Source organism: Phaethon aethereus (assembly GCF_964289735.1).
Source record: "Phaethon aethereus genome assembly, chromosome: 2".
In the NCBI taxonomy this organism is placed as follows: domain Eukaryota; kingdom Metazoa; phylum Chordata; class Aves; order Phaethontiformes; family Phaethontidae; genus Phaethon; species Phaethon aethereus.
Genome location: NC_138582.1, coordinates 170,332,306 through 170,587,089, shown reverse-complemented (window position 1 = coordinate 170,587,089; position 254,784 = coordinate 170,332,306). Strand labels below are relative to the sequence as shown.

Here is a 254,784-nt window from a genome sequence, read left to right as displayed (position 1 = left end):
CTGATCTTTAGCAACAGAGTACTACGAATGAACAGCCTTCATAAAATTCATAGGCTGGAAAGGGACTGAAGGAAAAACACTCTGCAAAGGTTACTGGGCCAAAGCCCTGGGGCAACCGAAAGCTAAATTAAAAGGGGAAAAAAAATGAATAACCCCTGCTAAACCAAAACCCCAAACCCTAATGAAAACACTAAAAGCAATGATTAATATGACAACTGGGCAGCTTTCCCTGAAGACATGAATTCCCATCAGGGTAATCAAATTTGTCTTAAAAATGATAAATAGCGCTACCACTAACCTAAAAATGTACCTTGATCCCACCAAGCTCAATCTCTTCAAACACTAGCTGCTTCATCTGGAAAAAAAAAGCATTTAAATAAACAAATAATATAAAACAAAACCCACAGTCCCAACATGGATTTTTTCAAAGTTACCTCAGTCTTTTTTGGCTGTTCAGTCCACTCCCTGGTGTCCAGGTGTAAACAATTCTCAAAAAGAGACGTCTGTATCCCTGAATTCCAGAAAAGGTAGTGCTTTGTCTTTCTTCCCCAAAAAGGCTGTCTTTATGCTGAGTTTCTCAACCAAACTGGGGATGTTTAGGCCTTTTGATTATTTTTCCCCTCCATTTTTTTAAACATTCCTCTCTACTTCCATTGGTGGCCCTTTATTTCTTAATGATATTCTTCTTCCTCTGGCGCAAGGCTATCTCATCTTCTTTTCCACTGCCCGCTCCCCACAAATCCCACATTCCTTGGCAAATCTTTGTGCTTCATACCGACACTCGCTGCCTGCACTGGCTCCTTGGAGATGGACTGGGTCTACCACGGCTTTCCAGGCCAGGATGAAAAGGTGTATTTGTGAGCGTGGTCATACAAGACGGGTCTAACACCACGTATGTCCTTGATGAGAAAGCCGTGCTCTGAGCTTTCGGTCATCAGTCCTTTCTCTTGTCTTCTCTTTGAATCGTCTTCCCTGCAGCTCCCTCCTTGTAGCAGCTTGTGGCTTTCAGAGGAGCAAGTGGGGCTGGTGAAGACTATGGAGAAAAGAGGCATTAACCCGGACCTCCTGACTACCTGGGGAGCCAAGGGGATGGCTTCATCTTTGCTATGACTTTTCGTTGGTTAACCAGTTGAGAGCAAAGCCAGGCAATGCTAGTTTTGCTGTCCAAATCAGTTGTATTTAGACTGATTTTCAAGCCTTTTCTTTTCATCTTTCTCCCTTTTCCTCTTTGTTCCTTTGTCAGCCGGGAGCCCTAATCCTGACACTGTTGAGCTTTTTGTTTATGTTGTGAAGGAGACAGCTGGGCACATCGACTTTCAAGCACAGTTTCTCACCAGTCCTCTCTTTTATTTAGCTAGACAGCTACTTAAACCTTCCCTATGATTGAGAAACACCTTTACAGCAGAGATGACAATAATTTACCCTTCCCAGGCAGGATAAGGTGGCTTTGCCACTAAAGAGGATCAGTCCCAGATGAATCAGGCTGCAATCTGTCAATTCAAAATAGAAGTGGCTTTTGCGTTTTTTGACTTCTGCATTTCATCACTGATTCTCAGCGGCAAAACTAAATGCATCGTCCCTCATTATCCCACTAAGCTCCCAATCATTTCAAAATTTGTATGTGGCAAGTTTTCCCTTTTCTTGCTAAAAACGAAGAACAGTGTGTCATTTCAAATCTGTCATGGTAGCAGCAGGGAACAAGTGAGTAGGTGCCATCCTTCAGCCTCAGCCTCTGGGATCTTAATGAGGGTCTGATGTCAGTTAAAGAAATCTTCATGCATTTTAATCAGAGTGCAGCTGGGATTAGTCAACAGAGAAGGGCAAGACTAGCTGGTGAAGAATTATCCTTGGGCCACTGGATTCAGAGGAGCCTGGCCAAGAGTTTGAACCTCTTTGTCCCATCCTTCCATTTTCTTTGCTTTTGAGGCAAACAGAAATGCTCACATTATTATTATTTATTGTTGCATTAGTCTTTCTGGTATTCATCCTCCCAAATATCACAATACTTGCAGATCTGCTTTATTGTTCACCTTTGAAGCTCTTAAATATCTCCTCCACCTGCAAGGTCTACAAAGGGCTCAGAATTTGCTGTCTCAGGCAGCTTAGCCAGCCATCATTTGATGGTCATCTCTCCAATTGGGACCAAGGTAATACTTAAAGAGATGGAGCTGTGGTCCATGACGGGTGCTTCAGGTTGCTATGATACTAGTATTACTGTACATGGTAAAATCTTCATTATTGAGCTTTACAAATCTTCCTACTGTGCCTTTGACATTAACAGGAAAAAAAAAATTTGGTTGATACCACTAGTGTCCTCCTGGAAAAGGAAAATGTTTAGTTGTTTCTGTATTTGGTCTTTTCCTGCAGTAGCCACCTTCTAAAAGAAAGTGCAATAGATATGGGCTTCTTGAAAGTAAGTAGGCACCTATAAACATTGGCACATGAGAGGCACATGAGATGAACTGGGGGAGTGCATCCACTGTTTGGTAGGATGAATTGGATTTCTACAGAGCCCCTGCCGCAGTGGAGCCAAAGGGCCATGAATAATGATAAAAAAGCAACTGGCAGCAATGCTACGTCACCTTCCTGAGAAGCTATAGACACCAAAAGCTCTTTTCTGCCAGTGGTGTTGGATTCCAAACAAGAATTTCGTTGGTGGACGTATTTGAGGTTTACTAGCCCTTCCCCATCTTGCCAAACAAGGTAATGCTGGCAGGTCTCTGGGGCACAAGCCTGGCTATAGCAACTCCCAGATGTCCTGCTGGTCTGCAAAGTGTGCGATGAGCATCGGTATGATTTTGAGAAGTTTCATGCAGAAAAAAGACTGCTTGAAACCTCGTGTTTACTGGAGTATATCCTTAAGATTTCGGATTGGGGAGTAATGAATTCCTGCCTCAAGGGCTTTTTTGATCTTTGGTTGATCTCAGGCTGGATTCAGCTGACTAAATAGAGATGTCTACATGATACACACCAGCCTCTGAACCAGTTATCCTGGACTGTATTTGTCAATGAGTCCGGTTGATGTCACTGGTGGAGCTTAGGCTGCAACTCATCCCACCCTGAAGCAGATGTCCAAGACCAGCCAGCTGAATCACGCCCCAGACTGTTTCTCACCTGTAAGGGGGTCTGGGATGACTATCTCAGCTTGAAGATTTTTCTAGATGAGATGTCAGGAGTGAAGAGAAATGAGTCGCACCTCATCTCTGCAGCCAGAGACAGCAATAAATGGTATTTTCTCACTTGCAAAACTTTTATCTCTCTGAAGCCTGTTGTCCATGTCTGACAACTAGAATTCCATCATCTTTTCCAGTGTCCCACTTCTCCCTTGGTGAGTGTTGTATAAATCATGCCCTCCGACTGCACTTTGGCAGTGCGTTTCATTGATGTGATAGCGATAGTGATAGTACATCCCAGTGCAATCAGTGGAGAATTTTCATAGGAGCAATAACATTTAGAAGTATTTTCTCTGAACTGTGTCCCACGTTCAGGGAGAAGAGACCTATGTAGGTAGTAATAATGCTGTCCAGAGCCATAAATGGTTTCAGAAGAAGCTCTGACTGAAATGATTGAATCTCCTTGGCTTCTTATTGCAGAAGTGAGAGCAAATGAGGTTTTGGAGTAAGGCTGAGAAGGTTATGTTTTGTAATAAGCCCTGAATGTGATGGAGTAGCGAGCCCTCAAGGTGAATGAACTGCCAGTTGCCTGCCTGTTAACATGCATTTCCACACTGCTTTTCCTCTTGTTTTCCCAATGCTTAAAATAATTAGGTCAAACAAGGAGCTATTGTTCATCACCTGTATTTCATTTAGATACTTTGCCTTCTTTGTCAGACCTGATAAAGGGATTATGTGCTTGAAGGCTTTTTAGATCATCAAATCTAATAAAGAAATTACCTCTCCCAATAAGCTGTAGATCTCTAAATATACGTGACCTTGTTAACTATGGTGGTATCTGTTGTGATCTTTGAGTATTCACTGAAGGCATAAGTGGATTTAGTTTTAAGATCAGGGAGGCACCGTAAAGACAATAGATAAATAACCTGCAGACGAATACAGTAGGGTTCATGAAGAACCACAACCTGCCCTCCTGCATTGTAAGCTGCTACTGCTGGGTGTCTACCAAACTTAGAAGACTTGTTTCAGCAAGGCTGGGATTCAGAGTGATGGAAGGAAAAAAGACCTTTGAATTTCACCCTACAGTTTTCTATACGTCAGTCAAGAAGTGGAACAGGTTGTCAAGAGAAATTGTGCAGTCTCCATCCCTGGAGGTTTTCAAGACCCAACTGTACAAAGCCATGAGTAACCCAGTCTGATCTCAGAGCTGACCCTGCTTTGAGCAGGAGATTGAGCTAGAAACCTCCTGAAGTTCCTCCCAACCTGAGTTATTCTGTGATGCTATGGTATCCAACTCCATAACTTGGAGCTAGGGCACAGCATATCTCCAGGAAAAAAAGCATCTCATCCTGATTTAGAGAATGTAAGCAAGGCCATGTTTTGGGTAACAGCTGAACCTGCCCATAACTAATCTCCCATCATATGAAAAGGACCATATGTCATGCCATGTGGTGGTAACTGAATGGGAGTGAGGGAGATTATTACATCCTCTTTCTTCTCCAGGATAAATCTCCTCGGATGGAGAATCTATCTTTTCTTCGTGGAGTTATTCCATTGATTGAATTACGCTTGCCATTAAAAGAATAATTCTGTGCATAATTACAACTTTGGACCTTTCTGTATTTCACTACCTTTAGGAGTTTGTTCTGTCATTGCCTCTTACATGAAAGAGTCTCTGAAATACCAGATATTTTCTGTCATTGTATATCTTTCTCAACTCGGACTTGATAATCTTTTAATGTTCTCTACAACATTTGAACTCCTCAAGGCACTCAGCTTGGATCTTGGCAGGTATCCGAAACCCATTAGGACGAGGAAGGCTTGTTGCAAAATCCCAGTAGGTTGAAGTGGTCTGTTATGATTCACAAATGATTCAAGCAAGCCAGTGCCCAGTGTTGTGTTCCTTGCTTGATTTATAGGTTTACCTTCAAAAAAAAAAAAAAAAAGGGGAAGAGAATGCACCATGATTGCAGCTTCTAGTTATGATTTCACAGCAGAAGCATCTGATACAAGACGAAGGTGAGCATCTCTCTTAGTCAGAGGGCACATAACTCAGAGAAAACCTCAGGAAATTGTGGGAGCCATAGGGGTGAGTTACCGTGTCGTAGAGCTGAGGAATCAAAGGATGGAAGAAGTTTAATGCAGAATGTATATGTTCCTGTGCAAGAATCTCTCCTCTCTGAGATAGTACAGGCTGAGATGATAACACTTGCTGAACCATTTCCATCACTGTCAGTCCCTCCGGTCAATGGAGAGACCAAGAGAGATGGGCACCTTGAATTACTACCTGACACCTTCAGTTACCACCTGGAGATGCCTTTCTCTCTCTGCTCAGTGCACAGGGAGAGGAAAAAGGCTCCAAACTGAGATCTTCATGTAGTTGGATGAAGTCATGCCCCAGGTCTATAGGTCCCTTCGTATCCCATGGCCTTGCGAGCAGTATTCAGCAAAATCCACAGATCCATTTAGGCACTGATAGCTTTTTGACAGCTGAAGGTGAGCCAGAGCTCATTACTCCCTCTCACACTCTGGGCAGAAATGGATACTTCCAGAAAGCAGTTCATTCCTTAGTAGGATATGTATGTAACATAGGTCAGACCAGTTTCTCTTCAGAGACATCAGTGGCTATAAAGTGTTCCCGTCTTGCTCAGGTGTCAGTGCCAAACTTCTAGACACATAGTGCTTGGAGAAGATGAATGGCTACATCAGACTTGCTTGAAATTAGTGGGAGGTGATGTACTCAAGAATTCGTTGACTAATGGCAGGTGACTGAGTACTTATGTGAATCCAACTCCCATCCTGTCTCCCCATTTACATTGTGTAATAACTGGTTGACTCTGCGTCATGATGCCAAGACATCTTCCTGGGAATGGACCCTGATGCTTGCTCTTTCCCCAGAAAATACCTTTTGAGAAGTTCACATGTTGCACCCTGCGCTGGCTGTGCACATGACAGACCATTGCTTGGCTTACAGAGATACCTGAGGTGGTGAAGGGTCTTGGGAAGACTGTTTCTAAATGTCTACCTGTTTAAACTGCTCACTGGCTGTTTTTTTTAGCCTTGTGCTGTGCCCTGCCCTGCTGTCCCTGCTCTGGGTATGCTTGGACAATGTAGTAAGGTGCCAGGAGTATCCCTGGTCTGGGAGACCATGAGACCAGAACTACTCAGTGTATGATGGGGTATCAATGTGGTCACTGACTTTAGGGCCACCATGAGCTCAGAGGGTGGCAACGTCCAGCTCCTTTTTTCAGAAATGCAAACAACTGCATGGCGAGAGCATTGCAAGCTGCAGCCTTTTTCACACCAGGACTCCTCCTTCCGACTTTGGAGACCCCTTTCTATGGGCTTGCTCTGATCATCCGTCCTCCACAGTTCTCCTCTCTGGTAACAATCTGAACAATTTTCCTTGCCTTCCTCATTGCCAAAATCACAAAATGGTTTTCCCACTCACTGTCAGTCTCCTAGCTGGTGGGGGGGTCCCCCCTGCTCAACCAAGCTCCACCGAAACTCAGGGAAAGTTTCCTGTCCACCTCACTAGGTTTAGGATTGGGTCCTTCTGACCAAGTCATGTGTGCTTTTTCTTCCCCCAGCACTCCCAAGACACTTTAAGGGTTAAGCCAGCAGGACTGGGTTGCCACTGGACTGGGAAGGGGAGATCAACTTTCCTGCCTCTAAAGCGCTGTGGCCTGGCATTGATGTGTTTGCAACATGGGCCAGAAAAACTGCCTGTGGATGCTATTGAAGATATCCCCAACAGCAAGACCAAGGCTGTGCTCAGCGCTGAATTTGATCCTCTGCTGAGCGACAAATGCACACGTGTTCTTGTTATTCCTTCTCAAGCAACACCCCTGCCACCTCTCTGACCCCCTCCAGGAGCCAAGGTCTTGTGATGCTCTGTGTATAAAGAAACCACTGTGCGAGGATGCTGCGCGCCTCCAGAAATCTTAAAAATGCAGAGATGGCTTTGACAGACCTCCTGCCCGAATACCTGACTGCTGTTTAGAGTGTGTGGCTTGTAAATGACTGCACCGGGAGAGCGGTTGTTTACTGCAGCCTTGTCTCTGTGATCGATGTCCCTGTGATTCCATGTCAGAAAAAAAGATGACAGGTTTTCGGCTTCCCCCCGCTTCGTAGTGGTTTGGGTATATTTTGGGACGGACTGCTTTGATGACAGATGATGGTTGAGATGCAACAGACACTCTAAGACAGCTTTGCCCTAGTACGAAATTTCAGTTTTTGTTTTCATCGTCGGTGTTTTTATACCGCGCTCACTTTACCCAGGGGAGCTGGACCGAGGCAGAGCATCACATGAGGGTTTGCTTGGTTTCTTGAAGTACCTGCTGCGACAAACCCCAGCTCTGCCCATGGTGACTGACTGCAAAAGGTCACCCCCGTCTTCCCCCCAGCATTTTTCCTCTCCCGTGAACCCCTGCAAGAAGCGATCAGATTTAAGGAGAGCAGGGCCGACCCTGGGGACAGCCCTGAGCTGGCTTTGCTGGGACCGACCTGCCCCATGCTGACGTTTTCGTTGAAGTGCTTTTTGCTTTCTGACACACTTTTCTCTGGTGAGCCTGTTACTCCGCTCACAGCCCCTCATGTGGGTTGTCCTAAATACTCTAATCCCTGGGGCACCTTTCTGCCTTCCACAGACCCGACTTCCCTCTTCACGCTGTTTCTGTGCAGCAGTCACACTCTGCACAGCGACGAGGGCTGCGCCGGCTGGGCGTTCCAGGCACGGGGTCCTGCGTGTCCCAGGAAAGGGGTGGCAATGCCGACACCTTCCCTAGTGCGGGCATCCCTGCGGTGAAGCTGTCAGTCTCTAGATCTCCTCTTGTGGCCATTTGCTCTGTATGTTGGTACCCACTGGAGGCAGATATTGTGGGTGGGCTGGGTATTCTGCTGGATGCAGGCATTCCCCTGTCTCCCCATCCCTCCCACGGCTGTGGATTTGGCCCTGCCACCCCCGTTAGGTGCCGTGGCTCCAGCAAAAGAGCCGCACTGGGTGGCTTATGTGGTGCTCTGAAAGGAGCGTGGGACCAGAAAGACAGGTATCTGCTGGAGCACGGCGTGAAGGCATGCCCATGCAATCCTGCACGGGCTGTCCCAGCCTTCTCTCTTCACTTACCCGACTCCGTGTTGGCATCCCTGGTCTAGTGGAAGGCGTCCCTGCCCATGGCAGTGTGGTTGGAACTAGACGATCTTCAAGGTCCCTTCCAACTCAAACCATTCTATGATCCCAGCCAAAAATCACTGCCTGCTGGAGCTGGAAATCGCCCTTTATCTAGCTGCAGATGTTTCTGTATGACATCTCCTGCATGGCCACTTGCTGCTGACATTTTATTTTTCCCTTTAAAGAAAGTAGCTCCACCAACAACAAAATGCAAACTGCCTGGTTTGTTGTGGACTTGAAGTACATGTTTAAAATCCCTCATCCTTCATGTTTAATGGGGGTTGAGCCCTGTGGCAGAGTTCCCTCCTGGGGGACTGCAATTTTCTTTCACCTTGACCCGACCCCTTGTTTTCACAAGTGTTGCAGGAACCCAATACCTTTAAGAGCTTCAGCCCTGTTCTTGAATGCAGCTGGAACTGGCCTGTGGGTAGCACAGGCAGAAATACACATGCTGATGAAATAAGGTTCTTTTCCTTAAAAGCCAGCCAAAAACATAACCCTCTGGGGTGCACTGTTACAGGCTGTATAGTTCCATCAGGCCCCATAACTTCAACATTTGGAGACTGGAGGCTAAATTTAGGTGTGCTACTATTTCTAATTTAATATCCTGGAATTGGCTCAGTCCGACACTGGATTTTGCGTTCTTCTTTGCCAAGTTCCTCCCACTCAGGAGTCCTGTCTCTGTGGAGGCTCGGGTTATTGTACACATGCCAGTCCCTCCCCAGTCTGATACAGCTGGGAGGTTTGATTGGGTTTCATTGTGGTGAAGAAAATCAAAAGTGAAACTGGTCCATGATGTTCAGCAGGGGATGATTTTCTTGTGTCAAGGCCCAGATTTGTGGCTTCGCATCCTCCAATTTAAGTTGTCAAAGTGAGGTTGTACTCACTGCAGGTCCCCCCCAGGGGCAATGGAGAAGGTGGTTCACCTCCTGCTTTTTCTTGTGTCTCTGTCCTGACTCTTGCAGGCAGCAAGCATGACTAGTGGCTTTGGTGTTTTGGGAAGGTGCTTGAAGGGACTTGGGGTAATTTTGGCCCCACGTGGCAAAAAGCAGAACTGACCTGGCCCCTCTGATGGGGTTTGCGCTGGCATGGCAGGGGTGCAAGTGGAGCTAGGCTTCTGGACCATGCCGTGGAAATGTGCTTGCTTGCAGGCTGGGCTGAGCACCGCAGTGCCCAGAGCTGAAGCCATCATCTCTCTCCCAGACTGGTGCTCCTTCCTTGCATGGACCAAAGTGGCTGGTGGACAGCAGATACGGCTCATCAGCCCCTTGGAGGGGGATAGGGACTGGGAGCTGGACCACAGGGCTGTGCAACATGTGTATGCTGCAGCTGCTGTGGCACGGGCATGGAATGAATTTCCCTTTGCCAGGACATTATGGACTTATTGCTTTAAGCTAATGCCATCTTCACCCCCGAGCCCTGCAAGACCTTCTCAAACTGGACAGATAAAGCACATGCTGACTGAGACTTGTGGCCCTGCGTCTTTAGAAATGGCAATAATTAACCATGGACGCAAGATTTCCTGACTTTTCAGTGCTTAGCCAAGCAAACTTACTTTTCACACAGGGTATCTTTTTTAAAACCTCTGGCTATAATATCCTAAGGAGACTGGGGGTATATAGCGGCTCCTAATAAAACAAGAGTTGGAGGTTGGACTTGATGATCTTAAAAGTCTTTTCCCACCTTAATGATTCTGTGATTCTCTGAGTTAGCACACTGTGGCATGGACCACAGAAAACAACACCCTGCACTTAGAACAAGAAATGACAGCTGTTTCTCATTTTAAGAGTGTCAGGAAAAGCAAAAACATTTATTTTTATTTCTGTCTCTCCTTTTTTTATCTTCTGGTTGGAATAATGCCCTTCTTGTATTTCTGTGCACATCACTATCAGCACAGAGCTGCCTGTTTCCAAGCCACCCCTGACTTCTAAGCTAACTCCATCCTCCCCATGGTGGAAGGTCCCTGTTTGGCTTTGATGAGTAGCTATGTCCTCCTGGTCATTCCTACCCAGGTTCTTCTCTCATTGATCTCCACCACTGCAGTCCTCCTGACCTTCGCTTGATGGTCCTGTTTGTTTCTGCTCTGGTCCCCAGATGCCAGGGCTGCAGTGGAGTGTTGTTGTTGGGATTTTTCCACTGGAGAAAGGGAGCTTGGTGCTGATGTTATCAGGACAGCTCAGAGCCTTGACTCAGACAGTTGCAATTAAAAAATATTTAAAATGAACAGTTTTCTTGGTTTGTGGACTATGAGACAAGTATTGATTCCCTTTAGTTCTTGGTCTCTTTCTTCCCAGATCAAGGTTGAAATTAGTTTCTGGAAAGAAGGCTTGGCTTTACTGAAGGTCCTCCTGTTGTAAGATGAAAGTATTTGTGTGTTGATTAAGTCATAACAAGTTTATTTTATGCTTTCTTACAAGCTTTCCTGTTGAAGATCTCAAAACACTTCACATGCAATGAAAGGACCTTATCCTCTTCTTCAAAGCCTTCCAACTTTGGCCTAAACTAGGAAAATGTAGTCCTGTCTGAAAATGACTTCTCCTCTTCTTGCTGGAGAGACAGAAGAGTCCACCTCAGGTACAGGACCTCAGCTTGCAGAGGTGGGGGCTGTGTCTTGGGGTGTCTCAGGGACCATGAAATGAAGCTGGTGGGTCTATCTGACACCACTGTGCATGTGTCTCTGTGGTAGTCTGAGGAGCAGAGATGGTTGTAGGATGGCAAAGCTCTGGAAGAAAAAATAACTCAAGCACCCTGGCAGGAGGAGGGACGAAGCCATCCCATGTCTCCTTGAGGTGGATCCCAGCCCATCGGGTGGATCCATCCTGATCAGTCTGATGTTGCCCCTGACTGGCCGCCCCGTTTGGAGAAGAACCTGAGCTCCAGATAGCATCACATGCCTGCCTGTGCAACAGCACAGCTGTCAAATTACTCAGAGGAGTAATTATTGATGGTTTCAGGTTGTGCCTCATGTATTGTTGACAACCTTCACTAGCTTCTGTGCAACTTCATTTTGTAGAAGGTCTAGAAGTTATTTCCATTACCCATCTCAGCTTATTTTCATAGGTGATTTTATAAAGATAATTTAAAAATAGACGGGGTTTTAAAATAGGTTTTTTGTAAGAAATTGTGTTTCTTGGTTTTCCCTTTCTTCAGTTTGATCAGACATAGAAAATATCCAATGTCTAGAGGCAAGTAAAACAAAAAGAGAAACAGAGGAAAGCAAGAAAGAGGGATGCAATTAAAAAAATCAATGTTCTGTCATTCCTTCACCTCATAAAGTCTTGAATTGCTACAGGAAGTATAAAAAGAACAAAAATAAAGGAAGGTAGTAGTGAAAGCACAGTGAGCAAAGACAGTTTTTGGTGGACTGGCACGTGTTCTAAATGGACCCTGTATTCTTGCCAAAGTTTTTCATACGCAGAGGGACAGCTCACGTGCTGGGGGGAGTTTAATGGAGAAAACCAAAATCCACCCCCTTCAAACCTTGATAGAGTCATATTTTTCTATTCCTTAATTGAGCTACAACACGTGCTGTGACTGCTAGGAATCTAGTTAGCAAAGGAATTTTTTTAGGCTGAATTCCATTTTTCTTTAGGCAAAAAGAAAAATGATGGGTTTCGGAAGAGAGGCTGTTATGCAAATACTTTGTAGACTCAGAGAAAACAGGACTGGGAGGGTCCTTCAGCAATTGTGTGAGCCAGCTTCCGACCGCAAGGCAGGGTGAGAGCTCTGTGAACCACTCCTGAAAGATGTCTCTTTAACATGTTCTTGACACCTCCAGCAGTTATGTCATTAACTGTATAGGCCATCAACAATTTCAGCTCTATTGTTATTAAATATAGAAACTTGGTAAGGCTGTTCGGGTCTTTATGGGAAGAACTTGACGTTATGATTATTTACATCCTTTGAAATGTTAACTGTATGTTTATTTCCCACTTTTTGGCATTTGTCTCATCTAATATGTGGGTCACAGGGCAGGAATAGTAATTTTAACAGCTGGTATGTAATATGCGCATTGCGGATAGCTGAGGTTGGTATACAGACCAACAGAGACTCCGTATATCAAATCAAAGCAAAACTTTCTGTTCAGATACACTTCACATCTGCAGTCGGTGCCTGCGACGCAGACCACTGCCGTACAAATGAAGGAGGAAGGAATTAGGGTATGGGTTAGCAATACACACAATGGTTTTGTGCATGGTTTAAAGCCCTCAAAATGGGTGAGTCCTGCCCCACTGATGTTAATAATCTTTGGGCCAGACCATGAGCCTATTCTCTAGGCAAGGCAAGGAGATGGCTCCTATATAGGTTTTAGAGGGCCTTTTGCCTGTCCTGGGCACTTTTCATTTATTTAGTCATTGATGGGAACAACCCGTGGGCACAGAAATAGCTGAGATTGGGGTACTGGCTGAAACAACGTGCGTGCTTGGACTCTTCCCCTCCAGACTCCTGCTGGCACCCAAAGATGTTCTTGTGCAGGAACCCTACCTGTGTAGAATTCAATTTTATAGCCAACCCTCAAGGTCCCACACGGAGCTGGGAACTGAGCACTCACAGTTGTACAATACAGTGAGTGTCTCTCTGCAGAAGATCTTTCCAGCCTTCAAAAGCCGTTTGGCACCTGGAGATGGTGAGAGTGTAGCAGCTGAATTGCTGAGCAAGGCAGAGCACAACATCCTTCCTCCAGACTCTGCCTGTCAGTCCTGATTATCTTCTGGAGGGTGATGTGAGCCAGCGGTGGGCCAGGGGAGGTCTCTTCTTTGAGGAAGTTGCTCAAAGGAAGCTCCCAAGCATTTATGAAATCTCACAGAAGTCCACAGGGATCCTAATCTAAGTATGCTTGTGTATTTCCTCAGTTCAATGCCTTTCTTTTCCATGTAAGATTCCTCTTTGTCCTGTTTAAATGACATTTTCATCAACTTCAGAGGCTAAACCAGCTGCAATACTTTACTTCTTGGAGATGGTGAAAGGGAAAGATTCAGGAAATGTAAACAAAGGATTAGCACTAAAACTGAAGAAACACTTGGTCATTGTTGATGCCTGATCACCTTTGGCTTGCACCAGGTCAAACAGAGTAGGGACTTATACCCGAATCCTGCAGTTAGCAAAACTTGGTGGAAAGACCTTCTTCCCTCCTCCCCAGACTTTACTACCTTGGCACAAATTTTGCTGAAGTTTTATTCCTGTATCTTTCCTCCCAGCCCTTCTTTTATGTGTTGGTCAACATTCAGCTCTGATGACCTTCTTCAGTATGGACTGTTCATCCCCTTTGCTTAATTGGGGTCTGAGGTCTGACTCAATCCTTTTTCTTTCCCTGCTCAGCATATTATAGCTGTGCATGCTCATCTTTGCATTTTTTGGGGAAAAGCCCCCAGTGGGAAGCTTGAGTCTAGTGGCACATGGCAGGCATTTCACTCTGAAATTATCTATCAACAATGTAATCTGCTTTGAGAGGAGCTGGACGTGCTAAAAGCGTGCTTGTGGCTTTCCTCATCTTTGGCTCTTTGCTGTGGTTTTGGCCCTTTCTGAGTTCACTTGCCAATGTGATGCCCGTCAACAAGAAGGGCCGGAAGGGGGATCTCGGGAACTACAGGCCTGTCAGCCTGACCTCTGTACTGGGCAGGATTATGGAGTGGTTCATCTTGAGGGCGCTTACAGGGCATGTGCAAGACAACCAAGGGATCAGGCCCAGCCAGCACGGGTTCATGAAAGGCAGGTCCTGCTTTGACCAGGTGACCCGCCTAGTGGATGAGGGAAAGGCTGTGGACATTGTCTACCTGGACTTCAGTAAAACCTTTGACAGCGTCTCCCACAGCATTCTCCTGGAGAAACTGGCGGCTCGTGGCTTAGACAGGTTTACTCTTCACTGGGTGAGGAACTGGCTGGACGGCCGAGCCCAGAGAGTTGTGGTGAATGGAGTTAAATCCAGCTGGCGGCCGGTCACAAGCGGTGTTCCCCAGGGATCAGTTCTGGGGCCGGTCTTGTTCAATATCTTTATTGACGATCTGGATGAGGGGATCGAGTGCTCTCTCGGTAAGTTTGCAGATGACACCAAGTTGGGTGGGAGTGTTGATCTGCTGGAGGGCAGGAGGGCTCTGCAGAGGGATCTGGACAGGCCGGATCGATGGGCAGAGGTCAACTATATGAGGATTAACAAGGCCAAGTGCCAGGTCTTGCCCTTGGGTCACAACAACCCCATGCAACGCTCCAGGCTTGGGGAGGAGTGGCTGGAGAGCTGCCCGGCGGAAAATGACCTGGGGGTGCTGGTTGACAGCCGGCTGAACATGAGCCAGCAATGTGCCCAGGTGGCAAAGAAGGCCAACAGCGTCCTGGCCTGTATCAGCAATGGTGTGGCCAGCAGGAGTAAGGAAGTGATAGTAGTGGGAAGTAGAGTAGTACGGAAGTAGAGTAGTGACGTGGCACTTGGGGACATGGTTTAGGGGGCATGGTGGTGCCGGGTTGATGGTTGGACTTGATGATCTTAAAGGTCTTTTCCAACCATAATGTGAATCTGTGAATCCTCCAGCGTTCAGGAAGAGCCAGAGCAGTGCTCACACTCTGTTTCCTCTTCTCCTTTACTTTTACCCTGGCATTCTCCAGGTTTTCACTTGCAACCCATGTTGTTTTTTAAAGGCGTATTAAAAACGTTATGTTCCCCAGGTTTACTTCGTGTTGGATGTGAAAGGAGGATTAGTCTCTGTATTAGATCTGTTATCCCTTTTTTCTCTCCTTCCTGTCTCCTTTACCTCCTCCTGCAGGTCTGTTGTTTCCCGACTTCTCTACTCCTATCAATGTCCCAACAGGTTTCAGCTATGCATGAGGATCAGATATGCATCAGGGTCTTCGGGTCTCATCACCACAAGGAACTTTCCAGTGGAGGCATAAACCCCTTTAGGAAGCCTGCCGACAGTATATAAAGCACTGCCTGAGGGAGATCCGTTACAGTGCAGAGAAGCAGCACCGCATTTGATTCTTTGCTCTTTGAAATAAGATTTTTGCAAAGAGAACATAAAACGTACCATGCTTGGAGTAGAAACATTTATCATCCTCTTTGCACAAAACCAGCAGATAATCAAGACTTTGTATCTGTTAGCTTTGGGTAGGAAGGTCATAAATAACCCATAGGGTGATCCATAGTACTGCAGAATATAAGCTGGAGACGTCATCTGGTGAGTCTGGCACCAGACTGGATAATGTGTGGACCAAGGACCTAATTCTCATTTCTTTCCCAGTAGCAATTATTTGAAAAAGGACTCAAAGGCAATGAAAAATGACACAAAATCCCACATTTTTAGGCATATCCTGCCCCATTTTCAGGGGATTATTTGCCATCACTATGAAAAAGGTGCACTGAGTAGCTACTTTGGGTGTATCTAGATCTATCTTCCACTTTCAAACACCACTGGAGCTTGCTTCTGCCTTTTTATTGTAAATATTATTCCTGTTGCAGATTTGTGTAAACTATGATTGAACTGCTTCTCCAGAAGTCTTGCCCATGTCAGCAGAAGTATGTGACCCATGAGGGCTCTTTTATTTTCAGCATGGTGTGATCCTCCACAGCGTTTTGCATCATCTTTTGTCTCAACTTCCATCATGCCATACATGATTGATTCACCTGCTTTCTACAAGGCTTTGCTCAGTTATTTGTTATCTTTATTTGGGCACCATTGTGTTCAAATCAATGAAGTCATCTGCTCAATATTCAGTGGCCATAAACAATAAAGTGGGAGCTGGCAGAGGGTTATTTCGAGATCAGACACATTTGTGCTTGCTTGGCTGGTGGCCAGGAGACCATAAATGTATAATGGGACAGTATAGTCTTCCCCTGACTATTGCACTCTGGTTTTATGTTCAAAACAACACAGCAGAAATAGAAAAGGTCTAGACTTGAAGCTAAATAAATGCTACAGCATTTCTGTAGCAAGAGACTGCAGAAATGATCCTAGTCAGTCTCCAACAGCTTCCCATAGTTGGGTCTCTGTTGAACTTCCCTGGAATTATACTTGAATTACAGCAACAAGAGAGGATAATGAGGCACAGGACCTGGAAGTGAGTCTGATGTGTTAACCAACAGCACTGGCCCAGTGTAACTACAGGCTGAGTCTGCTCTGGGTTGGGACATTTTGCACAACTGCACCCTTGGCTGGTTGATAACAAAAGCAAAGACAAGTGGCTCGTATCTGTAGTGCTTGCATCAAGTGGGATGTTCCTGCATCCCCATCTTCCATCCATGGGTCCAGCTCCTCATTAGAATCACAGAATGGTTTGGGTTGGAAGGGACCTGTAAGGGCCATCTAGCCCAACCCTCCTGCCATGAGCAGGGACATCTTCAACTAAATCAGGTTGCTCAGAACTCTGGCCAAGCTGACCTTGAGTGTTCCTAGGGATGGGGCATCTACCACCTCTCTGGGCAACCTGGGACAGGGTTTCACTGCCCTCATCATAAAAAAGTCCTTCCTTATATCTAATCTCATATCTCCTCTTATGTCTGGATTCATTAAGGGTTTCTACTACTTTGATATTGGACTAATGAAGGAGATGGTAATCCTCATGTATTCAACCTCGGACACACAGACAGCGTTGGATATTTTCAATGCAAAATTGGGGTCTTTGTGAATAATGCTTTCCAATACACATCTGCTTTTCACTGTAAAAAGTCCAATTTGCAAGAAAAAAACAGACCTCCCTTTTGATATGTTTCTCAGGTGATTCCCTGAATTGTTAGTGTGGTGGTATGTTGTTGCTACCCTTCCCTGCAGACTGTTTTCTCTGGTAAGGCTGCATCTCCCATGGCTTTTCCTTCAGCTCAGGGAGCAGGAAACAGGTATTTCTCCAAACAGTTTTCTGTGGACATATTCTCCATGTTCTCTGGGAATATTCTCCATATTGCCTCTCAAGGGCTGTCTTGTGCCAATGAAATGAGAAGTGTAGCCTGCCAAAATTTATGTGCAGGCATATGTGCGTGTGTGTGAGTGTATGCATACATGTGTACACGCACGTGCGTGAGTTGACGCCTGGGGTGCTGCCTATGCCATGGCACAGCTCTTGCCCATACTGGTAGACTCTCGCATAGATTCCACCCCCAAAACACACATCCAGATAAGGTGGTCTTGTTCAGACTGTCTACTGGGAACAGTTTCTGCTCCTGAACAGCGCGTTCCCCAGGAAGGCATGGCCAGGGAGCTGGTTAGCAATCAAATGGTCTGCGTGGCTATGCAATGTAAGTCCTTTGCAGCCCTGGTGTGGTGGAGAGTGCTGTGTTTAAACCTGATGAGGAGAGGAGTGGACTTGCTCCTACCAAGGGAGCGGTTTCTGAGAAAGGGGATAACAACGACGGGCAGCAAAGGTTACTGGAAGTGGCTTTTGATCATGATTTCAGGACCTGCCCGTGATTTCAGTGCAGCAGGTTCTGCTGAACTGGACCAAAGCAAATACAGTACAGCCCTGGTGTGGAGTTATATCCCACTCTAAAGAAAAGGTGAACAAAATTAGCTCCAGCCTGACATCTTTAAAGAGAATTTTTTTTTTTTTTTGCCTTTGGAGGGAGATTCTTGTTGCATTAATCTTTTTCCTTTTTTACCCACCATACATGACAAGGAAACAGGATTTCTGATAATGGCACTGGACAAAGTTTCAGATGGGGATTCAATTTGTGATCATTACCCACCTGGGAAATAGCTTAATCCCCCTCTGGACTTTAATTCCCAAATCTGTATAGAAAGGGCACAAATTCTTCCTTTGCTTTCCTTCCATCAGACCTCAAATGCCTGTGGGCTAATGCAATGTGCTCCCCTTTTCCTTCCAACTTACTGTCTTGCTGTGGGACTCTAGGTGCTCCCACAGTATAAACTGTAATTTCAGTAAGGCCACCTAGATGTTCCTGAAGCTGAGGACACTCCGGAAGCCTCCCAGAGCTCCCAGCCTTCATCAGGTCCTACAGCTCCTGGGAATTTCTTTCTGGGCCTCTCCTGTCCCCCGTCCTCCGCTAATTGCACACTCAGGTTCGCTGGCTTTCCAGAGGTCTGGCATGGTAAAGAGTTGCAGGAATTTTTGCCAGAAAAATGAAGCCTTTTCCTACAGGAGGACTTTGTCTGCCCCAAACTGACTGGCTCATTCTGTGGCTCGAGGAACCATGCTTCCTCTTGAATTTGACTTTACCTTGGAAATGTTCGTCTCTGAAGGGAGGGGAACAGAATGTGTTCCTGCCGCCAGCGTAGTCAGACCTCTGCTGCCGAGGGGAAGGGGTTGCAGGAGTGGCTGGCAAAGCGCCTGTGTAATTGTCTGCAGTCCGGGGCGAGATGAGGCAGGCACTGTTTCAAATGGGGCTTGTTGCTTCACTACAGGCTAACCTTCCCACCTTCTTCAGCCCAGACTGGCACAAAGGCTCCTTGGTGCGAGGAAAAGCAGATGTACATATAGACCAAATATCACAAGCCTACTCCTCAGAGACACATTGTCCCAGACATTAGAGAGACGCCTTGTCAGGAGCTCGAGAACTGCTTCGGCCAAGAACAGCACATGTTTAGTCCTAGGTGCAGACAGGATCATGCTTTCATTTCACTCCTTCTCCCGCTCTTCTTGTTTTTCAGGACTTCTGAGCAGCAGCCCTCATCCAAAGGGTACAATTCTGCTCTGGGAATCCCTTCCAGCTCCTCCCATGGGGCTTGGGCTGAGATGTGTGGGGTAATGGACCGGCTGCTGGGTTATTCCACTTTTCCCCTCCTGCCTTCAGGCCCTGCAGGCTCAGCAAAGGGAGCAATGGGAAATACTAGATTTAGATTTCGGATGGTTTGGATCATCCATGACATGACCCGCTTTGAGCTCGGAGTGATCTCTTGGCACTGCAGGCTTTGGCATCCACATGCCAACCCCCTGTGGTCTGCTATTCCGTGGTTCTCCAGCAAGGAGCAGCCTCCAGCTGAGACACTGGGTTATGTCCATGACTGAGATGCAACAGAGAGAGGCTCAACAGAAATGGTGAGAGACCCTGGAGAATGAACAAGCTGGTTGGTCTCTATGGGTGGGACTTATCTCCATTAACTGCAGCTGCCTAAATATGGGACATCCAGCCAGCTCTTTAGCTCCCTCCAAAGTCAATAGGGAGAGATCAGGGACTGCAGAGGGTGACTTGTTCTGCCCCAAGATCTGTGTGCAGCAAAGATGGACTGGATTGCCTTCTGGAGGCAATTTCTTATTCATGGAGAAGTGCTAGATAATAAGCTTAAACAAGCTGCTAGCTTTTGATGGCTAAAACTGCGCAGGATGAATCCTGTCCTTTCTAAATCCATCTATATGTAGATGCCAATGTTAATTTTCTTCCGACTACCAGTTTTACCCTTTCTAGTAGAGCTGATCTGACATTGGAGATGTCTCTCATTGGAGATGAGAGATATCTCCCAAAATTGACCTCTTCAGTGGCAACATATGGTAAACTTTCACTCCCTTCTGCTTTTGAAAAACGTGATAATATTTGAAAATTTTAATTTTTTTCCCTCTAACTGCAGGTTTCTCACCTCAAACAGCCTAGAGAGAGAACTGAAAACACAGAGCAATGCACCATGACCAAAGTCGTTCTTCGGCATTCATTGACTTGTTTGGCTTTAGACGCTGTAAGAAGCCCCGTGGAATTCGCTAGGGCTATTCACATATGAACTGTAAAATCTGGTAGCAACAGCTTCTAGAAAATATTTGTAAACTGAACAAAACCAAGGCTCAAGAACTGGAACTTGCCCATCCATGCTGTAGAGTAGTTAACATGGTCTGCAGCACAGCTTTGACCCATGCCAACTCATGATCTTCTAGACATGTCCCATTAATTGCCTGCATATGGAGAAGGACATAGCATCTACCAAGAACATTGTCTCCTACACTATGTAGAGCAAGCCACCCTTTCTGGGGGTGGGGAAAGAGAGTTTGGCTGTACAGATGTCAGCCATATGACATCACTTGCCATCAGGGCCACAACTGTCTAAATTGCCATGGCAGCATCTGGTTTGGTTTTGGCTCAGGTCACGTACAGTTTTCCCAGGCAACTCCCAGACATGGCTTGGAGGTTGATGTGGGTGAAGAGCAACCTCCAGTGGGCAGTTAGCATGCAGCCACCATGTTCTGAGCATGAAAATAATGGGGATGTGGGATAGAACCATAGAATGGTTTAGGTTAGAGGGGACCTTTAAAGGTCATCTAGTCCAACGCCCCAACTAGATCAGGCTCAGAGCCCCATCCAACCTGACCTTGAATGTTTCCAGGGGTGGGGCATCTACCACCTCTCTGGGCAACCTGGGACAGGGTTTCACCACCCTCATAACACCAGAGTGTGTTGTACCAGCTGACTACTGTGATGGAGGGCACACAGGACCAAAGATTGCCCCTGAACATCTCATTTACTAGTGCAGACATGGCCATGGGGAGCCTGTCTTTCTGGTTCAGGCTGAGTAGAGCCAGAGGTTTCCAAAGCACTGGTGGTATGCGAAGCAATTCCAAGTTCACAGAAGAAAATCCAATGATGAATGTAATTTTCGCTCTCCAAGCACATGGGTTCATCGCCAGTGCAGTGCATCTGGCGGGCCTTCAGTTCAGAGCCCATACATGACTTCTTTGACAAATTGGGTGCATCGATACAGTTCAGGAGCATTCAAACGAGCAGGAACGCAGTGACAGTAAGCGTGGAAATAACTTTCCACTGCTGCTTTCCCAACCTCTTTGGATGGATGTCCTTCACACTTGAGCAACTTTATAAGCTAAATATTCATACCTCATTGATTGCCACCTGGATGTTTATAGGACCTGGGCAAAGCTGCCATAATGGAGGGAAGGATAAGGGAGCAAAGGAATAACAGCAGATGCCTCAGTGAGGTTTCATGTGCAGACTTGGACTCGGGGAATTGTCTGGCTCCATCTCAGCCAGGAAAGTGGTTGTTCGAAATGACATCATGGGATACCCTGTTAATTTTGTCTCTGTGCATGCTTCTAGATCAGATTTCACTTTGCAAATCTCTCAGCTGTTTTTTCAAACCTGCCAAGAAGCATGTACTCAGAGTGACACCAGCTTTTTTATCTCCTCCTGCCCCATGACACTGCACCCGCATCTCATGGGAAATTCCCTGGAGAGAGTCTAGTGTTGCTTCTTCTCCCTCTTCATGCCATTAGTCACAGTAGGATTATGATGTCCCCAGTACCATATCCACGCACTGAGAGCAAGAGACTGCAGTGAAGAAAGGCCACCCATAATCCAACTGTGTCTCATTACCTCTAAACATACACGTCTCCACTGGCACAGCTTGCCTGACCATGGGAAAATCCTCAGTGAGCTTCATCTCACTGAAATTGAGACATTTATGAAGCAGATGTCTGCACTGGGGCTTGTCAGCTTGCATCCCCCCCACTGTCTGGACTGGAGCTTGTTTCATCCTAGAGCAGAAGTGTAAAGTGGGTTGGACAGGCTGCATCTCAGCAGTGCCAGTGTCTCTACAAAGAAATGCTGGCATTTGTTGCTGCAATGCGGATGACTGCAGCGAGGAGAGCTGAATCCTATTTGCTCCTACTTTCCCCCTCCCACCTTCTCTCTGCCCTGTTTATTCAAGGCATTCCAGAAAGGACAGGCTTTATAGGGTATAATCTTCCTTCTAAGTATCTTCTTCCCATGGCTTGTCTTGGAGTAAACCTTTGGGTAGGTAGAGTGTTGCTCCTAGAGGAGTGCATTGTGCCTCTTTACCTCCCCAATGGCTCCGGAGGGATCCCCTCAACTAACAAAGTTGGGATTTGTCATAGAGAGGGTAAGGAACCCCATGCTTATGATGATTTGCCTTCCTAGCTTGAGAAAGGGTAGAATGAGCACACAATGCTTCTTTAGGGAAAGATCCTACAGTGACAAAAATAATAAAAATACATACCCCCCCAATAATAAATAAAAATAATAAAAATGAACAAACAAACCCTATAAAAATCCCCCAGACTAGCTTTGAGAGAGGTGTAGAGTAATCAATAAAAAACCAAATCATCAAAGTTTGCAGAAGATGCTGTTGGCATCTCTGTGCCACCCAAGGCATAAATTATCTTTGAGCTCTATTAAATGGCTCATATCTGCAAACAAGGTTTGCTAGATAAAGTCCCTGTGTAAGGACATCATTGCTTACCTTCCAAGAGCAGCTGAAGATGGCACACCCCTCCTCCCCCCAAAACAGGCTTTGTGATATTTTGATTATTTTATTCCTATCCATTAGACTTCCTCTCTGATATTCGGTTAGAGAAGTAGGGCTTGGGAATGCAGAAGGAACTGGAATACAACAGTGTTATGTCTGTACACATATTTGGGGAAAGAGCTTCAGCTGTGGGACATTGTTGTGACCTCTTTTAGTCCCCTTCTGCCCACACAGAGATGTCACTGCAGTAATGTAGGACGCTGCTCTACTGATCTTTTCGTTTTGGTGAAAAATGTTGCACGATGTACAAAAGCCACTGCTCTGATTCGGCTGTTGGAGGACTTCTGCGCAGCCACAGGAATATTGCTAGGGTGTGTCGGTGGTGTTTCTGTTTCCTCTCGCCTGGCAGTGTCTGCAGTTCCGCCCAGCCGACAAGGGCATGCTCCCTTCGACAGCATTTGTCTGCTTCAGCAATTACTTTTATCTGTCGCTCTATGGTCTTCACCCCATTTCAAAACCCTTCTGGAAATACATCTTCTCCCCTTTCTGTGACTCCCAAATTTCAATGTCCTATTTTACTTAGTCATACACTTCCGTGTCTGACGGAGTATCTGAGCAGCTCATCTTACCTAACAAATTGTGTGGTTTCAGCTGACAGCTACGCCTAAGTTAGTTGACGGATGAAGGGATGATTGCCTCCTGTTTCCAGTTATGTACTTCCCAGCCCATGTGCTGGAGCTAACATTAACATGTCCATGGGCTGAATCAGTTCATCTGATTGGCTTCGTGGACAACTCTTCTTTCTCTTTTTTCTTTAATTTTCTTCCAAATCAGCTAGCTGAGGTGACTCATTTTTGGTGGCATGATTGCTGGATCCAGCATAAGGAATCGATGGGAGAAGGGGAAGGTAGAGGGAGGGACCATGCCTTTGGCTTTGGTGCATTGTTAGATTTGTCTGGGCTGTGTTGTGAAATCTCATCCTTTGCCACTTAGGCTGGAAAGACTTATTCTTGAGAAGTTCCTATTGTCTCTGGAGCTGCCTCTGGTTGTCTTCCACATGTGGGCTGATGAACATCTTTGCTGCTTATCAAGCAACTTTTGACGGCTGGAGTGTAATGACCAGTGTTCCAGCCTGGTCAGTCACCTTTTTGAGCCTTAATAGTTGTTGCGTACTCAACTGTGCGTAGTAAATCTGACTGATGAGTTGCCTGGACATCCACAGGGGAGCAGAGAACCAGCACCAGTGACCAATAATCTCCAACTGGTCCCACACCATCAACTTCTTATTTCTGAATGGGGTAGATCCAATTTAGGAGTGCAAGTGGCACTCCCATGGGCATCTTCCTTCACGGGAAACTGCAGCTGCTCCTTGGAAGCCAGTGGACTTGTACTGGGTTTTGGCAGATGATGAACTAGCTCCAGCTCCAGGTTTATGGGGATGCTCTTCAAAACATTTCCACAATTGCAAGAGGTCTCTTTTTGTGACGGGTAAATTTGGGTGCCACTCCACAGCCCCAGAAAAGCTTTACAAAGATTATATATAGTTTGCTGAGTTCCCTGGGAAATTTTCTAGAGCCAGTTTCAATTACCTGCTTTTTAGAGTTTGGACACACATAAAAAAGTTAGTGCTGGTTGACAAATTAACACACGTCTAGTGATCCGTGATCACTGCTTGTATTAATTCTGCTGATTCATGACTTTACTGATATGAAAACTTGGTGCCAAACAGCAGAGCTCTTGGAATGATGCAAAAGCAGAATTACAGATATATAATCCTCATGAACTGACTCAGACATATTATATGGTGATCTGCTCTTTGTGGCTTGCAAATATTTGCAGGATTGCTGATACTTGTGAAAATGTTTGTAAAGACAGTATTCAGTCATGGAAATCTGTGTGTCTGCTTAATTTTGCATTTACATGGAGCTGTCTCTAGACACTTCACCAATACTCCTCAGTGGATTATTAGTTGTACACCCGGTTTTAAACGGGGATTAATTTACAGTTAAACTTCTTATTTACATGCATTAGAGAGGTGGTTCACAGTCAGAGTAAATATATATCCTTAATTCACATCCATTCCAGGTCTTTATCATATTCCTATCATTTGTTCTTATCTTTTGGAAAGTTAAAAGGAAACAAAAAATCTTAGCTGCATTTCTGATCATGGTAAAGTGGTTTGGGATGTGCTCTGCCCACCACAAATTTGCACAAGATCTGCCTGTTATTGTAACTGATGATCCTGTAATCGTTAGCCTTCAAATAAGCCATCACAGTGAATTGAGATACGAAAGATTGCAACTTGCATTTCAGATTCGCTTAACAGCGCTGTGCCATTTTAGGCTTTAGTGGTAATAACATTCTTGTTCCCATTACCTTTCAAAACGATATTAGTGGAACCCGCTCTTGTTCTCCGTTACCTCCAGTCCCATTAAATAGGGGAGATGCATTAAACACACCAGTTGATGTTTCTCTGCCATTAGTGCAACTCCCGCTGGTGCAATCGCCCCTGTCCCTTCCTCTCCTTCTCCCACTAGCATCGCAACAATTCTGTTCGCCTTACTATAATCAGAAACAGACTTATACTGAGGAGTACATGAAAATTATTCTGGGTATTCGATGTAATTTAGGAGATGCTCTGTAGCCTTGTTGTCAAGTCAGGTCAAAGTTACTTCTCTTCTGGCAGCCTCCAGGACTTCTGACGGAACGTGCAGGGCAGTCGCTGTGAATCTGCCTCACTCTTCACCATGTGTTTGCATGTTCGTTTTCTTTCCCTGTGTAAAACGCTGCTTTTCTGCCCTTGTCTCTGATCCCTTTTCTGTGCACACCCTGCACAGGTCAGAAATAGTCTGGAGTCGAAACGCGTAGTTCATGCACCGTTTGAGCTGTCAGTGTCGTATCCTGTAAATGCTGTTTAACAGTCCAGCCTCTAAGTGGAGACACGGAAAGGCAAAGTCATCGTACACTCCTCCCGTGATTGCTACACTTTAATAACACTAATTCATGATCAATGGCAATAAGAAAGGCAATTGCAAACGTAGAAACATAATCTCCTAATAGGCGGCATTAATTTCTCTTAGAAGACCATCACAAACATTGGTCCTCAACTGGTTGAGTCACCTTCTGGAGGTACCAACATTGCTTCACTGAGTCTGGAGGTCTGAATGAGATGCTTGTTCTCTCACCGTCTGAGTCCTGCAAGAGTTGTCTAAGAAACACAGGTTTTTATATAGTGCTTTTATCTGTTGGTCTCCATCCAGGACTACTGAGAGACCCTAAAGAACTGGTGAAACTATACTCCCCACTGTTAATTAATTAATTAAATTAATTAAAAATTAATCCAAAATTAGGGAAGAAGGATACAGACTGAAACGTCCCATTTGCTTTCATGCTGATGTCTGTTCATTTGCTTTACATGGTGTTTCCTCGGGGAAGTAATCACTGAAACGGAGCTGGGAGGACCCTTGAGAAATTGGGTCATCCATCCATGGTCCTGAGGCAGGACCAGCTCCACCTAAATAGTTTCTGACAGAAGATAAACCAAGTAATTGTTAAAACCCTTCAATAAATGAAACCATGAAGGACAAAAGCACCAATACTGTGTTTGCCTGTGTCCTAATGTCTGGTAGTATTGTTGTCATCTTTGTCGTATTTTTCTGATGCTTCCAAAACTTCATGAGATCTAACCAATGCAGCAGCATGGGACACTCTCTTGGCTTGTGTTGGTAGCCACTGCATGTAAGTTTTGTACATATGTGCACACTCGTAGTTTCATCTCTTTTTTTTCTTTTTCCCCCTTTTTGGACTATTTTGAGATCTATCCATTGTTTATCACACTGTGATGCTGCCCAGTTTCCAGGAATGGGAAAGCCTGTGTCAAGACATTTCTTGCAAGTTGAAATTACTTCAGCATCTACTTCTTAGTTTTCCAGGAATCTCTCTCCAGGGCTTCTTCTCACATCTTTGTCTCCATCTTTTCTAGTGCACTCTTATTTGTCTATAACTTCTCATTTAAGTTCATGTCAAAGTTTTGTTTTAAATAAAAAAGCAAGTTGTCATATGCAGTGCTTGTATGCTTTATTCCTTGAATTTCTGTCTAAGTTTCATAGTTAATCTCCTCTCCTTGGGTTCAGTAAAAGTGTCAAATGCTTCAATGTCATCTATTTCTGGAAATAAAAATGGGTTTTTTATCACTCTCCTTGGCTACAAAATGGAGGCTTCTGCTCCAGAAGGAAGGCTGCAATCATGAACAATGTTCACAAAGTAAAATTAAATTCATAATTTGACACAGACATTTTCCCTAAAACCGCTGCAGTGATGACAGAAATATTAGCCACTCAACTGCTAACTAGCAAAATCTGCTCTAAGAAAGATAAGCTTATTTCCTGAAGCAGTTTGAAAGGAATGTCTTTTTTTCATATAATTTAGCATTTTTTTCATGAAATAATTTTGACTTTGTTAAAGCGTGCTCATGAATTTTAGAAGAGAATTTAACCCCAAGTCCTCCCTTCCTCCAAATGTGCTTGGAAAAAAATGTTTTCATTTTCTTACACTGGCAGAAGACAGGGAAAGTGTTTGTCCAGGAGAACAACAATTGATGCTTTTCTTTACATTCTTCTTGTTGGAAAACCTGGAATTTTCTTTAAAAGGAAAAACATTGGTTAAAAAGTTAATTTTAATAATAATAATAATGATTTAAAAAATCAGCAGAAACAACTATGCAGCTCTTGAGAAAAAATCCCTGGCACCAGAGAGAGTCTATATTTGAAGACAGTGATATGAAATGTTGGCTTGAGGGATTCTCCATGCACCTGTATTCTTCCAGGCTTTCATTCCTCCTGCTCTCTGCTCTGCCTTGAAAACATCAGCCCTTTGGCTGTGCTGATGTGGTGGTGGGACCACGTCATGCATCATTGCAGGGGTAAGTGATGGACCACTCCCTGATCTGGTTTACAGCTTGGTTGGGAGAGCAAAACTGAGGGACATGGATGCTGTGTCTCTGGCTCTGCCAAACCTCTGTCTTGGTTTGACTGCCCTTTATTGCCATGGCATCTTGGAGGTATGGCCAGGATCTCCATAGGCTGCTTTCCACCACCGGTATTGGCCACACATTTCCATTATAGTCCTTTGTACTGTGGCATGAAGAAGAACCTTGTGTGACGTGGACTCCCATGCTCTGTGCCAGCTCCAACCTGGCTTGTGAAAGGGAGGAGTGGGCTGAAACCTCTTGAACAGCTTCCCTTTCCCAGGCCATGGCTGAGTCAGAAGAGTGCAGGAACCTTTCTAACATTTTTTTTTTTTCTGCTGGAGGATGCAAAATGTGGAATCCTAATAATTGAGCCCAGAGCTTCAAGGAACAGTCACATGAAGAGCCTCAACTCCTTTGTAACCCCTCCCTGTGCCATAAGTCTGGTCTCAGATATCACCAGTGTAGGCACCACCAAAGCTGCTCAGAGTAATGATCGGTGACTTCATCAGTGCTTCTTTATAGCACCAGGCAGCGTATCTGCATCACATTGACTTTAAGGTCTCAGAAAAAAACAGACAAATGAAATGTTGTATTGGTTTGGATATCAACAGTCCTGATTACTCAAAGCGGGCACTGGAGCTGGGGGATGTCCACCCTTCAAACAAGCAGAGAGGAAAAAAAATCTAGTGATGAAGTCTTCAAGAGTTGTTTGCCAGGATTGTGAAAAGTGTTTGCTTTACAGAAGCTGAAGGCATGTAGTGATATCACCACACTGCTTTGATGCCACACTATTGTTATTGATGTCACTCTTTTTCCAGCTAGCTTAGGAGAAAGTAGCCACATAGCACTAGAAATGACAGCTTGATCCGGTGCAGAAACGCTGTTGAAATGGAAAAGATCAGGGTTTCTCCACTGTTCACAAAAGAGACCAAGTTGAGTGGCAGAAGGAAAATTACCTTCTTACAATCATTCAAGTTCCCGAACTCTTTACAAGCAGATGGGCTAATTATGGGATTTGGATATCAAGGTTTGCTGGATCATTTTAGGGCAATCACTTTGTCACCCAAAAAATGCACACTGGTGGTGATTCATGGTTTTGAGTTAAATAGAAACCTGTTTCTGTGGAGAAAAAAAACCCAACAAAATAAACCACCACCACCACCAAAAAATAAATTGGGAAAGTCTTTCCTGGCAGGCAGGATAAAGGTCTGTCTGTGGTTCCTCATGACTTAATTCCTTGTCCTTAAGAGAGGGCTCAATCCTGTTATGCACTGAGCCAAGTAACGTCCTATTACTTTTATGGTAATGTTAGAAAAATCCTTACTTCTCTGGTCTTTGAGCTGGCAGGGGAGAAGGGGGTCAATGTGTGGTACGACCGTGTTCTTAAAAATGCCTTCCAGTGAGAAAATTAGTGAGTTTATCAGATTATAAGCGGTTCATATAATCAAATTATCTTGAATCGATGATGTGCCAAGTGCATCAGGAGACTGGCTGGTGGGTTGGTAGAGCAGGGTCCATCTCCCCTCACATCAGCATGTTTTTTGAAGACGCTATAGCTTCAAGAGTAGCAGTCCTCAGAGCCTCTGCTCAGATGCTGGATTATTATTATAGCTATGGGAAATTATATAGTATTATAGTCTGGCAAAACCTGAAAGGACTTGGTCTGTGTCTCAACAGGAAGTGGGCTTGGACTGGTCTCCAGGTTATTTTGGACGCGTGGTGGTTTGATACAGGCGGTTGCAAAGATTATTATCAATGCTGGGTTTCAAGAGCAAGCAGATTGAGGCAGATTTTGCCATATTTAACTTGGAATAAACAATCCATCGGGCTGATTCATGCAGGCCAGCAAATTTTTTTTTTCTTTGTTCTTTGACTGTGTTTTCTTCTCCAATCAATCACTGAGTCAATTAATCTGTCACGGGGAGATTTCCCTGGCTGTGTCAGAGGAGCGATAGTCTTTGTCAAAGCTCTTCCATGGTTCGGCATGAACATCTGTGGAAAAAGTGTAGTGCTACCGCTAACAATGAGAAGGGCAAAACATGCATCTTCCTGAAAGCCAAACTCTAGTAGGGAGCTATGGGGTTTTAAAAGGCCCTCATGCTTCCCAAGTAGGTCTTGTTTCCTTCTGCTCTCTCCCTGCTGCTGTACTTTGAATGGTAGACTAAATGCAGGCTTGTTTTTGCCTAAAGAGCTGGTAGATTTTTTTTTTAATTTTTTCCTTGTTGTTTTTTCCCTTTTTCTTTCTTATCTTTTCCTTCCCCCCTTTTTTCTTCTTTCTTCTTTCTCTTTTCTTCATTCTTTCTCTTCTTTCTTTTTTTTTTCATATTCTGTGCAGAAATCTCAAATACCTCCCACAAATGGCAATGTTGAAGAAATACATAACTGTGACGCCCGTCAGCTGTCTGTAATAGCTGAGCTCTTTACCATTTCCCCAGCTAAAAGCTGGGTGCGCAGTCTGAGCAGCTTCATCCTCCAGCCAGTGCCAGAAGAGGCTTCTCTCTATTTCATGGAGCTGAAAGGACAAGATTTTCTATAGCCTGGTAAGCAGCAGATGCCATGGGAAGATCAGGGATCAGGGCAGATGCGTTGGGACCTTCTCAGAGCCTCGTGTCCTCACAGCATCCCAGAGCTGACATGGATCTTCAGGTTTGTTCCTGCTTGCACAAGGTGCCAAATGCCATTGGGATGACTCATCTTCTGGGAAGACCTCTCCTGACCATGGAGTAGCTTAGCTGAGATGTCCAAGATGAGACCCTTCCCACCTAACGTTACACTGCACAAGCATTTGCTTTAGATTTTAGCACGAGATGAACTCTGTCTGAAAAGTGCTTCTGCTATCTACTGGACAAAAAGGGAGTTTAAACACGCCAGCTGGAAGCATCAACATTTTGAAAATCTCCCCTTGGCTACAGCTACTAAACACTTAATATTGAGGTAACTGAAGTTACCTAAACTCAGCCAAAGAAGAAAGAAGAAAGGAAGGAGAATGAAACCAGCTAAGTGTGTGGTGACCTCAGTAGACATATGTCTGCCTCTTTAGGTACCTGTAATTGAAAAATGAGTGCTCAAAGACTTGACTGAAGCCACGTGGGCAAGCTCTGGCAGAAAAGGGAAACAGACCAATAGTTCAGGGGCAGATCTTCTGACTGAGCCAACTAAAGCCCAGGGAACATAAAGAAGCACATGGAAGAAGAGGAACCGTGATTAGTCTTTATGAGAGATGGCCTGCCTGAAATGTTCTGTAAGTGCTTATTCAAGAGTTGCCAGTCAGTGCCTGTAACCGTACTGAATTTAATGTAGCTTGTTTGGTTAATGCTTCCTGGCTGGATTTGGATAATTGTAAATGAGCAGGTGCAAGACCATATGTGACATAACTGGAAGGTCCATGCCAATGCCTGTGTCACTGTGACATGGCTGTGGTACCCACTCATCCCTGTCCCTCTCTTTAAGGCACAGCATTTTGAATGGGACAACTCTGATACCATCTGTGTGAGTGACCTTGCCAATTGCCTTTGCCAAACACAAAGAGATTGGTGGAACAGGGAAAAACACAGTTTTGGACCCTTTGCATTTGATCTTGGATCCTGCTTGCATCCAAACCTGACAATAAATTATCTGAATCTGATAAATAGACACAGGCTGCAAGAGAGGAGCAGAATCTTCCAACCGCAGCAGATTTTAATTTCTGCAAAGACATCTGCGTTGGATGTGATGTACCCCGGGTCTAACACAAAAAATTTGGAGGCAAGATGTGTTCCCTACTTGGTGCTCTACAACTTGCAAAGATGAGAAGTGATGAGCGTGTGTGAGTGATAACTGAGGCTGGCGATTGCCTCCTGCGTGACAGACTCCACGTTCTGTTGGAATGGGACATCATGGGTGGTGCCCGGGACTGCTCTGCTTTCCCTGTCTCGACACCCCCTCCTCCTCTCAAATGCCAGATGGGAGGAATGTCTACACCACAAAGTAAATAGCAGGCTGGAGCATGGGTATAAGCTTGCCGAGTCCTGCAGTCTATATGCTTTCTGCCTGCACTGCTGGCCCTGTAGATGCCAGACAATGAGTGGGATCCATTCCTCACTAAAGCTGGATGTTGACCAGACAGATGCCTCTGTCTAAGTTAGCCACCCTGGAATCCCTCTACTGAAGCTTAATCAATGTATTTAATGAAGCCAAGGGTGTGATTTCTCTCAACCCAGCACAGGTGCTTCAAGTAGGACGTACGAATTAGCGCCTAACAAGTCCTGCTTCTCTTCATGGGAGCTGTGCAGCTGGCATCTACCCTGGAGACATTTGGAGCTGAATCCATCCTGGGGTGTCCATGGCATGCTCAGGTGGTGGACTAGGATGTGGCAGGGTGAGTTCCTCCTGTAACTGACTCATCCTGGCTGTGCTGAGCTTTTGTCAGAGAACTTTTGGCAAGGTGATGGGTGAGTCCTTGCTCCCTCCCTGCCTGAAAGTTCAAGCTAGCCCTGTGCCTGACAATGACCACCTGTATAAACAACATGGATAATGGGTGAGCTCAAATCTGGACTCAATTTGGTATTTAGAGAGCTCCCGGAAGGACGTACAATTTACTGAATGGGCTTCCAAGTAGGCTGGTCTTAGAGGATTAATTTGGTAGCGAAGGAAGGCTGAAATGCCTATGCCAATTGTAGTATCTTTCAAGAATATGGTGTTAACAGAGAAGACAGATGCTGGGAAGGTGGAGCATCATCCCCAGGCAAATTAATCACCAGGAGAGCTCCAGTGAGTCAACGATGCTTCACCTGTGCTTGCTCCCCTGCTCCACTTGGACGTTCACAAGTTGCAACCAACTGTCACAACCCTTCAGAGAAAGGCGATAGATATGACCAGAGCTTCCTCCTCTCTGTCCTGTGTCTCTGCCACCGGCCCCTGCCTCCCAGCTGGCGTAAGTCACAGCCAGGAAAACACACGCTGCAGGATGGGTTTCCCAAAAGACGAGCTTCACAGCTTCTTGACGCAGCTGGGCCATTGCAAGCAGATGTTGCAAGAAGAGGAGCGCTGGCATGACAATTAATTGTGTGGGGCACAATACAAGCTGTATATATTAAGAGCAGACCTGCCTGGAAAGCTTTTAAACAGAAATGAAACATTCATCCTTGGCAAGATGCTCAGCGGAAAATTTCAACTTCTCAGTTAGACCCTCTCCTTTCCCCCCTCCCCGGTCTCTTTTTTCCTCCACTTTTGGCTAAAAATTTTTTTGGTTTCCAGCTGCATCGATGAGAAGATTTCACTTGTGAAGTTTTTGGTGAAAAAGAACAAAAGCCAATTTTGATTGAAATGGATATGTTCCGTGGGATTTTTCACTGAGGTGGAGAGAAACACTCACAGGCAGGAAAGCTCACCTGGCTTTTGTCTAATAAAAGAAATTACCTTGCTGCCTAAAGCTTGCCATGTGCTGTATTTCTGGATCTTCATGTCTGGAACAACACAGCTAGTAAAAATATCAACAGCAAATTTGTGCCTGCTTTTAATTAAAAATGGGGTTTTCATAAGCAATCACTACTGGTTGAATTCTCCTTCAGCGAAGTCAACCACTTGCCCTGGAGGGCAAAGGAGTGACTATTTCCAGACTGTGTGGTCTTGGGCAAACTGCTTTCCCACTCTGTGCCTCAGTTGCATGGTCTCTCACATGCTACACGTCTTCCTCCGGGCCACTCTGTGGACCGAACAAAGCTCCACAGAGTTCATGGTTATTATTAACATATGGCTGCTCTCCTCGTCTGCGTCGTGAAACCCTCAGTGCTGTTCAACATGACAGCCACTCTCCCAAAATAAATGCAGTTGTTTTTAAACATAGCTGTATTTTTACCCGCATATTTCTGAGTCATTTGGGGTCAGAGTATTGATTCCATTTGTCACCCAGCTTTATCTTGGCCAGAAAGTGTGTTTGCAAATAAATAATCAGCAAGAAGGAATTCGTGGGATGTGATGTCATTACTGTGCTTTCCTGCGGGGCCAAAGCATCTTGTGAGTTGTAATAACACAGTTCCTTCTCCCTTTCTTTCATCTGGCTCCCTCAGTGGTATTGCTTCTGAGTTAATATCTCCGTGTTTCACAACGGGGATGCTAATCTCTCCCCCTCTTTTCACCCCCTTCCAGAAGGAAACAAAGCAGAGCGTAGTCTAAACGCTTAAACCTGGGATGAGCAGAAGGGTTGCGGTGAGTGCAGGGAGCCCATACCCTTGGGCTGCTGGGAGACTCCCAGCCCAGAGGGAAAATATCCAGCAGAGAAGCCTGCGAGCTTTGCTGGAGATGCGGGGATGGTGCCCACAACCAGCGTTTGTGATCCAGATGTAGGTTCTTCCGTTAACTCCTGTGTCTTTGTTTCTCTAGCTGGGGTTGACATTTATCTGTCCTGATGGATGGCTTTACTACGTGAATGAGTTCATTATGCTCTCCTGGAGCCACGTGGTTAGTGTTTGCTTTACAAACACCGTTGACTTTACAAACAGTGGCTGGCATTGCATTGCTGTATCCAGCTAGGGACTCATATCCAGAGCACCTCTGCACATGTACTTTTCTTTTTTTTTTTGGGTGCTAGTGCAATGTGCCTGGAAGGAGGCTGTCAAGGTCTTGCTTGGATCCAGAAAAAGGTATTCCCCCAAGACTGAATATCTAGGGAGGTTTATGCCCTGCAATGAAGGATGCTTTAGGATATCTTGAGCTGACACAACTTAGCAGTCAGTTGGCCTCTGAATGTACTCTCAACCACTGTGTGAACCGACAACTCTGGTCTCCTAAGGGCTGCTCTGACCTCGGCTCGTCTGGTGGGTGTGTAACGGGTGGGATGAATCCAGAGCCAGGAGAGGTGAGGATGTCATGGCAGGACAGAAACCCAGCACCAGACCCCTTTGTGTAACCTCTTCCAGATTTAGCAGATTGCTCTGCGTACACACAGAGGCAAACGGAGATCAGATAACATTAGAGGCTTTATTTCTCCTACACTCCTCTCCCTCACCACACACCTCCGGGGACAGGACCTTTCTGCTGCCCTCCGATAAAAGAAGGATGCCAGACTGTGGTGCTTGACACGATTTTTATCATGAGCTCAGCTCCTGGGCTTCATTACATCATGTGGATGTACTGGATGAAGGGCAGCTTGGTGCACTTGAATCCCAGCGGTGGGAAGAAAGGAGACAGCTGTAGCTCCTGAAATCTTCTTGCTAGTGGAGTGGGGGGACATCAAGGGTGTCGCTGCCATCACTGACAGCAGCTGCTCTTTTGGGGACACTGGACATGCCACTAGCTGTGTGCGTCCAAAGTAACACCCGGTCATAACCGGGGTAAAAAAAGCTGATGCTTTCCCTGCTGAAGGCATTGCAAAAGGGAACAGGTACACGACTGAGGCATTTCACCGTCTGCTGAAGTGTGAAGCATGTGGGAGGTGAGCGATCCAAGCCAGGGCCATCAGCAGGCTGATAAATACAACATTCCTATCCCCACCCTTCCTTGTAAAGCAAAAAATAAAAGTTTAATAGCAAACAGGCAATCAAGCTATCCTCAGCTTTCTGGTTACGAGGTGCCTCTTGTTCCAGATGGCTCACATGATTGCCAGGAAATGTTATTATTAAACTTGCTAAAAATGGGGGAATCGTTGCAAGGTGTAGCATTTTGCTTGGTTTTTGGTTTTATTTCTAAGATTCTTGGGGAAGGGAGAAATCTTCTGTGAGCAGGTGGGGACCTAGAACTCCCAAGACTAGACAAGGGGGTGAGGAAGGAGAGTCAAGACTGCCTAGACCAAAGGCTAGATCCCGGTTGCTGCTGGAGCACCCCTTCCAGGTGTGCAACGTGGGTAGCTGTGTGCGCATCGCAGGGTGCTCTCACCAGCAGAGAAACAAGCAAAAAAATCAGACCCCCAGAGAATTCATGTGTTGAACCCGTGGAGACTGAGAAAAATCCAGTTCCCATGAACTGAAACAGATGCCTTCACACGGGACTGAGCTATTGTTTCCATGTGATAGAGAACATCACTTTTCGTGTCGGAAAGACGTCTTAATGTGTGCTGCCCTGACTCTTTCATGATGAAGGGTCTGTTTTTCCAGGCTAAGATCTCACAGCTCTGCCTTCCTTTGACCTTTTGTTCTCTAATAAGATGACTATTCGTGTGTTTGGGTCTGCTTAGAAGATCACATGGTCTCTTCCGGTTGGAGTCATTCGACATATTGTAGCTGTAAAAATATTTATTGCCCTTGCAGTCCATGCCTGGAAGGAAATCCCCCTGCCAAGAGGCTGAATTGCTTTCAAGCAGTGATCTAAGCTTTCTGATGGCCTTCGTCAAGTCCTCGTGTAGGGAAGTCACCTCGTAAAGTTCACCAGCTCCCACTGATGTCAAAAAGGAGAGGAGCTTCCTCAGTCTTCCTACCTTGGCCATATGGAGAAACGACACTGTGAAGTGCATGGGGCCAAACCCCACAGCCTAATGACCACATACGTGGCACAAAGCTGTGGTCTGAAGGGAGGCAGAATGCCTTTGGAACATGTGTGGTGACAGTCAGGAAAATGAGCCAGCTCCACCAAGAGGGGACAGAAACAACCCACGACCTTTGAGGGAAAGTTTCTCATGCGAGAATGCATGGACTCTGGCCTCTGTCCTGAGCCTTGATGTAAAACATCTCCTCATGAAGAATCTGGACACAAAACTTTGCAATTTGACATATAATCTCCTTCCTCCTCCGTCAAACGCTCTTTGCTCCATGCACAATGAATTCCTTGTGTCTTCCTTCCCCAAGGAAGATAACCAGCTGGCACTTCTCCCCATCATGCTCCCTGCCCTTTTTCTTAGCAGGTGCTATCTTTTCTGTCAGATGGTCTAAGGGATCCATAGCTCATTAGGCCGAGCTGTCAACTTGAGTTTAGCTGTGACATTTGCCGCTTTTCCAGTTCTGAAAAAGGCTTCTTGTATCTCTAAATTCACACTTTTTCCCCCAGCTATATTATTAGGTCTAATAAAATATATAATTTTTACTTACTGTGGTGTCCTTCCCTGTGTAATGACAGGCAGGCAGGCTGGCTGTGTTCCAGCCTTCTGTCTCCTGCATGGTAAAGGGAGAATTTTATAAGTAAGAATTTTACAACTGGCGTTGCCCCTGCAGATGGGCAGTGGACCTGCAGGCGGGTCACAATGTTCACCTGTGTTTCCGCTCTGTGTATAGTGGAGGCTACTCCCTTTCCCTCTTGTCTTCACTACGTAGTCTCTTTGTAGCCAGAACTGCTGCCCGAGCTATCTTTGATAGCGTGTCCAGCTCTGGGCAAGGGGTTGGATTAGAAAGCCTCCACGGCTCCTTTCAAATTTAAATTATTCTGTGATTCTAGGCTACATATTGACATCTCTCAATGCAACGAGGCTCTGCTCTTACTATGGACGGAGGCAAGACGAAACAAGGATATGATGAAACCGTGCCGCAAACTGATATTCATGTGCATGTATACATATACGCATGGATATACACTTGTTAATAAGCTTATGAATTTAAGCTCTGAGGCTCATTTTAAGTAAGTCTTTGTAGGTTTCTCTTGGGGATCAGGACAGAGAGGTGGGAGATGGAAGGACTTACACAAGGGCCAGAAAAGCGATGGATTCAAGTGCTGATCACCCTGTAGACACCTGGAAGATATTGACCACGCTAGACATTCAGGCAGGGAAGGGGCTGTTAGTCGGTCACCGCTGCCTCGTTTGTTGCAGGAGATGGGAGGAGATGGATGGACAAGGCGTATGCCAGGAGAGATGACCCTGGGTTACGCGGAATACTTCCACATCGGTGCCCCTAACCATCGGCAGGTAAGCGGGCACTAAGTTCTGCCTGATCCTTTTACCTGAATTTAGGCACCGAACCGTGGCAGCTAAGAAGTCCAGACGCCTGGTCTGAAGTAGCAGGGGCCGGTTTGCAAAAGCGCCGAGGGCTCACAGCTGCTGCTGCTGCGTGCCTTGAACAACAAAAAGCGTTACGCAGAGCTCAGTGCTCTAAAAGACAAGACCCTGAGGAACCGTGCTCGTCTTCCCTAAGCTGGACTTCTGAGTCTGAACTGGGCCCACTCTGACCATGTCCCTGGAGAACATCAGCATCTTCTGAGGTCATCGCATCATAGGATGTATTTCTCATGGAAATGGTATGGTCGTCTGCGGGAATAGCTGACATTGCAGAGGGAGGCCGTAGGGACTGATTTGGCAGCTAATTTTAAGGTATCTACATTTCAGAGAGAGAAATCCCTCCTGAAGCACCTGTAGGTTTCCCTTTCTCATCTGCTGGAAAACTAGCAGGTACTCTCAGGCTTACTGTGCGGACATCGGTTTTGGAGGATGCCGCGGTGGCATCCTTTCTGCTCCTGACTGTTGCGATGACGGATTCCTGTTTCGCAAGTGCCCAAGCATCAGTGTAACGAGTGCTGCAGAGAAGCCAAGAAAAACAAACTATTCAGTCTTCAGAGTAGGGATGGGTCAGTGACAAAAATATAGGTCACAACAACAAACAAGGAGAAGAAAGCAGACTTTTGACAGCTTCTTCGCAAGCAAACCCCATCCATCCTATGCAAAAAATAGGTGATGAGCCGCAAATGTTGGGCCAGGGGAGCATCGAATCATCTTATTTGGTTAAGCTTCTCTCAGAGAAGATAGATGTTGGCAATTAAAACCACATGTCTTTGGGATGTAAATAGCACATTTGTTGGAAACTGCAGTCTGTGTGGGTGTATATGAGCAAATGGAAGATGGGGCATGGGACTCACGCTGGATAAATACAAATTCTGAAGATTTTTCAGCCATTTCAGAGAAAATGTCAGGAGGAAGCAATGCTTCTGTTTCAAAGCTTAATCTAGGCACCGTTTTGGGAAGGCTCAATAACTCTGCAATATGTTAATTTTTGTTCCAAGCTGATCCCAAATGAAGTCTTTAAGACTTTTATTTTTAACTTCATTAACCCATTTCATTTCAAGGGGTTGATTCCAATCCCTTCCCCCAGTCAAACAAATGATCTGTTTTCATTTGAATCTTTTTTTTTTCCTTAGTTTTGGCAAGCAAACAAACAAAGAAACAAAAAAATCCCAATTTTCCCAGCATTATTGCACGGTGACCTTAGTTCTGGTATTTCCTAAATTTTAAGTGTTTGATCCTGCAGCTCTGACCTTTTTTTGAAGGCAGGTGTTTCGATGCAATCGGAACGGCTTATGGGTTTCCACAACAAGCCTTTGTCCCACAAGATGAACCTGTGACTCTGCCCAGCCCCGTTTCATAAAATGAAACCAGGAAGCCTCCCGAACGTGGCGTTTCTCCTGAGATTTATGTAAGAAATTAATTTCCCTTTGAGCTCAGGCGAAAGATCTGGGGGCCTGAGAAAGTGCTTATGAAATCCAGCTGGTTTAACTTCCCCTGCTCGGAGCTGCGCTCGCTCTTGTGACAGAATTACTGACGGAGCGGCGGCAATTCAGAGAGCAGCCGGGCAGAGCCCGGAGCAGTGCCGATGGGAAGCATGTGGGGCTTTGTGAAAATAATTAGCTTCTTGTAACGGAGTTTGTCATCGTTTTGCCATGCGGGGATCGAAACTGACTCCCTTCCCTTTATCCTGCATTAAAAAAAGAGAAAAGAAAAAGATAAGCCTCTCTGTTACCCGCTCGGATGAAAATAAAGCTGGATTTGGGGTTTATGATTTTGGCTAGCAACAGGTGAACCTGACGCCTCCCCTCTGAGCTCCCCCCTCCCCAATAGCCTCCCCCAGGTCCTTGGAGGTTGGAGTCGCTTTCAAGTGGAACCTGGGCCAAAACCCGAGCGGTCCAGGGCCAATTCGTGCAGTTCCACCGCAATCTGCTCAAGTTCTGGGCAGGACTGGATTGCACTTCAAACAAACCTGGGCTGGGTCTGGACTGGATCCAGGATGCATTTCTGAGCAGGCACGACATGAAATCAGGCCAAGTTTCAAAATAGCGTGGGCTGATTTTTATCACTCCAGTCAGTCACAGGCACTTTTTCTCTCTCCTTTTCTTCCCCCACTCTTTTAATTTTGCTTTTATTCTGGATTTCGATACTCAGAGCAACACCCTGTCTGCCAATAGCAACGAGGGCCAGAGCTCTCTCACCTCTGCTTCCCCTTCAGTGAAGGAGGTAAAATGGTAATTTCTAGCTTTGGCTACAGGCTCGTTTCTCATGCTGGGACATAAATGGTTTCACCGAGGGCATGCAGAGAGTGAACACAGAGCGATGCCATGGAGGAAGGGAAAACCTTCTGTCTGAGTCCTGCAGAGACTGGTGTTCACACCGGAACAGCGACAGAGCCACGCTGTATTTGAATCATCTACCGTAGCATCCTTATTGATGGGTTTTAGCTATTTTCTGAAATGGTGTGGAGAGTCAGGACCCAGCAGATACGGGCAGGAGGTGACCAGAATTGTCCCTGGCTCTCTTCACCTTAGACATAGTCCATATTGTCAGACAACATTGGGTGGCTATAGGTGGTCTCCTTATGGTCCCCAGAGCTACTGCTGGCTGCGAGATACTCTGTACAGCGCTGCTAATGGACCATAAAAGGTGTCTCTGATGGAGTTTTCTGGCTCATCTTTATTTCCTTTGCCCTCCTCGTTCTCAGGGTTTTCAGTACCAGGAGTCTTCACGATGAAGGAAAGGAGGTGCATTTCATAACACCTGGGGTGTGCAAGCCCAAAGTGATGGTACATGCGCGTCACCTGCGTGTCTCACTGACAGCCCAAACTCCAGCAGCAAGGCTTGCTGTCAGCAGAAGCACTAGGTTATGTCTTTAAAGCTCTGTATGTACTTATCACAACCCCACAACCTCAGTCTCGTTTCTAGTAAAACACCTGACCTTTTCTCTTCCACGTGTCCAAACCACTGAACCGTATCACCTGGTGAGACTGCTTTGTGTTGATGTTGTTGGTATGTGCCATGCTCCTTCCCTACGCTGAGACCTGCAGTTGTCCCCTTGGAGTCATAGAGGAATTACAAATAAAGTGATTATTGCCGGAGTTTCAAATAACCCTTTTCAAGATGGTTGTTCTTCTCTGGACTAATCAGTTCCACAAGTGCAATAAATCGGACAAGGGCTGCATAGAGGGAGCTGAAGGAAAGCCAAGGCTTGCAAGCTAAAAGGCAGCTTCCAGCTCCAATTTCTACTCCAGGGAAAGAGTGGTTGGGCCTCTCAGGGGAGATTTTAATTGATCATGTTTCACCTTCCTTCTCTGACTCCCCCTTTCCTTCCTGTTCCAACTTTCTCTTCTTTCTTTTCCCATTATCAATATTTTTCCAGAAGTGTTTTCCTTGCTTCCTGAGAAACTAAGTTCATGACCATCTTTCTGCACCTAACGTCACACTTCATGTGAATTAAGGTCCAGCACACAAAGATCAGCATGATTTCCTCTGCAGTCTGGATGTGATTTTTACTGTTGCAGTAGCTGAGAAAGCTGATAGCACAAGGGTGGGGGAACACTACCCCCGCCCCCGAAACACATGTTGAAATTGTCTTCCCCTGATTCTAAGATGGTAAATCCCTAAGTTCAGGCTTGAGTGCTGGCTCAGTCTGACTCCAAAACCTTTCAGCTCCGTTAGAGCCAACCTAGAGAGGTAAAGAATTTTTATTTTGGGTCTACCTGTAATGCAGACGGGTCTTTGCCTGGAGGCTGGAGGTGTCAGACAGGAGTTTCCCAGCAGATGTATGGTTTTACCATTGCTACCAGCCCAGACACCTACTTGAGTAGGAACCCACAGCAGTGGGTCCATACGCTCCCCACGTTAAAATCAAGACTAGTCTTAACAGGCAAAGACAAGACAGATTTCATCTCCCTTTTTCTGTATTATTAATGTATAAAATGGAGGGATATTACTGCCTTTCCACCAGCTGGATGGAGATTCTCTTTTGCTCTTAGACACGCGGGGGGAAATCCCAAGTAGAATTTTACATCAGAAACTACAAGTTGATTAAAATATGCCTAAGGAAAGGGTCAAGATGTGGAGGAATTTGCCCAAAGGGCATTGTTTCTTCATTGAAACATCTCTTTAATTTCCCAGCATCTCTTCTCTTTCCAGGGGTGAAAAAATTTGATTGGCCTAACTCAGGCTATATTTTGGTTTTTGTTAAAGCTTTCAGTGCACTGACCATTTCATCTGACATGGGGAGCCCAGGACCCCACTGCTGGTGTTCCTGTGTCTGCTGGATTTTAGGTATATTGACAGTCTCATTTTACTGGCAGTTTAAGCCATACTATGACATATATAAATAAACAAGGTATTAATGTAAAAGGACCATTTAACACACTACGTGGGGATGTACTGAATTCTATGCATATTTGCTGTGAGCTGAGATTTTTTAAACACTTTCTTTGATTAGGTTGTGCTGATGAATCAGTCTTGGAAGTATGTTGGCCATCTGTGCATCCTCTCCAGCCTTTTATCTTCCCCTTCACACCCTTCGTGGCAATGCATCATATTTATATATGACTTCATGGTTTCAAAAGCACCATCACTAACTCACAATGGGAGAGAATAGATACTTGAGTCCCTTTTCCAAAGCCACCACTTGCTTAGAGAGGAGGACGCGAATATTGGGCTGTTAGTCTTGACGTTTAAAGACTCTTGAATCGGGTCTTCTCTCTCTCCCCTTGATATTTCCATAACATCTGCGAACGATGTTCTTAATCTGAGGGATAGTACTCTTATAGGATACCTGTTTTTAAGCATTTTAGCATGTGAATGAGGATGAAAAACACTCTTAAAAGTGACATGGGACTTTGATGTAAGAAAATGAATTGTTCATGTAGTCATGTAGCCAACGATGCCAGAAATGAGGTCTTTGGGAGAGCTACCAGTAGGCTTGTGCTGGGCATGATAGTTTGTGACGTGGGAACATCAGTCTTTCTAACTGCATAACTCACGCAGTCACTGCCCACATGCTTGTCAGCCCCTTGAGCACCTGAGATGAGATGGACAAGGATAGAAATGAACCGTGACAGGAACCTGAATACTCCTAATTTTAGTCTTGATCGTCAGACATAAGATCGGCTGGAATAAAACACCATCATGCAGGATTTAGGGAAAACGCCTTCCTGCAGCAGGAGATGGAAAAAAGGCAGGATGCCAGAGGTCATCTAAAATGGTACTAGACCCCTCCTATAGGCAATGGAGACCCTTGCCTACATTCACCCAGGTTATCACGCTTTCTGCTTTGCTCCTGTGCTGGTTTTGGCTGGGATAGAGTTAATTTTTTTCACAGTAGCTAGTATGGGGCTGTGTTTTGGATTTGTGCTGGAAATAGTGTTGATAATACAGGGATGTTTTCTTTATTGCTGAGCAGCGCTGACACAGAGTCAAGGCCTTTTCTGCTCCTCACCCCACCCCGCCAGCGAGGAGGCTGGGGGTGTGCAAGAAGTTGGGAGGGGACGCAGCCAGGACAGCTGACCCCAACTGACCACAGGGATGTTCCATACATATGACGTCATGCTCAGCATATAAAGCTGGGGAAAGAAGGAGTGGGGGACGTTCGGAGTGATGGCGTCTGTCTTCCCAAGTCACCGTCACGTGTGACGGAGCCCTGCTCTCCTGGAGATGGCTGAACCCTTGCCTTCCCATGGTGGGTGGGGAATGGATTCCTTGTTTTGCTTTGCTTGCGTGTGCGGCTTTTGCTTTACCCGTTAAACTGTCTTTATCTCAACCCACAGGTTTTCTTACTTTTACTCTTCTGATTCTCTCCCCCGTCCCGCCATGGGGGGAGTGAGTGAGCAGCTGCCTGGGGCTCAGTTTGGTTAAACCACGGCAGCTCCATATACTAATAATCACTCCCTCTCCTCAGGGAGACGAGGAACCCTTTGGAAGTTGCACCGGAAGACTCAAGGAATATGGGGAAGAAATTGCCCAGAGAAGCTGAGTAGGGAAAAGAGGTGTTGGGAGTGCAGAGATGTGCATTGACTGTGGAGGAAAATTGGGAAGTGCCAGTAGGAACTAGAAGAGAGCACTCTGAAGTGTCTTAATGAACTGGGGAAAAAATGAATAAAGAAAAGGAAAAGAGAGGAGAGAAAGCAGAGAAACCTGGAAAAGCAATTAGAATAAGGAGAAATGTTGCAGAAACGGCTGAAGGGCCTGAGAGAGCAGAAAGGAGGGAAGGAAGAGCCAAAATACGTGGCAGCAATGTGTTTATCCAGTTGATACCGTCTCCCTGTGATTGCATTACCCTATCTGTAACAGGACAAGTCCCTATAGCTTCAGGGAGGAAGGACAGATGGCTGCCTTGACATGCTAGATTAAAAATGTTGCTGCTCTGGATGCCATAGATAGCTGTTTAATTAATTGGAGGGGAAGAAAACAATTTGAGAGCTCATCAGAATGCCCCAAGGGTGTCTCCAGCAGCAGGAGTGCCGGGATCTCCGCTATCAGCTACCAGCAGGCAGGGACAGGCTGATGGCAGCCCTCCAGACGTCTTCCTCGGCCACAGCACTCCAGGTTTGTCTCCACGCTCGTCCCCACCCCTTCAGCAGTGGCACCAGATGGGAATTGGGACAGAGCCAAACGCTTCTTTTTTTTTTTTTTTTTGTCATTTTGGTGCATTAAATGAGAGCACAAGTCTGCTGACGACCCCCGAGTTGTCTAAAAACAGGACTTGGAGACAGCGGGCAGAGTTGTACTACCAGTCAGCCCTTTGCTATGGATTTAACGCACTGGAAAGGATGCTCTGGGAAATTTTTCCTTATGCTCTTTTCCCATGGTAGAAACCTCTCACTTTGACCTCTGGATGAGGGTGCTGTCACCTCCTCTCTAGGAACCGACTTTATAATTGAACTAAATCTTTCTAAGAGGTGCTGACTCAGCAGCCCCATGCTCTAACAGAGCAGTGCTTTGCAAAATTACTCTGACGTGAGGAGTCGGGGTGGCCAAATTCAGTCCTGTGTCGGTGGGGGAAAGATCACACTGCTTTTTCAGTGTCAGCATCTCCATCTGTGAATGAAGACATAAGAAAGGCAGGTAAAGAGCCAATTGCCTTCGGAGCTAATGGTGCAAAATTCATTACTGTTAATTCTAATCTTTTGCTAGCCCAGTGCATCATGAAAAAAAAACCAAGCCCCACAGATAAAGTTTGACTACTACCTGCAGAAGGTGTTTGTGTCAGCTTACAATATTCTTTAATGCATCATTGTAGTCATGAGTAAATATTTTTTACCTATTTGCTTTCTCTCTAGACAGTGATTCTGCCACGGGATATAAATTCACAGTCCAAACAGCTAATCATGGGGGATATCTTAAGTGACAAATCCAATACAGAGTCAAGCTAACTGTAACAGGGAAAGCAATAAAAGCCAAAAAACACCAGAAATGAATGGGCATCATTTATCTTGGTCCGTTTAGAGAGTGGGCAGCAGCCATTTCTATGGGCAATTTCTCTCCAAAGACCAGTTGAACGGGGGTGATGGAGAGGCACCATGGGTTAGTCAGGAGATTCCCATCAGGTGCCTCCCTGGTCTGCTTGACCGAGTGGGGAAGCTGCAAAAACCTGTCCTCGCTGCTGCGGTTGCTGACCGTGGGCAGAGCGAGAGCGGGGATGTTTGGGGTGGAAATCAGATTGGAATGGCTCTTCAGCTCTTTACTGCAAACACGGGTCCTTGTTTCCCATCTCCTGGGGCTTCTTCCCTGTTATTTTTGAAGGGCTTGTCAAAGGGGGAAGCCCTGGTGCAGACTAAGTTGCTCTTTGCCTCTCCGAATCTGTGCCTGTGGTGGTAAAAACCCGTGGGCTCCACTCCTGACCTGTGATGATCCATACCACTAAATTGTTAATATTCTCCTTGCCAAAAAAGTCATGCCTCTGGTATGGTTTTATTGGTGCGGTTTTATTGTTTTATTTAGCTGTCATTTTAGCAGACTATTCCAGGCATAATTGGGGATCTCATGGTGGCCAGTTAAGCAGTAGAGAGGTGTGTGAGAGAGCATTCAAGCCCGTGTCACGTGAGGGGTGTGGGGTGACCAAGGTCAACTTGGAGAAACAGTCAGACACTGAGGTCTCACAGAAGTTGTGTTCTTCCAGTTTTACATCCATTTTGGTTTGGAAAAGCTAGTACTGGGAGGGAGAATGGACCCGTCACGTACAATCCTTGAGCTTGTTCCTTCACAGTCAGCCTGGGAGCAACTTACGCACTGCTTTCTCCTCTGTCCAGGATAACATCTCTGTTGTGGCCTCAACCTGTTGAGAGGCTGAACATTGAATCCAATTTCTGCCTCGACAGCTTCATCATTTTACAGCCCCACGACGTTGTGACTGCCTGGATGGCTTAAAGTCCTCCTTCCTACTGACCGTAGAAAAGAGCAAACCAAAGCACAAACCCACATGGAGAGAGGGTGAGGGGATTCCCTGGTCCTCTGCATACGTCAAAAATGAGGGGTTGATGGGTCTTCTTGTGCCAGTTCTGTATGTCATGATCCCCCCCAAGGAGTTTCTTTGCCCATGGATGCAGGGAACCTGTGAGTTGGAGAAGTCATTTTGGCAGCAGGGTTATCTCCTGAGAGTGCTGCCGGTGCACAGGGGAGAGATGAGGACTGTGCTCTGGATCCCATGCAAGATCTCACCCATGCCTTGTGCAACAGCATTAACCCTTCATGGTCACTTCTGGAGGGCCCAGCTCTCCCAGTAGGGCTTTTGTCTGCTCAACTCCCAGTTCACTACAGTGGGAAATCAGGCCCTTCTCTTACTGACATTAATGGGTGCAAGGATGCTGGATGGAGAAAAAGTGCACAGAACGGTAAATGTGTAGCCAGAAGGGGTGTTATGTAGCAAGATAGAAAAACTGTGTTGCTTCATGTGGATATTTTTTAAAATAAGCTTTTTTTTACGTGCTCTTTGTTAAGTTTCATTTTGTCTGAATGGATATGGAGAATGTGCCCTAGAGATACGTATCTACCTGTTATCAACCTTTATTGTCCCCTGTGATTGCAATGACATTGGGGCCAAAGAATTAGGGGGGAAAGTGCTGATTTCTGGGTCTGTTCAGAACAGCCTGGATATGTACCATAGGGGGACTGACATACTTTTATTCAAACTTGATTGACCTGTATTTTTTTTAACTGCCGTATTACTATAATTGCCTGTAGAGAGTGAAGTCAGTGCTTGGAACGGGAAAAGCCATTTCTCAGAGGGTCCTAGGCCCAAAAGAAATTTGTTCATTTTATGAATGAGTGAAAATGTTCAGTGGTTTCCCCATCAAGACCGATTTTGAAAGATTTTTGGCTTCTGTATAGGCGAATGCAGCAACTTCAAGTCAGGCTCTGCTCAATGCATTCACTCTTTGCTCCGTCACTTTCTTTCAAGGAAAACATTTTTTTAGAACAGCTGTTCTATATTACAGATGTTGCCTGGCCAGGTCTTCATCTATATGCAGAGCCTAGGCTGTTCTCTGAGAACTCGTTCATCTCTGAGGTACCATTGCCGACTTTCATCTCGGTTGAATATGGCTCAGTGCGAATATAGCTGATTGTATAGCTATATTGAACCAGGTTCTGACACCATCCCTACAGAACCAGCTGCACTAACTCCAGTGGGCCACTGCGGGGGAAAGGATACTATTCACTGTGAGGAAATGTGTTAAAGGGTGACATTTTTCTTCTAAGTTTCTGACTAAATGGAGGTCACGATGTGATAGAAGACACTCTCAAAATGCAGCAGTCTGAACTTGGGACAAAAAAAAGAGTTAAAATACAAACATTTTTCTGTAGTTTCTTTACCATACTGGCAGGACAGAGCCTTAACTGGTTGCTAAGGTTTAATGGACAGCCATTACAATCTCATCAGAGGCTAAATATTAACGCTTGTTTATTGCAAGAGCAGGGTTGATAGGATGGGGTCAATAACGCCAGTCAAAACAGGTCAAATGCTGAACGCTGCTCATGAAGTGGCAATATAAAAGCACTCTGTGGATGAGAGTCCTGTTCTCATAAATTATTTTATGAATAACAGATGAACTGGTTGAGATTTTGATGTACTGTCTGACAGCTTGTCTATGGGAAAGAGATTCAATCTGCCAAATAAATAGCCTGTCTTTGCTTGGTTGGGTATATATATCTATTTCAGATAAAGGATCATTTGCAATGGCTGATATTTATTTCAGACCCTGTGTGCCCGGACCTTCATTTACATGCAGAGCCTAGCACTTGCGTCGTCTTTGAAGAGCTCTGGGAAGGTGACGGGAGCAGATGACAGCAGCCATCAAGTAATTCAAGGATCCTACAAACTGTGATTAAACCAGTGATTATTGTAACAAATCTGTGGTCACCTTGGACCTTGCAGCTGTCATCGTGCTGCTCATCTTCATGCATCAAAGTAACCATGACAGGGAACGGAGAGCTGAACTCAGTCCTTAGAGAATTATAATTGACTGTGGCTTGATACGGGGGATTTTCTCTGCTATCCCCAATGCCCAAAGGCTTTGATGTAAAACTGAGTCCTTCTCCAGCCCTCCAGCAGAGGATGTGTCACAGGAGACCACCTGAAAGCTATTGCAAAATCTAAGCACACCACCAACCCCCCTCACTTTCCTTAATACGTTTTTAGTTGCTTAAGTGTCCCTATTCTATTGGCTTGTTCACTATTAATTAATGTATCTGTAATCATGGGAAAAGAGGAATTGCTACAAAAATGCAAAATAATAGGATGAGAAGCTGGGTCAGAATAAAAAAAGGAATTTATGTCACCAACCCTTCCTATTTTCTTCTCTTAGGACAGTATTTCTCATTTCTTCTTTCCTGGTCATGTAAGAGGCTAAGCAAATCTTCTAGGCTCTCTTTAGAGGCAGTGAGAGAATGTATCTCCACAGTTTCTGTGTTGGGCTCCAGGCTCGTTGCATGTCCCAAGTGCTCTGCTTGCACAGGGGTAGTTTTCTTTAACATTTACGAAGGATGCCCTTTAGTTTGGCTCTCTGTAGAAGGGAACAAAGGACCAGGTGATGGGAGCCAGATGAGCCCATGCAGGCTTCAGGTCCGGAGCCCTAGGAGGTGGTTTCTCTGTGTTCCTTTGGTTCAAATGCACTTTTTTATTCTGCACTAGACAAACTAGCTGAGGGAGGGAGTTTGCCTCTGAGTCTGGTGCTTGTTTATTAGTAGCAAACCCACTCCTGGCTTACAAAGCAACAGCTTCCCTAACACAGTTCCTTCAGTCTGCCTGTTGCTCCCCTGAGAAGACACGATACGGGGCTTTGCACTCTCCTGGAGGAGAAGCTGCATGGCGGCCAGGAGCGCGCACGTGTGCGGGTGTACATGTCTGGAAATGGTTTACCTAAAGTTGAAGACCTCTCTGAAGTCAGTTTCTGGTGAAGTGACTCCAGTCACAGCTGCCTAAGACTTCTTCTGGATGCACCCAGGGACATCCTTCTGGATGCCTTTCCAAGAACTTCACCTTCTATTGCAGATAGCAGGGGAATGGCAGAAGGGAAAACCAAGGACAACCAAGGGATCAGGTCAGGACAACCAAGGGATCAGGCCCAGCCAGCACGGGTTCATGAAAGGCAGATCCTTCTTGACCAACTTGATCTCCTTCTATGACCAGGTGACCCACCTAGTGGATGAGGGAAAGGCTGTGGGTGTTGTCTACCTGGACTTTAGTAAAACCTTTGACAGCGTCTCCCACAGCATTCTCCTGGAGAAACTGGCGGCTCGTGGCTTGGATGGGTTTACTCTTTGCTGGGTGAGGAACTGGCTGGATGGCCGAGCCCAGAGAGTTGTGGTGAATGGCGTTAAATCCGGCTGGTGGCCAGTCACAAGCGGTGTCCCCCAGGGCTCTGTTCTGGGGCCGGTCTTATTTAATATCTTTATTGATGAACTGGATGAGGGAATTGAGTGCTCCCTCAGTAAGCTTGCAGATGACACCAAGTTGGGTGGAAGTGTTGATCTGCTGGAGGGTAGGAGGGCTCTGCAGAGGGATCTGGACAGGCTGGATCGATGGGCCGAGGTCAACTGTATGAGGTTTAACAAGCCCAAGTGGCGGGTCCTGCACTTGGTCCACAACAACCCCATGCAACACTACAGGCTTGGAGAGGAGAGCTGCCCGGTGGAGAAGGACCTGGGGGTGCTGGCTGACAGCCGGCTGAACACGAGCCAGCAGTGTGCCCAGGTGGCCAAGAAGGCCAACAGCGTCCTGGCCTGTATCAGAAATAGTGTGGCCAGCAGGAGCAGGGCAGGGATCATGCCCCTGTACTCGGCCCCGGTGAGGTTGCACCTCAAATCCTGTGTTCAGTTTTGGGCCCCTCACTACAAGAAGGACGTTGAGGTGCTGGAGCATGTCCAGAGAAGGGCAACGGAGCTGGGGAGGGGTCTGGAGCACAAGTCTGATGGGGAGCGGCTGAGCGAACTGGGATTGTTCAGTCTGGAGAAGAGGAGGCTGAGGGGAGCCCTCATCGCTCTCTACAACTACCTGAAAGGGGGTTGTGGCGATGAGGGCACTGGTCTCTTCTCCCAAGTAACCAGCGATAGGACAAGAGGAAATGGCCTCAAGTTGCGCCAGGGGAGGTTTAGATTGGATATTAGGAAAAATTTCTTCACCAAGAGGGTGGTCAAGCATTGGCACAGGCTGCCCAGGGAGGTGGTGGAGTCGCCATCTCTGGAAGTGTTCAAAAAACCTGTGGATGTGGCGCTTCAAGACATGGTTTAGGGAACATGGCGGCGCTGGATTAATGGTTGGACTTGATGATCTTGAAGGTCCTTTCCAACCTTTGTGATTCTGTGATTCTGTGAAACCCCCGTCTCCAAAAGCAAGGACCTCTTCCAGCTCTTTCTCTTGCATCCCCTTAAAGGCTGTGCAAGATCATGTCCTCAACTCTCCCTTTGCCTGGCAGCGTCCTCCAGACAGCGGTCCTGCAGGCTCGGTCTGCGGCTTTGTTGGTGCATGCACATAACTTCCCTGACCGAGCAGAACTTCTCCAGATTTACACCAGTCAGGCAGGAGGGGAAACGGCCCCCCCTGAACCCAGTGAGGAACTGGCTGAGGAGAACAGATTTGCCGCCAAAGCTGGTGCCTGTGATACTTCCAACCTGCGGGGAGAATCAGGACTTTGATCTCCCACAGGCAGACATCTGCTCTTGGAAGGTCTTCCTAGGTTGACTTCACCCTGCAATCGTTATAATGGCCCGTGCTGACATGGGGGGATCGCACTCATCAGCTGTGCGCGCTTCAGAAGTGCTTTTGAGGCTGCCTTCGCGTGGACCAGAAAGTCTTCTGCCTTAACGCTCTTCTCCAGAGGTGACACTGATCTGGGCTCCTAGACTTAAAACGGCTTGAAACAAAATAAATTTTTACTGTTGTGGATTCCTCGGGAGAGGAGGCAGACTCAACAGGGAGATGATGGGAAAACACTCCCAAAGTCTGATGATGAAAGGGGAGAAGTGGGTTATTTGCTTTCTGAAGACAGCAGATGCTGAAATAACAATAAATCATGAGCTTCTGCCTTTTTCCTAGTCCTGCGGTTTAACCGGCAAAGCTATTCGCTCTCAGCTGGGCTGATGCATTTGGCTGTCTCTGTTCTTCAGGTGATGGTGTGAGGTGACATAGTGTTTTCTGCACACTGGGTTGCTGAGGGCACTGGGACCATAGTTTTCCAGTGGAGGTATGGGCCCTGCAGCAATGAAACTCCCTGCCCTGAGCATGGCACCCGAGGCTGAACCGGCTGGTTAATGGAGTTACTTTTCCTCCTGCCTGTTGGCCCTATGTCTCTGGTTTCTCCACTGCTCTATATCAATCACCACTATTCTATAAAATGTGGGGTAAGGCTATTTATTTTTATTACTGTAATTTTAGTCTACTTTGGTCTTGGAGCAAGTGAACACTTAAAATGCAAAACTGCACAGAATATATGGAATATATGGCAATACATGGAATCCACAGTGCTGCAAGGTTGTGAAGCATCCTGCTCCAAGAAAGATCCCAAAGATGACAAAACTTGAAGCAGACGTAAAAGCTGGAGGGCTGGTTTGTATAGAAAGGATGACATGGGAACGAGACATGGAAATGGTCTTCAAACACCGAGGAGGCCGCTGCAGAAGGAATGAAGTTACTCACGTCTCCCGGTAAGTGATGGTCCAAAGTTACAGTGGAGAGGAGATCAAGCAGACTCTAGGAAACACTTCACAGCAATAAACAGGGGAATCCTTGAACTGCCTAGCTGGGGAAACAGAGAAACCTCCGTCACAAGAGGCTTTCATGACCATGTTAGATAAGAGAGGAATATGAGGTAGAAGGTGGATTATATGTCCTCAATTACTGCTATGAGATGTCCCTGTGCGTGGTTCTGGTTCCTTCAAGCGGACTGTAGCATACCTACATGTAGTGGAGCAAGAAGAACAAAGAAGAGAGCTACGGTGATCAAGAAGATGGATGCATTTCTCCATGAAAAGAGACTAAAATAGTCTGGGACTCCCCAGTCCGGAAAAGAGAAGAGAGAGGGGGATGCACTCCAGGTGTCCAGCATCATGAAGGCAGGGGCTAAGGTGAAAGCAGAACTGTTCAGAAATGCTTAAATCTTCTCTGTATATTGTCCCACTTCTCTTTCTTTTTCTTCCCCCCTCCCCGTGCGATGGTTTACCAAAATAAGTCTGTTTTAGGCTGAGATTATTTTCCTTTGGTGGGAGAGAGTAAAATGTACTTCTCCTGCTTTTAATTGTTTTCCATCTCCTGAGATGCCTGCTCTGTTTTATGGTGGTACAGCAGCCTCTGCTGTGGAGCTGACATTCGAGAAGTTTTGGATGTTTGGGGTTTTTTTTAGTTTTTATTACAAGGAACAAAAATCTCTTCATGCACATTATTGGCAACAGACTTTTCTGTCTTAGCACCAGATACGCCAGCCATTGACTTCAGCCATGATAAAATGCCAGATGGACCAGGCTACATGAGCTGCTTGAGAACTCCTCAGGTTGCAAATAGGTTTTCAGCTGGAAAAGGGCTCCTGTTCACCTAAATTCAGAATTTCTGGTGACAGGAACAAAAAAGCGAACAAATAGCACTTTGACCCTCCCCTTCTCCTATCCTTTCCCAATCACAGTGCTGAAAAAAATCCATGTTTTTTTTAATCCTAAAATGAATCATGACATTTTGGGACCATTGTAAACCAGAAGTAGATTTCTGTGGAGGTTTGCAAAGAACGTGCTGATTGGGGTGGAGGAAGCCTGAATGCCACTCTGGTCACCATTTACCTATCAATCGCCTCCGGCAACTAAACCTGTCCTGAGCTGTGTTCTGCGTAGGATGACACAGAAATTAATGGCAAAAGGGGTTCTCCTTAAGGACTTGGCTTGAGAAGTCAGGGTTGGTATTTGTTGGAGTAAAGGCAGACACGTGCAACAGAGACCTTTCCATCAGTGATGAGATGAGCCCACTACCTTTCTAGTTACCAGAGTTTGAGTCAGGAGGATCACAGAGTGGAGAATATGATTTGTCTCATCCTAATGTCAATGTCTGGAAATAGGAATAATTAATCACGCTCTAAAAGTGGCTGTTTCCCTCCCCTGACTTTAGAGTGTGGCCACCTTGACTGGTAGAGAGAAAGATGTTACCCCATAGGCATGCAGGGCTTGATTCAGTTGCCAAAGCAAGGCATCTAGAGCTGTTTGAGGTATCCAAGTCCTTCCTGACCTAAAGCTGTAGCTCCAAGAGGGCAGTGGTCTCCTTTGGTCTTAAGCCATATCTACAGTCCCATGTAGATGTTGCAAATACCCCAACATGTCACAACTGGCACTATGTGCCTATTTAGACAATTACGTCCTTCCCTTAAAGGAACACGAGGCAAACCCCACTTTCTAAGTCTTACAGTGTAAGGAATGATGTTCTGGGTGAGTACTAGCCCCTGCCTTCTGAACAGGTAGCATCCTCTGGGTGAGGGGAGTCTTGTGTGGCCACCCAGGACACATAAGCATGATGCTCCACCAAAAACAGGTGTGGTTTTTACCAGGTATTTGCTCTCCCCTTTGGTTGTAGCAGAAATTCCTGCTTGGACAATGGACGCTGGGATTGCCACAAGCAGGAACAGGTAGAAACAGGTTGTGTCTATTGTGGGAGCTCCACAAAAGTCCACCCAGGGTTGAAGAAGTACTTCCAAGCCAGGCACAGACTGTTGGTGATTCAATGGAGGAAGCAGCAAACGGAGAGATGAAACAGAGCTGACTGCCTTGGGGGAAGAGCATACAGGGATGAGATATCCCAGCATCCTTGCTGTATCTGTGGGCTTGGAGGAAGATGAGGCAATAGAGGCTGCTGAGCAGCCCTTCTATTTCCCCGATGCGTAGCACGCTATGTGATTTTACTGGCAGATAGCATATGCTGACGATTTAGCAGAATATGTTAATGACCATCTGAGGTTGTGGTTGTGCAGTCTTTGATAGGGACTCTTTGAGCCTTCTACACTAGGCAACACAGAGCTTCCCACTTTTCTTGCTTTCCCTGGCTTAAAATCTGGTCGCTTCCCCAGCATCCCATGTCTTCCTCCTTCTCATGCCTCGGCATGTGGCCTGGGATCTCAGAACAAAGCTCACCAATCCGAGAATCACAGCATCCCTCCTAGGGTGCTGCAAAACCCAGGCCACTGTCCTGTTGGGTGGTAGGCTTCCAGTCCCTGCTCTCGTGTCTGGGACCAAGTCCAAGCCCTGGAGGGGGATGCCTGTTTTCAAGTGAATCCCTTTGAGACTGTAGTTCTCCCTTCAGTCTTTCTTTCTTTTCTTTTTTTTTTTTTTTTCTCCTTGGTTTCAATTATTTCCCTCTTTGAGAGAGGGAACAATATTCATATGGGCATAGGCGATTGATAGCTTGCAGAGCTGAAGGGAAATTAGCAGAGTCTTAAAATCCACATGGGTGGCTTTCAGTCGGAGAGAAATGAAAGAGGAGGACATTGAGTGATCTCCGATCTCCCTTCGATGACAGGCTATACATTGCTCATTGTCACATGGTGTGATGCTAAAGGCAAACAAGTAAAACAAATGTCAATGCAGAAGGAAGCTGCGAGGGCAAAGCTGGGTTCTTCTTGCTTCACAGCCTTGTTTCGGAGGCAGCCAGAGAGTGATAGCTCACCGGGAAGACATGAAGCACAGAGTGCAGGATGGACAAATAACTCCAGATAGTAACGTGATGAACATCACAGGGGACTGGATGAATGCAGCTGGATGGGCTGAAAGACGCTTTAGTGACTGTTGAATTCTGTTGCTCTTGCAAGTGTCTCCTGAGCTCTGTGGCATGGCCTTAGCTGGCCTTTAAGCACTGGGTACAGGGCAGGTACATCAAGAGAGAGGTCCATCTTGGACCAGCATGTAACTAGCAATGTGAACAGGTGCATGACAGGTAAGATACAAGATAGGATGTGATGTTCCTAGTGGGGAGGGTTCCCAGGGCCACCCTACTGAAGAAGAAGAGCTGAGTCCTGGGTAATTCTGAACGTCAGGCAAGTCCAAATTTATCACCATTTGAGACAAGGAACGCCAGAATGGAGAGGAACACACATCAAAAACACGGTGTGGTAGTATCCTGTGAGGTCTGGTTTGTGGTTAGCTCTGATGTGGCTGCAGCTTCTCTGACATGGCTGCAACTTGCCCGTTGCCTGTGCAGGAGCCAGGTAGCACGGCACAGTACAGGAAGGGGAGGATATTCCAGCACCCTGCCTCTGCATGGTCCCTTGACTTTGCCACCAGCAAGGCCCTGCAATAACATCTTTACCTCCACAGAGAGATGATTTATCGCTCAGTGAGATGAGAAGGTGATGGAGCTGGCTATGGAAACACAGCCTCATGTGCAGACCTTATGGGACATTGCTGAGGTCTGAGACAGCTCTGGAGACAGACTGTGAAGGGGAGGGTGAAGATCCACAATCCAAGGTGTGCTTCACAGTTTTTCATTCACTTCAAGTCCCTTACCCCACTGCCCACAAGAAATGAGCCTGCTTTCCCTGGGATATTGGCCATTGAGTGCGGTGTTTGGTCCTTCCCCTTCTCCATGAAGGAGGCGTGCGAGTTGCACCACTGTCTTTTTCTGACCCTAATCAGTACCACTGCTGTAATAGATCCCATCCACCCAGGACATAAATTCATCTGGCATGCGTATTCACCACAGAGGCTTCAACAGCTTCCTGCAGGGTCTGTGCTTTCCCAAAGCTTGGCAGCTTTTCCTCCTATCGCTTACTGAGTCCTATAGGAGGGACCACCCAGAAACTCTCCTGCTATTGTTCCGCTTGGGCGCGGAGCGAAGGCGTGCGAGACGCTGGTTCTGCAGGTAGATGCCACCCTGGCTGATTGATCCGGCTGTGAAAGATTTCACGGCTGATGAGCTGACCCAGTGGCTGCCGAGCAATTTCAGTTATTGGTCTGTTACTGATGTTGCAGTAAAAGCGAGGCATTAGGAAAATGCCCTTGCTTTGAAGCTCCCTATATGCTTAAAACTAAGCCTGTGCTTAAGTGCAAGATAATCATTGAGACAGCAGGGACGTCAGGAGAGTGTCTACTTTCTCCTCCTGCAGGAGACCCCAGTCTGGTTGCACTTGCCTGTTGCCTGCTTCCACAAAGTCTTGAACCCTGGCTGTTAGGGACAAAAATGTCACCTCTAATGTTTGAACAAAAGGGGGAATTCTCCAGGGCAGGCACTAAGGCTTTTTCTCCTCGTATATAGGCCCTTGGAATGGAATGTGGCACTGGCCCTTCAGGTGTGCTTCTCTTGCATGGAGGAGAGAAAGGGGAAAGAGAGGTCAGGAGATGCTGGGAGAGGTGACTGGGTGCAGGTGGCTTTGGGACAGCATTCACAAAACAAAGGCATAGGGATCATGGAATAATCCAGTCTGGAAAGGACTTCAGAAAGGAGGTCTCTAGTTCAACCTCCTGCTCAATGCAGGGTCAGCCCTGAGGCCAGACCAGGTTGCTCAGGGCTTGGCCAGTTGAGTTTTGAAAACCTCCAGGGATGGAGACTGCACAACCCCTCTGGGCACCCTTTTGCTGAAAAGAAGGACGTCGCTGATGGAGAAGGGTAGGTGAGCTGAAATTCACAATTCTTAATATTTTAACTGAAGGAGAGAAAAGTACTCACAGTACCCTAAGGAAGAGTAGATCTCCACTGGGTAAAGTAGACTTGCTCTTCTGAAGATGTGAACCTGGTTGTACCATCTGACGCTCTGTTACTATAAATATGTTTTCATTACCCTTGACAGAAGGAAATTCCCAAACTGAAAGCAACTGCAGCTAAAACTAGATAATGCGTTGTCTGCAGTGGGCGATAAAGCAGACAGCTCAAGCCTGGAAAGGAATAATCCTGCGATATTAAAGAACGACAAATGCAATTTGACATAATCAAAGTGCAGTCAGAAGACTGACTATCCCAAATTTGCAACTCCAGCTGCAATGTTAAGATATCTGATTTACCATCTGCAGCAAGTAGAGAGATTTCCACCAGGCTTCCACGCTGCCGTCTCACAGAAGCATCAAAGAGGAGCCAGTGGGAGGCAAAAACGATTCCCAGTTCACTCTCTTGCTGATGACAGTGCTTGAAGATTTTTTCTCTGACTTGGAGCAGAACATGTGACTCTTTTTTCCCACGACTATGACAGCTTAATTGGAACTGCATGAAATCATTTTCCTTTCACAGTAAATAACATCGCATTTGACTATGCCCTCCATGGTTCTGTGTCAAAACTCTCAGTGACTGGTTTTATTAGGGGTATGCATCTTCTGAGCAGCAGTGGAAGCAGTAGACCAATCTCTGTGCTTAGTCACAGTGGCATGAAAGTGGATAAATTTCTAACGGGGTGAACATAGCCTATTTTAAAGCAATTAAAGTCAATGCGGCAGCGGGGGACGACTCTGGATGCAAGCCATTGCAAGTCCGAAGTCACCAGGATTTCTCTGTCTGACCTGTAGCACACTTACCAGTGGTGAACAGGGGTAAACAGACTACGAAGATCAGCAGTCACCAAGGGTGGGTTTCAGCTCCTGCTTCAGACACCAAGTGGAAGCCAACCTCCTGTTGCTAGTAGACAGCAAGAGGCCTCTTGCTAGCAGAGACTCAGGGCTCACTTCGTTGTCTGCACAAAGGCAACAGGAGGCATTTAAGATGCCCTGAGGTATCTCAGACATCTACATGGGCCCAGCAAATATGACACAGGACTTATGAGAGATCTGTGCCCTTCTGTGCTGCTGGCTGGAAGTCAAAGAAGACATACTAAGGTATGTTAGATGGCACTAGATGTACATCTAGTAACTGCAGTCAGTCTGACATGATACAGAGCCACCACAGGGCTCTTGTACATTTGATTTTGGAAAGCAATCATATTTTGCCTCCTGTACAGCAGGACCAGCACACAGAGAGCTGAGCACCCAAGAACATCTTTTGCAAGGGCATCTGAGAGGTAGGTTTCAAGGAGAAGAGGAGGACAAGCACAAGTACATTGAGAGGAGAAAAAGAGGTTGTCTCAGGTTTCTGTTTACAATAACCAGCTGGGAAGGTGAGGAGAGAGAGAAAATCTCAGTGCTCGATCAAGGGTGACACAGGACTTTTCCTGGGAGACACACAAAAGTGATTAGGCTTGTTTTGAGGTTTGGATCTCTGCATTCATCTTCTGGATCTGTAAGAGCCAACCCACTGTGGTGTTGAGTCACCACACACGTGTGTGTAGGTTGATGCATAGAAAGGAGAGGCTGGCCCACATTCACACCAAAGCATTAGCAGCTCATCCAGTAAGATTTGGGAATACCAACCCCTGAGCCAGATTTGCTGAAGGATGTTTTTTCTTTCTGATAGAAATACTGACTTTTTCTGAAATGATGAATTCTTGTTTGTGAGAGGAGAAAAACAGCTTATTAAGCACCAAAACCATTAGCATAATTTTCTCATCTTACTCAAGCAGCTGAGTTTTAGTGATCCTTTTAAGTTTAAAGTGAGTCTTTTTTTCAGCAAACAAGCTCTGGCAGAAGAGAAGTCCTCAGTCACAGACCTAGCTTGCTTGTTGGGTTCTGGAAACCTCCCAACAGCTCCTTGGGGGCTACTGAACATCTTTGAGCGTGGAGATGTCCTAACCTTTGCATGTGCATCGAAATGCAGTGCAAAACATCTCTATCTCACTCCACACATCCGTATTAAGGCAACATAGAGTGAGAAGCAGAACCGGGAACATTGCAGTTAGAAGCAATTAGCTGAAGAAGCCTGTTCCCGGGTGGCAGCTGGTGTGTGGTGAGGTTGGCAGGATAATGAATTTTGACTGCAAGGATGTCTCTTTCTTATGAAGGGTCTTGGGGTGGAAAGTGTGGGGGCTGTGTCTAAAAGTTTGCCTCTGCTGAGGTTCACTGTAGAAGCTCTGTCATGTCCCAAGTTGGTGTCTCGCTGTGCTGCCCTGGGATGGACGTGCTGCTAGCTTGCCCCTTCAAGGTTCCTCTGCTTTCAGAAAGGACTTTTCTGAGCACCTTGTTGTCCCATGCATTTCGATTTTGCCTGTGTACACATGGGCATGCCAGGCTCTTTCCCCACTGGTATGCAGACTGAGAATAAATTCAGGAATGACAACTGACTGCTGACTGGCAGCGTGGGGACCTTTGCGATGCATGGACAAACAGAATGGTGGGACCTGCTCCAGAAGCCTTCTGCTGAGTTGTGCAGTTTGGTGACCAGAGCCATGGGAATCTCCAAAGCTGTGTGAATAACCAGGGCAGGGATGAAGCAATTGGACTTGAAAGGGATGGTAGGAGCTCTGCCCAAGGGAACATTGCCATGATGCAGCTCGTATACCCAAAACCTCCTTAGCTGTGTTACTAATTACATACCGGGTTATTAAATTATATCTCCACTCTGGGGAAGAATGAGGCGGAAAAAACAAACAAAAGAATTCCATGAAGACTTGGTACTTTAAATCTGGGTACTTTAAATCTGTGTCCCATCTGTCATGGAGACTGAGAGTGCTGCCTCTTTCAACCACAAGCATTTGGTGCAGCACTGGCCGAGAACAACCCTCCAGCGTGTGTTGCATGAACATGTAGGGACAAATTCAGAAAGCAACACACCTCATGAAATCCCGGGACATGTGTCTCCCCAAAAGGAATACCATGAACATATGCGCTTTCGTAGCTGCTTTTATGGTTCTGTATGTTCTGCCATTATAAAGCAAAGATCGGAGACACAGCTGGTTCTTTATCCAGTGGTGCAGAAGAGAGGTTGATGGATGTTGCTGAGAGGGCTGAAGTTCCCTTTCTGTGCAGTCTGTCCTAAAAATATCAGCTGTGACCAGAGAGCAGCATCAATGCCAGGGATAAGGGGGTGAGATCTTGGTCTAGCATAGGGAAGGAGCCAGTTTCAACACTCAAACGCATGAGAGAATTTCAAGTTGGCTGCCCTCGCTTCATCCTTAAATATTTTAAGAGACATAGAGTGGAATTGCAGAGCTTGTAATGACTGTTCTAGTGAGCACATAGAAGATGGATGAGGTACTTGAAGACAGGAAAAGGTATAGTGCAGTACTCCTCTTTAAAAACGGAGAGAAAGATGAATGAAGAAATTATTGATGAGTCAATTTAATTAAAATTTCTAAGAAAAAAATGGAATAACTAATTATACTATTTGTAATACCAAAAAGCACAAACTGGCTGCCAGGTGAGCTGGAAAACATATTTATGGAAAAGAATGAGAGGGTCCTGGTGGAAAAGCAGGTGAATGTGTGTCAGCAGTGCCCTTGGTACAAAGGTTACCCCCATACTGTGCTGCACCAGCAAGAATGCATCCAGCAACTGCAGGAGACTGACCCTTCCCCTGTTTGGTACTTGTGAGACCACACGTGGCGCACTACCCAGTTTGGGGCCCCCCAGTGCAAGACAGACATGGATGTACTGGAGCCAGCCCAGTGAAGGGTTACCAGGATGGTTGGAGGGCTCTTGCACTCGATATATGAGGAGAGGCTGAAGGACCTGGGTTTGTTCTGCCTAGAGAAGAGAAGACATAGGATAGAGATGTCCTTGTCCTAACAATTACTTGATGGTGTAGAGATAGAGCCAGACTCTTCTGGGAAGGATATAGTAGATGAACAAGGATCTATGGACTCAAGCTGCACGAAGGAAAACTCAGATTAGATATTGGGAAAATATTTTACACCACAATAGTGGTCAAGTACTGCAACAGGCACACGGAGAGTTTTCTGGGATCTGTTTCCTTGGAGATATTCAGCTTCAAAGTCCTGAGCAACCTTCTCTATTTTGGGCAGAGGTTGGACCAGAGGCATCCAGAGATCCCTTACAGCCTATATTACTCTACGAATCTAAGAAGTTCACATCCCACAGCACTGGATAGTTAGGGTCTGTTGAGCAATGATAAGCTATTAAGTCACCGCATCTGGAGAAGTTGAGTTGACACTGCTGAGAGCAGTGGAGTTTTCACAGCAAATCTCAAAGTACAGCACAGATGCAAAATGAGATGCAGCAGATGTTTCAGCTGACCTGTTTCAAGCTTCTCACAGCAACTGCTGGAATGCAAATACCCTGGGAGGCTTATAAATGCTGCAATCCTGGTTTTGTTCAGTGGAAACAGCAGCTCAAGAATACAGACAAGTTGCAACCAAGGATTAGCCAAGAATACATGTTCTGGCTATGGACAGTTAACAAGGCAGTTGACCATAAGGGTCTGGGCTTCCATGCTGAAAAGAGGAATTTTGATTCCTCATGTTTCTATTTGCAGCTGTCTTAGTTTATTTAATTATTAAGCTAGCCCCACTGGATGCCAGTCTTCTTACAAATAACATAGTCCTAATTGCAATCTCTTTTTCCAAGTAGCTCTGTTCTTCTTCTCTGACATAAAAGATCTCTTGTGGATTACGCAGACGAGGCTCAATTCCTATGAGATACTGATGGTGGGAGAGCTTCATCATTTATAATATAATGAATTGGCTTAATATGGTCCATTACAGGAGAAAAAACCCACAACAAGCTGGCTGGAGGATGCTGAATGTCTCAAAGGGTATTTTCACCCAAACTGCATCAGCGTGTAGCAATTATATGAGTTGTTTGTGGCTACTTGATTGATGGGACACTGACCTGACTAATCTGCTCTGATGACAGGGGACAGTCTGCTGATGAGAACAGTCCACAGTAAAATTAAAAGAATGTGGTCTGAGTGGGCCTTGAGAAATCATCTAGTCCAGGCTCTTAAGCGTGCTTAAATATGTGCATGCAAGCTGCATCTATACTGGAACCTAAATGGGACCTATTCATGGCCCTGGGGCATTGTAGCACAGAGTAAATCATATTAAAACAGCCAACATCCCTGCAGCCCTGCCCAGAAGGACTTGGGGGTCCTGGTGGGTGCAAAGTTGGACATGAGCCGGCAATGTGCGCTCACAGCCTAGAAGCCAACCGTGTCCTGGGCTGCACCCAAAGCCGCATGGCCAGCAGGGTGAGGGAGGGGGTTCTGCCCCTCTGCCCCGCTCTGGGGAGACCCCCCTGCAGTTCTGCGTCCAACTCTGGAGCCCTCGGCACAGGAGAGACATGGATCTGCTGGAGCGGGGCCAGAGGAGGCCCCAGCAATGCTCCGAGGGCTGGAACAGCTCTGCTGGGAGGACAGGCTGGCAGAGCCGGAAGGGCTCAGCCTGGAGCAGAGAAGGCTCCGGGGAGACCTTCCTGCAGCTGCCAGGGCTGAGAGGGGGTTGGTAAGAAAGATGGGGACAGACTTTTTAGCAGGGCCTATAGTGGTAGGACAAGAGGGTGATGGTTTTAAACTAAAAGAGAGCAGATTCAGACTAGACATAAGGAAGGAACGTTTCATGCTGAGGGTGGTGAACCCCTGTCCCAGGTTGCCCAGAGAGGTGGTGGATGCCCCATCCCTGGGAACATCCCAGGTCAGGCTGGACGGGGCTCTGAGCAACCTGCTCTGGTTGGGGATGTCCCTGCCCATGGCAGGGGTTGGGCTAGATGGGCCTTACAGGTCCCTTCCCACCCAAACCCTTCTGTAATTCTATGATAAGATCTTCCTGCCCATGAAACAAGACAGCCTCATCCCCACTCTCAACTGGGGACAGTCTTTGGCCTGTGCAATCCTGTGTTCTATAGCTTGGGCAAAGACTGTGCCAGGGTCTGTGATACAACTTAAACAGGACAGTTGTGGGACAGTGCTTGAACCGGTGCTCTGCCCAGGCTGGACAACTGATGTCCTTGAGCGAGTTGTATCACTGCTCAGACAGTGGAAATTCCTGAGGTCCAGTTTCACATCTGGAAGTAGCCTATTTTTGTGTGGATTTGGTAAATTTAGTCTACTGACAAGCATCGGGAAAAACATTAGGAAGAGGTAAAGTACGGCTCAGGAATAATTTACAGGCAAATTTTGCTGCCCTTCCTGCCTGTAAATAATTTTCTTGCAGGTCCTTGTTTTATTCAGCCAAGTTTGCTGGTAATTGCTTGCATATACATTTCTTTTTCATTGGAGCATGAAAAGGATTCAGTACCAGATATTCAGTTTGAGCAGTAGTTGTAAGAAATACGGGTCAGCAAAATTTGGGCGACACAGCTCTTCCTCCAGCTTTGCTGATGCATCAATTTTGACTGATTTTCCTGCAAAGTAAGTTTGCTGATAAATGGGCTGGCTTTGCTGTTTGTCTTTGCATCTGCCATCTTCAGAGTCTGTAGGGCTGCAGACTATATGTCCTGGTTTCAGCCAGGATAGAGCTGGTTTTCTTCACAGAAGCCAGTGTGAGACTGTTTTGGATTTGGGATGAGAAACTGTTGATAATGTGCTGATGTTTTGGCTTGTTGCTGAGCACTCAAGGACAGTCCAGCTTCCTGTGCTGGCCTGCCAGCGAGCAGGCTGGGGGTGCACGGGGAGCTGGGAGGGGACACAGCCGGGACAGCTGACCCAGACTGGCCAAAGAGATATTCCCTACCATCCGACGTCATGCCCAGTACATAAACTGGAGTTGGCCGGGGGGCGGAAATCGCTGCTCGGGGACGGGCTGTCGATCGCCGGGTGGTGAGCAATTGCTGTATTGGGCATCACTTGTTCTTGTACATTCCTTTGTCGGTATTATCATTGTTATTTCCTTCTTTCTTTCTGTCCTATTAAACTGTGTTTATCTCAACCCACAAGGTTTTTTTTTTCCTAATTCTCTCCCCCACCCTACTGTGGGAGGGGGAGTGAGCGAGCGGCTGCGTGGTGCTTAGTTGCCGGCTGGGGCTAAACCACGACACTATATAAAGTCCTCTGGAAGCAGGTTTTAATTTTACAGAAAATTTCTCAATTTGGAGATTTTTACCCAAGAAAAGTGCTGGAATTCAGCAATAAATATTGGAGTTTTCTGAAAAGCAGAATGATGGATGGATTTTTTTCCCCTACTTTCATCTGTGTCCCTCTGCTTCTTTTGGGTCACATGGGGAAATCAGTTGGGTGTTAGGCTTCACGCTGCCTCCCTTTGTGGAAGATGATGACTCCTGAATGAAAAAATGTTATCTTTCCCAGTGGCTGCACTGGTGATGCATTTAAACATTATACAGACAGGGTAAATCTCCTGGTGCTGAGCTTGCACATTTATGTACGGGGCTGACAGCAGAACTTTGGAGCAGATCTTGATCATTGCAGGGGACCTCCCTCTCTCCAGACTTCAGCTCCCTGGAGGACTTCTGTGGGGAGAAGGTTTAACAGGAATTTCACCATTGCTGGGGCAAATGGCTTTTTCTGTCCCTTCCTGACATCATGGAGTACCTCTGAAGATCTCCTAGATTTGTTCTCCTTGGCAGAAGGGAAGAGGGAAGGGGAAGACACAAAACAGGGTCTTGCCTGTCAGTGTGTGGAAGTGGGCATCAGCTCAGCACCAGTGAAGGTATGGAAGGATTTTAATGAGACCTTCCTCCCAATTAAAATGTTCCTAGAGGGCCCCTCCCCCAATCCCATTACTCTTGACAGCCCTTTTATAAATCCATTGCAGCATAGTTTGAGCACTGGGGAGGAAGATTTTCCTAGAGTGAAAAACCCCTCTCTCCTGCAACTGATTAGAAAATTCATATCAAATCCAGGAGAAGGTCCCAGGCCAGGCTTTTATTTGATGTATTCCTGCCTGTTGCTTGTTGTGGAATGACTCTGTTAGCCAGTGGGAATCCATAGGGGAAATGTTGGATACATGAGATATCTGGACGTGGTGGGGTGTCTCCCAGTTTTGGTCACTCCATACAGCAATGAAAAGAAAAATTTACTTCATCTTCAAATGCATTGGAGGAATCTCATCTTAAAAGCACCCTATTGCTACAAGATAGCCTGAGATGACCATCTTGAATCTAGATGTTTCCTTTGGAAGATCTAGAAGGGTCTGGAGCACAAGTTTGATGGGGAGCGGCTGAGAGAACTGGGGATGATCAGTCTGGAGAAGAGGAGGCTGAGGGGAGCCCTCATCGCTCTCTGCAACTGTCTGAAAGGGGGTTGTGGTGAGGTGGGGGTTGGTCTCTTCTCCCAAGTAACCAGCGACAGGACGACAGGAAACGGCCTCAAGTTGCACTGGGGAGGTTTAGATTGGGTGTTGGGGGAAATTCCTGTACTGAGAGAGTGGTCAGGCATTGGCACAGGCTGCCCGGGGAGGTGGTGGAGTCACCATCACTGGAGGTATTTAAAAGCCATTTAGATGTGGTGCTTCGGGACATGGCTTAGTGAGACTTAGCAGTGTTATGTTTACAGTTGGACTTGATGATCTTAAAGGTCATTTCCAACCTAAATGATTCTATGTTTCTATGACAAAGGGGAGACAAACCCCACTCTAACAGGTTTTCAGGCTGGAAGGGGCCGTTCTGAGCCCCCAGTCTGACTGCATGGGCTTGAGGTCCTTGCTCAGAAAGATAAGTAGGAAGGAGGAGGCAACAGAGGCAGGGATTTGAGGCAGTGGGAGGATGCAAAAGGAGGGAAATTAAGAAAGTAGGCTGGGGATGGGGTATGGAGGGAATGGTGGAAAGGGAGGTTAGGTATGGTGTGAAGCCTGGGTATGGGGAAATACAGGTTGCATTAGGGGTCGTGCGGTAGGGAGCATATAAATGTGACCTGCCTGTGAATGCAGGAGCGCGTGATAGATGGGAAGGGTGATGGGACTGGAAGGACCTGTGGAAAGAGGCACCAGTGAGCTGGCTGAGAACCAGATCACTGGCTCTGCAGTGCCTGTCACAGGTCCCTACCAACAGCAAGATGGACTCACCGGTCCCAGGCTCCTCTCATCCAGGAATCTGTCCTCCAGCCCCATCCTGGTGCAGCCATGTCCTGAGGAAGCCCCATGCCACAGGCTCCCCTAATGGCTGCAGCATGGATGGAGCCACAAAACAGCTGCTTTTCTTTATCTCTTTTCTCCGTACAGATGAGAGCATGTGGCCTTCTGTAATTATAACGGATCACAAGACACACCTTGCACTGAGGTTTAATTGTTAGCGTTGGCTGAACTCTAGGAGAGGAAGCTGCATTCTGACCTGCTAATTTGCAAATTTGCCTTCCTTCTGTGCCACTAATTTACAGATTTGTTCTTTTCATCAGAAGCAAATGCATTAACCAGTAGTGTTTTGGGGGGGGGTAGAAGAAAGTCCATGCCCCTCCAGCTTCTGAAAGTTTTTTTTTTCATTGTGTAAGGTAACTAGATGAAAAATTAAACCTCATGCAATGGAAGGGCCCCAGGCTACTACCAGAACCTTGGTGCTGTGCTGGAGACATCATGGTCTAAAGCTGCTGAATTGTAAAATTTGACCATTGTTGCCTTTGAACAAAGACCTGTTTGCTCATTTTAGGAAATATGGGAGCTTGGTGTGGTTAATTTCCTTCTGAAAAAGCTAGCTGCTTTCCCTGGCCAGTTGGATGCAGCACCAAAGGCAATGTCCCAGGAGGGCAGATGCTTTTCTTCCAGACTGCTGAAACTTTGGCCCTTCAACCTCTCTCCATGGGTAAAACTGGAAGCTGCACTTGCTGTAAGGACATCTACTATCCCAGTGCCTTTATTTCTCCCACTCTGGCCTTCACTATTTATCTTGTCCTTCATCCACCTGGTTAGTGTCCCATCCTTTCTCCTCTTGTCCCAGTTTTTGTGCCACCCAGGTCTCCTCTGGGCTACCAGCTCTTCTCTTGCAGAATGCGCCTGGGTGTACAGCAGCCCCCAGAGATGTTTGGGGATGGGACAATGTTCCCAAAGAGATTTTTAGTAAAGGGAATGAAATTCAGGTCAATGCAATTCTACAAAAATCTGGGAGACTGAAGTGGACGCTGGGTAGCATTTGCTGATGATGTGTTTGGGAAGTAGTCAGAGCTCCTTAGCAAAGAGGGGGGGCTGTGGAGAGCTCTGCTTTAGGTTGCTCAGAGTGGTTGGTCTCTGGCATGGTAATGTCAAGTGCATGGGGCCATGAGGAAATGTAGACTTGTTGCTTTGGAGACCGCTGACGAGGTCTTGTAGAGAGCTCTTGGCATGAGGTGACTCTCCAGACTGCTGACAAACCAGGCACCTAGAAATATGCTGTTTTGGGGGAACCAGGGGAATCTCAAGGCTAGGATGAGTTTTGCTGATCTGGGTGTCTTGGCTTGTGTGGGAGATAAGTATTTAACTGAACTATTCCACACCTCAGTTTCCTTTTCTGTAAATGGTCCAAAGAAAAATAAGCCCTGGGGGTTGGTGTAGAAGCCAGGATTTGAAAGATGTTACATTCTACCACCCTGGCTCGACTCAACAGTCATCCCACCTGCAGGAGCCTGTGACCATAAGCGTAGGTGAGTCTAGGTTACTGTGGGACCACAGGCATGCCTAAAGGGGAGGGGGCTTGTACTTTCCATCACACTTCAGGAACCGACGACTCATTCTCCTCATTTCCCTAAACCTTTGGGAATGCAGAGGGCTGAAGCAAGCTCAGCACCTACTTTCAGGCTCCTGTCCAATGGTGCTCATGAAAGGGGGCTTGCATGGTCTCAGCCCCAGGCTGCGTGCATGCATCTCAGGAAAAGCAGAAAGCTTTCCTGCAGGATGGCCTGCCAGCTCCAGAAGCAGCCGGCAACAGGGCCTTTGTCAGCACAGCACAGATGCAATGTCCTTTAATTGCATGTGGCCTGCCACTGGGTGAAAATGAGTAGGTTAGAAACTCCCTGGGTTCCTTGGCTTGAGTGTAGGAGCTTACTGTGGAGACACCTCTATCTGTATCCATCACCCTAGGTTTCCCTAAGGACCATGGACACCAGGGTCAATCCAGTTTGTGGGTGCAATTCATCTTATCATAAAGCTGACGACCATCATTTGTTGAAGAACCCCAACAGGAATTGCTTCTTTCCATCAGTTACAAAGGGAACCTACAGGATGAGTTCAGCTGGAGACTGCGGTGCTGCTTGCATTTAGATAAAACCCAACATTTATGCCTCAGTTCCCTGTCTATACAAGGAGGATAATGGCATTTCCTTATTTCATTTGAGTGTGTGTGTGCGCTTGTGCGGGGCAGGGGGTGACAGGCACAGAAGCTGGTGGAAGATCACAAGGTCCTCCCAAGACTGAAAGTCCAGATGAACAGCTGGAACAGAAGATCTGCCTCCAAGTAGCATGAGAAATATAATTGCTGTTTCTGATATGCTTATGGTTCCTTGGCCTTGTGGTCCAAGGCCTTGTATTATTGATGATGGTGAGTGCATTTAAGGAGAATCTAAAAGGGTTTCTCCCCCCTGCCAGGTTTTTGAAGGCTTCAGCTTTCAAACAAAAGGACACAATTAAAATTTTAACATGTACCAGGGACCCTTGACAGAGGTCATGTTCTTTTAATATTTCAAATATCCCTCTTTTTTTTTTCTTTGCTATGAAAGAGTCAGGCACAATCCTGCCCATGTCTGCTGACTGGTCCCATCAAGGTGGAAGGTGGCTGTGAACCATACACTGTGTCTCCAACCAACGCCAAGATGACTGCCATCCTGAACTGGTTTAAAAAGCGATGCTGTTATCTGTTTTATTGCCTTTTCTCTCCTTTCCTCACTCGAGAAGCCGTGGCCATGCGGGTGGCAGACCTGCAAATCAGCATCTTTGAAGAGTCCCAGGAAGAATGACAAGCTTTTGTTTTCACTAGCAAAGAGACCCAAACCGGATTTCTAGGCAGCGACTGCTCAGCATACCAGGCTGTAAATTAAGCATTTGCCGGGACACAAGCAAAAAGAAAGTGAGTAAAAAAATAAGAAAAGTGCCAGCATTTTTCTTTTTTTCATTTCAACAACCTTCTGTGATATTCTCCATGAGAACAGTTTGGCTTCGTCCCCCGAGGCCGGCGCAGGGCTGGTATGGGGAAGGGACAGGAAATGCCGTGGTTATGAGCCTCAAGGGGGTCATAAAGAAAGTTAAGGTATTTGCTTGCGGAGCAGCCGCCGGTTTTCTTCTTCAGCCCTCACCTTACCGAAGGATGGAGCTGCCTCAAAGAATAGGAAATCTGCCGGGGAGGTGCGCTGGGTGGGGGTGACCTTCACGTGTCTGTGGCCTGGCGTGAATGAGCTATGTGGCCCATCACTGCAGGTTGGGTTTTGCCGCCACAAACAGGTTTCTCGTGCTTGAGGCGGATGTGCTGGCAACGCATGGAAAGTTTCAGTCTGCTAAAGTTGAAAATCGTCCATTTCCACCTTGTTTCGGGTGTTTTGTCCTGTAAAAGCTATATCCGCTCTGGAATAGCAGTTAAAACAAACATTTGCACATTAATGCAGTGGAATACTTCCAGCATATTCCCCTTCTTGCAGTGAATTGTTGACTTTTTCTTCCCTCTTTGAGCCAACAACAGAAAATAAAACCTTACGACTTTTCTCCGGGGTGAGGGTGAGTGATATCATGTAGCTCTTGTACATTAGGGCATGCTCAGGTGTCCTCCGGTCAGTCCAGCTAGAATGGTTCACTGCATCTCCTCATGGTTGCTGCCCCAGAGCCAAGCAGCCTTTGTGGGCCAAGTGATCATTCTTCACACCTTCAGTGCAGTCATCCAGCTTAGCTTAAATGCTCACAAAGGTGGTTTCAGCCAACACGTCTGACTTGGAACCTTAAGTGGTGCACAAAACACGTCCTGGAAGTACCTCTCCATCTTTGCTGACTCTGCAGGAAGCCTAAAGGTCTGGCTTTGACCCAGGTGTCTATTTTGCATGGGATATAAGAGACAAGTAGTGACAATATCAGTGATATTAGTAACAATTTATGATTCAGCTCCTAAGCATTGATGGCTAGTGTCATCTGAGACACTTTAGGGTCCTGTGTCACCTCCTGGCAGATGTAGAGAACCAAGGCAGGAGACACTTCTGCCTCGATAAACTGGATGGTACCTTTGCTTTTCATTGACTGGAGAATGAATTGAGATTATCAGGGTGTAATTCAGCTGCCAAAACAGAGTTCCTCACTGCCATTTGAGACTCCCCTGGGTAACGTAACACCTATGTGCACCTCTATATGGTTTCTAAGCTGAGAGATTTGAAATGGTGAACTGAAGCTCAGCCCATGAGCCTCTTTTTTAGAAACTTTGAATTAGTTAAAATAAATCCAGTGCTCAGTCTCTGGCCCCCAGCTACAGAAAAGGCTTATGGCCAACTTTGCAAAATTTAGATGACCCAGCATCAATGGGTGCCACAGAGCAACTGCATGTGAGGACAGTTCTCCAAGTGGTGAGTTATCTACAGCCCTGGGAGGACACCACAGCCCCATGAAACGGATGGCGAGTTTTAACAGGGTGAATGAAGTTGCTCAAAATGGAGCTTGGCAAGGAGAGTGGGGTTAACACCTCTTCTCTAAAAAAAAAAAAAAGTCAGAGGATTTCCATTGCGGTCTGGCCCTCCGTTTCCCACATGACATTTGAAAGATGTTGCAGATAAAAAAAGGACACCTTCTGTAGAAACGCATGCAAGAAAACATCTCGGCTTGGTTCAGCTGTGAGCTGGAAAGTGTCCCGCTGGTCAGAGACCTCGTTTTCCAGTATGATTTTTTCTCTCATGTTCCATTAACCCTATCTTGTTGATCCGTATCTTTATACCATATCTTCATGATTCTTGTCTTTATGCGTACCCTCTGATTTTTGATCTGAGACTCTTCCACACAACATTAACAATCAGAAGGGAATTCCCAGGAGATTGGGTGGTGTCTGAGAACATTGCTGCTGATGCGATAGAAAACTGAGTATATGGCTGTTGCTCTAGACATGCTTTACCTTGAGCTTAAAAGGTTTCCACACATCTGCTGCTTTGAAATGACCTCCATCATGGATGCCCCTTCTCCTGGCATGTATGGAGAAGACGGGGTAATTTCTCACTCTTTCTGCAAGAAAAGACCTGCGCTGAATTGCTGAAGGGGGAGATGACTGCTCAGGTGGGTACTATGAAACAGCTCACTTTTGGTAACTGTAGATTTCTCTGGTTCTCTCTGCAGTTTTGCTCGGTGCCCGAATTCCTTGTCCTGCAAGTGTTTTACACCCATTTCATCACATTAATCCTCAAATTTCTCCTTTGCCTTGATCCAACAGACAGCCAGCAGCTGGGTTGCTGGCATATGAGACTAAATACTGCCTTTTCACGCTGACCGATAACTTCTTGTAGTTTCTTTGATGCGCCTGCCTTTTGCAGAGCCCGCCCTTCTGATCTGTATTTGCGCCCTGCCAAACTCAGTGGAAGTTCAGTTCACCAAAAGTCTATTAAAAACCTCCTTGGCCCGTGTCCTTCGCGCTTTCACACAGCTGTATTTTGGTCCGTTTACCCAGCGTTTGGTTTCCGTCAGTCCCGTCACAGATGTGGAGCTCCTTGTGTGTACGCAGGCTCACCAGCCCTTGCCTGGAAAGGTTTTCAAGATCTAAGCTGAAGTGTTAATGGTGCTGCAGGAGAGGATCAGCATTTTTCTGGAGTGTGCTGGAAGGGGAGAAGCTGTTGCTTCCCAGCAAGAAAACGTGCAGACGGCTTGCTAGACCTGGAAAGGGGAAAATTGAAGTTGCTGGGACTCCAGCTAGCACGCCGGACTTGCATTTACATCCCCAGCAGCAAGATGAGGTGTGAAGTTGGTTTCTATGGATGATTTAGTGGTTGGCGAAGGCTGGAGGTGGTAATTGGTACCATTTGTGCTAATTTTGTCAGCATTTTTCCTCCTGCCCAATTGGCTCATGTCAGCTTTTTAATATTTTTTTGGTTGTTTTTGTTTTTTCAGTTTAGGGGAACAGAGTTGTGGTTTCACATTCTTGTTAAAGACCAGGGCTGTGATTTATTCTGGGTGGAGGCTGGAGGGGAGAGCACAGGGAAGGAGGTTATAATTGGACTTGGGTTTCATATTAGGTTTAAAAAAATAAATAAACTGGCCGGAACAGCAGTGGAGCCAAGTAATTCTATTTCACTTCACACCAAATTTAGTGAGATGGAAGAAAAAAACCCCTCAGTTTTACAAACCCGTGGCAATTCCTTCTTTCCACCTTAGGTTTTCCTCTCTTTTCTTAGTTTGTGTCTACTGAGAAGAGGTGCACGTAGCCTTCAGCTTCCCTCTGTTCCAGCTTAAAAACTGTGAGCTGTATATAGCACTGAAGGGTTTGTGGGAGGTGGTGCAGCACAAGAATCCTGGGTTAGATACGACTTGCAGAGCATCCAGCTCAGACTTCACTCTGAGCTGGGGCCCGGGAGACCAACCTGGATTTGCAGAGAAGCTGAAACAAAAGTCCCGAGAGGAGAAAACTGATGTGTTTGTCGTCTTGAAATTCTTCTGCTTTGGGGAACGTGGGGCATGTGGACATGAACATCTGCAAATCACATCCTTGGTCCGGGGTGGGAGCGTCCTCCCTTGGTTGTGGCAGACCCCAGGTTGTCTCAAGGGTGGGTGGGCCTTCAGGTTACCATGTCAAGAAGAGGTGTGCCCCCAGCCCTAAGGCATAAGCAGATCTGGGATGGCAAGTGAGATGGGCTGAAAGCCCTGGATGGCTTTGCTCTGCTGCAGGCTAGGCTGTCTGGACAGAGCTGGGACACAGAGAGGCCCTTGCAATTAGATCCTGGACAGCACTGAAGGTCACTTCATCCAACTTATATTTTCATTTTTGTTTTTTTGAAGGAGAAAAACACTACACTTCTTTCGATAGATTACATAGATATAGTTACAAATCCACAAACATACCTATAAAATTGGGCCTTTTAGGTGAAATCGCTGCATAAACATAAGTGTTTATAGAGAAATTAACTTGGCTGAACTGCTGCCTGTCTGGGTCAGGAGCCCACGTCTACCCCCCCCGCACTAGTACACGTCACCTCTTGAGCACTGACTGCTCTGCCTTTCCCCATCGGCTCGTGCTGCTCAGTACAGGGCAGGTAACACGGGACGAGGGGCTTTTTCAGAGGAGATGGGTGGTGGAAGAGCAGCAGAGATGCAGGTAAACCTTCATCCACCTTCCTCAGTTACTGAATACTCAGAATCCTGGGGCAGAATGCAGTTAAAAAGGGAGTGGATTGAAAACCGTCAAGAATGGAGGCTACCCTGTCTAAGAGGAGATGGTCCAGGTGATTTGTTTCCTTCCCAGGGACTCATGGATGATCTTGAATTCAAGGGTCATAAGGAAATGTGAACAAAGAGCTGAGAACTCAGAGGATTCACACCATTCACAGACATAAGTGTGATGATTAATTAACCATTATTTCCCGGCACTCCTGGGTGGGCAGGGAGTGCTGCCGGGAAGGGAGCTTTCTGGGATGGTGGCTGAGAAAGTCAAGATCTCTAAGGATGGGAAGAAGCCAAGCGGGGAATGAGACCAGGCCCTCTCCTGTGTGTCTCCTGTAGGTGGGACCGTGGCAGAGAGAGGCTGCGCGCTTTGCCATGCTGCCTGCACAGAGCTGCTGGAACTCCTCTCAAGCCTTGGGCTTTGGGCTTCTTTTCAGGTGGACACATTTTGAACGTGAGCTGCAGTGGGTCTGGCAGCATCATGGGGCTTGGTGGGTGTATGAATCCCTTTTTTTCTTGCAGAGTAGACAGAGCCTTATTTTGGTTCTTGAATATACTTTCAACAGGCTCAATATCTCACTAGCTGAAATGTAGGCATCAGGCGGGCTTTGTCCTCAGAGTAACCTCTAGTTTAGGCACTAGGGCCAGTGTGGGGATGGCCTGGGAAGAGAAGGGAAGAGGAGACCATGACCTGGTCCCAGACTGGGTGAGACCAGCCTTTTGAGGACCCTCTGTAGGTGCTAGTGCCTTTGAGCAGTCAGTACTCCTGCCTCACGCTGGGGCTGATGCCCCAGATATGCGTTGCCCTTTTGGACAGAAGATACTTACCCACTTAACAACCAGCACATGACTGGGTCCCATCCCGTCTTCTCCCTCCAGTCGTCTGGTCCCTAACGATAAATCACATCACTTCAGCCAGGCTGTGCACAGAAGACGCTGCCCTATTGTCCAAGGACAAAGATCCAGCTGTTTTTTGAATGATGGAGTCTGAAGCCAACCCACTTGCCGGCTTATGCCAAAACATCTGGACTTGTCCTCCCTAGGCATTGTTCTTGCCCCTGTTTATGGAAGATTTGAGTGAACCACTGGGTGAATCGCTTCAGCAATTAGCTCTGCTGGGAAAGGAAGGTTTTTTCCTCCTCAGTTTTCTGGCAGACCAGCAACAGATGCGATGCAAGCTGAAGCGAATGCCAGAGCTGAAGCAACTGAGGGGCTGGAGACACGTGATAGTGAGTGGAGAAAGGGCAGAGGTACCAGGACTGTGATTTTGATAGTAGAAGGGTCTCTGATGGACTGTAGCCCACCATGACATCCCACCCTCAACCTCAGGGGACAAGCAGCATCTGTCAGACTGTACCACCATGCCTTGGTTTTCCTTGGCAGCCTCTCTTCTATGGACTGAGGAAATGTGAAGTTAGATGATGACATTGAGTGCCCTGATTTACTGCATCCACGTGGCACATCCCCATGGATGTTTTGGAAGAACAGTGATGCCTGTGGGAAGTGATTTGTTACGCAGATAAGAAGGAAATTCAAAATGATAATCCAAAACCTTGCAGAATTATTTTTGTTTCTGACTCTTCCAATATTGCTCGGCCCTTTTTCCAATGGGAATGTGAACTCCAATACTTTGTTTCCCAAAGAAACATTTGAACGATTCTCAAAGCTGAAGGAGGTAGGGTGTTTTCTCTCTTGGAGGGAACAGAAAATGTTCTGAGGGGGTGCAGGTTATGAGAAAGTCCCTTGGAGAAAGGGCTAGCAGGGGAAGAGGAGATGTCCGGCATCTGCAAGACATTTTCTTGTGCTCATTTTGGGGTATGGCCGTGTTCCGGTTCCCACTTGGCCAAGCTGTAGATGCGGGACCACTGAGGGTGGACATGGATGAGGACGCGGGCGGGGAGGACATGGGTTGTGGGTTAAGGCAGATCCCGGAGGCAATGGTCTGTGGGGATTAAGGTATTACATGCGAGCAAGGGTTAATGCTTCAAGCTGGTGATTGCGTTTTTAGTTTTTTTCTTTACCCCCTCTTTTTTTAGTTCCTGCAAGCTGTTTCCCGCTTTTCCCGGCCTGCGGATCCGCGTCCTGAGAGTCTGCTTGGGAGTTCACCGAAATCAAAGGGCAAATTTTGCTTTGCTGGCAGCAAGGACTGGACCAGGCCTTTGGGGGCTTCTCTCTGCCCACGCCAAGCCTCTAAAAAGGGATTTTCTGACTTTGCTTCAGTCTTTTTATTGTGCTTGGCCAGTGCCACAGATGAACGTGGGTTATTTTTGTGCTCTCTCCTTCACCCACAGCCCCGCACACGCGCCCCTTTGCCCCTTTCTTCTTCGCGCGCATACAGCAAAGCCCACATATGACATCATGGTGACCGCAAGAGGAAAACCCCCGAGACGAGTGTGTGCGCGGCGTTAGTCAGGCTGCTGCTTGGGCTGTGCGTGAGGAATTTAACGGATCCCTCAAGAGTTTAAACCAGAATAACAAGTGTGTTTGTTTATATTTTTTATTTATTTATATTTTTATATTCTGCCGGGGAAGGCGGGGGATGGGGAGCTGGGAGGGAACTAATGGTCTGGTTTTAAAGGGGGATCTATCAAGGCCTTTTGAAATCCCCCACCCCAAAAAAACCTCCCAGCCCTAAAATACACTCAAAATAGTAAAATAAATAAATAATTAAATAAGCAAACAAAGCGAGCTCATTGCAAACAGCTCAAAAGCAGAGGGAGGTGAAGTCACATCCCCACTCCTGGCTTGTCACCGTAGGGGTTTTTAGGAGAACGGGACATCCAGACCTCGAAATGACCAGAGAAGCTTTCAGAGGGGAGGTGACAGGGGGGTGTCCGTGCGAGGCGTACGTCTGGACCGACGTGTGTACGTGGGCACACTGTTTACAGGTATGCGTCTGCAGGCAGACAACGTGTGCATGTGCGTCTCGTGCCTGCTAGACCCCGCAGCGTGCCGCAAGTAGAGTATGATTGAAAAAAGGCCTGATCTGCTCCTGCAAAAATCCCACCCCTAAAAGCGAAGAGGCAGGACCTGCTTTGCTTGCACAAGCAGCGTGCAGAAGCGCTTGTCCCGGGTGCCCGTGGGGGAGCAGGTTTGTCCTGCTGAGTTTGTCACCGCTGGGCGTACGGCCAAGGTCTGCACGGGGCTGTCCAAACCTGGCCCTCATCCCGAGTATGGGTGCACCCAGCCCTGAATCCCCCTAAACTGGGACTAACCCAGAAGGGTCTATCCTGACAGGCTGCATCGGTGCACGCAGCAGGAAGGACGGAGCAGTCTGGATGAGAGGAGACCAGTTTAACCCAAATCGGGGAGTTGTGGCCCCAAGCTCTGACACCCGCTTCTCCCAGGAGAAGGGCCTCTTTGGAATATGCTACAGCATGAGAAGTGGGAGTCAGGGACCTTGTCTTTGATGCACAAGACTCCGTTTCTCCCTCTGCAGATCCGTTTCTTGCCAGGTGGCTGGAGAACAAGGAGGCTTGGCACCCAGACTGCTGCCCAGAGACACCAGCACGGAGAAGGACTTGCTTCACCGTGACGAGCCATCGCTCCCAACCGGAGAGGAGTGGAAACAGAGGGTTTGGGATGAGGGGAGGCAACTCCTGCGCAGGAACATGCCAAAAGGGAGTAACAGCAAGATGAGGCATGTCGGTGGAGTGAGGTGGACTTTGCAGGTGGGACAGCTGAAGCACGCAGGGATCAATCAGGTAGCCTGTCCTATAATCATTTAAACATCCTGGCAAGACTGGGGAAGGACCAAGAATAGCCCCTTAGTGCGACTACCAACACAGGGACCTTTGTTTCTTCCCTTTGCTGGAAGACAGTCCTGGCCAGGAAGAGAGATTTCAACATAAGTGCATTTAACTACGCGGTTAGTTTACCAAGGCTTGTGACAGAGCCTCTGTCCCTAACACTTTTTTAAAGGCAAGATAGGTTTTGCAAATATGTTTTGGAAAAAGTCACATTCCTGTGTGAACAGGAGTGAATTTGGGACCGTAGCAAACAGCGTTATGCAGGAGGTAAGACCAGACATCTGTTAGATGTCTTTGTAATCTATACAGCTATGTCCTGCATCTCAGGCCAGTACTTTGACCACAAATCCATCCTTTCTCTTTTACACTGGAGCAGCACTTTGTCTGAAAGTCCATAGAAAACGGAACTTTCATATTATGCTCAACATGGGTTTAGAGAAAGACCCAATAAACCCCACTCCAGCTGTGCCATGCAACTGCCTTCTCCCATCAGTTTGATTTCAAAACAGGGGTTCTGCACTGCAATGCCCTTATAAAACATTTGTGAAGGATCTTTGGCAACAGGGCCAGCAGGATCTGCTTTATTGTGCTTGCTCACAGTGGTGCCTATGTCCAATAAAAAGGCAGTGGATGGGCGGGAGGGAGGAAGGCTGCCTGGAAGTCCTCCTGGGGTCCTGACCTCTGATTTCTTGAGGAGGGTTCTCTGGGACAGCTCTGCACAAGGAGTGGGTTTACAGTGTGGACGCAAACTAAATGTTTGTGAAACTTGGAAGGCATTTGATGGCCAAGACATAACTCAGCCCCGGGAGCATCAGAAATGCACTAAAGATGCGCTTGTAAAAAAAGAGAATCCAACTGAACCAAATGGATTTTGACAACTGCTGGAGCCCCTTTGGCTTGCATGTAGCGGTGAGGATGAGTATGGATGTTAGCCTACTAAGTGACCCCTCTGTAGCTGCTCATCCACAAATTCAGATTCCAGTGGGAATAAGGCACATCCCATCGCATTCTCAACACAGTATTATTAACGTATGAAAAGGGACCTAGCAACAAGATGCAACTAGGACCAAACTAAGGAACCAAGTCTGTTAAATTCAGCACAGGGGCTGGTTAATTCAGCTGCAGCAGATGCCAAGTTAGATGCCAAGGCCAGAGATAGGAATCCTGTCATGAACAAAGCAGTGAAAGACTGCTGACCATTGTCCCTTTCTTCCAAGACCTGAGAGCTGCTGAAAGTAGCAGCTGGAACGTTAAGTTAATGACAGGGATAGTCTTGGGCTGAATTATTTGGATTTCATGCCTTTTTTTCCCCTTTTTGTAACCAGGAACACAGCCCTCGATGTAAAAATTCTTATTTCCATCCTGTGCTTGCCCAATGGACTGAATTGGGCGAATCTGAGCTGACCTGAACACCTCCTTTTCACAGAGCTGCCAAGTCCTCAGCGCTGCAGAACCAGTCCTGGGGGCTCCAGAAGCCCTGGCAAGTTTGGGAAGTGGAGGGGTCTGTTTTACAGTCATCTGCAAGGATTACCAAAGAGATTAGTTATGTCAAGTACTAGGAAAAAGAGAGAAGCTCTCCGAGGAAGCATAAAGCAGTGCCTCTCTGATGAGAAACGGATAGGAGGGAGCCAACTGATTGCTGAAGGAAAGCCCTGTATTGTGACACTGTGTTATATGGGAAATCAATCTCAAATGATCTAATGGTCTCTTGTTGCCTTAGAAAAAAAAGATTTATTAATTTGTTCCAGTTAGCTGTTCATGCAAAAGAAATTGTGGAGGAAAATGAGCCAGGAGAAAGAAAGAACTGCTAAAAAGTATTTGCTTCCTGCAGGGTAAGCGGTTGGTTCTAAAAGTGGCCTTGGAGGAAGTCCTAGCAGGGCCAAACCCCACACCCTGACAGTTGGGTACTTTTTCTACTGTAAATTTTTCTGTTGGATCTCACCTAAACAGGCATGTCCCCTCAAATCTGGAGGGAGGACAAGGCAAGTTGCTGAGGTTCTTTGGATGTCCATGGGTGGGCACTTCAGTGTAGCTGAGGGAAGATAGGTTTTGGGGAAGATATATTTGGACTCTGATCAGGACCTACGAGTAATATCTGCCAGTGGATGTTGGGGCAAAAGCTTCAGGGCATGTACTTGGTTTTGCAGTTCAATGGAAATGGTCTTTTGGTCCCAGCAGGTCTAGGAAGCACCTGAGAGAAGATGTGGAAATGCTCCCTGACCACTACGGACTGGATCGAGGACCTCCCTGATGCTTCAGACCATAGTGTTGCTCTGCAGATCTGCTCCTCTCTACCACAGCTTTGACTCAGTGACAGCTCCTCACCACGATCTGGACCCCTCGCTGCTGGCGTGAGGGCTCGGTGATCCCATACTGCTCTGGCCAGCAGCGTTGTAGACCAAGACGGGACACAGAGCTTATTGTCTATATCTGAAGCAATGGTCTTGATGTGACACGGGAGAGGGGCAAAAGGCAGGTCTGGGAGTGTTGTACACAAAGTGTCAGAGATGACATGTCTGCAAACTGCTTGCAGAAACCATGATACGTTAAGTTAAACATCCCGAACTCCTCTGCTCTGCAGCAAAGCACGTGCTGAGCACAGCATGTGCTGAGCTGAATCGGGGCCCAGTGCCTAAAACCACAGGACCTCTGTGGGAAAGCTTATTAGCTCTTCCTGCCTCTGCTGCCTTTTAATTCCTCACAGCTGACTTCCAACTCATGCTAACTTCTCCCCAGCTGCAGCGCCCATCCCCGGTGAATTTGAAGACAATGCTGCTCTTAAGGAGCAGGATGGGTAATTACTGGATTAACAACTGACCTTATCTCATATGTTTTTATGTGCTTGTGTGCCTCCAAGGACAGGATTAGTACTTTTTGTCCAGTTTAGAAAAACATGCTTGACCGTATTTTATTTTTTTTTATGGAGTGGTGTAGGTTTGGCCAAGCATGAAGCACAGTGTCACTGAAGCTGTAAACAGGGGAGGAGCAGATGTTTCTTCCCTTCTGCTGAGAACACCAGGCAAAGGAGAGAGAAAGAGAAGGGGAGAGAGCCAGAGCTGCCCAGGAGGGAGGAATGAAGTGTGGTGTGATCCAGTTTGGAAGGAGCTGAGAAGGTCTTGCCTGCTTAAATTAAAATACAGCTTGATAGATCTTGAGTGTGCCTGCTTTCTGCGTGGGGCCCCTGGAAACCCTGCGGGCAGGATAGGGACCTGGAAAATCTAGCTAGACAGAGAAAGAGGGGAAAGAAAGCCGAGAAAGAGGGGAAAGAAAGCCAAGAAAGAACACTTTCCCTGGAATGAAGATTCACGGGCGATGGGTGAGCCGACCTTTACAACCCAACTAGTGCACCCACCGTCAGCTTGGATCTGTAAAGGTAGGTATGGGATGAAATGCCCAGGGACGGTGGGGCTGAGGGAGCAGCTGAGGCACTGCCAGGAGGCCCTGTTTGAGTGTGCTTGTTAGCATTTTCCACCCAGGCCTGGATGGTGAGCCATGAAGAAATATTACCTGGTCTGAGCTGCCCGACAGCCATGTAAGTGTGGTTGGAGTCCTTCTGCTGGGTCGTAATAGCTCAGGCTTGGTGGTGAGGTCACCTCTGTGTTTTGTGTGATGATGGTGGGACATAAAAGACTGAAGTGAACCTGGTTCTGTCTGGTCCTCAGATGTTTTGAGACACTCCACATAATCTAGTAATTGGTTGACTGCATCCATCTGTTGAAGACATGTCTTGTATGAGAAAGAAGTGTTTGGGATTCTTGTGTCTTGTCCTTGCTGTCTTCTTTGATCAAGGAAGATGCCTTTGAAGTGGGAATGGTGCACAGACTTGACAATATAAGATCTGGTAAAAAAGGAGAGGTGAAAACTGAGGAAGACATCAGTTTTTCATAGCAAAACCAGTGCTGAGTGGGAATATAACTGCTGTGGTTTTTAATACAAAGGTCAGTAAGAAAGAAGAGTTATTCAAGCTCAAGGGCAATGTCAAAACAAGGGCAAATGAAGATGAACTGAGTACAGATCAATTCAGAGGGGAAGTCAGAAGGTGTCTAAAAGGTGGAAAACGGATGTTTTGGAACAGGTTCAGTGAGAAGCAACCAAGGACAGATCGTGGCCACTTTTCATGTGGAGCTCAATCGTTTTTGGAAAGGATGGTGGGTACTTTTGCTTGTGGCAGGAGGGACTGGACCTTGTAGGCTGGTTGGTCCTTCCTTTCCTAACTGTTGGGAAAACAATGTGTAGGAGATTAAAAAGTCCCTTTTACTAAGACAAGCATAAATATAATCTTCACCATAAACTCTAACAAAGAGCTAAAGAACTCAGGAACCCCAAGGCGAAAGGCCTCCAAAAAATGGATTCAAAAAACACCCCTAAAACACAAACAGAGAGAGTTTGAATACCTCATTAGTATAAACAAGGTACAGAGAAGGCTAAATTTTCCCAGCTCATTTATTCCAGCAAGTCCACCTGAAAGCAAGAGTTATATTTCCCCCTGAGTACAACTTCCTTTTACGTTTTTGGTCAGTATTTCACAGCTTGTCACTTCATTTTGCTTCCCCACCCAAAGCCCTGAGTGAAGCTGATTGTGGGTGATTGAACCAGTTGTATTTTTCTCCCTCCAGAGGTGGCTGCCTTTCAGTAGCAGGTGAGATGAAAATGGCATGGCTGTAGGAATGTCTTTTTATTCCTCCAGTCCAGGCTGGACTCCTCGCTCAGCAGAATGGCACCTGGACAGACAGGTAGGGTTCTCCAGGAGACGGACCAGAACATGAATGCCAGGTTCCCACCCTGAATTACTCTCTAGAAATGTTTGACAGCAAGTGCAGGGGAATTCATGGGTTAAAATAGACACCACTTTGTGTGGGTGCCACCACACCAAAATGCTGTGAGTGCTACCACAACCTGGGGTGTCTCCAGCAATGGGTGGGTGAGGTTTGCTGCTTATACACCCGACAAATGGGTTTCTCTCTGTGGCCTCAAGGAGGGCCTTTTTTGTCTTACGAGTGCCATGACTAAAGAACAACAAATCTTAAATCAGTGGAAAGGTTAAAGGAGATCTTGTAATGTCTCTGTAATGGTCTGGATGCTCAAATGCAGATATATGACTCAGCACGCTCATTTAATACGAACAGACAGATGGTTTAGCTATTACAGCTCATTACAAGAGAGGACTTTATCTGGTAATCCAATAATCTTAATTATATTATTCTGATAATAAACAATGAGGCAAACTCAAGGGAGGCAAAGGCTAAACACAGCAGCGGCTGTCCAAACAGCCTCTGATTTGTTACGTATCAGATGTTTTTTAATCATGTTGTCATACCAGTACTGGATTCTCAGCCCAGTATAAATCAGTGCAGCTTTAACAAAGTCAAGGTAACTTGATCAATTTTTCCTGCTCTGAGTATCTAGTCTGTAGTGATTAATGCTGTTTAACTTGCAATACTCATTTAAACCATGTGAATCATGAAAGCTGTGATTCCAGTAAAAGGATAGGTCCGCCTCACATCTAATCAAGTAATTGTATGTAATTGCAGATAATCAGAAGTCTTAGATCTAGAATGCATAAAAGCAAAACAGCTTGCTTTTAAAAAAGGCTCCCAATTAAATGAACGGTGAAGGCAAGTGTGTTTTTCTTTTTTTTTTAATCTTTTTTTTGTGGGGCTAATTGCAAGAAAAGAGCTCATTCTTAAATGAGTTTTGTATATTAAGGATCGCTTTTAATTAATCTGAAAGGCTCCATTCTCCATCACAGAAACTTCTGCGTGTGCATTCTTTTCTAGCACAGATATGGCATGCTACACTTGTGAATTTTCTTAGTTCAAATTCACATGCAAACAAAACTGAACTGAATTAGAAAGAGGCACTCTCATTTCAAAACAATGCTGTGAATACACAAAATACGGCAATCACAGTACGGGCAGTATTGGAAACTAGAGATTATTGTGGAAATGCCAACGTATTTTGAAAAAAGTTTTCTCTCTTACTTTGAAACCCCGAAGGAGAGAAGACACAGGTTGCTTTTCACTTTACAGTATCTGCGATAAAGTTGCCTGAGGCTGGATGCAGCACCCTCAGGATAAAACCACAATAACTTGCCTCCACCAGATTTTTACATCAAATAGGTTCCCTTCAATTTCAGAAAGTACGCTTTTACCCTGAAGATACAACTGGAATCTAATAAAATAAGGTGGATTGTTGTGTTTGATTGGTTTTGGGTTTTGGTTTTTTTTATTTGTACAGGAGCAATGTTTCCACCATGCAGCGGTACTGCTATAGCTGAAAGCTTCTTGCACAGAGAGGATCCATCAAATTTGAAGTGACATCACTGATGTAATTTGTGGAAGAGACACAGTGTTTCTGGAGGGTGAAGCTCTGGACGTTCAGATTATTGACCCATGAAGCCCTCTCCTGGATTACTATGCCTGTAGGAATTTAGCCAGGATGTCACTTGAACCTGCAGCCAAAGCATCTCGGGTCACGTCAATATCTTTGATTTAGCCATCAGATGAGCTTATATTGAGGTGTCGGGCTGGAAGTGGAATGGTGGGGCTAGGACACATTGATCTCTTGCAAAGACATGGAAACAGAGACTTTGCTTTGAAATCAGAGCGAGTGATACCTTTTAATGTTGATATCCCTCTAACAAATTGATTTCTCCACCCCCCTTTCTTCCAAGCTCCCTTGCACTTTATGAAGGCAGACATTTCACTTTTTTTTCCCAAAATTCCCTTCAAAGTCATATTTTCTAGGCTAATTCTCATGGTCCTCAGTTGTGTGTGCCTCAGACACTCTCCTGCTCCCTTCCTTGGATGGGATGAGTAGTCACTTACTCCCAAGGAGCAAGAAACTTTAATGGTCATTTCTCTCAGTCCCTTGAAGCTCCCTCCCTCTGATCATGCTGCTGTCTTCCATGGTGCTTTGCTGTGCTGGGAACGGTCTCCACAGCCCCATCCACCACCTCCATCTTCCTTTGTTCCCTTGACCAAACCTCACTTGTTTTCTTCAGCTCTCCAAAAGTCAACTCAGCCTGTCCCATTCCAGACAATTAAATTATTCCTGTTATGGTTAAGGAACTGGTGGGACAGCAGTATTTTTCTGAACCAGGTATCCTGGGACACCGTGGAATGACCCTTCCTCTCTCCCTGCTTCTCACCTCTTCTTTCCCCATCACTCCAGCTAGCACTCCAAGCCAAAGAGCTGAAGATCCTGAAAGCAGGGACATGTGAGGCATTCACCCACAGTTGTCCTGAATGCTCTCTGCATGACACAAAACACGTCTGGAGTTTTTCAAATGACCCTGGCTTAAGGCTGGACACACTGCTTGTTGAAGCTTGTGGAAAGGCTCTCCCCAAGGGCAACTTATGGACTGTTCCCAGATGAGAGAGAGACACACCACATGAACACCCTGGAGCTCAGAAGAGCTCAGAAGAGAGCCTAGCACTACGTCTGCATGATGCCATTTTCTAGCCATTGATCAGGTAATGACATGCCCTGGTACACACGGACATGCTCCAGCACCATGGATTCCTGCTGAGATGAAGCCAGCTAGCTTACTTTCCATACGAGCAGAACGCCTTATCCTGAGTGAATTTCAGAATTTTTCTTGAAACGTTAAACTGATTTGAAAGAAAGGCTGACAATTCTCTTGAATAATCTGAGACGTGGGATCCTGGGAGCCCTCGGCACAGGAGAGACATGGACCTGCTGGAGCGGGGCCAGAGGAGGCCCCAGCAACGCTCCGAGGGCTGGAACAGCTCTGCTGGGAGGACAGGCTGGGAGAGCTGGGGGGGCTCAGCCTGGAGCAGAGAAGGCTCCGGGGAGACCTTCCTGCAGCTGCCAGGGCTTGAAGGGGCTGGTAAGAAAGATGGGAATGGACTTTTTAGCAGGGCCTGTAGTGACAGGACAAGGGGTAACGGTTTTAAACTAGAAGAGGGCAGATTCAGACTAGATCTAAGGAAGAAATTTTTGACACTGAAGGTGGTGAGACACTGTCCCAGGTTGCCCAGAGAGGTGGTGGATGCCCCATCCCTGGAAACACAAAAAAGAAGTGGTAGTAGAAACCTTGATAGCCAGAAACTCTATTTTATAACTACACCAAAAGACAGATCCTTTATATTCACCTTTTTCCCCCTTCATGAGTATTAATCCAGAGGGGATTTAAAGGAAAGGGATTATACTGACTGGATTAGTAACACTATGCTTCCCAAATCAGGGCTCATAAATCCAGGTGGATGCTTGCTTACAGCACCATCAAAGCAGTGGAAATTCAGCCGTGAAAATGAGATTTGCAACTGAAAATGGCGATTTCAGTGAGGCAATTAATCTGAAGGTGAAATTACAAATGGTCCCAGTGCAGTTCCCTCCCTCTCCGTGCCCTCATACCCTGCTGAGGTTGGACATTGGGCTGGACATAGACTGCAGAATGCAACCAGCCAGCAAAATAATACAAATTACATATACACATAATACAAAAAATACAAAATAATGTATTTGGGGGATCTGGATGGTTTCTCAGGGCTCTGGGGAAATGCAAAAGACTTGCCTGTATGTGGTTTCTTCTTACGTGGGGAGTTCTAGGCAGGTGACGTACCCTGCATGGAAATGGAGCAGAATTGAGATCTGCAGCGAATAGGCATGAAATCGGCTTTCCTCAGTATTCATCTTTTCCATCCATGAAAGCTCTCGGCTTGGTGCATGCTTTTGTCACTATCCCTGCTTTTCATTTTTATTCATTCTCTTTTGTTTTGATGCTCTTTTTCATTGAGAAAGATGCATTCATTTCTGGCTGCTGGTCTTACATCTAGTGACACACGCTTGTCACTTTGGGATGCTTCTTGCTGGGGGTGGAACGAATGTTTTCAGGAAGCACTGCTGCTTTACCAGACTCTGGCAATGTGTCAAAAAGGCAGAGATGACTGTTAGGAAAGAAGCACATCAACTGCTGACGGGCATCATACTTGAGTCCAGGCCAAGTGTCTGAGTCCACTTAGTCTTTTGACTAAAGAAGGGAAACGTGCCTGTGGGGCTTCATGCAATTTGTCACCATGGAAGGGGCCTGGGAAAGTGTAATTTACTGGGAGAAGACATGCATATATTTGCAAAGAGCCAAGAGTCCTTATTGTAGGGGCTTATCAATAGGGTGGAAAAATGAGAGGCTGGTGGTTCTAATAGCCACGTTCCTATTTACAGTAATTGTATTGTCACCAGTGCGTTACGCTGTTGGAGCCCAACATCTCTGGGCAACGTGGTGTCTTTCTTCTCTGGGTTCATTCAGTATCTAGTACAGCATGTATTGGAGAACATGAAGGATCCAGACTATGCCTGGGGCTTGAGGACAAAAAAATGGACAATTATTCAGTTAAAAGATGGCACTTTCATGCCTTGAAGAATAAACAGTATGTGGAGAACAGACGGGCTCAAGCAGAAGGGCTATCTTGGAGCTGATAGCTATAAAAACGTTGATATATATGATCTACCAATGGAGATACGATGGAAGGGGAGGGAGATGAAAGATGTGCCTGGGACCTGCCCCTGTTTGTAAGGGAGGTAGGATGACTTCCTCCTGCCTGGCTCTGTGTGCAGGGGGGAAGTCAACCCTGTGATGACTCCTGAGATCTCAGTGGGAGGCGGACAGTACTTAACAAACAGACCTCTTTTCCTTTGCCTCCTGATGGATGAAGAAGTTGTGTCAGGCAAGGCGAAGTTAGGGACACGAACCTGTGATCTCTCCTCCTGCAGAGTAATGCAAAATGCATGAGGTTTAGACAAAGGAAAGTTAATCTGCTTACATCTATGAGGAACTAGTCCCTGGCTTCCCTTGCAATAGCATCCCCCAGGTGCTCAGCAGGGCTTGCTAAAAGATACAAACAAATCAGCCATTAATTGGCACTTCATTTGCTCTGAATATTTTTCTCTATTCTTTATCTAAAAACTCAGCAACTACATTGAGTCATGTAATTATTCCTTTTTTTTTTTTTTTTGGCTAAGATATATTTTATAATGAAAGCGTATTAGAATTTCCCCCCTTTGGGGAAAAAGAAGAGTGTTGTTCCTGGCTGTGATAAGCTGAGATATTATTAAGTTTCCTGCATGAGTCTTAAGCTATTCTGCTCTTCCATAGCACTTTCCATTAGCTGTTTGCAGAGTGCTTTGCCATGGGCATCAGACTTACTGCCTTAAAGAGTGGCTGCAAGTTACACAAGGGAAGATGTCGCGAGTCCTAACCTGCTGCTTTGGTCAGCACAGACAAAATTGCATTTCTGGCTGATTCGTCTGCATTTAATGCTGGTGAAACAAAGCCAGAACAGGGTCCTGAACACTGTCCCACTGTCATCTATATTGTACAAATACTGGCATGATCTGGCATGGTTTTCTCCCAGGCCAGCTAGCACTGTCCTGGACCACGTGAAGACACTGTTCTGGGCACAGTTCCCCAAGGGCAACACGGCCAGGTTTGCGTTAGGTTTGACTCCCTCCACAGTCTTCCAACACTAACGCACAAGTCTCTGGAGTCTCCAGCGCTCCGGCACTCAGGGCACAGGTTGCTCCATGTGCAGCCATGGTGTCCACCAAACTTTCCTTGCAGGGCTTTTAATCTGAGTTTCTGTAGAAAATGGGCATTGTATGTTTGTTTTACAGCTAAAGGCTGGAGGTTATGGGAGGATTTCCTGCCTCCTCAGTTTGCACCTAGAAAGACAGGCAGGAGTAGGGGCAAGAAAAGGGTTTTCCCCTTGGTGGTGGTTGCAGCCAGGAGAGAGGAAGGCATTTGTAAATGAGTGTGGAGCTATGACAGATGCAGAGCTTGGGGCTGTGTAGCCCTGGGGTGATAGTAAAGGCTTTTCAAGCAGTGTGTAAATCATGCTGGGCATTGCTAATGTATGGGCAATTGCTTACTCAGGTGCCACCAGAACGCTGGGCTTGATCCAGTCCTCAGGAGTGCTCCTCTGACCTTGGTGTGCTTTTCCCCACCACAGGGGAGAAAGAGAGCCATGCTTCTCTTTCAGGCCTCAACCTTTCAGGCTTCAACCAGCTCAACCAGGCCAGGCTAGTGACCTCCTTCGGAGAAAAGCCATTGAGAGCTCAGCTGAGAGGCACCTGGATGTCCTGCTGGGGTTCATCAGTCCTGGACAAGTCCACACCATCAACACATACTTGGCTCCTGGTCTCTCAGCTTTGGTTGTTTTCTTGGTGATGGCACCGAGGAAGCTTCCAGACTTAGAGGGAGGTTGAGTTGAAATAAGACAGAGGAACAAAGACTCTTTAACCTTGTCATGTAGAAATTAGACCCAGGACATTTTCCATGGTTCAGTTCCTGGCTGAGAATAAATAATACCCTAAACCTGGATTGGGTTTGATTCACCTGTTTAAACTAACCTAACATGTCCTGATGGAAACAAGAGTAGCTGGTGCTCATACAAGCAGCTTGGCAGGTTGATGTATGTGAGGAGAAAGAGGTCATTTCCTGGGGTAATTTCAACACTGCAAAGTAAGCAGTAACTTCTATAGGCTTTCATATGGATTTAGCTCTTTAAGCGCTTCCAGGTTTTTGGAAATCTCCCCTGTGGAATGGGCTCGATATAAACATGGCAGGGACAGAGAAATGCACCCGTTAGCAAAAGCACAAAGAGAGATACACAGAGAGGGCTCTTTAGAAAGATCTTTGGGTACACAAAGCATTAAGAACGGTGACAAAATCATTTCACTTTGCTGCAGAGAGCAATCCCTTGGCATCTGCTTAAATCTGGATGGTGGACAAGAGTCTTCTGGCCTGTGCAAGGCTAATGAGGCTGAAGATGTATGTAAATATATACTATTTACCATGGAAGAGGACGTTAGTTGAGGAAATGAATAATTTCAGAAGGTATAAACTAATCAGAGATGTTTGGAGAAGGAAGATGCTCATATAATTGGATTTGATCCAAGGGGTAATGCAATCAAATGATAATGAAGGCCAGTTGTTTATCACCTGTTTTAAAAGAGTTGTCTGGGCAGAGAATAAAGAGAGAAACAGTGTTATGTCTCTATACCAAGAACCTCCAAATAGCCTTTTATAGATTTGTAGGGTTTAAAGCAAGATGGGATAATGAGATCTTCAGATCTGACCTCATGTATGCCATTGTCCTTCCAGTTTCACAGTCATCTCTGCACTGACTCTATTATATTGGGTTTGATGACAATAAATCTTCTGGAAGATTATCGACTCTTATTACAAACTGTGAGTCAATTCTGTAGCTGAAGTTCCCAGAATTATACTGCTTTAGAGTCATGGAGAGTTTGACGGTATACTTAAAGTAATAATAATGATAATAATAAAATTCGTTTCTCAGTTTTTTATAGCACTCTATGAGATCATTAAAAATGAACCTCTGTTAGGAATCATCCTGGCTTTTAACTAAGTGCACTCTCCGTGGTCAGCTTAGAGACTGGAAGAAACACAAACCTTATTTTCTGATCAAATAGTTTTTGCAAACCGGTGGGGCTTGCTGTTGCTTGCAGGATTTGCACCTTGCAAAAACCCCTCTTTTGTGACACTCCCTAGGATTTTGGTTGAGAAGCCACCTCCCAGCCAGCAGAACATGAAAGGGCTGGCATCTTCATCTGACTTTCATTAACCCCTGAACCCAAGCTGGATGCATTCAATAAAGCCACTCTTGTTTTTTACTGTCACACTAAGACCTGTTGAATTCTCTCCGTTGCCTGGACCTGGCATCTTTAGTAGGTGAGTGGTATCATAAAGTATGCTATTAGTCCGCAACGCTGCGCACCTTGGCGGCATTCGGAGTCTTCACATAGACTTAGCTCACAGGCAGGCTGTGGAGGGAATTACTGAATTACCCATGCACGCAGTTGCCTTGGCAGTAATCCCTGTGGTTGTAGCTTTGAATCACACTAGAAACAGCTCATCCTTCTGAGGTAAATTAAGTTCATTACTCTGTAAAGGTCATTTTGAAGGAACTTAAAAAAATAGAGGCCTGCATTGTTGCTTTCTGTAAGAGATTAAGATTGGTTTCTCTTCCACTTCCTGGCATCTGTCAGAGTTGGGATTCACCGGTGCTAAGTACCCAATAAACAGTTTGGAGATGGTTCTTGCACCGTTAGGCTCTTGCCTTTCCCGGGTCTGTCTGCAGGAGCCTCATTCACTGCTGAGGAGCCAAGGTGCAGGAGATGGGGGTCACCCACAGATCACCCACCGTGGCAGGGCCGGGAGAGTAATTCAGATCCTACAAACTTGCATTTGGGCCTCTCAATGTTATTTTTTTCTTGACAATCTTGCACAACGAATGACACAGAGTTTTTCACAGCCCACATGGCTATGTGTCTGTATTGGAAGAGTACAGTTTGTAAAGCACATTCAGATCATTCAGGCAAGTTTCCTCAGAAGTATTTTTCCTTCCAACGTCGTAGAAGTGCTGAGGACTATGGGCTGAGCAATGAGCAATCCAAGTTCCCCAGGGTTCCCCTTCTCACCCAGCAGCATCACATGCTGCAAAGCTGAGTAGTTCTCCTAAACTAATACAAGATAGATATGCATTTCCTCATCTTGATGTTAATTCTTTGTATGGAGACTATAAAATAAAAGCAGTTGAGGGACAAAAGAGGAAAAAGCAATCCATGGAATATTTTGCTTTATCTGAGGTGGTTTAACTGCCACTATTGAAAAAGACTTTTTGGGGCATTAAACTGTTTAAGAAATGTTTTTGAGATTTCCTGAAAAATGAGCAAACAGGCTGTGCTGTCTCAAAGGGGTGCTGCAATGTGTGAGGGCATAGAACTTCATTTTTCGGTGGCCAGACATTGCTCCTCCTAGAAAGCAATAATCTTGGGACAGCTTTTTTGTTGCGAATCCGGGGTTTCTAGAAGCTAAAGAAATGGGTTATGAATGTAGAAAAGGAGGAAGCTTGAGGAACAAACAGAGGGGAAGGAAGTGGCATAGAAGGTATGAAAGTATTCAAGATACAAGGGCATTGCAATATATGCTCAAGCAATGTGCATGGCTGGTGGGAGAAAACCCTCCCAAATCTTCCTGTCCTCTGCAGACAACATTCTGGAAGGTTCCTGGCATTTCCCGCTTACTCTGGTCTATGAACCAGCAAATCCGTGTGAAATTCATGACTGTCATCTCCAAACCCTACACTGCTCACTGAAGTCTGTGAACAGCATCCAGGCAAATGAACTTCTATTAGAGGAGTGTTCACTCAACCAGAAAAAGGTCCATGGACAGGCAAAAGAACATATTTGGCTTTTCTCTCTTTCTTTTTTTTTTTTTTTTTAGTTTTATTTTATTCCCTCTTTGGATTGTGCAATGAGGTTGTCACATAGGTATATGGGACATTAGATAACTGGAGTCATGGAGATGAAGAACAGAGGCTGTGTTGGGATCAGTCATGGAAGTGCAGAATTGTATTTCAATGTGGTTTTCTGCATCCCTGCTACCTCCTGGACTAGGACCACTAGAGGAATGGGGTAGTTAACAGCTTTTTGAGATGAACCCAAGGCAGGGCTGCAAGTCTGAGTCCCTGATCTCCCCATGAGACACACAGGGGTTGTGTTCCCAGTGGACAGGATCTCCATGGACCCACCAGAGACCAGTTTCAGCACTGGTCCAAGCAGGCATGGCCTTGATGATGCATCACGGGCTACCATCTGCTTATGCACATCTGAGTCTGGTCTGTACAGGCAATTAATTGCACCACCTATGTCTTAAGCTGCCATGGACCACTTTCTGGGAGATAATTTGCATGTGTAGGAGACATGGAACATGTTACTGTCTCTCAGCTCTGTAGGCGTTTTGTGTCTTGCAAAGCGCTAGCTGACTGCACAGGGTCTGGCACAGTCCTGCAGTGCTGTCTCAGCAGGAATTGTGTGCCCACACAAGCTTGTGCTGTATTTGCAAGTCATGAAACACTCACCCATGGGTTCATGTTATAAACGTATTGCTCTGGCAGGTGGTGGGACAGCCTTCCCACTGTATCAGGAACGCTGAACAGAAAAAAACCCCCATGCACATGTGAATAAAAAGCCTTAGACCCACAGGGACACTGCATGGGGTTGAGGACAAACTGCTCTGTAGCTTTCACATTCAAAAAGAAAATTTTTCAGCTTTTGTCTCATAGAAGTTGTGTGCTCCATTGTAAAGTGACTTTAAATTCAAAGTTGAAGCATCAACAGCAAGGCTAAATAACCCCAGGATGAAATGAAATACTGAGTTTTGTGTCAAACAGAATTGCTCAGGTTGAGCCAAAATGGAAAGTTCAGAATTAAGTAATTGTCAAAAAGCATTTTTATCTTGTCTGCTGAATTATTTCCTCCCTCCTCCTTCCCCTTTTTCCTCAGTTTTCAACTCAGCCACTGAACCAAAACTCCCATTATTCATTCAGCACCGTGCCAGCATTTGCAGAAGACTTGCAAGAGAAGCGTGGAGAGGGGCAGCTCACCCCATTTGTCTTAGCAATACATTAACTTAAATCTAGGGTGACAATGCATGTGTCAGCATAGTAAGCTCTTTCTTCAGCCTCTCAAAGGCTATGTGGAGATGGGGGGATTATGTTTTAGAGGTCTGCGCTGTATATCTGGAGTGACAATGCTCCTTGTTTCAATATCATGAGAGGCATTTTTGTAAACTCAACCCACACAGAACTGTGGGCAAAAGCATAGACAGTATGAAGAAGAGTAAAACAATAGTATTAAGTCAAAGGGAGCTGAAAACCAGACTCAGCAGTGGCTAAAAAAACAATAACAACGTAACTTAGATAAGAGTATGTAACTGCAGAGATAGTGCAGACAGGAGCATGAGCTGTAACATGCTGTACAAGGGGATTTGGCCAGCCAGGAACAACCACAAGAGAGGGTTAGTGTGGTTTGAGTCAAAAGAAGTGATGGATACTGTCTGAGAAACTTGCCTATGAAGAGAAATGACCTTACTCAAGGGACAACACTCAGTAAAGCTGACTGACCTACAATTGTTAACCCTGTGACTTGGCTGGTTCTCATGTCTGTGTTTGCACGAGAGGAATAGGAATCGGAGACAGGATGGTCTAACCTGAGTGGAGCTGGCTTTTGTCATCACACTGTGTTTCAAGTGCAGAAGTAAGCAATGACTCTAGTCTCCAGGACTCTTTTCTGTCCCTGATACCCTCAGTACCTTGAGGTACCAATTGCGCCAAGATCTGAGTCCCCCCATGAAGAAATAATCCATAGAAGTAGCAATAAGTGTTGAGTTTACAAAGTCTAGCAATATCCTTCAAGGTACCTGAGCTCACGGAGGTAAAGCCTGGAACAGTGGACAAACAGTGACAGACCCAAGGAGGGGCCCCGAGGCTCTCTTTTGGGATAGCATGTCTTTCTGCGGTCTAAAAGCAGAGAGCTTGATTGTAAAGCAGAGGTACCTTTTGTGTCTCCCTTGACTCTCATCTAAAGCTTTCCCTAAATAATTCCTCCTCTGGGCTTGCTTTCCTCTCTTTCTCTGTGTCACTGTTCCTCTTGCATCTTCACTGTGACACAGAGAAAGCAGATGATTACACAATAATAATAGTCATTCTATCGATCTGATTTAATAAGCATTATGGTAAGAGCATTTTAAACACCCTAGGGATGAGTCCCCTCTAACAATTTACACTGGGTATTGATGCCCTGGTGCGACAAAAACCTCTCATGTATTCTCATCCCAATTGACTTTGTCTATTCTTAACAGATCCCTGTCAAAATGAATAATAAAGACTGAAAACTGAAGGGGAGCAGAAGGATGAGGTACAATCAATTCAAGTTGCAAGAAATTTCTCATTAGATAACAGAAAAAATGAAAAAAATTGCAGTGACAGTGGTCAGAAAATGAAATGGGCCCAGAGGTTGTGGAATCTCCATTCCAGAAGATATTCGAAACTCAAGAGAAAGTGTCCCCAAACACACTGTTTGGAGACAGAGATTGGACCTGATCTTAAAGTTGGCTCTGCTTAGAACAGGGTGTTGGACTAGATGACCTCCAGAGATCCTTTCCAACTTAAATTATTCTACAGGAATGTAACAAACCTTTAAGAGACTTCTTCCAGACTTGCAACCCTGCACCCTGCTATAGTGTCCTCTTGGTTGTCTGGGCCCAGGTCTTCTTGGAGGGGACCATTGTTTCCAGTTTGAGATGGAGTAGTGGGGACTGCTGCACACCCAGATATCACTGTATGGGGAAGTAAACACAAATCCAACAATATGGACATATGTGGAATGCAAAGTCTAGGAAGATATATGGAGGGATGTATATATAAATATTTTCCTATACATACACATACACACAAATATATTTATATATACACATATAGAGAGAGGAAGACATATGGAGGGAATATGTACAGAGGAACCCTGGTGTTCCTTAGGTGGATTAGCTTTGTTGGACTACCACAAAAGCCTTGGCCAAGAATTTGGCCATTCTGACATTTTCAGAAGTCCCTAGCTTATACCTGGGGGCTTCTTCTTATGACAGAATTCCTTCCCAGATATTCCCAGTGCTGCTACTTCATCGAATCACAGAATCACAGAATCATTAAGGTTGTAAAAGACCTTTAAGATCATCAAGTCCAACCATGAACCCAACACCACCATGCCCACTAAACCATGTCCCCAAGGGCCACGTCTACATGTTTTTTGAACACTTCCAGTGATGGTGACTCCACCACCTCCCTGGGCAGCCTGTTCCGATGCTTGACCACTCTCTCAGTAAAAAAATTTTTCCTAATATCCAATCTAAACCTGTCCTGGCACAGCTTGAGGCCATTTCCTCTCGTTCTATCGCTGGTTACATGCCAAGTCCCATTGCAGGTCTTTTGAACATGAGATTGATCGAGACACTTTGAAGGGAGAGGAATGAGGCGAGAAAAATTAAAATTCCAAACTGAAGCCATCTTGCCTCAGCCTCACATCCCTATAAAACTATTTTCCCAGTGAATGCTACGCACCAATCTCATTATCCATGTGTAAATCATTCTTTTCCTCATGATGGCTGATTATCTTTATCTGTGGTTTATGAGTCCAAGGGAATTGCCTACTTGGCATAATAACCAGCCACGAGTGTCACACTGAAATTTCCAGAGGCATTCCTTTCTCTCTGAAAAGGTATTCCTTGTGTAAAGCACCAGGGCTAAAAATGAATATAGTGGAGGTGTGATGGCCTCTGGCTGCGCAGGAGAAGTGGATGGGGCAGCTTGCTTAAAGTCACCCAACCTTGAGCTATGGAGAGAGTATGTGATATTTCTCCATCCCACTTAAAATTTCCAGTAGTGTCAAGGACAATTTAGTCACAAAACATGGGCAGCCCCACCCCCCAGAGTTTACTCCGGGCCCAGGTAGTGGTTCGGCAAGGGGTAATGGTTTTAAACTGAAAGAGGGCAGATTCAGATTAGAGGTTTTTGACAATGAGGATGGTGAAACCCTGGCCCAGGTTGCCCAGAGAGGTGGTGGATGCCCCATCCCTGGGAACATCCCAGGTCAGGTTGGACGGGGCTCTGAGCAACCTGCTCTGGTTGAAGATGTCCCTGCTCATGGCAGGGGTTGGGCTAGATGGCCTTTACAGGACCCTTCCAACTCAAAGATTCTATGATTCTATGATTCTATGAATTTTGGGGAAGCACTCAAGATAAAGTAGACCTTTCTGCCACTGAGGACCAATGGGTATTTGTCAGTGTGGAATGAATTTTGGGTCAATTTCTACTTTTAGGCTGAATGCAAGGGAGATCTCAGATGCACATGAAGATTTTTGAAATCGCCTTTACCCCAAATCCATAACAAGGTCAGCGAAGATGTTGGGGTGGGGTGGTGAATGAACAAGGCAGGACTGAGCTAAATCCAAGAGAAGGCAAAAACTCCGACCGTTGTTGTAATTAGCTGAGGGACTAAGGGAAAGATATATTTTCAGCATGCCTTTTGCAGCATTCCAGATGTTTAGCTTTCTGTTTCTTTGCAGAAACTTAAGACCCCATTCCCCCCAAAAACCCAGATACTTTTGTCTAGCGAAATGATTCAAAATGCAACAAAGGCATGTTTTCCTCACTGTGCAGATTAGGACTCAGTGGCATCATGCTGGCAGATAGAAGCTGACCAGAAAAATGTGCACAATAATAAACAAGAATAATTGTGCTGGATTGGATGGATCCCTCTGGATTAGACTCGTGTCTTCTTTTCCTTTATTTTTTTCTTGCCAGACACTCCCCCACATAACTCTCGCTCCCCTTCAAACAGCATTGCTGGTTCTTGTGAGTTTATTGCAGGTTTCCCAAGAGCTGGCATTTTCCTCTCAGGATTGTGGTTACCAGAGAAGCCAGCTTTCTTTCAAAACCAAAATTAAATTTCCAGTCCTCACGGCTGCGGAGAAAAACTAAACATGGCTCAAGTCTAACCTGAAGTCAAATATAATATGATCTTTTTCTTCCCAAAAGCAAAATAGGAGATCATGTTTTATAGACTTGACTCTGGATTGTTGATACAAAGCAGTTATCAAGAGCATAGGCAAGCTGGCTAATTTTTAAGCAGTGTTTGATGAGTTTGTGAGTGAATTTACACACCAGGGACACCTACAGCAACTCTGAAGATCCTCTGTATTCTGTGGTCTGGTGTCCCCTTTCCCAGATTTCCCTTCTGCACTTCCAGGGCACAATTCATGGCAGTCACTACTGTTTCTCTGTAAGTAAGCAGAAACAGCAGCAGCCTCCATTTGGGAAAACAAGGTTTTACAATAGAGATACAGACCAGGGAAGTACAGACAGCATCAGTATCCAGAGATGGCACTATGTAATGTTGGAAGAAGATGAAAAAGATCATTTAATAATGAAATACCAGCTGCTGTTTTATTAGTACAAAAAGTAATGTGCTGCTGCTTTCTCCAAACACTCCCCCATGTAGAGCAAGCAGCTGTACCACCTTTGCCTGGTTCGCTCTGGAGAGGGAGGATAAGATCTGCGGCTTTGTTAAGGAAGGGAGTAAAGTGGAGCATGTGGTGAAGACCGTCAGTGTGCAGGAGCACATGGGAGACCTGCACCTGCCTCTCCTAGCTCAACCCTCAAGCTGCAGGTGCTCAGGCATCATTAAGAAGGTGCGGGTTGAAAACAAAAGGTGGTGGAATTTCAGACCATGACTATCCCAGCTGCACCTCTAGAAAGTAGGTCTAGAAAAATGAGGAGGCACAAACGTAAAGGAAAACCTTTCCAAGGGCTATGAAACTCACTGATGCCCTTGGGCCTCAGCTACCAGGCATATCTCCTGGGAGTGCCTTCGCTTGCTTAGCCTCCAGGTATATCTGCCCCGTTGCAGCCTTCCTTTGCGGGCAGCAGAAGAGCTCTGAGGCAGGGAGGCACCTCTTCCACATTGCAAAACGGGAGAAAGATGCCCAGAGTGCATTCAGGAGCTGCTCATGTGCTGACCATAGCAAAAGCAAGAGCGAAGTGTTTCAGCAATTGTTCACTTTACCCTCTTTTACCATGATTACGTTCACCAGCAAGGATCTTGCTTCATGCCACAGACCTTTTCCACTTTAAAACTTCTCTCTCTTTTCCTACACCATGCTCTGGCTGGTAGCCCAAGTATGTCCCTACCAACTGAGGTTGTGATATGCCTGTGTAAATCAACATCATCCTTTGGACCTCAGTGACATTATGCTGATTTACTTGCGTGTAGGGTCTGGCCATGCCGTTGTGTATGATTTAAACAAGATGTTCCTCAGGCTTAGACATAAGTGAATAAATGATGCTTGACATTTTGGAGAAGCTCATGTTCACTAAAAACATTTCTTGTTCCAGCAGACTCACCCTGGTCATTTATTCACTTAGTTCCTCTGCATGCTTTCTCCTACTTCCCTTCATCTCACTTCGGTACTATAATGCTTCCAGGACTCTCATGTTGAGAGATTTTACTTCACATGTGAGCTAAATCTTTCGTGGTCCCATCTCAGGTTCCTTCAGCACTTTCTCTGCAGATACTGTCCTTTAATGGAACTCTCAGTTTATCTGCGGTTATCTAGTGCTAGGTAGGAACTAAGCCATGAGGAAGAGTTGGGTTTGCATCTGGTCAGTGATATCTCTCCCATTCAGACATGGCTCCCTCCTTTCTATTTGGAAGACCAGTATCTCATGTGTTTTCAGTATCAGGGTTTCTTTCCTGTTCTGTGACCCCAGTGCCTGATGAAAATTGTTGCTGTTCACTGCTGACCACTCGGATCTAGACTACAAGGTCATGCTATGGGAGAAGGGCCAGAGAATTGGCTTGGGCTTGTCTTGTCTGGAGCTGTTATGGGTAAAAAGTAATTCCTACAGTTGGGTAGCAATGATTTCCCAGCTACCTAACTGCTGGGTTCTCCCACAGTGAGGGATCTCATGTGCCACATGACCCCCAAAAGGGGCGGTTCAGCCCATTGGAGATTCCATTGCTTAAGAGACTGTCTTTGTATCCAGAATGATGCCATAGTTCCTCCAAAAAGGTTAAGGAGGGCTGGTCTGTTCAACTTCTGGTGAGCTAAGATGTCCTCCAGGATCGCTTATTCCATCAGGAGAGAGGAAGGACTGCAGCAATACTGGGGGAAACTTGGATAGAAACCTTGCAAAATCAAGCCTGAAATTTAAAGTTGGAAGAAATGACCCATTTAATTCCTCCTCAAACTAGTAGGAATTGTGCATCAAGCAGGAATGAGGAGCCTTTAAAAATCAGAGTTACGGGTTCCTGCTTTATAATGGTGATTTCGCTGCTTTGCTATCTCCCAAGCAGGCCATAAAGCACATTCAACAAGTATTACATGAGCTATTTTGATGCTGGAACTGATAGATATACTCCAGATAGACTCACGGAGTAGCCTAGTTGGCTCACATCCTACTGCATAGGTGGCCGCAATTTACCACTCGATGAAGCCCTCCTCCCTCACCACACACACGCACAAACCAGCTTGAAACGTGGTTTGCAATACACCTGCTGCTTCAGATAAATCATTCACCATTGTTGCATCCAGTGTTCCTCCTACAGAAAATTTATACAGTACTGCATATAAAAAACAGCTGTTAGCACTTTGGCACATATCAATCCTTCTCTTCTCCAAAGGGGTATTGCTTCCAAACAGACATAGTTTGGATTTAATTTCTTTTTCTTGCTGAAAGTTTGGTTGCTTAGATGTCCTCTATTTTCCATGGGCCAATGAAGGTACTTCAGCAGAGCTAATACTGCTTGTTAATCTTTGTGGCATTCAGTGGAGCACAGAGAAATGGAAAATTCTTGCAAAGTTTTTGTTCTTCGAGAGAGAAGTGAAGAGATTTGGAACTGCCAATTGCTCAGCCAGCAACAAACTGAAACTTCTGCTTCTCATGGGGGAAAAATATTCATGTTTTTATGTCAATCTAGATATAGGTTGTTTACCTGTCTTTGATGCAATACCACTACCTCCTTTTCCAGGTTCACCTAGGTTGCATCTAAGGGCGTTTAGGTCTAACCTAACCCTGGCCCAGGTTGTCCAGAGAGGTGGAGATGCCGCATCCTTGGAAACATTCAAGATCAGGTTGGACGGGGCTCTGAGCAACCTGGTCTGGTGAAAGATGTCCCTGCTCATGGCAGGGGGGTTGAACTAGATGACATTTAGAGGTTCCTTCCAACCCAAACCATTCTAGGATTCTAGGATTCTATGATAATCTGCCCCTGGTTGGGTTGAACTGTTGTCTCAAAGTGCAGGAAAGAGTTGAAGGAGAGAAACCATCTTAACAATGAGACTTCCGGCAGCATGGGTGGGAGTAGAATGACTAAGTATCTAAGGATACCCTTAGGTGCTCCAAGACCAGGCAGAATACACCCAGCTCACCTTTGTTCTGCCTCACCTCTGCTCTTTGCACCACTAGTCCTCTGCAGGAAAACTTCCCACTGTGCTGGTCATCTTCCTTTCTGCTTCATCGCCAGAATGGTTCTGCCCAATTAGACATCCCACATATGATCAGCATAGAAGCTGCCAACATCCCATGATGCTCTTTCTTCACCTGTGGCCATGAATTGCCCAGCATAGTGAACCTGCTACCCCAGAACCGGATGGTGCATAAAGTCACGTTTTCTCTGGTTGGTGATGCCTGGGCAGAAAGCAGCTGGGAGCTGTGGAACCAGCAATGCAGGGTGCGTGCAGTTGGCACCAGCTGGTTTAATCCACAAATAGTGGATTTAATCTCTTTAAACCAGACTGGCATAGAAGAGCCCCAGTCTCACGTAGGACTGCGTGAAGCAAGAATTGCCACTGATTTGGGCCTCATGCATAACACAAATTGAGTGCTTAGTTACGGAGTCTGAAACCATTTAGTTTTGGAATGGCTAAATGGGAGGGGAAAGGTTGCAGGAAGAATGAGTTCCAAAGAGGGCTTGAAAGTACTAAACAGCCTAGCCAGTGGGAATGACATTTTGTAAAGCTCTCGACCAGTTAGATTTTACTGTGATTACATTTCCTATTCACGAGGAGCAGTATTTTCTGGTGCCTAGTTAAGTTACAGCCTTCTCTCTCTGTGAGGGCAGTGCTCCAGGGAACCACCCTGCATCGTTTGTGCTGCGCTGGATGAAAGCATTGCATAGCTGTGAATGGAGCGAGACACCCTTCATGACACTGATACCATGAGTGTGTCAGGTGGCATGAGAGCATCCTTCAAAATAGCCTCTGCAACCACGTTAGAACAACAGAGCTAGAAGGCACCATGCTTTGGGACTAGGGAGAGAGAAAAGGGTGATTTGTCCAATTTGCCTTTTGCCACTGCTTTAGTTTTGTTCTGCAGTTTTCTACTGCATTCTTCATCTGATGTTTAGGGCCACGGGCAGAGAGCTGTGCACCCTTTTACTCCAGTGACAGTTAATGCAAATTATGCGGGAAACGTTCAGTCTTAATGTGAGATGAATGGAAGGCTCAGACTAACTGAACTGCATCACCCAAGAAACTGTTATGCACATGGTTGGACGTTTACCAACTTGTATTGGGTCTGAAGTCATCCATGCTGTTCTTGGGAAGAACTGAGGCCAGGACACTGGGCTGCAGTGCACTCTGTCCGGTTCCTCTCCATTCAGGTGAAAGAAAGCCTGGCTGAAAGCAAAGATTTGGACTACACCCTACTATCTATCGAGATCCAGAGTTCAGGTTAGAACCCATGAGCAAAGCTTACAGTGGGAATGGGATGGGAGTCAGACCTACAGTCCTGCATCACGCTGAAGTGAGTGAGGAGCTCTGTAGGGGTGAACACCTTCTGCAGTGTGGTTGTTCTCTCTCTTGGATGTTATCTGATGTTGATATTGAAGTCAGTGAATGGGATCAAGACACTCAATCTATACAGTAGCCCATCTCATTGTCAACCAAGACCCACAGACATTCATCTGGAGCAAATGTTTGTGCACCAGCCTTTGGTCACCCACTCCTTGCTGCTGGGACCTGAGTGGTTTTTGAAATCAGGCCAATCATTCAAAGTTTATCCATTTAAAAGAGCAGAAAATTATTGCTCCCTGTTTCCACATGTAGTCACTGGCTGGCTTTGCTGAAAATATTGCTGGAATTTGACTGCTGCTGGAGCGGTGGTACACAGCCCAGAGTGTCTGCGATGTGCTGAACGCTGGGGCAAGGAGAACTTTTGCCCAATTCTTTCTCCTGTGCAAAGCACACTCTTGCATCAAAAGACATGCCATGACTAAAGTCTGGGAGGAAAAGCCTTAAATTTCAGCTTTGGAAAATCAGCTTACTTATTTAGAAGCTGTTAGAGCTAAATCATGCCTAAGGAGAAGGTTGTCAGCAGTTGAATTAGCATGCCTCCAGAAGCTGCTGCCCAGCAGTAAGCATGGATGGGAGCTGACCAGGTTTGCTCCTAGTGCTCCTGAAAACCACAAGCTTAAATGGATATTTAAGCCACCCAGTGTGAGGTCTTCCCAAAGCGTTTCCAGAGACATAGCTCACTCCCATCTTTCTGTATCCTTAATGAACTGGAGGAGCTCATGGAGCTCCTTCCTCATCAACCCAGAGGAATACCTAACCCACGTCCATCTAAGGGTGCCCTGAAGGAGTTTTGAGGCTCTGAGTCCTATAGGCAGGAAAAGACACAGAAGAAATATTTCATGAGAATCAATAAAGGTTTCTTTTTATTTTAATTCCCTTTTACATACACCTGTGGTTTGTCATTTTCCGCTTGTTACTTTGGTCCATACAGAAAGCAGAAGTGGAGGAATGTAAACCAAATGCCTGCCTGACGACACACACAAGGCAATGTCCCCGTAACACATAGAAAGAAATCACAGTTTTGTCCTTTAGTTTTTCAGTTTTGTCCCTTCTCTGAAGTGAAACAAGGTCTTAAAGCCACTTCAGTGAAAGCGCTCATGTTGGAGGGGGAAGAACACACCCCAGCTTCTTTCTCTCCTGCTCAGACTAGAGAAAAGGACCCAATATCTTGAAAACGGACTCCCTGGGCAGACCTGGGCAGGCTGCTGGGAATCACAGAAGGGTTTGGGTTGGAAGGGACCTGTAAAGGCCATCTAGTCCAACCTCTGCCATGGGCAGGGACATCCCCAACCAGAGCAGGTTGCTCAGAGCCCCGTCCAACCTGACCTGGGATGTTTCCAGGGATGCGGCATCTACCACCTCTCTGGGCAACCTGGGCCAGGGGTTCACCACTGCCATTGGGAAAAATTTCTTCTTTATATCTAGTCTGAATCCACGCTCTTTTAGTTTTAAACCATGACCTGAATGGCTGAGTCCTTTTTCTAATGCCCAGACCCCATCATGTGTGATGACCACCATGGCTGGGTCACCCTGAAGTTGCTGAGAAGAAGCAGTGAGTTTTAGCAGCAGGTCTGTCTCTTCGTGCACGCCCCAGCTTATGCAGATGGCAAGAGATCGAGATCGACATTGTGTTTCTGAACACATGGATGGGATGAGGGGATGGGTTTGGCTGATGGTGCTTGGCTGTGCCTGTCCTTCCTCTTTGCCACTAGCTAACTTTCATCTCCCACAAGCTTTAACTCATACAGCTTGTCCTTTAAAAGATTTCACCTCTAAGAAGAAATGGCTTCTTGTTCATCCTTCCCTGCAGCTCTCAAGGAAGAATGATTAATTTAGACAGCGGAAAATAGAAAGGTAGAAGCTTGGCCTGGCAAGAAGCACCCAGCTCTATATTTAGAAGGGATCATGCCTGTTGTAATGTTGATTTAAATAGATGCTGCTTCTCTGGTGAAGTCATTGTTTTGTCTTCTGTTTTAGGTACCTGAGTTATGCCCGTTTGGAGAACACCCTTCATTTAAGCTTGTTTTAAGCAGTCTTTCAAGTGGATATTGTAGCTCTATTTCAGAGGACGTAGGCCCAGGCATTTTGGAAACCCAGTGCACACTAATCCCATCTATCTCAAACATTTTAATCCCATGCCTTTTTCTAGCCAAATATCTACCACATCCTAAATCCCCACATGTAGAAGCTGATACCAATAAAAAAGCCTAATGTTGTCACTCGTGAAGCATTTCACGAGAGAAGACTGTCACTCAGGCCATCTTCTACCTCTTGATGTATGCTTTCTGGTCTTGGTCTAAAGCAAAAAGACACCCTGAAATATTGCTGGCAAGTAAGGTTTTGGGAACAGGGGGGGTAATTTATTTGAATCATTACCCTTTTCCTCTTCAGAATTCATGAGTGAAACCCACTCCACGGAAATCAACAGACATTTTGGTGTCAGTTTTCATATGGTCAGGATTTCATCCCAAATTGATGCCAGCACATCTGTGTTGTTGCACACCACATTGTTAGCCCAGAATCGTTAACCCTCATCTGAGGAAGATAATCAAATACCATCAAACTCCCTAGTTAATGTGCCAGGAAAACAATTGCTACAGTCACAGGGAGAAGTTATTTTGTGGGACCCAGGAGAAATAGGTCTGAATTCCAGGTTGTCATGTTGAGGTTTGTTCTAAGGTATCCCTTTTTTTCAGGTGAAAAAAGAAGGGAAAAGTGCCAGTGAAGATGAAGGAGAAAGTTGTACTGACTTTGCTACATCCCCCCCATTTGCTCTTCCAAGACATCCCCCAATTAGGAGAGAGTGTAATTGTGCAGTAGAGTCTACCTCTGTCAGACCTGTCCTGGGTAGGGAGGTCTGCCTGAAGAAAACACCAGATTTATAAGACTTCCTAATTACTTATGATCATCTGGGTCAGCTCTTCCATAAATTTTTCTTTTGTTCCTGGCCCCTGCCAGGCTCTGAGCTGATTTCCAGCCCTGCCCTGCTTCGCTCGAGTCTTGTAAATCCGTTCTGAATTGGGACAAAGCTTGTTGGACTTTGTTCTTGTGAACGTTGCCGTCGGCTGCCTTACAAAGCAGCGTTGCTGCCCGTCAGTGCTGAATGCCATCAAAAGTCGCGGTCAGAGAGGAGATGGACCCAGACGGGTGCAGTGATCACAACATGCCACAGATGCAAAGGCAGTTGAAGGGACAGTTCTGCAAGCGTGCCCCGAAGCAGCACTAATGTACCAACCTGGAGAAGGATGCAGAAGCCACATGAGGAGATGAGAATACTAAATTTAAATTAAACAGGAATATTTAATAGCAGTGTACCATCTGTAACCCCAAGCCCTCTGAAGACAGAGGAAAGACACTGTATGAGCTTTGCAGGTCATACTGAATGGCTTGAGATCTTCTATGAGCAAAACATGAGTGAGTTCAGTTGGAGGATGAAATGCTGTGCCAAGGTTTGCAAACCTTTCCCTGGTCCGTGGGAAAGGTTTCAGAGGAACCTTATTTAATATTTCTTTTAATGCTCCCCTGTGACATTCTTTTCTCCACTTGCCTCCCAAGTCCTGGCAAAATGTTGATATTATCGTGAACTTTGTATACTGCGGGGCTAGCTTAAACCTGGAAGACAGCAAGAAAACTTGGAAGATCTGAGTTCACATGCAAGTAGGGTAGAAAAGAAAAGAAAGAAGATGCTAAGAAAAATCCCTACGAATTGAAAGAGCTGAGTGTGGCTAAGTGACCACAGTGTGTGGCAGGGGGGAGAACAGGCTAATCTGGACAGGAACAGATAAACCAGGATTGTTTTATGCGACAGCTGATGCCTTGGGTGTCCTTTTATTTAATCCGAAACAGCAAGCCTGGTCTCTAACTCTCAGCTGAGTATTTCTGTAGCTAGAGCTGGAAGCTTTATTTTAATTCCATTATGCAAATTGTACATGAGTCCTGAACTGCGGTCTAGATTCAGATCTGTTTTGCCTTGGCATGAGACCGAGTTAACTCGATTAACTTCAGCGGAGTAGCTCCTGCCTTCTGCCAACAAATATAAAATCAACATCAGGTCTGTTTCTAACTGTCCTGCCCTAGAGACTGGCTTTGAATGACTCTGTCCGCTCGTTATGGCTATTCTGTCCACCACAGAGAACTCTGTCCTCTTGGGAGAAGCCAGAAAGCCAGATACTGCACAGACCCCATCAGGACACTCAACAGAACCTGATGAAATAAACAAAGGATAACTTGTAATTACTATTTTATTATTTATAATCCCTCTTAAGTGTTGTATCAAGACAGTGAGTCTTTTTCTTGCTCTTTGTGCCCTTTTCTTATACAATTTGTGTAGAAGACTAGACTGAACCTGGTGTGATGGGTAGACTAGGACACTGTGCAGCTGATCTGAGCAAATCGTGTTCCCATCTTGGTGCTCTGGATTGGTTTTGAAACTGAGAGTTGAGATTGACTTCTAGCCATAAAAAAGCCTGAATCTGCATCCAGTTAAAATGGAAAATGAAATGCTTAACCAAGTTCTTTAAATAAGTTTGGGGGAGCTGTTTTATAGGACCAGTTCGGAAAAAAGGAGTTAAGTGTAGAGAAGGACTCCAACCAGCCTGAACTTGGGATCGATATAGAGGGCAAGGTTGTCCACCCTGCTGGTGTCCTTTCTGTGGGCTTCTCTATCTGCTAGGGACAAGCAACTGCAAAGATCTAAAGTCGTTGCTGGTCCACTACCCAGCCTTGTGCTATGGGTGAAGTAGGAACATGGGAGTGTGCTAGCACTGCTGAAAGGTCACATCTCAATCCCAGCTTCAACTGCTGAACTCTCAGTAGAAGACAACTGCTCCAAAAGCTCCTAAACCACCTACAGACCAAAAAGCAGCCAGTGAAGATGTCTGTTAGCACTGAATACAGAAGCACCCTGAATAGGAGACCCTTTGTCTGTTACAAGCTTGATATATAGACAGCCAGTTAATTTGGGGTTAAGCACTAAATGAAGCACGTGAACAATATTTCTGTTTCAGCACAAGATTGCTTGATGTCTCTGAGCTTTGAATGACCAGTAGCTGGTCACAGGCAAAGATGGGTTCTGAATCACATGCCCATGCATCTCTCTCCATCCCAACTCATTCACAATGGCCTGTGGAAGATTTCCTACAGAGAGGCTAAGGAGGACACGGGAAAACCAAGGAGACCAGATTTCTTGCTCAACTTTCCGGCCAATGGAATATTATTGAAAAAAAAAAAGGCCAACCTGCATTTTTTTTTCTTTTCTTTTCCCTTTTGTCTTTTTCATGAATAAAAGCAAATTCAATCTGCATTTCCCAGGTGATTTTTTTAGAATCACAGTGATGGAGTTATGTTTTAGTATTCTTCAGTTAATCATGTGTCTTTGCAACAACTCATCTCTGATTTCTTTTCCTCTCCCACTTTTAGACAAGAGTTAAGCTTGAGTTTTGATTTAATGAGAGGCCACAAAGATAGTTTGGGTAGAACAGGATAAGCCAAATAATTTTTATACAGATGGCAGGATTTGCTGTCTCAAAACAAAACGTTCCTTTGGGCCAACAGTATTTGCTGTCCGGCAAGTTCAACCTTTCACTTCCATGGGCAAAAACAGGAGAACTGCCTTCCAATGGAAGTCCACAGAGATAGATGTGTTCTTTATTTTACTTATACAATTTATGATCCATTACTTTTTCCAGGCAAATACAGACAGCCATGGCCAATCATGATGGAAATTTATTTATAGGGTCTTTCACAAACTCATTTCCTTTACAATTTAATGTTTTTCTCATTCCAAGACTCCCTAGAGGAATGAGATATAAAATCTACTCTGTCTGGAGAATCACACTGGATGCTTGAAAAGCTCTGTAGCTGGCCAGGGATATCATTTATGTCCTCTGTTTACTCTGTGGAACATGGTAGCCCATCAGCAACAGCAGTAAAAGTAATAATAATACTAACAAAAAATCAAACAGCAAACCTGTTTCAGCATGAAGCCCGTTGAAAAAACCTTATTCTCCTAGACCTGCCTGAGGGTGCAACATGATCTCTTCTCTGGCAGGTGCTGTCAGCAGGGAAGTGGCATGATGAAGACATAGGTTAACATTCCCATGGCCTTAAAACAAAGCTTCCTCACCTGCTGAGACGTTTATAACTTGTGGCCGTCAGTGCAATGCCAATTTGTGACATAGGATACACAGTTGAGGAGCTGTTAGCCCCCAAGTTTGGAAAATACTGCAGATATTTTTTTTTTTGTTTTCCTTCCTGTTACAGCTAAAATGTCATAAAATTCAGGTAAGGCCAGGAAGAGAGGATGTGAACTACATTACTGCTGCACAGCTTCCTATGACAAGGCACAGACAGGTCTTCAGCAAACTCATGGGCACCAATAGGTGCAAGAAAGCACATACACCAATAAGAAGCAATGTCGCACATGGAAAGACTTCACAGGTTCAGACAACCTCTCCCTTAAAGGTCTACTCTTAAAGTGCTTTCTCTCATTTCATGCAGTCCTATCTCAGGTGAAGGAGTCATTGACCATAGCCAGAGATCCAGATGAGTTAAGGGACATACTGATCACTCTCTTCATGGTCAGTAATTCTGCCTGAAGCTTTCTAGGTGGAAGGTGTGCAGAAAAATCAGACAGTGAAGAAGCAAGAGAACTCAACCTATAACTAAAGTTTCTTAACTTTTTGAAACATCAGAACCTGACATTTAAAAACTTTTAAGCTAGCCATTGAGTTTGTCAAAACAATAAACAGGAATAAAAATTTGAGATCTTCCCTCTTAATGTATTCTTATAGTTTAAAAAATGGAAAATTCTTACCAGCACTGTGGATGTTCTATGACTTTCAGCCCATAAACAGATAAATGAAGCCAATCCCTGGCTGAAGAGTTCAATTTTGGGAGATCCTTGTGAACTCACTTGGCTCTAATATGTATCAGACAAGAAGAAGCAGAGTTGAAGAATGGTGAGGAATAGGACAAGACATGATCTCATCTGAACCAAGACCAAGCAGTACATAGAAGGTGTAAAAACACTTGTCTGCACATATCCAGGCAAAACAGAAATGACAAGGCTGCTGCCAAAAGTCATCCTTAAGAAACAAAGCTGAGGAACATTTAACAGCTCTGTGTCCACCCAGAAAAGAGGTAGCTCAAGTAGGAAGGACTCATGAGGAAAAGTAGACTGTGCTGCTGTGGATGGGAATAGAAGAGGTGCTGGGCTGGTATGATGAGATGAACTTGCCAGGGGATGAGATTCCCTGCCCAAGCCCAACATTTCCATAGCACTGGAGAAGAGAACACCCATCTAAAAGACGGGCAAGAAGATTCCTCCCCATGTAAGCCAGGCAACTGGGATATTGCAGTGCACCGCTTGGCCTGTGCCAGCCCAGCAGGCTCAGAGAAGTGAGAGGGTCTATAGGACTCCTGACTGTTGCCAGCTACTTTACAGGATGGGAGGAAAAGGGGCACAAAGCTGACACCATGGAGGACGGAAAACCAGAAAAATACAGTCAACCAGTTCCTTCAGACCTTTTCCTCCTACTAGAAGTGAACTTGAGAAAATCTCTTTCCCCATGTGTTTGTTGTACTCCAACTCCAAAGCAATCTGCTCTCTCTGCTCCACCATCCCATGTTGGACCTGAACCAGGACTGGCACAAACCCTTTCCTGCCTGCAGTGTTTGCAGTGGTGGCTTGGTAAGTCATAGACAAATGCATCCTCATCACGTTTCTATTTTCTGTGACCTTCAGGGCGATGTTTGCACTAGTAAATCAGACAGGAGAGGAACTGTCACCCCAGGATGACTCAGACCTTTGGAAGGGGGTAAACTGTCCTTGAGAAATGCCCGCATCTCCTGGTGATGGAGAAAGAGAAGGTGACCCCACTCCGAATCTAGAGGCTTTGGCTAAGTGCCAGCAGCACCACTCTCCTTGCCCTTCCAGGGCGAATCGTAACTGCAAATCGTGGTTTCTTCTCTGTTTCTAGACATCCAGGTCTGATCTCTTCCTCACTAAAATCAGTAGAGGACGTCCTTGGATCTCTAGCTAATAGATCATGGCCTATACAATCAATTAAGAGTTTGTGACCAGCCCAAGGAAGATAGGAAGATGTTTTGACAAACGTACAGTCTGCCATACCTCAATGGCAGAGTTATTACCCTGTTTTAGTATTAGCGTTTTCCCAATTTTTGCATGAATATTATTCATGCATATGAACAGCCAGGAAAAAAATCTATTATGTAAGATTATAAATTGAAAAGATTAAGAAAAGATTTCTTCCCCTGTACATACTTCGTGCATGTAATTTTTATCTCTGCTTAACGATAATTTTTAGACAGTTATTCTAAATAATCCAGTGATGAATGCATTTAAGTGAGGGCTGTATTTTATAAGGGGTGTTGTATTTGTTTATAAATAATTTTATGGCTTTTGTTAATTCCTTGAACTTTGCTAAGTGATTGTCAAAGATGTTATTAATCTTGAGTTCTCAGTAACAAATACAAGCAAATAGTGAGTCACTGGTGGGGTTTTTTTGGTCTTTTTTTTTTTTCTTCTTTGTTCCAGCAGTGAAATGATACTAAGAAATTTCTTCGAGTGAGAAAATCAAGAGGGTCATTGCATCTACTTGGCAGGATTTAAGCACAACGTACTTCTGGAAGGGTGGAAAGCCAGAGCCAGCATATTCAGTGTTCTACTCTCGCATTGGCGGTTCAGCCACATGGGATGCTAAATAACGCAGCTGTACACACTGACAAACGACTGTTAATAACTTCTGCCCCCTTTGATTGCCTCCAGAAGTCATACCAGCATCTGAGAGGAAAAGGCGAGCAGTGAGTGTAGCTGGGCTGACCCAGATTTCTGCAGAGCTGGTTAGCTCTCCATGCCAAACTTTCACTAGAGTTGACTGCTCTTGCAAGATTACTTAACTTCTCTGTAATACTATTGTTAGTATTGTTATATGAATAATAACAACAACAACAACAGTAACGAGAGCATGAAAAAAGATTATTCTTTGAAAACCTGACATTTCAATAGCTGCCGTTTGGTGGTAAACGGATATGATGTGTTTTGACTTATTCTAATGACACAAAACAAAAAAAGGACAACACAAATAAATACTAGCTTTTAAAGACTTGCTCATGTGTGTCTGCAACTGGTGGAGAGGTTCTTCTGTGCCTGACAGAGGACTGCCTCTCAGCCACCACATCCTCTACCAGGTCTGAATCCGAAACAGAGATGGCAAGGGGAGGAGGTTTTCCCCTTGACTTCACTGGGCTTTGGATCAGGTCCTGACCTGAGAGGTTGTTTAAAGAGTATGTGGGACATAGAGTCAAGATCCAGGCTGCTCTTCCCGACCTCCTTCAGAGTTTTGGGGAAGTTAGTCCTTAATTTGTCCTCAGAAGACCAGCTGATTGCAGTGACTGGATGCATCTCAGAAATGCTGGTTGATGTGAACCAGCAACTGTATCTAAAGGATGAGGATCGAGAGTAAAGTATCCCATCGGGCCCACCTGCATCCTAAAGGACTTCTGCAAGCTTGCCTAATACCTCTTTCCTATTCCATTTGAGTAACAGCCAGGTGAGGTCAAAATGCTTCAGGTTCTAAAAATTTGCCAAGAAGGAAAAAAAGAAATAAGAAAATAAAGCACCATGAGGAGCTGACTGCTAGACTGCAGCAAGGGAATAGTGATGTTATGACAGGGGCTGAAGAGAGAGTCCAGGCTGGCTCAGAGTCCTTCCTCTGGGGAAGCACGTGCTGCAATAGGGAGTTTGGGCACTGTTCCTAATTTCCCACTTCTGGGCAGTTCTGATTCATGCTTGGAAACTGGCAGAGACCCTTCGCTGGATGCTCAGCTGGTGTGAAAAGACCCCAGCACAATGCGCTGTTGGCCAACAAGGTCTGTACCTCTTTGGCACTGCTGAAGACATGAGGTGTGTCAGAAAATGACCTTTTGACACACCTTGCAAAAACCACCAACAAGGGAAACTCTGTATAGTGACAAAATCTCTCTGGTCTCTGTCTCCTGTAGGAAGTAGGCATTTCCTTGTGCTCTTCCCTTTGGAGGCAACGCAATAACGTTTCCTCATCTGAGCATCTCTAGGCAAACTCAATGACTTTGGTTGAAGTTACGCTTGTTTACACCAGCTAAGAGTCTGACCCGGTGTGCATATGTGTGTGTGTGACCAAACCACAAAGAACAGGAAAGTTCAGAAAATGTTCAGAGGGAGACTGTCCACAAACATTCTTGTGCTTTTATGCAGAAAATTTTGCCTTCGGATCTTATGAGGGTAGGTTTGTCTGGCTGTATCCAGCAGCTTGTACTGCTGTGTGATACAGGTAGAATGTTGATGGAGTCTTTCTCCTCGTGAGGGTTTGGATGAGTGAAAAGCAGGAAATTCAGAGAGAGGAATGAGAAGCAATTTAAAGATTTAAACAATGACTGAAGACTGTTTCCATGAGCATCCACAAAAAGGGAGGGCTGTGTTAGCTACCCTCTGAACTGATTTTAGCCACACACACGCACAGGCACACATACCCAAGATCTGCAAAACCGTCACCCTGCCTCAACCCACTTGGTGGGCCCCTCTTCACTGCTGCATCTGGAAGAACAAAAGTGTTGCACATTCTGATAACCACATTTTCCATCCTAAAATTGCACTGGTTTCTGGCTTGCTACTGGGGCTCAGGTCAGGGAAAGGAGAATAGAGTTTTCTGCCTGCATGCAGCAACCATGAGCTGTTAACCCTGCCCACCCAAGAGGAGCATTTTGCCAAGGAAACATGCGACTGGTTATACCGAGCTGTCCGCATTGAGCGCTGGTCTGCAAGACTGGGCAGCTGTGACCCCCAAGGGATCTTGATCAGTGTTGTGTGTGTTACCAGACAGACTTTACAGGGAAAGAGCAAACCAAACCAAGCTGAAGACAATGATGCTCAGGGTGGTTTGTACCCTCACAAGAAGATGGCACTGTACACTCCCTGCAAGACTCTTGCTTTACTGGGTGAGACTCCCATCCTCCTTGGCTGCCCACACTCTCCAAAAGGTCTAAGGACCACGTGCTGCTTTGCAACCCTCCCTCGCAAGCTCTCAGTATCTCTGTTGTTCGGCAGGTAGCAAGGCCCGCGGGTCTGGATAGCCCTGCCTCCGTTAACATCAAGGAGAATTAGATCACTGAGTATATGTATGTGATCGACAGCTGGCCACATTGGTGGCTCATGGTTTTTTTCCCATATAACTTAACCTCTCGTTCCACAGAACAGAGAAACTGTATGGAAACCCTTGGCATCCGATGCGTGGCCTGATATTCTTTTGCCCACTAAATGCTCTCCAGGAACCTTTTTCATCCTTTTGCTTCTTTCTTCTCCTCCTCTCTTTACATCACTGTCTCTCTTTCTTCTTCAACAAGTACTGTAGGTCTGTCTCCATCATAAAGCCCAGAGCCATTCAGGTACTCCTCATCTTTGTTGTACTGCTCTGGTCCAGAAGAAGGCATGGAGTTTTCAGAAATGGAGCCATTTTTTACATAACCTGGCAAATTCCGGTGTCCATTGAGGGTCCCTGGTATAAGTCTCGTATTGAGATGGAGGGCAAGTGCCCCTCTTGTGGCTACATTTGTGATGCTGGTGTGGGAAACCATTGGTCCATAACTGTAGGTTGTGCTCCCACTTCGTGCTTTCCTTTTAAAGTCAAGTGCTAATGTCCACCTGCTCCATGACTTCTTTATTTCTGCTTGGACCTGAGAGACAAGGGGGGAAAAAAGCATGAGTGGGAGGAGAGAGGGGCAGAAAGTTATCAAAAGGAGGCAGTATCCACAGACAGAAGGGCTGAGGAACTCTCTGGAGTGTGAAGTTGGAAGGAAGAGTAAATTCACATTAAAACTGCCCTTTTCAAATGAAATATTTGATTTTTTTTTTTTGCAGAGGGATCTGGACAGGCTGGATAGATGGGCAGAGGCCAACTGTATGAGGTTTAACAAGGCCAAGTGCCGGGTCCTGCACTTGGGTCACAACAACCCCACGCAACGCTACAGGCTTGGGGAGGAGTGGCTGGAGAGCTGCCTGGGGAAAAGGGACCTGGGGGTGCTGGTTGACAGCTGGCTGAACATGAGCCAGCAGTGTGCCCAGGTGGCCAAGAAGGCCAACAGCGTCCTGGCCTGTACCAGCAATGGTGTGGCCAGCAGGAGTAGGGACGTGATCGTGCCCCTGTACTCGGCCCCGGTGAGGCCGCACCTCGAATCCTGTGTTCAGAGTTGGGCCCCTCACGACAAGAAGGACGTTGAGGTGCTGGAGTGTGTCCAGAGAAGGGCAACGGAGCTGGGGAGGGGTCTGGAGCACAAGTCTGATGGGGAGCGGCTGAGGGAACTGGGGGTGTTCAGCCTGGAGAAGAGGAGGCTGAGGGGAGCCCTCATCGCTCTCTACAACTACCTGAAAGGGGGTTGCGGCGACGAGGGTGTTGGTCTCTTCTCCCAACTAACTAGTGAGAGGACGAGAGGAAATGGCCTCAAGTTGCGCCAGGGGAGGTTTAGATTGGGTGTTAGGAAAAATTTCTTCACCAAGAGAGTGAGTCAAGCATTGGAACAGGCTGCCCAAGGAGGTGGTGGAGTCACCATCACTGGAAGTGTTCAAAAAAAGTGTGGATATGGTGCTTCAGGACATGGTTTAGGGGACACGGTGGCACTGGATTAATGGTTGAACTTGATGATCTTGAAGGTCCTTTCCAACCTTAGTGATTCTGTGATTCTGTGATATTGGGAAGCTTCAATGCTTGAAAACACCTAACTGAAAATATGGGTTAACTCTCTCCCACGGTTAAAGGAGACTGAGTAGCACATCCAGGAGTGAGTCATCTCAGTGTTCCATGAGCATCAAGTGTAAGTGGGATGAACCACCTTTGGAGGTGCCTGAGTCTCTAGAAATTTCCTCTAGAAAGAATTTAGCTGACTGCTTTAGACTGAGTGTCCCACTTTTAGATGGCTAAAGCTAGGATGAGATCAATTCCCCTTATGGTATTGATTTCATCTTGGTTTTATGCTGTAGAACATAAACAACATATTTGTAGTTGCATTTCTACTTAAAGTCCATAAACTTAGGCCAATCCAGCCTTATGCTGGGCCATGAAAGTAGCTCTGTTCTCTCCCACTGTGCAACCACTAACCATCTAGTTTCTTAGTTTGCAGCCATAGAGGGAATTAATGGAACCAAAGACATTAAAGCATATCGCTCTGGAAATAGAAAAAAAGGTCAAAAAATTCTGGACAATCAAAAGAGCTTGCTGGTTAGGCAGCTACTCTATAAATCCACTTTTCTTCCTGCCATAAATGTGAAATTAAGCAGCACTAAACAGCACTTGTGCTGGGAAAAGAAAAGACACATTATTTTTTCTCCATTAGCTACTTCCAATGCCTCATTTATTAGTGACATATTGACCCGGATGTCTTACATGACCAAAACCAAGGATAAGAATTTTCTATGTCAACTGACAGATTTTTCACTGAGTGCAAAACAGAGTTGCATCTCAAGAATAAGAGGATGGTGAAACCCTGGCCCAGGTTGCCCAGAGAGGTGGTGGATGCCCCATCCCTGGAAACATCCCAGGTCAGGTTGGACGGGGCTCTGAGCAACGTGCTCTGGTTGAAGATGTCCCTGCTCATGGCAGGGGTTGGACTAGATGGCCTTTACAGGCCTCTTCCCACCCAAAGATTCTATGATTCTATGATACGCTGATGCGGATCCACTTTACCATCTATGTGTGGTAAACTAACCTAACAAAAGAGGGAAATAACTAAGAAGCTGGAGACTTACCTCTCCATTGCAAAAACAGTATATGATGGCAACAAAAAATCCCTAGGAGGAAGAAGAAACAACATATTAATGTTACTCTTGCTACATGTCAGTATCTCTTTCCTGGTGGTGCTGCCCAGTGTCCCTGTTTTTCTCTGAAATCAGTGACATTCATGATATGCTGTGTATGATATGCATAAGGCGCCTTGTTTTGTTCAGTGGCGTATGAGACACATGAACACAGCCATTTCCCTGCAGACTATTGACAAAGTAGGTAGACTATATAAGCCCTCTGGGTCATGATTCAGCTAACAAACAGGTCTATTTTCACCCCCAGATCTTTTGCGAAGTTTCTGAGATAATGATGGGTGCCTGGGAAGGTGGTGGGGTCTCTCTCAACTGGAAGTGTTTATGAACATATTGGATAAACCTTTCCAGTGTTTTACATGTAGCGGATCCTGTTGCATGACAAGAGGGTGGAATATGGTCCTGATGGGACTTTTCCAGCCCTGGTTGCTAGTGGAGAAGTCCATGTGTAGGGCAGAACTGGCTGAGTGGGTTCAGTAAAGGAGGTCAGATGTGAGCAAACCATCCTCATCTTTTTGTTGGCCAATGGTTTACCCAGGTCTTGCTCAGGTCACCCACTATTTTAGCCCATCTGGACCCAACAGGAATTGTATAAGCACACGAATGCAGGCTTGGTCCCCATCTGCCTTACTGTTTCTCTAAACTGTCATCTGGCCAGACCCACTATCCACCTTTCATCATCCACACTGGTCAACCATGACGATAGGTAGTAGCATGCGAGCCAAAAGTTAGTCTCTCAGGGGAGAGTGTGCAGTGATGATCAAACACTGCTCTGCTTGTAGAGAGTTCTGTATTCTTGCTGCAGTGTCTTGTATAGGACCAGTCCTGTAACTGAACCTGCCTTGTGCCCAAACCTAGAACTGAGGAATCCATTCACAGGACTGAAAGACAACTTGGGACAAGCAAATTGGAAGCTAATGTGAAACAACATGTCTCTGAGGTTCTCTACCAGCTTACATCTAAACTGGATATAAAGGGATTCATTTTGTGGGGCAAGTTATCTTTCAACAGGAAGATTTTTTTGTTGGACACACTGAGCCTTTATACATTGTGTTTTGCAAATATAAAACATGATGCCAAACTGCTGCCAAATCACTTTGTGAATGAAATTTGGTGTATTGCAAAAACAGCCCTGCTTCCAAAGACACCACCTTGTGCTCTCATTTCCCTCCTGCCCCCATTGAAATTCTCATGGTTGGCCCCCATAGTTTAACAGTTACAATACCTGGAAAGAGTTGAACAGCATTTCATAGTGCATTTGAACTTGCCAAAGAATCCCTGACACATCTGTGTATGGCATAGCCATGAAAACAATATAGTGAACGCCAAACAGAGGCATAAGGACAAGGGTAGATTTCAGCAGCTTCCTGCAGCAATAAGGAAAGAGAAAGACACAGAGGAAATTAGTAGATGGAATGAACATCCCAGCCAGGCTCGTGCACTTCATACCTTGGACAAAAGTGGTACGTAATTTCTTTCCGGCTCAAATGCCCCCCTTAGCTAGGCTTGGCTATCTTACATTTACACAGGCACTGTGTCCACCTGCAATTTCAAACTGTTGCTTCTCTTATGGCATGTGCCACAACCCAGTCTATCCTCCAGCATGTCCTGATGTGCTAGTCTAACCCTCTCCACATGCATGGCCCTGTGTGCTGCTGCTGTAGGTACTGGTGATGAATACATTGAGATGTCTTCTTCAGCCTCAGACTTTGGGTCAGGATCACGGGTAGAGGGTGGAAAGGTGAGTGGAAAGAAATTTGTTCTGCTGCTTCCAGTCTCCAGCGTCTGACTGGCACTAAATCCCCTTGTCCCTAAAGGATGGTTCTGCTTCAGCTTACACCTTGACACAGCCTTATACAACCTACAGTAGCTGACAGCTCTTGAGCGGCGGGGGTTGGACTAGATGACCTCCAGAGGTCCCTTCCAACCTCAACCATTCCGTGATTCCATGATTCTGCCTGCTTATTGAGACAAGACATGAAGGTCCACCCTGGGTTACTGCCTCCTGTGTAATGAGAAGGGCTAGTAGAGATGGAAGTGCACCTGGGAGCAGGATTGTTCTAGATATCGAGGGGAAGAGGACGGTGCATTATGGGGTAAGCAGGAGGTGAGGACTCTTAGGAGGTGCTTTGGACTCCAGTATCACCGGGAAAGGTCCTATTTAAAGAAGAAGCTCCATCTCACATAAGACCAGGGCTGGCGCTGGGGGGAGGTGAAATACAACCCTGAGTACTTGGCTGGGTTTGCTCCTGAGGGAACCAGCCTTGCCTGGAAGTGATGTTAATTGAAGGAATAAACTTTCTGCCAAGAGTTACAGCAAGTCACCAAGTGTGGGCAATTATTGAGAAGGGCAGACATCACTACCAGAAAGACCTGATACCTCCTCTGTCCAGCAACTGGAAACCACTGAGGGAATTTAACACATTAAAAGGAGAAGGCCCCATCCAAACCATAATTAATAGCAAGCTTCAGCCAGGGAGAAATAAACAAATAGATAAATCAGAGCCCTGACAGGGCAGCAAAGAAAAAATGGAGAGGTGTTTTCCTGCCAGATCTCATTCCCACTTCAGATGAAATGTCTTGTGTTTGGAGGGTGAGACAGTAGCAATGAGCTCATGGTTTGTAGCCCAAATCATTCTGCTCCCCCTCCCTTGCATGGGTCGTGCTGGTCAGTCCAGCTCAGGAGGTTATGAGAAGCCTCAGGAGCTCTCAAACAGCTGAGGTGTCTCAGCAATCTGCTTTTTCTGTCCAGTTTTGACCATGCTACAAATATCCTAAATTGTCAAGAGAGAAGAGTTGGCAGAACAAAGGAAAACAAAACAAACAAAGAAAGGCCAGATTTCCAGCAAGGAGTCAGGAATCTTTTTTCATTTCAGCAAAAGCACTGAAACACCCACTGAAGGGCAAATTGAACAAATAGACCAAGTTTTACAAAGCACAGGAGGGAAATTACTAGAAATAAATAAATTGGTACAAGTTTTAGGGTCTTCAACAATATAAGCAGTGCTTTTATTTTTGCACTTTTGGTTAAAGGCCAGCACAGTCATTTCCAAACTGGCTGAAGAGACTGAATTCCTCTCTTTAACCCATGAAGCAGGTCCCCCAGGGTTGGATTTGAAAGGTTTAGGACATGTTCAAACTACTGTGGATTCATTCTGCATTATCAGACTTGGAAGATGGCACTCTTCTCGCCTTATTTTAGTGTAGAAACCATGAACTAGTCACCCTGGACTCCCTCTGTAGTCAAGGAGGTGAAATAGGGACTTGGACACGTCCCAAAAAGTGGAAAGGGCATGTGACTCACCTGTACTGTTGTCTCGAGTCACACCTCCCTGCATTCGTCTCTCGTAGCTTCGTTGCTAGGACTCTGATAATGTTGATAAAAAGAATAAAATTTACCTGGAAGAGGTGGGGAAAAAAAAAACAGCAAAGAAAGCATAACTGTCAAGAAATATCCAGATGATGATAACGTTGTTTAGTCAATGCTTTCCCCAAGATGAGTCAAGGGTCTGTGGCACACAGTGACCTGATGGTGCTGTGTATGAAGCTCCTCCTGGGAGAGCTTGTCCTGTGGAAGGGGTGAGCTCTACAGGAAAGCCCCAGTGTCTGGTGGGATCTGGTCAGCTGTGTTTAACCTAAATGGTTGAGACAGAGAAGGGAATGGCTTTCTCTGCCCACAAAGTGTGGGCATCTCACATGGAAACACCTACATCTGAGCTAGCAGCCCAGCAGTCACCTGATAATTGGGTACGATATCAATATGTAAGGCAGTGCTTACCAGGAATTTTGAGGTATGGACTACAGGCAACTCTCAGAATTTTTTAAAACTCCATACAGTCATCTTCACAGCCTCATAAACATCTCAAACTTAGTTTGGGGTCCAGGGAGCAGAGTGAAATGAGGTTATATTTGTCTTTTACAGGCCACGCAAGATTAAGATCTCCTCAGGCTAAGAGAAACATTAGTAGGATGCCTTTCCATATTTCCGTATGCAAAAGAAAAGAAGAACAAGCAAACTGCACCATGATGAAGACATAGAGTTGACTTAACTAGAGATGACAGATCAAGAATGCAGAAGGGCAATATAACTGTAAAACTTGTGTTGTATGTCTACTGTTAACTCTCCCTCTGGAAGAGTGTTTATTATGGACCAGATAAGAACAGTAAGGAAGTAATATCTACTTCTTATGCAGGGAGCCACATCTACAAACCCATCTTGTGGCCAGCTGCTCAACCAAGCTAGTCCTGCAGGAACATGCTCGTGATGACACACGCAGCACAAGGTAACGGCAACATCTCATGGCTATGCTGTCGTTTAACAGAGAAGAAAAATGGAAAGATGCTTGAGTGATTCCCAGCTTTTTGGAACTTCTCAGAGATTGGCTTCACTAGAGCTGGGATTACACCTGCTGCTGCCCCAGAAAAACCCATTCTTGGGACTACAGCAGGGCCACAAACAGAACCATCGTGTAACCGCCTGCACTGGGCAGATCCGTGTTGCTGGGCTAACGCTGGTGCCTATGGGTTTCTCTGGAGGCTTGAAACAGTCATTTGACCTTTCAGATGCCAGTATAGCAGCATTTCAAGGAAACAAATTACCATGCCACACACAGGCTTATAGTTTTACGCCAGAAGGGACCATTGTGAACCTCTAGTTTGATCTCCTGCAAAACGCAGTCCATAAGACCTCCTTGTATTCATTTTTGTTTCAGCTATTGCAGATCTGGGTTTCAGTATTTCCATGACGGAGGTCCTACCACAACCATTGGTAAGTCGTTCCAATGGTTAATTATGCTCACTGTTAAAACAAGTAGTTCCCTGAGCTGCTGAACGAACACGGCCTGGTTTGCTATGGCTTTGTCTTCTGTGGTTGGATTCCTTCTCCTTTAACGAGGTGCAAGTTCATTTTGTACAGCTCTCCTCTGTGCTAAAAAGGGGGTAAGGTTGTACTATGCTGTTTTCCTTGAGGGGGCATTAGCAGAATTTCTCTCCTGTATCTGTTTGACTGTTTTCATGAGGTTTGTGGGAATTTAACATCCATGCAAACCCATTCCCTTAGTTACATTTGGTTGGAATTTACTGACTGGCACAAAAGTCATAAGGGAGGGATGGATAGACCAACAGGCGGAGAAGCACACAGCCTGGGGGCATATAATTCATTTTCATTGGAAACCAATCTGAAAGGAAAAAAAAAAAGACAGGCTTTGTTTCTCGTATGAGTTTTTCTAGCTTCAAAGGCTCAAAAGTGGGATCTTTTTCTGCATTTGTTGGCTAAATTGAAGATGTCCAGCCTTATCACAGTCAGGAGGGAAATATCTCTTACTTCCTGAAACATGTGCTAAGTTTTAAAAGAAATCCAGACAACTGAATAACATCAAAACTAGCAGCAGAGTGGAGGGGTTTTAAGCCCCTCAGCCTCTAAATTCTCTGCAAGTACATCCAGAAAATGCATAACTTAGTCCAGCAACATATGACCAGCCAATGTGGGAATTGAAAAGGCAGCCAAGTGAACAATATGAACCCACAGAAATTAAACAGAAACAACCCACAGAATATTTTTGCATGATAAATAGCTGCATTTGCAAATAGCCAGGGTACAAGCACAGCAGAGCCTCATGGAGAAACATTATTTTTACAAGGATGAGCCTCAATTGAGCTCTTTCTCCTCTGCTAATTGGGCTTTAAATTAAATGCAACGGGGTTGCTGGCATTCATCTAGTTGAACTATCTGAACTTTCTTCTCCATCCTACTATTTCGTTTCCAATGACCGCGATGTGGGTTTGGTGATTTGTTTCTTCCAAGGTGCAGAACTAATTGCTAGAGCCAGGTGGAGAATTTCCACCAAAAGGAAATTTTGATGAAGAACCCCACCCCCAAAGTCCGAAGCAGCTCACCTAATTGAGCATATAAGCATATTCACCTCAGAAACTTTCCTGCTGTTTATATGCAGACGATCTGATTTTCTTCTCACCCACACTGATCATCTTCCAAGGCCCCCTGATTTGTGAGTCAGAAGGAAATATATAGAACTTGATGCAAAACCCTCTGAAGACTATAGAGAGATTATTCCTGACTTCACTCAGCTACTCATGGATGAATGTAGAGGGAGACTAAGATGCATGGGATTGGAAATGCCCTATTGCATGTGCTCATCTAACCATCAGAAGATGGAGTAATGAAGAACCGTAGAGAAAGACAGAGGGAGCAAAGAGAATAGTTAATGAAAACTGTGAAAGCAGGTTCTCTAGCTAATTACGACCCTGCTCAGGCAAACACATAACCACCCACTGAATTCCCCTCGTGCAGATAATCACATCTTATAATGACCTCTCCAGCTTGTGAGAGCTCAGTCCTGTGTTTGGATAATGTAACTTATATCCTTTCTCTCCCCTCCGGCTCCTGGGTGGGGGCTGAAGTGATCTTACATCAGTAATTAACATCATGTCCGATCATAGCTGGGGTGGTTTAACTCTCATCTCAACCTTTGAGGTATCGCAAGTTTTTATCAGTTCAGAAAGTCGAGCCTGAAACAATGTGGTGACACTGAAGCATGCTCAGGGAAAAGGTTTGGTCCAGCTACAGAATCCACTAGAGATGCCTGGTGAGGAATGTTACGGCCCCTGAGAATTTTCAGTATCCCATGGGTTGGAAATAATTGGCTTGAATATTGTGTTCAGTTCTGGGCCCCTCACTACAAGAAGGATGTTGAGGTGCTGGAGCGTGTCCAGAGAAGGGCAACGAAGCTGGTGAGGGGTCTGGAGCACAAGTCTTATGAGGAGCGGCTGAGGGAACTGGGGGTGTTCAGTCTGGAGAAGAGGAGGCTGAGGGGAGCCCTCATCGCTCTCTGCAACTGCCTGAAAGGGGGTTGTGGTGAGGTGGGGGTTGGTCTCTTCTCCCAAGTAACCAGCGACAGGACGAGAGGAAACGGCCTCAAGTTGCGCCAGGGGAGGTTTAGATTGGATATTAGGAAAAATTTCTTCACTGAGAGGGTGGTCAAGCATTGGAACAGGCTGCCCAGGGAGGTGGTGGAGTCGCCATCTCTGGAAGTGTTCAAAAAACGTGTGGATGTGGTGCTTCAGGACATGGTTTAGGGGACATGGTGGTGCTGGATTAATGGTTGGACTTGATGATCTTAAAGGTCCTTTCCAACCTAGTGATTCTGTGATTCTGTGATTCTGTGATTCTGTGACTTACCCCTGTGTCATTTTTCTCTCCTAAGCAAAACCTGAAATTGCTCTTAAGCCCCTCTGCCATAGGCAGCTATCAAACTTCCAGGCAGGTCAAATATAAGGCCCTTCAGGTGGATATATAAAGACTCCACGCTATTAAGGCAGGAGCTGGATTAAGAGGGTGATTTGAAGTAGGGCAGCCTGCTCAACCCTTCGCACTGAGCCTGCACCAACCAAAGGCACTGCTTCCCACCCCTTGCCATCAGCCAGTACTCACCACGATAGCTGCCAGGATGGGCACCTGAATAATCCATTTTAAATTGCCAGCACTCAAGTCCCAACACCTGAGAAGAGATTGATATCCCGTCAGGAAATCACTGCTTACAAAGAGCAACAGACTAAAGTGCCTTGTTGGATGAATCCACCTTGGAAGGAGGTGTTCCTCCAAAGCCTGGTGTGGTGGAAGGGGCTAGCTCTAACCATGCCTTCAGTCAGCATGACTTCGAAATAGCCCTTCTCTTGCTGTTATACTATTCAAAATAGAAACCATTATTAAACACATTTAAAGTTACGCTCTCCAGATGGTGGAACAGCTCGTTCCACAGCCACAAAGACTTGTCCCTTCTGGGCAGGAACACACACTTTTCCACTTCTTCACCTCCTTACCAGAAAAAACTACACTAAGTGTGTACTACACTAGGAGTAATCCAGCTTTCAGGAAAACAAGAAAGGCTGAAATGGCCTAATATTACCCCTCAGAATCAACCTGCACCACTTTGCATGGGGGCAGGTCCTGTCTGAAGACATGGTGATGAGGACAGTGCTGTGGTTCTACATTCAGTTCCTGTGCTTCCTCCAGCCCTGCTCTTGCAGTGAGACCCAGCCATGCCCTACCAAAGCCTTTATCTCCTCTTCAGCTTCAGCCCTTGTCCAAGGGAGGAGTGGAAGGACAAACTGCTGGTGGCGGGGATGCTGGGCTCCAGTCCTCCATCTGCCAAGGAGGGGCTGAACACTATTTCCTCCCAGGCGTTTCCAGCAGCCATTGAATAAGGTCACTCAGTGTTAATTACTCTGTTTGAATTCTCTCCAACCACGGAGAGAGGAATGCCACAGGCTTTCCTTTATCTGAGCCAGACAGCCCCCACATGGCAAGCTGCAGTTTAGATTTCACGGGCCAAAAGCTGCCCAGGCAGCTATTCAAGGAAAGTGAGAGGCAGGGGCAGAGAAACCACCGGTGCTGACTGGAAGTCTCTACGAGGACGAGCCGGTGCAAATGCAGATGCATCACACTCCAGTAGCTGTGCCACTCCGTCCTCCCAAGCCTGGACCTGAAATCCCGTTTGCAAAGCAGTCCCCTCCCAGGCAAAGCCATTTGGAAAGTTGCCTGGGGATCCCCACACTTTTGCTGGCAGATCGTGGGCAGATGAACCCCGTTGTGTGGTCAAGCCCGTGCATTACTGGGGGAAAATATGATTGGTTTGGGTTTTGAAGATTGATGCTATGAAACCTTCATTCAGCATACTGTAAAATTACGAGGCCATGAGGTTGCATGTGTAGGACCAAAGAAGCAACTGATCCAGTATCTTGTTTCTGACAGTAGCCAGAAGGTGGTATTTCACGTGGAACAGGCAAGCAGGTAGTGATAGTTTTCTAGAACATTCTTCCTATGATCAGCAGTTCAGGACGGCTTCCTGAGCCACAACATTACTAAGTATTTAATATTTATGGAGGAATTTATTTTCCATGAATTTTTATAAATGTTGTTTAAACCTAAGGACGTGCTGGCATCCACACCTCCTGCAGTGAGGAGCTACAACGTCACCCCCCCGTCAGCTCTGCACCACCTCCTTCGACTGTGCTGAACCTGGTGTCTCCAACTTCATTCCCATTCATTTAGGATTTTAAAGATACCGCTCCTGTCTCTGCCTAGCTCTGAGCAGTCTCCCTTAGCCCCCAGGGATAACAGTTGCAAGTGGTCACTTTTATCAAATTCTGTAAAATTAGGAAAATTTAAGGAAAAATAAAATTTTTAGGAAAAAAAGGAAAGCTAGGAAAGTTGCACCTACCTTATCCTTCCCTGCCCCTTGCCCCCCAGGTTTGCTAACTTCATAGTAGAAGTCACTTCTGGCTTTACCTGGTTCCTTTTTTCCTTTCGGTTCACTCACAGTCACTATTGCCAAAAGCCCCACAAAAACATCACATGTAAAAGGGAGAAGAGAAAATCCCATGAGACTTACTCTGTGTCGGCTAGAGTGGCTCTCACGCTGGCCCACGCTGTAACAAATACAGCAGGGAGTCCTGCAAAAAAACACAGGTCAAGTGGGGTGAGTAGGAGGACTTAGAGGGCTCTGTTACCATAAGCCCAGGTGTAGTGGGCTAGAGGAAGGTGGAAGAAGGAGTTTTTAAATATTCAACCACAATTTAGGCTAGGAAAGCCTGATCTTGGTCTCGCATCTCTTCTGTAACCCAAATGGTGAACCAAACCAGTGGCAGGGAGCATTTTTTGGAAGACAAATGTCACGGTCCGGACATGTCCACCTTGCTGAACTCTCTTGGCTTTCAAAATGGAGCAGCTTGCTTTCCCAAGTAGCTGGCCACGGGCGGTCCAGGCTTAAGCTACCTCCCGGTTCATGCCTGAGAGATGCTCGGGTCTGGGCGTGAGATGGGTCATGGACTTGGCAAGACAAATCATCAAGGTCCCATGCCTTTCCTCTAGCACTACTTTATGGAGACATAGCCTGTAGTGCTTGAACCTGGCTGACCGATACCTCCTCTAACCAACTCATTCACTTTGAAACAGAGGAGGGTTTCGTGCAGCACACCTTTCCCAAGATATTTGTTCCCTTCCCCTGACGTCCAGGAAAGATGGATCTGGAGTCAGGCTCAGACCGTTTCTCCCAGGACAGGGCTGGATGGATTAGAAGCTCTGGTAAGTGCGAGAGACTTGCTGCATGAAGCAGATAAATGCTAGAATTTAGGGTAATGCCTGCAAAATACTCTAGCCAAAGGCTCACTCCCAAATGAACCGTCCTTATTTCAGCACAGTTACACTGGGCATCATCTTTTCCCTGTGAAAAGTAAAAGAATCACCAATATACAAATGCAATCTTCTATTTATTTTTTTAGGGTCCAGTTCTGCTTTATTTGTACAACTGAGTCCCCTACTGGTTTCCCTTAAAAGGCAGGATCAAATCCACAGTAGCTTCCACAAATTCAAGAAGAATAGCCCCTTTCAGGTGAAAAAAAAATTAAAAAATAAATAAAGGCGACATTTATCACCGATGACTGTAAATATTCTGTTCACAGTCTAAGCTTATTGGGGCTCGGCATGCATAAGCACACGCTTAACTTTCAGCATGCACTTAAGTCTCATTAGGGTGCTTAAAGGCTTTCCTGACCACGGACGCTTTCCTGAGCTGGGGTGTGGAGCAAGGATGCCTGTCTCATACACACATGGACAACGGGGCCGTTATCTTGGTTGGAACCTTTAAATGCTGTGGTAATATAAGAAAGCATAAATAATTAAACACAGAGCCTCACTCAGGACCGGCGCAGCAGCCCTGCCTACAAAGATACATTTATAAGGAATGCACCCTGCTTTGCCATCCCCTGCCATGGCCGGCACTGGAGAGAAAACACTTAACCTATTGCACTGGGAGCCCGGCAGCGTGTTGCAGCCGAGGGCTCGGGGAAGGTGGTGATTTATTGTAACAAGCACCGTCTATCCCCTCCTCACTGTTAATCACCTCTCTACGACAAATACGCGCATGCTGCGGACTACGGGCTGAGCTGTCAAAGGCTGAAACGCATATAGCTTTGCTGATATAATTTTATTCGATACGACGTCGATACCACATCGACTGAGAAACTGGCCGTGTTGAGAGGTTGACGTGCCTGCTGCCTGCCTGCGAGATGGTGGATGCTCACCCAGTATTGTGAAGCTTTAAGTTTGAAAGATGGGTTGTTTCAGAGGTTTGGATGTGTTTGACACGTACTTGCACTTCAGAAAAGACACTGTTCCCATTCATACTAGTCCTGTGCTGTGTTCAAGGTTCCCAGCAACAATAAAATATACAGGAGAAAATAATTATACCTAAAAAATCCCTATGTGTGGATTTATTGTGCCCTGTGCACTGTTGCCTCACTCCGTTCAGGCAAGCTTAGGAAAAGGTTCCTTGACATTTTCTGCAAAACACACAAAGCGAATTCCTGGCACCAGTTTTATTGCTACATTTGTCTTTCTGTGTCTCTTACATCGTTCTTTCTCTGCAGCGTGAACAATCGTAAATGTTCTTAAATTTGGAAAAAGTGGTATGAATCCTCTCCCTCCCTTTCGTCTGCCCCATTTTTGGATTCTCCCTCCACCAATGTAACATGGAGCGCTGGGGCTGTCAGGTAATTTCTAGAGTTCAGTCTTTTCCTCCCACTCTGGTAAGCTAGTCTTTCAACGTGAAGAGTCAGAAGACTTATTTTTGCCTCCAACGTCTCTTTAACTTTTAGAGGGTGATGACTGACTTTTTGCTGCCTCCACTTGAAAGTCCTGGTCTGTGATGCTCCAAGATTGACAATCCCTCCCACTGAGCACTCACAGTGCCCATTGACGGGAGAACCATTAGCCCGAAAATCAGGACTGAGGTCCTCAAAGTTAGACATCCAAAGATATTCACAAACAGCAAGACACCCAAGAGGGTGCAGCTCTGTGAGCAGGAAAGTCATAGGTGGTTAAATGCATCTGGCCAACCCACCACAGAAAGGAAAGTGAGTCTCCAAAAAGCCCATTATCTCCTGGGTGGCTGTGAGCGCAGACAGATGCAGGCATGGATGGACGCATGCATGTCCTCCCCCTTGCACGGATGTACCCCACGTGCACGACTGGTGTGACGCAGGACGAACCCCACCGGGCGGCGATGCCGTGAGTGACTTCTACAGAATCCACATTGTATGCGCTGTGCATTTCCAGTCTATACACACAGTGTGTACAATGCAGGTGCTATAAAGTCAGGTATCTCCCCATCAGCTGGAAAAAGTGCAAACCTCAAGCTGGGCAAAGTCTGGTGGCCACCTCAACCCCCTTACTCCCCTCTGTCGCGTTTCTTGTGTACGTGTCTCCTAGCAGTTGGAAAAACGGCTTTCATGCATGTGTGAAAGCTGTGAGCAAGAGAGGCGGCTGCAAAGCGAGTGCTAGGAGAAGAAAGCTTATGAATAAAGACCTTATGTAGGTCTGGAGAAACCTGGTCTCAGTTCTCTGCTATCTGAAAACTTCTCTGAGGAACAAGGAGTGCGTATTTTCAGTCCCTCCATGCCACAGTTTCCTAATATCAAATAGGGCTAATAATGCCCTCTTATGCCTCTTGTCTTGTTAGGTACAAACACTTTCAGGCAAGGATGATTTCCTGCTTAGATAAACATGCAGGGCTCACCAACATGAGTTTTTGGACCTGAGCACCTCTAACAGCAACACATCAAACTATTTGTCTTTTCCAGGTCTCACTGCAACCCTTCTTCCCACTGCAGCTGAAAGCCAGTGCAGACCAGCTTGGGGAGGGGGATTAACATGGTGTGAAGGAAAAATGCCGGTGCAATCAGCTTGGGTTTTCTGGCTATTGGTCATGCTTCTTAGACTTCCTTCATAAAACAGCTGCAGGGAACTTGAAGTCTGCTGGGGAATTTATTGTTGCCCATAATATCATTATTTATTTATTTTTGCTGGGTGCTGGCAAGGAACAAGTTCCTTTCTGTCACCAGCGTCTCCCTTGCAAGAAGGGTGCTGTGGACTTTCACGGAGCTGTGCTCCCGTGTGCCAGTGAGGATGTGGATTGAAAAGACTCGACAGAAATCCTTGGGTCTGACATCAAAGAGTAACTATATGTTCCGGTTTCCTCAGTAGTCTGGAAATAAGATGATGTAGGGTGATTTTTGCTCCGTACCCCCACCTTGGAAATTTCCAGGCAGGATGAATCCACTGCTGTTTATTGTTACACAAGCAAGAAAAAAAATCCCAGCTTTTGGGGCGAACTTTTCTTTTCTGTACCTATGTGGGCTGTCATAATTATTTATCGCGGATTCCCTGTCGTTCATTGCTGTGGTATGGGCAGGATCCAGTGCCCACTGCAGGGAACTGGAGTTTTTCCACTGACTCCAGTGGGTTTTGGATTGGGTTGCCCTTTCCAGTGCCCAAAAGCTATCAAAGCAATGCGTCTGTGCGGGGGTGTGTGTGTACATTATCATGCTAATCAAAACAAAGCAAAAACAAATGCGACTGGAGGGATCCTATGTTCTCATTCCAGAGGAATTCAAATTGAGCAGCCTCAAACTTTTGGAAGCACATAGATGATTGGTGTTGTGACAGGTGTGACTTCGGCTTTGTGGCTGCGCTGATAAAATGATTATTCTCTGGCAGTGGTTGGAAGAATTAATGAGAGGAACCCATGCCTGTTAGACTGTTTTCCTTTGGCTGCATTACCAACAGCATCAAGTTGGTTTTTCTTGTTAAACATATGGCATTATTTTTCAACTGCTTCCCTCTCTTCCAGGGTTTGCTCTGGGGAATTGCTTCTTTAAGTCTGCTCTGTACGGTTTAATGCCATTTTCTGAGAAGCAAATTTTATGTAGCTTGAGGGTTTGGAAGAGAATGGGGTTTGGGGTTTTTTGGGGATTTGTCTTTTGTTAATTTGTTTTGAAAAAGAGGTGACATCTAAAGTCCTCTCTGTCTCATGGCATCTGAGGTAAGAAATGCCCTGTCCCCAAAATGTCTCTATTTATTTTCCCCCACAAACTACCAGCTGGATAAACTTTGCCTGAGAGATGGATGCCCACTTTGGGACTCCTATTTACACCTCCTGTCTTTACCATATGGCAGCACCAGCAATTTCTGATGCATGCAAGCAAGGAGCTTGTGGTCCCCTTCTCCCCAGTATCGCACGTGGGAAGGAGGAAGGCTGGGGAGACTCCTGCAGGCTGGACTGCCCTGGGTTGCTGAACCCCTTGCTTGCTCTCACAAAACAAAAACCTTTAATCCTCCATAAACTCAGTTCTACACTATCGGGCTTGCTCAGAGCTCCACTGTTAAAGACAGGGTTTTTCTTCCAGAAGAAATCATGTTCTGGGATGGGGATGGTGTGGTGCATACATTAATCTTGTCCTAAAATGCAGTCAGGATGTGGCCAGGTGCATTTTAGACCTGGAAACTGGGAAGTGGTCCTGGGCCATACAGTTTAGAGGTAACCATAGACACCCTTGAAGGGGTTTTTCCTGCTGTAAGCTCCTTTGCAGACCTTCACCCCATTATTCTTCGTTATGTCCTCGAGGATCATCTAATACGTTTCCTGTTCTCCCTTACAGTCCACACACTTCAGACAACTGTGGGCAGTTGTTTTATTGTCCTCAGCCTACCAGCACCTCATAACTCCTCGCAAGCCAAAGCTAATGCCAGAAGTGAACAGAAAGCACATTCTCGTCTGAAATGTGTGTGCCCACAATGCCTTCCACCAGTGAGCACCCTCCCTGCACCCACATCCCGCCCCTTTATCCTTTACTCCGGGAAAAGATGCCCAAGTTAAAAGAAAAGGGGGAAAAAAAAAAGTCTTCCCCACAAATTGCAGGTTCCTACTACTGCCTCAAATTCACAAAACCTCAGGAGCTTTTTAAAGCAACTGAGATCTGAGGTAGGAAATCAGAGCTTAGGTCTGCCGTTGGGAGCAGATGCTCACAGCCTTACGCACCTTTCCGCCCCTCCAGCCCAATGCCCCTTTCTCAGTGGGAGGCATTTGGCAGAGCTGCGGATGGCTCAGAAAATGCACTAAAATAAACTGTCACATGCACACAGCCGCTGCCCTGGAAGGAGGGCAAGATGTGGTGTCTCTCCAAACCTGGGCTGATCCTTCCAGGGACCCTGGAAGTGCCACAATGTAAATAACACAATTTAGAAATTATAAAGGCTTCACAAGAGAGCAAACCTGTCCTTAGAAGAGTCACTGTGTCTGATGTTCATCCTGCCTCTGTCCCCTCTGCTACATTTAGGTATATGCACTATCTGGTTCAAAGACTACCTTCAACAGGCTTCCTACAGGTCAGCCATAATGAGCAGCCATGACTTACCCCAGCCAAATAACGTGAATCCCCAAAGATACTTCTTCTCTGAGAAAAATGCCATGAAGATGAGGCTGTGGAGATAGAGCCCTTCCACCAGAATCCAGTAGTAATTGGTTGCCAGGAAGTAGAGGAAGAAGGTAACCGCTACTTTACAGCCCACCTGCAATGAACACAGAAAGACAGGGTTATGTGAGGAACATGGTGTGAAACTCTTGTTCTACATAAAGCCATAATTTACAAAGATGGGCTGGAAAACAAGAGGGAGAAAAGGAAAAAATGAAATCTGAAAATTCTGTTGCAGGGCTTTTGCAACGGGAAAAAATCAGCGTAAGAACAGAAGAGATGAACAACTGAGAAGAAAGCTTCCCCCTCAGCCTGACATTGTGTCTCCAATAGCAGGTGAGTTGGGAGGTGCAGGAGGACAGGGCATGTGTGGAGACATGCTGACCTGATCCTACTCTCTCCAAATCCCGGTGATGAGAGGTTCACACACTTCCTAGGGCAGCTGTGTTTCATCTTTTGCCTGTGTCTCTTGCCCATGTTAAAGGACAAAGGGCTGTGTCCAAGTCACCTTGGTCTGGGTGACCTGATGCGAGTCACATCACTTGGAAATACGACTACCTCCTCAGCTCATGGAGAGATACAGGCACTGTGTTGAGGGTGAGTCAACCCATCCTGTCATGGATGTCCAAGATAGGGCCCTCCAGGGCTGCCTGTCCTTCCTCAATGAGTGTGAAGACACCCTAGATGGCTGCTGTAGGCTTTGGCGACTGCTCCTCCAGGAGCAAACAGAAGCTGGAAGATTTGACCCACAGTGTCAAGATGTTTTCTGAACAGACCTGAGCTGCAAGGTGGGAGACCTGGTAGAGAATTCCAGGACACATTGATCTTCAATGGGCTCATAAGCTGACCTCTCACTCCACACTGACCTGCAGTCCTTTGCTCTTGTGAGAGGAAAACCTTGACTGCGACTCAAAGCTCCCCTGCCCTTCTGCAGGCTGGGGCAAAGCCACCCTTCTTCCAACATTTCTCATCCCTATTAGAGAAAGGCTGCAAAGCAATGGTGCCACATGGGATTAACTGGTACAAACGGGCACATAAAGCCACCTCTTGTCACTATAGAAATGCTGCGACTCCGGGTAGTTCGATTTCACAGGAAGCCTATGACTACCAAACACATTCCACGGCAGCAGCACACCTCCATGCTACCCCTTCCTTTGAGAGGAATACAAGCGACATGCAGAAAATGTCAATAATATGTATCTTGTAAATGAAAAGAGAATTCTTTATTCTGGCACAGGTCTTATGCTAAGCCTATATATATATAATGAATATGCACATATTATAGACATACATACATGTATATGTATGTATGTAAAAGACGGACACATTTACACCCATTTTCTTTTACAGATGAAGTGAAATAGAAGGAAAATCACTTTAAAAAACCCTATCCAGGTTTAATAATAATTTTTATACTTACAAAAAATCACCATCTACCCACACACAGGGAGCATCAGGCAATAACTGCGAAGCTCCCGCTTCACTTGGAAACAAAAGACATACACTAATTGTCGCCTTCATCATTTGTTTGCCTTTCAATTCAGAAGAATGGTAAGTGCCATTAAATTGCTAATATTCAAAGACTGCAGTATATTATCCCAATTATTCCTTATAATGAGTCCAGCCCAAGGACAAACAGAAAACAATGCAGTAAAACATTTTCTGTTCTTTCCAAAAAGGGAGTGTTTTGAAGTGTGTTGAGTGCTGCAGCCAGAGACTCACCCAGTTAGTGAAATGGACCTCTGAAATGGGAAGGAAACACGATAAAAAATTTCCATTTGGGGGGACTTGGATGCACAGTGAGACATTTCACACATGTTGATTTTATGCACGGGTGTTAGTGGCCAGGTGCCTGGTATCAGCACAAGCTGTGGAAGGCTTGAGAAGCCAAATGAATACATAGGCAGGAAGTTTGTTGCCACATTGCAAGAGCCACTCCACTAGGATGTTTGAGCTGGCTCAGATTTCTTGTGTGTGTTGAAGGTAACTCATGATCTTAGATACTAAAATCTACCTCCTCTATCTCTGCAGCATCCAACAATTCCTGGATGATGAGCTATCATACCTAGGAACCACCATGGGAAACCTGTGATGAGACCAATGGCAAGGATAGCAGACAGCTTCAGTGGGTGGGGACAACTTTGAAACCTGAAGATGGGCTTCATCCCCCCCCAAGCACATGGACAATGCAGATATTGCCATCTGAGCTTTCTGTACAGTGAAAGGAAACATGTACTTTTGGAGACAAGGTCAACATACTTCAATTTTTGTTTTAGGATGTGGTTTGTCATACCTTGGCTCACCTGGCTGTGTTGACCACACTGACTCGGCGGACCATAGATGGAACCTGAGATGACTAAATTGAATGAAGGTGTCTCCCTTGTAGACATCTGCTTTTTGTGGATGAACTCTACCCTTATCTTATGATAGTGCATAATCCCTACATTGTCCCTTCTAAAAGGTCTTTTTTCAGAGATGGGAGTGATACAAGCTCGAGGAAGGGGCCACTGTGAACCTCATGAAGTTCAACAAGGCCAAGTGCAGGGTCCTGCACCTGGGTTAAGGCAACCTCCCGATATCAGCACAGGCTGGGGGTGAAGGGATGGAGAGCAGCCCTGCCCAGAAGGACTTGGGGGTACTTGGGGGTGAAAAGCTGGACATGAGCCAACACTGTGCACTCGCAGCCCAGAAGCCAACCGTGTCCTGGGCTGCACCCAAAGCCGCGTGGCCAGCAGGGTGAGGGAGGGGATTCTGCCCCTCTGCCCCGCTCTGGGGAGACCCCCCTGCAGTGCTGCGTCCAGCTCTGGAGCCCTCGGCACAGGAGAGACATGGACCTGCTGGAGCGGGGCCAGAGGAGGCCCCAGCAACGCTCCGAGGGCTGGAACAGCTCTGCTGGGAGGACAGGCTGGGAGAGCTGGGGGGGCTCAGCCTGGAGCAGAGAAGGTTCCGGGGAGACCTTCCTGCAGCTGCCAGGGCTGAGAGGGGCTGGTGAGAAAGATGGGTGAGACTGTTTAGCAGGGCCTGTAGTGATAGGACAAGGGGTGGGTGATGGTTTTAAACTAAAAGAGGGCAGATTTTGACTGGATATGAAGAAGAAATGTTTCACAGTGAGGATGGTGAAACCCTGTCCCAGGTTGCCCAGAGAGGTGGTGGATGCCCCATCCCTGGGAACATCCCAGGTCAGGTTGGACGGGGCTCTGAGCAACCTGCTCTGGTTGGGGATGTCCCTGCTCATGGCAGGGGGTTGAACTAGATGGCCCTTACAGGTTTCTTCCCACCCAAAGATTCTATGATTCTATGATAAATCACAACAGGAGTAACCAGCTATAGTTTGCTGCAAAATTACTGTGAGGTGAGATGTCTACTGCTGGCAGCCTTCTTCACAAGCTGCCTCTGCTCTGGCTCTGGAGTCAGAGCTGGGAGTCTCCCATGAGATGCTGAACCATGGCTTTGCTCTATCTGGGCTGTCAGTTTGATGACACAGATGTTACAGCATGGTGATGCCTCCATGGGTCATACGGAGAGGGGCACTGGGTGGAAAATCAGCCAATTGCACATTGTGGTGGGAAAAGTACAGGATGTGAAACACAAGCGCTGATGTCCCTTGCGCTGGGATAGCCAGGGGAGTTCCCAGAGCCATACGCTTTAGGGGGCATCAGGGGAATGCTGAAAAGAATAGCTGTAGTCGGGAAGCAAAGCCTCAGTCTTGACTTCAGCTTTGACGGCCATGGGGAACAGCTCTTCCCTAGCTCTGGGGCTGGGCAGTCCCTCTGGGCCAGAGGGTTGAGAGGGTGTGGGAAGAGATGAGGACAGACTGTGGAGGGTGAGGAAAGGGGGGGAGCTGCTGTCCCTCAGTAGGGTGGAAAATCCTCCCGGAAGAGGTGAGGTGTTGAGCAGAGAGGAGAGAGGCACGAAGCCTGGTCAACTGGCTGCTCCGGCGATACTCACAAACTGCGATTTATCCGCTGGAGGTGCTTCAGTGATGGATTTCAAGTCTTCCTCTGAAATCCGTTCCATCTCCTCCAAAGCTGACCCAGAGTACAAGACTGCGTCCTTCACGAAGATGCTCATGGCTCTCAGCATGAAGGAGACAAACAGATGCATGTGGATGTAGTTTCTAGTGCAGTGCAAACGTCTGGAGGAGGAGACAGAGAAGGGTTGGAGAAGTTTAGCCCATCTGTTGAGCAGACTCAGGGTCACCTCTGCTTCCAAAGAGCCCCAGCTCCTCTCATCAGCACGGTGCCACCACGGGGCAGCAGTGCTAGTGCCACTGCTGCCCCGCACTCCTGCTTCACCCCTGGGGTTGGTAAATGAACGAATACCTACTCCAGGGGCTTGGTCACAGCGCGCTGCTGCTGACTTCTCATCAGGACGATGCTGTGCCTCTACTCATTTAAGATCCTTTACTTCTGACTGGGAAATCTTGGACAGAAATAGGGATGTGTTTTGCCTGTAATGTGCATGGGCAGTGAGCATGCATGCCGTGGGCAGTGAGTCCACATCTGGAGGAGCCTGTGTGCAGTGCACATGCAGCTGGAGGAGGGTATGTGATATATATGTGATATCCATGCTCAGTGTGTGCAAATCTGGAGTGCAGTGTGCACGCAGTGTCTGTGCAGTACCAGTTTGCACGTGCAGGACGCTGTGCGTGCAGTGCATGTGCATCTGGAGGCAGCGAGAGGTGCATTCAGTATGAAGCACAGGTGCAGGGTCTGCACATCTGGGGACCATCAGCACGAAGGCAGCGGGTGCGCAGCCGGTGCGCAGCACGTGTGCGGTGCGCCAACGGCAGCGTGCGCAGGGCGCGCGCACCCCTGCGCGCAGTGTGTGCACGGTGAGCGCGTCCCCGGCGTCCGGTCCACGTGCAATGTGTGCGCACCACACACGCAGTCGTTGTCCCGGGCAGACAGACGGACAGAAGGCAGGATACGTGCACAGTGCTCGCTGGTACTGAAGTGGGTATCCCGTGCGTGTCCCTTTCACTGCTAAATCCATCCCTCCAAGAACTCCACCCCTCTCCGAGTCAAACCCTGCACTTAAAGACTTCACATTTATCTGCACTTTGCGCAGAGGGAGTGGACTACACAGGCTACAGAACTTGTGGCCACTTAAAACCCTGCAGAGGTTCTTGCAAATTGCTAATCTTTGTGCCCACTCCAAACTCAGCAGCAGCTATAGCGGTAACTACAGCGTGCTGGGCTGTTTTCTCCGTTTGCCGTTAGAGACCCTGTGGTTTGCTTGGTCACATCGAGCAGTTTCTGGGCTCCACCCCAGCAATGGCAGCAATGACCCCACAAATGCTGATTGTAAAGCGCTTTAAGATCCTTTTGGGGGAAAAGCTGGATGGTAAGATGTGAACGGGTTAGAGCCATAGCTACAAGGTGTGTTTTAGAAAGGGTGATCCTGCCTTTGGGGAGAAGAAGGAGCTAACCGACCCATCGGGGTCCCCTTGTGTCCTCCATAGCTGTGTTGCCTGGCTAGTCATGTATGAATCTATTACTGGGTTTATACTTTCTTAAATCCCCAGATCCAATAATGGAAATAAAATACCTGTGGGATTTTTTTTTCTCCTTTGGGGGACACTGTCACAGTAACAACAGTTGTTTCCTGTGCTCTTATAATACAAATTACAACGAGTGGAACTGCTGAAGGTGGGCTTTGTTCCCTGCATTTGAAATGTAGTCAGTGAATTTCTGGATTACGTGTTATCCACAAGAAAATCTGGCTTGATCCCTGCTGCTGCTTTGATCCTGGGGACAAAGATGCTCTAGCACAGTCACCCATGTGGTCTGGGCTTTAAGTGAAGTGCTCTGACTACATGAAGAAAGAGGAACTCTTGCATACATGGACATGAAATATTTTAACAACCTTGCCAGTGTCCGGTGGAAAATGAAACAGGAGGGGAAGGGTTGAGAGGACAGGAGGGTGGTGGCGGGGATGGGTTCTGGGACTACATCTTGTGAAGTGCCTCCAGGAGGGGTCTGCAGTCCCCTTTGGCTTGGGTGTGCCACAGATTTGGGCGCTGGGATGCTCTGCTACCCAAGCAAATCCCCCTGACCTGCTTTTGTGCACTGCAGAGAGGGCTCAGCGCTTTTAGAGTCCGAGGCCGTGCGTTTTACTCCCAGTAGTACGTGTCCAGGGCTCGGCTTGAGCTTGTACGGTGGGGGCTGCTGAGTTCATCTGCAGACACCACGCGTGGGTTTGCTGCGTGGAGAATTTCCCTGCCCAGCCGTTGTCTGGGTTCTGCTGTCTGCTAGGAGAAGTCACTGCCCGCCACCGAAGGGAGGCAAATCTGGGGTTCAGAGGATCGGGGCTCAATACCCTGCTCCACCTGCAGCTCACCCGGGGGTGGTTTCCCAAAGGACAAACTTCTAGCTGTGAGCAAGACCTTTCATCCCTCCCCTCCCCGGTCTCTACAACAGCTAGGAGACGCAACAGCCAGGTCTGACGGATGGATGACATGGGTTCAAAACAGTATTTAGGGGCATGACTAGTCCCTTGGCAGGGGTGGTGGAGATGGAGGGCAGAAAAACAGAGTTAGGAGGGAGAATGGTCATTTTTGGACCCTAGGTACAGCAGCAGCATGAGGAGACTGGGTGAGTCAGTCTGGGACTTTTCATGGCTGGGGGTCCCCTTCCACTGGTCTATCCTTCATGAATATTTGGGTTTAGAGTGGAATTTCCCTTATGATACCTTAGCTATCTAAAAATGAGCCACCTAAATCTAAGCCAGTCATCTGAAGGGGTAATAGGAGTGGAAAACCCCAGACAGTCATCCAAAGGAGACAAACCTCTTCCTGGAGACACCCCTGTTCCCATTAGCTATAAAGAGGGTCTAGAAAACTCCGTTGCAGGCAAGGGGAAGAAGTTCAGACATCCCACCCACCATCCCCCAGGAAGTTTGACCTAAGTGACACTAACACAGCCCAAAGCACAGGTGCAACCTCTTGTGGCTTGCTGAAGAAGCACATGCCACCCCAGTTTTATTCTTTAGGAAAGCCCCAGGCTTTTCCAGTCTAGTGACAACTCGCTTAGGTAGAAACAGAGCCGCCTACCTGAAGTATCCCAGGATAAGGACAGCAACTGTGAGGGATCCCAGAGAGATGGAGTATCCAACAGTATAAATCAAATAGAGGCGATCAAAGACCTCCTGCAGTACAAATGATGGAAAAAATAGCGTCACATTAGAACGCGTCCTACTGCATCGTAACACAACCATGGTAGCAGCACAGAGATTCAGGCTATCATACCTGCTGGGGGGTACAGCTCTGGGTCAGGGAAACTTTTGGCAATCACACTCGACATCTGTCTTTTGACGAGGAAAGTGGTATTCATCTTTCCTAATGACTGGGGGGGGCTGGGATTTTTGCAAGGGAATAGTGATGGACTTGGGTTAATCCCATGCCTGGGAATTTTGCAACATTTTCATCCCAAAGGAACCCAAAGCGCTTTACAAACTCTCAGCCAAATCCAGAGATCACTTGGCAATTTTTACTTGAACAAAATGCCCGCTGACCCGGGATTTTTGCTGGAACTGTAAAATGTAGTCATAAGGCTATGCCATACCATTGCTGAATGACTGATGTCCAGGCTGGTGGAGCGTCAACCCACCACAGAAAACATGGGGAGGATACACTTTGACTGTGGGATGTGAGAAGAAATCACTTGCATTTATTTTTCATTTTTAAAATCAAAAGCAGCATATGACTGTGGTTATCCAATCCAGACACAACTTTAACTTTCCAAAGTCCCATAGGAAAGGGTCCTGTCACGGGAGAGCTCATAGTAATTAATCCTGCAGTAGGTTTTAGATCTCTTGGCCCTCTATATTTTAGAGTTGTCTTGGAAACCCTGAGCTTTCTATTAAATATTTAGATGTTTTTCTTCGTCCTGAGCTGGGGAATGCAGCTTAACTCAGGAATTACTGAATCTCTGCCTGAAAAGGGTTAAAATGCCTCCCACCATCCTACCTTGTACCGCCTTTCGTCATCTGAAATTAGAAATAAACCCTGAAGAAACCAACCAATTCAACGTCTTTCTCCTCGCTCCCTCCCCACCCCGCCTCCCTCCTTTCCCTCACCCCACCCGCTGGGTTGCAATAACATTAGTAACGCTGGGCTCTGAATGACAGCTCTGATTTTGATTTGGGGCTAGAAATGCTGTCCTGGAATGCAAAACCTCAGCTCTATTACATCAGAATCCCCAGATATGCGAATGTTTCTTTGCGGTTTCCATTGGTAGAGTGGTGCGCTTGCCAATATTAATCGTGTGTGTGTGTTTATGTGCGTATTTTTATATATCTATATATCTGTACAGGCAGCAGACACTAAAAGCCAATGTGAACAGACTCGAGAGCTTTAAGGGAAAAATAAAAAGCTCCTTCCCCTCAAAGCCTGCTGCACTTTTCCCACTGCCAAGCTGGAATCCTCTTTGAACTGGAAAACATTTGCCTCTACGGTGAAAGTTTAAAAGAAATAAAAAAACTACTCCACGTTTAGGATTCTTGGAAATTCCCCAGTTGTGAGACATTACTATGCCCAGCTGGACAAAGGCGTTCCTGAGCCCCATTCAGAAATCTAACCGAAAGATCCACGCTGCTATCAGACAACGACATCGTTGTAGTAGCAATGGCCTTGCGAAGCGCCTGCTGGTTGGCTGGCAGGACGTTTTCAGAGGCTGTGGTTAATTCCTCTGATTAACCACAGGGCCTCTTTTTGAAAGGATGTTGAGTCAGAACTGCCAAGACATATACATGCATGCATGCATGCACGCTGCTGTGCCTGCTTGCAGGCGTAGGTGCCACAAATCTTACTTGATGTCACGATGGGGAGCCTTTGGGGAAGGTGATTTTTTGCATGGGGTGCTTAGGTCCTTGGGGAAAGCCTCAGGAGAAAAAGGTTGAGGTTCTCCAAAAGGCTGCACAGGATAGCCTTTGGGAGGGCAGCTCATGCTTGCTAGTTCCCAGGTGTGTTTGTCCTCAGGAATTGTGAGACCTGGATTTACCCAGGAGGAAAAAAAAAAAAAGCTCTAAAGGCAATTCCAGGTGTCACCCATCTCCTAGCACAAGGGAGGTCCCAGCTCAGTGGAAACCACAATGCTGAATCAGGAGAGGTCCTCCAGGTAACAAAATATTGAGTCTGCCAACAGAAACAACAACTTCCATCGTCTGAGGACCCTCTTTTTGGAGCTGAGATGGATGGGAGTTTAAGTAAATCACAGAAGACCACAAAGGTCATGCATGGCCAAGCCATGGACACAACCTGGACTTCCATTGTCTCAAGACAGTGCACTACCTACTAGACCATCCTGCTACAGCGGGAGCTGTACCTGATGCCTCTTATAAATCCACCCTGAAGACAGACTGACCATCACTGGTCATCCACTGACTTGTTGGAGGAGGCAACCCACCCTTCAAAATTCTGGCCTTGCCACACCATAAGACCCTGGTTTAAAAAGTGTGATACTTTAACCTCTGTCATATAATCTGACTCCTGCAGTAATCCTTCAGTCTTTCAACTCTTGACACATATGCACTGAAAAATGAAAAGCTGAAAAAAAGCTAAAGGGAAACCAGAAGGACAAATCCTCAATATCTATGATTCCAGGGGCTGGGATTATCAGCAAAATAATGTAAAACTCACAATGCAGTACCAAGATTAAGGAACATCAGTTTCAAAACTGGTGTCCTTGAATGTTGCCCTCTGCCTACTCCATCCCATGCCCTGCTGGGATGAGATGATGATGGGGAAGGTGTGGGATGTATCTCATCCCTCCTTTCTTCTTGTCTCTTCCAGCTTCTCTGTGTCTCTTGCATCTGCCATCTCCCTAAGGAGTACCCAACTTGTCCCCAACAGGGCCTCCAGAAGAATGATCTGAAGGCCTTCCCTTCACGTGGCTGAGCCAGTCATGGTTGCTCCTGGAGGGTTCTGGGCAGGATGAGCCCCCCCGACGTGGCTGAGCTGGTTTTGGGGTTGATGAAATGACTTCCTATCACGTCATGCACAATGCGTCCTCTTTAGGTCACACTCTGTGGTGCTCTCAGGCACTGCACAGCCTCAGGGCACTTCCTTTCCCTCATCCTCTCTGGTCACACATTGCAAAGCTCCACCAAACCACAGCCATCTATCTTGTACAGCCAGGTGAAATGATCTGTCTGCAGCAAGCTGGCCCACCTGATCCTGCCTTCCTGACCTCCCTCCAGCCATAACTCAGAGACTGACAATAGACCGAACCGCAAAAAACGTAAGTACTATTTCAGATGTATTGCGTGCTGAACCCGTAACAAGATCTCCTTTTTCCCTCCCTCTTATTTGGTGGGAAACTTCCTCTCTGCTCCCCTTTGCATCTCAGCTTTCCACCAGCCTGACCTCAGGGTAGAAACTTCACAACAGCCTGGTGGCTTTGGGAGAACAGGAAACCAAAACAGAGCTGGCGATGGCTTCTGCGTGAACTCAGAGAGTGCATGGAAAAAACAAAATAAACAAAGCCTAGCCACCATGGGCATCCACGGGCTGAATGTGCCCCCCCTCCCACAAGGGTCCCTGCATTCCCCACTCCCTGTGGTTTGGACGTCTTCCAGGTGTGTGACCCTCAGAGCAGTTGGCTGTTACTTTTTCATACTGTGCTCAGGGCTTAATTTGACTCCTAATTTGTCCACTTCCACCAATGGGGAGATAATTTGCATTGATCTGAATCCAGAGGAAAACTGTTTTCCTCTGCAGGACAGCTCAGAGCCACATCAGAGCACCAGGCATGGGGTTTCGAGGCCCCATCCGTTGCGAAACCATGGCTGTGCTTTCACTGTTGCATTGCAGCCAGCTGTAGGACAGTCTGTGTGAAGGGCATTTCTGCTCCCTCAAACTCTAGTATGAGTGCATGGAGTTTGCCATAGTGGATGCGGTCCTCTACTTTAGATGGTATGGATGGCTCCATCAGCACTGGCCACCTGAGGTCCCAGCAGCAGTAAGAAAGGGGTGCTTTAGGCTGCAATTCATCTATTTTAATCACAGGATGGTGCCCTAAGCCATCAGCTGCATTGACTGGGTTGTCACAAGAGGAGTCCAGGGTGAACAGATCAAATCGAGGTGTTTAAATGTATATAGCAAGTCCCATCCATTTGTGTCTCAGGTAAGAGGTCTTGTGACCCTTACGACTAAATTCAGTTGTGTCTCCATGTGTCTCATGTAATTTTAGAGACCCAAGTGTCCTGTCTGGCTTCAAACTGCTTTTACAGAAGGAAACGAGTTTCCTGTAGGTCTCATGTTGTATCTGCAATTCCCATGCAGTTGTCTCATACACCCTAGGACATCTCATTTAACTCTGGGCTTAAACATAACTTATGTTTCAGCATCTGGATGAAATCTTCAGGGCTTTGGTGTTCATGTGACCTGTTTCCTTCCAGTGTCACAGGGAGTATCTGAGTATCGTTGCACTGTGCCCTGTATCCAGCTTTCTCCTTTCATCCTTTTTCTTGCCCCCTTTGCGAGACAATGGCAAGAGTCTGCAACATCTAGGTTGTGAAGCTGAAATGGATCCAGTGGTCTTTTGAGGGGTTGGCAGGCTATGCTGAAGGGTGGGATTAGCAGTATATGAGGATGGAAGCATGTGTAAGGGTTTTCCAGATCAAGTATCTGCAAAGTTTCTCAAAACTGCTGATTCAGATGTTGTTAATGACATGTTTGAAATTAGCAGAGGAAGCATTTTACTGCTTTGAATGATAAGCAATTCCAGAAAGCCTCTGTCACTAGCTCTAGTTGTTGCTTTGCTTGTTTTTTTTTACAATAAAAGATGTGACTAAAAAAGCTTAATGTCAGGGAGAAGGCACAAAACAGACACCAATTTCCAAAGCCTAAGGGAAAACACTGGGTGTTGAACAGGACTTTTTGCTACAGAATTCTGTTTCCCTCACCTATAGACATGCCAGGCACTTCAGATCCTCACAATCTGGATAGCGATTGGGGTCAGCTTTCAGACTGACACACCCCAATTTAGATGTGTAAATGTGCTTCTCCTTGTGTGTTGAGTGTACATATTCACATGATAGTCAACAAGGAGACATCTTCAGATCCAGTTGCCTACACATAAGCACTAAGTGCTGTATGAGATGCCTGATAAGTACCCACATGGACACCAGGTGCTGTTCCAGAAGAGCATGGGTCTCAGATACCTGCCAGCCTTGTGCTAAAACTGTAGGTAGTATAACGCACCTCCAGTGGTGCCAGATGTCTAAGTGGAGGCAAATAAATTGGACCCCTTAACTGCAGAACAACTGCTGGAGAGTTGTTCAGCTCTACAGAACAGTCTATGAAAAAAAAAAGAAAAAGGAGAAGGGTGGGAGTAGACCCATGTCTCAGAAGCCAGCTGAGCTCTTTGGGTGCCCCATAGCTGTACTGATGAAAGGTAGCGCTTTTCCATGTCATGTCCAGTTTATCTACAGTATTCATAGCCACAGGACATCGCGGAGGCCACAGAAAAAATGTGCCCCAAATCTGCTGTTCACATCAACAGAAACAAGTTCTCCAAATCCTATGCTACAAGCACAGGCTCAGAATGCTCCACAGCTGCAAGGTCTTGGAAGGCTGTAAGTAGGGACAAGAACACTCTTTTCTTGCCAGCCTTCATAAACTGTCCTTAAGAATCTACTATGGGCCAGCAATGGTTAAATATATCAGAAATAGTGTGGCCAGCAGGAGCAGGGCAGGGATCGTGCCCCTGGACTCAGCCCCGGTGAGGCCGCACCTCGAATCCTGTGTTCAGAGTTGGGCCCCTCACTACAAGAAGGACGTTGAGGTGCTGGAGCATGTCCAGAGAAGGGCAACGGAGCTGGGGAGGGGTCTGGAGCACAAGTCTGATGGGGAGCGGCTGAGGGAACTGGGGGTGTTCAGTCTGGAGAAGAGGAGGCTGAGGGGAGCCCTCATCGCTCTCTGCAACTGCCTGAAAGGGGGTGGTGGTGAGGTGGGGGTTGGCCTCTTCTCCCAAGTAACCAGTGACAAGATGAGAGGAAACGGCCTCAAGTTGCACCGAGGGAGATTTAGATTGGGTGTTGGGGGAAATTTCTTTACGGAGAGATTGGTCAGGCATTGGCACAGGCTGCCCGAGGAGGTGGTGGAGTCACCATCACTGGAAGTGTTCAAAAAACGTGTGGACGTGGCACTTGAGGACATGATTAAGGGGCATGGTGGTGTTGGGTTGATGGTTGGACTTGATGATCTTAAAGGTCTTTTCCAACCTTACTGATTCTGTGATTCTGTGAAATAAGGGCTACAAGGGGACTGTATCTGACCCTCTGTGTTGTGTTGTGAGAACCCTTGTGTTTTCATGTGAAGTATTATTATGTTGCTGTTATAAACCACCAGACTTTCCCAGCAGACTTTAGGCATAAACTATTATCAGCAGCACCACAATAAAAGATGTTACAGCATTTACTGGAACCTGCTAGACCTAACCTATAGGCATGAAATGAGAACTGCATGACAGGGTTGCTTGCAAGAAAGAAGAACACATCTCAATGATGTATTTTTTTATTCCTACATGTACTTTAAAACATCTGCCCATCTTTCATGATGTGAATGTATGACACTTTGATAGCATTTCATCTGTATAACAGTATACACTGTGTAAACATGTTTTATGCCATCAGTTTGAGGCTACACAAAGTTGTTGGCTTTTAAAAGGACCCCAAAGAGCTCCAAGAACAAAGGCCAGGCATAGAAGATATTTGAATGACAGAGTTTAGATAAAGCAGCCTTGCAACATGCTGTGCCTTTCCCATTGTGTTTGGTATGCAATGGATTCTTGAGGCCTCTCTGATTTCTCTAGAAGCAGTAAAACCACCATGATATAAACAAGCAAGAGGAGGTGAAGACAGGACTGGTGGGCTGGGGTTAGATCTTAGGATGGTCCATCTTGCGAGGTCGGTGGTTTCCAAGCTGAGCTAACCTCCCAAGTTGCTGGCTCATATTCCCCTTCCCCATGATTTCAGTAGATATAGGTCACATTTACCCTTAAGCTCATCCTTGAAAACAGGATAGGTTTGACCTGTTTTAAAAAAAAGGATGTGTTTGGCATTAGTGTTTGTCGTGGTTTAACCCCAGCTGGCAACTAAGCCCCATGCAGCCACTTGCTCACTCCCCCATGCTGGGATGGGGGAGAGAATTGGAAGAGTTGAAACCAGGACAGTGTTGGTTTTGGGGAGATGGGAATGAGGGAATTTTCTACTTATTGAGCAAAATATGCCATTACTCCTGCCAGCGTCTAAAAAGGTGGCCAGAAAAATGACCATGCTGAAGGTTCTGCCCTTGGCTGGCGGTGTGAAAGGAAAGGGGTCCATGGTCAGAAGGCTACTATGGTTTTTGGAGAGAAATTGCCTAAAAAGCTGCCTGCTAATGCCAGGGGAACATCAGGACTTCCCATGTGTGCCACATTTTATCCAAAGATTGAGGAGCTTCAAGAAGACAGATCACCCTGACTTCTAATTTTAAGAGAACCGTAAGAAAGCTGCAAGGAAAATGGGCAATTTGGCCAGACCAAAGGTCCTTTTAGCCCTGCTCCCTGTCTCTGACATGCCCAGGAACAGATGCTTAGGAAAGAGTGTAAGAACAGAACAATTATAGAATATATACACACACACACACATATATACATATACACATCTATGTGCCCATCATCTAGTGGTTATGTAGCAGTGCTCTATACCCTCTCCCAATGTTCAGCAGCTTGTGGCTCAGCGACGTGAAGCGCACAGCAGACAGACAAACAGCTGGTGTTTAACCACACTGCCTTCCTCAAGGAGCGAACGCCGGCCAACCCGTTCCCCTTCCTTCCTTTCTCCCACTGTCTTTAAACATTGGATGGAAAATGAACAAAGCAGGGCTGCTTGGTCAGGGTGCTGGAGTGGGAAGCCACAAATCTCTCAGCTTATCTGTTCAGAGGCAGGGAGATTTTCTGAAGATCCAGGGTGCAATTGGGATGGGGGGTGCCCGTGCATGGCTCCTGGGGAAGGAGTGGGAGAACAAGATTTTCTGCCATCTCTGCTGTGCTGGTGATGGTTTATCTTAACAGTAGAACATGAGGGTTCAGGGAAGCAGCTTGTGGCATAGCAGTGGCTTTCAGCACTGTCCCAAAGACACAAAGAAAACTGTCTTATCTTCCCATGGCGCGCTGCTAAGACACCTTCCCACAAAACTCCTTCCTACCCCTCGCTAAACAGCTGCCTTCTACAGACCGTGCCCAAGACATGGGTGTTCATGGCAAGATTAATGCTACCTGCAAGGTATTTGGGGAAACACACTTCAACAGCGAGCTGCAGCCTACCTGCTCTCCTGGCTAAAGAGGAGACATCAATCTTCAGGGCTGTCAATCTGGCAGCCTTCAGCAGTGCTAATTTTCCCTTAGAAAAGAGCCCAAGGGCAGTTGCTCACTGGGCAGTTACGAGCTGTTAATTCTCCTGGCTCTGATGGCTTTAGCATACTTTGCTAATTTCAGAAAGCGGTTTCCGTGCTGCTCTGTGTGAAATAATCCTATTTATATGGTTCAGGAAAAGGTAGCGAAAGACACAGACTTTCTCTTTGTCCCTCTGTTTGCTGCTTTGGTCAATCTTATAATTATCCCACAGTGGCTAAAATGAGAAAACTACACACCTAAACAAACATACATGGACATATATATATGTGTGTGCGCATGAACGTGGGTGTTTATTTAGGTGTGTGTACCTGAATATATAGTTATCTATAGATACAGGCCTATTTCTAGAGACAGCAGTGCAGAGGTATATGTACAGATGGTCACAGACAGACATTTTTTTCCTAATGCTTTCTAATGCATGGTTGCTTAAACGTTCCTCTGGTTACATCTGCTCAGATGCTGTCTTACTCGGAGTCAGCCCACGATCTCCTTTCGAAATGTTGGTTAAATGCAGCTGTTACTGGTGACGCAAAGATGCTGTTCCCCATGGGGGGAAATAATAATAGAAAACAATCTCTCTCTTCAGACAACTAGTCTATCTTGCCAAATTCCCTGATTCTGGCATCTTTTGACATATTTACTTCAAGAAAAAAATCAAAGGAAGATTTATTAATACCAGCACTTCAGAACCACTCTTGGGTGTGAACGACAAGAGACTTTCCTTGCTCTCTGAAAGTCATCACCCAAGTAAGAAAAAAAAAAAGGTCACTCCTTTGCTCTTTTATTTCCACAGTGCTTTTCATACCAGAAGGCCCAACAGACCTGCAGTAGAAGTATATGCATTGCTTGGCTTCTCACTAAGAGGCAGAGGCACCCCTACGGTAACACAAGGCAACTACATGACAAAATGCAGCATCACTATGAGGTCAGTGCACATCCGGACAGAGGAAAGCAACCTCTTGCAAAAACAAGATTAATAATAATAATAATAATAATAATAATAATAATAATAATAATAATAATAATAATAGCTGCAGTTGGAAAGCATTTGTTAATCAAGATACAATTCCAAAGCTGTGGGAAACTTCAATTTTTTCTAATGTTCTTTGTACTGGGCGGGCATCACTTAGGCAATACCATGTTGCACATTTAATCTGAACAATGATGATGGGCTAATTTGTCTTGCCATTAGATATCATTATATTCATCTCTGTGTAGCTAGAACAGAAAACTCATGGCAAAAGATGACTAAGCCTTGTGTACAGAATAATGAGGATGATAATCTTGGGACGTTTCATTAAAAGGGCTCATAAAGAGGAGCAGTAATTTTCCAAGTAAGAGCAGAAGTTGAGAATAAAAATGAAGTCTTTTGCATCATGAAGTACGTACAGATATATGTAACCGAGGATACAGATCCATGAAACCCAGGACAACAGGCTTTGCTTTCAGCCTGTTTTGTCAACCTAGGATGCCTGGGGATGGAAAGTCTCTATTTCTTCCTCATGCTAGTAATAAATGGAAAACTCTTCTTTTTTTGCATACTTCCCCTACCAATTTACCTTGACCAAGTCCTAGCTGCCAGCATGGGAGGTTTAAAAGAAAGGACCTCCTTTCCCTAGAGGAAATCTAAGAGACCTGCTCAGATGGAGAGGTCTGCAGCACATGGCTCCCACCACAAGACATGGCTGGGAGAGGTGGGACAGGGGAAATGACTTCAGAGAGGTCAAGAAGCTGTGTAATTTAGTAAAGCCCTCAGTGTGAGCAAGATGCTCAATGATTCCAATACCTACCTCAGAAACCTCTGGGTCTAAAGTGGTCCTTTCCACTACAGGGACTAGGAGAAGATGAGTCCTACCAAATTTGTTCTAAAAGTGAGTGTCTTCCAGCACTGAGACAATACACTTTGCTATTAAGTAGCTGGAGCAGTACCTGGTGTATACAACCTTGTGTGTTCCTTGTCTGCGTGATATAGTACATGTGGATGCTCAAATAACCTTTTTCCTCGCTAAACAACTTCATTCATATGTTGCTTCACCATTGAGAAAAAAACCCCCAAAAACCAGGCTACGCTGTGATTGGATTTAAAATTAAGAACATTCTCCCAAAGGGACCGCGTGTCATCTTCAAGCCTGCTCCCCACCCACCATGAAGCTTGTGGTTAGATCTTTATCTCCAACCGTCTGAAAATAACCCTTGCCGCAAATGATCAGTCCCTAATGCCATAGTCTATATCCAAGGAGAACATCCTCCAAACACCACTGAGAAACCAGAGGTTTCTGCTAAATTCTTCGTGAATTACAGAAGTAGAGCAGCAACCATGTGCAGGTGGAAATGCCTTTCTCTGCGAAACAAGGTCACATCCTTTCAGGTGACTCCATTGACAGCTTTGCTGTCATGTTAGCACAGAATTGCTTCTGTGACGCGCTCAGCTTGGGAGACATTCAGAAGCACTACTAGAGACCCAGCTGGGCTCACACCCAGAGGTAAGAATTTTTTGCCTTACTATATACCAGATACTATTTTGCCAATCCCCTGAATTTATGTAAAAATAAGGCCCACGGATCTGATGTATAGATAGATTTTTTTTTTTCTCTTTTTTCCACCCCCCCCCCCCAGGAGCATATCAAACCCTCTCCATGTGCTATGAATACTTTGTCTAACTTCAGACTGGTGTCCCTGTTTCAAAATTGTGATATACCAGGATTAGTTCAAGCTCTGTTCTTACATGTTAATTTGCTTTAGCAGAGGACTTCGTCCCTGCCCATCTGCAATCAAAAGACCACATAAAACCTCTGATCTTTAATTTATACCTCTGAACCAAGAGGTTATCTGCTAATCACCTGCAGAAGCCGGGTTGCTAACTGGTTTGATTGAGACATCTTTTAGCTCTGCGTTTGTACATCCCCAGCACAGACAAGCACATGAGCATTGGAATTATTGGTAACAACCCGGTAGCAAAATGATTGCCTGGTGGGGAAAAGGGGGTCTCAATGGCATAGAACAACCTCCAACCACTTCTTAGTGTCCCCGAGCCCAATTCAAGTTTCCCCAAGATCTTTTTACAAATGGCATCACGGCAGCTGGAGGAACCCTTTCTGGCTTTGAGGAGAATTTCAAATTCAAATAATTCCCCATAAAACCAAAAATGTGGCTTTGGCAAGCTCGGACATAGTTTCCAAGAGGAGGTAGCAAACTAGAGCTCATCAAGGGTTTTAACTGAGACAGTGTTCCTTAGGTTAGCCCTGGATGAGGCCAGCACTTCATGCTCCATGCACAAATGCAGTTGCCTACCCTTTCCCTTGTCTCGTTGGTGAGGAACTTGGCACATTCACTGTAGTTTGCCCAGGTGCGGTTGTTGCCTGGGACCAGCTCCCAGCTCCCGTTCAGGTCACACCGGCGATAAGCATGACCTGTGAGAGAGAAGCCAGAGACAGAGTCAATGGGACTACACCTGGTAGAACAGGAGCAACTTCTTCCAAAGCTGGATCCCATCAACCTTGATGCCTCCTGCCTGCTTTGAAGCTGAGCTGCAAGAACGCAGTTTCCATCTCCTTAGGAACTTTACCAGCTTTCTAACTGAGAAACACCAGAGGACTAATAACAAGTTGCACCTCATGTAGGTTAAGATATTGGGACTAAGAACCAAGGAGAGGAGCTAAGTCCCAAAGCACAGAATCATCCTCAGAGCTGCAGCTCTCACTATAAAAATAAAGTGATCTATATTATGCTGCTCTCTGTTTACAGATTCAGTGCATCTCAAGGTAGATTTTTCTATGGCTACCCTCCTCATGATGATGGAGAAAGAAGAGAAGGTGAGGTTTCACCTCAGGATTCAGGTAGCAGATTGAAAACATCCATGTTCAGATGTCTGTGGGGGGGTATCATCACATGAGCTGTGTGTAAAAAATCCCACTACAGTTAACAGGGATACAACCAGCCAACAGATCTATCTGTCCTGTGTCTACAGCTTATAGAGACCTCTGCATCTAAGGGTCTTAATCTGACCCCTACCCTAGCTGACCTGACCAGTGGACATCAGTGAGGTGGGGAACCCATGCCACGTTGGGCTATGGAGCAAAAAGGGATGGATTGCCTGTTTCTCCTGGCCTCTAATGTGAAGTATCTGTGCATGGGTCTCTGTGAGAGGTCATCAGCCAGGGTTAAGCTATCCCAGCTCACAGTCCGTTACAAAAGAGATTATGTGCAACCAGGGTGCACTGGAATATCATTACTTGTTTTCTGTAAGCAGCATCGGTGCTCTGCTGGGAACATAAAATCTTAATTCTCTGATTTTTTCAGTCTTTGGGTGCAGAGCTTTGCCTGAGAAAGGAGAATGCTTTAGCTTTGAAAATACACTGAGGAGCGAGTGTATTTCAATTGCTCCTAAAAACATGCACAGACTTCGTGGCACCAGAAGCAAGCCAAGAAATGCACTGCCTGGGGGAAAGTGAGATAGGGAGGAATGCACACGTCCTGGTTACCAGCGCTGTTCTCAGATACCCACCGTAGGGGTCTGGGCAGAGATCAGGGACTAGAATTAACACACTGGTGAAGTGAAGAATATAAATTGGAAGAATATCTTGCGGGTTTCTATTGCTATGCAAAGTTTGTGGCGTCAAACAAATACAGGTTTGTAACCCTGCAAGACTACCCAGTTGAAAGCACGTAATCAGTGCCTATAACGCCCCATTACAGTCTGGGTTGGGCAGATGGGAAAATTGTCATTGTTTAGGTCAAAACAGAGCTTTTCTTCTCTCCCAGCTTAAAAAAAAAAGGTTGTTTGTTTACTTCCTTTTTCCTGGCTTTACTCCTGCTTGGATGGGAGTCTCCTTCTGATAAAAAAAAAGGATGTTAAAGAGGATTTCTAATTTTCTGACTCCCAGGCCTCCCCTTGCTGCAGCTTACCAGGCTCTGTTGACTCTGAGGACAACACCTACCTTTGTGATTGAAGTCATAGATGTACTCGGGACATGGCATCGCCACCACTTTGCCTGGCACACCTTCAGGCCAGCAGACAATACCATCCCATTCAGGAAGACAAAAGCCATCTGTGGAAGAGACACAAAGATAGAAGGGAGTCACTGGACCTGCAGAAGTGACACTAATACCCGCATCCCACCTTTTGGAGAGGGCTCTCCGTGAAAAAGCCAGCAGTACAGTTTCTCTCAATATGAGAAAGCTACTTGTCTGCATCATGGCAATTTTCTTCGTAGCGTTTAGCTCCAGCAGGTGTAGTTTCTCCCAGGTTTTATTTCAGAAGGACATGGTCAGACACGGGACAATAGCTGAGCACTCTCTAAGAGGGGTCAATGCGTCTGGAAAGTTGCTTTCCCTTGTGGGCTGGAAGAAATGGAAATGAGGCAGGAGAGCAGAGTGGGGAACTGGAGGACTTGAGCATTCAGGACACTGTAGACTGACGGGCAACCCGGAGATGCCAAAGGCAGCTTGACTGGGTATAGCCTTGACATGGCAGCACCGATTTGAGCCCAGGCTACCAAGGAGCTAGATTATGCTGTGCCTGCATTATTGTGAGTCTCAAAGCTACCAGTTCAGGCTTCCCTGGAAGGTATTTGTGGACACAGAGTAGATTTGCTATGATTTAATGCCTACAGATCATTAATCCAAATTCAGCTGCAATTTTAACTCATTATTTATATCAGCCAGTGCTATGCTATATTGCAAGGCTTTGCTGCTTTCTCAGATGCGCTTGCGTGCCTGAATTTGGCTGTGCTTTCAAGTAACACTAAGACTAGCAAGAATCTGTAGAGAAGTGTCTGTGGCAATATTTCTAACCATGAATAAAGAATATTTTATTACCTTGCTTCACAAGGAGTGAAACGATGGAATTTCTCTTTTCTAAAGATTTGCATCCTTTCCCATCTGGCATCCTTTTCGCCTATGACTTCATGAGTCCCAGTTTCCCTCTCCTCCCATTTCCCTGTGATGTCATCATGGGGCAAGATGCAGGTCACACACTGATTGATTTGGAGCTGTGCCCATGCTAATTGGCTGGCAGCGCACACATGTTGATTGACCAAGCACAGTGTACAATGGTTGAGTTTTCCCGGCTTTCCCCACTGCTTACTCACTATTTTGGATTTCTGCCCTTCGCTCAGTCACAGGTTTTCAGAAAACTATCAGGAAGAGAACGGGCAGGTGGAGAAATCACAGAAGCTCCTGTTGCCTCGGGAATGCAAATATCCTGTTTCTCTCTCTCTGCTGTACCACTTTGCTAGGCTCACAACCTTTTGAGAAGGGCATGGGGGGGTGGTCGTTAGAAGATTTTTCTTTAGATTACCCTTGTTCTCCCTTTTTGTTTTAGAATAGAACATACTATTTCAGTTGGAAGGGACCTACAATGACCATTTAGTCCAGCTGCCTGACCAAATCAAGGCTGATCAAAAGTTAAAGCAAGTTTTTGTTCATTGAAGAAAGCTAAAATAGCCCTGAAGGAGCAGTCCTGCCTCCCCCCATACACAGGTCTCCCTCTTCCCTCTGTGTATGTTAGTTTATTTGCAGATGTATGTGATTTATGTCCTTAGTGCAAGGAAAAACAGAGATACAAACCACAAAAGAAGTCCTTTCCCACATTTTATGTCTGACTTTTTTCCCACAACCTTTTTTTGAAAATTGACAAGTATACAGGTATATATTTAAAGTTCTTTAATTGTCATTCTGCAGTTCTCCAGAACTTGAGAAGTAACTAAGCAGGTCTTTTATCAACCTATAATTATGAGAAACTTCACTTCTCTCTTCACAAACGGAGATACCAGCATTCAAGGTATGGTTCAAAGGCTCCAGCATCACGTCCTACATGAGCACGTAGGCTAAGAGGGTCATGGCGAAACTCTACACCCCGTGGCGTTTGCCACCAGCCTCAGAAGCAGCTGAGATACCAGCACTGGAGGCAGACTGCTCTGGGAGATGGGCACCTGCCCAGCAGTCTCATCTTCCTCATCATCTGTTTACTCAGTCTGCACGGGACAAAGCCAGAACTCATCTGTATTTAGAAGGGCGGAGAAATCCTCCAGGCTTCTTCAAAGCTGTGGGAGCTGACCTCATTTTCAACACTGCTTTAAAAAGAAGGAAGTTAAACCCCGTTCCCCACCTCTGACATCCTTCCAGCTTGCCAGCCGCCCGTTTCTGCAGCTTTTGCTTCATAAGCTCCCGGTCCCACCAGGCAGCATCTTCCCTTTCAGACGTGGGTGTTCAACACGGGCTGCATTTCCAGTCCCTGAGGAATTCAGGCAGGACTACACACCCAGATTTAACCTGGTGCTTTGTGTTGGCCTGTGTTAACTGCATCCATGGGTTAAAAATCCTGCTGCAGTAGAGTATTTGAAGTGAAAAGCAAACACTGGTGAATCTGCCCCAGCTCTGCTTTCAGAGCAGCGTCTGTGCTCCTTACCGACGGCAGCCCCTGAAGGAGTTTATCAACAGCGCATAAAGTGTCTGACAGAGAGAAATTACATGCGAATCAAAATAAAACGGAACAGCCTGCTCTTCTCTGCAAAAGACCTCCTCTAGTAAAGAAATGATAAGCACGGCCAAGATCTCAGCATGTTTCATTAATATCAAAGCTAGTGCCTTAGCAATATTTCAACCAAACAGTAGTTTATCCTTTGTAATGAATGTGCTTTCACAAGATTAAATAAGAATCCAGGATTGCTTTAAAGACCTTTGGCTGGCATGGTGCCCTCCAGGGTCAAAGCTGACAGTGATCAATTAGGTTTGCTGGTATTTTAGGATATGAAAAACAACACAAAAGCTCATCATTTAACAACTGATTTCTTATCTTTAATTTAGTGCTGATGAAAAGGACCGGACTAATCACTGCCTATCTTCTAAAGCATTAACTGGGCATGGGAATAGACGAGCTAAGAATCCTCAGCATCAATGTGATATAAAGGAGGAAGAAGTTTATTGCTTGTTCTCTGCTTCCAGTCACATTAGTGGAAGAATAATACTAGATTTCCTATTCATGAAAACTGGGAAAGCCCTTCCCTTTGGCTCTTTATGTTGCAGGATAACTTACAGTGTGAAAAACGGTTTATTTATTTTTCAGTTCTCTGGAAGGATCAAAAGAAAAAGGAAAAAAAGCACTGCACAAAATTTGGATTAGGACAAAATGTTGTCTCTGAGGGTTTTTTTTTCAGAGAAGAAAGTAAATAAAGATTTCATTTATCCCTCAAAGTGGTCTTACTTAAAATAAAACCAATTCTTTTTACAAAATAAATGAATTGGGGTAAACTTTAAAATGAATGCTGAGGAGAAACAACATCGAGGAGAAAAAAATTGATACGAATGTCATGTTCTGAAATGCTGAGAGAAAAACCTTCCACTTTTCTCAGATCTTCAGAAGAACTTGCAAAGGTCAGCCTTCACTTGTAAGCAGTTTCATTTAGTATCATACCGAAATATTTGTCCAGAAAATATTAAACCGGAAAAGTATCTGGTGAGTATGCCCCGCCCATGCTGTGCACATAGACACGCACATTTGCAATGGACCCACTCAAAAGAAAACTGATGCTTTCTGGATAACAGCGTATGCCATTATTTCTTTTGGGGTACTTTGATCCCCACCGTCCTCCCAAAAAGCAGGAATCTGAAGGCTCTGTGCGAGAAACACAGAGCAAACCAGTGTTGGGACACCTCTGGGCTGATGCTTTATCCCATGGGCAACTTGGGAAGCCATCAGCTGCCCCAGAAATTTGAAAAAAAGGTCATCTTTGCTGCCTCTCAGTGCATCTGAAATCTTTCTGTGCCTCTGTGTATTCATGCATGGAACGGATTCATTAACGCTGTATAAGGATCTGGTGGGACTCTATCTTCAGAAAGCATCTGAATCTCCCAAGAAAAGATGTAAACGAATCTGTGCTCGTTTTCATGAACTGTCACAGCAGAAAAACCTCTTTAACCTCCTTTCCACCTTTCCATCATCCCTTCCTTTTCTCTCCTTGCTCCATGCTTGGAAAACCCATTTCAGCCAAATTCAAAGGAGGGGTAAGACAGCTCGGTCATCATTTCCTTCCTGCAAATTTTGCTGTGATTGATGATGAGGAGAGAGAAGTGCAGGTGAACGTTTGGCAACTGCCACCTGGCCAACCAGCCTTTGCTGACTGACCAGCCAACTGGCATGTACGTAGCTTAAAATTAGCCACAGCATGGCTCTTTCTTGCCAATCCAGGGCACCATGGGGGCAAGGGGAGAGGAACTGGGTTGGGAAGAAGGACTGCAGTTCTTAATTTATGGTAGGGCAAAGCTGGGGGAACATCCACAGGTCAAGTCAGATGCCTCTGGACCTCCTGGCTGCAGGATGAATTGAGAAGTTCCTACATTGACTGAAACTCTTGGAAAATGTTTTTCAAATGGAAATATTGACAGACATCAGGCCCAGCCACACTTTGTAACTATTGGATCAACATTCCTGGGTTTTAATGCAGCCAAAAGCTGTTTTCTCCCCTCTATGTCATGCCTATTGTCCCAGACAGGAACCCCATCGTCCTCCTCTCACTCCTATCTCTAATGCCTCCATTCCTCTCACCTAAGGAGACAAACGGTCGACCTTTGGTAGGACAAAGGGTAATGGTTTTAAACCAAAAGAGGGCAGATTTAGACTAGACATAAGGAAGGAACGTTTCACACTGAGGGTGGTGAAACCCTGGCCCAGGTTGCCCAGAGAGGTGGTGGATGCCCCATCCCTGGGAACACCCCAGGTCAGGTTGAACGGGGCTCTGAGCAACTTGCTCTGGTTGGGGATGTCCCTGCCCATGGCAGGGGTTGGGCTAGATGGGCCTTACAGGTCCCTTCCCACCCAAACTGTTCCGTGATTCCCCACATCCCTTCCTTCCTCCCTCACTCCACCCCCGTCTCCTCTGGTCTGCACAGACATGTGGCACCGTCATCATTAATTTCACCAGCTTGAGACCACTGATGTGATAACTGGAACCATATTCTGCACCTTCTGCCCCCAACTTTCTCCTATTTTACTCACTCCAGAGGCCACTTAACAACAGAGCTTATGATAAAATGGAGAGGGAAAATACCGTATATTCCATTGGTATTGTGCTGGAATCCAAACAGGACTTTTCTTTTTGTTTGTTTCCCCAAATATTTCCTCTAAACATTTTTTCTCGGTTTATAAAAATATCAACAGTACTAACAACTTGGCTTCTCTCTGTTGTTTTCCTTTTCTCATGGTCATTTCTCAAAAGAGATCCACACCGAATTACAAGAAGAAATCTGAAAAATGGTGAGGAGGTTCAGGAAAACAATAAAAAAAATCCACAAACTGACAATTGTTCCTGATGGCTATACTTTAAAATAAAAAATAAATCCATTTTTACAACCTTTTTTACAAGCTGTCATTAGCAAAAAAAAAAAATCCACCACCTGCAAATAGTGTGCTTTTGGCATGCTAAAAATAAGCCAGTCTCTCCTGAGACACTGTTAACAATATTTCGAAGCACAGACAATCAGAAGGGGTACAGTTTGTTCTAAATGTTGATTTAAAAGCTCTCAAAAATTTCTTTTTTTTGGTGAAAAATAGTTTGAGGGTTCAAATATGCTGTTTGGATTGATACAGGTGGGTAGGTTTGGGACACGAAGTAGCATGTTCCAAGTGAACTGGGAATGTAAAACATTTCTGTCCTTGGAAGAAATAGTAGGATTCACTGATGATGCAAGTCAAAAGGAATTAATAAACTTTTAAGAAAACAAGTACATCTCACACATATCCCACATCCTAAGTGTCTTGGATGTGTATCAGTCCTTCAGGCAATGCTGAATGGAGGATATTGCTTCTCTCTCCGGCATGTATGGATGTGGGTGATGCTCCTCCAAATTCAGAGACGTAACTCTTATGGATGGAGACAAGGAAGGTGGGAATTGTAGTGGAGTTTCTCATGTTTAGAGGACATCACTGATGACTTCTCCCAAGTAACTAGTGAGAGGACAAGAGGAAATGGCCTGAAGCTGCACCAGGGGAGGTTGAGATTGGGTATTAGGAAAAATTTCTTCACCGAGTGGTCAAGCATTGGAACAGGCTGCCCAGGGAGGTGGTGGAGTCACCATCACTGGCAGTGTTCAAAAAACGTGTGGATGTGGCACTTCAGGACACAGTTTATGGGGCATGGTGGTGTTGGGTTAACGGTTGGACTTGATGATCTCGAAGGTCCTTTCCAACCTTAATGATTCTGTGATTCTGTGACTTCAGCGCTGAAGAAATTAGTCTTGCAGGATAACATGAGTGGCTGGAAGTGAGACAAGACCTTCTTCTTTTCCAGAGACTTTACAGATGCCTCATCCTGATGTTTCCCTTTCTGTTTCTGCAGTTGATATGAGTTCAGGGAGACAGGATGATTGTACTTGTGGAGAAAGAGAGGATCAGTGACCACATCACTCCCTGACTATGAACCCAACACAGGCAGGTAACTGAGGGTGGTAAAAGTCAACTGCTGAGGCAGGAATGGAAGCTTTATGTTCTAAGCCTTACTTTGCTTCTTCATACCATAGCAGTTTGCTAGAAGAGGCTTCACAGGCTCCGAGATGTCCTTGCTACTGGTCAAACAAAATAAACTCTCTGTGGACAAGCTCGTAACATCCTTTGTTGAAAAGGAGCAGAAAGAAAAAAATCTTCCAGCAATAGAGAAGGACTGCTAGGGTGGGAAGATTTTGTTGGTGGCCCTAGAGGAGAATAAAAGGCTTGATCTGTTTAATCCAACAAGAGAGAATGAGAAAGAAGGATTTTCTCATCCTATTGGTAAGAAGCATGAATGGAGATGAGCTACAAAAGTGGAAAATAATGCAAAAATACATAGGTGTAAACTGGCAGTGAACAAAGCTTATACTGGAAATTAAGAGAGAGCCTCTATCCTTCAGACAACATCATTCATGTTCGGAATGAGGTCCTTGGGAAAAACAGTAAGTTTCATGTCCCTAAGTGATTTTGAGATGGAACCTCATTAAAGCAAATGGAGGCTACAGCATTAACAGCGATAGGAGGAGGTCACCGTGTCACTCACAGCTTCCTCTGCGTGTTGCACTCGAGCTCTGCTGCCATCCTTGCCCTGGAATAGGTCAGTGCATCTTGATCCTACCTCAACATCCTCTATGCTGCTGTCTCATGGTTAACAGTCACTCACGCTTCCCAAAGACACCTCAGTTTTCCAGCGGGCTACCCACCTCCACTCCAGATCTCAGAAATCGTTTTACTTGCCCTGCAGGCAATCACTTCCAGCGACAAGAGAGATTCCAAAACAGTCCAGATTACTCCTTCCTTCCTAAATACAAAAATACCAACACAGCTCCCATATGCAATTGTTGTGCTCTCACCTCTTGGTCTTGAGACTCCCAGCTCATCACTTCCTCAAGCCAAGCTAAGCCACAGAAGAGCTCAGCTTCTCTCCACTGCTACATCCCTGCACATATAAAGGTCAGCTCCTCTAATTTCCTGATGCTTTTCCTATAAGGCTACTTTTCTTTGCCTCTCAACCCGTCAATCCAGCTCACTCAAGTCCTCAGCTTCAGCTGAAGACAGCCCCAAGGGTTCAGGGAACAAAGCCCTCACTGAAATACAAGTTTCAGTTTGAGGGACATGTGTTGGGAGAGATGGTGCTAAATGCTACTTTCACCCAGTGCCTTTCCAGGGCTGTGCTGGAGCAGGGACTCAGCTCACCAGCAGACAACTCCTCCTCATCTAGCTCTACAGAGGAGATGTCACAAAATAAGCACTTTGAGAAGATGAGGCATTTGGAAACCTGTCAGTTCACCATCTAACTACGAGTTACCAGCACCTCATCGAAATACACTGAATGACATGTTCCTCCAGTATCAGTCACAACAGGGCAGGTATAAGGCTTCAAGTCAGAAAATCTGATTTATTTCTCTGCATCGACATGTCCCTTTATCACAGATCATCTTTGCCCGTCTTCTAGCTAGAGTATAAAATCCTCCAGGCAGGCCATGTGCCTCAGTGCCCAAGGTGTCGAAGGTTGCTATTATAGTGTACCCATTCATCTCACTGTTGCTTGGACTGTCATGAATACTCCCTTACAGCAGTAACGCACTACAGAGAGGTTATAGTAGCACAGATTACCGTAGTTTTAGAACAGAAGTGCCTTGCAGTTGTCCTTAGCCCTCGAGGGTTGAAATCTCAGGGCACGGAAGTTGTAGTCATTATCACAAGCCAACATGGTGTTCAGGATGGAGCAAGCCAACGCTCAGTTTGATGTCATTGCTGCCAGACTTGCCTTTTGAAGGCACAAAGGCCAGTCACAGAGCGTTTTGTGAAGGGGCCACGCCACATCCATCTCGCATTTTGCTTTTTCTTTGTTTCTGCTTGCCCAGCTGAGCCTAGTCGTGCTGCAGGTTGCTCGGGTGGAAGAGAGAGGAAAGGAGAGGCATATTTGGGCCATGCCCGCTCCATGCTCAGACTGTTTCCCCAGGGTGCAATGAGGGTTATTCTCTCCTGCCTGTTACTTTTCCCTTGCCTCCTCCCTCTTTTCCTTCCCCCCAGTCTCAAATCCCATTTCTGTGCAAGCGGTACATGCATGTGGAGAACACATTAAAACCATCTGCGAGGCTGCTTGGCAGCTGGATAAATGCAAACATGGTCTCGAGGTGTTTATCTAGGGGTATGGAATATAAATCAGCCCGACTCCTTCTGGCACCGTGCGAGGCACCAGGGAGACCACATTTGGAATACGGTGTGCAATTGTGGTCACTCTATTACGGGAACGACATTCGGTGGATTGGAAACAGGCAGGGAGGAGCAACCAAAAAAATGACCCAGCATTTGGGGACAGGAGGGGGAGAAAGGGAGGCTTGGAGGGCCAGTGCCTCTGTATGGGGGTGTTTGGTGTTGTAGATGCGTTTCAGCCAGGCTGTCAGAGCATGTGTGTATGAGTGCCTGCAGATGTCTATGTCTATATCTATATATGTATATCTATATGCACATTTCTATAGGTGGGTGTGTCTGAAGGAAGGGCTGTGTATTGTCGTTGAGGTGCGCTGTGCAACGCAGCGGGAGCGTGTGCCTGTTTCGGGGGAAGATGCTCTGCCTGCGCCCGCGGACATGCGCGTGGGTGGCTGAGGACGCGGTGCTGCAGTGTCGCGCAGTGGGGCTGCGCGCAGTGCGCCCGGGGCCGGTGCAGGCGTCGCCCAACGTTGTGCACGTGCTGTGGGTACGTGTGGGGGTACTGTGTGCTGGCCAGCACACGGGGAGCATGGAGAGAGGGGATGGATGGGTGTAGGTTCTGCCTGTCGCTACTCGGAAACCTTTGCTGGTCTGCACACCAGTGGAGCAAAACACCCCTTGCATGCTCAGCCTCGGAGGAACTGGGCTTTGGAGGAGGAGGAGGCATGGGCAGGGGCTCCTCCCAGTCACGCTGTCTCTCTACTCACCCCAAAGAAGAATGGGAAAGTCACAAGACCACAAGTGCTACCAGACAATTTCTAGCATGACACAGCTCCAGAGAGCTGGCTACCCTGTCGTCACCAGCCCACCTCACACGCTGCCTATCCACCCACTGCACTCACAACCTGCAAGAAGAAATATCACCTTCAATGTCCCATCTGATAACACCGGAACTGCTGTTACTGGCCTGGTTCAGCCCAGGCAACCTTCTTTCCTCATTCAGTCCATCTAGCTCTTTCAAAACTCTCCAGATCTCTCTCAGACAGGGAATAGTGGTGGTCATACCAATCATTGAAATACATGTAGAAATAAGGTTTATAATTAGTTTTGCAGTTTAGCCACTCCTATGTACTGTTTTTCACCCTTTCTCCATTTTACTTTACATATCTAACACATGGACCATTTATGCCTATTGTAACTCCTGGGACCTGTTCCTCCTGTGCATTGTAGGACCTATATAGCTGCTCAGCAAACGTTTCTCAATGGGATTGGACGGTCTTGGCCCATAAACCTTTGCAGGTAGAGGCCCGCCATTGGTATTTCCTACCTCTCGCTAGCTCTAATGCAGGCACAGCTGGCAGGTAGCCACCTGTGGAGAGCTGCAAGCCCTTGCTAGTCATCACAATCTGCTGACTTGAATGGTAGCTGTGGTAGATGGGTTGTGTGGGAGATGATATCTCTCAGTAGGGTTTCGGTGTTCCTTTGACCCATCCCAGAAGCACAGATGCAATGAGAAAACCCAGGCTTCACCGAGACTCGCGGACTGCATCTATACTAGTCAATGCAACAGACCATAGCCCATTTTCAGTCCCTTCAAGCCCAGCACGGCTCATATCCGCGAATCTGAACTCTCCCTCATGCATGCCCAAGAAGAACAGTCCTGTCTTATACTGCTATCCTGAAAGGTTTCCTGGTCCATGCTGGCTCCCAGATGGTGTCCACTGGGGCAGTGACAGGCCCTCCCAGGCCAAAACTGTGCTGGGAGCAGAGTTAACAAGGGTCGGTCTGGTTGCTTGCAGGACAGTATTTGGGCCAATGTTCTGGCCCTACTTTGTTGAGCCACAAGGACCGAGAACAGAAACAACAGAAGCTAGAAAGAGCAGAAGGAGATATGGGGTTTATAGATGTGTGGCGTGTTTAGGACCCCCCCATCCTGAGTGCCCTGGATGCCTTTGTCTCCCTTAACTTCTAGGGCACCTGAGGTTACTCTCAATCTCTGGGGAGACCCTGGCAGGCTGGATGATCAGGGGATGGTGCTTGAGCCTCTGGAGAGAAAACCAGGAGCAGATCCTGTGCTTCTGCAAGCCCAGAGAGAGCCTGGGCTTGGGTATAGGTCCTTTAGGGACAATGGAGACATAAGCTCAGATGGGCAACCCACACACCTTGGGTAAATACACACGGCTTCTCAACTAAAAATAACCCCTTTCCCTAGCAAATAGGTTTATTTATTAAGAAAACAAGCCATTTTGAGGCAAGCTGCAACACCTTGGACTCTGAGAAAGGATTGCCGATGGCCTTTGCTAATAACAGGTTTGTGTAAAAATCTCTCTTCCCCCACAAAATGTCCCATCTCCTTTTCCAAACCAGGGAAAGACAGGCTTTTAATTCATGGATGAAAAAAAAAAAAAAAATCAGGTCTGATGGCTTATGGCTGGGAATTTTACTTCATCCCCTTCCAGGTTTAACTTTGGGGTGGCATCAGGCTGCCCACCATGGCTGAAATGTAATATTTACCAACGTAGAAGAGAAATTTTAGGGTTTCCTGTTCTTTCCGAAAAGCTTTCATCTAGAGACTAAATTTAAAGAAAAAAAGAGGGAGAGAGGAAAAGAGAGAAAAGAAGAAAGGACACCAAATGCTTGTGGGGACAGGTTTCTGGGTTTTTTTGTTTTAGTACTTTGGGTCTCTGTCCCTCAGTACCTTAGCCAAAAGTGGCAGATGAGGAACATACCCTGAGACAGAGCAGTGTGGAAGCACACGGGACTGGCTCAGCCCTGTCTCCCCATGGCACAGGTCCATGTGGGGCTGTGCCCATGTCACCCCATGGAACAGAGTCCATGGAAGGTCCTCAGGCTCAGAGATATGCCTGGGAGGCGGCCAGGGGGAGATGGCACTGTCTACGTGATCTGTCCTAGGAGGACGGGAAGAGACACCCTCCACCAGCTAACAGAAACCTAGAGGTTAACATTTTAAGGGGGAAAAAAGGGAATTTGGAGTTTTTACACATAAAAAGTGATTCATTATTGCTGAAGAAAGTTTAGAATCTTATCAGTTTTTTACCTTTTTGTTTGCTAGGACTTTCCTTTGGACCGTCATCCCTGCTAGCAATGACACATGTAACAGCCACATGTTCCAACTCTCCAGAAACGCTTCACACGCCTGTTGGTCACCCCGATGCTCCCAGTCTCTACTTCAGCTCTTGAAATGCAGTTTTGACACATATCTAATTAAATTGCAACTGGTTTATTTCAGCTGAAAAAGATATTACTGAACCATGGTAACAGATACCGTATTTGACTACTCCACTTGACAGATAATTGCCTGGTCTTTCAGGGTATGGGCCAGGGATCCGAAGAAAGTTAAAATGAAGAAAGTCAGTGAACACCCCTTCCAGCTTCTGGAAGTCTCCTTCCAATGAACATCTCCTTCCACTCTCTACAAGATGGCCAGCACTACTCTCCATATTCCTGTCAACCCTTTCCATGTTTCACAATATCCAGTTCAAGCTTTAGGCTTACTGTACATGTTTTTATGGCCATTTTTTAGTAGGTGAAGTTACTTTAGGATCAGCCCTTTGGCACAAAGATGAAGCCAGTGTTGTCCAGGCTTGTGAGGGTGATGGTTGTTTGGGAGAACAACATAACCACTCACCGGCCACTTTGATAGGAGCTGCTCTGGAAACTGCTGCCTTTCGGGCACTGTACTTTGAGGCACATGACACTTGTTAATAATTGTGCAGGCTGAAGAAAAGAAAACTATGGATTTAATAAAACCCAGACAGTAAAAACCATCAAAGGGAAAAGGACAATGCTAAGTGGAACAGATGGAGCACCAAGGTCTTCCTGCTTCCAGAGGATGGTGGAGCATGTACTTATCTCTTCTGGGCTGGCTGTTTCCTGGAGAAGAGTTCATGAAGACCATGCACATGCAGGATCACATTCTCCACTCAAAGAGCCGGTGCCGGTGTGTGTCTCCACGCTGAGTCCAAACCCGCACTGGAAGAATGATGCACGGAAACCCCCTCCTCAAAATCTCATTTCCCCTCTTGGGGACAAGCAGTGGTGCTGGACTCACTGGTCCCTCCCATAGTGTGTCTTCTTCACTTGTGTTAATCTGTGTTGCCATTTCTAGCCTATGATTAGCAAGTAAATGCATTAGGAGTGGGTAGTTGCAAGGTGAGAGAGGGAACAGCAGATATCAGCCCTAAATCAAGGTTTGGTGCTGATCTAGGCTACATCTCATCTCTTTAGATCCATGGATATCTCTGAAATTCAGTTTTTTCCCTTTTTAAAATGTTGGTTGAATGAATATTAGAGTGGAAAAAAACTAAATTGCAGTGCTGAACTGTGGGAGAAATCAATGAATCTGAGAGAAATCAACACTCTCAATAAACTGAATGGGAATCTGCCAATTTATAGCAGGAAAAGAACTGGCCTCTGTAATGCACTCAGCCATGAGACAGGGAAAGAGGATGAGAACCCAGGTACCCATTGCACTGCAGGAAATTTAAAATGTTTTTTCCTCATTTAAAAACAAAACCAGAGACTTTAGAGCAAGAGCGATGACAAGAGTTTTGATTTTCAGTCAAGTGGGATTTGTCCAAAGATTTTCATCAGCTTCTTGTCCACCTGGATTTGAATCTTTGGAGCCTCACCTTGAATTCCAGGACAAAAGGAAATGTGGTTTGTGGCTTGTGCCCTGGCTGAAGAGTAAGGAGATGAGAATCCAAATCTTGGCTCTTCCACAGACTCTCCATTGAGATCGGAGGCGAGGCGTTGAATATCCCTGTGCGTCAGCTCCCAAGAATGAGGACAGCAGACCTACCAAGCTTTCATGCCAGCTTACGTGATATTTCTTTCTATTTAAAAAGTTTAAAAAAAATTCAAGGTGTCCCAAATTCCCGCACTGCTTCCAAAAACACAGATCATTGACTATTATCTAGTGGAGTAAATCACAACACTGGGTTGCAATCACACCCAGGCAGAGGCAGGATCCAACAACCTTCTGCCAGGTGGTATCTGGCAACTTCTGATGAATGGGGATAGGCATCAAGGGTGATCGCAGGACAGGATCTGACAGCACTAAGTGGACACATAGACCTCTTGATGTGAAGTGGGGCTGCATGGGAGCAAGGAGAGAAGGCAATGGGGATAAGTCAACTTGGGTTTTCAAAACCTCAGACGTTCGGCAGGTAATGCTCAATGCAGTACTGCTTACAGCAACACCTTTCTTTCCTGGCACTGCTCCTTCCCCTGTGATGGCCCTCTTGTTTATGTGGCTGCATGATGAACCAGATCAGGAAGCTGATCCAGCTGAAAAACAAACCTCCTCCAAAAAGGCTCTTTCTGAGGTTGATCAGTTGTGCCAATGGCCCTGCCCATACTTGCATGCTAAGGTGAACCTGAAATAGCAAATGAAGTCATGCTTTCGATGATAAAATTGGCCTCTTGTATGCATACACGTCCTTGACACCTCTCCCACCATAACAGAGTTCTGCTTGGCCCTTGTCAGCTAAGCTGCCTCATCAGGGATATAGGCTTATGCTGAAGTCACTGCTTCCCTTTGCCATAGAGACCAGTGGGTCATCTCGCTGTAGGACCAGTTCAAGACATGACATGCAGTTAGGAGCTCATGGGACTCCATCTTCTCCTTGTCTGAGAGAAGAGACATTACTGCTGCCTCCTCACACCTCCCATCTAACTACTTCTGAGCTGGCAGAAAAACAGTGCTTCATTCAGTCTGTTTCAAATCCAGGTATGAACTCAAGGTGTTGATGACAACAGGTTTGCAGGGAGAGGTCCTCAGAATGGTGCCAAATGCTTGGAGAAACAAGCTGTCTGCAGAAGTGTACACCCTTATTTCTCATGGCTTAGAGGGTCATGAGAGGGAAGTATCTCTGCATGCCCACAGCAACGGATGCACCTTGAGAGATCCTCTTATCGCTCCATTCACAAGCTATAACATTGGACACTGAGGGGTGCAGGACAAAACCGCAGACCAGAAACGTGAAAGCCAGGCCTCAGACTGCAGAGCAGCCTTTGCTTGTTGCAGAGCTGCGTCAGTATCCAGTGCAAGGCAGCTCTAAAACAGCCATGGGGTCAAAGGCCCCTTTTCCTGTAACCTCTGTGGTCAAGAGTTTCCCTGGAGAGATGGGACTCTCAAGTCCAAAGCCATTCCTTATTGACTTGAGCCAAGTCTTTTAAGTAGGAACTTTCTCCGTTCCCAAACATCCTGCACCCCAGGGCTGTCTGCTGGGGTGTCCCACCGTTACAGGTGCTCCATGCCGGAGGCTGCTATAATGGTCCCAGAATGATACTGGCTCTACAAGCAGATTGTGAGGTCGGGCAGCTGAGAAGCAGCTCTTACCCCAGTGCTTTTTGGTACTTTCAGACATAATGAAGTAGGACTAATGGAAGAGATTTCAATCTCTTTTTTCACCTTTGACATGCTAGGCAGTAAAGCATTGTTTCTGGGAAGTAATAATAGAGATTTAAGTTCCTTCAAGCAGAACTGAATGTGAATCTTTTCCCTCACCACAAACTAGTATGTAAGAAAGGCTGAAGAAGTCTCATCCTTTGACAACTGTCTGATGTGTTGATGACCTCCCCAAAACTGCTGCCTCTTTGTGGACTTGTCCTTTTTCCTTCTTTGGAATGACAAACCAAGCACTGATTTGAACATGCAAAATAAGTGGAAACGACATGCAAAAAAAAAAAAAAAGAGAAAAAAAAAAGAGAGAGGCAACATGTAAGGCTCCTCTTCTTTCCCAATGTAAAAGGCAGATGAATCCCTTCTCTCCTTGTCCAGCTCTGTACCTGCTGCATTGTAGTTAGGCCCTACCAGACTTTGATAACTGAGCCTTCAATTCTACAGGAAGGACGCAATCCCCCCAAGGAGCCTGAATGCTGCTGGCTTGTGATCCTAAATCCCCTGGGCAAGACTAATCATAGAAAAGCTTGTTGTAAGGCACCTCTGAACATCTCTTCTCCAACCTTCATCCTTCAAAACCAGCATGTGGTCAGATCAGTCATGGCTTTGTCTAGCCAACTCTTGAAAACCTCTGAACATCGAGATCCTACCACATGTTCAAGTAAAGTATCTTAGTGCCAGGTTACCCTCCTAGGGTTCACATCATCATCATCAGTAACCATATCACACTGCAGCATAAGTAGTCCATCTAAATCAGCCATCCTGAGTTTAATCCGTGATCAACATCTGGAGACAGACGCCATCCCAAAAGATGCTCTTCTCTGTCTACTAGCTCTAGAACAAGCTCAGGTGTTCAAGGTCATCAGTAATCCACCTCTACTGCACAAGACTATCACCAACATTGTGACCACCTTGGCTCAAGTTCTTAACAGCCCCCATGACCACAACTTTTGCTTTATGGGTGACTTCTTCAGCTGACGTTCACTGTGCCACTGTCACTTCCATCAGGTGAAACCGTAACCTCCTACCCCCTTTGAAAGGCAGATTGTTTGACCTTGAAGTCCTCCAGGAGGTCATGGAGTAGCTCTGCTTTATTACAGAGTGAGCAGATTGTGCAAAGTTTCCAGGGTCTCATGTATGATTCTCGTGGGCATTTATCAACCACATGGGGATGGTTTCTCCCATTTAGAAGACTTCCAGAAGCTAAATTTAACATAGGTAGATTGAACCAGGAGTGTATGATGCCTCCTGCATTACATATCTTGAACCTGGTTGGTTCATTTCTTTTTGTGGTCACTTCCATTGTTATTGGGGGTTTTTTGTTTGTTTTGGCATTTTTTTTGATTGATTGATTGATTGTTTGTTTGTTTGTTTTAAAAATACTTTAAAGTGTCTAGACTGTGCCTGTTTGCCTGTTCATTTTGTTCTTTGAATACCAGCCAGATCAATAAATCATTTCAGGCCAAGGGGTGCACTGCTCCCTGTGATCTGCAAACACACTTCTCAGTGGGGCTTGCCCCATTTCTAATATACAGTAAGTCTGTTCTGCTCTGGCAGAAGCAGCCTTCTGAGGCTATTCATCATGCTCCTGAAAAGAAAAACAAAATCCAGGGGCAGGGGCTGAGCCTCTAGCCTTGTTTTTGGGAGGCACTGGGAACTGTCAAGACAGGAAAGGGGCACGGCTGGCTGCCGCGTGGGAGATCTTGCAAAGAGACAAGGTCCCTTGTGCACCTGCTGTGGGGACCATCAGTCTGCGTTGCCAGCAGGCAATAGTGTATAGATATAGTGGCACATCAATGCTATGGGCTGCTGTTATTATCAAGCAGAGGGTCAAATGGACCTGGACATAGCTCTCTGCCTGCCGGGTTTTGCAGAGCCACAACACAAATGAATTGTGAGGGACAACTGTGTCCTACACCACTGAAAATCCAAAGACAATACAGATGGGAAACCTGGCAGGGTGGTAACACAACTCAAGTCCTCCATGGCAGTTAGAGGAGTCCTCCTGTCACCCAAGCAGGCTCTCCTTAGAAATACTGTGAGCAATATCACAGAAGACTGACTGAAGGCTTGGGGTGGCCACCCAGGATTTGTATCACTCCAAACCACAACCACTTTGCCCCCATAAATTCTGTCTGCAGGTGGGGACTGGTGCTTCTTACTTGTGAAGACCATGTTGCCCTGCCCAGGATTTTTCTTTTGGGTCTGTAGTGAGGGAAGAGGCAATGGGATGAGGTCCTCCATCTGGCTGAGAAGGGCACAGACCCACATGTCCTTGGGTGATTAGCACAAATAGAAACCAGACCCCAGTTTCCGTATCATCAAAGGAGGAAAGGACTGGACCTAACCACTTTTCACCCTGGGCTCTGAAGCCTTTGTGCAAAAACTAAGCTTCTGAGCCTTAGCCAAGCAATTAATTGCATTAAAGCTAACACAGTGCAGATTACAGCCTTTTGTTCTGTCAGCCCTCACCCCGCAATAGGGTCTAAAACAATCCACCTCCTTTGAGTCCTGGAGCATGAAGGAGCAGAAATGCTCCTGGAGATTGGGTTAATCTATTCACAAATGCCCTGTAACATTATCATTTCATGTGTCCAAGGGCATCTGTGGTCTAAAAATCTGTGCATGGCAGCTCCTCTGCAAATTTGGAAGATCTTTTCCAAACTGTAAAATTCTCTATCTGCGACCATGGACTCATTAGATCATCTCAGAGATAGTCTGGCAACTTGCCGCCTTGTTTGCGAAGTGCCAGAGCGGATTTCTGGGGTGTTACAGACATGCTGCCACTGGAGGTTCTTTCATAGTATCTTAAGAAAAAGTTTCTTGGGGAAAGGTTAAACCAGAATTCATTCTGCCTTCAGATTAGTAGACCTCTTGCAGATTAATTAGTTCTAACCATCTATTGCTAACGATTGCCTTGAGTCTTTTAACGCCTTGAACATACTGCTGTGAGTATTGACATCAAGGCAATTCCTCCTCTTGGCTGTACCATTTGAGATATCTAAATGACAATGTATTAGATTTCTTTCTGTTCCAGTCAATGAAAGAGTTAATGCTTGCTTCAGTCACAGAACCGGGTCTCATAACAAGACCAAGGGCATCTTTACAAAGCCCTGTGGTTTGATTCCTTTGCCAAACTGATGGTGGTAAAGAGGCCAAAGGCTGCTTGTCAGTCATACACGTCTCCCTCCCCAGCCTTACCGACACTGCTGCTGACAATTAAGGAGAGAGATCAATGCTAAATGCTGACAGTCTCATAGAGAAAAGTTAGAAAATAGGGTGTGAGAGCAAGACCAGCTGGTTGATATCACCAGATCCCAAGGTAGGCAGGTGGTCTAGAGTACAACAGAAGGAAATGCCTTTCCACATATGCTTTTTAATGAGGTGTTAATTGGGCATTGGGTGAACAGGACAAAGAAGCAACAGAGGATGTGGCTTGAGGTTTTGGTTGAGGTAAAGCCAGAGGCCTGGAATAAAATGAAAGCTGGGCTCTTATGGCCCCTTGCTGTCATTTCCAACAGGAGAGGGACACCAGGTGGGCAGGCAACTCTGCTCTAAAACCACTGCTGGCTTTGGGCACCTTTCCCGCTGCTGGTGGTGTCTCCAGGTACTCCCACAGTGCTGGCTGTGGGAAGAGAGATCTCCAAGACGCAACGGTGAAGGTGGGAAGCAATCTGGCTTGTCTCCTTCTCTCAGGCAACAGAGGGAAATGGGACAGGACGCCCACCCAGGACTGGCTGGGTGCGTGCAGGGTGCTTCAGACAGTCCCGGTGCCAATAATTAACACATGTGAAATTGATGAAAGAAACCAATGGGGGATGATTACTTTGCTACTCACATGAGAGAGCTTTCTCCCTTCCTTCTCCCTCCAGCCCTACATCTGGTAGCAATTTTGCATCCCAAAATAGAAAGGAAGTGGAAGAAAGAGGCTTAGCTAAGCTTGGGCCCATTTGAGGAGAATATAGCGAGAGTATGTCAGAGGGAAGCAGAGAAGGGGCGTTGGAAGAATGCTTTGTTTCCCATACCAGCGGTGTCTTGCTGCAAAGGATCTTGGGAGAACTGATGGTTGATGCTATCTCCCATGCTTTGCCTGGGCTTTGGGTGTAGCGATGAGTGCTGTAAACCCTCATCACTATAACTATAAACTCTTGCATCCTTCCCTTGGCATCTGGTTTTCTGGAGCAGGAGAAGGAGGCTGTGACAACTTTGCTTTCCAACACCTTGTGCTGCAAGATCTTCCCCATAGCCTAACCTGAAAAAACAGTCTGTTGGGCCTTCTTCAGCTGCCTCCATCACGTGCTCCGAGCTCTGCGTATGGGGCTGAGGGCAAGGGGTGGGGTTGACCAGAGAGGGGCTCAGCCCCAGCCATGCAGGCTGGGCTGCTGTGGGAACACTCACCATGCACCTTGGCTTTCAGGTGTCGTTCACACTTAGCCTTGGCTTTTAGCAGTAGGAAGATCTGCTCCTCTTTGGTGATGACATCATCAGCATCCACCTGCAGTGATGGGGAGAAATGAGGTTAAACCTCAGCATGGGAAGAGCAGCAGGACACAAACTTCCTAGATAATGCAGGTGATCTGAATGCAAAACCTCCTTTGCATCAGCAGTTTCTTCCACCAGCCTTGCTCCGTGTAAGTAAGTTTGCTCAGCAGTTAGTGTCCCGAGCAACACCTCTTACAAGATGCCACAAGGAATCATCTGCGTACGTGGCACGGGAAGCGCACGCTGCAATTGCTTACATCATACACATCCAGGAAGGCAGCAATTTCTGGGGTGGTGTGCCCCAGCTTGCGGGGATGAGGCTATAACCCAAGGGGAAAAACCATCCTAGTAAATGCTGGTATAGAATTTTTAAAAGCTGCTCCCTTTAGGACATAGAAGCATAGGTAAATATAACACTCAGGCAATGGCAAAACAGTGCTGTGTTTCCTGACACCTTCCTCTTGGAAAATACTGCCAGGACTTAAAAGTCCCAAGGACTCCTCTCTTTCTAAGAACTGCAACCCGCCATCATCCGTGCCGTGCTGTTTCCACCTCTTGCACGCAGGCCTTCGGCATCAGGCTCTGTAAACATCCTACCTAAATCCACGCCCACGCGCAGAGGGGGCTGCCTCAGGCAGGGCTGTGGGCTGACAGCATCTGCCCCCCACAGACTGAGGGTTGAGGAAAAAGAGCCTGTGAGCATCATCCTGGGAAGATTAGATTTCTCCTTCTGTAAGGCCCCCAGAGGTCAAGGGACAAGAAGAGGGGGGACAAGGAGGGGGCTTTGCCCAGAGCCTGCTTTACCCTCCTCTGCTTGCTGATACACGGTGATACCTGGCCCTCAAAGGCACTCGCTGGTCAGTCCTGGTTCATGAAGCTGGCGTGTTCCCATCAGGCGCGCTGGCCTCGGGGAGCTGGGGTACAACTCTGGGCAGAGCTTGTTCTACAAATGCTTTGGTTGTTACAGTGTACAGAGCTTTGACCTAATGCAATACGGCTGCTTTAATTTTCTGATGTGCCTCTTGGGTATTTATCTTGTGTGTCCCGCTCAGACATTCAGCACCAGTCCCACTGCCAGATAAAGCCTTAGAAGGGGAAGAACTTTCTCCGGGTCAGTTTGGCAGGAATGGGTGTAATTTCAGGGTACCCATCCCAGCTACACTAGGATGATACTGCTTTTGTCCTTTCCTGTTTTTTCCCCCTAAAAGAACAGTACACTTAGCCTTCTCCTACATTAATTTTCTACCCTGGACTTGCATGGGCGACGCAGATCGTACCTTCTAGGTGCTTTGTGATTCGCAGCATAGAAGGGGGTGAGGAAAGTTGTAGACTATGTCCATCTACTGGCAAGCCTCCCTTGCAGGCTCTGGCCAGCCCTGTGAAACCTTTGAGGTTTGGGTCTACCCTTGGTACTCAGCCAGTCATAGCAGAGGAGTCTCTGGGAGGTCAGGACTGGGAGGGACCCACATCCACAAGATCACCCCAAAGCTGGTTCAAAGCACGGAAGAGCCACGTACAACACCTCACAGGGCTCCTAAATGAAAGATGTTTGTAAGGCAGTAGCCTAAAAAAATTAAGTGGTGTAGTAAGTTGGAATAAATAACTGCTCTTCTCATTGCCTCTATTTCCCTAATATTTGTCTCTCTTGATTAATCAGACTACAAATGCAATGTGAGCAGATGTCTGGATCAAATCTCTGGATTTGTACAGAACCTAGCACTCGCTCCTAAAAGCCTAATGTAAGCAAGAAGGTCTGCAGTACTGTTTTGTACAAAGCAACATCTTTTTCTCTTTTTTTTTCTTTTTTTTTTTTTTTTTTACTTATGTTGACTCTGCTGGTGGGACTGGCCATTGTAAATCTGTAACGCAAAACCTAAGGTAGCGTTTCACATCCTGATGGCTGGAGCAGACCTAAACCCCAATGCGTAGTACAGGCAGACAAAGGAAAGAATACAAAACCTTGTGAAGCCAGTACTGATCTGCAGATGAGGAGGAAACCTGTAGACAGGTTGTAGACCCCCCTCACCTCAAGCCTTCTGAAGCACAGACTGAAGGGAGGTTATGACATTTCATTGTACTCGCCAGAACCACTGCTATTCAAAATTAAGCTTCCTTCACTCGTTTTAAGTTAATTCACTTTGCAAAGCAAGATAAACCAGCTGAAGGCCAATCAGTTCTCGAGCAAGACTTACTTACTGCAAATGACATAATGAGGGTGAATGAAATCCAGCTTAGAAGTAAACTCAGATTCACTTTCCCAGTGTGCTCCTATGGAGAGGAACAGTAGATGTTTGAGCAGCTGGCGTGGTAATGGACAGGCAGATGGATAGCGAGATCTGATAAGGGGATCCTGACTAAAACAGAAGTTAGTTTTTCATGTCCCTGGAAAAAATCCATGCTAAAAATCCTTCAGAAGTGGGAGCTGGTTTTCAAAACCGTGTTAACATTAATACAAAACAAAGCCATCCCTTTCCAGATGTTTGGCCTGTCCACATTTAAGGCAACATCCCCCATTTCAACTCTTTCCCTGGAAACACAACCCTTCTGGATCAAATCCTGCTGCCATTTATATCTGCGCAAACCCTGAGTCGTTCCACCAAAGCTGGAGGAGTTAGTCTGGTTTTACACTGGCCAGCGCAGATCAGGCATTTCAGATGATTAGTCCCTTGCACGCTTAGTCCTCAGGCTCCTTTGGCCGTGCTCTGGCAGTGGGGCAGCTCCCAGCCAGAGGGACGTAAGGTCTCCAGGCCAGGCACAGAAAATAAATTTTAATTCCCAGAAAGGGAGATCAGAAACCGAGCACTGTGCCCAGAGCTGGGCAGAACTGCGGGGACAGAGCTCTGAACTCAGCCCAGGTTTTCAGCTTTCCTGAGCCCTGGCTACTAGTCTTAAATTTCTAAAAACCTGTTAGACCCCTAAAAAAAAAAAACCAAACCTCCCCATTCTCTCCCTCCCAAACTGGTGTAAATGCTGAGATATGTTTAGGACATGTATTTCTGTGTTTCTTCTTGGTCAAGGAGGCTGAAACGTGTATGTAAACGCATGTAGGAATAAGGACAGAGGTATTAATTAAATCCTGTGACTTGGAGGGGACACCTATTCTAAAGAGACTTGCAGGAAAATTATGCAGTCTGGCAATGCTGTTCCTTTGCTGCTGAATAACACCGAAGGAGCAAAACTGAGCTGGTCCTGGTGGCCCTGAACTTGCCATCCGCTCCTGTCCCACCCGCACTTCCCGTCCCTTGCCTCCACCCCCTTGCCGAGACATTTCAATCCAGGCTGAAAGCTTTCCAGGATTGTGCAGTATGCGGCCAGATCAGACGCTGGAATGGCTCAGCCTTGGGTTCAAGGGGCAGTAGGTAGGACAGGGCAGACACCCGCAGCTGGAAACCGTAGAGCAGCTTTGGACCTGTCAAATGCTGGAGCACTTTTAACAGTTCAATGCCGCTTTTTTCCTATGCACCTGATTTTCTTGCTCTGGATCTTCCGATCTTAAGACAATGTTGCCCTACTCATCTTTCTATCCTGGCTGTTAAAGGTTAAAAAAAAATCCACATGAACATTTGCTTTGCAACACAGATGCACTCATGTTATTAGACGTATTTAGATCTGACTTGGCAAAACTTTCTCTTTGACAAACAATCTCAACACCTGATCCAAAAATACTGTGGGACAGCCTTGCTAAAATCATTAGCAGTTGTGTATGCCAACTTTTTGGAATCTGAATATCCCTAGGCAGCAAAAGAAGTGGCCTCATTTTCAGAAGTGCTGAGGTGTGGGCTGCAGGAGTTCGTAACAGGTGGGAGCGACAGCCACTGCTTTGGAATGGATTTGGATCCTTTGGGTTGGGAGGGAGATGGGACCGGAGGTTCTGGGATGAGAGGTGTCTGTAAGATACTGGGTGGTGCAGAGAAAGGGGGTTAATTAGTTTTGCAGAGTTTGAGACCTGGGAGGCACATGATGAAGAGAACAAGGTCTAAAAGAAACAGGACAATGCATGTAAGCAAATAGTATCAGTGGATTAAAAATAGGATTAGACAAATTAATAAGGGACAAATTCATCAGTAGCTGCTAAACACTGTAGCCTGGATGCAAATTTCTGATGCAGGAAGGTCTTAAACTGCTGATCACCAGAAGCTAGAAGATGACAACCATAAGAGCTACCTCTTTCTCTAAGCATCCTAAGCTGGCAGCTCCTGGGGATGGTCTGTTAGAACAGAAGATTGACTGAAAAAGGCTGCTGTCATACATATACCTATAGTTCCTCTTTTTCCAAGGCCACAGAAACCTTGTGCCCTGCGGAGCACCGAGGAACATACACATACATTCAGGTTATGGTCCAGTTTGACACACTTAACACAATCTACTTTGTGTATTCTCTGCCCCTGCTGTTCAGGACCATGAAAGAGTAGGTAAGAGGTCCTGGAAGCACTCCATCCAAGCGAGCACCGCAGCCGCAACTCACCTAAACTTGCATATTCAACATCTCACTCGTCTTTTACCACGAACCTCTGTTACGAGCCCAACACCTCCCACCTTCTCGTTCCACAGACACTCATTAGCCAACAGAAAGGCACAAACACCACGTGTGCTTGCCAACATAATACCAGCCTTGCTGGTCAACTGGGGACATCTAGGGCAAGATTTACCAACCTAAGGTGGTCACCCAAAGTTCCCCTTATAGTCACTGAGTATTTAGCTACACAGACCAGCTGAAATCCATTCCATCCTCAAACCACCACCTAAAATGAATCAGATCAGCTGTGGGGATTTTATTTTTCCTTTTTTTTTTCTTTGGGCAGCTGGTGACTGCACGGGTCAGTTAGCCGCTGACTAATTGGTGATGTTAGCCACACTGAGTGGAGGAGTTTAGGAGCAGAGCTTTTGCTGGCATGAGCTCTGGGGGCAAGAGAAGCTTGTGTGGGAATTCAGAAACAGTGTCACAGACAGGTACATCTCCCAAATCCAGCTATTTGGAAGCATGATGTCATTGTGCCCCTGCAGAAGTTAATCACTCCAAAAGAGCTGACAGCAAATCCCTTTCCATGAGCCCTCCCTAACCTGCTTCAGCACGAGTTCCTGCACTGAGCTTACTTGGCGTCACATTCGTGGAAGCTCAAGGGATACAGACAGGCTGGGCGCTACGCAGGTAGGTGCAGAAGAGCTTTGCCCTTCGCTCCTGCTGTTACGGACCAGCTGTGGCTAGAAGGGGTAGGGGCTCCTCTCTGCCCTCCCCAGTTTTGCAGTCCAAACCCATCTGCTGCTCTTTCTCAAGGTTTATCCCCTCTCGGCTTCCTAGTGCTGTTTTTTGCCAGACAAAAATGTTCCTTGTGGGGAAAAGATCTAGGAAAGAGTTGGGGCTTTTTTCTCCCCTTGTTCGGAGAAAGCAGAGAAGCAGAGCAGGAGACAGGCCAAGCAGGGAAGGGTGAAATGACAATGCTGTCCAGAGGCTGTTAAATCAGTTTGGGTTCAGCTTTTTTTTCCCCTTTCCCTTGCCCCCAGAGGAGGCGATGGGGTAATTATGATAATGTTTTCTGGTATTTCCATTTCACTGGCTGATCTCCCAGCCACTAAAGTAAACCCCAAATCTCAACGGGGAGGTCATATTCATGCTTGTTTATGGGACTCATTTTGAGAAATAACACTATCCTTTTTGTGAAACTTCCCTGGCAGCAGCTCAAAAAATAGCTAAAGGCAAACAGATTCCTTGGTTGGGGTTGAGAGCATCACAGCTGCTCAATGGGCCCAAGGCAAGGGACTGCTGGTTGTCACCATCTTGGACAGCAGTAGACCAGGTGATCACTGGTGTGAAGCAGAAAGGGGGTGCAGGCAGCAGTGGGGGCCATGAGAAAGAAGGGAAGAAGGTAAATGTGAAAATGAAAGGATTAATGCTGGTGATATGGAGGAAAAAGGGAGGTGGGTCCAAGGGTGTGGGAACAGGATGGGACATAGGTGGAACTGTCCCTGCAGATCACACCCCAACCCAGCCCTGCTGATTTTGGTGATCACAGTGCTGTCTTTTGGTGAGGAGTGAACCAGATGGACTGGGGTGGGATGGGGACACAGGGACTAACAGTTGGTCAGCTTTGGGGAGCGTGACAACACTTTTCTAAGATTTTCCTTTAACGGTGCCTTAGGCAAGCTGGGTGAAGGGTCTAACTGAAAGACCAAACCAAGCAATATAAGGTCATAAACCAAGTCCTTTTTCTGCAGTAGAGACTGCAACTGAGCTGAGGGCGTGAGCTGGAAAGTTATGAAATTAGAGCTTCATTCCAGCCTTGATGATGGAGCAGCCCCTTTCCTAAACTCTGTAAGGGTCAAGATAGCTGTTAGGATTAGGAGATGAATCTAACCGAGTCTAATCCTGTTAGGAGTAGGAGATGAATCTAACGGAGTCTAATCTAAGGCCAGACCTGAAACTACCACAGGTGAGCATACCTCTTCTGAGATCAGAGCATCAGGCTGGTCTGAGGGCAATGGGGTGTTGATGCCAGGCATGCAGACACGGGTGGCACAACCAAATAATGCCAGAGAGTGGGGATTCAGCTGCCTTTGGCAGGAGCTGCTGTAGCTTTCGGCATGGGCTGAGCCAAAACTGGGTCGGTCGGGAGCTCGTGGCGACAGGGAATTGCTCAGAGGCAGGAAAAGGTGGCAGTGTGGAGGTGGCTGGGGACACAAGGCGTTGCACGAGGTTGGTCAGGAGTGGGGCAGCAACATGGGATGGTGTAGACTTGAGATCCTGACCCCTATTTTTTATAAATGGAAGTATCTTCCTTTAGACGAGAGAGGGTGGATTCTCTCGATTATTTTGTGATTGGCTTCTGATATTTAGTTTGTCTTCTCTGTTTTCCTACACTTCTGCAAGCGAATGCTTGTACATGACCTGCATCTCCTGGCCACTGGGTCCTGCTGGCTTACTTGAGTCCGGACGAAGCCTGGCAAGTATGGACGGACCAGGGATTTGTATGTGCTGTCTTGGACAAAATGTACCCTGTGCAATCTCTGTTCCTGGGTTTGCTGCCAGTCCTATAGCACAGTGGGATCTGCCAGGCTGCAACTCAACCGGTGGTTAACTGTGCCCCGTGCCTGGCTGTATGTCACAGAAGAAATACAGGTATGCTTGTGATTGCTGGATTTGCACGCTGGCTTTCGCGGGCGCTCAGCGCACATGCAGCCTGGCAAGCAAAACTCCTTGTTGGGTGCAGGAGGAGATTGTGACCCCAGTACCTGACCCTGGAAGCTGGCACTTCAGGAAAAATACATCCCTCACCCCCTAAAAGCTGCTCTGGGCTTGTGCTTGGACTGTGAGGATCTGGCACTTCATATTTCAGTGGTGGCTTACAGCATCTCCCTTGCAGAGAGACAGAGCAGAGTAAATACAGATAAACGGTGTTTATTCTCGTGTAATTTGGGCAGTGCTGGATTTGCCCACTGCCCACATAGTCTAATTCCCTTTCTTAATTTCCTACTGCCTCTGTGCTTCTTACCCTCTGCCTGCCTGCAGGCATAAAAATCATACAGAAACAGCAACAACAACCAAAAGAAAATCCATCAGGGGGAATTTGTTGCGAAGAGGAGCTAACTGAAGGGAAGAGCAAGGAGTGGCACTTGTTCTGCCCCGAGGCATTTAATTTAACTGAATAGGCATTATTTCCAACATTAGGGCGAAAAAAATTGCGGTTTGAAACCTATTTCCTTTCAGGTTAATGCTGGAAAGATTTAAAAATAAATAAAGCCCAAGTGCCAGTTGGCCCGGCCGGAGATACAGTAGTGAAAGCAGCAGAGGCACGATCCACTGCCCGCAGCTAACAGCAAAAGCTGTGGGGCTGTGGCTGGCTCAGGACACCGGAGTGGCGAAGAGGATGGAGGGGACGAAGGTAATTTCTTAGCAGGAGACCCTGGAGTCATGGATGGGCCAGGTCCAGGCAGGAGAAAGCAGGTTGGAAGTCCCCTCCACCGCTGGGTCTGCAGCTCCTGTGGGCTGCTGCAGTGGGACTGATGACCCTTCCTCTCGACCGGCTGCGGGTGCTGAGCAGCGCGTGCAACCGGGGGGGACGAGAGCAGCCGAGCGCGTGTCTCGGGGGACATAAGCACCAGACTCGCCCACCTGTGGGGGGGCCAGACGGGAGCCTAGCAAGGATTCCTGTTCTTATCCCTGAGTTCTGCTGTGCCTCATGGTGGGCAAGCACCCATTTCTCTCTCCCCCTGCCAAACGTCGTCCATACTGACGTTGCGACGATGGCAGGAATTCTGATTTGGGAGCTCAGGCAGGTGGGTGCTGAGCTTGAGCTCTCTGCATTGCTGTCCTGCAGTGTCCTAAAGCAATGCGTGTGTTCCTCTCACCCCACCCCGCTCATGGAGGATGGGGGTCGACCTCACGAGGTGTCTTACTCCGTTTAAAGACTGAGCTTATAAACACCAGGATGGGACAATCGAATCAAGAGGGTGTGAAGACAGAGAGGTGAAAGGAAGGGGAGGCCCAAGTGGCACTCAGATGAGGATGGTGGGGGAAAGGGAGTTGATGTGAAGGGGAAGGAAAGAGCTTGCTGGATGCTGATGAAATGAGGCTCCGGCCACAGGCTGGGGAAGCACTGAGTGGTTAGTGCACAAGCCGCTCTGCCCTATATCTGCTTGCCCCAGCCTCCCAGGGGGTAAATGAAGTCGGTGGTTTTGCCTAGACCACATCACCCAAACCACTGCCCGCTCCAGAACAGCATGATGTCTCTGCTCTGGCTGGCTGGGCTCGGGGACCCTGCGCTGTAGCTACAGAACGCTGCATGACCTCATGCCATGTTCATGGCTGTCTTGGCTCTTCCCATGGCTGCCCTCACCAGGCTGGCTGGTACCTGCTCTTCATCCTACCCTCAGACTCATATCTCCCCCGGCTCAGAGGTGTCTACACACTTTTGAGGAGCTTGCCTTCCTGTTTCTCAGTGCCTCATTGCCCTGTAAGGTGAGGGACACACTCCTACCTTCAATCATAAATCCATCCTCTCTGCCCATGTATAATAGAGTCCAGGTCTCAGCACGGTTCTCCCATGACTGCTGTAATAAGAAAAATGTCAGTGAATGGAAAGAGGAAATGTGGGCATTGAAAGATGCTGGGCAGAAGTGAGAATCTTGCATCCTGTTACTGTTTCTTGAGGAACGATACAAGCTGAGCTGGTCTCCTTGACGCCATTCCAATCCCATTTGCTCTCACTCTGCCTTGGGAAAGCCTCGTCCTTCAAACAGCACAAGCAGAGTGAGAAGAAAATCTGCCTGGACAAAGCACAACTTGCAGACTCATCGTGACTTGTGCCAAAGGAAGATAACTGATTTGAACATGGATGTCCACTACATTTACGACCACATGGCAAAAGATTTCTTTGGTATGGAGTGATACCATGACAGCAATAGAAGAGGACCTTTATCATCCTTGTCATTTCCAAAGTCTTGAGGATCACTACCTGTCTGGATCTCCTTCCTTAGCCATCCTGGCATGTTAATGCCTGTATTACTAAGTGATCTCGGGATTTATGGTCAGCATATATCATTTATCAAGGAGAACTGACATTTATGGTGCATTTCCAGGACCTGGAGTTTTAGGAGAACATCTGTCTCACCAAAATGATTGCCTGCTTTCCTGCTTTACATCCCTGGAGCAAATGAGGTGTAACCCAAGAGGTTGAGCTATGAAAAAAGAACCTTCCAAGCAAGGATAAAATTCGCCACAACTGCTTATCAGTGTTGCCCGAGCAGAGGTGATCTTCCCGGCGATTAGAAGATGGAGCTGGTGTAGAGGTCAGCAATGATCAGTACTGATCTGAGTTATATTCCTGGATCATAAATAACACACATTACACTCCACGCTTGTGCAACAGTATTACTGTAGTCAGGAATGATTAATCCCAACCTAAAGCTAATGTCTAAAATATTCAGATGAATCACACCCTGAAACTGCCCGTTTCAGTCCCCTCTGACTACAGTGGGTCCAGAGAAGGAGGCACTCACATATCTGCAAACCTCTTATGTGGGATGAGACAAACCCTAGCCTGAACTTCTCATCTGGGTGTCCAAGCTTGAGATCCACTGAACCCAAGGACTGTCCCCTCTGCCTAGACCAAGGCAGGGTCTTCAGGCTCAAACCCAAGCTAGGAAGGCATGTATGTGCTCTCTGAGCTGCCAGAGAGATGCAAGATTGCTCCTTGGTGCCTACTTGGCAGCTAAACTTGATACCCGACCCTCCTGTGGTTTGATGTCCCCTTGTGTGTTGCTGATGGAGCCCTGTATCTGTGCCCCATTGGTTCAAATATTGGGAGGGCCATAAAAGAAAGTAAAGGTCACTCTGACATTGTGTTTTGATTTTTCTTGGCTCACCAGTACCTTTCTCTCATCTTCAAGGGATGAGAGAGACAAAGATACAAAGAAGTGTGCTGTAGGACACCACCATTTCCTAGCCTGTGGGTCTAGATTCTCTTTCTCCTGTTTTTCCCCTCATTCTTTGAAAGCAAATGATTTATTTTGGTTTCATACCTTGCTGTCTATGACGATTGTTTCACAAATATCAAGGCTATGATGCTTGGTATCTGCCCTTTCTTTTTCCTTTTACATTTTATTTTGTCTTGCAAAACAAGAGTCCAAAAAGCCATGGAAGGGGGTCACTTGTGAAGGTGGACACCTCTTTCTTCCTTCCCATGCTCCTACCACAGGTGCAAGGAGGATCTTCTGAGTACAGACCTAGGTGCTTGAATAAACGTTGCTATGACCTTTCAGACTTTACTGAGTCCACACACCCCGTGGTCCTGAAATTGTTTAAGGAAAATCTGTTTCAGGTATGTGACAGGTAACGTCACTTGGACAGAGCAAGAGAAGGGTTGTATTTTTCTTGATTCTTCATGGGAAAGTCCAACTCCTTCCTCTTCGTCTCCGCAATTCCCTTGTGCCTCTCAAAAAAACCCTCCCTCTTAGCTTTCTCTCCTGGTTCTCAAAGCTTCAGGCACTGATTTTTTTTTTGAAGCCTTTCGAGGAATACCCTCCCTGGACGAGGGAGCTGGGGTTCAGTCTTTTACTCAAGCACTCAGAATTGTCCTCAGACAAGGCAGATGGTTGCAGTCAGCTGGGCCAAGGATGCCAACAGAGCTGCCTTAATGCGCTCTGACATGTATTCCCTTGTTATCCTCCCACAGTGGAAAGTACTGATAAGGAGTGCAGGAGAAAGATCTGTACCAAATCATGAGATTAGAGCTCTAGAAAAAGACTTTACTTTTGTTTCTCATACCAGCAGCAAGAGCTGGGGGTTGTAAAGCACAATATGCTCTGTGGGAGTGTGCTTGGGAGGAGGATGCTAACAGCCTTTACTCAGCTCTCCAAACTGCACAGGAATGGGATCCTCTCTGTTTCACAGCTAACTGCCACTGCTTGTCTGAAACCAAGTCAGTACCATTAATGCTTAAGAATGAAAGGCTCCCAGTGGAGTGTCTAATTGAAAGCCATTTAAGACAACAATTGAAAGAAAGATCTACAAGTAAACACCTTCTACTAAGTAGTAAGAATTAATTACCTTTTATTAAGTAGCAATATTAGCAAAAAACATTCTGGCAACTTTGGTCCATGAGTACTAATAATAGGGGCGTCACTGTCACACTTCAGCAGACTTTAGATGCTCAAAATTAGACAAAATACAGATTCATATATAGATATAACAAATATTACATATAGTCATCCAAGACCACACATACAAATATCTTTGTTTTTCTTTCAAATCAAGCCAGAACAAGCTTTTTCTATATTGCTTGAGAAATAGTCATTAAAATGTTGACTACAATATCATTAAATTCCCTCCAGGTGCAGCTGTAGAGGGAAAATCTTATTCTTCCTATTATTTTCCACAAAAGTGACAAGAATCCAAATTTTCCTGAGCAATGCAGAGGTAAGAGAATCAGATATCCCCAGTAAACCCCGCTTGCTTTTCCCAGCAAGACACATGGACAGTCCCGGTGTCAGGCTGCTCTGGCTCTCCAGCCTTGCCCAAAGGCACAGCCACTCTCCTTTGCCAGGAGTGTGGCAGAATTGGTATTTCAGGATAAAGATTTTGGATCCAGTGACTGATGGAAAGGTCTTGACAAGAACATCTCTGAGCTGCTCTGCATTCGTTTGTGGTAGATAGGCGCCCCTACTACCAGCAACTGCTGGGAACTGAGGCACATAGTGATAAGGGCTGGTGACATCTCACCTAACTTGAAGCACCTAAAATGCAGGTGTGTCATTGGAACTTGGCACTCAGGGTCTCTTTAGAAGGAGAGGAGAGACAAAAGTACTTTCAGGGAGTTGCTGTTCTGCTCTGCATTAGGCCTTTGACAACGGGATGAGATGAATTACGCTCTGGACTTTGCTCGCTTTGCTAGCTTTTGCTAGTATTGGTTATGTTTCCACCGACTGTACGAGCAAGCCTGAATTGAGCAAGGTGAATTCAGCCTGAAAAAGATAATCCATGTCCCCTGTAAGTCACATCAGTCCCCACTTCACTGTCTGCCACCAACGATCATGCAAGTACCATGCAGCACACAAGGATTTGAGCCTGGACCTTCAACAGTGCACACAGCTCTCCTCTCATGACCTCCTCTCTGCCAGGGCTGGATGAAGCTCACCAGACAGCCCTAAGGTCTCTGCTGTAATGCCCAGGTTAATGGAATAAATCAACCTGTACGGTCTTACTGGTGATGGCAGGTGGCACATGGCCCTCCGCACTGTACCCATCCTACAGGGCTGATAGCATCCATACTGGATCTGGAGACCAGTTAATAACCTCATGGAGCAGTGTGGTGGGTCAGGTCTCATCCTCTGTACAACCTCCCTGCTTGTTTCCATGATGATGATGCTCTGGAGCTGACAGTGTGGCTGGCTCCACAGTGTCGTTTTGCAAAGGTAGAATTATTCTGCTTTCGGTAACAGCGGTTGTCACTCACAGCACAGTCTGGAGGAGGGATTTGGGTTTACCTGCCCCATCTGCTTCAACCATCAATTTTTCTTTGATATGTACAGCAGCTACCATCATGGGTTGTCATCTACAAGATATCCTTGAAGGGCAGTTTCAGTACTACTGCCCGTAAGTGATGGTAGTATTGCACTCATCTTTTCAAGGCTCCCAAGCTTGCAGAAGAACGAGGGGGGGACAGAGCACCCCAAGCAACCGGATCCCTCTCCTAATGCCAAATGCTTTGAGATTCAAGGAGTGAGCTGATGCCATAGTTCCTCTGAGGTGACTATGCTGAAAGGGACCACTTGGTCCCCCATCCCCTGCACTGTACCTAGCGACTGCATGGTCATGGGGTGAGTTAGATCAGCAGTCTGCTCTGATGGAACAATCTTTGGGGAAGGGATTGCTTATTTTCTTGTCAGAGCATAGGTTCCAACAATTCAGGTTGGGAGGGACCTCAGAACCTCAACTAGTCCAAACTACTGCTGAAAGCAGGGTAAGCAATGAGATTGGAAAACAGACGTTATGCAGTCAGGTCTTCAAGTGAATTACACTGCAAGCACAAAATGCAGAAGAAGACGACAGGGTAGGAAAGGGGTGGGCAGGGAGACAACCCCTTCAAAATCAGCTTGTGGTCACGTCCACTTGGATGTGCTGAATCCTTCAGATGACTGTCCTGGAAGGGCTGGTATTATTGTCTAGGAAAAGCAGACCCTTCTGCTACTGGGATCCAGTTAGGGAAAGCCCTTCCTCCTGCCTGAGTTTCCCCCCTGTAGGCTTGTGATGATGATATTGGTCAGCGATACGGGGCCTAGTGGAGTGCACATGGCTGATAAACACAACATCGCAAGTATGCTTGGTTAATGCGATCTCCTGGAAGTCCCATAACGGGCTGCTGTCCCTCTTATCCGAGTAGCTGTCACAGGGAGCTGAAAAAGCAGCAAAGTGAAGAGCCAACACTTGCTCCAGTCTCTGAGCCTCCCCTTTCCTCCTCCTCTCACTTCATTTTTTCTGTATCTACCTCTAATTGCCTAACCATTTTCTTCTAGCTTCTCTGCACTCATGACCTGCCATGATATCAGAAGGTATAAATTGTCAACACCTCTCTGTTTTCTTAGTCTGCAGCCATGAGAAGTGCTGCCTTTTTGTTACGAACAGAGGTTTTATTGCTTTTCCCTGAGGTGAGCAAGCAGCAGCCTTAGATTTCAGTGAGAACATCACGCTGCCCAGACCTGGGCAAACCACACAGGCTGGCTGGGTCTCCTGGAGATGTTATCTGGGAAAGAAGAGTTTCTGTGTGCCCATGTGTGTAGGGGGGACTTGCAAAAAATCTCTCAAGAGCTGGAGGCTCTGATACTCTCCTTCGCACCTGACTCAGATCTGTGCTCAGTCTGAAATCAGAGAGTGGGAATTTGTTATCTAAAGATCAATTAGGTACTTAAAAACCTTCACTAAATAATGCTGGATGGTTTTAGGGTGTGGGAGTAGGGAGGAGAACACTGCTCTTACAGGGGGGCTGGTCCTTCAGGCTTGAAGGAGAGAAATGCAGCCCAAAGCCAAAATAGCCCCTTGTCCCTGGTTTCAGCAGGTCCTAGCTGACTGACATCAGCCACGGGACCAGTCAAGCTGGATTTCACTGGTGAGGGATATAAAGTCATGGGGGACAGAGTGCAATGGGTAGTGCGTGGGGCTGCGTTCCCCTGGGCTCACACTGCGGGTGGTCAGGGACATACTGCTGTTACAGATCCTTCAGCAGTGCCGGTACTGCAGTGAAAGGGGCTAATCAGAGGCCATAGCCTGTTTTCTTGGCGAGTCTCTGACCCCATGGATAAATCCCAGGTGTAGAAAAGCCCTTCATGCTCTCTGAGGGTGCCTGTCAGAGCAATAGATCAAGCATTAAAGCATTTTGCTGCTACCTTGACCAAAACCCAGTGGTTATAGCTACCCAAGGTGTAGGATTTGCAGGCAGGTCATGGTAAAAAACAGAGTATAAAGCCAACATCCCAGAGAACACGGTGCCTAAGTACTCTACACCTGACCAGGACTCTCACTGCTGGTCCTCCTCTCTTCCTCCTGTGATGGCCCAGCTGCATGACCTGAGACCCCAGCAAGGGAGGTCCCAGTGCTGCATGCGCAGGAAACTAATAACAAAAGGTTTTTCTCTCCAGGACAAGAAATTCCAACTTCCAAAATAAATGTCCTTGTCCTTGTCACAGAAAACACAGTGCCAGAGGGAAACAACGTGGATGCCAACTGGAGCATCCTCTTTGGGATGCGTGATCCAAGCCATGGAGCTGTTTTAGCAGTGAGGTCAGATCCTGCTTGAAAGACAGCCCTGACAACACAAAGTCCTCTCTTTTCTGAATACGTTCATCAAACGAGCTCACGGTCAGGCATTTCAAGGCCCAGCTGTTGCTGGCTGCTGGGCCTGGCTCTCATATGGAGGCCAGACGGTGGTGTATCTGCTGCCGCCGTCTTCTGTGGATTCCCAGAGGGAATCCCACATGACCCTAGTGGGATGCTACTTCAGCATCTCCCTGGCTGTAGATACAAGGTCAGACTGCCTTTCTTGTGCAACCACGTGCATGAAAAGCAGCTAGAAAGCACCTTCTGTCAGTAAAGGACCTGAAACTCTGGATGTGGGGTGAACGACCCTGTGTGTGTTAGAGGTTTACCAGCCCTGAGGTTGTCAGTCAATCCCAGCTGGAAAAGACTTTTCCAGGGCTGCTGTGCAGGATCCCGACTCCCAGGCTTTGGATTTGCCATTGTTTTTTACCCTCTGAGATTTCAATTAGCTGATGAGATTGAATGGTTATTCCAGAGGCCTATAAGGATTTCTCGGGAGGCCATTTTGTGTAGGCTGCTGTTCAACTTGAGGGAAGGGAAGGGCCCAGCTGGAGATGCTTTTGTGTAGCATCATCCTTGGCATGCCTCAACAGGAGCATCACCCTTGGACCACTGAAAAACTCAAGGAAGAGCTGAAGAACATCTAGAAAGGAGGGAGGCTGACCTGGACAAAAGAGGCAGAGTGACGGAGAGAACAATGTCAGGCTGTAAAATGAAGTACATCATGCTCTAGTGTTCACTGAGTTCATGGACTAGATCTCCATATAGAGGCAACACTGTGGACATTGCCACTTCATCATCTGAATCCCCTTATATCTCACTTGCCCTTGCAGTCATGGCACATTCCTCATGCTTCTCAAGCCTAGAACGGCCCGATATTGCCAGCCAAAAGGGAAATAAGGTGTGGAGGTGACTCCAAGTTCAGGCAGCCCATAAGGGCACTTAAAAGAGATGGGCCAGGACTTGGGAGCCCATGCAGTGCGAGGCAGCTCCTGGCACCTACGGGCGTAAGGATGACGCTGCAGCGGCAGCTTCAGCTCCCGGTTCAGCGGAGGACTTGCAACTCGGCACCCGCAGGGCAGAGCATTTGCCAAGAGGCAAAACAGCTTCAGCTGGGAGCCAAGCGTGATCTTGCCTTACTAATTTGGCGTGGAACTCGGGAGGTGCTCAGGTACCTATATAGCTTTACAAACCTAAGCTTTGTTGGTAACTCCGTCTGAATTGCTGGGACTTTGAAAGGTGAGCGTGACAACCTTTCTGCCTCAGTTTCCCCCAGGCCCAGCAAACCTTCGCACCTTTCCTTGCCTTCTCTGTTTTGGTTACCTCTAACTTGTTCGTGTGTATATTTCTCACCGGGAGAGGGAGTGGTGGGAGGAGAGGAAAAGACAAATTTCAGAGCAGACAGCTACAATCAGCAGTAACGAGCTGCAGAAACGTTAACCTCTCTTCCATCGGTGTCAGGGGGAACTCTGCTTGCAATGGGAGCGAGGAAACAGCTCCTGCAGCCCGAATTCTGCTCTGCAGCCTTCACATCATCAGCCTTTTTGCTCGAAGGCTTGACTGAATTTCCAATGCAGCTGCTCCAGGCCGTACTGTGATTGATTTCTTTTTGCCCTTTTTTTTTCTCTCCCCCCCCACCCCCAACATTAACTCTTCATCTCACAGCCGGCTGCTGAGCCCTGGTCAGTGAGCAAGCGCAAGATCGTACCGTGGCCCCACGGAGCCCATGGATTTTGCGAGGGAGGCAGAGTCTTGGCACGTCTTGCCTGCTGCAGCTTGGAGACCTGGGACGCCACAAAACCTTTAGGTCAGGCTAACCTGCTCCTTTCCAGAGCTCTGTGTGCATTTTGCTCTCTCGGTACCAGACGTCCAGATGCGTCCAGTCTCCAGTCCCAGCAATTCCCCAGCCAGAGACATGCACAGATGTAACAGAGACACAACACTGCTTGCTGCAGCCCTCCGTTCTTCTCTCCTACCTGGGGAAGAACTCAGCTGGAAGCTAAATTCGTTCTTCCCATCTTTGATGTCCGTAAAGGGGCTTGGTGGATGCTCCTGAGATGCTTCTGCTGCAAATGGTCCATCCCACATCCCTCAGCTTGCTGCCCTAGTACTAGGGCTTGGGAATTACTCCTGCCAGGTCACGTCTGCTGGTGGGATGCTACCGCATGCGGACCGCAGGGAGACGAGGAATCCGTGCCCTGTGCACGCTGTGCCAAGGCTGTGGGCCAGGCAGGTATGGGCTGAATGCCATCTCCTCCTCTGCACTGAGTGTGCCAGCAGCCACAGCCGAAGGCAGAGGAAACACAGTGGCTCAGAGAGCTCGTGGCACAGCGGCAGTGTCTGTTCCCTCTGGGGTGCACCTCCACATACCCTCCTGTGTGGGACACGCTGAGCAGCGTGTCCGGTAGCTGAGGGTGGGTACAAGTGAACAGACGGCAACATGGGGTTAGGGCACAGCCAGGACAGATGCCAGCATGGGTTTGGTCGGGAAAATAGTCCCTCAGTGGGAGTAACTGCCATGGTGGGGGTCAGGCTGCTCTCACTACCCTGTGTCCAGAAATGCACATAAGTGGGATTTATATAACCTAAGTTTAGAGGCGAGTGCAGAGAAATAAGCGCTCCCTGGGTGCGAGGGATCACCTCCTGAACTGGACACCACCCAGATAAGGCCTGTTTGTCTGCACTGGCTGTTGGCTATCCAGCTGTGACTGAGCATCGCTGCGGGAAGGATTTCGGTTACGGACATTGCCCAGGGCAGAAGGTGTTCTTCCAGCCAAGGGGCAGAGGCACAGACTTAGGGAAGATGCTGTGGGCCTGCATGGGTGAGTCAGACTGTCTGGCTCTGTTCTCTGCCCCTGAAGTGCATGGGACAATCTACATCCTCGCTGTCAAACTCTTGCACCCTTCTAAAAGAGGGTGGCTGCGTCCAAGCTGTCATGTGGGAATGATGCCTGATGCACAGTAACTCTGAGCTAGGGAGAGGGCTCTTTCACCGAGGTGAAAAGCGTCCGAGGAACCATGCTCAGCATTTAATGTCTGAGATGACAGTCAGGAACCCAGAGCCAGGAACCTTCCCAGTTTATATATAACCTATGTAGTCACTGGGTCTCCAACACTGCTTTTCCAAGGCTGAAATCACAATTGGGGGGTCCAAAAGCAGGAAGCTATGAAAGAGAGAGTGTGGGCTAGGCTGCTTTGATCTTTGTGGAAAATATCTTTGGTATATGGAAACTTACTCTTCCCTTTGAGTTCCAAGGTAGAGCTTCAGAGCCACAGTGGAACCGAGATCTGCAGGTACATAGATGAGTGCTGGGAGACTAAATAGTGTTGTGGATCCAGGTCCAGTATCTAAATGACGTTGGGGAGAATGAACAGAAGCCACAGACTCCTGGCAGGAGAGGACATGTGAATTACTGCAGCTTGTGCAGGGTGTTTGGGGTGGCCAGCCCTCCGAGACAGGCAGCACAATCCCATTGCTTCAGTGCTAGTCTGAACTTCTCCTCAGCTGCACGTAGGCAAGCGCAAACAAACCTTCAGAGCAGGAAAGGGGGGTGGTTGAGGGGGGAGTAGCCAGAATCGGGGAGGACCTGAATTTCTGGTCTGCCAGAGCCCATCCCAACCGCCCGACTGGAACCCAGAGCCCTGCCCTGGTGTGGTGGAGCTCTGCGGCGGGCGGCGGGGAAGAGCGTGGCCTGGCGGGATCTCCGGGGCAGCTGCAACGCAGGGCACGCGTTCCCTGCAGCCCCGGGGCGCGCGGCAGCGCTGACAGCTCTGGAGGAGCCGGCGTGGTGCCAGGAAAGCCTCGCCAGGCGCACACGGAGGTGGCTCCCCTCTGTGATGGCGTTGTTGGAGGCACTCTCAGGTCTTCCCAGCTTTTGCTGCAGTAATGCACCCTCTGCTGCTTTGTCCGCGGGAGGCTTTGTGGGCAGCGCGGGACGTGGGAGGAGGCTCTTGGGGGAGTCAACGCCGGCACCATTGCAGTGCAGCGGCTCCCTCTCCCTTCATCACAGCATCAGGGCAGATGTGCAGAGGGTGGATTGGGCCCATTGACTGACGACTGTCCTACACTAGACCACCAGAAACGTGGTTTCTTTTCCTTGCTATGCTGGGTGAGCTTCCCCTCTTTTCCCCGCTTGTACAGAGGGGATGAAATCCCTTCCCTGACACTGTCGTCTTTTATGGCCTTAAGCAAATCATTTAATGCCTGTGCACTTGAAACATTTTATCTTAGCGGATTCCCAAAGGCTTTATGATAATTAACGGGTCTGTATCTCATCTTCTGCCTAAGATGGGCCCCAAAGATGATCTGCTGTAATAGAAAGAGAGATCTCATACTGAAATTGCTGTGTGTGCCAGCGTTTTACTCAGGTGACTACCTATTAAAGTACAGAACAGAATCTCCTGTTAGCATCCTTGGGAGAAAAGGTGCCAAGCAAAAAAGATAAAACTAACAAGAAAATAACCTCAGCATGTCTCTCGAATGTCTGAGACCTGAAAACAGAGAACTGGAAACAGCTCTGTGGCTGTAGGAGCACAGGTTTCCTTAGGACTTGAGGAGGTCCCAGGAGCAAGGATCCATTCTTTGTCCTAGTCCTGGAATGGTGGGAGAAAGGCCCTACAGAAACAGAGGAAACATTCCAGACCACATTCAGGTTTCTGCAGGTGTGACTTCACTTTTTTTTCCTGATGATCAAAGGACTGGGGAGCCCGCCACATGAGGGAAGGCTGAGAGAACTGCGTTTGTTCAGCCTCGAGAAAAGAAGGCTTAGGGGAGACCTTATCATCGTGTTCCAGTATTTGAAGCGTGGCTACAAAGAAGATGGAGACTCCCTTTTCACAAGGAGTTACATGGAAAAGACGAGGGGTAATGGGTACTCCTGGGGAAATTCCAGTTAGACACAAGAGGAAAATTTTTCACAAAGAGCACAATCAGCCATTGGAATAATCTTCCCAGAGAAGTGATGGATTCCCCAACTTCGGACACTTTTAAGATTCGGATAGATGGGGTGCTGAGCCATCTTGTCTGGACTGTGCTTTTGCCAAGAAAGGTTAGACCAGATGATCCTTGAGGTGCCTTCCAACCTGGTATTCTGTGATTCCTGAAGGAAATTTCTCCCCATTTGTCTGGGGGCCTAGGTGCTTTTTGAATATCTAGCCGATCCATTAGACTAAGCTGATGCCTTCTGCATGTGGATAACCACCTGCTGGAGAAGACAGCGAGGGGCCGATCCTGCTTGCTATGAGTCAGTGTGATAAGCGCAGGCAGCAAGACGCAGCCGCTCAGGCAGGCAGAGCCCTACGGATCGCATAGTTCTTGTGCCAGAGGATGCCGACACCGGCGAGCTGCCGTTCCTGGAGAGCAGCTGCAGAGCACTCTCATGGTACTAAACTTTCCAGGAAAACCAGGTTTCTCTTGACCGTGACGTCTGTGTCCATTATATTAACTGAGACCACTGTGACGATAAAAACCCTTCAAATCAAGGTTGTTTCTACTAGCAATGAAAAAAAACCCAAATAAACCCAAACACCTGTTTTTTTTTTGAAGATGTGTTTTCTCCACAGAAGATTAGAAGTAATGTCAGCAAAGCTTGTCATGTCGACAGCAGTCCTTCAACCAGCAATCAGACCAGGAACCTAACAAGCGTCGGGGACAGCAACTGCACTCAGTGCGTTGGTCTGGGCTCAGGTTAATGAATATGCCCCTGCTTAATCCCACACATACCTGATAGATGGGAAGAAAACAAGGGCACTCAACGAATCTCGTGCCCTTGCCACAGGGTCTTGTCCTATCTAAAAAATCGCTCTGTAACAACCAATTGTGAGAAAAGGAAAAAAAATCTTCTTGTTGAGCAACTTCTTATGAGCCCAAGTTCAGGCCAAAAGTAAAGTGGGTGGGATGGGAACGCTTATGGTTCCTCCTATGGTTCTTTCTATATCATGGAGTGAAGATCAAGCTTGTAAGTGGTAAATGGTCATACGACCCCAGGCATTGTCTGGCTGTCAACCCCACTGCAACCCCAGCTCAAAACGTCCACACCGTGCTTATGTGGAGCCAACCTGGGACATCTCCCAGCAGGGCAGCCTACAGCATAATGGTCCAACCTGTGCCCCCGATGTTGCAGAAAAGAGCTCTGGGCTTGTGCCAAGATCTCTGCCTTTGCAAAGGGTTTGGGGTAAATAAAAGGCATCCTTGTGTTCCTGTGTGCACTGGCAAAACCTTGGGTGATGGCTGGGTGCAGGCTCAGCTTTCCTTGTAAGTGTGGATCAGGCTCCTGTTTCCTACAGACATCAATTATTTTCCTTCCAAGGAGGCTGTTTCTTCCCTTGCCTCTAGACTCTCCCTCACCTGGGTGAGACCCACAGCATTTACTCACTCTGGGCTAGTGTGGACGAGGATGTAGTGACTCAGTCTGCACCCCCTTGGTGCAGGCTGGCGGGGCGGCAGAAAATAGTGTTAAAGTAGATCATAGAGGAAAAACATATTATTACTATCGTGGCCTTGACATGTCTCACCCTTCTGGTTTTTCCCACCCTATTCCCCAGCCCTGCTGCATCTCCAATGCATTGGTCCTCCTCTGAGAAATTGCCGTGCTCCCACCACCAACCGGTAGACGCGGGCACTGAGCCATCAGGCCTATTTTCATTGAATGGCATCCTAAATAGGGGACTCAGTAACGCCTGGGCTTGTGGACCCTTCTTCACTGGACTAAAATGTGATGTTGTTTATCTGGCAATAATGATTTGTGACAGTCGGACAGTTGCCTGGCTCACCGCCCTCTGGGGAAGAGGGTGAGCCTCTCCTCTCCCTTCTCTGGGGCCAAAAAGCTCTTTTTTTTCGCAAGTTGCCAGATGCCTCACAGAAGTCTACCCAGATGGGCTGGATCAGGGGAGCAAGGTGGATGTGATGGACCCTTTTCTAATCCAGGCACCTTTCAGCCTTGCACTACAGCAAAGTCAACCAGGACTGTGTAGAAGTCACTGAAGAGCAGATAAGACTGGAAGCCACCTGGAGATGCTTTGGGAAAGCTGAGAGACGGATGACATTCTGGGATAGCCATTTTCGAGGTGTGGTTACCGACCCCTCATCAATAGAAACTTTCAGGCTGAGGTTACAGATTCCGTCCAGTGCTAATTCCCTTCCCTCCCCTCCGACTCACTTTTCGTGGTTGTAAGCCTGGAAATACTTGCTGTCTCTTCGAATGTCAAGTCCCCTGGATCTGACTGCGGCTCCTGGTTCCCATACCTCTCTTGTAACAACAAATTCCTTAGTCTGGTAAACCTCTGGAGGTTTCTCAGTGTCTTATTTTGTCTCCCTGTTAAATTTGCTCAGAAAATCCCCTTGATCTTTTGCTATGAGACACAAGACAGATGTCTCTGGGCACCTTTTCCTCATAGGTGTGTCTGTGCTCGGCCCTGGCTGCAGATTGTGTGATGCCTTTGCTCCATGAGTCAATGCTCATTTGACCCATCTATGACCCAAGTGACTGATTTCAGTGGACAGTGCTGTTCCAGACTAACCATAAACAGAGGCAAAATCAGGCTTAGGCAGATTTCCATGAAAAGCACAAGACGTGGGATAAGGTAGATTATCAGAAGAAATGATACACCTTACTGTTTAAGCCCCAAGTGGGCAAGCGTGGTGGATCTCCAGAGGCCAAATTCTCATATCAAGTAAGCAATGGTATAAATTACACAACAGACATAAATTGGAGCAATGTAAGTAGGCAAAGATAAGGGGTTGGGGTAGGGTTTCCAAAAAGGGTGTAAGGGACTTGGGAAACAAGCTGGTGATAGAGGTCTGGATCTGAGCAAAGCCCTCTTCCTCCCTACACCAGAAGCACCTTTACATGAAGTGGTACGAAGCGATTGAAGCTGCTATAACAAGGGTACACAACAGCACCTGGTGGGATGCAACATGGAGAGGAAGGTAGATATTCTGAGCTACAGGTCTTTCTAGGGCATTACAGCGATTCACACCGTGTAACTCTGAGCACCTACAACTTGTCTACATTTGAGCTCTGCATTCCCTCTAGCCAATGAGGAGAAACAGACACTTTATAAGCTATGATTGATCAACTCCATTTTAAATGTCTGCTTTTGGGTGAACCTAAATAATGCCTCACATACATTGGCAGCATGAACAAGATCTCCATTATCTATAAGGGTACAGAAAGATTCCTACACTGTGGTTTCTCTGTGAGTCCTGTGCTGAGTAGTTCTCATACTCTTTACATCCTCAGCCTCTTTTCTTCACAAAAATGTCAATAACAATATTAATATTTGCATGGGTTTTTTTGCATTCAGCTGCAATTTTGAGCCCTACAAGACGGCTACTTTAGAAATAGATTCCCAAGAGAAAACCTAATCAAATGGATGTCAAAATATTATGTCATTCCTAGGAGATGCAAGGTCAGTTCATAGGGGATCACTGGTTTGGATCTAGGTAAAATGCTTTAGCACACACAGGACTTGCTGCCAGGACTCTGGGGTCCTCCTTTCTTTTCCCTTGCTGTGGAGCTGTGGGTTTTGGCCCTAAAGAAAAAGGCACAGAGCTAGTTGAAAAGCAATTAGTTCTGCAACAAAAGAAATTGGCACCATTAGGAATACTGCTGTTTCTTTGTAGTCATGTAGGTTTTCATTACAAAAAATAAATATACACATGCAAATATTAGACAAATCTGTTTGGCCTGAATAGCTGATTTTTTTCCCTAGGCTTAAATTTTTTCTCTGTGTGAAGGAAGAAGACAAATTTTATGCTTTCTTAGAAAAAAAAAAAAAAGTTTTTTTTTCCTGTGAATAAGGTTTTTCAATGAACATTCCCATTTCATCAAGAAGCCATTTTCCATTGGGGAAAAAAAAATGCTGAAGGAAATGTTCTGACCAGCTGCTACAATGCATCTTGCCACCTCAGCGGGGTGCTTGCAATTTTAATTAGTGGTTAGGATAGTAATGTGCTACACGATTCTCTGATGTGAAGTGCTGGTAAGTGATTATTCCAACTGCTTTTTGGATCCTAGTTTCTTCTGTTGTTTCTGTGTTTCACTGGGGTTTAGCAGTCTTTTGAGATCTGCAAACACTTTTAATCACGGTGACCAAAGAGGATCTTTTGATCAACAGCACAGCAGTGCTGAGTGTGAAGAAGAAATCAGTTAGTGAAGAGGCAGATTGCTTTCCCCTCTCCTCTTCCACTCCTGGCAGAGTGGTGTTTCCATGGCATGATGTGGTAGGGAGAAGGGCTACCACTGCTGTAACTTTACTGCTGGACTTGGCCATTCCCAGGCGTCAAGGCCACCATGACTGACAGTTGGCCAACTAGTTGAATCTCAGCATAGCCCAGAGCAGAAAGGTGGCTGAACCGAGTTTGGTATGATTCAGTGTGTACATGTTTTAGATACTTTAGATGGGAAAATGATTTATTACTAAGATAAGCAACACCTGGGCACCGGGGCTGAACCACATCAGAGGGAAAAATTCAAATTAATAGAGAAATCAGCAAGAGAAGCAACACATTATTGTCCCAGTGTGAGACTGTAAATGTAAACAAATTCAGCTAAAAGGCCACTCCCCATCTCAGCCTGGCTGCATCGCATATCCCACAACACTGGGAGGTTCAAGAGGAGCTTGTTCAAATACAGCAATGAATCACAGCATCCTTCCTGGACTTAAAGGAATGAATGTTGGGGTTTTTTTCACAGTTGATAGGTCAATGGTCCAATGGTATGAGGTGATGGGTGCTCCAACCCTGCCCCTGAATTCAAGGTTAAGCCTTAAATCGTTCTGCGTCAGTCTAGGTGCATACAAATACTCAGGTTTTCCCGAAAGTAGCATGGGAACGCATATCTAGCCCTCCATTCATCAGTACCAGAGCTGTTTAAAAATATTTCATCCTTGTCTGTCTGTGTTGGTGTTTAACAGAAATGTGAACAGTGAAATCCTGGATATCTTCAGAAATCAAGCAAGCAGTTCAAAAGGGGTTCAGTATCCAGCTTCAGCCACAAGAGATAAGAACACTGAGTAAAAATTCTCAACAAAAGCTAAATCAATCTCTCCTGGTCTAAAATTTTAATGGGGGTGAAGGAGTCTATAATGCCTGAGCAGAAAATTGTAGAAGTGCTCCAGCTTTAGCTCACTGTCAGGTCAGCTCAGTTCAAGCTAGAGTCCTCTCCTCTTGCTCATTGCTCTCGTTTCGCAAGGTAGCAATAATAATTGTGGGGACGTGCTGTACCCAGGGTCACCTGGAGCTCCTCAACTGTCTCTCTCACAAAAAGGAGGTGCATTAAGAGTTTTTTACTGACACACCTGAAGGAGCGGCTAGAGCCATGGCAATATCCAGGTCATGGGATCATAGTGCCAGCCGCATCCTGGCTCCCATCCCCAGCTCAGCACGCACCATGAGAGCTGGTCCCTGTGCCCTTGGGCGCCTGCAGTGCCGAACGTCTGTGTGTATGTCTGTGTTGGGGGTGTGTGTGTGCACATCAGTGTATGCATAAGCCAATGTTCCTCTGCATGTGAGCAGGTGGGATGGGAATCCCTTCTGGGTTCAATCTCTTCACAGGCTCCCCCAAACCTCTCCTCTGAATTCAGAGGGAGGGTCAAGTTTGCACAGACTCTCTGACCGAAGCCTCTGCTCCCTATGCAGTTGCAGTAAGAAAAGACCTACAATCTCTTCTGACGCATAAAGAAAGAGGGTGGGGTTGGATGAGATGACCTTTAACTGTCCCTTCCAACCCAAACCGTTCTATGATTCTGTGATAGGATAGACACTAATCCTGAAATCAGAGCAAATTGGGTACAGAAAGGGCTTTGGGTTTTTGTGTCTGGCCACTGGCTGTCCAGGCATTTCACCTATTACAGGGCAGTCACACTCTATTTTAGGTTTCTATTTTAGCCTGTTTTAGGCTTTTTCATCTCCATGGCTCTTGACTGGAAGGCTGTTCAGGAACTTGTTAAATTTCTTAGGAGCCCCCCTTCTAATTTCCAGCCTAAAGGTATTCCTGCTCCATATGTTTACTTGCCCTGGTATCAACACCATGTGGTGTAATAACATCCGGCAATCAGTAGGCCAGACTTTTGGGGGCACTGTCTGCATCCATCTTGCCTGGGAAGGGCACTGATGGTCGCAGAGGGGTTTGTGGAGGGGTCTTGGCTCTCCTGGGTATGTCTGCGATGTGGAACAAGAAGGGGTGCCAGTGCCCCTGGTGTGGCATAGCCAGGGTTGAGTTAACCCTACGGCGGGCTTCCCGTCCCGGGCTGTGGAATAGCGTAGTCCTGCGGTGCTGGACGGGCGGCTCAGCCTCCTTGAACCGAGCTAGCTTGAGCATCTGCCATTTAAACCAAGCTTAAGAGGCTGAATGCCGCGCTCTTGGGAGAATCCAGCCAGGGATCCCGCAGTGGGGCTCACTGCATGTTAATGGCTTTTTCAAATCTTCCTGAGGTGCTGAGACAAAAGCAGAGCTCTTCTGAAAGCTGCATCTTAAAGGAGCCTTGAAAAATCAGAATAAATTTCGCTGGATAATCTGGCCTGATGCTTTTAAAAGTAATCTAAGAGTGCCTTTGGGTGTGCAAAACACACAGACCATAGGGGAATGTGTGTGTGTGCATACATTATTTTCCTCTGTTTGCTTTTACAGTTGTTACTGTGCTTTGGGGGGGAAAAAAAAAAAAAGAAAAATCAGACAAGTATAAATTGCCAGCAGCCTTTTAAAATAACATTTAGAAAGGATTTGGCTGGCTAAATGCAGATGTCTCCACTGGAACTAGTTACCCTGGGCTCTCTTCAGCGCCAGCGGAGATCTGCTTAAAATAGATGGCATTTGTGTTCGTTAGTGAGCGAGTTATTGCCGGGGAACCCCTCTGGCCCTGCAGCAGGCACCGGAGCGATGGTCTGCCCTGTCCCTGGCACAGCTTTGGCTCAGACTGTTCCGGGGCACGGGACAGCAGTAGGATAAGCACCGTCCCTGATACACCTCTGGGATGGGGCCACTCTGTGCCGGAGGTGAGAAGAGTTTAATACGAAGGAAAAGTCCCAACTGGCATCCAGGCATCGGCAGCGTTCAGTTTACTAGAGCTGTCGTAGCGTTAACTGGAGTGCCAGGCGTGATTTATCTCCTCCTAAAGTAGACACGTAAACAGGGCACATGAATCATGCCTTAAAAGTGCCTGTTTTTCCTCAGCGGCTATAAAGGGAGTCTGGGATATGAGCTCAGAGGGAGTGGTTCCCACCCTGGTCACCAAAAGTGAGGTGGGTGAATTGCTCTCCTTCCTCCTGCACCTCTGCATCCTCTCCACGTGTCTGTCTCAGAACAGCTGTTTAAAATACTAATCCCTTTCTTTTTTTTTTTTAACCACCGCTTTCGGAGTTTATAAAGTCAACAGACACGGCTTACGCAGGAACAGATATTCCAGATAAGCAATAGCCTCCTTAACAAGCGTTTCAGCAAAGTTTTTCTTCCAGTACTCTATCTGCCGGAGCCAGGGCTCTGCGGTGGGGAACAGCAGATCACCTGGCTGGATCTGAGAATTTTTTTTTTTCTGCTGCCCCTTGCCCTGCGCAAAATCCATTTTGCTGATCACCAGGCTCTCCTGCAGACGACGGTGACCACTGCACTTGATGGCCCTTTGCCTGCCCCAGGACTTGCCGATCTCTCCATCGCACCCGAGCCTCCCTGATACACTTGATCTTTTCAGCATGTACAAAGGCATATTGTCATTATTTATGAGAAGAAGAAAAAAAAAACAAAACTAAAAATATCTCACTGTATTTAAACACCCCAGTTCTCTACAGTTGAAAGCTTTTCCAGAAGTTCGCTTTGGATTCAAAACCAAGTCAGCCACCAGTGTGCATCAACAAACCCGTAAAACAGCTATTGAGTTTTTGTCTGTTTGAAAACAGATTCTTTGCGGGGTGAGGTTAGTGGAGGGATTACGACAAACAGTGCCTGCTCACATCCTGATTTGGAGGCTAAACTTGTGTGTCAACAAGAAGCAGAGGGGAAAGAATTTCACTGGAATCGGGAGGAGGTTGGAGAGCTGTGGGACGGGGCAGGAAGGTGAGACTGAAGCGGGACCCTGGGGTCATGATTATATGCAAATGGAAAACAAAACTGTGGAAGGAAACCTGAAGTCAGGCAGGTTCAGCCTGAATTTGTGCTCGGCAGGTGAACCGGCGTTATCGGTGGGAAGACGAGGGAAGGCAAACTGAGCTAGTAGAGGCAATAGGAGTAAGTTTTTCTGGATCTGGAAATCCTCCGTCTCTGCCATCAGAAAATATTCTTGATTGTGACTGTTGGACATTTCTTTAAAGATGCTGCCAGGAGCTCTGGGTTCAGCATTGCACTGAAAAAAAGACATTGCTCATTTTTGGAAGCAGGATGCATGCAACTTGCCTAAGACCTTATTTTCTCTGATTTTGGCTTTACTGACTAAATGCCCTGCGTTCTACTGCTTTCCCAGCAATCACTAGGTGACCCACTCAATCTATGTTTGGGGTGATCTTGTTTGCTAGGAACCCTACTCTGCAGTGGCCATACGCAATCTTCTGTGATCCCAACCTTCAACTTCTGTGTGTGTTGTTTGGCACTTTAGGCCTGACTGTGTCAGCACTGACACCAAAGCTGTGGCCCCTCGGTCCTGCTGACTTTTCAGGGTCATTGGTCAGACTAGGTCCATCACACTTATCTCCAGACACATAAGAGACACCAGGACAATCAGCTTGTCTCCCGAGGACAATTCCATCACTGGAGGAGAGTCCTTCTAGCCAGCTACCACTCCACTCAAGATCTGGAGGTACCCCGCAATCCACTGGTCATACGCAGACCAAGCTGACCCCTGATACAGTCATCTCAGGCACACCTGAAGTGGACTGCCTGTCACACATCAAGGAAAAAAAAAGATATTTCTGTATCACACTTCCAGGGCTGATCTAGAGCTACCCAAACTGAATCAAGTCTAGGGTTCATCTAAAAGCACAACATCATCCATTTACATCTCCTCTTTGCTGCTTCTTGTTCTGAAGCTGGGAGAACCAGCACTGCATTTCTTTTGAGTCCTTGATGTTATTTTTCAATGCCTACAGCAGATAAATGACGCAAATTCTCCCATCGTTGTCAGCCCCAATGAACCAACCGAGACGCAGGAAATGGACCCAGAATTTTGGCCGATGTAAATCGAGCCACCCCACTGACGTCAGCTGGGCTATGCTGGGGTAGGATCTCTTACTGGGAGACTTGCTCAGAATACCAGTGCTCTCACAGTCACAATACATGATTTGTATCCGCTAACATTTAGACAGATATGGCTATCAGCACGTGCAAATATCAAATTACTGTTTCCCCAGTTAGAAATACTCAGAGGAGCACTGGGCGTTTTGGTGCATACCCAGTCCTGTGACTTTTTGCTGATGCATATAAATGTGTCTGCACCTTAAATTTAGCATAGGGTGCAGACAATTCTCCATCTGAAAAAGCAGATTAGATGCCTCCTGAAAAAGAAACACCCCATATCAACTGCGAGAAATGGATTTTGTGCTGGAATAACAGAGTGAATTGCTGTCTTGAATTACACAGAAAAGACTTCTGGCTTTCGCCTCTAGGAATAGCCCATGCTAACAGATCATTGCATAAATAGTGCATATAGCAAATGCTAGTTTTCTGCAACCTGGCATTTCAGGGACTCTGGATGCCCTGTTGGTTAATAAGGCTGAAAGCAAGTTTCAGCTTTACATTTGCAAGGTCACCAGCTGGTTCAGTTGGTTTCCTCTAACCGATGGCTGATTTTTACAGAGCTTGCAGGCACTGGCTGGCTTTAAAAACTCAGCTGAAAGTCAGACTTGTTTAAAGTTTTCCAAAAGATTCAAAGCCCCTTGAAAGTTACAGTTGCAAAAGAAAATACATGCATGAGCACACGTATGTAGACACATAACCAAATAAATCTTATTTCTGTAGAGGACTACATTTAAAAAAACCCCCCTTTTAGACAGCTTAGACACCCCTCATGATTCAGGAGTTAGAGTTTAGAAAATAAACCTGGATGGGGAAGGGGGAAGGGGATATTACACCACATATATTTACAAAGGTGTTTCTTCCACTTCTGAAATGTTGGGTTTTTTTGGCCACTTTGGAGACAGGAACTGGGGTAAAAAGACCCCAGCTGGGTTCAGCTGAGCCCTCTCTCTGTTCTCCTCGTGAGAACTGCACAGCAAGAGCAATGATGTCCCACGATTATTGCCACAAGACACTGAGCCCTGCAGTCATGGTCTCCTAACTCCCATAGCAGCTCTCCCCAGTGGGTAATGAGTCCTAATTGGCAGGTAACGAGAAGGGAAACAGGCTTCGGAAGGAGAGAAGGAGAAATGTGGCCTCTGCCATCTGGAAAGCTGGTAACTCAAAAACAAAGACCTGCAACAGGAAACCACTTCTATCAACGTGGTCGACAGCCCGAGACAGAAGCCAAATGTCTTTAGTCATAGGCAGGGCCAAACTTAGTAAAGCAGATGGAGGAGGGATGAAATCAAAACAGAAGAGCTTTCACTCCTCATGCAGGAGGGGATGCATCTCGGGTTTCCAGAGACGCAGGAGGCCCCTGGCGAGCATTTGCTCAGGGTCTCATTATGTTTGCACAGTACCTGAGTGGAGGATGGACACGTTTCCTGTCCCACTTATCTCCCCCCGCCCCTTCACCCACCCTCTATCGCTAGCTTACCCCTTCCCGTGGGAACTGAGAAGGAAAATTGATAGCAACACCATTCACTTTAAACATTGGTCCATGAACGCTTTGCTTCCCCACATAAAATGTGATGATGATTCAATCCATGCTGAAAGATTTGGGCTTCTCTTGACACCCCAGAAAATGACCATGGCCAGGAGATCATCGCTCCTGATGGTCTCAGCCCATCTAGTTGTCATGCACCACGCTAACGAGCAGGTCCCTGTGCTGCGAGAAATACTTCCAACTGAAGCGCTTTGTAAGACTTCCTGAACAATTTGAAATGGCAGAAGAATGATGTCATGTGGATGTTGTGGATGTGTGGGGAAAATCTGGGACCATACTGTGCAGCACATAGCTCAGGAAGTGAGAAAGAGTGATTCAATGCCTTGAGGAACCAGGAAGGATTTTCTGCTGGGGAACTTTAAATTGGGTCTTTTGGCTTGTATGTAACTTTAAACGACAAGCCACCAAGATGTAGGGTTTATGTTTCCTTCTAAAAACACCATTGCCACAACTCAGGCGCCTCTTATCTAACTTTACCTACTACAGCACCTAAATTAGGAGCAGAGTTTTGTGGCAGCCCCCACCAACCACAAAAGGCAAGGGATGGGCACTGGAGGATGATTCAGCCCATCGTAAATCACGACTCCTGTTGGAAGAGCCTACACTGACTACAGCTGATCAGCTCCTGACTTAGGCCTCTTGGTACCTGTCCACACTGCGGGGGAGAATGGCTTCATGTCTACAAATAACCTTCAAGCTGTTGGTTTAGGTGGAAAAGCCTTCTTTAGTAAACCACCACTGGCATCCTTTGGTGTATCCCAATGTCTCCCAGTTTAGAAGGCTGGCCAGCTGGAGGACAAAATGATGCAGTCCCTTGTCAAGAAAGACAGCAATTCAATGGCCAAGGGTGACATGTGGTCATAAACTGCCCTCAAGAAAACATATTCTTGAGCATGTCTCCCACTAATGGGTGTCCTTGTTAACCAACAACTTGTTCAGCCTTTTCGCAGTAAAGACAGTGCTCTGAGGACTGCAACGCCCGAGTGTGGGTTTATATGTATGCAATAATATATGTTAGCAAAACCCAGAACCCATGCAATTTGCATTCCAGAAATTCTCAGCTGAAAAGAAACCGATGATCTGTTACCCTCCCCTCTGCCTCCAGAATGGACAGCAGTTATCCGCAGATCATTTATGTGTTCCTGACTGGTGCTGTGGCAAAACGATCCCAACTATTCCCAGCAATGGGGCAACTGAGATAGCACTATTCAAATCCCGACGGTTTTCTCCCTAAGGGCAGGTATGAACTTTCCTCTTCACCTTTGGGCTTTCTGCTGGTATTTGGGTTCAAAGTCAATAACTTCCCAAAAAACACAGACAAAAGTATCCCCAGCCAGACCTTCTGGGCATGCAGTTCAGTCCATCACTACTGGAGCGAGAGGAACCAGCCTGGAGATCATGAGCTCATGTCTTGCTTGGATTAGGGAGGAATCCTCAAGGAGACACCAAATGGCATCCATCCATTTTGTTTTTTGCTTTTCCCGTGACAGAAATAAGATGTAGCAACTGCACAGACTCATCTGGGTCCCAAACAGTCTTGCCTGCACCCATTGCACCAATTTGCCAGGCCCAGACATGCACACAGCTTTTCCACACCATTCTCCAGGGCCTTCTAAAAGAGAGGATGGCAAGTGCCGCAGCTACAAGCTATTTAAAAAGATGCTACCCATTCCCTATCCTCCCACACGTCGTCTCCTGGTGAGCACAAAAGGTTAAGTGAACTTGGCACATGTGAACCTGGACCTGGCAGGATGTTGGAGTTTGCAACAAAACCTAAAGATGAGTGAGCTGCCCGGGTGGGATTTGTTCCAAAAGGCTGCGTACGGTTCCCTGGTGCCGGGACAGGACACTGAGCGTCTCGCCTGATTCTGGGAAGATGTCCTGCTGAGCTGGAGGCATTTCAGCACAAAGCTGATTCCTGTGTTTTAAAGGGCAACATCTTACTTGAGCTGCACAACCTCAGAGTCTTGCCTTTAGTCCCAGCTTAGAGGAGTCTGAGTCAGCACAGGGGTCCGAGGTCTACCCAGAAGCAAAAATCAAGGCTGAGACAATCACAGCGCTGTTTTCTAGGGAAAGGGGAGAATCTAATTTTAGGATCCATAATTGTCAATATCTCCTGTCCCAAACCACACACTAGCCACAGAGACAGCCACCCTTATTCCAGGACATGCAAGGAGCCGCACCCCCAGGCAGTGTAAGAGGCTGTTCAGCCCCTGATGTAGCTGGGGACAGAAAAAGGGTGGAAAGGAAAAGCTTGGTGGAAGAGGAAAGAGGAGAGCGATGACGAGGAGCACTGGGAGAGGGAGAAAAGCCATAAAGCTGGGAAAGAGATGAATTAAAAGAGGACAGATCAATGGGTCAGGGGAAGACAAATACTATGTAGACCTGCAGCTCAGGAGAACAGCTAGGAACCAGAATCTCTTCTGTCCTCTGACACAGACTCATGTGGTGACCATGGGCACCTTCCTTCACTGTTCATACTGCAAACTCTCTGGAGTAAAAGGAGCATGCAAAACTGGCCATCACGGGGGAGCTCAACCTCCTTTGGAAAAGCTAATCAGGAGGAGATGTGGAGCAGGAAAATAAGTAAATAAACAAAGACCATAGACAAATAAACAAGTGGTTTGGGAAATAAAGTTTTGATTTGGCTTTTGACACTACGCCCTGAATCCTCGGTATCTTTGAGTCCTAAGAAGGCAAAGGATTTGTCACAGCTGCATATTCACTGCTCCCTTCTGGTTTCATTTAGCCACGTGTGAGCGTGCGCGCGTGTGCAAGAGGTGGAGCTGCGGACCAGCCTTAACCCTGCACTTTTCTCAATTGGAAACAAATGGACGCTCTCCGTTTTCCATCCACTGGTTTTATAACAGTTTGAAATTAGACTGATGAGGTGTTTCCTTGCCAGCTCCATCTATCTCGGTCTAATTACACAGGCTGTGCTAATTGCAGGAGCCAACCTATAGAACCGCAGCATTCCTCTTCTGCGCTTCTAGGGGGAAACGTATGGGGGAACTCACGCTCCTGCTCGCTCCATCTCTCCCTCCTGCTCTCTCTCTCTCCCCCCTGAGTGATTATGCTCCTGAAATGATAATTAAAGGATTGCAAAGAGAAGGGGACCTGGCAGAGAAACAGTGTTCCAGGCTCTGGAGAAGAGCCACGGGTCTGGAGCCTGGCTAGCAAAATGCAGAACAAAGAGCTGGAGGGACAGAATCCAGTAAACTGGCAAACTCAAGGCAAAGGGAGAAACAGCAGGTCTTGCAATGCTTTCTCCTTGGTGGTAAAGTGACTGGGAAGGTGTTCGCTTCTCTGCTTCGATAATATAGCTTGAAACACTAGGGGCAGTGAGATACACAGCTACATCTAACCCCTGCAAAGCTGACGCTGGAAGCAATGCAGGATTAGGACCCCCTCTCTTACAGTGAAGGAACCGAGATGCAGAGGGAGGCTAAGTGACATGACCAAGGCTATCCAGCAAGCCTGGCCAAGGCAGGAGCCTTAACCCATATCCAAACATGAAGTTAGTGTTGCGACAGGGACCCAGTTTGCCTCCCCCAGCAAGTCCAGCACTTGCATGGGATGCAGGGAGACAGACAGATGGACTTCAGGTCTATCCTTGGTTCCCTCCTTTAGACCGCAGAGGAGAACAGGGGTCTTCACCAGGCTGGGATGTGTGGGACTTGATGGGTAACGATGGCTCCACTCCGAAAACAGGACACATGAAACTCCTGCTAAGACAAATAATAACTGAACAGAGGAATGATGGTTTAACACCATGAGCCTTCATGCAGCCGCCAGAGCTGGGGCCTTAAAGTAGCATCTGGGGCAGGAGAAGGATCACTCCCAACAACTCTGCCTTTTATTTCTTTTCCCGAGCACCTGCAACTACCCTCTATGGGAAATAGGGCCTGAGGCTGGATAGACTTTTGGCCTGATCCTGTCTGTTTTTTCTGAATTCCCTGTAGAGCAGGAATGATTATGGTCTTGTTTGAAAATGGGGTTGGTAGAGTGAAAGTTGCCTTGATATAGAGGTAGGTATGTAGATCTGCAGATTGAGAGCCTTCGGTTTTGTCTTCTTTTTCTATACCTGGACGCAATGGCTGCATTTATACTAGCAAAATGAACCAAACCAGGGCCCTTTGTTGCTGTCCCTCCTGCTCTGTTACAGGACCTTCCCCATCCTGAGGTTGTGATTGTCCACCTCCTGCCATGGGCAGGGACATGTTTCACTAGATCAACTTGCTCAAAGCTCCATCCAACCTGACTTTGAACACTTCTAATGATGGGGCATCCACAACTGGTCTCAGCAACCTGTTCTGGCATCTCATCATCCTCACCGTACAAAAAGTTTTCATGTCCAATCTAAATCTCCTCTCTTTCAGTTTAAAACCGTTGCCCCTTGTCCTGTCACTACAGGCCCTGGTCATCTCCAGGGCCATTCCCGATGAGCAATACTGAAGGTCTCACCAGGCCTGGCTCCCTCCCCAGTTCATCCCAGCACCCTGGAGCGTTAGGGCCTGGAGGAGATCCAGGGCTTGCTTGCTAGTGGCCACTAGACCTGCTCTGCTGAAGATCCCTAGCTGGGAGTCAGCTGGTGACCTGCACCTCTGCTCCTCTTTGGAGCAGACCTGCATCCTCCCTCTCCCTTTGGAGAAGGGACCATGCCTGTACAGTAAAGGGCTGGAGGAATTTCCATGGCTTGTGCCTCTATTCCTGCAGCCCTCAGCTGCAGCCAGCCAACACAGCGGGATGCTCCGAGACATCTGCTGCCATCTATGGCCAATAATAAATAATGCAAAAGCAGGTAGAGAGCCAGGGTCTGGCTGCAGACGGGACTTTCCTCAGCGCTGTGTCTCCACAAGGGTGCTTCTCTCCTGTGGGGGCCAGGGTTGGCCATGGGGATGGGTACGGGGCGGCGAGGAGGTGCTGTCTGAAAGAGACTTTATAGCAATCCTTTCCCAGCACAGCTCTGCTCTGAAAAGCTTTTGTCCCAGGATCCACAGGAGACCAGGGATCTGCCAGTCATTTGACTTCAAGCCCACCAATAACAGCTATTAAGTCCAGAGAAGGGCAACGGAGCTGGGGAGGGGTCTGGAGCACAAGTCTGATGAGGAGCGGCTGAGGGAACTGGGGGTGTTCAGTCTGGAGAAGAGGAGGCTGAGGGGAGCCCTCATCGCTCTCTGCAACTGCCTGAAAGGGGGTTGTGGTGAGGTGGGGGTTGGTCTCTTCTCCCAAGTAACCAGCGACAGAACAAGAGGAAACGGCCTCAAGTTGCACCGGGGGAGGTTTAGATTGGGTGTTGGGGGAAATTTCTGTACTGAGAGAGTGGTCAGGCATTGGTACAGGCTGCCCGGGGAGGTGGTGGAGTCGCCATCACTGGAGGTGTTCAAAAACGTGTGGATGTGGCACTTGAGAACACGGTTTAGTGGGCGTGGTGGTGTTGGGTTGATGGTTGGACATGATGATCTTAAAGGTCGTTTCCAACCTTAATGATTCTGTGATTCTGTGTGACGAGAGACTGAAACCACCTGTGCTAGTCTGGGGGTTGCAAATGGTGCTGCACCACTGTCCCACAACCAGGCATTTCCTTCAGCCTATAGGAGCAACGCACACAATTCACTTCACACCCACACACACATCACACCCACACACACACTTGACCTTTCCAATGCAGAAAGACCTTGGTAGACATTTCTGCCCCTTCCTCTTGGTGTTGTTTCTCTCTCTTTTCCCATTTACATCATGCCTGGAGAACATCCAACTCTGATTTTGGGACCGCCATTGCATCAGCATCCCTCAAACCTCAGAGAGCTATTTCAGATGTACATGAAATGTCTGAAGGTGGTGATTTTGTCCTGGCAGGCTTGGCACCAGATCATATACCATCTCTACACCCACTTTGGTTTCCTACCAGATCAGCTGCAGCCGCTGCTGTAGCACAACCCTGTTTTCTGTGTTCTGGCTATAGCTGCTTGATCTGTCCTGGCTGTTTTTGGATGTCACAGGTCACAGACACAGTTTTAATCATCCTGGGGTAATTGGGAGAGGGCTGGTTGTTCAGAGCACCATGTACCTTTGCAGCAGCCCTTTAGCAAGTTTTTCTTTCTCCTTTGATCTGTGCAACAAAAAAGAGGACAAAAAGTAGGTCCTCAAGGATTTCTCTGCCAGCACAACCAGCCACTGGGGAATGGGATGTGCATCTGGGTTATAGACTGGGAACACCGGGAGTTTGGATCTTCTAACAAGGCCCTCTGAACACTAGGCTGTATATCCCAAATCAAAGCACAGAGCTGAAACTCCTTTTCCTCCGCATGACTCCACATGCCAGACGCAGCTTGCTGAAGGTTTGATGTGTGCTGAAACTCAGAGAAGCAAGTGATCCTGATAATGTGGATATGCCCAAGATCCCACAGCCAGCTTATGGTAAAGCAGCTAAGGAATAAAAGCCTCACCATTGCCCCAGCAGCCAGGGAAAGCCCCCTTTCCGAACTGCAAGATGAAGCAGCGGTCCTGTTGGGTGGTAGCCCACCATCCACGTCCTAACCTGCTTGGGAAGGCCTTTGTGTAGTCTGTGTTTCCCAATACAGGGGATATAAAACCTGTCACGTCTCATGTGCATTTCTCACCCGCTCTTGGCCCATGTCTCTCCTGACTGCAAGGGGTCTAGAAGTCACCATGCCATATTTCAGAAAGAGCTGGGGCTTAACAGACAGTGGGACCTTGCTCCCTGGACAACACTTTCCCTAGAAAACCCCATTGCATGAATTCCTCCCTTCCATGACAACATGATCTCACACACCAGAAACCTGCTTCCTGCTCCACGACTGGGTGTAAGGATTCACCTGCAGGCAGAGAAGCCGAGGTGTCATGAATATATCTGCTCCAGGGACTGAGAACCCATGGGGGATCACTGCTGGTGGCTGAGACACCACGAAGTCATGTCTTTTCACCGTTACACAGTGTGGAAACGTTAATCCACCCTGCTTAATGCAAAACCCACAGAGAAATAAAACCTGTGTTGCATCATATGGCTGATACAAAGGGTATTTTGGTGACCGCACACCGTACAGGGAGCCCTTCACCCTCCGGGCTGGTCTAGGGGAGCCCCAAGGGTGACAAATGGCAACAGCACAGGAGAGACGCTCTCCAGCTGGGATCTTCACCAGACTAACGACACATTCAAGTGGGGAAAAGAGATGCTTTTGGGACAGGCTTCCTTTGATCTACTTTACACTTCCCATTTATACAGCCAGTGCTGTGCATAGATAACGTCTCTGTATACGTGTGTGGGTGTGAACGGCGTGTTTGAGCACATGATGTGGGCTTGTTTGTAGGGTTGCTAGAAACGCACCTGAGCTGCTCTACCAGCAAAGGCACTTTGCGTGCAGCACAACCGGAATCACTGCGGGCTTTCTAGCTTCCTCCCGAGATACCATCACGTGTGCACCTGGGCTCAGGGCACGTAAGGTTAGCTGGAAGGAGGTGGGGCAACCAAGAGATACAGATCTCCCATGCTGTGAGTGGAGCTCTTCTTCAGTCCCTGTGAGAGCCCAAGGCAAGACCCTGAGGACACGGATCTTCTCCTAAACCTCTCCAACAACACCACAACTGTGAGTTGCATCAGAGTACCCTACAGAAAACAGAAACTCAGCTGACAGACTACAACATCTTTCTTAATACTGTACAAGTATCACCATCGCTCAACAGGTCAAATTAATTTTCATCTTTCAGTAAACCATTTCATCCTCATGCAGATTTCTGCTCACTCTCTGCCTCTCCAGGCCACCGCTACTCTCTTGTCCTTTGCAGAGGACATGCCACCCATCCCCAGCTCCCTTTTGGCTGGGTCGTGCTTCGAGTGTCAGCGCTGCCTCCCATTCACTGCAAGGCAGGAAGATGAAGCACTGGGTGCCTTATGCTCTTGGCCTCCATCCTCTTTCGTCTTTCTTGCCCAAGAGCCATCAGATGAAGCTAATAACATAGCCTAACTTAACAGGAAGATATTTACACTCTCAGGGCTGTTTGCTCCTCCTCTCTTGCAGAGTTGTCACCTCTCAGTGTTGCAACCCGGTCCCCAAGTACTTAGTGCAGCTAAGTCAGAGGATACCTGGGATGGACTGGGTTCAAATCATGGACTCGTGGATTGGGACACAGGGACTTAGGCATGGCTGGAGCTCCCTCCAGAAGACACCCCTCATCCCCATTGCAGCCTTATGGTACAGCTCTTCCCAGCAGGTGGAAAGCCTTCTCCATCACCTACCTGCTTTTCACACACTGGGGACTTTGCAGAGCTGTGTGCCCGGACCACTGGGTGCGGGCGCTCATCTGAGAGGGTTTCAACGTCCTGCTCAGTCTGTGCCTTAGTGTCTGGACATGCATTAGCCTTCCTGCATCCATGCACCGCTTAGGGTGTTTACATCCCCCTGTTCCTGAAACGAGTGCCTGGTGCCAGCACCACTGTGCGCGCACACGCCATGCAAGCGTCGGGGCTGCCTGCGAGCATCTGGAAGCTGCCTGGTGCCTCCCGCCCTCCTTCCTGGCTAGGCAGGAGAAAGCATTCCCAGTGTGGATGGCCACTGCTAATGGCCCAGGAATCCTCAATGCAGCTGTTTGTTCTGGCACACGCGCAGCAGCGAGGTCCTGAAGTCAGTTGAACCGCATCGACTTCCCTGCCAGGGTCAGATTTCAGAGGTATGCGATTGGGGATGCCCCCACTGAATGTTTCCAGCACCTGGCCTCCGCCTCCTTCCCCGAGCTTGCCATCACTTTTGCTGGAGGGAAACCTAAGCCTTTTCAACACGGGCAGGCGCTCACGGCCGCCAGGAAAGTGATTTACAGCCCTGCAAAATCCCGTCACCCAGCCAGCCGACGAGGCAACAGTGCTGCTATTGTGACAGCCGGTTTGGCGATAGCAGGGGACCCCTGGGCCAGCCCCTTTTCCTCTGTTCCCTTCCTCCCCTTTCCGTCCCCAAACCCAGCTCCCATGGCCCTGTGACCCTCTGACATCTGGGGGGCTTGTGTGGCAAAGCACGTAGCTGAGCTCCACGGTCTGGCTGGGTCGCTCGGAGCCAGTGTGTCTGGCGTGGGCACCGTGCTGTTTAACCTCAGAAACCAGAGAAATGGAAGCCAGGATGGGGTGGCAAGGTTACCTCCACAGCCCCAAGGAAACACCATGTCCTTCCAGCTCAGTTCAGCCCACCCTATGGAGAAGTCTGTGTCAAGAACGTGGCTGGTGGGGAGACATGGGTTCCTCCACAGGACCACTAAGCACTCTTTAGAGCATCCCACAGCAAGGAGTCCCCGCATACCATTATCTGCTGTGTGAACTTCTGCATGCCCAGCTTCAAATCATTGCTGTGGGGACAGGATAGTGATGTCTACCCATGCCTCAGACCTTAGAGGAGCTGAAAGATGGTTTGTTGATGCCCTCTCTCTGCCCTGATTTCTGAGGCATCCAGGTGTACACAGATTGCTGACTCAGCTCAGTCACATTCTTTACTCCAGATGAAATGAATTTGGACTGTTTAGTTCAGAAAGTCAAATGGAGATGTGACAGTTCTGGGCACAGCAGGGAATGTGGTCAGAAATGGCACAGCTCTGAAGAACCTTCTAGACTGGTGGCAGCCAGGACGTTTCCCGAGCCCACATGACTTTGAACATAGAGATGCCCTTGCTGCCTAGGGAGAAGTATGCACCCAAAAGCTCCCAGTAGATCTGTAGCAAAGCCAGGTATAGAAATCAGCTTTCTCTATCTTATCCCACCAGCCTGACCTGACGATCAGCAAAGCCCTGCATGAGTTCTGGTAATGTTGGAAAATGTCTTGATGCAAAACACTGTGGATGCTAAAATTTTAAGGGAAGGCTGGACAGATTAAACAAACAAACAAACAAGCAAACAAAAAAAGCTGCTCAGGTCCGGTATGTCCATGGGAAAAAAGTCTTGTTCAGGAAGTCCCTGAACTTTGTATGGTTTGGGTACTGAAAGGAAGTGTTGCATTATGCTTGACCTGTTATATGTTTCCAAAGCCATCTGCTCTTGGCCACCTACAGAGAGGAGACTCAGGAACCTTTCCTGAGCGGTAGAGCTGTAATTTGTAAAAAAGCTGTGCAGATTAATCTTTCTACATGCTGCTCTCTTGAGTATGAGTTTTCCCTCTCCAAAGACCTGGAGCTAATGTATCTGGACTATTGCACCAAGCAGGGCAGGCAATTATTGTGTTTTCTGCATGTTTTGGGAGACCTCCAGGAAGGATTGGGTGCTGTTGTGCTGAATGCTGTGTGAACACAGCAAGGACCTGAACAGGGTTTCCTCCATCTTACTTCAGATACTGAAAGTACCTGAAAGTCAGGTGCTTCATCTGAGCTAGTCTCTGCAGGCTGCTCTCAGCCAGCTGAGAGAAATCAGTGCTGGATGAAGACAGCTCAGTCTAGGAGAGGTTTTGACAGCTGGTTATTCCCTCCATGGCTTATGGATGTGTTGGCTACGTCGACCAGTTCAGAGAAAGGTGCTCACCTTTTTGACATCTAGAGAAAGGAGAAGTGCCTTGAGTTGGGAGATAGTACAGCCCTTTGCACCTCAGAATCACAGAATCATCAAAATTGGAAAAGACCTTTAAGATCATCATGTCCAACCATCAACCCAACACCACCATGCCCACTAAACCATGTCCTCAAGTGCCACATCCACACATTTTTTGAACACCTCCAGAAATGGCGACTCCACCACCTCCCTGGGCAGTCTGTTCCAATGCTTGGCCACTCCTTCAGTACAGAAATTTCCCCCAACACCCAATCTAAACCTCCTCCGGCACAACTTGAGGCTGTTTCCTCTCGTCCTGTCGCTGGTTACTTGGGAGAAGAGACCAACCCCCACCTCACCACAACCCCCTTTCAGGCAGTTGCAGAGAGCGATGAGGGCTCCCCTCAGCCTCCTCTTCTCCAGACTGAACACCCCCAGTTCCCTCAGCCGCTCCCCATCAGACTTGTGCTCCAGACCCCTCCCCAGCTCCGTTGCCCTTCTCTGGACACGCTCCAGCACCTCAACATCCTCCTTGTAGTGACGGGCCCAACTCTGAACACAGGATTTGAGGTGCGGCCTCACCAGTGCCGAGTACTCTCCTCTCCCTTATGGGGATGGAAAGGCCCCAGGGCTGAACCACAGACTGACGGGAGGACCCTGGTGCACACGCTTGTCCCAGTCAAGCCCTCGTGCAGTCAGAAGGACCTGCTGTCATTTCAGAGGAGAGAGGGGGTGGTGTGGAGAGACCCAGGGAACTTCTGGTACTGCAAGGGGTTGTATGGTGGATTACTGGATGAGAAAAGGGGAGAGTGGGAAAGGACCAAATAATTTTGCAGTGAAAAGAGAGACAGCACTCCCACCAGACAAAAGCCTGTGTTGGTCGTCATGGTCTTGCATCTTCCCTGCTGTGGCTACCGAGTGGGCCTGTTCTGCTGGGCTGGTGCTGCAGGTCCCCACAGCACTGCCGGGGTGATTACTGACACGTGTACCTCTCATCTAACCACCTACCAGATGCACCATGAACCTGTCCTCTGAGCCAGGTTCGGTTTGAACTGTTAACTTTTCTAGTGTCTGGGCTGCCCACACGTGTGTGAGAGCATTCCTGTTTAAAGGACACATTTCATGGAGGGTTTGAAGGTGTATTTCAGCAGGAAACTATAGCAGCATCTGCAGCTGCAGTGCTGCCCCTGCTTCCTTCTCCTCCCTGCCCTCCCTGCCCTTGGAGGACCCACAGGGCAGATCATTCCTGCTTCATAAATATTTTACTGACTTCGTAAATATGCACCTAAGAGACTCTGAGCCACAGATCAGAATCCTGTCACCAGACAATGATGTTGTGCCATCAGAGTGATTCCCAGACTAAGCCCCTGGGATGCCACCAGGAGAACAAGAGACGGCATCTCTGTTCTGGTGAGTCCATGTCTATTTGTTACAGCACGGAGAGGGGGATCGCTGCTGAGGGAGCAAGGGGGTTCCCTTCTAAGGTGGTGCCTTGGCCCTTCCTCAGGAGATTTATCCCAGCTCCTTTCTGTTGATAGGGGAAAACATGAAGACCCTACGGGGAAGGGTGCAGGGAGGCTGCCCATCCAGTTGATGTTTTGTGTCCTCCACCTCTCATGACTCGAGAGGGGTGTAAGAACTTCAGAGCATCTCTCTATCCTTTCTCCAGCTGCTGCCTCCAGGGAAGCCTGGACCTTCCCTACGTGGCAGGTGTAAATGGAGAAGGAAGGAGCAGGCAGAGGCAAGCTGGAGGGATCGCATTCATCCTGGGGCTTCCTGTTCAAGGATTCAGCCTCCCAACAGCAGCATCCTCTGCAGAGGTGGCTGATACCCTAGACATGCATTGGTCTTGCTCTGTTCACGTCCCCTCACACGTGAGAGGGATGGAACTTACATGAGCTGCATCTTCCAAGTTGGAGTCCCATCACCACTGCCCAAATTTCTTCTTCTACCTCTGGCCCACTGGGGGCCAGATCTGATCTCGCACTAAGAGAACCTGTGTTTATTTCCATTGGCTCACAACCATCAGACTAAGAGCCCTCTCTTAGCCTTTACTCCAGCTTTCTCAGTGACACAAGAGGGTCATTGCCCTTGTCTTTGAAGCGAGCCCCAGGATGAGGAGGAAAAGATGCAGCTCAGAGCAGAAACTCTCTCAAGCTAAGCCTTTCCTACTGAGCCCATCAAAGGACATTTTGTGCCCTGGGACTGCTGAAACTCTGCATGTTTGAGACTGAAATATTCTGTGTTGCTGAGCACACTTATTTCCTCAGTCCATCCTGAACGCCAGTTACACCATGTGGGCTGAGCACTGATGATACACTGTTAGGGTGCGTGCTGTGTACATGCACACAATACCTCTTGTAACAGACCTGCTTTCCATGGTGGTAAATTGCTCCACAAGCGCTTGATGAACAACTAAGAAAGCTCAAGGATGGTTGGGTGACCACCAGTTTTTGAAGGCTGCAGGCTCACTGGGACAGCATTTGCTCAACTTCTTTCTACAGCTGCCAGAGGCCATGTGCAGAGCTGGTGTGGGTTTGTATTTTAAAGAGTGTAGCCCAAAAATATCACTGCTGCAAGGCCGATTTCATTTACCAACCTGATGACTTTTACAAGAAAATAATATGCTCTTTTTCCTGCATGGCAGACAGAAATATGCAGTATCAGGTCTGCCTTTATTTACCACACTTCTGGGTATTAGCAAATGAGTCTGTCTCTTTCCAGTCTTCTGCCTCTTTTAGGTGCTTTACACTATTAGATAAACCCCTGGGAGAAGGAAAGGAAATGGAATTAAAAATTGATCTGCTCTACCTCCTGAGAGCTCTATGAAAGGCAGCATCCTAACACTTCCTGGGTAGAAAAGGAGGAAGGAGAAGTAATAACCCTTAAAGAGGAGGAAAAGAGGGCTGGCAGCATTAATTACGCTGAAGACGTGCAGAGGTTGCACTGCCAATATACTTATTTAGTAGATAATGATAGGTAGTATAGTTTAGTATAGGTAGTAGGGGCTGGTTCTCCTAGTCATGTGGATTCATACACAGGTGATAATGGTTTTTAGAAAATATCTAATGTTTTGGGGGTCTGAACTTGCAGCACTTTTAGAGGGCTCGAGTATGTAGATGCATGTGTATGTCTAGAGAACGCAGATCAGCAATGTCTGGAAATCACGTCCAGATCCAGAGGATCCAGATTTCCTCATGGATCACCTGCCTTGAGCACAAACAAAGGCTGCTCCAGGTCCCCGCTGTGTTCATGCACCCAACTCCCATGTGCCTGTTCTCTGCAGCGATGTTATGTGCCTACCCAGAAAGTCAGAACATGAAGCATATATAAACACGCCGTAAAACACCACCAGTACAGTAAACACCGTGAAGATTACAGGGAGTGATTCGGCTGGCCTGCATTAGCTGTTTTGCAGGGCTTCAGTGATGCAAAGCAGCTGTCGGCTCGGTCATTCCCGTGAACAACCTCCTGGTATTAGCCCAGCCTTGCGCTTGGGTCTGGGCATAGCTGGGAATCTGCTGCATGGACTGTACCCTCGATGAACACACACACACACATATATATATACACACACACAACACACACGTATATATACTTGGGAGACTGAAAGATGTCTTCAGGACATTGGCATGCAAGTGCAAGTGCCTGGCAGCTACAGGCTGTGAATAAGAAACCCATTGAACCCAAGCCAGCTGTGGAGAATGTAATTACACAGTTAAACTTGGAGACCACTGACAGCTACATAACAAAGGAAATCCAGCCTCGCTGGAGGCAAATTGCTTTTGTTCTGCTTGAGAAAGGAAGGTTTTGTTGACAGCCTAGATATCTGCTTTCAGACAGGAAGACTTAGAAAGAGTCACACAACAATGTCTTACTCCATTAGATAGCTCTACCCGGGCTGATGAGCTTGCCTGTCCTAGAGGGCTGCCATTCTGGGCTGGGGCCATTAAAATAGAAAGTCAGCTCATCTCATCCTTGAATCATCATCATAGTCTGTGAAAAAACTTCCAGGAGCACATTAAAAATGTAGTGATTAATTTAGGACATGCTCTTTGCTTCCTCCTCTCCTTCCCTGAAAGACAATTGCATGCAAAGGGGATTGCCTTGGGGTTTTCAAAGATCCTGGTGGGGTTTGTTTAATCTATCCGCTGCTGGGAAGTTGCCTTAGAAAAGGAAGCTAAAAATAAACAGGTCTTGGGTGTGGAGACGAAGGTGGAGGTGGTGGGCTGGGTGGTCTTTGGGAAAATCATGTCACTGCTGAACTGTTAGAAAGACAGGTCTGATGGGAAGGACCATGTCCATTTTCTTAATGAAATGCAGAATAAGCTCTGTTGTAATTGCTTTGGTGAGGTGCTGGAGCTGTTTTAGAAACTCTCAGTGACAGACAGACTCTCCCTTCACGAGACAGTCTGCTCCCCTGTCCTACTATCCTCTCTTAGAAAGCTTCTCCTGACATTTAATGTGATTTCCTTTGCTGTAATCTAAGGTCATTACCTCCTATCCCTGAGAGACATGAGGAACATTTTTTTCTCTTCCTTCCTCTTTGCAGAAGCCTTTTATGTGTTGGAAGGCTGTAATCATGTGTCTCCTTTATCTTCTCTAGACTAGCCGTCTTCTCTCCTCAGCCTCACAGATCATGAGTTCTCTGTCGCTCTTGGGCCACCTCAGGACACAGCCGGGTGTCTGCACAGATGACCTTCACACATTCTAGAAGGAGTTTTATGCCAACCAAAGAATGCTGTTATTATTAATGTCTGCAGCCACAGTTAAAGATTTCTCCCATATCCTGGATGTAGGACACGGAGCCTCTAGAAGGAAGGGATCAAGGTCTCAACTTCGAATCCAGGCAGGCAGCGTAAAAAGCCTTTGACGTTAAGGACATGCCTTGCCATGTTCTGAGTGAGACCGCGGGGTCTCATGCAGGTACTGGAGGGGTTTCTCCAACATACAGACATACTGTATATAGGCTGGCAGCTATAGACTGCGAACAAGAAACCCACTGACCTGAGGGCTGCTGCAGTAGCTTCATGGGCCTGTGGAAATCCAATCAAGAGGAGGCAATGAGCCTGCCAGAGTGGGACAAAATCACCTCCTCCACTGAATGTATGAGAAAGCATTATTCCTAGACTCTGCTATCTAAGAGGGACAAGATTGCTCCAAAACAATGAACCAAAGGGATGCTTATGGCAGATGCATAACCTTTGAGACAAAAGTCTTTTAATGTGTCCTAAACAACCTGATAGAGGCTGTTGCTGACAGGTCCTTGGTAAGTGGATACAGACTAAGCACATCCTTGTGGTCTGAGGATCCCTGTCCGATCCTCTGGGTCTTTCCAGGGAGGGAGAAGGATGGTTCTTAACAGCATTGGCAATGCTTGGCTGCAAGAACTGTGGAGTGACAGTGCACTTGTGGGACATCAGCTGAAGTCAGGAGGTGGCAGGTTTGAGACACTCCTCATGCGACATGTTGTTAATCCATGGGATTCGTTGCTGCAAAACATTGTGGCATGAAAGGTTTGCAGCGGTTGCAGCCATGACCGAACCAGAATTTCTTATGCAAGAGCAATCCACTGAGGGTTATTCAAAGCAGAGACCCCAATGCTAGCACACATTTTCAGTGTCAGTGGAGTGGACCAGTGTCTGACTTTCTCACATGCACAAAGCATTTTTCTCCTTTAAAGAGTTCTGGAATTTGCTGGAGTCTTTGAACCCTCACGACTACATCACATTAAATGCTCTGCTTTGCTGCTTGGGAGTTGGCAGGTCTCTGACCTCTGCCTGAAGGAGCTGCAAAACGATGCTTGGTTGTGATACCCTTGATCTTGAAATCTAACAACCTGCCTTTGATTCTGGCCGGCACTGCCTGCTTCAGATGAAGGCAAAAGAAATTTTGTGATGCACAGCTATTAAACAGTCTTCCATTGGAAGAAACTTCTCCTTGGTCTTTATTTGGAGCAGACCAACTCATGTCCTAAAACATCGCAGTATAAATCACTTCCCCAAAATGTTATTAATGTCATATATTAATGGTACTTCTCAGTTTTTATGTCCATGTTTGAACCCTTCTCTGCCTCTTGTCATAATGCAGTCTTAAGGCAATGAGCTCCACAGATGAAATGTGCATTGGCATAGAAAAAACCAGCGTGAGGGAGGGATACTTTAGACTAGACTAGACTAGTTCAGTTGGAAGCCTTTTTACCCAAACACTCCCAAAGACTACTCTTCCTACATTCAAAAGTTTCATAGACTTTTTCATGAGAAATAAGAAGATACAGGAGACAGTTCTGGAGAAAGCAAACTGATACCCTGCACAAACTCGGCTTATCCTGCTCAGCCGACCAGGAGTCTGAAACAATATCCTTGAGCACTCGGATGCAGAGGGAGACGGAAGATGGTTATTTCAGAGTGGCTGCTGAAACCACAAAGCCGTTGTGCACAGTTCCTGTTGCAACGGTCTCTCAAATCCATTAACTGTGATTCTTTTACACCCTGACTCCCTCCCATCCTGGGTTGATTTGCAGCAGAAGCAATGAGAAAGCAGAAAGCTTCTCTGGCCAGACTCCATCCTCTACAGGGGCAAGCAAAGACTGGGGAACAGCAGCCCCCACCCTCATTTTGCCCCCAGATCATCCACTATTGCTCTGCTGGTGTCAAACACCTTTGAACAGGAGCTGGCATAGCCAGAGTGACCATGAGATGCACATCTCTGTGTATGTGCTCCCCTCCATGCTGAGGATCCTTTGCAACTGAAAATAAAGAAGCCTCATCTGAAATGAGACAGTAGATTCACACAATATATTTTGGAGGGTGAAGACAGGAAGATGTTATTTTTGGCTGCTTGCCTACAGCAAAACCAGCCACCACTCTAAAGCCAATAGATCTGTATTAGTGACTCCTGTGGGAGGTGCAGGGTAGAGATTTACATCAGTATTTGTAGGACAAACACATTTTGAGGCCACAGATAAGAGTCTGTTGCTGTTATGCTTATCTTTATGCAAGCTTTCAGCAAAATACATCTCTCCTCTGAGGAACTCATGGCTCAGGGCCCAGAAATTAGGGTGTAAAGTTGTTTTGGTGATAACTCCCTCAGATTTCAATTAGTGCCTAGATGCTTTGAAAGCCAAGCCTAAAGAACCAAGTTGGACAAAGGATAGAAGAACCAAAAAAGGAAGGGGCTTCTCAAAGTCACCCCAGGGTGATTGGCAGAGCCAGAAATAGCACACAGGTTATTTTGGTGCAGAGCCATGTCTATCGTCAGCCATATAAAGGTTAAGCATCTAACCTAGCGTGTTGTTCAAGGCTCTTTCTATAGACCACAAAGAGAAGCAGGAACAACCAGCAGGCAATACAAACCACCTTACATGGGATGAGAGGAGAGGTCTGACTGACATACTGACTATAGAAGAAAACTCAAGAAAGAATTTTTAAAAGGCCAGATAAGGTGAGATTAATCCCACCTGCTGGTCTGCGGTTCAACAGAGGCCAGCAGCACACTTGGTCTCCTCCTAGGCTGATGTTCCCATGCCACAGACCACAACAGCCAGTGGCTGACAAGGTCTTAAGTGATCCCCCGTTTCTCTACAGAACAAGAGTAAACACAAGCATTTTTAACTAAAGGTCAGAGGATTCAAACCATGCTGGTCTGAAGGAAATATTGGAGCCTAACTGTTCCCTGGCCAAGAAATATGGAAACTATTGACTGAGCAGTGGCTTTCAACCTTTCCCTGTCATTTACGAGCCCTTCACCATTTCTTGGTGGAGATATGGACCCTGCATCAAAACTGCATGTCTATTAATGATAGACTTTGGGATTTTTACACACCTTTCACAAACTCCTCAGAGCGTGCATCGCTGTGAGTGAAGCTGGAGACTGAAGACTCAAAACCAGGGAGGTACAGCCTGAAAGAGCAGGTACTGCTTGTGGTTCCAGGTGTTCCTGAAGACGATGGGAGTTGGTGGTGTAACTGTACTAGCCACTCTTCAGCATTACGTGAAAATGCAGAGATAGAATCATAGAATAGAATCATTCAGGTTGGAAAAGGCCTGTAAGATCATCCAGTCCAACAGTTAGTTAACCTAGCACTGCCAAGTCCACCACTAAACCATGTTCCTGAGTGCCACATGTATACATCTTTTAAATACGTCCTGGAATGGTGACTCAACCACTTCCCTGGGCAGCCTGTTGAAATGTTTGACAACCCTTTTGGTTATTAAGGGACAGGGACTTGACATGGTTTCCTTAGAAGTCCCTGCTCAAGTGGATGTCTTCCTTCTGGTCTTTGAAATTAGTAGGTTTATTTACAACCAGATAAATGTCTGTTTTCTGACTTTTTTTTTCCCAACAAAAGGATTTAAAAAAATTATTTATAGCACACCATTAGATTTGAAGCCCAATATTATGGACAGAAAGGAAGGATAAAATTCTCAACCTTGCTGCAGTCTTGGAGGGATTTTTATTGGTAACAACTATGTGAATTACTATAGCAGCTGCAGGTTTTGACCAGGAATTGGAACTGTCCAGAAAATACTACAGCATATCACTTAGGCCAAAATCCACCACATGTACCTGAGCTGTTCTAGCATAAGTCTCTCCAACTTGGTCAACAGAGAAAAACAGACTCTGCTTGTGAGGGGTGATACACCCTTTCCAGGTGTCTGTCTTGCTCTGCTGACCACAGAGAGGAAAATCCCAAATCTTGCTTTGCCAGAGGCTGTTCAGTGGCAAGGAACAAGGCATCAAGTGCAACTTAATGCCCCGTGGTAGCTCACTTGGCCTCCAGCTCCTGCTCCATGGCTTCCTGCTGGTCTTGTGCCATGTCTACCTGCCCTTGGCAGATATCTTGGACACCCTGGGTGCCTCTAGATGACTACATGAAGGCAAACGAATTGAGCCTTCATTGCCTATGTAGAGTGAACTGAATCTCTCCCCAGGCTCATTGCTGGAGCTCCATGGATGAGCTCAGACCACAAAGCCCAGGTAGACACCTAGGCATCTCAGAGTAGGCAAGAGGAATCTCCTGCCCAGGGTGCCCAAGGAAAGGTGGGAGGATAAACGTGGACCAGAGCATGAGGTAATCTCTGCCTCTAAAAGCTTCCAGCTCCAACACAGTCAAGAGGAAACAGGAGCATCTGGAGAAGAAAGCAGCTTCCTAAGTATTCCTCTGTGAGATGCTCACACAGCTACTTGCAATACCTGCGCTCACTTTGTCCAAGACAGTCTCTGCATTCCCCAGAGACCATGTTTAGCTCTGGGGTTCTTTCTGTGACTATTCTCTTTCAGTCACATTCAGGACTCTTTTAAAAAAACTTTTAATTCATGCACAAAATGCAGGATTTTGCTCTTTCCAAAGATGCCTTTCCCAAACCTAAACATTAAAACTTCAGCATCAAGAAGTTTTTTATACACCTAACTGAACATCACAAATGCAACAAACAACCAAATCATCCCCAAAACACTGAACAAATGAAACCAATTTCCTTTTGAGGCATTTGCAGAAGAACACCTATTCATGTACAAACAAAACAAACTGCAGTAAACCCCAGAGGAGTAAAAACACAGGAGGTTAATGTTTTCTTTTAGTTTGCCATGACACTTCCCTCTACCACACAGTGACTGGCTAGACGATGAATGTGAAAAACAGCAAAAGAGCTTTTGCTCTCAGTAGCTCTCCCAAACTCTTTAGATGTCTACTTTGTCACCTCCTTCCAGAGGATGACTTGCTGAAGGACACACAGGAGGAAGATAATAGTATTTTCTTACTCATTTCCCTCTACACTTTAAGGACATAGGTAGCCAACCATGCATCGAAACTGTGATTTCTCACTCCTTTATCTGCTGTTTTTTAAGTCTGATTTTCTTTGAGCCTTAGCTTCTGGAGTCATGTGTTGGGGGACACACAGCTCACATTTAAAATAAAAGCAATCATTTACCTGCCATGACAGCAGGAAGAAGCTGGAGATGGTTAACTCTAGAGTGCCAGAAAAAGGGGAGGAAAAGGAAGAGAAATAAAAACTTCCCCTTTTTGACAAGCTCATGATATTTTAAGCAACTGCTCTAGTTTTGGGAATATTTTCCACCTGTAATCATTCAAATGGGTTGCTACGACAGCGTCTCCTTCACTGCAGCACTGGGTACCTTCAACCCTCTTTCACGAGGAGGAGAAAGAGATGGCCATTGTACTGCAGAGACTGAAGAGGTTTTTTTCTACATGGCAGAGGGAAAAAGACTTACGAGGTCAATAGTTGGCATCAACTGGCAAAATAAATTCAGAGCAGACAGCGTGCATGGAAACCAGGAAGCCAGATTTGAGATGTTTCAGAACATCCTGCTGATGCTGCTAACCATAATTCCACAAACGCAGTATCATTGTCTTAAAAGCAGAGAGGATGGCCTAAAGCCCACTGTGGTTAAAAGATGTGACAATAAGACTACAAAACCAGAAACAGGTAAAGAACAGAAAAAAGGGGGAGAAAGATGCAACGCTGAGCCAATAGGCCTGAGCTTTGCCTTGTGGGGTGGCTGATGGCTGCTTAGACCACAGGCAGAAGCAGCTTGCGTTGGTCAGCACTGATGGTACCTGGCAGACAGACACAGAGTCTTCTGAGGGCTGCTCTGCCTCCATCCGAGCCAGCGATTCGGCTTGCCTTGCTGCAGATATCCATGGTATCATGAGCTCGCCACCGAGGCTCTCCCGAGAGTAGGGCAGAAATCAGCAACGTCATGCTGTGTCTTACGTGCTCCCCGTTAGGTGCCTGCTGTAATATCTCTCCTTGCTGGACCTCTGCTGCCTATGATGAAAACTGGGTTACCTCCCTCCCCTGAGGTGGCCTCCAAAAGTGGGTGAGATCCATCTCATCTGACTTCCAAGCAAGCCTGACAATGTCATGGTCAGCCCCATGCTTGCCCTGGGGGCCCCTGCCTCCCTCCAGGCAGCAGAGATAGAAAGGAAAATACAACTCCACACAGCCAAGGCATCCCCACAAACCCCTGACCGCAAAGGCAGAGCCCTCTCGCTCCTTACGCTCCCCGCTCCCCCCCCACCAGCGTGGTGTTACCACCCCTCTCCTACCCCGGGGTGCCCCGTGCCGGTACGGCTGGGCCAGGTCTCCTGTTGGTGTTGTCAGGGACTGGGAGGGTGGAGGGGTGGACGGGAGCTCTGAGACAAGGGACCACAGCACGCTTCTTCAAGAGCAGTCCCCAGATGTGGCTGCACCCTGGCTGGTACACCACTGTCTTCATATGAGCTGCCATAGCAGATCCCCCGATCTTCTCCCATCCTGTGAGCTCACCTACGGTGTCCTGGTGTGGGCGGGGAGAAACCAGCATGGAGAGCTCTGCAGACTGCCTGGGTGGACCCAAACCTGAACTCCTGGCAGCTTTCCTTAGACTTTACAACACAGAATATCCTCTGAAAAGCCAGACGCAGCTGAGAGCCTGTTTCATGCTGCCTTGGAAAGCAAAGCAGCCTCAGTCACAGGGACAGTGAAGGGGCCCTGTCTCCTCCGGTCCCCCCTTTCCCAGGAACAGGAATCCTATTTATTTCTCTCCCAAGGTCCTGGGCCAGCCTTTAGGGCTCTGCCTTCCCACATTCCTCCTCCTGCCTGCTTGGGGTAATTAATTTTCACGCTCTCGTATCCCCACCTTCTTGCCAGCACTTGTGGGGAGGGATGAGCCGCCAGCTCCCTGCACAGAGGACGTGAGAGGCGAGGCGAAGGCTCAGCAGGCAGGTTATAAAGCAGGCGGCCCTCTCCTTTTGCACTCTGGCAGGCAGAGCAGCCGGGAAGCCCACGGAGAGGTTTTTTTTCTTTATTTCTATTTTTTTTCCCCTCTTCCCCTCTTCTTTCATTTCCCGACCCCATCGGTGGCCGCCTCCGTCCCCATCCCTCCCGGCACCATGCCTCCTGGAACATCGCAGCCCCGTCTTTCGGGAGCAGCGCGTGGTATTACGGCTCCGGCAATGTCAGGCCCTGGCAGCACGCCTCAGACCACAGGTATCCGACCCCGTCCCAAGCCCCACAACACTGGCTGATGTCCCGATTCACAAGGCAACAGGCTCAGCCCCACCGGTGGCCGAGACGGGACACCCCCCCGCTGCTGGCTCTCCCCCTCCTCCCTGCAGACCCCTCTCCCTTTGCTTGGGGAAGCGGTGGGGTGGGGGGGGGATCCTTTCCAAAAAAACCACCCGGCAGCAGCAGCGGGCAGGGAGCCGCCAGCGGTGGCCGGGAGCTGCGCGTAGCCGGTGCCGCTACAACAAGGCCAGCTCTGTGACTACGGCACATTAAGCCCTCAGTGAGGTGCCGGCGGCCCTGGGGCATGACGTCCTTCCCAGCCCCAGCCAGTCAGCTCCGGCATCCCCCTCGTCTCCGGGTTTTGCTGGGCATGGAGGGGAGACGCTGGAGGGCTTCACATGCTGCTCACCTGGGGCTGCGGGCAGCCATGGCCTCGGAGCCACGGGGGAAGGTGCGGCGGGGGGAAAAGCTGCGGTGACTGTGCCCGTCTGGGCTGGAGATGGAGGGGAGGCAGGAGGAAGGTCCGTGGAGCGAAAAGCACAGGCCGTGACCCATTGCAAGAGGCTGAATCAACCCTGGGGCACGTTGCAATGGGGCATCCATGCATCTTCCTGTGGGGATAGAAGCATCCCCACGCTCTGGGGGTACTTTGGGGAGTCCCAAAAGAGCCCTGTTTCAGGGCTTTTGATGCCTCAGATGGGGTCCAGCCAGGCACCTGTGGAGTGGGACCTGCTGCAGTGTGGGATCCCTCCCGTGGGACCACAAGCATCAGCTAATCCTGTGTGAGAAAATAAATCAGCGGGGTGCTGTTCTCTGTCCCCTTTGACCATGCCTATGTCCACATGTCTACAATATCTTTTTCCCAAAGCAGCGTGGCCTCACCCGAACCACCTCCTACTTGAAAGGTGCCCAAGCGTTAACGGGGGTGGCACAGGCTGGTGAGAGCTAAAGCAGGGCCGGGGAGCGTGCTGGCAGTACAGCAGCATGGAGGACTGCAGGACAGCACTTCACCCCCGGCCTGCCTGGGTTTTCTTATCAGTAAAGGCAAAGCCCTGCAGCCGGGAGCTTCTTTAGGCGGTGCCAAAGTCTCGTCTGTCTTCTCTTGTCCATCCTTCTCCCCCGATTCGAGGAACAGCTTTCAATGCTTCCTCTCCCTTGGCCAGTTCAAAAAGAGCCTCTTGCCCCATCAAAGCACTGCCAGCCCTTGGAATGGGACATGTCCCCTCCCCGTTTGCCGGTACATACCCCTGCCCTGTTCCAGGGTCCAAATACCAGCCCAAGGCTTTAAGCTACAGTCTTGGACCCACTCCAGAATGGTCTTATGTCCTGCCATCTCATGGTGTCTTCACTAGAAATATCCTCTCTATATCACAACAAGCCCGAGATATCAGCCTTGGCTTCTTGGGCACCATCAATTTTCAGCCAGGAACGGGTGATTTGCAGGAGGTGTGGGACCTGTTCCAGTGTCTGTCACACTCCTTTTCCCCAATCTTGCAGCAACAAGGCTGGAAGAGGAGACACAAAATGCTGGGATTTTATGGGTCAAACAGCCTTCTCTTCTCAATTCATTCTGGTTTGCATCGTCCTGCAGGCTTCCTGGGAAACACAGGCTTCCCGGGAAACACAGGCTTCCCAACCTGATGCCTGTGGAGGCATGAACTACAAATCTTTGCCTGATTCACTTTCTATACGTTGTTAACCCTAAGGAGGTACTTCCCAATGGAGTAGTCTTCCCTTTCATTTCATTTTAGATGTCTGTTTTGAAAGCTGAGGGCTTACGTCCAGCAGTAGGGTAAGGAACAATGGTGCTACCAAGAGGCCAAGGGGTAAGTGATGAATAAGGAAATCCAGAAGGAAAGAAAAAGCTGCTGCCACAGCAGTGACTGGTTCTTCTGGAGGACTAGCAGTGCTGATAATGAGGGCTGGAACTGGCAGCAGAGTAGAAGGGAGGCAGACACCAGGCTGGGAAAGGAGTTGCATGCCCGTGTCTGCCAAGTCTCTGTGCACACCCGATGGACCCTCACCCATGCGTGCTCCTACTGACAATGCTGACAGATGGGTGATTCACCTCCATGTCAGCAGAAACAGGAAAGCCAGCAAATGGAAGGACTCAGGGACCCACCTGGGCTGTCTGCTCCTACTCCACCTCAGGCCTCTCCTCCATCCAGCTCTGTTCATGGGGTGGCATTCAGTTCACCTTTTGGCTTGGCCATTGTTCTGCTTATCTGGGTAACTCAGAGCCCTTATCGCCCTAGGAAGAGCTGAGTCAGGTCAGCCAAGCACATGCCCGCATTGACCCCTTCGGCGGTCCTCTTTGTGTTCAGACTTGTTGGCACAGAACCAGAGCTGGATCCTTACCTGGGTGCAAAACAAGGGCTGACTCTCTTCCATTTTCACCAGCTGAAGCACTCTCCCCTGCCCCTGCTCCTCCATAACCCTGAGTCATCTTTTGCTGATGACAGAGTAAATTAGGAATACACAGTGTCTGTGACTTTGAATGGCTTGATTTCCCACTTGCAGTCCTACAAAATATGTGCAAAATGCACTTAAAGTTCAATTTGTTGATCACACCGACATTGTCAATGACAACAAAGGATGCAAGAGCAAAATCAGTATAAAAATTTGAGCAGGAGAGAAGAAAAAGCAATCATCTATTGCACAGTCCGCTTTAAACACTGATGCTAAATTTACTCAAATCTCAGAGATTCAGACACCATGATTTGGCATCCTTTAAGAATGGACCCAAATCCACAGCTGAATTCAGCCCTGTCCTGTGGTTTGAAAAATCCAGCCTGCCAGCATGCTTATCATCCTGCCCCACAGCCACCATAGCCAGAAACAAGAGCAACACTCCCTCCTTTCAGATCTCCCCCAACTTGCTTTTGTTTAAATGCTTTCAAGAAGGCATTCATTGCACAAGGCAGCCAGCCACAAAAGAAGCTACTGAAGCATGGCCGAACATGGTTTGGAGAAGCATCTGGAAACTGGGGGCTTGTCATCCGACCCAGATCTCTCAACTTGCAGAATCTTCTCCCTTCCCGTCCAGATGCAACCCAGGGCCAGGAGACCAGGACCAGCATATGTCAGTTGGGCTTCTCCGATTCACCCTCTGGCTCCCTCTTTATTTCCCTGCAGTGACACTGATTGACATCAGATGAGATTCTCTTGGCCCTTCTGCACTCCACAGGAACACCGCTGATTTACGCCAGCAGAAGGCTCTGGCCCCTTGAGCTTTGTGGTTTCTGTGATGAGGTTAAGGCAAATCGCAGAGAAAATCTGATCCCAGGAATGAAACAAAAAAAACAACAAACATGCTTCATTGTGGTGGTGAAAGGCTGACGGAGAAGCATCAGTCATGGTGGGAAATGAATTGGACATGAAGCTGGTACTCTGCAGTGGGATCATATGGTGGGATGCTCCGAGACTGTTTAACAACGCTACGGCGTGAGTCAGAGCCATACAGCTATACCCGCACGCTCACTTGTGTGTGCACACATACGTAACGGTGTTACACCAAACCCTGTGTCTTTGTCAGCTGAGGAAATAAGACCTCGAGGCCCACCCAGGTTCTGTGGGGTGCAATCACAGATGATCTGTGGCGGGATGCTCCGCAGCCGAGCGGGTCCCTTGAGGACACGGAGCAGCTCTGAGATGCACGAGCACCCATTGCTGAACATCTAAAGCCAAGCAAGGGAAACTAGCCCGATCCTGCTTTGTCCCCATCCAGTGGCTAGCCTGGGTAAACAGTCCTGGGAATTTGGCACAAGTGGAAATAAGCCACGTCGGCATTAGATACAGTGCATCAGTCCTTCTGAGCACCTACTGGTGTGTGCTTTAGTAACCGTGGCTATTTAGACTGGGAAAATGTTCCCACCTCAGTGCCTATAGAGCCATCTCTCTCTCTCTTTTATCCTTTGCTGGGAAACAATAAAAATAAGCCACATTTCCGAGTGCACAGAGTCCACCTTCACTCCCCATAAGTCTTCTGTGCTTTTGCTACACATACAGAGAAAAAATGCCTAAAAGCCCACGGAGAGCCAATGGGAGAGCTAAATCTCAACTCCTGGTCCCCTCTCCATACTGAAGAGGCCATTTTAGAGCAAGCAATTCAGTGAGTGTAACCTCGAGGGCAATGGAAGAAAACACAAGCTCAGAGAAAATTTTGGGGATATCAACTCTGAGAGGTTAAAAAGCTTCATAAGCTGATGGCTCTCGATAAGCCAGCAGTTCTAGCTTTCGAAGCTCTGTTTGTTGGCCATTTCTTAGAAGTCCTGCCTCTTATCAGCTCCCTCCCACTTTTATTTTAAATTTTTTTTCTGTATTTTTACTGAGCTGAGTGAAATTGCTAACCACGAAAATAGATACGCTACATAATGTTGCCTTATTGATCTTGCTCTTTGAGTGCAGCCAGGAGAAACGGGTCATTTCCTTGCAATTACTCACCATAGCCGGTGTTTCAAAGCTACTTTAGCTCTGATTGCTCAATGTCTGAAAGGAGAAGTGGTTTGGGCTGTAGGAGTTGAGAAGAAAGTCAAGGTAACACTGAGGCAAGGCAGGCATTAAGGCAATGCAAGTGGGATAAATGGAAATAACATGCGAAGTTCATTGAAATCAGTTCATTGGAATTTGATTTGAGTCTTTGCAAAACAAAAGAGGCTACTGGCTATTTGCTCCTGGAGGAGATCAGGCATTGCCTAACATCTTTTAATTCACAAAGTCAATGGTTTTCTACAGCTGAGCACTCTCAGGAGTCCCTGGCCCCACTGAGTCACTAAATAAAGTGGGTTAGAGACCACTTTCAGGCTGTGCGGGTAAGGGAAATGGCAGTAACACGGTCTGGGTGCAAGCGAGCCTGTGCATGAGTCAGGGTCAGCCTTGTTTTTTTGGTGGGCTTCCATGTGCCTAGAGGGAGTGGTCTGAATGCAGGTCCACGTGCCTTCCAGGTTGGTCAAAAATGCTGATTTCTTTCTCCCTAGCCTTGTGAAAGAAAGCCCAAAGACAGCGACAGAAATGACAGAGTAGTCTGTCATTGTGACGGGGAGATCACAGAATCACAGAATCACAGAATCACTAGGTTGGAAAGGACCTTCAAGATCATCAAGTCCAACCATTAATCCAGCACCACCATGTCCCCTAAACCATGTCCTGAAGCGCCACATCCACACGTTTTTTGAACACTTCCAGAGATGGCGACTCCACCACCTCCCTGGGAAGCCTGTTCCAATGCCTGACCACCCTCTCAGTGAAGAAATTATTCCTAATATCCGATCTAAACCTCCCCTGGCGCAACTTGAGGCCATTTCCTCTCATCCTATCACTAGTTACTTGGGAGAAGAGACCAACACCCTCGTTGCCACAACCCCCTTTCAGGTAGTTGTAGAGAGCGATAAGATCCCCTCTCAGCCTCCTCTTCTCCAGACTAAACAACCCCAGTTCCCTCAGACGCTCCTCATAAGACTTGTGCTCCAGACCCCTCACCAGCTTCGTTGCCCTTCTCTGGACACGCTCCAGCACCTCAACATCCTTCTTGTAGTGAGGGGCCCAAAACTGAACACAGGATTCAAGGTGCGGCCTCACAAGTGCCGAGTACAGGGGCACAATCACTTCCCTACTCCTGCTGGCCACACTATTCCTGATACAGACCAGGATGCTGTTGGCCTTCTTGGCCACCTGGGCACACTGCCGGCTCATATTCAGCCGGCTGTCAACCAGCACCCCCAGGTCCCTTTCGGCCGGGCTGCTCTCCAGCCACTCCTCCCCAAGCCTGTAGCGTTGCATGGGGTTGTTGTGGCCAAAGTGCAGGACCCTGCACTTGGCCTTATTAAACCTCATACAGTTGACCTCTGCCCATCGATCCAGCCTGTCCAGATCCCTCTGCAGAGCCCTCCTACCCTCCAGCAGATCAACACTCCCACTCAACTTGTTGTCATCTGCAAACTTACTGAGGGAGCACTCAATTCCCTCATCCAGATCGTCAATACAGATATTGAATAAGAGCGGTCCCAGAACCGAGCCCTGGGGAACACCACTTGTGACAGGCCGCCAGCCGGATTTAACGCTGTTCACCACAACTCTCTGGGCTCGGCCATCCAGCCAGTTTCTCACCCAGCGAAGAGTAAACCCGTCTAAGCCACGAGCCGCCAGTTTCTCCAGGAGAATGCTGTGGGAGACACTGTCAAAGGCTTTACTAAAGTCCAGGTAGACAACGTCCACAGCCTTTCCCTCATCCACTAGGCGGGTCACCTGGTCATAGAAGGAGATCAGGTTGGTCAAGCAGGACCTGCCTTTCATGAACCCATGCTGGCTGGGCCTGATCCCTTGGTTGTCCTGCAGATGCCCTGTGAGCACTCTCAAGACCAACCGCTCCATAATCTTCCCTGGTACAGAGGTCAGGCTGACAGGCCTGTAGTTCCCAGGATCCTCCTTCCGGCCTTTCTTGTAGACGGGCGTCACATTGGCAAGCCTCCAGTCTTCTGGGACCTCCCCTGTTAACCAGGACTGCTGATAAACGATGGAGAGTGGCTTGGCAAGCTCCTCCGCCAGCTCTCTCAGTACTCTCGGGTGGATCCCATCAGGCCCCATAGACTTGTGGGTGTCCAGGTGGCTTAGCATGTCCTTGACTGCTTCCTCCTGGATTATGAGGAGTACATTGTGCTCTCCATCCCCGTCTTCCAGCTCAGGGGGCTGAATACCCTGCAGATACCTGGACTGGCTATTAAATGGAGCAGGGGAACCATGTAGTGCAGGAAAACGTGAACAAAATCAGGTTCAAACGATGCTCCCAGGCCCGGCAGTCCCAGCCTTCCTAAGCAGAGCAGGGCCAGGGTGCCTCCAGCTTCTGAAACCCTCCTTTTCCTCCTTAGCTAAGAAATGTCCCACTCCATGTCTGCTACCAGCACTGTTCTTGTGCTTGGTGTATGGGATGGGCTCAGGGTTTTCCAGGGATGCTGCTCTTCCTTGAGTGTCCAAGGAGTATAAAAAAGGTGAATAAACCAAGGCAATGAGATGATGATTAAATGACTTGCTAGTAGTCCTAAACACTGGCAGAGTCCCCCAAAGCCCCACTGGGTCTCAGTTCTTTTGTCCTCTGTTACATGTCCAAGAGATGGTAGTTCCCTACCATCTGCTCCTCCTTACAAAGTGCCTCATCCCTTAACCCCCTGCAAGCATGAGCTAGGTTTTGCCTACCACTCACTTTCCTGTTAAAGCATACAGAAAAAAAAAATATTTAGGTCCCAAGGCAAAGTTCAGTGAAGGAAAGTGAAGGTTTTCTAAGGGTACCCAGTGACTTTCAAAACTGCCTTTACAGATGCAGTTGAGGCTGCTTCTTGCTCTCGGTGTGGCAAGACCAAGCAAATACACTGAAATGCTTGGAGAGAGGGGAAGGAGACTGAAGTAAAGATAACATCAAGGAACCCTGATTAGCAACAGGGCAGCCATGTGAAAAATGAGATAACCAGCCTGTCTTGGGTGCTGAGACAGCAACTCCTGTCTCCAGCCCTTGCCCCAGACACGGATAGAGGAGGAGGTCTTTTTCAAGAGGCTGAGTCTCCTTTTGATGAGCTGCCCTTATTTGAGAGACAGCTGGTATCGAGGTTGTTCCGGTGGAAAGACTCAAAGATTGAACACCTTTGGACTGTGAAGGTTCATTTGTTCTGCACTTTGACAAGGTCAGAGAGGTGGGCTAGGGCAGGATGGCTGTGCTGCCTAGTCCTGCCTGACTCAACACCTTCCTCGACCTGGACATAGAGGGAATGGTTTGGCTTGACCATCTCACAGTCCCTGCAAGCAACAGTCCAGAAAGCAGGTGAGTAGGTACCAACTGTGTTGTATCTCAGCTTGACTGGGCCACGTTTGAGTCTTGGAAGTCCCTGTTTATGCCTGTACTGCTAAACACAAGGGCTGGATTCTGTCCTCTGTCCCCAAAGTCAAGTGGCACAGCACGTCTCCATGCCTACACTTTTTTTCCCTAAAAAAAGTGTGTGATCACATCCAATACCCCTGACCTGTGTTATCCTGCACTACCATGTGGCATTATCTGCAGGACTCATCTGCTCAGATGGAAACTCTGCCAAGCAGCGTGCTAAAGGCGTGACTGATGGAGGGGAGGTTCAGAGGCAACGCGGAGCCTATGCTGACCTCAGCTGCTGGCCCTGTGGCTCACATTGCTGTACATGTGCTTATTGCCAAGGAGCAGTAGGTACAACAGGGATGGGATGTGGGTCTGTCAAACGGAGGGTTTGGGGGGCTTGATGCCAGCGTAACGTGACTGCACAACCACGGTGTCAGGCAAACCTGCACAGGTTGCTGGCTGCTCATCCCTTTTTGTTCCCACTTCTGTAACCCAACCTCTCCCTCGCGTGTCTCAGGGATTCATCCAAGCCTTTGCTGTGCAGATGCCAGACCCAGCTACAAAACTTCTTCTGCATTGATTCTTTTTCCATCTTGGGTTAGTTTTGTGCAAGCTCAGTGAGTTGAATCAGCTCATGGAAGGGTGCACACGGTCAGGGGGGAAGGAGGGAGACAGGACCACAATCCCTGTGCTGCTGAAACGCCTTGAACCAGGGATGCTGGAGGAGTGAGAGGGAAAAGGGGCAGAGAAGTCCACTTTCTGCTTTGCTGGGTAAAGGGAAATACATGTGGCCAGAAAGAGACACCAGCCTTCTGAAGATTTCAACAACCAAACCATCACCTGAATGCTGTCAGAGGGATTTCTGTTACAGGAAGATCAAAGTACGATCTGTTAAGATGGAGCCATCAGTCCAAAATTTTCCATTCTAGAAAATCAGGTTTCTGGAAATGAATGCAAGCTTAGCCTCCAAAGGGAAAGGAAAATCCTAAAACACAGAGCCCCTCTAATCACAGGCAAGGGACAGCCTGGCCTCTGGAAATAAAGGGCTTAATGCCAAGCCAGGTACATCAGGCACAAGTTTGGGTATTTTCTTCCCATGCGCCAAGACAGCAAAGCTCAGTTTGACACAGTAGGTGTTCTGCTGGCTGAGTTCCAGCCCCAGGGGTTTATCTGCACATCGTGAAAGGTGCAGCACAAAGATCATCCTTAGTACAGCGGCTCTTGCAAGGCCAGCTGAAGTTTGAGGTGTTATGGGTCGAGATAGCCAAATGATATTTTAACAGCCAAGTGGATGCAGAGGGAGAAAGCACATTCTCCACGTGAGGGCAAAACCATTTCTTTGGTATGGTCTAATCTTTAACACAGGCTGATCCTGTCGAGTTTTTCCTTTTGGTCAGGGCTTGCCCTAAGAAGTGCATTTCCTTTGGGTTGTTTTTTTTTGTTCTAATGGTTACTAATTGAGAGACACTAAAATTTCACTTACAGCAGGATCTCAGCAGACAGAGAAACCCCTCTACGCTTGCCCTTTTGCATAGAAATAGCCTATCCAAAGGCGGGGGATCCCTGCTGGCTTCTCCCTTTGATCCGGACAGTGTCAGAGGGTGAGGGGGTTTGGATGCATCAGAGCTCAAAAGGCTGAGATGAGCCCAGCGAGAGCTGTGAGGACTGGAGAGCTGCACAGTCTAGCAAGTACCTAAATACGCACCAGACTTCGCCCTCTCCTAGCGGTGAGGATGGAGCCGCTTGGCAGATGCAAGTCCCTGGGAAGGGTTTGAGTCGGAGGTGACCGAGGTCCAGCTCTGCTATTCCTGCCTTTAGGCACAAAGAAGGTTCAACGTCCGTAGCGTTTAGCTGGAGCCATGGCTCTGCTACCAACTCCAGGGAGCAAGATTTCCCCAGCCCTGTGTCTCAGTGCCAGGAGAGATGCTTTACCACCTCATCCCACGCGGCGTGGTCAGGGGCTGCCTGGCAATAGCTGTGGTTTAGGGGGTTCGGTGTGTTGAGTGTGGTGACTGTCCCCCAAATAACTTTGCGAACCAGGGACTGATTTCAATGGAATTCAACCGAGGGGCTGAGCGGTGCATTCCCGAGCAGAGGGAAATCCTCCAGCCAGCACCTTCACACCCTAGGAGGGTCCCTTGTCAGCACACCCAGCCGAGGAGAAGAGACACACCGCTGAGGGACGGCTCTCAGCGTTGCTTTTCAAAGGGACATGGGAGCGCAGGGCGGTGGCGGCTGGGGCAGCAGCTGCCTCCGCTTGAGCTGTCTGGGCTGAGGGTACCCCTTGCTGGCACTGCACACACACCGTCCGAGCCGGAATAATCCCACTGATCTCAAAGCACCGCTCGGGGGCTATTTCTAGGAGGTCAGAAACTAAACAACAATTGCCTGGACCCGAAAGACACACCTCGGATTTTGTTTCCTCCAACCTTGACCCTCCTCGTGCTCACAGTTGCCCTGTGGCTTTTCCTCTTCCCGATGCAAAGAGCTCACACCAAACTCAGCCTGCTCAGGTCAGACTTGCCACCGGGCAGCTGGAAGTTTTTTGGCTTGCACGGGATGAAATCACAGCCCATGCATTACCCTGACGCAGAGGCTTGTTTGCTTTATATTTTGCGGTTGAGTATTTCATAGTCTGGGGATATCTGCTAATCCCGAAGTACAATAACAAAAATCATATCTTTCATAAATATACGGGGCAGGGATGGGCACGGTCCCAAGCGTGCGTGGAGAAAAGAACATTTCAGACATTGTTTCCCTGCACTTGGAGCTTGTCTTTATTTAATGAAGTTAGACAGCTAGTTGGGATCAGCAGGATCTCTGTATACGATTATTTTATTATTAAGATTCTTTTCACTCTTTTCTGAGGCAGAATATGATTATCTTTCCCTTCCAGCTATAAAAATAATTTAAAAATAAAACTTCTAATCTTTTCCCTTTCCAGGTCCGTGAAGATGTGGATCTGATCAGAGGAACAACAAGAGACAAGTCAAAGAGCAAAGCACCGACCAGCACCTCCTTAATCTAGCTGCTTTGCTGCCGGAGCACTGGGATCTCAGCTGGTTGGTGACCCGAGAGTCGCTTTGGTGTGAATAAGAGAGTTTGTCTGATTTACACCAGACCTTCCTACCAGAGGTTAACACCCATGCTGGTGGGGATGCAGCTCCCTTGGGAATAGGGGATGGGACCCTTCTGCAGGTGACCCAGCTGAGCTTATCCCTGTTTTGGGTTATGCCTGCAAGAAAGGGCTCCAGATCCCCTCCTGACACCCCTTGAATTTCTGGGGGATTGCTACAGCTTGCTTGGAAAATCAGAGGGAAACTTGAGCATTGCCCAAGCAGCCTGAGTGGGGCCAGGGCTGGGGAACCACAGGCTGCAGCAGACAGAAAGGGGTCGAGACCATTCTGCTGCCAAAACGCATCCCCGTCATGGGCAGCACCTTCTGCACTGCGAAAAGGCAAGACCCCCCCAGTAAAGTGGAGGTCCCTTTTGCCACCCATTTCATAGCCCACAGGGACCTGCTTCCCTGGGTCATGTTGAGCTCAGCCGACTGCAGCTGGCTCAGGCTGATACCCGTTTCCCAAAACGGAGCTATTCTGATCCAAAGCCCTGCAGAAGGCTGGTGACTTATTATTATTATTATCATTATTATGCAGAACTTCTCCTCTAGTCACAACTGCGTTAGGGGCTGCCAAGCTGAGACCATCAAGAGAAGGAAACCCAGTGAAAAACGAAGGGTTCAGCAGAGCAAACCATGGGGCTTTCTGCTGGGAGTGGGGCATGGGGAAGTTTTTCTGCAAGGAGCTCTGGCAACGCCTTTCGGATAAGATCATAGTGCCTACATCTTAGCTTCTCCCATGCTCTGCTGATGTCAGACCCTACTTTTAAAGCTCCTTTTGCACACATCTTTTCAAGCCCATGTTTGCAGGGCTGTCTGCCTCAGGCCAGTTTTGCTTCCCTGGTCCTTGGACTAAATAACAGAATTAACCCGAATTTACCCCCTCACTCTCCCAGATTTCAGGCACAAAGGGCTCAATCGACAAGCAAAGTTCCCTTTGATGTTTATGCAGGTGTTAATCAGGAGTATTCCCAGGGAAATGCTGGGGGAGAACTTCTCCAGATAGCCGGGGGTGTTGGAGGACAGCAGAGTTTCACCAATACTTCACCCACATCAAAGACCGTCTGTCCCTCTCCGCGGTCCCCCTAAAGCGCAGGGCAGGGATGCTGATCTCGCTATGGATTTTGCATGGCTTGCAGGCTCACGGGAGGTCCACGATTTCTGCACAGACACGTTTAACTCTGAGAGGACCCACTCTCACAGCATTTTTCCATGTGCTGAATTTCTCGCTGTGGTTTACAGTTAACGCAGGGACACGCAGCCCGCATGCTGTGGAGAAGTGATTCAGCTGCCGGCGTCCTTCCCCATGATGTACCAGTGACACAGACAATCAAAGAAACCATTTCCCATCCCTACTTCAGCACTCTTGCTGGGAGAAGTGCCTTTACTGTCGCCTTTTATGGCTGACAAAAGGAATAACGGGAGTGACAGCTTCAGATTTAGGATGCATCCTGCTCTGCCCAATCTCAGCATCACCAATTCTCAGATGCAAAGTGACCGAGCCGCAAAGAACCCAGCAATTAGGGCCACGGCTCTCAAGATTCAAGTCTTCCAGCCTCAGACAGATGAATTGTGCCCTGAAGCTCTGAGCAGTTGGCTGCCTCAGTCTGCGGGAATCCTCCTGACTCAAACCCCATAGCAGAGCTTTCCTTTGCTCTGCTGGGGGAGTGAAAGATCGGGTACCACTTTTAGCTTAGCCTGAAGCTGCCACAGAGCCTGTCTCTAAATTAAGTCCTTGCATTCTCATCCTTCTGCAGCTACTCTCATTGATTTTTGCTTGTTGTTTCTAGGAAAGGGGCACCTGGTGACTTTTATTGATGGCAGCACATAAAACACACTCAGACCCACTAGCCAAATATCAAGTATATATACAATCCTTCTCATAGTGTAGCTACCAAGACATCACCATGCTGCAACATGCAGACAATACCATTCCATGTTTTCAAAAGTTCATTTAGAAATCAAGTTAGTTTAGGAAAGAAACAACAACAGCCAAAAAAAAAAAAAAATCAGGCTCTAGGCACCCTGCAAGTTGTTCCCTGCCTCGCAAGCTGTTGCACAGTAAGAAGACGTGGGGTTGACCTTCTTGTTCTGCCCAAGTGGATGCCAGAAGGGACACACATCTCTGCAGCCCCTGAACTGTCAGGGCGACTTTTCAAACCTTCTGGCAACTCCTTCAGCTGTCAATAGTGGGTTTGAAAAGCAAGGGAAGTGTCTGAAGCATGCATTTCAGTCTGGGCCTAATTAAACAGAATGGGGTTTCTAGTGGCAGGACCCTAAATCAGTAACAGGAGGGGATCAGGCTTTTGGAAACGCAACAGAGCAAATGTTCTTGCGCATTCCTCACCTTGCCCTTCCCAGCAAAGTCCCCTGCTTTTTTGACCCTCCGTGATTCTGGCAGAGCTGTTCCTGATTTACACCCAGGTCCAGCTCGCTCTGAGCTGGTGCATGCGGCATGTTCAGCCGCTCCAGCCCCTGTTGCCTACCCGCGCTGCCGAGCAACTCGCTCGTGATCTGAAAATGTCTGTTGTGATGGGGGTACCATAAAAATAAAATACCCATCGGGAACATGAGGCAGCTGGCACTTGGTTCACTGGCTGGTTCTCTGCACCTTCTGGAGGTACCAGGATGTACTGGGAGAGGGGAGTAAACTGGGAATGGGACTGGAGATGCACTCTGCAGCCTCGCCTGTCTTTTCGGGGTCCTGAAGTTTGCCGAGCTCCAACCTGGCTGTTTCACGAGCCTGATTTTCACCGGTACCAACAGAGACACCAAAGCTAGCAGGAATTTTGGTGCTGCCTTCAACGGCAGCAGGGCTGTGGAGGGGGGCGGGTAGCAGGTGCTACAGGACCTACCCTGTCATGATATGGCCCCAAAGTCAGACATGGTCATGGGGATGTGAATCCAACCCTGGAACAGGGGGGAAACCTCAACTGTCGCTAAAACCTCAACAAACCTACAAGCGGTCCCCTCAGCTTCCCCAGTTTTCTCTGTGTTTTGGAAGGTTTATTTGTGCTTGGAGTTAGACCAAGACAGGGGTGGACTGCAACAGTGATTGTTTTCCGAGGGACTGTGTTTTCTCATGTATTGATGAGATGCTTCCCTCCAGCACAACGCTGGACACGTGGGGGAAATATCTCCCCACAGCCCTGCACAAGGTCCCGAGCAGCCCCGACCAAACCCAAGGGACAGGGCCCGGGGTGACGGTTCCTGGAGAGTCAGGGAGGACCTGGCTGGAGCCAAGGATAGAGTGAGCCCACTCCCTTCCAAACTCATCTCCATCCCCCGTGGAAAGCAGACACGGCTTTAGGTGGTGGTCGTGCCCCTTCCTGCAGCAGAAGATTCTGAGAAATAACCAGCACTGGTGGTGATTCCAGGGATGGAGAAAGCAGGGAAAGCATGTGTCAAAGCAGCCCGTCAGTGGGTTCATATCTGGTGGCAAATTCCGTATGACATTTCCCTTTACTTCTGCAGAAGGGCTTTGCAGACCACTTTGGGGTCTGTAGATTTTAGCCCATTCTCCATGACCACCATCAAGGCAGTTTTGTAACCCTTTTTGCTACCTCTGTAAAGGTATTCTCTGCAGGCACAGGTGAAAACAGTGTCAGGAAACAAAGGGTTAATACTACTTTCATGCTCCTGAGTGTAAACTGTCTACAAACCCTGCAACTCTGAAGTCCTCTCCAAATTTAATCCCAAAGAGGAAGGCACTGTTTCGCTGAGATTAAGCAGATTTGCAGATTAAGAAGATTAAATCAAAACTAAATTTGTTGTCTTGGGGAGGGGGATGGATAAAAAAAAAGGAAAAAAAGGAAAAAAGAAGAAGCAAAGTTGCCCTTTACCCACAGGTGTCTTTTAAATTATCCCCCAAACTCTTTCCCCAGACCCCTGTCAAACGGCACGCGTTCATGTCCGGAGGGGTTTAAAAGTGATTGAAACTCTTCGGGAAGCAGAGGCATTTGAATTTCATCGGGTGCAGCAACTCTCGAGACCAACCGCACACACTATCTGCCAGCGAAATAAGCCACTGGGCTGAAAAAAAAAACCAACCCAAACCCAACAAAAACCAAAAATCCCAGGGCTCTGCCTTCTTAAATCCTTGATACAGTAAATTACTCATCAAGGAAACAGCCGTGCAGAGCGTTCAAGAATGTGAAGGGAAAAGAGCGAGGGACTCACCAGAGCGTAGACTGAGCTCAATACGGAGCAGCAGAGGATCAAACCCAGACTGTGATAAACCAGATATGATCCCATATCCAAGAGGCTTCTTCCAGCATCCAAGCTCGCTCAGGGAAGTAGGAGGACGAGAGGTCTTCCAGCACTCCGGTTTGCTGATGATTTCTCCTTCTCCTTCCCTCCCGTCCTCCCCCCCCCCCACCCCTCCCCGCTCCAGAATTTGTGTTTGTTTGATTGTTTGTTTGTTTCCACAGTTTTAGCCAGAAAGGCACATGACAAGAAACCCCGGTCCTTTGCTTCGTTTTCTCATGGCTGGAGATCCGGGCAGCTCCCTAAACGCAGCCGAGGAGCCCATGTGAAGCGGAGCAGCTTCGCTCCCCTCAGAGCCGCAGCCGCTGGTGCTGTTTGTTTTCCGTGTGCATCTGTCTCGGAGCAGAAAAAATCACATCCATATGTCAAAAGTGCTCTTCTGTTTCCTTTTTATGAGGCAGTGGGAAGTTCAAATAATTTCTTTGTCAAACGCAAACACACAGAAAGAGGGAGAGAGAGGGAGGGAGGGAGGGAGAAGGCGAGAGAGGGGTGGAAGGGGTGGGAGATTGGAGAGGGTGGGGGAGGCTTTTAACCACTGCTTTATTTTTAGATTCAGTAATTTTATCTTTTAGGTTTCAGAGGGGTTTGGGGGGGAAGATTTTTTGGGGTTTTTTTTTTCCCGTCTTCTCTTTTGGGCATGCAAACAAATCGCAAAGTCGAAAGTTAAAAAAAGCAAAAACTTGGAAATATTTTCACTCAGCAATTACCTTTTCGCAGACAGTGGTACTCTGGGGGATTTTTGCTTGTATATCCCGGCGCGTTTCAGCTCCACAATAGGTTTATTCTGCCAACCTTCCAGGTTGCAGTGCGTTTTAGCTACAAATAGGGATTTTTTGCTTCTCTCTCCCTCTCTGTCTCAAAGGATCTGCAGTTTCAAAAAGCCGATTGAGTACGGCATGAAAGCGTGGGGCTGAAAGATCGCTCTCCCCCCCGCCATCCCCTTTAAGGAGTTTATTTTAGATTCTTTTTTTACTTTTTTCCCCGCGGAAAAACGCTTTTCACTTACTCTGCGAAATGTTCTGAAACCCCGTTTTATTTTTTTATTATTATTTTTTAATGTTAAAAAAAGGATTTTTTTTTTTTTCTTCACTCACGCACCCGCCATGGGCACAGAACCCTCCGTCCCGGGAAAGACTCCCGAAAGCCGAGGAGGGGAATTTGCAACCGCCCGGGTCTCGTTCAGGATCGCCCTGGGGTGTGTGTGGGGGGGTGCCAAGCCCCCCACCCCACCCGCCTGCATTTCACCAACTTTTCGGAATTTCAGGGCAGGGATGTTACTCCCAGCTCAGCCGGGAGGTTTCATTCATAAAACTACAAGGGGGGGGGGGTTCATAAAAATACAAGTTGGGGTTTGTATTTAAGAGCCGAAAGCAGGCTCCGGGAGCCATCCCCTTATCATTTTTTTCGACGTGGGAGGAGAACCGAGGAGGGGAGGGGGCTAGAAATCATGACAAGGATGCAACACGCGGGCAAACACACGCAGGCAGACACAGGGCGCTGCGCTCGGGGCTGACGCATTGGGGGAGCTTTGGAAATCGAGTCGTGGTGAGGGTTTTTTAGTGGTTTTTTTTTCTTTTTTCTTTTTTTCTTTTTTTTTTCTTTCCTTGCAGAAGCAGCGGATATTTAGAAGGAGCTGAACGGCGGCAAGGGGAGGGGGGGGGAAGCCAAACTTCTCTCTAGGTCTATCAGAAAGCAGACGGTAAAAACATCAAGTTTTCGCAGAGTGGAGCTGTGTGCATTTCTGTTTTATTTTTTGTAGCGAAAAAAAAAAAAAGAAGAGAGCGAGAAAAAAAAAACCCTCTACAGTCGGTTTGTTGCTTCTTTCTTTTTTTTTTTTTCACAGCCCCATGGTTGTGAATAGGTGCCTTCAGCTAATTTTATGAAAAGGGGCTCTTTCCAAGGCTAAGGTAGAGTAGGGCTTCCTGTGAGAGAGAGAGAGAGAGGGGAAAGAAGAAAAAAAAAGAGTTTTGCTCTTGATGCAATCTTTTCTCCTCCTCTCCCTCCTCCTCCTTGCAAGCCCTCTGCCTCTCCCTGCCCGCCTCGGCGGATCTCCGGCTGCGGGGGAGCGAGGCAGTATAAAAGCCCCCCCCGGCCGGGACCCCATTGGTTGGTCGTATCCAGCCTGTGACCGAGAGGCTGGGAAGCACGGGGTCTGTCCCGCATCCCTCCCACCCCATCCCACCCCCCTGTCCCACCCCCTTCCCTCCGCCTCGCCGGCGACACATGCCTCCAGTTAGGCAGCGCCCGGGGGGAGCTGGGGAGGGGGGTGCTGGGGAGGGGGTGCTGGGGGCGGGATTTAAAAGCGGTGAAGCCATACCCACCCAGGCTTTCCCCCAATCTCTTTTTCAAGCTCTGGCAGCAGGGATTAAAAAGATACTTATTGGGGAGAGGGGCCCAAGAAGGAGGGGGGGGTTGAGAGGGGTTCCTTGGGGAATCCCTGGGCAGGTATTTCCCTCTCTGCTGGGGTTTGTCTCATGGGGTCTGGCCACTCCTTTTGATTGAGGGGGACCAGGGGTGCGAGAGCCCCTGTCCCCGGGGCAGCCGAGCATTTGTGTGTGTTTAAGTATGGGGCAGACTGAGCAAATATGTACTCAGGGCTCCATGGTCTTTCTGAGAAGGAGGGGGGAAAAAACCCACTGCAAAGTTTCAGGGGCCCCACCGCAGCTCCCTTGCTGGTTTGTTTTTTTTTTTTCTGGGAGAGAGGGGAGAAGCCGGGGAAAGCCTTGCATATTAAAATGCCCCCACCTCCTCCCGCTACCAGGAGGAGGTGGTGTAAGTAAACCGGGGAGCGATACGGTTTAGGGGACGGCCACGTCCAGGCTTTGGTCCCCCATTTGTATCCAGTCCCCAGGGTGCGGGACTGGAGCAGGGATGCCCTTGGGCATTTCTCTCCTGGTATTTCTCCCCTGAATAATTTAATGATTAAAGGCAGATACTACTGAACTTCTGAGGCTGCGCAACAGAACTGCGTTCCCTCCCTCCAGCCCCGGTTTAAACCTTGCCCAAGAAGCACAACGGGGAATCCTGACTCTGGCCATGTCTTGGACTTGTAGCCACCAAGATTTTGAGGGATGTTTTCCTGGATCCCCTTCATCCCCAGGCAAAATAATCTCACACCTCAGGGCTCCCTAGATCCAAAGTCAGCCCCCGAAGTACAGCAGTCAGGGCGTGATTCCTTTCTCCCTGCCCGTTCCCTTCTGGGAGGATGGGAAGTGCGAGGGCTAGAGCTCTTCTTCGAAGGGATGAGCATCAAATGTGCTGCAGCCAAGTCTACAGGTGGGTTTCCCCACGTGGTAGGTGTAACCCTCCTCCCAAACTACTCAAGCAAGACACAAGTGAGGACGGACAAGGTACGGCCCCACAGCCCCACCCCTCTCAGATGCAGCCATAAGAATGAATCTGAAGCTCAGTTCACAACTCTGCGTCACTCCCGTAGGTTTTGCCACCACGGAGCAGGAATGCAGGGTAGGACTGGATGGGTGGTTGGTACAGATGTCCTCTAAAGTCACAGATCATGTCCAGGGACTCCCAGTACCAGGGGTGGACCTGTGAGCATCTTCATCATTCACATGATCCCAAAACAGCCTGTCCAGATCTTTTCCCACATAAAAAGGGGCCCTGTCTTGACTCACGGAGTACAGACAATCAGGCGCTGCAGTTTTAGGCGCTACCACCCTTGGAAATGGTGATTTATGCAAGGTCAGACAAGAAACAGCTCTACCGCTCTAGTTTATTTTTGAGCACGTGCTCCAGGAAAATGCTTTTTTCATCTCCCATCATCCCCAGCGCTGTGCTTGCTCTCTGCCCTGGTTGCAAGGGGATCCCTTCTCTCTCCACAAACTTTTGAGAGCGAGGTGAATTATTCTGCATGTCCAGATACCTGCTTTTGTTTGGGATGAAGCATGCGAGTGTGTGAGGTCCCTGCTTGGACGTCTTCCCACCAGAGGACTCCATTCTCCTTAGAAGATCTGTCCCAGGCTTATATTCCTATCAAGGCAAAGGTAATTTGGACATTTATGTTTTGTTTTGTTTTTCTTTCAGATTGTATCCATGAACGTGCATATAATGAACCAAGAAGGAATGCGGCACTAAAAGAAGCCTTTGTAATGTTGCTATTTTAAGGAGACCCTTGGGGATAGCGTGGGTTGACATCAGTTTCTCCAAGATCTTACAACAAACCTCTCCAAATGTTTAGATCCTTCTATTGATGTAAAGCACCATTAAAAAAAAAAGCATAATCAATTTAAACAAGCATAATCGATTTAATCTGGCTAAGGTTTTGCCCGGAAACGGTTGCCCTTGTGAATGGGCTCTGTATTGTAACTAGCTGCTACACAGCCAAGTAATAAACCTTTCCTCTCCCGGGGCTGTTTTATTCCCAGCTGGGTGAACACTTCCCTTCTGCAGGAGCTGAAATCCCATCCTGGCTAAAAAAACCTCCTGTCCTTTCTCTCCTGGGTCACTCAGGTTCAGTGAAACATCATGACTTACGTCAGCCAAAGCTATTGATCGGAGAGGTAAAGGCCTGACACGGATGGCGCTGGCAGCCGCGCTGCAAAAGTCCCTTGTTGTGCAAGAAGTCAGTCCAATGACCGAGTACGGCAGAGAGGGGGATGGCCTTTCCTGCCCTGTTTCCACTTGGCTATTCCTCACGTTTTTTATGTAAAGTCAAGGCCAAAATATACAAGAAGGACCTTCGGCCATGTCAGGTGTGTGCATCGGGCCAAGCGGCCACCACGGCTTTCTGGCCACATTTGCTGTTTGTTTTATATGTGTTGCAAAGAGGAGAGTTTTGATGTCACTGCTTTCTTTTAATGTGAGCAGAGCAGAGGAGTAAAAATAAGGCCTGATACTCTAGGCCTGATGCTGTTGCAGAAGACTGCAGTCATAACTCTTGGCTGAGATGACTGTGAAAGCGATGTGTGGTGGCTTCTTTGCTGGCTCTCAAGGGAAACCAGCTGCTCTGGGTCTTATGGACAAAATCCAAGGCGAAAAGCCCCGTCAAAGCAAAATGAGAATACAGATGGAGGGTCCTGAGGGTAAGTCATGAGCCCCTCCATAGTTTAGTTCTTGTGCCTCAGTTTAGCTGTGGTGCAGTGTTACCATAGCCAACAGCCCACGTTGTTATTGCTGGCGGAGGTCAGGAACTCCACATCCTTGCTGCCAAACACCTCTGTGACCTGAATGAGACTGTCCTGGTTCAAACCTCCTTATGCCTTGGATAGTCTTGCCTGAAGATCTAGTTTGTTGGAAAGGAAGGGCAAATCTAAACATTCAGCCCCAAAATCAATGGCTCAGTTGAAGTCTCCTTGTAGGGGGACAATAGCTTTCATGTCGTCAGAAAGGAGGTGTGAGAAAAGAGGGGGAACAGAGGAAGCTATTAGAGATGAGTTTATGGAGACGGACTCAAGAACACTGACACCTAAGAGGTGCCACAATGTATTGAAAATGCTGTTATAGATGTTCTTACTCAGTAGCATCCAGACCAAACAGAAACCCAATTTGCTAAACTGAAAAATGGGGTGTTTTTTTATCTAGCAGTTTCCTCTGCAGATGTGATATTTGGCCTTGCAACAGACCAGGCATGCATCTGCCCATCATTATCATAGCTGTGGTGAATGGAGTTAAATCCAGTTGGCAGCCGGTCACAAGTGGTGTCCACCAGGGCTCAGTATTTGGGCCAGTTCTGTTTAATATCTGCATCAATGATCTGGATGAGGGGATCAAGTGCACCCTCAATAAGTTTGCAGACACCAAGTTGGGTGGGAGTGTTGATCTGCTTGAAGGAAGGAGTGGTCTGCGGAGGGATCTGGACAGGCTGGATTGATGGGTCGAGGTCAGCTGTGTGAGATTCAACAAGGCCAAGTGCCGAGTCCCGCACTTGGGTCACAACAACCCCATGCAACGCTCCAGGCTTGGGGAGGAGTGGCTGGAGAGCTGCCTGGCGGAAAAGGGCCTGGAGGTGCTGGCTGACAGCCGGCTGAACATGAGCCAGCAATGTGCCCAGGTGGCCAAGAAGGCCAACAGCGTCCTGGCCTGTACCAGCAATGGTGTGGCCAGCAGCAGCAGGGCAGGGATCGTGCCCCTGGACTCGGCCCCGGTGAGGCCGCACCTTGAATCCTGTGTTCAGAGTTGGACCCCTCACTACAAGAAGGACATTGAGGTGCTGGAGCGTGTCCAGAGAAGGGCAACGGAGCTGAGGAGGGGTCTGGAGCACAAGTCTGATGGGGAGCGGCTGAGGGAACTGGGGGTGTTCAGTCTGGAGAAGAGGAGGCTGAGGGGAGCCCTCATCGCTCTCTACAACTGCCTGAAAGGGGGTTGTAGTGAGGTGGGGGTTGGCCTCTTCTCCCAAGTAACCAGCGACAGGACGAGAGGAAACGGCCTCAAGTTGCACCAAGGGAGGTTTAGATTGGGTGTTGGGGGAAATGTCTTCACCAGAAGGGCTGTCAAGCATTGGTACAGGCTGCCCAGGGAAGTGGTGGAGTGACCATCCCTGGAGGTATTTAAAGGATGTGTAGATGTGGCACTTAGGGATGTGGTTTAGTGGTGGGCTGCGCAGTGCTGGATTAACAGTTGGACTCTATGATCTTGAAAGTCTTTTCCAACCTAAATGGCTCTATGATTCTATGATTCTATCACCATTGTGAACGATGCAGTCAGATAAAGTGAGACAAATTTTGGGCAGGCAGAAGGGAATCCATCTGAATATCAGATTGAGTAGGCTGTTAGACCTAAGTGGGTCTCTGTCCCACTCTTTCCTACTGCTCCTCTCAGAACATTTCAGACTGTCACCACTACTCTCAGCCTTCAAAGCAGGGTTGCTCTGGGAGATCTCCAGAAAGCCAAGCCATCTTGGTGTCAGGGCTTCCAGGGATGGCAGATTACATCCTCACTCAAGGAACAGGACTGCCCTGCAAGTGAGTGAGACAAGGAAAATACACTTGTTTTTCCTATACGTAGCAACTGATTTGCCTTTCAGGTCATTCACCATGGCTTATCTTCCTTGCGGAGCAGCAACTGATACCACTTCTGGCTTGTTCTTTTTTTCTTCCTTGTCATGGTTTGACCCCAGCCAGCAACTAAGCCCCATGCAGCCACTCGCTCTCTTCCCCACGGTGGGACAGGGGAGAGAATTGGAAAGGTAAAGGTGAGAAAACCTGTAGGTTGAGATAAAGACAGTTTAACGGGTAAAGCAAAAGCCGCGCACACAAGCAAAGCAAAACAAGGAATCCATTCCCCACTCCCCATGGGAAGGCAGGGGTTCAGCCATCTCCAGGAGAGCAGGGCTCCAGCATGCGTAATGGTTAGTTGGGAAGACAGACACCATCACTCCGAACGTCCCCCACTCCTTCTTTCCCCAGCTTTATATGCTGAGCATGACGTCATATGTATGGAACATCCCTGTGGTCAGTTGGGGTCAGCTGTCCCGGCTGCGTCCCCTCCCAACTTCTTGTGCACCCCCAGCCTCCTCGCTGGCGGGGTGGGATGACGAGCAGAAAAGGCCTTGACTCTGTGTCAGCGCTGCTCAGCAATAATGAAAACATCCCTGTATTATCCACACTGTTTTCATCACAAATCCAAAACCTATCCCCATACCAGCTACTATGTAGAAAATTAACTCTACCCCAGACAAAACCAGCACATTCTGTCTAGGGAGGGTCTGTTGTGATTTACCAGCTCCATCTTCCAAAATAGCAACGGGAGTTGAGAGGTTTTGCACTAGATTTCGCATGTAGTTACCCTGCCTGCTGCTCATCACAGTTTAGTGATTTCAGGGCTTTCTGCACACCACTGAACAATCTCATTCCCACCCTGAGGAAGAAGCAAGTATCTTGAGCCTGCACACTTTTCTCCATATGCACAAGGTTTTTTTCACTCTCTTAAATTTTTTTTTTTTCCCTCTCCCCTGCCACGTGCGTGACAGACAGGATGTCTCTGGGCTTGAATCAAATTGTCCTTTTTTCGTGCTGCCATCCAACGCACAGTCAGAACCAAAAGCAAACTCCAGTTCGGAGGTGAGCAATAAAAACCCCTCTGAAACTGCCAGGGGCTGAGACAATTTGGCAAGCTCTGCAGAAGAAAACTGCCAGCATGGAAGGACGAGATGGGAGCATTACTTCGACAGAAGACGCTCTGATTAGCAGATTATCACTTAAGTGATGTTGATCCCAGCCACGCTGCCTTCCAAATGAGCCCGTTCACAGCTGCCAGCTGCAGCACGGAGTCACGCATGTAAGTGAGTGGGCCAGATCCTTTGCTGGCACGGGTCGAGGCAGCTTTGATGGACCGTCGTGGAGTTACAACAGCAGGAGAAGCCTGGCTATAACGAGGAGCCTGACTCGCTTCTCAAACTTCTTTAGAGCTTGCGGATGAGCGAGCCTGAAACAGAGCTGCCTGCGTGTTGCAGGATGGAACAGCTTCTCCCACTCCAACAGCATCAAAACCACAGCACGCTACAGCTGCGGGGACCCTCTAAACTTTGATTGTGTCCAGTTGCTACCGGACAAGGCGTTCTTTGTAAGTAATTTTTTTTTTTTTTTTTTTTATTGCAGATACGAGACTGAGCTAGCAGACTCTGCAGCAGTGGCTGTAACGTGCTCAGAGCCAGCGTGCAAGGAGCTGGAATCACCTTATCACTAACCGTGAGAGAGATCCTTGCTGAGTCAGATAGGGGAATGATGAGAGATTTTTTTTTTACAGTTGCTGAGCTTGTAACCTGTTCCCTGTGACCATAAACCAGTACGTAGCGTCTTGCCCTCATACAGCTCTATTTATCTCTGATGAGCCTGTTTGGCTGAGCGTGTGGGGAGCATGTGAGGGGCTCTCATGAGCAGCCTTGGGGTGAGCTTTCCTCAGAGTTCACAGTCCATTTCAGCTCTGATAAGCGTTCAAAGGTGATGGCCTGAAACCTGCAGAGCTGGCGGTGAGGGGGGAGAAAAAAGCTCTCTTTGTGAGGCTGTTCGAGCTTGCTGCTGCACACTGGAGACAACGCAAAGCCGCAGCTTGCCGGGATGCCTGTGCTCAGCACATTTAATTAAATCTTTCATTTGGTTCTCCGAACAGTCTAGGAAGATCCTCAACCTTTGTCCTGAACAGGACCGCAACCCTGTGCAGGAAAGCTGTGACCACAAATGTCAGTGACTTCAAGCCCTGGTAACTTTTAGGTTATTGGGTTGAATGCTGGTTTGTCAGCGTAACCTTTGTGTAGACTTGAACTTTTTAATCTGGAAAAGAGGGTACTGAAGAAAAGGAGGATGATAGGTAGGAGGTAGATCTGTGAAAACCATGAACATGGCCACTGGGAAATGGTGATTTGGTATAGAATCATAGAATAGTTTGGGTTGGAATAGACCTTCAAAGGCCATCTAGTCCAACCCCTGCCATGGGCAGGGACATCCCCAACCAGAGCAGGTTGCTCAGAGCCCCGTCCAGCCTGACCTGGGGATGGGGCATCCACCACCTCTCTGGGCAACCTGGGCCAGGGTTTCGCCACCATCATGGTGAAAAATGTCTTCCTTATATGCAGTCTAAATCTGCCCTCTTTTAGTTTATAACCGTTACCCCTTGTCCTATCACAACATAGTCCCTGCAGAGAAGTTTGTCCCCTTTTTTTTAATTAGCAGTATTTCTCCTAATAAAGGGATTGGGAACAAAGGACTGAAAATTTCAGGGTAGGTGCAAAGCCAAAAAAAGGAGATGGCTCTTCACAAGCAGGTGGTGAAGCTATGAAGCTCCTTGCACAGGATTTTTTTGCATGGATTCAAAATGTGATTAGATGAGTTAACAGAAGGAAAAAACATTCAAGACTTTAAAACACTGATATAACATCTGTGCCCTATAAGGTCTCTGAGTTAGGGGTTACTGAGGGCTGGGAAGGTATGTGGGAAACCATCAGTACATGTTCACGCTGTTCTTATGGTAGTTAGTAGTAGTACTACTAGTAGTTATCAGTACAGCACCCTGTTCAGTTGTTATCCAGTGTGAATATTGTTGGAGATGGGATAATGTGGTGGGTGGATTTTTTACCTGAGCCATTCTGGGATTAAAAAAAAAAGAACAGAAGGAGATTTCCCAGTCACACAGATGGCAAACTAGGACCTTGACCAAGTCCATCCCTCTCTGAAAGACCGGTCTTTGAAGAACTGTGAGCAGGAACACGCTCCCAGTCCCCCATGCCTCCTGTCCATCTGCACTGCCACCGCTCCGGCAGCCCATGGACCACATGCCGTCAATCCCTCCGTGTCTGCCCCAGCCCATGCGTGACACCCCACTGGCTGCTTAGCTGGAAAGTCAGGGCTTGGCGGGGTAGGATAGCCTGGCAATATTAAAGGACGTGGTCTCAGGACTCATCCCTTTCTTCCCTCTCCCTGTGTTCTGAATCTCCTGTTCTCTGGGACGGGTGATCTCAGCATTATGTCTGCTCCCACAAAGCCTGGAGATGGTCTTGCCAGGTGTCCTGAGAGTCACGGAGCCTGTTTATGTTGCTTGCTTCTGCCATCGAAGCCTGAACTATTGCCCCTGATTACCACAGCGCTGACTCCCCTCTTGAGGTGTGAGAAAAACCTCTAATTGAAAACAAGGCTTTACCTTTTGATTTGGAGGCTTGAGTGTCTGAAAAACTGCTCCTTTTCATGGCTGGCTTGCTGCTAAAAAGATTTTGCTGCATTTTGGTGTTCAACTCAGGTGGCTTTTGTTTTCAGCTCCTGAACTTCCATGTACGTTTCATTCACAGAGAAAAGTCTTGGCTGGTCTTTCAGTCCTTAGAAAGTCTCCTTTATCAAAGTGGATGGCTTTAAAAAATTCATCTCTGATTGCAGCTTTCAACCTGCATCAGGCAAAATTGAGGGGGCGAAAAAGAAATCAATCTATTTTCGGTGTCAATCACTGCAGACTCAGTGAAGCATCCAACTATTTTAAGCAACACATGATTATGGGCTATTTTCCCACTGTCCTGTAACATAAACTCTGAAGGGAATCATCTTGGGGTACAGCAATAAAATAAAAATACCAGCACTTACACACTAGAAGAAGCACAGTAAAATTCAAGCTGGTCTTGCAGAAGTGGAGGTAATATCTTTCATTGTGATTTGTTAGCACTTCATATAACTATTTTATTTTAAATGGAAATAAGAAACTAAAGCATGGAAGAAGTGCCACCAGCTACTCGGGACACATTTTTAAACATATTTTACACAGTAAATTATGTTTAGTTTTTAATGATCATCTCTTCTTTTCTTTGTGTGTGTGGTTTTGTTTCATTTTGTTTTGCTGCTGTTGCTGTCCTGGGGATCCAGGCAGCATGAAATAGGGTCCCATTTCCCTTTTGACTGTAGGACTGACCTTGCCTTTTAGGTAGAACTTGCCACAGGGCTTGGTGGGAGTCAAAGCTGGGGGGTGGGACGTGATCAGAAATCACTGAATCCGTTCTGTTTCCCATCTGTGCAGGTCACCAGGCGCTGCTGGAAGTTGCTCTGAGTGTTGTTGGACCAGACTGACACATGTCCAGGTTCCCCAAGCAACCATTGCCTGCAGAGCATGACTCTCCAACCTGGCTCAGGAAGGACAATCCAGCTGGACAACCTGTACAGCTCCTTGGGATCTCCGCGTCCCAGGTCATGACCTCTCCTTGTGGTGGTGTCTCCAGGGTGAGGAAAGGGAAGAGGCTCTTTTCGCTGGTGTCCCACCCTGAACACCGCTTCTGCTTTGTGGGCTCTTAGTCCTGAATTTTTCTTTAACCTTATGGTCAGTGAAACAGCAAGTACCAGCTGGCTCTGGTACAACAGAAACTGCTTCTGTGATGCTGTTTGTGAGTGTCCCATATCCCACCTCTCATCCTTAGAAAACTCTCCTCACTTGCCTGGGTTGTACCTCATTCCCACCTGATTTCCAGATCTCAAGAAGTCACCACACTCCCAGTCCCAGCTCTGTCCTTATTCACCCATCCAGCTACTAATGGGAGACCAGTTTTACCTGCCGTGGGAAGTCTTGCAACAGCCACAGGAATTTTGTTTCAAAAATCAGTCGAAGGGCTGGTGCAAGTGGGATGGTCCAAGATTATAAATAAGGCAGGTTTTCAGATGGGCGTGCTCTCTTCTCATAGACCATAGATGTGATTGAAAAATATGCAAATATTTTAACAGGGAAGCCTGGAAGAAGGTGTTGGGCAAACAATGCTGAAAGCAGTGCTGTGGGCTGAAACCCTTTGTTTTTTCCATTCATATCATGTAGTCTCATAAGAGAAATCCCCTTTTCCACGAGTCTCACATTTATCAGAAAAGCTCCATATTTTCAAGAGCATATGATGACAGTTTCTCTGAAGTAGTAAACATGAGAGGATCTGTTCAGGGACAGAGACTTCCTGCCCTGCCCTGGATGTTGCCAAGTCACTGAGCCTTCTGCACAAAAATTTTGTGGTTAGGTCATCATTCTGTGCATTTTTTTCCTCATAAAATAACTCTGGTTTTCTTTTCTTAGCTAATGAAGCAAAATTATTCTTTTCCCCTGCAAGAGCAATGCAATGAACGATGATCTTCTTGCACCTTTGTTAAAAGCTACCCCAGACATTGCCATTCCTCTGGTTGCCCTCCTAAATAAAAATGAAGAAACTTGGAAAATGGCAGTGGCAAAAGAAGAAGAACATTAACCAATTCTCTCAGCTGCAACTAGGTTCATGAGGTGAGTTGCTGGTGCACTTTGCAGGGAGGAACCAGAATAACCCATCTCCTCCGCTCCCACCCCAGTTCTAAACTGAAAGCACTCAGAAAGCCAGCGCTTGGCAGCCTCGCTTCTACCAAGTGCCAGAAGATGACAGTCAGCCAGACACTGGTCTGAAACATGTTGGTGTGGAAGAAAATAGCCTTTATTTGTTCAACATTAGGAAAGAAAAAAGAATCAATGCAGACTTGCTTCTCTGGCAGGTAAAAGTAGATTCAGAATGGAGATAAAGTTGTAGCTTTGAGAAAAGGATGTACGTTGCTTAAGGAAGTGGGATGTTGTATCTGCCCATTATATCTGCCAACAGTACTGATGGCCATGGCATCTCAGGTGTAACCAGGCACCTATGTTGAACCAACTGACTCAGGACCCTGAAGTTAAATGAAATGACTTCTACCTCTAAAATCAGGAAAGATGAACCTGAACCCTACGTATTAAGGAAGGTCTGGAATTTATTCTCTCACCAGTTGTGATTTTTAATATAGAAATAAGTATATAAAATATTTTTAAATTTATAAAGAAATACATATAAATACATTAAAATAGAAATAAACAAACAAATAAATAAATAATATAAGAGCACAGAAACCCTGATTTCTGCTCTGCTCCCCCTGCTCTTCGTTTGCTCATCTTTCTTGAGAGGTAGGTCTAAAAGTGAATTATGTCAACAAGTGAAGAAGCATCATTTCTCCAGACCAAGTGTGATGAGCAGAATATGACATTGCTGCTGAAACAAAAAGCCCCTGACCCTCGCTGAGGAACAATTGATTATGAGCTAGAAGCCATTGTCACAAGGACTGGTATCTTAAATTTCTCCTCTCTCACCATACAAATACAACCCGTAATTGCAGGGGAAGGATCCCGTGTCACTGGGAAGAGCCACAGCGCCGCAGAGAGGGACATGCCTTGTAGCAGCGTTGCTTTCAAACGTGGTTCTGCTCATTTCCTTTCCCTCTGCCATTGTTCTTCACTGCATCATCTCTCCTTCTCCATGACCTGGCCAGCAGCTCTCAGAAAAGACCAGCCCGGAACATGGGGACATGACGTGGAAGAAAGGTGTTCCAGCAGGTGAGATCCAGGATGGGCTTGAGGGGAATGGGATGGCTTGGAGTCAGAAACGAGAGGTGGGAGCCACTCTCTACAGGAAACAGCATGTCCGTCTCTGGAGTGTGGTTTCTGGTTCAAAACCAGTAGATGATCCTTTGTCACCACAGTAGCACCGAAGTGGCACCACATTGAGAACGTCTCAAGGGGCACCTGGATGCTCTGGGCTTCGCACAGACGATTACCGAGCACTCCGAGTCCTGCGTGTAAGATGCTCCTGTTCCTTTTCATCAGCTGACAGGAGCCCGGCACTCGGGGCTGGAGGGCAGTGCCGGGCTCTCACCATGGCATCTCGGCTCACTCAGCCTCCTGTGGAGCAGGCACCACCACTGCCCGGGGCATCCCGCGTTAGCTAAGCGCGATACCAAAGCTGGTCTCAAGGGTCTTTGTTGATCTGCGTGGAGTGCCTGCTCTTAGGCAAGGATTGTGGAATCACGTCCAAACAAACTGGAAAGTGCCTGGAAGAAAACCAGCAGAAAACAGAAGAAACTTCAAAATCGTCTGGGAGGAGAAAGTGAAATTCTTTAAATTTTTTTTTCCAAGACTGGGAGACAGTAGCAGCCTCTTCTTCAGTTACAGGGAATAACAGCTGACTTCTCCAGGACTGCATTGTGGACTCCAAGAAGGGCTTCCACAGCAGGAAGGAGATACCTACAGTTACACACTTGAATTTCCTGTGCCTCAGCTCAAAATCATTAAGCTGGGGAGAATGCTAGCTGATTTGATCTTGTGCAGTAGAAAAATAATTTAAAGTTGGAAGTGCCTTTCTGTCTATCCCCACTATAACTGGTAATATGACTGCCAGGACCGTGAAATACCCATGTAATATAAATGTACTATTGCACTCTTCTGTTTCATTAAATCATCTGGATGTGGAATTGTGAACAAAAATCCATTCTGAGCCCAGTGCAAAATCTGCCACGTTGTTTTTTTCTATTACAGGTCTACAAATCTCTGGCACAAGCTGTCATGTGAGGCAGTTTGAAGACAATGAAACAAAAGTTCTGAGAAGCATTAGAAAGTTTGTGTCTCTAGCTGAAATACTTTCTTCTCCTCCTCTTTTGAAACTTTTTAAGTGTGGGAATTAGATTGTCTCCAGAGATGCTCAGAGTGGGAACAAAGGTACACGACTGAACATCTCTGAGTTATGAAAGTGTTTTAGGGTACAAATGGGAATGTTAGAGCTGAAAAGTGAATTACCATTTATATGGTGTGTCCCCCACACCCTCCAAAAAGAAAAATGCTAGGGAAGAATCTGTGAATATGTAAGAAATAAGAAAATAAGCAGTTAGGATAATCTTATTACTCCATCAAAATGAGACTCCAGAAGACTGCAATATTCTGAGTCTTCTTTGCATTTTATTTGCATAAAAGCCCAGCGTTTTTCTGATAAGATACTTCAAAAAGCCCCAAATTTTATCTAAAGGAGTAGAAGAGAAGATTGTGTAAGAAGACAGTTAAGTAAGGAATATCTTGATAGATTAGATTAGAGGGAAATCTCAGTCGACTGGAGGAAGGCAGAGCTACAACCAACCTCCGTGCAGAGTTAAAAGGAGGATCAGGGAAGGTGCAGATGACATTGTCCGAGTTCAGGTCTTGGGAAGATACTGGAATGAATTAATTATCAATTCATAAGCACCTGGAAGTACTAATATGGTGATGGAAAACACCCATGATGGATCTGTCAAGAACAAATCATGTCAAACTAATATACTTTCAGTTTTGACAAGATAATGGGATCGGGGAGTAATAGGAGACGGTGTTACGTCTTGGTTCTGACAAAGCATTTGGCACTGCCTCATATGATACTGGCATAAGCAAGCTTGGAAACGTTAAGGTAGTATTCATCTTCCCCATGTTGGATGTGTGTTGGCTATCTGTTTCTGAGCCAGTCACCCTGTGGTAGATAAAAAGGAGTGTCCAGAAATAACTAATCTCACCCATCTTAGATGGTACAAATTGCACTCTGCAAGTGCCCATTTCTGACTGTAAAGACAACCTAGTGTTACAGGCTCAGCATTCTTCATCTGTCTTTTAGACACTCAACTTAGGGCAGATGAATCTTACTTAGAGTCTAAATTGACAATTATTTTTTTTTTCTTTTTTGGCACTTAAATATTCCCACTGGAGTGAAGATAATTGTCCTGACAACTTAATGGAGATTTGCTGCCAACCAGGACAGAAGATCAAATAATCTTCCTGTGGCAGAAACTTATTTAGCATTTTTCTGAGAAACTTAAACTTCTAAAAAATTAGTGCAGTACTAAGCTTGGAA

General features: G+C 47.0%; 1 protein-coding gene across 1 annotated transcript; it reads right to left on the bottom strand.

Annotated features, from left to right (window-relative positions):
* Positions 1–112,092: 112,092 nt before the first annotated feature.
* On the bottom strand, positions 112,093–238,800 carry PTH1R (parathyroid hormone 1 receptor; the record flags this gene model as incomplete). The annotated part of the gene is made up of 13 exons (XM_081996304.1): positions 238,605–238,800; positions 169,773–169,869; positions 150,249–150,359; positions 148,603–148,721; positions 136,965–137,059; positions 133,859–134,045; positions 129,854–130,007; positions 123,994–124,054; positions 122,034–122,100; positions 117,891–117,985; positions 115,812–115,953; positions 114,521–114,562; positions 112,093–112,455 (listed from the first exon to the last, which is right to left on the bottom strand). Exons 1-13 carry the CDS (start codon positions 238,677–238,679, stop codon positions 112,093–112,095), a joined length of 1,608 nt encoding a protein of 535 aa, XP_081852430.1. The 5' UTR covers positions 238,680–238,800.
* Positions 238,801–254,784: the final 15,984 nt, after the last annotated feature.